Source organism: Muntiacus reevesi, chromosome 3 (assembly GCF_963930625.1).
Source record: "Muntiacus reevesi chromosome 3, mMunRee1.1, whole genome shotgun sequence".
Lineage (NCBI taxonomy): Eukaryota > Metazoa > Chordata > Mammalia > Artiodactyla > Cervidae > Muntiacus > Muntiacus reevesi.
The window spans coordinates 219,781,782-220,070,139 of record NC_089251.1 but is presented as its reverse complement, the minus strand read 5'-3'; the positions used below and the strand labels follow the sequence as shown (position 1 = coordinate 220,070,139).

General features: G+C 37.4%; 1 long non-coding RNA gene across 1 annotated transcript; it reads right to left on the bottom strand.

The window, feature by feature from the left end:
* Positions 1–142,130: 142,130 nt before the first annotated feature.
* LOC136163530 (uncharacterized) lies at positions 142,131–245,860 on the bottom strand. The gene is made up of 3 exons (XR_010662254.1): positions 245,838–245,860; positions 233,230–233,344; positions 142,131–142,361 (listed from the first exon to the last, which is right to left on the bottom strand). It is a non-coding gene; the product is annotated as an uncharacterized lncRNA (long non-coding RNA).
* Between the last annotated feature and the right edge of the window lie 42,498 nt (positions 245,861–288,358).

Here is a 288,358-nt window from a genome sequence, read left to right as displayed (position 1 = left end):
TGCACCATCTCTGGATGTCTAACATAACCCTCCAACAGATCACCTGACCTCTCATCTCTCTTTTTTGAATCCAGTCTTTGCTCAGGTGCTAGGCAAATTTCAAACTTCTATGACTCCCCTGCCCTTAGAGTGAAACTTTTTGATAGTCATGACAAACTGACTGACATACTTATCCAAATAAACAAGCAAACAAACAAAGCACATATATTCAGGAAGACATCCCAATTATGTGCTGCCCACGAAGAATTTTAAGTGGAAAAGGAAACTGCCTACAGCTAAGGCCAGAAGCCCAGAATCCTACCGGAGGAATCCGGAATTCCTAATGAACCTTGGAAAACATGAATTTCTCAGCAAACAATTTAACTCTTCTCCAAAAGGTCTCAGCTATCTTCTTTGGACATTTTCCCTTTTACTTATTCCTCTGGACCATGTGCTGTAACCTAACACACTCAAGATTTCTCAGCCTCATACCTTCTTACACACTGCCCTCAAAATAAGGAATGCTTGCATCTTATACGGTTTCTTTGCCAGGAAAATCCCTACCTGTCCTTCAAGGCTTAGCTACCACCCACCCGTGGATGACTTTCTTATCCACCCATCTGGATGTAACCTCCTTCCCTACACTCACATTGAAATTGCTCAGAGAACTTTGCCCTTCAGTCAACTTACTTACTTTACTATACATGTATTATAATCACACTGAGTAACTTGACGGCAGGGGCTATTTTCCCTCATTATTATATCCTCTGGAAATTTACCAATGATTTATTTGATAAATAATAACAATTCATTAAACTCAATAACTTCTGATGAGACATTGTATTAGATAGCTACTGATATGTAACAGATCACTCCAAATCACAAACATTTAGTATCTCACACAATTTCTGAGAATTTTAATTGGGGGAGTGATTTAGCTGGTGGTTCTGAGTCAGGGTCTCTCATGAGGATTGTTAGTAGGGCTAGAGTCATCTGAAGGCATAATGAGAGCAGGAGGATCTGCATCAGATGGCTGCTGGCAGACGCCTGAGCTTCTCACTAGATGCTGGCTGAAGGTCTTGGTTATTTGCCACAGGGGCCTCTTCTTAGGGCTGCTTATGACATAGAGAATTACTTCCCCCAGAGTGATCAATCCAAGAGAAGAAAAGAGAATGAGAAAAAGATCAAGGCTGAAGTGGCATGTGTTTTATAACTTAATCTCAAAAGTTAATCTTAATATCACCACTTCCGTGGTATTTGTCACACAGGCCAATCCTGGTATACTGTGAGAGGGGACTGCACAAAGGCATGTATGTCAGAGGAGGGACCCACTGGGGGCTGTATTGGAAACTGTCTCTCATAGGTACCTCCAAATTATGCAGTAAGAAAGAGTCTATTCAATCACTGACTCAATGGAAGGCTAATATTAGCTTGATATTCTTTATGTTTGATCAATATCATATTTTGCAAATAACTTTTAAAATGTAATAGGAACTAATCAATGACTTGGATTATCTCATTATTTAATAAGCAAAAAGTCTCAATAGATGAGTGGTAAATTGTCCAACAATCAATATCACTGATGAGTGGGGTATCTTACTTTTTCTTATATCTCACCAAAGAAAACATGGTAGCTCAGCTGGTAAAGAATCCACCTGCAGTGCGGGAGACCTAGGTTTGATCCCTGGGTTGGGAAGATCCCCTGGAGGAGGGAATGGCAACCCACTCCAGTATTCTTGCCTGGAGAATCCCATGGACAGAGGAACCCGGCAGACTACAGTCCATGGGGCAGCAAAGAGTCAGACATGACTGAGCAACTAAGCGCAGCACAGCAAAAAGGAAGCATTTTTTAAGTTAATTTCAAAGTCCTTACCCTGGACTAGTGCCGTCCTTTAGAACTTTCTACACCAGCAGAAATGACTAACATATACAAACAACACTACTGTACATGAAATAGATAACCAGCAAACACCTCCTGTGTGGCACAGAGAACTATATTTAATATTTTGTAATAATCTACAAAGGAAAAGAATCTGAAAAGAATATAGATATATTTATGTACATATATATACATATATTTATTGGTGTTTCGTTACAAGTCATGTCCGACTCTATTGCAACCCCATGGACTGTAGCTCACCAGGCTTCTCTGTCCATGCATGGGATTTTCCAGGCAAGAATATTGAAGTCAATTGCCATTTCCTTCTCCAGGGGATCTTCCTGACCCAGGGATCACACTTGATCTCCTACATTGGCAGACAGATTCTTTACCACTGAACCACCAGGGAAGCCCATATAGTGGCATATATATATATATATATATATATATAAATAACTGAATCACCTTATTGCACACCTGAAGCTAGCGCAACATTGTAAATCAACTGCACTTCAATTTGAAAAGGAAAAGAAGTGTTTTATATTTGTTTTATCCAAAAGATAGCCACTAGACACATGGAACTATGAAACGCATGCAATGTGACTGCGGAACTAGATTTATTATATTTTATTTCATTTAATTAATTCAAATTTAAATATAAATCGCTACATGTGACTGACAGCTATCACACTGGACAGCTCAGGCAGGTGTAGACTAATGTTTATTCTTTTACTTTGTTTTGACATAGACCTGAAACAGAGTTTATAGTGATGTCTTAGCAAATTATCAAGTTCTAGGGTCCAAGTATTTGGATTCCAACTTAGATTCTTCATTTGCAAGTGATTTGAGCTTGGAAATTGTACTTCACTTCTCTTTGCCTCAGTTTCCCCTATCAGCAAAATACAAGTACTTACTCCTATAGGATTGTGGGATGGATTAGCACCAGACACATAGTAATTGTGGTAAATATGATTACAGTCTCTAATACTATGTAACTATTTCTGAGAATATTTCTCCAATGCCAGATATTACTTAATTTAATGGAAATAAGTGCATAAAATGAATCTTCGAAATCCTATTATTATATTAAGAACAAAGTAGCAAGTATAGTAACTTCAGAGGAGGGTTTTTTTCCTTTGAGGGTAGACAAATAATTAGCCGAAATATCTTTTTCTTTCCTTAGTTTGACATCAAAGTTTTGTGGTGGTTTTGCAACATATCAGTCATAACTTTGATGATCATCATCATGAGAAAAACCAGGAAAGTGCCCTTAACTAAATTTGTAAAGTTTGCAAAGTGTTCATTTGAAGTTATTGTTCTTTGAAAGATGAGAAAAATATGGCCTTGTTCCCAACAAAAGTAAATGTTTCAATCCCCTACCTGTAAGTATGAAGATACTGTATTTTATTTGCACAGGTAATATCATAAACTTTATTAGTTTCCTCCGGGGGAATAAGTAAAGTTTAGTTGCTGGCATTGAAAATAAAACAGATTTTTCATTTAATATAGACAGATAAATTCTGATTAAGTATTATATAAAGCAAAATGGTTACAATATTTATTATAAAAACAGCACATAGAACTCTGTTTTATATTTCTATCATGTCTCTCTCTCTTTCTTTCTCTCGCTCCCAGTCTCTCTCTCACACACACACATGATTTTAAATCGGAACTCAGTCAAGTACCATAGAGAAGAGGTGAGTTATACATCTTCCTTTCACAATTTATTATTGATCTGCTCTCACTGTAGTTTATTTTCTTCCTCAGGGGAAACTAAGAACTTCTTTATCAATTTGGTCAAAGTTTTTATGACTACCCTTTGTCTGACTTATAATGTAACATAATATATTCAAACACATCACTCGATAGTATCTTGCTGATCTCTGTTCTAAATATCACTCCTCCTCATACTATGATTCAATTTAAAGACTCTTTCCAAAGATCAGTCTAAATAAATAACAAGTTAGCTTTCAGGCAAACAAATGAATTTGCATTGTTTTATATTCATCATAAATATTTCACTTAATTACCGAGGTACCTTGTTCAGAAACACAAAACAACATTATAAATTAATTAGCACTGTCCCTGCTGACTTTTTAGAAGTTCTGTGGAATGTAAAAGCCAAAAGTAAAAACAGCCTGCAGAGCCAGCCAGAGCACACATTATATCGAAATGCAAAGGCCACAAACATGTCATAGTAAAAATTTGAGATATATTTTGAAACACCAAGAGTTTATCTTTTGTCAGGTGTTACCCTATTTATTTTTAAATTCAAGGTCAAAGAAATTCTCCTCCCTTTTTTTTCTTCTTTTGCTTTATATAATCCAAACTGACAAAATCCCATATTATCTTGAAAGTGATTAAAGGAGTTTCTTTTCTCTCATTTCAGGGTAATAAAATTCTAATATAACTAAAATGTAACAACACATTTTCAAAGATAGGGGAGATTATCATCATGAAATGTACTCTCAATATATAAATGTTGACATATTAGAATAAGCACCTAATACAAAAAATTCAAGTCCATTTAATATTATCTAAAACAAAGGTAACACATTTTTACTTAGCTGACTGTAACATGATAAAAAAGCCATTCTGAAATTATTACTTCCAAATACATGATAATTTATAATGTTTCTAAGTGGAAGTGTAATGTAGTCTCAAAGGAAATAGTAAAAGTTTACAATTTCTGAGCATGAAACTAAAATAACAAGGTGTCCATATTTTATTAAAACATAGCCATAATGTTTTGTGAAAAAATGAATTTAAATGTAAACCTTACAGAATAAGTGATACAAATATCAAATTAGTTTCCAAAACTTAATGCTTCAGCCCATTTAAAAGTTTTAAATGCTTCATTATGTAAGTATATATAGGATTTTTTCAAATGATCTTAATAATGTATAATATCATTATAAAATACTTGAGCTTTTTCATTGTTAGACATTAAAGTATCTGCTAATTCTTCACTGAAACCTCTGCTAAATCATGTTGCTTTCCTTCTTGGTGAACTAACAACAGCCTGAAGGAATTAGTGCTGAGGAGAAAAAGTCAAGAAAACAAAAATATTTTGTTTGACCAAGCGAAAGGCACCAAAAATGGTTTGGTTTAAACGATGCAATAATTTGTAAACTGGGTCTGATTCTGCCTGAGTTAAACAGCTGGGGCTTTTTTCTGAGGAGCTGGGGAATCAATTAAATCCCTCTAATACAAGTATCATATCTTCAACATGCCTTTTTTGGCAATATTAGTGAATGTTTTATGGAAAGACTGTTGTAAAACAGAACACTAGTTACATAAAAATAATACTTAAAATATGCATGTTTTGTATAGCATGTATTAGAAGTGAGTGTACATGCAGCATTCCAGCAAAACTAAGAAGCAAATTATAATCTCTTTTCTGCAAAGAGACTGAAAGTAATAAGGACTCAAAATAATAGCACAACACATATATAGGAACCCTTGGTTACATTCCTTGATTGACACTTTCTACCTCCTGAAACAAGAAAGAGTTAATTGGTAGATTTCTCAACTGCAATTTCATGATAGTTTACTCATTGACTGTTGGTTAGTCATCATGCTGACAGTTTCTAAGCCATCTTTTCTAGGCATACAAGGAATGAGAAGACGGAATAAATGGCTAACATTTAATTAATACGTTCCCAGAGTTTCTAAGTAGTCACTATGCTCTGCTCTCAGAAATATGTGAAGTACATTCTCAGTTCTCATATTGCCTGGTCTCTCATTCTTTATCTTGCCATGTAGTATCTTTGGGCATGTAGCTTCTGTTCTTTCAGTGGTCTATGTTGGGATGCTCCATAAAATGAAGTCATTTTGCTCTGACCTTTGTTAATTTGAGACTGCTATTATTATTTCTGGTACAGAATAACATTTAAAAAAGTGAAATCATATGAGTGTATGTGGGTGAAAAGACTGAATAGGAAGCTAGATATATATTTATACTAATGATAAGATAATAGGTATTTTATACTAACACTGCCATAGAAATGTAAACTATTAGTAGTAAAATTTTATACTACTCTTTAATTTCAACATGTTTTTCATGTTTACTGAACTATAATCTAAACCAAATAACTGAAAGAGATGTTGAGTAATGACTGACACCCAAGCTAGCTAAGTTATAATCTTACTGAAAGAAAAGATAACTAGCCAATGATTCAGCTATCATGATGACTATAAAGAGAGATTGTAGATTATATTTTCCTGAGAAGGGTAAAATATGAAAGGTAGGCTATAAAATATAGGTTAAATATCAAAGTACATTTGTTTGTACCTATGTAAGGTATATTCAGGAGATTTGTCTCAGTGCCAAAAAATAGAGAAACACCCAGTGCTTAAAATGTGACAAAGTATAGGTTGCTAGAAGCAGGGATGTATACAATGAGACACTTCATATTTCTTATTATCCCCTAGCTATTTGGTCAACATACGATTAGTCCAATGACACTGTACCAACAACTGATTCCACCAATGGAACATCATTCTGAAACCTCACTTGGATACTCTCTGCTGCTCAGAAACCCTCCATTCATCCTTTCTGGACTGCCAATAACAGTCACAAAGTAGCTGTTTCAAACTATCTCTCTGTCTATAATTTCAGTCCTGCTTCAACTCACTTCATTGCCTACCATGACTCCATTTTTTTCCTTTACTGAGAAGAATAAGGCTATGTGATTGATAGACATTCTTAAATTCTATTTCCTCCATCTCAAAACTACCACTATGTCATCTCTTCTCTCTGGCCTCCATCTCAACAGTTTTACAAGGAAAAATATTTTAAAATTTCTTAAAATTCAATTGTTTTATGTGCTTTCTATCCCATCTGAACCCACATCTTCTATTCATTCAATCACTCATTCATTCAATCACTAGGCCAGTCAACACTTACTGGGCAGACATGCAGTACAGTAGTTTGAAGTCAGTGAAAGTGAAAGTGTTAGTCACTAAGTCGTGTCTAGCTCTTTGCAATTCTATGGACTGCAGTCTGCCAGGCTCTTCTATCCATGGAATTCTCCAGGCAAGAATATTGGAGTGGGGTGTCATTTCCTTCTCCAGAGGATCTGCCTGTCCCAGGGATCAAACCCAGGTCTCCTGCATTGCAAGCAGATTCTTTACCATCTGAGACACCATGGAAGCCAGAGGCGGGTTTTAATACCTGTCTACTCACTTTCTAGCTTAACAAGCACAGACAAGTTGCTTAGTCTTTCTAGCATTCAGTTTGCTCATCTATAAAGTGAGTTATACCTTTTTTATATACCAGTATGAAAATGAAATAACAAATGGCAGGTTAAGCACATACTACACTTGGTACATAGTAAACTTAGAAGCAAGAAAATGCTAGTTTCTGGGGGTATATAGGTGAAAAATGTGATCCTCTGGACATTGTATCTTTGGGGGATCATGCCTTTCAATTATATATGATACACACACATGAACTTATGTGTGTGAGTTTGAGTTGTTCAGTCACCAAGTAGTATCCACTTTTGCAACCACATGAACTGCAGCAACCCAGGATTCCCTGTCCATTATCTCCCAGAATTCACTCAAACTCACGTCCATTGTATTGATGATGCTATCTTTCCATCTCATCCTCTGTTGCCCCCTTCTCCTCCTGCCCTCAATCTTTCCCAGCATCAAGGTCTTTCCCAAAGAGTCGGCTCTTTGCATCAGCTAGCCAAATTACTAGAGCCTCAGCTTCAGCATCAGTCCTTTCAATGAATATTCAGGGCTGATTTCCTCTAGGATTGACTGGTTTGATCTCCTTGTAGTCTGAAGGACGCTCAAGAGTATTCTCCAGCACTGCAATTCAAAAGTATCAATTCTTTGGCACTGAGTCTTCTTTATGGTCCAACTCTCACATCCATACATGACTACTGGAAAAACCATAGCTTTGACTATATGTGCCTTTGTTGGCAAAGTGATGTGTCAGCTTTTGAATACACTGTCTAGGTTCATTGCAGCTTTTCTTCCAAGGAGCAAACATCTTTTAATTTTGTGGCTGGAGTCACCGTCTGCAGTCATTTTGGAGCCCAAGAAAATAAAATCTGTCACAGTTTCCACATTTTCCCCATCTATTTGTCATGATGTGATGAGGATGTTGAATTTTAAACCAGCTTTTCACTCTCCTCTTTCACCCTCATCAAGAGGCCCTTTAGCTCCTCTTTGTTTGCGTTTCAGTAGTGCAATATAAAATGGAATATAATATGGAGTATTATATAATGATCAATTTTAAGCTATAATTAATAAAAGATAAGCTGAGAGGCCAAGTACAAATAAATTTACAAAAGTTTACAGTGTTTCTATATTATTTGATTCCCACAGAGATAAAAAAGATTTTATTTATAATTACTATAAAAATATACAAGAAAAAACTTGGTGTGAAAAACATGAGATTTAATTAAATAAAACACTTACCATTGACTAAAGCATATAAAAACTTAGAATAAATTAAAAGACAGCTCCCTTCCTGGATATTATAGTAGCCAGAATATCTTGTATTCTGAAGAAAATCCCAATGAGATTTGTTTTGTACTTCAAACAAAAGGAAGAGATTCTAAAATGCACCTGAAAGGATAGACAGGTAAAAGTGGAATTGGAAATCTGAAAAATGCTGGCATATGATAGGACACTTTTCCTACTAGATATTAAGAGGTATTATATAAGTACAATGGGCTTCCCAGGTGGTGATAGTGGTAAAGAACCCACCAGCTAATGCAGGAGACATAAGAGACCTGGGTTCGATCCCACGGATCCGGAAGACCCCCTGGAGGAGAACATGGCAATCCGCTTCAGTATTCTTGCCTAAAGAATCCCATGGACAGAGGAGCCTGGGAGGCTATGGTCCATAGTTGCAAAGAGTCAGACATGACTGAAGTGATTTAGCATGCACATATAAGTACAAAAATGAAAAAAATGGAACTGTCCCTAAAATTAGCAGATAGAAAATGGAATACATAGATAGCTCAGGAGGAAAACATAATAATTCATATGTTAAAGCAAAACATACAAGAATGGTGACCTAATCTGTCAATAAGAAAAATATTATTTAATAATTAATTGGGGATTTTAAATCTAAACCATATGTTTATCCCATTAATAAAATTGACCACAAAATATTAAAAAGAAATTCTCACATTGAATAACATAATTAAAGGGAAGCAACAGGCTGTGAAATTTTTGATACATATTAATTATAGTACTAGTATATGAATCCCTCATGCAAATCGATAAATAATACCTAAAACCTAATTCCATGTACAATCAAGTGACAAAAGGAGTACAAAAGTTAATAAGAATGTGAAAAACAATTTACAGCCTTTCCTATTACAAAAGAAAAGGAACCACAGGATACTCCTTCTGCCTGTCAAAATTAGAAAGAGATAAGAGTAGTGCAATAGTCCACGTTTGTTATGGTGTGGTCAAACCTATATGGACTTCCTGGGTGCCTCAGTGGTAAAGAATCTGCCTGCCAATTCAGGAGACACACGAGATGCATGTCACAAAGACACAGGTCCCTGGGTCAAGAAGATCCCTGGTGGAGGAAGTAGAAACGAATTCCACTGTTCTTGCCTGGAAAATATGGACTGAGGAGCTTGGTGGGCAACAGTCTTTGGGGTCGCAGACAGTCGGACACGACTGACTAACCAAGCACACACACAAACACACATACTGTTGCTTGGAGAGTAAATTAGTACATATGCCATTTTATTGGCTCATTCTCTCCATTCAGCGGGTATTTTGTGAGCATTTGCTCTTTATAAGGAATTGTTTCATGTAGTTGGAAAATTAGTATCAAAAGCTTTTCAATATTTACTTTTTTTATTCTTTGGATTACTTCTAGGAAATCTATCCTAAAGAAATAAACACTGACCAGCAAAAATGTACATGTAAGTGATATTTATAATAATTTTAATAGCAAAAACTGTAGGCACACCTAAAAGTCCAACAATAAGAATGATTAAATGAAGATTGATATTTCCATATATTTGCTTATATATTCTTTAGCAAAAATCAATTTTTTAAAGAATATAAAAGCCTTCAGGGTAATTAACAAGATGAGAGTTGCATATAGTACAATCAGGTTGCATGTAGAACATACAAGAAAGGTAAGAGGGGTTACTGGACAGAAAACTACAGCTTGTTTTTTTTCCTTTTTCTATACTTTCCTACATTGGTTATAATGAGCATGTATTACTTTTAACATCAAAAGAAATAATATGCATTTTTAAATTCTTTGAAATAATAGGGAAATGATTATTTTCACCTAAAAATATGAGAAGGCCTCAAAGGCACCTTTTAGACATTGCTCTATTATTATCTCTCTTGAATTTTCAGTCTTTCTTCAGCCCACAAATGAACTTAGATCTCTCCTATTAAAAAATTACTTTCTCCTTTTCCTTTGAGCTAGCATATATTTTTCACACCTATTATTACCACCAAATTTCTTAGAAAAGCAATTTTTTTGTTTCTTTGTTGCCATCCATACATCCTTTTCAAAATGCTTCCTATTCCAATATACTGATTGAACCAGTTCTATCTCAGATCATGATAAGTCTATTTCAAATTCAATTTTCTCCATCTTTCTTCTACTCCTTGCTCTATCTACATTGTTTGATTTTACTATTCTTTTGATAATTTTCTAATCAATACTTCATTGGTTCATCTTTCTCCTGTTACACTTTAGATAATTTTCCCAACATTCTATTCTGAGCCTTATTCTCTTCTCACTTTCTATATACTCTTTATCTTAAAAATATTGTCCATTTTCATACATTAATTTATCTCCTCTATGCATATAATTCACAAATTGATTTCTGATTCTCCCTTGAATCATATCCCCTCTTTTTTTCACCTGCAGGCTAGAAGCTGCCACTTGGATGTTCTTCAAGCATGCCAAACGTAAATATCTCAAATCTTAAATATTTACCCTGTCTTTAAATTTGTTTTATCATTTGACTTCTCTATTTCTATTTACTTTCCCACAATTGTATGCATACCAAGCTCAAAATATCTTAGACTGCATCTTTGTCTTGTTCCTACTCATCCAATTGTCCAAGACATATATCTATCTATTTATCTATATCCTTTCATTTTCTTTGTCATTCTTTTGAACTCTGACAGAACTACCCTTACTTTAATGTAACCTGGCCTGCTTTCATAGAAGTAATACTCTGATGGTTAGTCAAACTTCTTCCATAATCTCCTGCTTCCCAAAACACAGCCAGATTTATCTTCCTACAACACCACTATAATTTTAACACCACCTACTCAAGGGACTTCCAAATGTCACTCAAGTTATATAAGTGCAGTTATCTTGGCATTTAAGATCTTCTTTAATCCAGTCCTACCCTTTTTCACTGCTACGGTACAGATTCCCTCTGCTCTAAGATGAGCCACTTTGTGTGTATGAATTCAGTTCAGGACAGTTCAGTCGCTCAGTCGCGTCCGACTCTTTGTGACCCCATGAATCGCAGCACGCCAGGCCTCCCTGTCCATCACAAACCCCTGGAGTCTACTCAAACTCATGCCCATAAAGTTGGTGATGACATCCAGCCATCTCATCCTCTATCGTCCCCTTCTCCTCCTGCCCCCAATCCCTCCCAGCATCAGGGTCTTTTCCAATGAGTCATCATTGGCCACTTTGCATCAGGTGGCCAAAGTATTGGAGTTTCAGCTTCATCATCAGTCCTTCCAATGAACACCAGGGATTGATCTCCTTCAGGATGGACTGGTGGATCTCCTTGCAGTCCAAGGGACCCTCGAGAGTCTTCTCCAACACCACAGTTCAAAAGCATCAATTTTTCGGCACTCAGCTTTCTTCACAATCCAACTCTCACATCGATACATGACCACTGGAAAAACCATAGCCTGACCAGACAGACCTTTGTTGGCAAAGTAATATCTCTGCTTTTTAATATGCTATCTTGATTGGTCATAACTTTCCTTCTAAGGAGTAAGTGTCTTTTAATTTCATGGCTGCAGTTACCATCTGCAGTGATTTTGCAACCCCAAAAAATAAAGTCAGCCACTGTTTCCACTGTCTCCCCATCTATTTACCATGAGGTGATGGGACCAGATGCCATGATCTTAGTTTTCTGAATGTTAAGCTTTAAGCCAACTTTTTCACTCTCCTCTTTCACTTTCATCAAGAGGCTTTTTAGTTCCTCTTCACTTTCTGCCACAAGGGTGGTGTCATCTGCATATCTGAGCTTATTGATATTTCTCCCGGCAATCTTGGTTCCAGCTTGTGCTTCTTCCAGACCAGCATTTCTCATGATGTACTCTGCATATAAGTTAAATAAGCAGGGTGACAATATACAGCCTTGACGTACTCCTTTTCCTATTTGGAACCAGTCTGTTGTTCCATGTCCAGTTCTAACTGTTACTTCCTGACCTGCATACAGATTTCTCAAGAGGCAGGTCAGATGGTCTGGCATTCCCATCTCTTTCAGATTTTCCACAGTTTGTTGTGATCCACACAGCCAAAGGCTTTGGCATAGTCAATAAGGCAGTAATTGAGGTTTTTCTGGAACTCTCTTGCTTTTTCCATGATCCAGCGGATGTTGGCAATTTGATCTCTGGCTCCTCTGCCTTTTCTAAATCCAACTTGAACATCTGGAAGTTCATGGTTCACATATCTTTGAAGCCTGACTTGGAGAATTTTGAGCATTACTTTACTAATGTGTGAGATGAGTACAATTGTATGGTAGTTTGAGCATTCTTTGGCATTGCCTTTCTTTGGGATTGGAATGAAAACTGATCTTTTCCAGTCCTGTGGCCACTGCTGAGTTTTCCAAATTTGCTGGCATATTGAGTGTAGCACTTTCACAGCATCATCTTTTAGGATTTGAAATAGCTCAACTGGAATTCCATCACCTCCACTAGCTTTGTTCGTAGTGATGCTTCCTAAGGCCCACTTGACTTCACATTCCAGGATGTCTGGCTCTAGATGAGTGATCACACCATTGTGATTATCTGGGTCGTGGAGATCTTTTTTGTACAATTCTTCTGTGTATTCTTGCCACCTCTTCTGAAATTATGAATTATGAATTCAAGGGTATGAATTACCCTTTTAGAAATTGATAACTCTCTTCCTAAAGGCCCAGCCTAAGTATCACCATAATAGTGCAGCTCTCCCTGGTCATCCCCACTGCTGCTTCTTGCTAGGTTTAGTTGGGTCCAACTCACTGCAACCCCATGAACTGCAGCCCGCCAGGCTCCTCTGTCCATGGGTATTTCCCAAACAAGAATACTGGAGTGGGTTGCCGTGCCCTCCTACAGGGGATCTTCCCAACCCAGGGATTGAACCCAGGTCTCCCACATTGCAGACAGACTGTTTACCATCTGAACCACTGGGGAAGCCCCCATCCCCACTAGTTCCTTATTTTAATCATTCTTTTGGCAATTACTGACTTCTATTTGTGATTGTCCATGAAAGTGCTCTCCTCTCAAACTAAATTGTCAGGTTTTTAAGTATAAAGGTTGAACCAATTTAGCTTAGAATACACCACAATACCTGACACAGTATCGTGTATATAGCAAGTTCTCAAATACTGAGAAACAAATCAAGAAATTTATAGACAGCAAACTATTTAATACTTTTTAGTCATTGTATTCATGTATTTCTCTTAGCATATGGCTTGTTGATCTACTCTGTAAGATTATTAAAGCCTTGGGAATAGGTATCATACCTATCTTTTTATTTATAAATGATATAAATTATATAAACTTTATATTATTTATAAATTTATTTATAAATAACAGATTATAAATAAAGTCTTGGGAACGTATTACATAATAGTGTTTTCTCATTATGATGTGTCAGTGATTTATCCATAAAGAAATACTGATTATTAGGGTGACTATTCAGGTTAAAGCTATTTCTTGATCCAATTAAAGCTTTACAGAAAAGCTTAGGTAGATGCATATGTTCTTAAACATAGGCACAGTTAGATCTCCCAGTGGTAGATGAATCAGGCAACTCTTTTATTTGGCAGATTTTTCAAGGAAAAAAAGCATAAAATGACCAGTCATTTCCCTGAGCGCCTCTCTTATTTTAATAGCTATTACTCTCACTCCATGCTCATCTCCCCTGAGATACTGTGTTGGATTCTTTTCCTGAATAAGTCTTTCAAAAATTAAAGATAAATACAAGTCTCAGAATACCAACAACATTTCTCTCTGAGACATTTCTTATATGTTAAATCAAAACAGGGTGACATTAGAACCCGGTATTGCTCAAATCAGGTGAAGCCTTCTCTGGGTAACTCTATTACACAGGACTGTTCCCTCAGCTCCGAGCCAAAAGAAACAAGAGTAAAAGCACAATAATATGGTAATATCATTCCAAGATCCCAAATGTATCTGTAAAACCTCAGCTGGAAGTTGATTTAACCTCTCTGGTATTGTCGTGTGACCCCTGAGGTGGTACCTTGCCTTCTATAAGTGAGTAGAGCGATTACCATTACCCGTGGAAGCCAGAGCTCCCCAGTGACTTGGAAGAGTCTTGAGAAGGGATAAAGTTTCATAGCTTATTGCAATTCTTCCAGCACTGAAATCTCCCGGAGCTGAAACTCATTCAGAAATGATGAGGCATTTGAAGCTGCCTCAAATAAGGGTTCTCTACTAAAGTGACTGGCTAGTCCACATTCCACCTGAGAAAATGATGAAAAATCACATTCGGGGGGGAAAAAAAATCATTCCTACAATCGCACAATGGAGCAGAGACAATAGTTACTAAACCGATTTTGATTCAAGTTTGTTGAGCTCTTTAGATTCTTTATAGCCCATCTGTACTGGAGGTTTTAAATTTAATTTCTCCCATCTGATTCCTGTGATAACTTCTGTACACTAGATAATTAGGCAACTGAGCAAACAAACCTCCATCCTTCCAGTATCAGAACGCATGCACTGTCCCAGGTTTACCCAGCCTTACAAAGGCCTTCCCTCTAGAGCACCATGATCCATCTCTCTCTCTCTCTCTCTCTCTCTCTCTCTTTCTCTCTCTCTCTTCCTCGGCAGTTTCCCACACTGCGGAGTGGAGCAAGGAGAAATTTAACATGTGGGGACTTAACTGACGCTAACTCAGAGTTTGGCTGTTATCCCACAAGAAGCAAAGCAGGAACAACAGGCCCCCTTTGCATTCACAATATTCTTGTTGCCATGTAAGAAAGGATTTTCAAGTGCAATGGTGATCAGTGGCTCATGAGCCTCCTTTCCCACTGGCTTCCTCGGTTACATACCATGCATGTTTTAAGACGCGCATCATTGGAGCAGGTTGGTGACAATAGCAATTTGGGGCAGCACCGTTAGAGCAGGACAAACTACCTAAACTGGGGAAGGCTCTCAGCAGAGGCCCTGGGTTTAGGTGAGAGGGGTGTGGAGAAGCGAGAAGAGTTGTGAAAGACAAGAGGGACAGTCGCAGAAGAGCACGAACGGCTGTATCACACGAAATGGTAAGTGAGAAAATTATGCACTTCACGCACAGTGTAAGAAATATTTAAAGTCAGCTGAACTGGAGCAGAAGGCTATGGGAATTACCGCATCTGATTTCTTATGTGGAGAGTAGCCTGGCTCCAAAGAGAGGTGCTTTTATATCAGCTTGCTGACTGGAGGTAAGAAAGAAAGGCAGCAACAGGAAATGGATGTTTAAGGCAACTTGCAAGCCCACGTAGGAAGCAAGCCGCTGTTCCGCTGTGGCGGTCCTGCTGCCTTCTACTGGTGACCCTCTGTGGACACTGTCATCCTGGAAGCAAGCAAGAGCTGCCTCTAAGAAAAGAGAAACATTTTAAAAGAAACAGAACGATCTGGCAATTTTTTATTTTTTAAGAACACAAATAACAAAGGACAAAGTAAATGGGTGAGAGAGGCAGAGTCAACTTTTTCAGAGCTGTGAAGTGAGGAGCAGGGTGAGAGGGAGAAGAGAGAGAGGGAGGAAGAACTCTAGAGAAAGGGGAGAGCCTACTAAAGAAGCCAGCCCCCTGTACAGACAGCCTGACGCCAGATGGCTTCTTCTAATAAATATTCAACCTTAACTCTGTTCCCATGTAACTTTGTTGTAAAGCTGCCAGCACACCCACACAGATCTGGGCCAGCAAGATGATTACAGTAGTACAAACAAAACAGTGCAATAGAGGAAACGGGCAGACAGGGTCCCGTCCACAGACAGGCAGGGCTGCAAGATGGGAGCCGGCGGACCTGCAGAGTTAATGCTTCAAGAGTCCTAATAATACGTAGCATCGGAGGGGAGGCGACCTCAGAAGAAAAGAAACGTTTAACTCCTATCTGTGCTCTGCTTCAGGTTTTAGCACTGAAACATGTACAACTTTTACTTTAGAGATTACATAGGAAACATTAGATCTCAATATTTTCCAGTGTAACCTCTATGTTTAACTACATTTAGAGTAATAACAACCTCACTAAAATCACCCTCATTGTTAATTGCATCAGTATATAATAAGTATATAATACTTATTGAATTACCATTTGGAAAAAATAGATATTCACAATATATTTTAAAAAAAAAACACAAGTAATCTCTTTGAATGTCTTTTTTCTCTTCTTATCCCTCTTTGAGCTATTTGGTATTTAAATTCTATTTAGATATATAGGCATCTTTTGATTCTAGAAGGAGAGGTATTCAGTATGCATTTCAATGTTTCTTTGGAAGAGAATTTGAAAATATTGATGTCAGAATATAACGTTTCATTAATAAAGTAATTTATGGAGATTTTGAACCAAATAATGCTAAAACTCAGCTTGAGGGAATGGTGATATAGTGAAATATTATTTTAGAAATGCATATTATGAAATACATTGTGTGATATTAGAAACAACTATTAGAGAACTATATCAAGCTTTTTAAATTTAAATATAAACTTCTTGTTTTAGAAATGAACTAAACCAACTTAGTAATGAAATACAGCAACTTGGAGCAAGTCATTTAAAATGGTTGGTATAAAAATGAGTTTCCAACTATATTTTATGCTTTAATTCTCAACTTGATATCAAGAATTGTCCAAAAAAAATCTCTAAAAGAGTTCATCATAAACCAAGGTTTCTCTTACCTCAAAATCAAGAATATATTTTTGTGGAGTTATCTGTGAGGACTGATAAGACTACAGGAATGGAGACATAAGAAAAACCAACAAAACAAAAAAATTAAACACTTACGAAAAGCTAGATAAGTTTTGTTAAGTGCATACTGTTGTTTTGACAGTTTGAGAATCTGCACAGATTTTACATTTTATTACACTGACATCAAAAGCTGTATTGATAGGAAAGGACCACATTTCTAACAAAGAGAGACAGATAAAAATTAGCATTTATCTTTTGGTGACATTGAGCTTTCTAAGGGTAAGGCGTATAGTGTTTTCCCCTCCCTTCATAGAACTCTCTCAGGGAACTGAGAAAGCTTGGAAGGTGAAGGTTTCCCAATTAAGGACACGATGGAGACAAATCCTTGAAAAGATATGTATAAATTGCACACATGAAATACAAACAATACAAACATATCTGTATACAAAATATGCAGTTGTGCATTCAAAGGAGCTAATGGCATGCAATAATGGGAAATTATTTGAACATCTGTTTGCACATTAATCTGCATATTTTTGCACATGCAATCATCCATTTGCATCAGCATATTTTGCATGTCACATGCACACGTTAGACACCTGTTATTAAAAACCAAGTCCCTAATATGATGCTGATTCCCTTGAATATATTTTGTTTTCATGAGATTGATCATAGAGTCCAAAGGGTAGTGCATTTTTAAGAAAGGGGGCAATACACACAGAATGATATTAGTGCAAATACATGTACTTCTACCTCATCTATGTCTGGGCAGTAGACTTCAGGGTTCAAAGAGGGAATACAGTTGGTTGGTAGTGAAAAAGCAAAACAACATGATAGAGATGAATCATGACACCACCCAGCTCCTTGCTTCTGGTAGAAAAATGATCAACCACTGAAAAATAAATTGAGAAGTCAACTGTGACAAGTACTATGCTTACTAGTACATAGTATATGGCCAATAAACAGTTGCTGATTCCTTGGTTAATAAAGAGATGTATAATTTAACTAAAATGTCACATTTAGCTAATGGTTACTGAGGCTCAATGATCTATCAGATTTTATTCTGACTGCTTTTACAGGCCTATCTCATTTAACCCATATGGACATAGCCTTTGAGCAACTATCAAAAGACTGAACTGAAAAGACTAGGGTAGGCTGTGCTACCAACTAGGAATGTGAACTTGGATTAATTTGTCTAGTAAGTGATTTTGTAAAATGGTAGACTGCATTGAGTCAGCAAATATGCCGTACATATGGTGCTACTATCCCCTTTTTTAACCGTGGCAGAAATAAAAAACTCTATCCCAGCACTTTTTCCCACTGAGCCTGGACTTAGCCATAAATTCTTCCTTAACACTGCACTCCAGGCAACCACCACCAACTGATCAAATTTGGCACACAAGATGAATCTATTTTCTATCCTTGGACTATATTTTCTCTAAGACTTTCTCCATATACTGAATCAAAATCTCTTATAGAACACTAAAATCCTTTGTTTTGAAGGAATTATTCTAATTATTTGCTTGTTTTCTAATTACAATTTATCAAATATACTCTGAAACTAGTTGACTATTGTTTAAGACATAGAACAAGCAACTCTTCTTGCTCTATGTAGAATTTCAACTGTAATACAGTATTTTTAATGGATTTAATCCATATGATATGTTATAGCAAAGTCATGTTCAATATATTTCCCCCTTTTGGATTATCCATAAAAGTACTTTCTTCCAGGCAGTTATGCAAAGTGGATCAGGAAAGCAGCATGAAGCAATACTTTGCACAGCACAGCCCTTGGGCATGGAAGAAAGACAGCAGCCGTGGTCCCAGCTTCTGCCAGACAGAGCGTTGGTGGTGTGATAGAAAGCAAGGAAACCTGTAGGCACATTGAAAGGACATATTCAGACTCTTCAAAAGATATGGAAAGATGGGAAACAAATGGAGCTCTCAGAGAGGATGGTTTTTCAAGAAAAATCGCTAGGAAATCCTCCAGTGTGATAAGCATTGCAAACAGCTGAGATGAATCCATCAAAAGTATATACTGAGTGCTTGCTTTATGTCTAGCGCTGGGCTATGCTCTTAGAGAAGTACAATAAAGGACTATAACACATTGCCTGCTTTTGTAGAAACTGCATCATCTTAGTGGAAAGGAATAAAACTTACAGATAACATTGCAAAACTGCTCATACACCACCAAGAATATTCTTCTTTCCAGCTACATCTATACCCACAAGGACAACATTTCAATCCCCTGTATCACTTTGAATGGCAAGGCTCCAACAAAGAATGCCCAGAATACTTTTTATGAGGTAGCAAAAGGATTCCTGTTTTGATCTTGACACATGGATTATTTTCCTAGTTATTTACTGTGCCTTGCCTCTTCTTTTCATGATGGTACCTGCTCTTCACACATATCTCTTGTTTCTAGAACCATCATCCAAATTCACCCACATTCAGTTGTGTGGATTGGCTGGAACTTCACATCTAGCTCCAAGGGTGGGCAAGTGATCTTCATCAGACAATGGCAAGGAGACTTAGCATTTACTGGGGCTATGGTAAAAGAGAAACTCTGTGCAATGGACTAACTGGTGGCCACAGGTAGAAACTGCCTAATGAGAAAGCCCAAAAAAGGAAAATAGAACTTTCTTTTTTTTTTAGAAATGGAAACAGACCAGTCCCTAATGGCACAATATGAGCATTGGGATATAGCAAAGTCTAATTCTAGCTACATTCCTGGACTTTTCAGTTACCCAAACTATCAAATTCTTACATCCCACCTACCACCCAGCTTAAACTAGTTTAAACTGGAGTTCTACAATGAACAACTTAACCTGGCAAATTCAATCCATATCACTGACATACATCGAGGCAGTCAGTTGGTCCCAATTAAAAAATCACATGCTGAAAGAACTTAAATCACTTTCCCTAAATCACATAATAAAGGTCAACAAAAGTACAGAAAGTAAAGACCTCAATTTTATGAACAAAATTGAAGCATCACATTCGTAGAAAGTATTCTCTATAGCTAGTTTCTTACCCTTGCAGAGACTGAGAACCAAATCCTACATCCCTTCACCTCGTCCAAGTCCCTCCTAATATACCCTCTGGGAAATAGAAAATAAGATAATCACCACAATTGCCCTTCACTATAATTTTCCCTTGAATTAGGATTTTTTTCAAGTTGCTAATAGAGAACCTTTATGAAAATAAGAGTATCTAATTATTGGGGAGAATTATCAGAATTCCAAGAAGTTTCTTGTTAGGTCTATTTATAGGACTATTAGTGTTAATTCTCAATTTAGAGACCCTCTCCTGCTTATTTCCCCTATGAATCCAACTGGCTCTGAGTCCCTCAGAGGGAGAGGCCCAAGTATACAAAGTTCACTCAGAATTTAGGGCATTGCCTAGGGACAGCAGTCAATGATCACTCTTAATGTCATCCCGGGACACTAGCAGAACACTAAGGTGTTTTAACTTGACTCCAGGAAGTAATTTATGCAACGAATTTTCTAGCTGGTGAAAATGAGCAATAAAGAAACAATCAAGATCAGGAGGAGCTAAATTTCTCACACATAATATGGGGAAAGAGGAGGCTGGGATTAACTGGTAGATTAGGATAGGCATATATACATGGCAGTGTATAAAATGGGCTTCCCTGGTGGCTCAGTGGTAAAGAAACTGCCTGCAAGGCAGAAGGCATGGGTTCGATCCCTGGGTCAGGAAGACTACATGGAGAAGGAAATGGCAACCTACTCCAGTATTCTTGCCTGGAAAATCCCATGAAGAGAGGAGCCTGGAGGGTTACAGTCCATGGAGTCACAAGAATTGGACACAACTGAACCACTAAACAACAATAATGTATAAAATAGATACGTAGTGAGAACCTGGAGTAAAGCACAGGGAACCTTACTCAGTGATCTGTGGTGACCTCAGTGGGAAGAAAGTCCATAAGACAGGGGATATATATATATATCAGCCATATGTATATGGCTGGTTCACCTTCTGTACAGCAGACTAACACGCCATTATAAAGCAGCTATGTGCGCATGCTCAGTTGCTCGGTCATGTCCGAATCTTTGTGACCCGATGGACTAGCCTGCCAGGCTCCGCTGTCCGTGGGATTATCCAGGCAAGAATACTGGAGTGAGTTTCCATTTCCTCCTCCAGGTGAATCTTCCAAACCCAGGGATCAAACCTCTGCAACTGTGGCTCCTACATCGGCAGGCAGATTCTTTACCCCTGAGCCACCTGGGAAGCCCATAAAGCAACTATATGCCAATAAAATTAAAAATAAATAAGTAGAAGTCACAGAAGCTCCTACAATCTAGCCACCTCCATGGAAACCTTTCTCAGTACCCCAATAGCTACAGACTATACCTTCATACGGATTTCCCTAGTGGCTCAGATGGTAAAGAATCTGCCTGCAAGGCAGGAGATATGGGTTCGATCCCTGGGTCAGGAAGATCCCCTGGAGAAGGGAATGGCAACCCATTCCAGTACTCTGGCCAGGGGAATTTCATGGGTGGAGGAGTCTGGCAGGCTACAGTCCATAGGGCCTCAAAGAGTCAGACAGGACTGAATGACTTTCACTTTCACAAAGCTACATTAGGGGTCTCTGAGGGTTGGGTAGATCTTAAATTAAAATGTAAAGATTTAATTTAAAAATAATTATATTAAAAATATCAGAGTCAATCCATAATTGCTGCGTAGGTGAACCACTGAGTCCTTAGCTCACTGCCTAACCTAAGAAGTCACCCACTGACAATGTGAAAGTATCTCCATCACTAACTCCTTACTACTAATATCACATTTAAACTAAGCATTTGTTCTTTTCAATCTACTTTCTGTTTAGAATTGTTTCTATTATTTTGAGCTTGTGTTTAATTTTTCACCTTTTTGTAAGAAAAATTGCATTTTATTAGCTAGAATCAAAAAAAAGCTAAACAAGGAAAACTCAATAAAAGGGCTAAAAGAATTTTTTCATCCAATAAATTTCCTGAAAAATGCCAAGTTTGTGGCTGTGCCTGCAGTCATTTCAGTTACAAGACACATAGTAGGAAACAGTTTTGGGATTTTCAGCCATTAGTTTATAAATTGAATAAGCTAGATGTGTTCATTCATATAAAGTTAATGTAATTTTTCTTGGGAAAGTTTAATATTCTACAAATCCATTATCATATTTACAAATTAATCTTCCCTTAGGAAAAAAGATTGGAGATTTACAGAAGGAAGTATTTTATTACTTTTAAAACTGCATTTTTAAAGAAAATAAAAGAAAAAGAAGGAAAACTATATCAAACTATAAATGTCTTTTTATGACTAACAGTTTTGTAACACTGAAATTTATGAAAAGAGAAGAGAATAAATCAGAACATAGAAAGATTTTTCAATGAGCTCACAGAAATTGCAACTCCTATATCACAAATTGCAGACTCCTGAAAAATTAAACCTGTTGATGTGAATACAAACTGAATGGTGTTAAATTCATTAGACACTTAAGGCTATTATGGATTTCTCCTGGATAACTTTTTGGGGTTTTTTTGCCTAAACTCTCAAGCTACTTGTTGCAATTTTTGACAAGTTGGGATTTTAAACCTTCACAACAACAATGACAACAAAATTCTGTGTTCATTTAATTTCTTTCTCAAACTTTCAGTGACTTGTTAATGTTGAACAGGTAACTGACAACATAATTAATTCTTAACATTCCACTGTCATAAAACAGAGTTTCCTAGAGAGAAAAACTAGAGTGTGTAAAGGAAGTTTCTACACACACAAATTTCTGACATGCTGTTGAAAGGAAGAAAAGTGAATTGATTTTCCCCCAGATAGTCTCCTTTATGTTCATCCCTAGCCTTTATGTAACATAACATTAATGACAATCTTATAAATAAGATGCAAACTATAATGATTTATTAATAACCACTTTTTGCAACATTTCTAACTACTGAAAAACATCAAAGTATTACCTTTATTAAGATGTTCTTCTATAGGAAAAATTTGTTGCTGCATTTTTATTACAATATCATCATACACAATTCTTCAGATTGCAAGTCATATAGTAATAATAATAAAAATAAATGGCTACTATTTATTTTTTGATCATCTCCCATTTTGCAGGACAGTACTAAATACTTTTGATACATTATCTTATTTAATATGTAAAGTAACCCTATCTGGTGAATACGGTGATCATTTACATTTTACACATGAAAAAATTAAGCTTAAATATATTAAATATCAAAGGCATCTTTGATACTTAATATCAAAGATGATGGATCCCAGAATGGAATTCCAGTTCCTCTAATTCCTGAGAGTGCCCTCTTAATTTTATTCAAGTAACTAAAGTAATTAAACTTTCTTCCCAGTATTTTGAAACATGTAATAAGTGAACTACTAAAATTATCCAATGGAGAAGGAAATGGTGAACCCCTCCAGTATTCTTGCCTGAAAAACCCCACAGACATCATTGCCTGGAGGTTTATAGTGCATGGGAAAGCAAAAGAGTCGGGCGCGACTTAGGACTAAGCAACAACAACAACAATATCATCTAGAATAATTTCAATGATCTGGACCTCAATACTACAATTTAGCAATGTCAGATATTGGAAAGTTTATTTCAATTATCTTCAACCAAATTTGACTTCTACACATTATATCCTCTTGTTCTGTCTTGCCTTCACCTTTTTTTGTTTTCATCTTCTGATTTTCTTCTCTGGTACATTACACTAGCATTGTACTATTATGGCTTCTGTAAAAGCATCTAATTTCACACTGAACATCCTCAGTTGTAGTGCAGTCCTTGGAAGGATATGTTGCCAAATTCTCTCACTACCTGTTCTCTTTTCCTCAGGTCCACTGTTCTTCAATGTCCCTCTTTAAAAGAGTGCCTCAATTGGGCACAACCCTCCATAAGGAGGTAATCACCAAGAATGGTAAGCCTCCTGATTTTCAGCTTCAATCTTTTTCACCTCAAAGCTCTCACATTATCTGAAAAGCCATGGCAATTAGATTATGGGATTAGCTAGAAGATGTATCATTTGCCAGACAGTATCAAATAGTATTCCTCAAAGGGCTCATCTTTTTTTTCTTTTTGGATTGATTACTCGGCCAAAGTGTGTTCACTAATAGTTTTGGATAGGAAAGAGATGTATGAGAGAAATTCTCAGAGCCAAGCATGAGAAAGAAAGAAGACTCTTCATGATCCTTTATTGATGGTCCTGAAATGAGTCAGAAGTCCAAAAAGAGGTGTTTTCTCTTTGGAGTCAACCAGACAAGTCTCATCACAGTGACAGAATGGAAGCCCTTCCTGATCTGTGCATATGGAAAGAACTAAATTCACCAAATTTCGCTGAAATACTTGATAATCAGTTTGAAAACATACTCTGCCCAAGAGCCTTTATACTCATATTGAAACACTAAATTTCTATGACAGTGATACTGGTGTCAAAATATCATGAAACACAGGTAAAAGTATTGAGTGTGATACATGTTTGCACAGTATTTCTGCTCTCCATATATCACTTCATATTAATAGGCAAGGTAGAAAGGGACTGCTGTTGGTTCTTCATATTCAAGAGAGAAACTGAGAACTGAAATTGCTAAATACCTTTTTATATTTCACCCAAATATAAATGAAAGTGGAACTGAGAGAAACAAGACTGGCCTTCCAGATTAATGCATTCCAAACTTCCTCTCATGAAATGGGCTGCAGTCCATCACACTTAACCTACACTTTCCACACCTCCAGAAGGAGATATCCACAGATATACCTATTTACTTTGGCGTGAACTCAAAGAAATTAGTTTGCAAATCTGGTCTTTTCTTTGTACATTAACTAATTTCTCCTTTCCACACATACAGTCCAAGAACATCAGGTAGATCCATTTACTTCCACCCCCTCATCCCACTGCTCCTCCTAAAGTGACATATTAACTATGGCTTATTTGAAATTTTCTCTTACAAAAGTAGGCTTAGATTTCAACACCTAAACAAATTATATATACACCATGCAAGCCTGTTTGTTCCAGGTTTCTTAAAAGGAGAAAGAGAATGCAGTGTATTAATCATCAAACTGATGTTCCTGATTGAAAAATAAATTATTTAAATGGTAACACTTCAGGTTTCTTTTAATATACTACTTTCTAGAAAATTTCCTCAACATGTAAGGTGAAAAGAATGAAAAAATCATTACTACCACAGTGACACATGAAGAAAATTAAAGCCATGAATAGGCTACATGATCATGGTCAGTCCAAAATGTTGGGCATTACTGCCATTGGTTCTGCAGTTAATAATCAATTTTTATGGATGGTACTCCATTTTAGTTTTAAGAAGTTTTAAAAATTCAGCTTGACTACTACAGATTTAAATGAATTTTATTCTTTTCAGAGCACTAAAAACAAAGGTAACCCCTAATATAGATTTATTTAAAAAAAAAAAAAAGCTTCAGTTCAATCGCTCAGCCATGTCCGACTCTTTGTGACCCCATGAATCGCAGCACGCCAGGCCTCCCTGTCCATCACCAACTCCCGGAGTTTACTCAAACTTATGCCCATTTAGTCAGTGATGCCATCCAGCCATCTCATCCTCTGTCGTTCCTTTCTCCTCCTGCCCCCAATCCCTCCCAGCATCAGGGTCTTTTCCAATGAGTCAACTCTTCCCATAGGTGGCCAAATTATTGGAATTTCAGCTTCAGCATTAGTCCTTCCAATGAACACCCAGGATTGATCTCCTTTAGGATGGACTAGTTGGATCTCCTTTCAGTCCAAGGGACTCTCAAGAGTCTTCTCCAACACCATAGCTCAAAAAATCAATTTTTCAGCGCTCAGCTTGCCTCACAGTTCAACTCTCACATCCATATATGACCACTGGAAAAAAAAAAAAACCTTGACCAGATGGACCTTTGTTGGCAAAGTAATGTCTCTGCTTTTTAATATGCTACCTAGGTTGGTCATAACTTTCTTTCCAAGGAGTAAGTGTCTTTTAATTTCATAGCTGCAGTCACCTTCTGCAGTGATTTTGGAGCCCAGAAAAATAAAAGTCTGACACTGTTTCCACTGTCTCCCCATCTATTTTCCATGAAGAGATGGGACCAGATGCCATGATCTTAGTTTTCTGAATGTTGAGCTTTAAGCCAACTTTTTCACTCTCCTCTTTCACTTTCATCAAGAGGCTTTTTAGTTTCTCTTCACTTTCTGCCACAAGGGTGGTGTCATCTGCATATCTGAGCTTATTGATATTTCTCCCGGCAATCTTGATTCCAGCTTGTGCTTCATCCAGCCCAGAGTTTCTCATGATGTACTCTGCATATCAGTTAAATAAGCAGGGTGACAATATACAAACTTGACATACTCCTTTTCCTATTTGGAACCAGTCTGTTGTTCCATGCCCAGTTCTAACTGTTGCTTCCTGACCTGCATACAAGTTTCTCAAGAGGCAGGTCAGGTGGTCTGGTATTCCCATCTCTTTCAGAATTGTCCACAGTTTATTGTGATCCACACGGTCGAAGGCTTTGGCGTAATCAATTAAACAGAAATAGATGTTTTCCTGGAACTCTCTTGCTTTTTCGATGATCCAGCGGATATTGGCAATTTGATCTCTGGTTCCTCTGCCTTTTCTAAAGCCAGCTTGAACACCTGGAAGTTCACTGTTCACGTATTGCTGAAGCCTGGCTTGGAGAATTTTGAGCATTACTTTACTAGTGTGTGAGATGAGTACAATTGTGCAGTAGTTTGAGCATTCTTTGGGATTGCCTTTCTTAGGGATGGGAATGAAAACTGACGTTTTCCAGTCTTATGGCCACTGCTGAGTTTTCCAAATTTGCTGGCATATTGAGTGTAGCACTTTCACAGCATCATCTTTCAGGATATAAAATAGCTCAACTGGAATTCCATCACCTCCAGTAGCTTTGTTCATAGTGGTACTTTCTAAGGCCCACCTGACTTCACATTCCAGGATGTCTGGCTCTAGGTGAGTGATCACACCATCATGATTATCTGGGTCGTGAAGCTCTTTTTTTGTACAGTTCTTCTGTGTATTCTTGCCACCTCTTCTTAATATCTTCTGCTTTTGTTAGGTCCATACCATCTCTGTCCTTTATCGAACCCATCTTTGCGTGAAATGTTCCCTTGGTATCTCCAATTTTATTGAAACGATCTCTAGTCTTTCCCATTCTGTTGTTTTCCTCTATTTCTTTGCATTGATAGCTGAGGAAGTCTTTCTTATCTCTCCTGGCTATTCTTTGGAACTCTGCATTCAAATGGATATATCTTTCCTTTTCTCCTTTGCTTTTTGCTTCTCTTCTTTTCACAGCTATTTGTAAAATCTTCTCAGACAACCATTTTGCCTTTTTGCATTTCTTTTCCATGGGGATGGTCTTGATCCCTGTCTCCTGTACAATGTCACGAACCTCCATCCATAGTTTATCAGGCTCTCTGTCTATCAGATCTAGTCCCTTAAATCTATTTCTCATTTCCACTGTATAGTCATAAAGGATATGATTTAGGTCATACCTGACTGGTCTAGTGGTTTTCCCTACTTTCTTCAATTTAAGTCTGAATTTGGCAATAAGGAGTTCATGATCTGAACTACAGTCAGCTCCCAGTCTTGTTTTTGCTGACTGTATAGAGTTTCTCCATCTTTGGCTGCAAAGAATATAATCAGTCTGATTTCAATGTTGACCATCTGGTGATGTGCATGTGTAGAGTCTTCTCTTGTGTTGTTGGAAAAGGGTGTTTGCTATGACCAGTGCATTCTCTTGGCAAAACTCTATTAGCCTTTGCCCTGCTTCATTCCGTACTCCAAGGCCAAATTTGCCTGTTAGTCCAGGTGTTTCTTGACTTCCTACTTTTGCATTTCAGTCTCCTATAATGAAAAGGACATCTTTTTTCGGTGTTAGTTCTAAAAGGTCTTGTAGGTCTTCACAGAACCGTTCAGCTTCAGCTTCTTCAGCGTTACTGGTTGGGGCATAGACTTGGATTACCGTGATATTGAATGGTTTTCCTTGGAAACGAGCAGAGATCATTCTGTCATTATTTAGACTACATCCAAGTACTGCATTTTGGACTCTTTTGTTGACCATGATGGCTACACCATTTCTTCTAAGGGATTCCTGCCCACAGTAGTAGATATAATGGTCATCTGAGTTAAATTCACCCATTCCAGTTCATTTTAGTTCACTGATTCCTATCATGTCAACATTCACTCTTGCCGTCTCCTATTCGACCACTTCCAATTTGCCCTAACTCATGGACCTAACATTCCAGGTTCCTATGCAATATTGCTCTTTACAGCATTGAAGCTTGCTTCTATCACCAGTCACATCCACAACTGGGTATTGTTTTTGCTTTGGCTCCATCCCTTCATTCATTCTGGAGTTATTTCTCTACTGACCTCCATTAGCATATTGGGCACCTATCGACCTGGGGAGTTCCTCTTTCAGTATCCTATCAATTTGCCTTTTCCTACTGTTCATGGGGCTCTCAAGGCAAGAATTCTGAAATGGTTTGCCATTCTCTTCTCCAGTGGACCACATATATGGAGTAGGGAAGACATATAAAATAGCCATAGTACATGTTTACACTCCCTCTGATTTAACTTCAGAGCAGATTCCTCATGTTTCCCATTTTATTTAAAACCATGTTGCAGATATACCATGCATGACTAAAATTTACAGGAACAAAACTACCAATATGATCATGTACAAGGAAAGAAAGAAAACTTGAGGGGAAAACTCGCCTTGAACAGAATGTAAGAAGTCTGAGTAGTCATTGAAACCACAACATAGAGTATGCATAACTCAATTTTTAAAAAAAGGAATACCCAGGGAGCACAATTAATTGAACTCAGCAGGTACAGGAAATACATTCAATGATGAGACATATTAGTCAGTGGAGGGTAATTGCTTTAAAAAAAATAAATAAATAAATAAAGACCAATTGTGTAACAATACAAATTCAAGGAAAATTTTGTCATTTAAGTAATGGTACTGAGTAGAAAGGGCTTTCCTTGTGGCTCAGCTGGTAAAGAATTTGCCTGACCTGGATTTGATCCCTGGATTGGAAGATCCCCTGGAGAAGGGAAAGGCTACCCACTCCAGTATTCTGGCCTGGAGAATTCCATGGACTGTATAGTGCATGGGATCGCAAAGAGTTGGACACGACTGAGAGATTTTCACTGAGTAGAAGAACATTGCTAGGGCCCTCCTCATGTAGTCACTCAAGGGCATAGGCTGATGGGGGTGTGCCAGGCTTTATACACAGCTTCTAAGGTCACCATGAGGATCGTCTTCGTCTAGCCAGTAAGTAAGGGGCAAAAAAATGGGAAAGAGCTTGCAATGATTTTTACTGGGTAAGGTCTGAATAGGATTCACATTCTCTTCTACCCACATTCTATTGGTTATACCTTATCACATGTCACATGATCATAATTAAACATAAGATGCTGGAAAATGTTGTAGTTGTATGATTATGAAGAAGAATAACCTATGCAGCACTTTTTTTTTTTTAACAGCTAGCAATTTCTGTCATTGTCTGCCTTTCTAGTCACTATAGACATGGTTCATCCTTCTTCCTACATATATAGCACATTTAGTAATATCCTGGAAAAAGATAATCCATGTAAAGCCCGGGAGCCACTGCATTATTGCATTTCTGTCTACTCAAACTTGAAGTGGTTTCTTGTGGTTCTATGAGCTATGAACCAAGAAGACACATCCTTCTTCACCCCATGTATACCTCTGCATCAAAGGCAGAGTAGAAATAACTCCAATAAAGACTCCAGTTATGAAGAGAGGAAAAGAGCAGAGAGTAATCACAGATCCACAGCAATGATGAAGCCTTGCTGGGTAGGTTTGGTAAAGTCACAATTCATAACTCTCTAGGAGAAGCTACTCTGCCCATTGTTCTCCATGACTGTGCCTGCAGATTCATGACTGTATCTGAAGTGAGCACTGAAAAATATACTCAGAGGTCAAAACTGCTACTCTCCACTTCAGGCTAATCTAAGTTTTGGAAACTGAGGGTTGTTTTATAATCACAGAGTTTTGTAAGGCCAGACTTTTTGTTTTATTAGCAATACAGTCCCCTTAAAATCTTGTTGCCTTCTAATCTCTTTGGTTCCAGTCAGTTCCCTGAGTCAGTAATAATCACGTAAATTTTCTTTCCAATTTATGGCTTGGGCTGCTTTGTGATTTTGTTTATTTAATTTTTTGTCTGTTTCTTAACTCATTTTGCTTTTTACCTCTCCTGCTTTTCTCTCAATATAATGGCAATGAATTTGGATCATCTAAAACAAAGCAACATGCTTAAATGGACGGCAACCCACTTAATTATTTTAAGATATAACCCAAATGCCATTCTATTCATCCATTTAAAGTAAACAATTCATTGGTTTTTAGTATATTTACAAATATGTGCCACCTCATCACAACTTTAGAACATTTCCATCACCTCATGAAGAAACCTCATTCTCTTTAGGTACCATTACTAACTCCTCCATCCCTCTGTCTCCAAGTGAATTACTACTTTCTATCTCTATAGATAAGCCTATTCTACATATTTCATAAAAATGAGAGTATATGCAGTCTTTGTGATTGACGTCTCTCACCTAATATAATATCTTGATGCATGTATCAGTACTTTATGCATTCATTTTTATGGTTGAATAATATTCCACAGCAGAGTTATATCATATGTGTTTATTCATCCAGCAGCTGTTAAATGTTTGAACTGTTTCTACATTTTGGCTATTATAAATGATGGTACCATAAATATTAATGTACACCTTTTTCTGTGGACATATGCTTTCACTTCTTGTAATTAGAAATATTGGGTAATATGTAACTTTATATTTAACTATTTAAGGAACTTCCAGACAGTTTTCCAAAGTAGCTGTACCAATTTATATTGCCATCAAGAGAGCATGAGTATTTCAATTTCTGCACATCTTCACCCACAATTATTATCTGGCTTTTTGATTATAGCCATTCTAGCGAGTGTGAAGTGGTAGTTCTTTGTGGTTTTTATTTGTTTCTCTGATGACTTATGATACCAAGCATTTTTGTATGTTTATTGACTATTTGCATATTTCTTTGGAGAATGTCTATTTGGCTCCTTTGACAATTTTTCAGTTGAGGTCTTTTTATTAATGAGTTGTAGGAGTCATATATTCCAGATTGTTGTTGTTGTTCAGTCTCTAAGTCATGTCCAACTCTCTGGAACCCATGGACTGCAGCACGGCAGACTCCCCTCTCCTTTGCTGTCTCCCAGAGTTTGCTCAAATTCATGTTCATTAAGATGGTAATGATTAACCATTTCATCCTCTTGCACCTCTTTCTCCTTTTGCTTTTAATCTTTCCCAGCATCAGGGTCTTTTCCAATGAGTCAGTTCTTTGCATCAGGTGGCCAAAGTATTGGAGCTTCAGCTTCAGCTTCAGCATCACTCCTTTCAATGAATATTCAAGGTTGATTTCCTTTAGGATTGATTGGTTTGATGTCCTTGCTGTACAAAGGACTCTCAAGAGTCCTCCAGAACCACAATTTGAAAGCATCAATTCTTCAGTGTTCAGCCTACTTTATGGTCCAACTCTCACATCTGCATGCGAACTACCATGAAAACCATAGGTTTGACTATATGGACCTTTGTCAACAAAGTGATGTCTCTGCTTTTTAATACTCTGTCTAGGTTTGTCATAGCTTTCTTCCAAGGAGCAAGCATCTTTTAATTTTATGGCTGCAGTCACCATCCACAGTGATTTTGGAGCCCAAGAAAATAAAACTGTCGCTGTTTCTCCTTTTTCCTTTCCATTTGTCATGAAGTGATAGAACTAAATGCCATGATCTTGGTCTTTTGAAAGTTGAGTGTCATGCCAGGTTTTTCACCTTCCTCTTTCATCCTCATCAAGAGGCTCTTTAGTTCCTCTTCACTGTTTGCCAGTAGAGTGGTATCATCTGCATATCTGACATTGTTGATATTTCTCCTAACAATCTTAATTCTAGTTTTTGATTCATCCAGCCCAGCATTTCACATGATGTACACAGCATGTAAGTTAAATAAGCAGGATAACAATATACAGCCTTGTCATACTCCTTCCCCAATTTTGAACCAGTTTATTTTTTTAGATACAAACTCCTTATCATATATGATTTGCAAGTTTTTTCCTACTCTGTAGTTTGTCTTCACTTTCTGGAAAGTTCATTTTGATGAAGTCTAAAGTTATCTATTGGAGAAGGCAATGGCACCCCACTCCAGTACTCTTGCATGGAAAATCCCACGGATGGAGGAGCCTGGTAGGCTACAGTCCATCGGGTCGCTACGAGTCGGACATGACTGAGCGACTTCACTTTCACTTATCACTTTCACACATTGGAAAAGGAAATGGCAACCCACTCCAGTGTTCTTGCCTGGAGAATCCCGGGGACGGGGGAGCCTGGTGGGCTGCCGTCTATGGGGTCGCACAGGGTCGGACGCGACTGAAGTGACTTAGCAGCAGCAGCAGCAAAGTTATCTATTTGGTTTGTTGTTGCTTATCCTTTTGGTATCACTTTAATTTTTTTAACTACTTTTTAAATTATTTTTTTCTGTTATTTCTCTACGGCTTGCAATATACCTCTTAACTTATTGGAAGCAGCTACAGATTTATACTAACTTAATTTCCATGAGATATGGAAATGTTACTCTTATATAGCTATATTATCTTTCTGGGGGTATTATTTTGATACATATATTACATTTATAAATTTTATAATCCCAATGACACATTATATTTTATATAATTTTATATATTTTAAAGAAGATAAATGGAGAAAGGAGAGCAAGTATACATTAATAGTTTTTTCTGTTTTAGCCTTCTTGTTTATCATTTCTAGTTCTCTTCATTTGTTCCTATGAATTTAAGTTACCATCTGGAATCATTTCCGTAACCCAGTACAGCTTTGCTCCTACCCACCTCCTTGTGCTATATTGACAAATATATCACAATTCTTTGTGTTATAGACCCAATAACACTTTATGTGCATATGGCTTTATATAATTGTTAAAGTCAGTCAAGAAAATAAATGAGAATAAATATATATTTGTACTGTTGTTTAGATTTGAACTTCTCTCTGTGGTCACTTGCTTTCAGTTTGAAGAAATTTGTTTAGTATTTCTTGCAAGTCAGGTCTGCTAAATACTGTTTCTGTTTATCTGGTAATGTCTTTACTTTGCCTTTATTTCTGAAAGATAGGTTTGCTAGATATAGGATTCCAGGCTGACAGGTTTTTTCTTTGAGCTCTTGATTTTGAGAAAGGATAGAATATGTTATTCCATTATTTTCCAGCCTCCATTGTTTCTGATGAGAATTCAGCTGTAAATCTTATTGGGGTTTCCTTGTAAATAACTCATTTTTCTCTTGCAGCTTTCAAAATGTTCTCCTTATCTTTGCATTTCAGGATTTTTACTGTGATGTGTCTATTTGTAGATTTCTTTGTGTTTATCTAATTTGGGATTTATGGAGCTTCCTGGATGTGTAAAACAATGTTTGTCAATAAATACTGGAAATTTTTAGTCAATATTTCTTCAAATATTTACTTTGCTATTCTCTCTCTCTTTTCCTTCTGGTAGTTCCACTAGGTATATGTTGGTGTGCCAATAATATTTTGCATTTTTCTTAGGCACTGTTTATTTTCCTCCATTGTTTTTCTGTTTTTCAGATTGTATAATCAATATAAAAGCTTGTGAGTTTTTCTTCTAGTTTCAAACCTACTATCAAGCTCTTCTAGTAATTTTTAAAATTTCAATTATTAAAATTTTTTATTGCAAATTTCCATTTAGTTATTTCTATAATTTTTCTTTTAGATATTCTATATTTGATGCAATATTTCTAACAGATATTTTGAAGCCTTTGACAGTTTAAGTCCACCACCTGGTTTTGGTCACAATAGTTTTTGTTGCTTGTTTGTTTCTGGCATAAAAGTTATATTTTTTGAATACCTGTATGTCTCAACATTTTGTTGGAAACTAGACATTTTAGATCACATATTATAGCAAATGTGAGCATTTGGTGCTTATCTTCTTGGTCTTGTTTCTGTTATTTGTTTACTTGGATATTTAGTGACTGGCTGGATTATTTTAGTAAAGTCTATCTGTTCCCATTCCCTCAGAGCAGGAAGCTTCCATTGTTGCTGCTAAAGGGGCAGAGTTTGCATTTGCCTCTAGGATGCCTGGGGATGACAGTGGTTTTGGCAGAGCTATTTTGACTGTTTTTCCTGACCAAACTGTTAAGCTCCACTAATTGCTGACTGATTGTTCTATTGTTTCCAACCATGCTCTGGGGCATAAATTGCTTCATACTCTAAGACAATCAGGTCAGGCTCTTTGAAGAGACTGTTCTTAGGTCAGTGTTGAGATTTGTTCTGACACTAGGGGTCTCTTCCCAGCTGTCTCTTTCTCCACTTCTCTCCAGCAAACTAGCCAGCCTACAATTTAGCCTATATCTGCAATGAATCTATCAAACACCTTTTACGACAACTTCCACTCTTTTTAAACATGCCCTTAGACTTGGACTCCTCAGACTCAATTGCAAATAAAGGCAATTGCTCTGGGGGAAATTTAGAGATATCAGTTCCAAGGCTTGCTTCTCCTTCCGCCACCCCCAGATAAACATCTGAGCCATACAGTGGGGTGGGGAGGACAATGACATGTTCTCTCTAAACAACATCTCCACTTTAGGAGTTCTGCACTCAGTAGAAGAGGGGGTGGAATGCAGCCACTCTAAATCTCCTTAATTTGCCTCTCTCAGTGTGGAAACTCCCACCCCATGAGCCAGAGCAAGTTCATCAGGGCTCAGGCTCTCAGTGGTGCATCACCCAAGGTAGAGCCTCCATCCCATGAGTGGAAGCTGGAAAGACGAAGGGGACCCATTTAGCCATGCTTGCCCAGAACTTAACCTCAACAAGAGGTAGCTGGATCATGTTAAGAGATGCTGCTGACCTGTCCCTCCCAGGAAGATAGTCCTCCAACTGGAAATAGGAAAGTAAAGGTAGCCCTGTAGTCTTGACTGTAGTAGTATCAGATGAAGTGTGTATCTCCTTGAGATTAGAGGAGAGGGAGTCTGCAGGTCTTGGTTCAAATACCACACAATCTTAGAGTTCTTAACAATTTTAATAGACTGTCTTGAATAAATATGTCTTCATATGTTATACGCCGCATAGAGTCATTTTCAGAGAACTTAACCTTATTATTTTAATTTTCACTAGCTTTACTGGGGAAAATATCTGAGAAGCTACTCACACTGTCATGCCAGAAATAGGATTCCCAACACCCTTAATTTTACATTTGCTATAATAAGTGTTTTTCTTTTTCCTTTAATTGAGAAGCATTATTAGGACTTTGACAATCTTTCACCTACATTTTCGAGTACAGAAGCAGTTAGCCTTTACATTCCCTAGGAGGCCATTTATATTCACAAATCAACCCATTCTTTCCTGAGCTCATTTCATCCTTGTAATGCCATGCCAAATGCAGCAAAGAGGAACACAGTAAGATTCTACCTCTTTCTAACAACTTTTTCTAGATTAGCAAGCTCAGTATATCTGCCTTCCAGGTTGTTGTAGCCAATGGTTTTACCAAATATTTAGCTACTGCATAACATAGATCCCCAATATCTTTCCATTCCACTTTTCCTTGTTTTCTGCTGTCCAATGATAGAAGTCAATGACATGTATTTTAAGCTTTTGGTATGGCAGCAATATATGTCAAGATACTAATTTCTGTTTTAATTACGTGAAGCAAACCAGTAAAACAAAGAAATGTGATTGAAATTTACTTCTTGCTCAAGTAATAGTTCTGGGCTAGAGATCAGATCAGGAGGTCAAACTTTTACTCAAACTAATATAGAGATTATAAAATAAAGAAACTATCAATGCTTTATGAATGATATGTAGGACATTTCTCAGGGAACACACAACCTAAAAGACATTTCTATCTTACCATAAAAATTTTATATATGTATATATACAATCTTTTCATCATAGACTTAGAGACTTCTGCGGGCCATTACAGACACAAAGCGTTATTAGGTTGAAGCTTTCTTTAGAGGTAGTTTGCAAGCATGCTGAAAGGAGCATTTACAGGACATATTAATATTGAAAAGGAGCTTTATTTCCTAACATCCTCTGCATTTCACTCATTTGTGGGAGATGTATCTAGAGAGAAAATATAAAAGTTCCCCAATTCCCATATTTTCAGATAGAGGTAGAATTTCTACTCTACAACATATAAGGGAAAGTTAATAAAGGAAGTGTCACTTTCAGCTTCTCTCTACTCCCACTCTGTTTCATGGCTGAATTATGTCCCCTCCTCCCAATTCATATGTTGAAGCCCTAAATCCCAGTATCTTAGAATATTATTGTACTGTAGATACGGCCCCCATAGAGGTAATTAAGATAAAGTGGGGTCACATGCAAGGGTGGGGAGGATCTTCTAGTCCAGGGTGGCTGGTGTCCTTATAAGAAGAGAATAAACTATAGAAAACGTGGAGACCTAGGTACAACCATATGAGGACACAGCCAGCTGCAAACCACGGAGAGACCTCAGGTGAAACCAACTCTACTATCTTCTTGATCTCAGACTTCTAGCCTCCAGAACTGTGGGAAAATAAGTTTTTGTTGTTTAAGACACCCTGTCTGTGGTATTTTGTTATGGAAGATCCAGCCAACTAATACACATGGAAAAAGGGGTAGCATGTAGTTAAGTTTAGATGTAACAGGGCATGACTGAAACCTTCCAACAGTAAACAGTAGCCAGTGAGCAAGGATTATTCATTCATCCAGAAGATACCTATTGAATAAGTACTGCAGACGGGTACTGATTTAGATGCTGCTAACTGAGTAGTAAAACATTCTGATATGATCCCTGACTGCAAGAAACTTAAAGTCTAATGGAGAGAAAAAATGAAGAAACTGTGTACTCAAGACACCCTTGAATATGATGAAAAGCCAGGTTGCCTGGTTCTTCCTGGAGAAATCTGGAGAGATGATATCCACATTGGTTTACATTGGGTGGTGGGGAGCTGGGGGAAAATGGATTGGGTCAAAGCAGCCAGCCAAATGTATTTTCTCATCTGCTCACTAGATTCTTTTGACCCTATACTGTTGGGGGGCAGCTTACCCTTGGATGGTACTTTATTTTGAACAGATGGAACAGGGCTTGGAGACGAACCACGAGGACAATTGCTAACTAAAGGTTTCTTCGGTTTTCCAATCAGAAGTGGATTATAGCTTTCACCAAACCCATACTGGTTAACTGAAGTATACAAAAAATACTAATAATAAATAAAGCACACTCTAAATACCATATAGTTAAAGCTAACACAATTCAGTAGTTGTATATAGTTTAGTTCAGAGTATGGATGCTATAACAACTATGAGGAAAGCACAGGTTTTGGGACTGGATTCAATGTAAGATGAAATATACATGTAATGAGTACTACTGAGGTGCCAGCTATTGCTAGGTACTAAGAGAGGGTAATGAGAGGAGGAGGGGAAAAGACATGGCTCCTGCCCTCATCAACTTCTGCAAGTTATTTAATTTCTCTGAATCTATGTACTTATATGGTAACTGAGGATCAAGAAAGCTATTCTGGATAGCTCTATAAAGAGAAAATTTTTATTAAAGGGCATTTAAAAGTACTTACCCCAGTTCCTGGCAAATAACTTTCTGTTGAATGTTATTCCTTTTCACTTCTCTCTGCCTTTGCTCTCTGCAAAAAATACAAAGTAAAAAGAATCCCATTGGATATTGTTCAAATGCATTACCAAATGGATAAGGAAACTGTGGTACATATATACCATGGAATATAACTCAGTCATTAAAAAGAATTCATTTGAATCAGTTCTAATGAGATGGATGAAACTGGAGCCCATTATACAGAGTGAAGTAAGCCAGAAAGATAAAGAACATTACAGCATACTAACACATATATATGGAATTTAGAAAGATGGTAACGATAACCCTATATGCAAAACAGAAAAAGAGACACAGATGTACAGAACAGACTTTTGGACTCTGTGGGAGAAGGCGAGGGTGGGATGTTTCGAAAGAACAGCATGTATATTATCTATAGTGAAACAGATCACCAGCCCAGGTGGGATGCATGAGACAAGTGCTCAGGCCTGGTGCACTGGGAAGACCCAGAGGAATCGGGTGGAGAGGGAGGTGGGAGGGGGGATCAGGATCGGGAATACATGTAACTCCATGGCTGATTCATGTCAATGTATGACAAAACCCACTGCAATGTTGTGAAGTAATTAGCCTCCAACTAATAAAAATAAATAAATAAATAAAAAGATAAAAAGAAGAAAAAAACAAATGCATTACCAAATATCATAATCTTCATAGTCAAATTCTAAGTCTTTCTCTTTAGAGAAAGATGATTGAATGAGTTTGGATCTTGTTTGAGTAAATCAGCTCTTGCATCATCATGGGTAAAACATTTTAGGGTATGAAGTATATTCTAGAGGGTGAGTGTGAGCTCAGTGGCTTCAATTGTGTTCAATTCTTTGCAACTCCATGGACTGTAGCCCACCAGGATCCTATGTCCATGGGATTTTCCAAGCAAGAATATTGGAGTAGGTTGCCATTCCCTTCTCCAGGGGATCTTCCTGGCCCAGGAACTGAACCTGCATCTCCTGAATTGAAAGGCAGATTCTTTACCACTGAGCCACGTGGAAGCCCTCTATCTCTTCTCTGTTTTGCTAATTTTCTCATCCTTTCACTACAGTTTTGGGCTCAGAGCAAAGAGTAAAATCATTTGTTAGAAAAAGGAAACCACAAAGAATAATCTACAGGCAATGGAAATAAAAATAATTCATTCTCTTAAAGCACTAAGAATGATTTTATATTTTTTCATGAAGAATATACTAACATATATATTCAGTAAGATATAACTGTCTCCCTTTTTTCTAAGAAAAGATAAAAACAATACAAAACAGGAAAGGAAAAGGAAAGTGAAGTTCCTCAGTCATGTCTGACTCCCTGCGACCCCATGGACTGTATCCTACCAGGCTCCTCCGTCCATGGGATTTTCCAGGCAAGGGTACTGGAATGGGTTGCCCTTTCCTTCTCCAGGGGAATCTCCAGGGATCGCACCCAGGTCTCCCACATTTCAGGCAGATGCTTTACCATCTGAGCCACCAGGGAGACTATACAAGACCGAGGGTGAACCAAACTCATAACCTTCAAAATGGTACTGAAAATATTCAATGGTAGGGAATATATAGTTCAGACAACATATCATATGGTGTGTGCTATCTCTATCGTATTGAGTCAGACTCTCCATGACCCAAATGACAGTTTGGTTCAGCCCCCTAGGAAGAATTATTCCTTCCTTTTCACAACTTTCCCAGACTCTAGTCATAATCTCAAAAGTTTTTGATTGGTGCACTATGCCCTGAAATCCTATTCTCCAGTTTATAATTATGAAGTCAATCATTTGCAGACTATAAAGCCAACGTGTCCCTTTATTTTATCTTTGTCATTCCTTGCCTCCAGCTAGTCCACATTCCATGTATCAGAAGTATCTTGATACGGGATGAAATGTTAGCTTTCTCGATGGACAGCCTGCTTTTATTCTAATCCCAAATTTTCCCCAAACATCTCTTCTAAATCTGCTCCTTTTGTTTTTTGCACTTGAAGCAGGCTGTAATTAGACCTAATTAATTTCTATCCATTATGCTGGTCAGTTATTTATTTTATTCTATGCTGTATTCAATGGTAAGCTCCTTAGGGACTGCCAAGAAACAAAGCAGGAGGGTGGGTTCTACACTTAGACATAAAGCCATGCAATATCAAGTAATATCCGCACTTTTTCCTCTATACTTTTCATATTTGTACATAAATTTATACTCCTTTCATTAAACTGCTGAAAAAAAAACTTTTGTCTTTAACTCACTTGGCTGTATGTAAAGTATCCATAGCTGTGGTATATAATGAAACCACCCTCTATTTAGATATCCCTGAAAAATCTACACGCAGGAGAGTTCATTTAAGACAGAACATTCACACAATTTGACCACAGTGTTAAGAATATAATAAGCAGAGAACAATCTTCTGTGTAATACCAAAGTTTACTTAAACAGACTGATAACGTACTCACCAAAAAAATAGCAGGCTCAGTTTTCAGTTTGTTCCCTTATGAATGACTTACCCACCAAGCAAGATAGTACAATTACTGATCTTCATTGTAAATACCTGGACCCCCTGATGGCCTCTGATAGGAAATCATCCAGTAAGAACAATGGCATTTCTCTTCATATCGCATCGCATAGTTTTTGTGGCTGTCAGAAAACATATACAATTCATTAAAATCAAGGGGGAAAAAGGGGTATATATAGAGAAACAATGTTTAAAAAAGCTCATAATTATTTTTTCCAGCCGTAATTTTTCTGTTTTCCAAGCAGACCTCTTTGCAAACCCGTTTCTCAATGCCCACTGATAAGCTTGGCCAATTGAAATGTTTTAATCAGAAGTAACTGGTCCCACAAAACCCAGCAAGATTTCTGTAGCAACAGCTATGACCTTTCGCTTTTTCTTTCTGGTTTCAAAGCTGCCTTTAGTGGTCATTCAAATCATGAAAGTGTTAAGTGGGAATAGTCGTAAATCAGCTTTTTAAAGTCTGTTGCCAGCATGAACTCTGTATGTTTAAAAGGGGAGGGGGAGATTTAAGGCCACATTCAAGAGGACTTCACAGCAGTTAAAGTCAGCTTTCTGGGGATCTGGTAATTCTACAAAATGACGGTCTTTTTTAAAAACTTACTTGTCCAAATATAGAGCAAATACAGGTGGCTCAATGGTAAAAAAATATACATGCCTGTCAATGCAGGAGATGCAGAGACGCAGGTTCGATCCCTGGGTTAGGAAGATCCCCTAAGAGTAGGAAATGGCAACTCACTTCAACATTCTTGCCTGGAAAATTCCATGGACAAAGAAGTTTGGCAGGCGACAGTCCATGGGTTTTGAAGGAGTCGGAACCAAATGAGTGACTGAGCACAGCACAGTCATGCAAATAAGTTTAGAAATAATTTTTCAAAATAAATTTGGCCAAATGAGTAGTTTAGTAATTGGGCATATCTAAAACAATTGGTTATTTTAAATAAAGTCTGCTTTTCTGGAGGACACATTTTATATTATAGCGTGCCTCAGCCTGTAGAAGCAAAGAGCCAGATATATGGTGTCTACCACATCTCCAGACACACTTATACTTGAATATGGCAAAATTTTCTAAAACAGGGCTGGTCAGACATTTAGTAGAAAAGACAGCTGTCTACATGATACATATTGAGAAATAGTGAAAAGCATTTCTGCCAAAAATATCTGTTCCATTCCCCCCACGTTCTTATTACCATTTTTCCTGTACCATTTAGAATTCTAATCACTGGTCATCATTTTTGCACATCATTAAAAATCTTTATCAGAAAGCAAGGATATTATCTACGAAGACACTAGTAAGTCATTAACACCTTACCTTGAATTAAATCAATCAGACCATACAGAGAGTTTACTTAAAGGACCTGAGGGAGTATAACACCAAATAGGTAATTTTGATACCTGAAGGGATTTTAAAAAGACAAATGTTAGGCAATTTTACAAGAGCCCTAAAATACCTGGAGGTTTGTCAGGGGCGGCAGAATTGCAGTGAGTCCTAATCACCAGGTTAGAGGAGGTGTGGAAAGGAGAAAATCTGTGACATCCTTTCCCTCCAAACAAACTAATATAAAACCTGAGTGCAATTGGCAGCTTTTGAAACACAATAATAGTATGTGATTTATATTCTCCATCTAAATGATACAAGATTTAGCTACAACTAGGGATACCTTATGCCTAATAACTATTTTGAGTGAGGTATAAATTTCTTAGCACTAGCAGGTGCCCCATCTTAATCTGAACCAGAGTGTAGGACTCAGTAAACACACATTATTAGCATTTTACAGTGAGACTCAAGTTAAGTGAAAGACTTGGGTACAATGCCACCAGTCACGTTAGTCATAAAAATCATATGGTCAATTACTGAATGATTAAAGTTGCACCCTGAGAGTTCTGAGACAAGCGAGTAATGTCAGTTACAGAGCAAGTATGTGTTGGCGGGGGGAGGGGAGGGGAGGACATGCAACATAATGGAGGATTTGATGGAAGTGACTAATTCAAGCATATGATCCAACAACCCTGGCAGGTAATCTTATTCTAACACACAGACATACCCTCACTCATAGCTGAATGCTCAAGTCTTTTAGACTATTGGCCTATAATCACATACATCACTCTTGTATTCAATAAAGAAGACTTCAAAATAACAGCATTTTATTGAAAATTACACTAGAGGAAATTCTCTGAAATAAATTAGCAATAAAAGAATAAAGCTGTTAAAACGAATATATTTTTCATGCTTCAGGGCTATGTGTTTAACAGTTTTCTAACTGTTCATTTATAAAAAACACACACACACACTTCAGTTATTATCTCCTAGAGTTGAAATTAGATATTTAATTGAGTGGAGGGAATGAAAGTCACTCACTTTTAGATATGGCAACTATTTAAAAATATTTCTGTAAAATGCTTCCTAGACCACCATTGGCCCAAATTCTTGGCAAACATTCCTGTGTGTATATATAGCTGTTTTTATAAACGTCATTCTGTAAGAGCTAACTCCTTCAGAAACATGTTTATCTTAATTAGGAAAGTCAACAGACTTCTAATAGGAAGAAATGGGTATTTTTCTCTGTGGTATCAGAGGCATCAAAAGATCCAGTTCTTCTGCCAAATCAATCTTTCTTCCTGCCTGCCTTTCAGACTTAGGTGACTGCAGACAGCTGAGCAGGCATTTTCCCCAAAGTCTCTATTGACCTGGCTCCAGTCTTTGCTCTGTCCCCCCATCCCTTTCTGTGTCACTCTTCCTGTGTGGGTTTTTTTTTTTGTGGGTTTTTTTTTTTTTTTTTTTTTTTTGTATTTTTGCCTTGGGAAACCTGGGGATATTCATGGCACTGAGGCAAATAATGTGGAATTAAAAACTAAATTCTTGAGGCCTTATCCTAGCAACAAGACCATCACCATCTGTTCAGAAGACAAGCCAGCTATTATCCACTGCATTCTTTATACAAACTCCATCACCTGTGAGGGGAAAAAAATGCCCCTTCCTGGGTTCTCTCTTTGTCACAGGAGAAAGAAGTCTGTTTCCCTGTGATGCAGTAAAACCTAAAGAAAGCAAACAGGATTGGAAGCACTTAGGACAACTTTAAGTAACTATATGGCTGATTCATGTCAATGTATGACAAAACCCACTGAAATGTTGTAAAGTGATTGGCCTCCAACTAATAAAATAATATTAAAAAAAAAAAAAAAAAATTAAAAAAAAAAAAAAAAAAAAAAAAGAAACCTACCCAAAGGCCCTATACGGTCAATCCAAAATGTCTGATCATTGTCATCTACGCATAATAAAACCTGACAAAAATATTTTTGATGTCTCTCAGTAGCCACTAAATTATTTAAATTAGAAAATAACAAATGGAGTGTGTGTGTCTGTATTTTGGTAGTAAAATGATTGTCATAGTCTCTCCTTTATTTTTAGCTCCAAAGATTTTATTCATTTCACCTTTCAAAAACTACAGCAAAATTTATGTTTTGGAAGTGGCATTAAAATGTTATTTCAGTACTTCAGGGTAAGAATCGATCTATTTAGACATCTAGTTTAGTCCAGGATAAAAATTTTTCCTTTAGAAATGGTTAAAACAGTAGACAGTAACTCAGCGATATTTTGCGCAATAAAAATTATATTATTAGGAATACACAGTCTGTTTCCTCTCCTAAAATAGTTCAGTACAAAGGAAGAGAATATCTGTAGATAGAATATTTGAAAACCCCAACCAACATCCAAAGTCCAGATATACGATATAATTCCGTATTATTTTCTTTCTAGAAAGAAATACACATGGAGATATAATTCAATAAATTTAAAAAGAATAGATTTAATGACTTGCTACCTTGTACCAATCATTACATAATGTGCTATTATGTGCTATTATTTTTTAAAATTTGACACGATTTTTATGAAAAATATATCAACAAATAGAAGTGAAAGTGAAAGAGTTACTCAGTCGTGTCTGACTCTTTTCAACCCCATGGACTGTAGCCCACCAGGTTCCTCCGCCCATGGAGTTCTCCAGGCAAGAATACTGGAGTGGGTAGCCATTCTCTTCTCCAGGGAATCTTCCCTACTCAGGGATTGAACCTGGGTCTCCTGCATTGCATGCAAATTCTTTACCTTCTGAGCCACCAGAGAAGCCCCAACAAATAGAAAGTGTCCCTCAAAGCCTAGAAATAATAGCTCTATAATTATAATTAACATTTGGTTGGTGATTATTACTTTATAATCCATCCATCTTTTCTACATTATCTCATTTGATCCCGATAAAAAGTCTGTGATGCTGGCTGAGCAGTCATCTCTATCACTCACTTAAAGATGAGGAAACCTAAGTTTAGAGAGGTGTGCTGGTTTTCCCTTGGTTCCCTAAGAATCCAAAATCTACTTCAACCAAATCTAAAACTAAATCTTTTTTAAGGCATTATTTATATCTGTACCGTCAGAAATAGAATACAAATGAATGTGAAGATTCAGGCTAAAGCAACAATTGCTCTTCATTCTCTGGAACAGATTACTGATATGTTGGTTGATGTTCAAAAATATCATTTGTGTTGTACCTAGGCTCCATTTTCATGAGTCAGCGTGCCCAAAGTTGTCTGTAAAATAAAAACTGAAGTAACCCATGTGACTGTTAATTATCTTCCTTTTTAAATTACACCTTGGATTCCAATCATCTGCATATTGGGCACTAAAAATTTCCTACATGTTTCCCACATGGCTTTTGCTAAAATTTTCCTAGTCAGAGCCACAGTTGAAAATCCTTGCCAATAAGGTAGGGATTCTGAGAAGCAGTTGAATCATTCTTTTTATCCCATCTGTGAATATCCTGGATCTGAAGCAAATAAAATCCCAATAGTTGGCTAATTTCAATGGATGGAAATAATACATCTGTCTGGTTGCAGCATATCAGAGTAGGACAAAGACACACATAAATACGGTAACCAGATAAGATATAGGAAAGCTAGGTCATGGAAGGATTCTTTATCCCATAGAGAGGTATTCAGATGGTGAAGCAAAAATTATTATATGTCATAATAATTTGCCTCTAGTCAATTAGAGCCACTTAGTTATACAAAAATATTATAAGATATTTATCAGGACAGTACAAAGATGTGTGCAGGGAAAAAGATTTCACAAATATGTAACATGGGATGATAACTGAGTAATATGTCTTTAGTAATGCTCTCAATTCAGTTTCAAGTCTACAAGAAAATACTTTTTCAAAAGATTAATTTTCCCAGCAAAATATAACTAATACAAAAACAATTATGCAGAATCATTATTCCCAGCCTTCATTTTCAGATTAACTTAAAACAGGTGTTAGTGATACTAACAGCAATGTTTTGATCCCCATGAGGCCTGGTGACCTCACTTTCTCTGTTCCTTGAATAGAGAACATAGCCTTTCCTTCTTAGTTCCTTATAAACACATGCTGGCAGTCACAAAGGAGAATTTCTCAAAGGGAAAAATAGCAGGATCAGCCAGCAGACTAAGGAAATGGCATATATACTCCTCAAAACTGATCATAGTTTATAACCATCTTTTCAGTAAAAAGATTCATTTTAACTGGAGTGACCAACAATTCAGGTTTGCCTAGGACTTGAGGGAGTTTCTGTGATGAACTTTCTGTGCTGAAACCAGGAAAATCACAGGCAAACTTCAGTGAGTTGTTGACTCTACTTAGCTGTAAGATAAATTGGCTTGCAGTTTAATTTGACACCACTACTCATAGTCTTTAACATTCCTGTACAAAACATTTTAGGAAAATGGGACTGAAAAGATCCAGGTTTCTATTTTGAGAACCAAGAGCTCTAAAATGCACTTCAATAACAGAAATCTGGAGTTTCAAACTTCTTAATTTATGCAAACAACTTTGTGAGTTCTGCCCACACTAAGACCATTGCTTGCCTTACTTCATTGACTCATCTAGTGCTACAATCAAGAGTTATCTTGTCTTCCTTGTTGCCTGCCTACTGCTGAGTTATCCATTCATCCTATTATGCCTCTGTTCCCTTTACTAAGCCTGAGAGCCTGATAATTTGTTAATGATGTGAAACAACCAAAAACCTGTCCCCATCCCACCATTTTTTAATAGCATGGAAATGCTTCCCTACTGTTTTAAGGGAAGAAAAAAAGATTCAATGGATTACATTAGAGGTTGTCAGGGCACAAACTCACTACCCTGTAAATTAATTTGTAAAAGGGGTGGAGGAGAAAAGTTTCAAGAATTTATGTCTTTAGTTGCTTTGAGGTAACTAAATGGTTAGTAAAAGAAAGTTGATCTTTCAGAAAAATTCCAACAAGTAAATAGAGCAAGAACGATGGAATTAGAAAAATTCACCAGCTTGCAACCCTGAAAGTAATGATGGATACAGGCAATGATCATCAATGAATGGAAAATCATTACTGAAAGATTATTAAGGAACTTTAAAAAGCTGACATGACTTTTCAAGTTTAGAATCATTTCAAACAGGGCACCTGGCCATTACATGTCTCACACAAAAGGCATACACTGAATCACATGTGAAATGTTCTAGAATGAAACTAGTTATAGCAAATGCCTCTGGTGCTCACATTCCAGCCTTCTGCCCACCTCTGATCTCAGCTGCAGGTCTGGGAAATGGTTCCAATTCACTGTGCACGTACCAGCTTCCACGGAAGCCTTCAACCAAGGGGAAAGGGAAGCCAGTGGTGAGTTTGAGAGGTGCTTTCTAACTCCCCCAGAGGTCCCCATGGAACAGAGCTCTGCTGTCTACAGCTGGCACCTTGGTAACACAACCTCAAATGGTCTTGTTCTTCCCGGCCCACTCTCGCTACTCCTCTGTCCTGTCTTGTAGAGTCACTCCAAATAAACTACTGCCACTGGCATTGGGGTCCTTCTCTGCAAGCCATGCTTTCAGAAGAGCTTTAGCAAAGTTGTTGGTGAAACCTATATCAAATTATTTATTCATAGGAAATATTGGAGATAGAGGAACAAGATCTCTGTTGACTCAAGGGGTGTCCAATTTTCCCAGGATGGATGACTGATATTTCAAGCAAATAGAATGCCTGAAAATAAAGGATAGAAGGGAGGGAGGGAAGGACAAAGGGGAGGAAGAGAGGAAGAAAGAAGCCTTTTGCAGATAGAGAGACTTATCTGACCACCGAGTATTTATGTGAACTCTGTTGAATCCTTATTTGAGTAAACCAACAATTTTAAAAAGTTATATTGAAAACAATGGGGGAATTTGAATACAGTATTGGGTGATATTAAGAAATCTTTGTTAATTTTGTTAGGTTGATGAGCAAAGTGAAGTGGTTATGTTTAAAAAATGCCTTATAAAATGAAATTCATACTAAAGTATTCATCGGTGAAATCATGATATTTTGTCTGGAATTGTTTAAAAATACTCCAACTAAACAGCTTGGACAGCAAGGAGATCAAACCATTCAATCATGAAGGAAATCAACCCTGAATATTCATTGGAAGGACTGACACTGAACCTCCTATACTTTGGCCACCTAATGCAAAGAACTAACTCATTGGAAAAGACCCTGATACTGGGAAAGATTGAGGGCAAGAGGAGAAGGGGATGACAGAGGATGAGATGATTGGATGGCATCACCGACTCAATGGACATGAGTTTGAACAAACTCCGCGATATGAAGGACAGTTTATGGGGTTGCAAACAAACACAAATTAGAGACTGAACAACTCCAGCTAAAAAGTAAAAAATAAAGTGAGGAATAGGTGGTATCAGATTGTTAAAATGTTAATAATTGTTGAAGATGGTAATGGAAATAGGGAATCATTATTATTCTCTCTACTTTTGTTCATGTTAAAATTGTATATAATGCAAAGTTAGGAAACAAAAAATTAATGGTCTGAAAAACCCTGAATTCAAATGTGTAAAATAACATCAACTCTAATTTTGAAAGTGAAAATTCATCACACAGTCATGTCCGACTCTTTACAATCCCATGGATTGCAGACTGCCATGCTCCTCTGTCATGGGATTCTCCAGGCAAGAGTACTGGAGTGGGTTGCCATTTCCTTCTCCAGGGGATCTTCCTGACTCAGGGATTGAACCCAGGTCTCCTGCACTGCAGGCAGATTCTTTACCAACTGAGCCACGAGGGAAGCCTAGTTTTACTTCTGCTTTAATTGATTGAAGGCAGTGCAGGCACCACAGTGATAATACCATTGGAAGAAATTCAGTAATTCCCAACATTTGTCTGTTACCTCCTTTTTACCAGGAGCATATTTCAGTGTAAATTATTTTATCACTGGTTAGCATACTCTAGAGACTTCTATTATAGACCAAGTGTTTGTGTTTTTCCCCAAAATTCATATGTTAAAATCCTAACTCCCAAAGTGATGAGAGAGAATTAGGTCTAGATGAAGTCATGGGGGTGGAGCCCCCATAATGGGATTAAGGAAAACCAGAAATCTCTCTGTGCATATGACACACAGCAAGAAAGTGGCAGTCTGCAAAACAGGAAAAGACCTCTTCCTCACCTCATTAGGAAGAGAACCTGCTATTATCTTGGCCTTGAGCTTCCCAGCCTCCACGCCTGTGAAAAATGTCTATTTTCAAAGCCATCAGCCACCATGTCTATGATATTTTGTTATATAAGGTGCAGTTTCTGTGTGTACTTAGGAAACAAAAAGTTATTTAAATATTAGCTTAAGCTAGATATTATTAGGAAGCTAAAAAGAGGAAAATGAACACCTTATATTTATAAATGCATTATTTCTGTTGATTCTTAAAGAATCCCCAAGAGTGAAAGTTAAATAATATGCAGCAAAATTAAATGATGGTGAATACGAACTATTTCCCCTTCACAGATTACTGCCTTGTCATGGTGAAGGGACCTGTGTAACTAAATGAAGCTATAAGCCACGCTGTGTAGGGCCACCTGAGATGGATGGGTCATAGCGGAGAGTTCTGAAAAAACATGATCCACTGGAGGATGGAATGGCAAACCACCCCAGTATACTTACCATGAGAACCTTATGAACTGTATAAAAGGACAAAAAGATTTGAAACCAAAAGATGAGTCCCCAGGTTGGAAGGTGCCCAATAGGCTACTGGGGAAGAGAAGAAGAGAACTACAAATAGCCCCAGAAAGAATGAAGCAGCTGGGCCAAAGCAGAAATGATGCACGGTTTTGGATGTGTCTGGTGATGAAAGTAAAACCCAATGCTGCAAAGAACAGTATGGCATAGGAAGCTGAATGTTAAGTCCATGAATCAAGGTAAATTGGAAGCAGTCAAGCAGAAGATGGTAAGAATAAACATCGACATCCTAGGAATCAGTAAACTAAAATGGACAGGAATGGGTGAATTTAATTCAGATGACCATTATATCTACTACTGTAGGCAAGAATCCCTTAGACAAAACAGAGAAGCCCTCATAATCAACAATAGTCTGAAATGCAGTACTTGGGTGTAACCTCAAAAATGACAGGATGACCTTGGTTCTTTTCCAAGGCAAGCCATTCAACATCACAATAATTTAAGTCTATGCTCCTATCCCTGATGCCAAAGAAGCTGAAGTTGATCAGTTCTATGAAGACCTAGAAGACCTCCTAGAACTAAAACCAGAAAACAGATTTTCTATTCATCACTGGGGATTGGAATGTAAAAGCAGGAAGTCAAGAGATAACTGGTTTAACAGGCAAGTTTGACCTTGAAGAACAAAATGAAGCAGGGCAAAGGCTAACTGAATAGTACCAAGAGAATGCACTGGTCATGGCAAATACCCTTTTTCAACAACACAAGAGATGACTTTACATATGGACATCATGAAGTGGCTTATACCAAAATCAAATTAATTACATTCTTTGTAGCCAAAGATGGAGAAACTGTATATAGTCAGCAAAAACAAGACTTAGAGCTGACTGTGGCTCAGATCATCAGCTTCTCAAAGCAAAATTCAGGCTTAAACTAAAGAAAGCAGGGAAAACTGCTAGGATAGCCAGTTACTACTTAAATCAAACCCCATATGAATATGCAGTGGAGGTAACAAATACATTTAAGGGATTAGATCTAGTAAACAGGGTGCCTGAAGAACTATGGATGGAAATCCATAATAATATATAGAAGGCAGTAAACAAAACCATTCCAAAGAAAAAGAAAAGCAAGAAGGCAAAGTGGTTATCTGAGGAGGCTTTATAAATAGCTAAAGAAAGAAGAGAAGCAAAAAGCAAGGGAGAAAGGGAAAGGTATATACAACTAAATGCAGAATTTCAAAGAATAGCAAGGAGAGACAATAAGGCCTTTTTCAATGAAGAGTACCTAAAACTAGAAGAAAATAACAGAATGGCATAGACTAGGGATCTCTTCAGGAAAATTGGAAATACAAAGGGAACATTTCCCCAAAGATGGACACAATAAAGGACAGAAATGTTAGAGACCTAGTAGACAGTGAAGAGATCAAAAAGAGATGGAAAGAATACATGGAAGAATTGTACAAGAAAGGTCTTAATGAACTGGATTACCACGATGGTGTGGTCAGCCACCCAGAGCCAGACATTCTGGAATGTGAAATCAAATAGGCCTTAGGAAGCACTTCTGTCAATAAAGCTAGTGGATGAGATGGAATTCCAGTAGAGCTATTAAAAACCCTAAAAAATGTTGCCATCAGGTGTTGCATTGAATATGTAAGCAAATCTGGAAGGCCCAGCAGTGGCCACAGGAATGGAAAAGGTGAATCTTCATCCCAATTCCCAAGAAGGGTGGTACTAAAGAATGTAGTAACTATCAGACAGTTGCACTCATCTCCCATACTAGCATGGTTATGCTTAAATCTTGCATGCTAGGGTTCAGCATTATACAAACTAAGAACTTCCAGATGTCCAAGATGGATTTAAAAAAGACAGAGGAACCAGAGATCAGATTGCCCACATTCACTGGATCATAGAGAAAGTAAGAGAATTTAAAAAAAAAATCTGCCTGTTTCATCGACTATGCTAAAGCCTTTGTGTGGTTCATAATAAACTGTGGAAAGCTCTTAAAGAGATGGAAATACCAGACCATCTTACCTGTCTCTTAAGAAACCTGTATGCAGGTCAAGAAGCAACCATTAGAAGCCTGTATGGAACAGATGACTGGTTCAAGACCAAGAAAGGAGTAAGACAGGGCTGTCTGCAGACACCCTTTTTGTTTAACCTATATGTTGAGCACATCATGAGAAATGCCAGGCTGGATGAGTTACAAGCTGGAATCAAGATAGGCGGGAGAAATATCAACAACCTCAGGTATGCAGATAATATCACTCCAATGGCAGAAAGCAAAGAGGAACTAAAAAACATCTTGATGAGGGTGAAGGAGGAGACTGAAAGAGCAGGCTTAAAACTAAATATTAAAAAAACTAAGATCATGGCAACCAACTGCACTACTTCATGGCAAATAGAAGGGGGAAAGGGGGAAATAGTGACAGATTTCCTCTTCTTGGGCTCTAAAATCACTGCAGATGGTGACTGCAGCCATTAAATCAGAAGGCGATCGCTTCTTGGCAGGAAAGCTATGACAAACCTAGACAGTGTGTTGAAAAGCAGAAACTTTATTCTGCAGACAAAGGTCCATGTGGTCAAGGCTATGGTCTTCCTGGTGGTCACATATGGCTGTGAGAGCTGGACCGTAAGAAGGCAGAGTACCAAAGAATTGATGCCTTTCAACTGTGCTGCTGGAGAAGACTCCAGAAAGTCCCTTGGACAGAAAGGAGATCAAATCAGTCAATCTTAAGGGACATCAACCCTGAATATTCGTTGGAAGGACTGATGCTGAAGCTGAAGCTCCAGCATTTTGGTCATATGATGCAAAGAGCCGAGTCACTGGAAAAGTTCCTCATGCTGGAAAAGATTGAGCTCAGAAGGAGAAGAGAGAGTCAGAGGATGAGATGGCAGGATGGCATTACTGATGCAATGGACATGTACTTGGGCAAACTTCAGATATGGTGAGGAAGAGGGAGGCCTGTCGTGCTGCAGTCCATGGGTTGCAAAGAGTCGGACATGACTGGGCAACTGAACAACAACACGAATTATTTGACATTAGCTACTTTATAGGATGCCCGAGGTGACACAGTGGTAAAGAATCCCTCTGTGTCAGGAGACACAAGAGACATGGATTTGATCCCTGGGTTGGGAAGATCCCCTGGAATAGGAAATGGCAACCCACTCCAGTATTCTTGCCTGGAGAATCCCTATGGACAGAGAAGCCTGACAGACTACAGTCCACGGGGTGGCAGAGAGCCCAACATGACTGAGCATACACACACACACACAGCTACTTTATGAATGTAGTTGATCATACTTGGAAATGTCATGGTAAGCCGGGAGCTTCTTGAGGGAAGAGTTTCTTTAAAACATATTTGTGTTTGTGTCCCTAGCATGTAAAAGAGAATTTGACACATTATGTGCTTGCGCTTCATTGCTCAGGCATGTCTGACTCTTTGCGACCCCATGGACTGTAGCCCACCAGGCTCCTCTCCTCATGGGGATTCTCCAGGCAAGAATGCTGGAGTGGGTTGCCATGTCCTCCTCCAGGGGATCTTCCCAACCCAGGGATGGAACCCAGGTCTCCTGCATTGCAAGCAGTTTCTTTACCATTTGAGTTACAAGGGAAGCCCAAGAATACTGGAGTGGGTAGCCTATCCCTTCTCCAGGGGAACTTCCTGACCCAGGAATCGAACCAGGGTCTCCTGCACTGCAGGCAGATTCTTTTCCAGCTGAGCCACCAGGGAAGCCCTTGACACATTATAGACATTTGATAAATATTAAGGCTTAAATTGCCTTAAATCCATTACAGAAGTAATAATTGCTCATCTGTCTACTTATCTCATCATCACTAGTCTTACATTAAACTAACACGGTCATTTTTTTTCTGGACTTTCTAACTGTTCTCCTTATATCTGCTGCTGGCAATACTAATTACATTGAAGATAGAGTACTTAAAAATGTAAATATGATCACAGGACAACACCCACTCACATATACACCCACCCATGCCTAAAACCATTCAATTGTGTTTTATGACTCTATTGCTTTCATTATTTTCCACATTTATTGTGTGATTATTTCATTGATCTATGTCTTTCCTAACAGATTTTAAATTCCATTTTTAGTGCAGGAACTCAATTAGTTTTTTGTCCTTATTGCCATCTCCAGGTCTCTACATAGTGCTTAGAATACAATGTGTGCCAAGTTTAAACTTGTTTTGAGTTATTTTAGCATGTTACTTTCATTACCTGAACTGAACAGGTAAAATAAAATTATGGAGGAATATTCTTGTCAAAGACATTATTACTTTGCCAACAAAGGTCTGTCTAGTCAAAGCTATGATTTTTCCAGTAGTCATGTATGGATGTGAGAGTTGGACTATGTGTTGTTAGAGAAGACTCTTGAGAGTCCCTTGGACTGCAAGAGATCCAACCAGTCCATCCTAAAGGAAATCAGTCCTGAATATTCATTAGAAGGACTGATGCTGAAGCTGAAACTCCAATACTTGGTCAGCTGATGCAAAGAACTGACTCCCAGGAAAAGAACCTGACGCTGGGAAAGATTGAAGGCAGGAGGAGAAGGGGATGACAGAGGATGAGATGATTGGATGGCATCACTGACTCAATGGACACGAGTTTGAGTAAGCTCCGGGAGTTGGTGATGGACAGGGAAGCCTGGCCTGCTGCAGTCCATGGGGTCGCAGCGTGTCGGACACGGCTGAGCAACTCACCTGAACTCATTATTGTTAAATTAATATAATTGTTTCTATTTAACCAGTTGCTACAATACCTGTAATATTACAGCTTACTATTAACAGAAAAGCAGCACCTACATCTCCTTGACACAGAGTGACCCTGCTTGTCAATTCAAAGAAAACACTGAAAGAAATCCATTTACCTGTCTTTACCTATAATGGTTATGTAGAAAGTGAAAGCATATTTGGCAGCTTTCAAGAGCATAAGCAATTCTAAATGGACAACAGGCAGTAAGTGGAAGCTGTAAAAAATTCCCATTCTGTTTGAGTCATTTGACTTTTAGCTCTTTGGTGAAACTTGTTTTATAGGAAAAAAAAAAGCATAGAAAACTCAAACTTACTATAGGTAAATTTCAGAGCTTGTTATTTGGAAAAAAAAAAGAATTTTGAAGAACATTTGTAACCTGCTTTTTTTTTTTTAATTGCTGGGTCCCAAAGCATGGCTTCCCAGAACTTTCCTTGCTAGTTCTAGGAGTGATGCATCTTTTGCTCTCTCAGTAGCACCATGTCTCACATTATTATCATCCATGTGCTTATGTTTCTTTCACTGGTTTATAAATGTGTGAGGTCAAGATCTGGTTCTACCCACAGTAGGTGCTAAAGTTCAGTAACTGTATTGAATGCTGTGATCTAATTTACAAAAATTCAATTTATACTGATGACTTCTGTAACAATAGTCATTGTGTTAAGTAGAAGATGCGCCAAGGGACATGGGCCAACTGTAGTAAGAAAAAATCATCACATATGGACTGGCCCAAGGAGGGTAATGGTGATCGGGGCTGACTTTATCTTTGGAGTTCTTTTTCCATCTCTGAACTCCATGTTGGTTACTCCTTCAGATCATCACCCTATCTTCTGTTCAATAGAATTAGGATTTAATGAGTTTCACTCTGTATGTATTGATACTGAAGACCTGGGTAAAGTATCTGATTAATTGTTTAAATCATTTTAAAGTGAGATTTTACTTAAAGGAAATATCATTAAATTATAGCAGCTTATAATAGTATGATAGAATAAATTTTTTGCAAAGTTTTTATTAAAAAACCCTTTTGAAATGTTTTTACTATCTACAGAAGGATGCCAGCTTAAAGTTCATAGAATATTAAAACAGGAAAAGTTTTCAGATAATTTCTGGTTTAATACACTAAAGACTCAAAAAGATTAAGTGATTTTATTAATCAGCTGATAACAGATATTTATTGAGCACCTCCTGTACTATACAAGGTACTAGGAACACAAAGGTAAATAAGAACAAGAATCTGATCATAATGAGTTTCCAGTTCAGCAAGGCACAAAAAACAATGGCCCATGTCTTCCACATGTAGAGGAAATATTTACAGACTCTCAGCATTTAGAAAAAAAAATGTGGCTTTTCAATGATCATCTTGATGAGCATATTAGTATTCATGGGGTGGTTATGTCTCTCCATAGGTACCATTGTTATGGAACATATTCCATCTGAAAAGAAATAACCCCCTGAAGGGTGTGCATTTGGAATCTAAATAGTACGCTTTCTTTTTGAAATTTTAATTTTTGGAACTTAATAGAGAGTCTACTGGTACCAGAAAGACTTCATCTCCCCAAAATCATCTTAAAGTAGCTATAGAATCCCAAAAGGCTAATGAGTTCTTCAGAGTTTCCCTAGTTATGGAGAGGAAATCATTAGTAACTTAAGACAGAAATAAAGAAATCATCTAATTAATGTATTCAGAGTTGAATCTTAATGTCCAATTATTCTCTTGATTTAACATAACCTAGTAACAACATAACATAGTCAGCAACATTGTATTAATGTTGGAAGAATTAATGGAAAGATAGCCCTGTGGGGGAAAGAAGAATTTTTTTTACTCCTTTCCTTTTTCCCATACAATAAGCGAATCTTCTGCTTAAGTTGATCATCTTTTAAAAAAAGAAAAATAAGTAACTCCACAGAATTAACCTGAAAACAATGTTGTGCTGAAAAGTCAGAATTATATTAATTAAAGCTTATAAAATATAATTTAAACAAAAGTCAGTCTTTAAAGTTCAACTCTTTAAATATTAGCAAATGATTTTTCTATCATTCATTCTAGTCTCCTAGTTCAGATCTATTCATTGATTAAACCAATGTCTATTTAAAATGTCTAATTTCCATATTTTATAAATGGTCCAATATTAAATAATACAAAAAGTAAAAAACTAAAGTGCCACTATCGTCACATCCATGTTCGTGCTTCCATTTCTTGAAAGGAGAAAATTAAGGAAGAGTCTTTTTTAATATTTTAGTATTTTACATTAAATAATATAACATACAGTGGTAATAAAAAATTGAGAGTATACAAATGTATTACAGTACAAATCTGTACCAATGTTTAACCCCTAGTCTCCCAGTTTTCCTCTACAAAAAAGGAAAAATTCCCTCTAATTGTTTTCAAGTCTTTCAAAATTAAAAGTTCTTATCTTTTAAATATTAATAATTCATAAAATGCAATAGCCATATAACTGGCTTTATTTTAAAATCATTCAACTACATCTCACGTTCCCTCATCAAAACATTAAATAAATTTGTTAAGATAAATTTCAATACTGCTTTAAACTTTCATCAAAGATAAACATATTCTCTGGTTGTTTTTAAAAATTGTTTATGTCTGGCTGTGCTGGTCTTCCCCGCTGCACGGGGGCTTTCCCCAGTTGGGGTGCGTAGGGGCTACTCTTCCTCGCAGTGCATTCGCCTCTCATTGCGGTGGCTTCTCTAGTCGCAGAGCACAGGTTCTAAGTGCGCAGGCTCCAGTAGTTGCGGCTAACGGGCTCTAAAGCATAGGCTCAGTAGTTGTGATGCACAGGCCTTGGTTGTGTATGTCTGAATCGTCTGTGTCCCCATAAAGAAATAGTATTAAGCTTGCAATGTACATACAGGAACCCATTCTAGGTACTGGATTCAGTTCAGTTCAGTCGCTCAGTTGTGTCCGACTCTTTGCGACCCCATGAACCGCAGCACGCCAGGCCTCCCTGTCCACACCAATTCCTGGAGTTTACCCAAACTCATGTCCATCGAGTCGGTGATGCCATCCAGCCATCTCATCTTCTGTCGTCCCCTTCTCCTCCTGCCCTCAACCTTTCCTAGCATGAGGGTCTTTTCAAATGAGTCAGCTCTTCGCATGAGTTGGCCAAACTATTGGAGTTTCAGTTTCAACATCATTCCTTCCAATGAACACCCAGGATTGATCTCCTTTAGGATGGACTGGTTGGATCTCCTTGCAGTCCAAGGGACTCTCAAGAGTCTTCTCCAACACCACAGTTGAGAAGCATCAATTCTTCTGTGCTTAGCTTTCTTTATAGTCCAACTCTCACATTCATACATGACTACTGGAAAAACCACAACCTTGACTAGACAGACATTTGTTGGCAAAGTAATGTCTCTGCTTTTTAATATGCTGTCTAGTTTGGTCATAACTTTTCTTCCAAGGAGTAAGCGTCTTTTAATTTCATGGCTGCAGTCACCATCTGCAGTGATTTTGGAGACCCCAAAAATAAAGCCAGCCACTGTTTCCACTGTTTCCCCATCTATTTGCCATGAAGTGACGGGACCAGATGTCATGATCTTAGTTTTCTGAACGTTGAGCTTTAAGTCAACTTTTTCATTCTCCTCTTTCACTTTCATCAAGAGGCTCTTTAGTACTGGGTTAGACACCAAGAATTACAATCTCTTTCCAAACTAAATTCAAGAAATGGAATCTGACTTTGAGAACCATAGAGTCTAATTGAAGAGATATAGTCCATGCAGATGACATATAGATGGCATTGTTATCAGTAATCACTGGACAACCAGAAATGTAAGAATTCAAAGAAGAGAAAATGACCACTATATGCTAATTGTCAAGAAGTGTGTTTTATTTTCTTTTAGAAAAACAGGGCTTAAACTGGTCTCAAAATATGTGTAAGAGTAAGATGCACATTTAAAAATAGACAGAATCCCAGAGGCATGAAGAAAGAGATCTAGAATACTTCTACAGGACAGTGAATGAGTATTGTGTCTGAAGTACAAAATTATTAAATGGGCATGATGGGAAATCAGGCTAGAAAGGCAGTTTGGGAAAGCCAAGTTAGAGAATTTAGTCATTATGTGTCAGCAAGGTACCATTAGGGATGACTTTTGATGAGAAATGATATGATAAGTAATTATGTTTTATGAAGATTAGTTTGGGGAATTCGTTTTCATCTAATCATTCATGTTTCCATTCATTCAACAAATACTGATTCAAGCTCTAAAATATTCAGGTATTGTGCTGTAATTAGAAGCAAAGACAAGTAAGATACATTTCTCACCCTCAAGATGCTTCTATCCTAGAGATAGAAGTGCCATTGATCGTGATGTGTGGCATGGTACCACACCACTCTGAATACTATGGATGTTGAGAAGAATGATTTCCAGATAATTCCTGTGATCAGAGAGAGAGAGATAACACTTGGGATCCTGGCAGAGCCAATTCTGGAACTATAGATTGAGGTAGCAGTACGAGTTAATTATATGACGTGGAGAAGAGGAGGGAATGAAGACATTTAAGCACATGGGCACACTTCTGTGAAGGCGGAAAACCATAGCATGAGGGAGCCATCTCATTCTTGTCCAATGGCCCGTCTGTGATTTCAGCTACAGCTGTAATACACAGTTCTGTGCAAGCTCAGAGGGGACATCCCACTCCAACACTTCACACGTAAGGGCCTTTTCTCAAGTTCTTGAAGTCACTTAGCTTCTGAACAAATGCAGCCTGAAAGGGTTGAGGTGTTATACCCAAAGATATCTTTCAACCGGGGCGGGGGGGGAGAGCAAGAGATGATAGAAGTATGTCTCAGCTGCCTGTTCTTCTGACAATTCAGATAGTGTGACAGGCTTCTCAGAGGTTTCCAGGAGTGAATCTCTATCGCTCAGTATAGGACTTCCCTGACACACCCTGAAAAAACAGCCCATCACTCTATTCCTCCTCCCTCATTTCTGCTTCCGTATATAGCCACCCAAATAAACTCCCTGCTACCAAGTCCTTGCCTCAGGAGAATCAAAAAGAGACAAAAGTCTCTTATTCAAGGTGACTGTAGAGACATGGTGGCAACAATGAGAGGGGTCGCAGTGGATGGAGGATGGTTGTTTTTCAAACTAGAGAGAGTTTTGTGCGCCATGCTCAAAACTTTGAATTTTATCCAAAGATTTATAGAGAATACTGAATGATTTTAAACAAGAGAATAACATGTTTAAAATTTTTGTTTTAAAAGCTCTCCCTGGCAGCAGTGTAAAGAGTATGAATTGCAACACCATAGATGGAGAGTTGAGGTCTGATTTAGAGACAGTACTGTTATCCAAGGAAGGGATTTTGAGTCTTAATTAAGGAATTAATGATAGGGATGGTAGGGATGAACGTGAGAGTTGAAAACCATCTGCTTTTAGCACTTTTGGTTGGATGTGTGGCGTGAAAGAGAAGGGAGTCTTTGCTTTGGGACAATGTCTGAGTAGCAACACCATTTGTTCAGGGACAGAATACAGTAGCAGTAGGTTGTGGTGGTGGGGGTGGAAATGAGTCTATTATTTATTCAGCATGTTAATACAAGGGCTTGGGGTAAAATTTACATGGAGAGATAGGTAGAGAGGTTTTTATTGGTAGAGGTTTGGATCACAGACATATGCATCTGTTGAACAGGATTGTGTTAGGCCCTGTGATAGGTTCTTTTAAATATGACTTCACTTAACCCTCATAGTAAACCTAAAATGTGGATTATTTTTATAACTTTGCATTTGAGAAAATAGATTCAGAAAGGTCATTTAATTTGTTTAGGGTCACACAGCAAATGAGTACTGCTGATAATATTTGAACTCAGGTCTGAAAGTTTGAGTAATGCTTTTACACTATGTCACTCTGGCTCCACCATACTGATTATACCACCATCATCATCTTGAAATAGCTGATTGTAGAGCTACAGTTTTCAACTACAGCAGATAATAAAGGTAACAGGACCCACAGGACTCACGCTTGTACCACAAAAAGCTTGACATTATGCAAAACCATGGAGCTAATCTATTACCCTACCTGCAATGAAACTCACTTTATATAGCTGTCACATTGTTATAAATGGTTCTACCCAATATATGGGATGAAAGTAATATTATCTTTGTGAGTTTATAAAGCATGTCACCAGTTATAATTAAAAGCAAAGAAGGAAGAAAAGTGCTCATCTTAAGTAATATACTCAAGATCTACAGGATGAAGGGTGGTAAAAGATGTGTTTAACAGCACAAAGTGGTAGGTGTTATTTTCACTGGAGTGCTTCACAGAACAGATGGACTCCTAAGAATGAAAGGGTGAGGTATCTTGTGTGTGTTCAAGAAAAGCAGTTCTGGGTGTAGAGTGAAGGCTTGGGAGAACACACATACAGCTCTGAGTGGGCAAAGATTCAAGACCATGGTTATACAGAAATTCACAATTGTAGTTAGAAACAGAAAGTTACAATGATAGTGAGGATCAAGACTTAATAAGGGATAGAGAGAATACATAGAGAAAAATTGGCTATATGTACATACATGTAGTGCACATATGTACATGGGACACATATTAACAGAAACTTCTAAAGATAGAATCATAAAATATTCAGATTGGAGAAGATCTGGCACAGTATTATAATTCACAAGTCCTACTTCTACCCTCATTCTGCAAAAGAAGAAATAAATGGAAAGGTTAAGTGATTTTTCCCAAGATTTATTTATTTATTTGTTTTTTCCAAGATTTAAACCCACAGATGGGCTGGGCATTTATTTGCCTCACTTTATGGTAAACTGAAGATTTTATTAGAAATAACAGTGACTGTTCCCATGGACCTTCCTATGTGTGCATCTTATAATACATGATTCTATCTTAAAATGTAGTCTTTTAATATTCTTGAAACAATAGGATCACCAAAGAGATGTAACAAAATCCAAGGGATTTGTGAGATACTTATTGGGTTTTTGGTTGTTGTTGTTAGTATTTTTAATCAATCATGTGAAGTTAGTTTATGGTCAATGCATCTTGGCCATAAACCTAAAGGATAAATATTTATGGAATCTCTGAAGTTCTATGAAATTATAGCTCTCTTAAATGGAAGTATCCTGGTATTTTATAATCATTTTGACTATAAAAAAGATAGTATTAATTGAAAGGTTTTTAATTTCTTCATGCAACTTGTGGTTCTCAAGCTTTAGGGAGAAGTACCAGAAGCATCTGGAGGGCTTGTTAATACACAGATCACTGGGTCTCACCCCAGTGTGCATGATTCAGTAGGTCTAGGAAAGGCCTAGAAAATCTGCATTCCTCACAAGTTCCCAGTGGTGTCAATGTGGCTTGTCCAGAGACCATCATCTGAAAACCACTGCACTGATTAGATCATAAACAACCTGTGGACAGAAACTGTGTCTCACTCATGTCTGTACACTTAGTGTCTACCATAGTAGAAACTCAACAAATGTTTATAGGGATGAATAAATGACTAACTGATTATATAAATGATGTCACGAAAAATGTTAGCTAATTTGGACTATTAACTGCCCAGCCTAAAAGTCTTCTTGTTACTCCCACTTATAAAGAAATTAATAAATCAAGAAAATATTAAGTAATTGCTGTCCCATTTGCTGAAAATGGAAAAGCTGAACTCTGTTGTCATGGATACAGTATTCTATTTTCAGCACTAGTCGTGTCCTACTCGTTAATGACTGTTACAGTAACCAATAGGAAAATAACACTTCACTCACCACATTTCATTAAATTTAACACCTCATATTAAGCTTAATGGGACAATAAGAACAAAGTTCTGTTTGCCAATTGTTTACAGAATTCCACCATTTCCCTGTAGTTAGTGAGTTAGACAGCATCAATCTTTATGAAAATCTCCCCAAATAAAAAGGAGAGAGGAAAATAAAAGCTTTCTATTTGACTTAATAATAATGACCTCTGGGCCGGACATTTCCTGACATTTAACCAATAGTCAAATTAAAAGACTCTACTATCTTTGATTCAGGGTCTCTGCTTCTACCACAGATTATTACCTTGCAGGAAATGCCCTTACTTTAGAACATTATAAATTTAATAGAAGAGAGAGCAAAATAATATGAATTCTGAGCACCAGGATCTTAAATACTTGCATTGTAAAAGGATAAGTGCAAAATATGGTGGAGAAAAGACAAACTCATTTAACTTGAATAAAATCCTTCACAGTTTGATTTTGATGCCAATCACAATGAAATAATAACCTTAATCATTGCAACCTGGAATCATGTTACTTTATTTCCAAGGAAAATTGCACTGTGAGGGTAAAGAGCTTCTTAATGCATCAGGAGAGGACTGATTATAAACAAACAGTTCAGGCTCCAGAAGAAAAAAAGAGATAATTAAATATATTTAACGATGCATACATCTGAGCAAAAGATCAAGGAAATATTGGAAAATACAATCATTTAGAAGTCAAGGGGAATAAATAGGGTAGGAGAAAAGGACAGATAACTCAGAGGGACTGAATAAATCTCAGATAGGATATAAAAGACTGGAAACAGATGTTTATATTAAACTGCCAATGGAGTGATGAAACCATACAGATTGCGGTACCAATTTAACTGGAAAAAACTATGGCGAGCAGACAGAGATTTGAGTTGGAGCTCTATTTTCCACCAGTCAACTAAAGGAGGTGACTGCTGCCGCTACTGCTAATGATGAATACCATATGCTAGCAAGAGACAGCCAGTGTGCTCCACTGTGTGTGTTGGTTTGGGAAGATACGTGTAATTTTCTTTATCTGATACAAAATTAGTGCAACTTCAAATAGCTGCATGCAAAACGCCTGAAGAAGAGCTTATATCATTTCTCATTGAAAAAGTTAAGTGAATCATTTAAAATTTTTTCATCTCAACCCACTAATTCAGTTTAAATAGTTTTACCTGATTTAGCCTTGATATTGCCCTATTTTTTTAATTATTTATTTAATAGAGAGGAAGGCCTACAACAGAATAATCATGCAGTCAAATAGTCAAATGTGATATTAAAAAACAGGAAGTTTGCTGCTGACAGACTTAATCGAGTATATCTATATAACACATATACATACATGTAAGGTTTATTCTTGTCTCAGCTAAGAAAGAATCCAAAACTTGTACTTTCATCATAAATTTCATTTCATATTGAAAAATGTCAATTTCCCAGTTTACAGAAAGCAATCTTCTAAAAAAGAAAACACTGGATTTGGCAATTTGGAGTTGGTTGTTTTCTTTAAAGAAAAACTGTGGTCTGGATGCAAAGTTAAAATAAGCAAATGGGCAAGGTTGAAGAAAAGTAGGAGATGAAAATTGGTGTATAAGTGTTATTATTTTCTTTAATGAAAGCAGCTATAATTTCCTTAATTCTGAGGCAAACACCTGGTTAACCTGATCAATTCAGCAGGAGGAAAAAAAAGAAAGAAAGCCTTGGTTATCTTCTTTCATATCTGACATGACTGTTGATCTGAATTTTTTATGTCCCCATCATTATCTTAATGCCATATAGACATGGTCTAAATGTTCATTTTTTTTTTTCCTCCAAAACTCATTAAAATATGGAGAGGAGAAAGGGAGAGCCACAGAATAACTTAAAAATATTTTGGTAGTCCTCATTAGAAAGAGTTTTAAGCACATTGGATTTTATTTTATTACATGGTAATAAAATTTGGCCAGAGGAGAGATGTTCAATCTGGAACTCCAAGGCCAAATATAAGTGCCGCAAAGTCATAACCACTGAGCCTTTGACCAAGTAGACTTGGAGCTGAGGAAAGCAGTTGCCCTAGAAAAACCCTCTGTGCTATTAAAGCTACTACTTTTTAAAAATACTCTCTGCTGAGGTTCCTTTTACACTTATTATTGTGAAAAGAAAAGAAGCTTCTGACTGAATGTGAACCTCCTAACAAATAAATAATAAACAAATCAACAAATAAATAATAAAATATGTCTACTAATATAGTTCTGTTCGGAAAAATGAAAGAAATTTTTTTAAAAAAAGACAGTGTATACTGAAACACTGAAAGAAGAAAATTAACTGTTTGTAGAGACATTATGCTGCCTTTCACGCTCCTGTCATTTCATTCCTTTCTATAGGCCTGGGACTTATTTCCCCTGCTGAAATAGACTTTTGGATCTCTAATATCAAGGGCAAATATGTTACTTGATGGCGTTCCACACTTGTCTGTTGGGAAGACTTGCACTATCCGATTCTCTCTCCTGCTCCTGGTCCAGTGCTGACCTCCATCACAGGCCTAACCCTGTAGCTCCTCCGAGACTGTGCGTGATCAATCCCAGTGCCTGGTGAGCAAGCCTGAGTTCACCTTCAGATCCTTCAGAGTCATGAATCCTATTGAAATTCCTCACAAAGCTTTGCATTCCTTGCTAGGAAGAGCAATTACTCCCTCTGGAAAACTTGAAAATACTCCCTAACCTAACAAGGGAACTGGGGCTTGCTTGAGGAAGCCAGACAGACACCAGGCTCTGCTCCATCCCCCACTATCCTGCTTGGGTTCCAAGAATCAACAATGAGCTAGCAAGCAAGGTAAAGAAATTAGAATTGTAGAAGTGCCAAAGGTATCCCTTGGAGCAGTGAGAATATTGTGTTGTCATGTAAAAGAGGCCTTGAAAGATAAAGGAACGAAGTCCAATTATTTTGCTGGTTCCATGTTCATGTGAATTGCTGTCTAACTTCAGACCTCCAGTGATATCATAGTGCCTGAAAAAATTAATTCACCTCTTACTTCCAAAACATGCTGGAAAATTAATTCCCAGTGCTAAGACAAATTTGGCAGCAGAACACATTACAATTTTGCAGGTTACCTGGCAGTCATTTTAAAATGTCATCTTGGGTAAAATATAGTCTTCTATCTTCCCTACAGATGCAGTCTGTCTGATTCGTGGGCTTCATTTCTCATGATATTAAAGAAAACATATGCTTTTTTGATGTTTTTATAAAAGAACACAAGTTACCTGTCATAAACATTTATATAGATGCAAAAATATATAACTGTAAAAAGTATTAATTTACATCTACAAGTAAGCAAGAATAAATATTATACTAATATGAAAACCACTTAAATTAAACATCATAAATAAAAGTTGGAGGTAAACTTTGATGTTATTGCATGGCTGTTTTTGAGGTTCATCATGGAAGGTACCTACATAATAATTTAATCTCAGCATTAGGGCAGCCTAGACTGCAGTGAATTGCTTTAACTGGCGATAAACCCCTGGATTTGTATATAAAAACCTAAGAATGAACATTGAGACACCACCAACATCTCAGTATATAATTAGCACCCCGTCAGACAACTAAGGAAACAAACTGAGACATAAAAACAATTACAGTGGTTGAAATACTGCTGCTGCTGCTGCTGCTGCTAAGTACTTCTGTTGTGTCCGACTCTGTGCGACCCCATAGACGGCAGCCCACCAGGCTTCCCCATCCCTGGGATTCTCCAGGCAAGAACACTGGAGTGGGTTGCCATTTCCTTCTCCAATGCATGAAAGTGAAAAGTGAAAGTGAACTCGCTCAGTTGTGTCCAACTCTTCGCGACCCCATGGACTGCAGCCCACCAAGCTACTCCCCATGAGATTCTCTAGGCAAGAGTACTGGAGTGGGTTGCCATTGCCTTCTCCGGGTTGAAATACTAGGTGTAATCAAATGAAAATATTTCTTCCATCACTTTAAGATTTCTTTTTTAAAACTAACGAGCAAGGCTTTAGAATGCACAAACTCTGAAGGAGCCCAAATTCCTTTTGATGGGATCTCATTTGGGCTACTTCAGTCCCAAGAAGAGGCTATTTATGTGAATACTGCAGTAAAGGAAAAAAAAAAAAGCCAGACACAGCTGGTTACCCTTTCCTTTGGCAAAGAACAGCAATGGCCTTACCATCCTTATGTTTATGGCAACACAAACTACTTTATTTGAAAAGTCACTCATTTCTATGATTGCAGTGGACATGTTTTCATCAACAGAGCAGTTCAGGAGGAAAAAATTATTTTATTAGCTAATTTTCCTTTCATGAATTAGGGATTTTTCTCTGCACAGAGAGAAACTTCAAACCCCTCTAGAAATGGAAGCATGCCCATGGATTGACTACTACAGATCAAGTTTCCAGTGGGCTAATAACGTGCTCCAGTGAAAACATATTTTTAATTTGCTTTTAAGGTTATTTATTTTTTTATTATTACACTAAGGGTTTATAATTTAATGTCAAACATAATTTTGCACGAATTATGTGACTGTGCTATGATGCACTAGATAAGCTGAGTGTGCCTGGCTGGCGTGGTCTCAAATGATGTTTTTGAGAAAATGGATCACCATTTGGCAGGTCGCCAATTCCATAAACTGCTCGGTAGAACTTAAAAAGGAAAAAGTTGCAAAAAATTTTTGTGTTTGGCAAAAAATAGTCCCAGTAATATTAAAAGCAGAAAAAAAAATAATTACTCTCTATTGCCATCTACTAGATGTAACATAAATTGTGTAAAGCTAATTAAGAAATTAAAAGGCTTCCGATTAAAAATTGCAAAGTCATAGTCATTGTAAATTGTCAACCAGCCAAGTGGAATCATATTTTTCAATGAGAATATTTGTTTAAAAATATAGTAGTCATCATAGTGTCTCCAAGCTTTATGATCAGATTGCTAAACATTTAGGAGCCTCGACAAAGTGCCAAGCATTATGCTGGGAATGGGAGATACACAAAAACAGCTATACTGCCACAGCTTTCAAAGAAGTTTGCTGTCTAGTGAAGGAGACAGCAGAGATGTCCTGCCAGAGTGATGCAGTAAATGTTGTGATGAAGTTATACAGAGGGTCCTCTGGAGCACAGATAAGGGGCGTCTGGTCAAGATTTGGGAGTGGGGTGAAAGGTTAGGCAATGGCCCAAGATGAGACTGCAGAACAGATTTAGTGTTCTAAGTTGGAAGACAATGACCCAAGAGAATTAACTTCTGAAATAAATATATATTTATACGTCCATCCACAAGTTAAAATAAATGTAAGTATAACATTTCTATGACATTAAGCCATTTTCAAATGTGTCAGCTAATCCAAACCTCACACTGACTCTGGAAGTTGAAGGATTCGGGGGGGGGGGGGGGGGGGGAATATCTTCATTCTGCACGTAGGAAAAATAAATCCCAGAACAGATAGTGACCAGCCCAAGGTCACCGGGGTAAGAAATGCGTTATAAGAAAGCCAAGAGCAAACTCTGGGACTCCTGACTTCCAGACCAACTGTCATGCTGGTGCACACCACTCTGTCATTATCCTGCTCATTTATCATATCATCACTAACAAAACAGCAATAATTGAACCTTTAGCCATAGAATGTGTAATTAGAGAATAATGTGAAATGTCATTTTGGCTCTCCAATTAAAACAAAAAACTTCATCAAGTTAACATAATCAGTAAGAATCCCATATATATTTTAAATGCCATCCATTTATCAACCACAAATTCTAAATCAAATCATACAGAACATGAAATCAAAATTTTTCTGTTTCCACACTATCAAATTCAAACAAATATTTTGGCAAATAAGTAAATCTTAAGGCTTAAAGCATTCCACTAGGCATCTGGCCTACTAGACAGAGTAGTCACATAAGTTATCTAATCAATTTTAGGAAAATTGCTATGATGTTAATTGGGTTGCTGTGTCATTGATCTGATTTTGTCATAATGGTAAGTGAAATAACTGAATTGTGAAACTTTCAGGAATTTTTATTTTTTGGTAAATTCAATTGTCTTTGTAGACAATCTTTAGCAGCATACAGTTCTCCTTTTGAGTTTCTACTCTTGCCTCAAAGTATTTATTTCTGACAATATAAGAGATGTGAACATACAAAGCAATGACCTGACTTGGAATAACACAAGTACTTGAGGTTCTTTTCTTTCATTATTGAAGAGTTTTTTTATCAAGCATAGGATGGTCTGAATCAATCTCTAATCCATACAGGAAAATACTCAGTGACTAAATACTTGCTTTTAAATGTTAGGGGGAAAAGAGAACTTTCTCTCTACATAGAATCACAGAGTTGGTTACTAGCAATAATGACATCGTATTACTTGTCTACTTGGATTACTTAGGTGATCTATTGCAGCTCCTCTTAATATTTGCTAGTTGCCTGTATCCTTACTGTGTAAAAGACACAGGCTCCTCCAAAGGCTGTATGTATGTCAGGTTAGCTTAGGCTGTGCTGCAATAAGAAACATACCCCAGAATCTCAGCATAATTCATAAAGATTTTAGTGACTGTTCATGCTACGTCCCTTATGGGTCAGGTAGATTCTGAGTGATGTCACAGGGATTTAGAATACTCCTATCCTATAATTATGTCAGCAGGAACATTCCAGAGCAGTTTATTGCATCAGAGAAAAAGAAAGCTGAAGAATCTACACATCAGTTCATAGATGTTTTTTTATCTTTTTACTTCCCCTCCCAGACGTTTGGACAAAAGATGGGACTGACTGACTTATTAAAGGGAAGGGAATGTGGAATAACCCTTGTATATTCTGTGAACAGCAAAATTTTTTGTCATACTGGGCATGGTTCTAGTGCAATTTACACTACTAACATACTCAGAAACTCGAAGTCCCTAATTTAAACATATCATAATATAGATTATGCATCTAGAGTTAGAATGAGTATTAAATGTTAAATAATAAAGGAGATAATATTTTAAAACAATAATAAGAAAAAAATTACACAATTTCTAAAAACCAATAAAGTAGAAATGAAACTAATCTTCCAGATCATTTCTATTTTGTATTTTTATTTATATATTCCTTCACTAAATCTTTATAGAAATCCTGTATTCTAGGAAAAGAAGACTCAGTAAGACTCTAAAGTTCACCCAAAGTGATGATGCTACAAGCACTGGATCTTGGATTGAATCTAGTTTGATCTTAATCTAATATCTCTGTTCTTGCTACTTTATCATGCTGACTCCTCAAGTGTAAAGTGATCAGGAAAATGATCAATATTTTCCTTCAATCCAACTAAAATTACAAACAAACAAAAAAGTGCCACAAGTAAAGGTAACTCTTATCCAAGGTTCTTGAGTGTCCTGAGAGCAATACTGTAAAAGCTGAGTTCAAAAGTAATAAATTAGTCGGCTAATTCAAGAAAGCCAAATGAAGAATGGGAGTGTACCCATAGTGCTAAATAGAAGGGAGAATAAAAGTAGCCTATGAAATATGAGGATTTGAAAATGCAGATGGAGTTAAGGCTTGACACCTGTAACACAAAGAATCAAGTGCCTTGATTAAGAACTGGCTCTGGCATCAGTCTCGCCTGGGATGATTCCTGATTTGGTTAACCTTTCCATGTCTCAATTTCCTTTTTCTATAAGATGAGCATAAGGCCTACCTTATTAGGTTCTAATGAAGATTATTTTAAAGGAATGTGTATTTGAAGTGTTGATCACAATGTATTACAATGCCTTTTTCTGAAAGTCGAAAGGTCCTAAAGGGCCTCGAGTCACAATATTTAGTATTATGAATAATAAGCTAGCCAGTGTGAGACTGCTCACAATAGTTTCTCATGTGACTTATAGGGCTTTTACGAGGACTTTTTGGTCATGAGGTGGGATACACGTTATTATAGGATGCAATGTGCCATGTGAAACCTACATGGCACTGAAAACTCATTCTAAATATCACAACTAACCTTAAATAATAGAAACCTTCCCTACAAAATACATAGGCACTCAAAAATTAACATAAATTCAATAAGACCAAAGTAACTTGTCTCAATTTTTCTACAACCTTAAAAAAATTTCCCATTATATTTTCATAGTTCCTGATAACCTAGAAGTTATTAAGATGGGCAAAATAACTCATGCCCCCAGCAAGTGACTAAAAATATAGGTTAAGATGTTAATCCAACTTAAATCATCTGTGATTTCAGTAGCTTGGTTTTACACAATACTGTTCAGCACATTTTCCAATAGTCATGTATGAAGGTGAGAGTTGTACCATAAAAAAGGCTGAGCACTGAAAAAGTGATGCTTCTGAATTGTGGTGTTGGAAAAGACACTTAAGAGTTCCTTGGACTGCAAGGAGACCAAACCAGTCAATCCTATAGAAAATCAACTCTGAATATTCATTGAAAGGACTGATGTTTAGCTGAAACTCCAATACTTTGGCCACCTGATGCAAAGAAACAGCTCATTGGAAAAGACCCGGAATAAGGAAAACAAGTCAGGAATAACCCAGATAGCAGCATCATGGCCTTGAAAAAGACCCTTTCATTCAGTTCAGTTCAGTTCAGTCGCTCAGTCGTGTCCTACTCTTTGAGACGCTATGAACCGCAGCACGCCCGTCCTCCCTGTCCATCACCAACTCCCAGAGTCACCCAAACCCATGTCGACTGAGTTGGTGATGCCATCCAACCATCTCATCCTCTGTCGTCCCCTTCTCCTCCTGCCCTCAATCTTTCCAGCATCAGGGCCTTTTCAAATAAGTCAGCTCTTCACATCAGGTGGTCAAAGTATTCAAGTTTCAGCTTCAACATCAGTCCCTCCAATGAACACCCAGGACTGATCTCCTTCAGGATGGACTGGTTGGATCTCCTTGCAAATCCAAGGGACTCTCAAGAGTCTTCTCCAACACCACAGTTCAAAAGCATCAGTTCTTCAGCACTCAGCTTTCTTTATAGTCCAACTCTCACATCCATACATGACCATGGAAAAACCATAGCCTTGACTAGATGGATCTTTGTTGGCAAAGTAATGTCTCTGGTTTTTAATATGCTGTCTTGGTTGGTCATAACTTTACTTCCAAGGAGTAAGTGTCTTTTAATTTCATGGTTGCAATCACCATCTGCAGTGATTTTGGAGCCCAGAAAAATAAAAGTCAGCCACTGTTTCCACTGTCTCCCCATCTGCTTGCCATGAAGTGATGGGACCAGATGCCATGATCTTAGTTTTCTGAATGTTGAATTTTAAGCCAACTTTTTCACTCTCCTCTTTCACTTTTATCAAGAGGCTTTTAGTTCTTCACTTCCTGCCATAAGGGTGGTGTCATCTGCATATCTGAACTTACTGATATTTCTCCCGGCAATCTTGATTCCAGCTTGTGCTTCTTCCAGCTCAGCATTTCTCATGATATACTCTGCATATAAGTTAAATAAACAAGGTGACAATATACAGGCTTGACGTACTCCTTTTCCTATTTGGAACCAGTCTGTTGTTCCACGTTCGGTTCTAACTGTTGCTTCCTGACCTGCATACAGGTTTCTCAAGAGGCAGGTCAGGTGGTCTGGTATTCCCATCTCTTTTAGAATTGTCCACAGTTTCTTGTGATCCACACAGTCAAAGGCTTTGGCATAGTCAATAAAGCACAAATAGATGTTTTTCTGGAACTCTCTTGCTTTTTTGATGATCCAGCGGATGTTGGCAATTTGATTTCTGGTTCCTCTGCCTTTTCTAAAACCAGCTTGAACATCTGGAAGTTCACTGTTCACGTATTGTTGAAGCCTGACTTGGATAATTTTGAGCATTACTTTACCAGTGTGTGAGGTGAGTGCAATTGCGTGGTAGTTTGAGCATTCTTTGGCATTGCCTTTCTTAGGGACTGGAATGAAAACTGACCTTTTTCAGTCCTGTGGCCACTGCTGAGTTTTCCAAATTTGCTGGCATACTGAGTGCAACACTTTCACAGCATCTTCTTTTAGGATTTGAAATAGCTCAACTGGAATATCATTACCTCCACTAGCTTTGTTCGTAGTGATGCTTCCTAAGGCCCACTTGACTTCACATTCCAGGATGTCTGGCTCTAGGTGAGTGATCACACCATCATGATTATCTGGGTCATGAAGATCTTCTTGTACAGTTCTGTGTATTCTTGCCACCTCTTCTTAATATCTTCTGCTTCTGCTAGGTCCATACCATTTCTGTCCTTTATTGAGCCTATCTTTGCATGAAATGCTCCCTTGGTATCTCTAATTTTCTTAAAGAGATCTCTCGTCTTTCCCATTCTATTGTTATCCTCTCTTTCTTTGCACTGACTTTCCTTGCTATTCTTTGGAACTCTGCATTCAAATGGGTATGTCTTTCCTTTTTCCCTTTGCTTTTGGCTTTTCTTCTCTTCACAGCTATTTGTAAGTACTCCTCAGATAGCCATTTTGCTTTTTTGCATTTCTTTTTCTTGGGGATGGTCTTGCTCCCTATCTTCTGTACAATGTCATGAACCTCCATCCATTGTTCATCAGGCACTCTGTCTATGATCTAGTCCCTTATTTCTATTTCTCACTTCCACTATATAACCGTAAGGGATTTGATTTAGGTCATACCTAAATGGTCTAGTGGTTTTCCCTACTTTCTTTAATTTAAGTCTGAATTTGGCAATAAGAAGTTCATATCTGAGCCACAGTCAGCTCCCAGTCTTGTTTTTGCTGACTGTATAGAGCTTTTCCATCTTTGGCTACAAAGAATATAATCAATCTGATTTCGGTGTTGATCATCTCATGATGTCCATGTGTAGAGTCTTCTCTTGTGTTGTTGGAAGAGGGTGTTTGTTATGACCAGTGCATTCTCTTGGCAGAACTCTATTAGACTTTTCCCTGCTTCATTCTGTACTCCAAGACCAAATTTGCCTGTTACTCCAGGCAAATTTGCATTTGTCTAAAAATTAGTGATACTGAGTTAAATAAAAATTTGGATAGATGTTTCTGCCTTGTTAGATTCTGCCAATAGAACAATGCATATATACATTCAGCTCCAAAGTAAAACCATTTGTAGCAAAAGTTTTTGTCTCCTGAATTTCTTTTTCACAGTATGCCCTTTACTAATTCTACTATAAAATCCACAAATCTAATTAAGAATGTTTGAACCAGCAAGAGAACTGTGCAAATAATATTTATCCAATTTTAACTCACAAATGTAGATACTATTTCATTTGCTATGTATTCAGATAATTCTTTTCCTTAAGAAAAAGATTTTTGAATCCTAGAAATGTCCACAAACTAATTATACTAAGCTTTCCATCATCACAAGAAACACAATTGTACCTCTTGTGGCTTGTAGTGGTAATGGTAGGCTTCTGCATCATTGCTTTGACAATCTGCCACTGATTCTTGTGGTCTTCATCTTGGTCTCCAAACACTTAAAAACAGCTGGCAATCTTGATGGAGAATTACTTTCTCACTTGTTGGTCCTTGAGCTTTTTAATAACTTAAACTATTGTCATAATGATGTGGCCATGTCCTCGGGCTTCAATCTGATACAGCCAACACAGTCTATGGTTAGAGCCTTTTAGTACGGTCCTGAAATACTTCTTAGAGTTCCAATCTGAAAACTTCTGAGAAGAAGTTTGTTATTTAAAATATTTGCCTTTATCTAGCATCAGATATTTATAAATAATTGGAGTTAGGAAAATAAGCATCAGCAACCAATATAATAGCAGGCATTTTATTTTTTTAATGAATATTCTCTTAAATCCACACCTTGAGAATTGCCTAACTTAGTGAGATTACATGGCATTAATATAGAGTGTTATAAAATATAATTGCATTAACATAATATCACTAAACATGGGTGAGGGAAATAGTAATAGTAAAAAAGAAGTGTAGAAAGGAGATAACTTGGAAAGACTATAAAGAAAACAAGGGGGGGAAATGTAGATAAATAGTACTGAAACCAAAGAGAAAGGAATGAAAAAAAAAAAAAGAAAATTATCATATGGTAAAGATTGCAGATTACTACAGCACTCTGCTGAGTTGAATTACAGCATTATAACACCAAGATGTGAGTGGACTGCAGTTGTATGATTCCATTTTTTTAAAAAGGCCAAAATCATTATGTGAGTTTCAAAATATGGGATATAACTTGTAGGTTGTGGGTCATTTTGGTTGGGTGAAGGGGGCCTAACTTTATAGAGACTGAAATAGCAAAGGTTATAAAGCATACAATTTCATAAAATAAATTAAAATGTCATGGCTATTTTGGGGATTCACTGTTAGATTATTGTTACTTTTATAAATCAGTGTTGGCCTCTGAATCTTTTCCTATATAACTGGAGGCAAATCCATAAAGTATTGGCTAATTTTGCTAAAGTGTTTTTGGTGGAAAAGAATGATGTTAATGAGCAAACATTATATTCTTCATAAAATATTGGGTTAACAAAAATACTGTTACATTTCCTATAAAATAGCAGATAGTTTTCTTAACATCAGATTTGTGGATGCTTCCAATCTCATTTCTATGTATGAATCTTCAGAGTCCTAATAGTTTAGCAGTGCTAATAAGAGTTGAACAACTATACTAGGCTCATCAGGTCAAGAGCTTCCTCCCCTTACTGCAGCTCTAAACAAAGTTATCATCATCATTTCTAGTAAGTTGACAAACCTGTGATTATTGGTATTGTAGACTACATGACTATTATTGCATGATTAAAAAATAAACTGTTCACATATTTTGCATTGTCATTAGAATTGAATTACCAGTGAGAAGTAGAAATTATTTATTTAATAGTTAATGTGTCAAAAAATAGCAAAAACAAAACATTCTCTATAGATGCCTTCTTAGTAATACTGGCTTCCCTGGTGGCTCAGCTGGTAAAGAAATCACCTGCTATGCAAGAGACCTGAGATCGATCCCTGGGTTGAGAACATCTCCTGGAGAAGAGAAAGGCTACCCACTCCAGTATTCTGGCCTGGAGAATTCCATGGCTGTATAGTTCATGCGGTCGCAAAGAGTCAGACACAACTGAGCAACTTTCACTTTCACTTTCTTAGTAATACCAGGTGTGAAACCATTGTTACACACACATCTTTCCATTTTTCAACTCCTAGTAGCATGTATTGCTCTAGCAAAACTCAGTATTGAATCTTTCTTTTTCCAGAAGTAGAAATGCTAATAAGAAATGATAATGTATCAATAAAACAAAGTAAAATGAGGCAGAGAGAGACTACATTATCATAGACCATAGCCTGAATCCTATTAAGATAAACTATAAATGCATGGGTGAATGGGGAAAAGTACAACAAAAATTAGGAAGGAGCATAGCTTATAGAGAACAACATGAAGACAAGATTTCTGACAGTTTTCTACCACCTTTATATAATGAGATGACAAAATCTACCAAAGTTATTCTAGCACAAGAACACAAAAGTTACTTTTTCTCTTAGGTGAGGAAGATGATGAAGACACTGCTTTTCTATAACAAGTTTTCTTACAATCTGAGTTCTGAAATGTACTAAAAGTATTTATCCCTTAAAATTAGAAAAGTAATGACTAAACAAAATGGATTTTTTTCTATACAATTTATAGATCTGTTTGTTTGTCTTTTGTCTGAAAATACGCTGTTACGAAAAAGCCTTTCTCCACCTTGGTCTTGACTGCCCAGAGTTCATGACTTCTACAAATAAAAAGCTAAAGGTGGCCAAAGATGGCAAAGTAGTCTGCCTCACAATAATATTAATCACACACAAAGCATTAAGTTAACATTCTTAGGTCTAGTTCTTTCCCATAGCACATGCATAACAAAGGCTTCTGTTAAATATATTCATGGATAATATCAGATTATCCCTTTTTTTTTTTTTTCTCAAGACAACTTAGGGCAAAAGACCTTAATAGACATGTTTCCAAAGAAGACATACTGATGGCCAACAGGCACATGAAAACATGCTCAACATTGCTAAGTATTAGATAAATGCAAATTAAAACTACTATGAGGTACTAGTCAGAAAGGGCATCATTTAAAAATCTACAAATAACAAATGCTTGAGAAGATGTGGAGAAAAGGGAACATTACATTATTGGTGGGCATGTAAGTTGGTGCAGCCACTGTGGAAAGCAGTATGGAGGGTCCCTCAGAAAACTAAAACATAGAATTACCATATGAACCAGCAATCCCATTCCTGGCATATGGCCAAACGAAACTATAATTCAAAAAGATATACACACCCCAAATTTCACAGCAGCATTATTCACAATAGCCAAGACATGGAAACCACTTAAATGCTCATCAACAGATGAATGGATAAATAAGATGTGGTACAGATAGAGTGGAGTACTACTCAGCCATATAAAAGAATGCGATAATGCTATTTATAGCAACATAGATGTAATTAGAGATCATACTAAGCGAAGTCCGAAAGAGAAAGACAAATACCGTATGATAGCACTTATATGTGGAATCTAAAATATGACATCTATGAAACAGAACAAACACACATACAGAATAGACTGGTGGTTGCCAAGGGAGGGGGGACTGGGGGAGTGACGGAGTGGGAGATTAAGATTAGCAGTTGTAACCTATTATGTACAGGCTGGATAAACAACAAAGTCTTACTGTATAGCACAGAGGACTATATTTAATATCCTATAATGAAGTATATTGGAAAAGAATATTTTTTAAATGGAATGTATATATACATGTGTGTGTGTGTGTATTTCTGATCAGTTATACATAGTCACCCACTTATTTCTTATCCTTTAAAATATGACTTCTACTTTCACAACTCTGCTGAAGGTTGACAAGTCAAAGAGCCCTTTCTCCTATCCGTGTGCTTCAACCAGCTGGCAGCATTGAACGGTGCAGAAGCGGAGTTGAACAGACCTGAGCACAAACTGCAGCTCAACTGCTTGCCAGCTGTGTAACCCTGGTCATGCTACCTTATCTCTCTGAACATCAGTTTCTTCCTTTGTACAATCAATGTAAGAATATATCTCTAACAGTCTGCCTGGGAAGATTAAATAATATCATGTACATTCAGATCTGATCTATCATTGATACGCAATGTATATTCTTTTTGCTCTTCCTCTACACTGTTTCATTTTCCATTTTCCACGATGCTACAGTCTATGACAGGCCTCTTTTCTCATTGCTATACCCGTTGTCACTTCTCAAACTCCTGCATGACTCTTCTCCCATTAAAATGGATTCTAAAGATCTATCCATATTCCTGATTGTTTCGTTCTTTACCTTATACCTTATAACCCCATCCAGTCTTTGAACTATAATCTTTACCTTTGAATTGCCTTTTCCTCTGTTTACTTGTCTTCATGTCTCTCTCCAATCTCCCCATCTCATGATCTCCCACAGCAGGCTAGCCATCTACTGGCAGTTCATAAGCTCAAACATTGCATTTACCATGCAAAATATACCACTGTCTCCACTCTTACAATATGCTTTTCCTCTTGTGTTTCCCACTTTAGTAATGAGGCCACCACTTATAGAGTCAAACAAGCCAAAAGTCTTGCTACCACCTCCTACAGCACAACTCTGACATCTTACTACCCCTAACTGAGCACTTGAAGTTGTTGCAATTACCTACAATGAAGCCTCTTTTGTTTTCCTTCAACAACCTATTTTTCACCAACTCTGAACATCATTTTTGCTATTGCCTAGATGCTATTCACAATACCTTATTCTGTATTCACAGTACCTTAATTTGGCATTCAATACCAAATACCTGGTTCATATTTGTCATTTCAACTCATTTTCTACAACTCACATAGATTCATCTTATAGTTTAACCAAATTGGGCTAGTCTTAGCACTTCATTAACAACTAAAAATATTCCTGCCTTGCTCTTTTTATTCCACACCTTCCCAAATCTCTATCCTCCAATTCCTACATTTTCAAATCCTAGATGTCCTACCAGGGTCAGTATCAGTGACCTCTCTCCATGAAGACTTCCCTGAGTTCCGCAGTTCTAAACTATCTTTCCCTCTCCTAAGTGATCAAGATAGTTTAGCAGTTTCTCTCTTAGAGTACTTACTGTTGTCTTTCAAAAAAATGGCCATTTATGTTTTACAGCCTGCTAACTTGAGCATCCTTCCCCCCCTTCCCAAAACTTTTCTGCACTCTCCCTATCACTTACCTCCTTGAAAACCTGAGTAACAACTTAAAGTGGCCTTAGAATATCCAGACAACCAAATATATTAAATAAGCAATCTTAAAGGCATACCCATTTAAAATTAAATGTATATAAAATCAATTCAATGAACTTTCTAGGAGACAGTTGAACATCTCCAATAAAGAAAGTTACTTTTACACAGTCAAAGCTTTGTAAAGTACAATTCCAAGATCTCAGCTGTGTTCTGAGTGGTAAGGATTGCTGGAAATCAGACCACCAGATAAGTGAAGTGTTACTGTACAGCCAAAGGCTTCTTGCCAAGGATATATAATTAGCAGCAGAATCAACTGGCATTACTAAACCATATTTCGTTTTCTTTAATCTCCTTTCCCCCTCTTTTGTTTTCCTCCTCCCTGTTTGTGACTGATAGAGCCAGATGATCAATAATCTCGCTTTCACCAGCTCTGATCATCATCTTTGCTACTGCCTGGATGCTATTATTCACTTTAATACATTAATCCTTTGGTTGAAATTCTTAAACCACAATTCTTTATTCAAGGGCCATCTTGGCATCCACGTGCTGATAGCAGCTTGTCTGATGTTTCAAAAAATTAAATCTGAATGAAGCCTCTCTCTCCCCTAAAAGAGCTGAACAGAAGAGAGAAAGAGTAAGATAGAGAAAGATATCAGCTCATTGACACGATCAAATATACGGAGAGAAAAATGAATCTTTTTACATAAGAGAGCAGGAAAATTTTACCTTGTGATTACTACTGGATGTCAACATCCATTTAATGACAAAGTGCTGAGAAATATTGTGGCATTTTATTGAATCTCGTTATTATCACAATGGGAAAATAGAACACACACTGTACTGGGTAGCAGACCAAACCTTTGTATGATTGCTGTAACCTTTGGTAGAGCTCAGTGATTTTTGTTCCTTTTCAGAAAGACGTTAAAGTGACAGTGTGGCAGGCCATTTTTTCCACCACACACACTAAAAGTAGTGTGCGTGTGGCAGAACCCTGCCAAAGCACGTCGCATTCATACAAAGATCCATACAGATCTTAATCATAAAATAATCCATTCTGTACTCTGTTTTTATGACATTTATATGAATCTGGCCACAGCCTCATCAAGCAGTTCACAGAGGAAAATTGTTCTATTTATGTGGTCGAGACAGGGTGGACTTGATTTTCAAGCAAAGAGAGAAAGAAATACTCAATTTTTTTTTGTAGTCACAAATCTGGAACTCAATAGAACTATTTTACACCATTTTGTAACTATATTTGTAACAGAGGATCAGAAGAGATGATATCCTCTTTCTCTGTCCCTTTTCAGTAGTAAAGTCATACACTGATATTTCTGAAACTGAGAGGCTGAGTGAAGACACCTGGAAATAGTTTTCTCTTTCTTTTCTAGTTAACTGCAAAAGGCAAAGAAATGGATGTGTGGGTAAAAGTAGAAAGGAAACTTTCCAATGTGTATCTGCTTTAATTTATTCTTGCCCCTACATGGTAAGAATTAATAATTTTTCAATTAATTTCCTTAATGTTCGCTTCTTTTACTCCTCTGGTATGCCAATGCACACACACCACAGAAAAGGGAATGACTTCTGAAAATGTTTTCAGACTCATCTGCCCTTTCTTTTATGTTTGTGATGAGGATGCAAATTAGTCTATGTGCTTTTTAGTGTAATTGTTTTCTGGACTTTATTAAGATATATAGAAATAAAAATGACTATTTTATAACATCTTTCAGAAAGCTAATTTTCTGGGTAAGCTACATGAACAAGTAATCTGTAAAGAAGTAAAAATATCTTGTTAGTGTGCTGACTTAATTATGTTCCATCCATTCTTAACAACCTTCAGTCATTTAGAGGAGTTCTGGCTTCACTAAGAGTGTCTCCATATAATTATTGTTTTGTTATCATCACACGCGGCTCTTAGATATTGCACTCATTTTCTCCAAGTCAGAATCTAGACTCTGATCATCTAAATCCTACATTTATGAGAGAGATCTGAGTTCAAGTTTTCTGGCTTCTTTTAAAGTTACTGTTACTTATTTGAGTGTGGAATAATTATAGAAAAGTCCCAGATCATATATAAAATATGACACCACATGACTCCAGGCCCCCAAATGTGAATATTTTTATATAATTTCATCAGAAGATAAACCTTTTTCCCTTTCAAATAATACAGAACACTCCTCCTTTCTTTTAGAACAAAGGGGAAAAAAGAGGAAGTGCCAATAAGTGCAAGACTGTTATAAGAAACTGAATTAATGTGAATAATTATGTAATGATTGCTCCTAATTAAATAAGGATAATGCTCAGGGTGTCCCTTTTTTTTTCCTTCAGAAACCACTGGTATTTAGGAATATTCTGTACACTGCTTTCTTTCTTTAGCAACCCCTCCCCCAAATAAATGACAGCATAAATAGACACATAAACTCCATATGAATCATTAGTGTATGAGATACTGTTACCCTGGGGCTGCTGTAACTCACATATATTCCCTTCTTTCTATTTCAAATCTTTAAAATATTTTCTTTTCAAATACTTATAAAAGCACGTATGGTTGAAATAAAAATAAAGCACATACAGATGATACTTTCAAACACAGCACTCTCATATAGTAGAAATAAAATAGGCATACTCTGTTTCTCTGGGTCCAATATATGTTCAGGGAAAGTAAAATCTTAAAAGTAGAGAAGATCAAGACTAGATTGTAGACTTTAAAATGTTACAACTGTCATTTTGAAAAGAACTGGCATCTTTTATGCAGTCCACCTACTTAATGTTAAAATTTATGAAAGAATGTGCATTCCATTGTGAAAAGTGTGTAACGGGTAAAAGTGTGTGTGCTTCACATACAATCACTATGTAAAGAAGAGAAGCTTAGTTAAATTTAAACCATTTTAAAATATGTTTGCTAAAAAAGCTTTTTATTTAAAAAAAGTAGAATAGTTTGTCCTGAGACCATCTATTTACTGGTATCAGTGTCATCTTAGGGAACCATAACTTAGTGTAAATAATTTTCAAGGAAAAGAATGCCATATAATTCTGAAAATTCAATACCTTAAAATCACTATTCTAAAGATACAGGCCTCCTGGGAAGCATGTGTGATCTCTCCCTCCCTGAGGCTTTTCCAGACTTTTAGGATGCTAGCTTTTTGTGAGAGTTAAGACAAATATTAACGACAAGGTTAGAAAGATAAGCATGAAGCAAAGAAGTTGACCACATACCTGTTTTGTTTTGTTCAGTTTGTTTGTTTATCTCAGAACAATAAGAAATTTCTACAGGACTCCTTGAAAACAGTGAAAAATCTCCTTAATGATCTTTATCGTCCTGCAGACATATTCGGAGAAGGCAATGGCACCCCACTCCAGTACTCTTGCCTGGAAAATCCCATGGACAGAGGAGCCTGGTAGGCTGCAGTCCATGAGGTCGCTAAGAGTCGGACATGACTGAGTGACTTCCCTTCCACTTTTGACTTTCATGCATTGGAGAAGGAAATGGCAACCCACTCCAGTGTTCTTGCCTGGAGAATCCCAGGGGCGGGGGAGCCTGGTGGGCTGCCATCTATGGGGTAGCGTAGAATCGGACACGACTGAAGCGACTTAGCAGCAGCAGCAGCAGATACATTTCTCACTAAACTACACTTTTTTTGACAACACTGGGATTTAAAAGAGTAACTTATTTATTTCTACTTTGCAAATAATTTCATCTATACCATTTTTCTAGATATAGAGAACAAATGTATGGATACTAAGAGGGGAAGAAGGGTATGGGATTGATGGGGAGACCAGAACTGGCATAGGTTCAGTTCAGTTCAGTCACTCAGTCGTGTCCGACTCTTTGCGACCCTATGGACTGCAGCACACCAGACCTCCCTGTTCATCACCAACTCCCAGAGTTTACTCAAACTCATGTCCATCAAGTCAGTGATGCCATCCAACCATCTCATCCTTTGTCGTCCCCTTCTCCTCCTGCCCTCAATCATTCCCAGCTTCAGGGTCTTTTCAAATGAGTCAGTTCTTTGCATCAGGTGGCCAAAATATTGGAGTTTTAGCCTCAGCATCAGTCCTTCCAACAAATATTCAGGACTGATTTCCTTTAGGACAGACTGGTTGGATATTCTTGCAGTCCAAGGTACTCCCAAGAGTCTTCTCCAACACCACAGTTCAAAAGCATCAGTTCTTCAGCACTCAACTTTATTTATAGTCCAACTCTCACATCCATATATGACTACTGGAAAAACCATAGCTTTGACTAGATAGACCTTTATTGGTAAGGTAATATCTCTGCTTTTAATAAGCTGTCTAGGTTGGTCATAACTTTTCTTTCAAGGAGTAGGCATCTTTGAATTTCATGGCTGCACTCACCATCTGCAGTGATTTTGGAGCCCGGAAAAATAAAGTCAGCCACTGTTTCCACTGTCTCCCCATCTAGTTCCCATGAAGTGATGGGACCAGATGCCATGATCTTAGTTTTCTGAATGTTGAGTTTTAAGCCAGTTTTTTCACTCTCCTCTTTTAATTTCATTAAGAGGCTCTTTAGTTCTTCTTTACTTTCTGCCATAAGGGTGGTGTCATCTGCATTTCTGAGGTTACTGATATTCCTCCTGGCAATCTTGATTCCAGACTGTGCTTCATCCAGTCCAGCATTTCTCATGTATTTAAACTAGACAACTAAGGAGATCCAACTGTAAATACAGAGAACTCTACTCAGTGCTTTGTGGTGATCTTAATGGGAAGGAAATCCAAAAAAGAGGGACTGTATATACATGTGTGTGTGTGTATGTATATGTGTGTTAAGTGCTCAGTCGTGTCAGACTCTTTGCAACCCCTTGGACTGTAGCTGCCAAGCTCCCCTGCCCGTGGAATTAAACAGACAAGAATACTGGAGTGGGTTGCCATTCCCTTCTCCAAGGTATCTTCCTGACCCAGGAATCAAATCCAGGTCTCCGGCATTGTAATAGATTCTTTACTGACTGAGCTACCAGGGAAACCCCATATATATATATGCACATATATACGCATATACGTGTGGCTGATTCACTTTGCTGTACCGAAGAAACTAACACAAATTGTAAAGCAACTATATCCCAATTAAAATGTTAAAAATGAAAAAAAAGAGTGACATATTTTCTATATGAAGGATTATACATCAATAACACCTTGACCACCATACTAAGTTGGTCATAATGAAGACAAAATGGGGCAAAGTAGATTTAACATTCAAAGAAGAGCCTCAAGACTGCCTTTACAAGCCAGGTCCTTGCACTGAACACAGCTTCATAATGCATCAGGAAGCATTTTGTCTGGAATAAGAGGGAAATTGCACAATGGAGGCACATTATAATGTACATTGAAATAATGGAATCACAACTAAACATAACTTGACCAAAAATATAAATGAATAAATGAAGGAAGATTTATTTATGTACCAAGGCAATCCTGTCAGCTGTTTCTACAGAGTGAGCATGAAATAAGAGCCATGAGGCAATCTTCCTTTAGTCAATCTCAGTTCTCATGTGTCTTTCATATACTAAACAGCTTCCTGCTCTGAGGGTGACTCAGAAAACCATTATTTTCTAAAATATGGACCTTAAATGCTAGCCAATTATTTATTTATATTCAAGCAAAAAAATTGTTCCATTACTGGAGAAAAACCTTGCTGTTTTGGACATACTGAGGAAATAGAATCCATTGGTCTCCAATACGGCAGCTTCCTGAGAAAGAATTCTTAAGGTAATTTTGTCTAACACAATCTTCTCCTTATATTCTCAGTTTAGTCATAGCTTCATAAGATAAGACTCTATATATCTTTTCTTTTACACAAACATATAGCACTACTGATAAAACTGATTCCTGGTACCCATAAAAGAAATCATTTGGCAAAACAAAAGAATTCATTGAATATTTAAAGTATGCCAAGTTGGATGCTAAGAGCAATAAAAGAAAATCTTCTACATGATATGAATTCTCAAGAAATTAAAATATCATGCATGAAAATTATAGCAACCAGACTTAAGATTCTTAGCATGTAACAAACACAAATCTTTTTATTTTGTGAATTAAATTATATAGAAGGGAAGATGTTATGAGTATGACATGAAATAATCCAAGAAAACTTTTTCAGTAGTACTTGAGATGAATATTGAAAGAGGAAGCATGAATTAAAGTGAAAGAAGTTTGATTTTCTAAGGTTACTAGTACACAGTCATATGAGTAGTAATGAGATCAAAATGGGTAATACTAGTTTAGAAAGATTTTCTAGCATTCAAAGAAAGATGGTGGGGGAGGCAAGGTGACAGACTCAAAGAGAACAAATTTGTTGCTCATTATGTTTAGGGATTGAAACAGGAAATTTGAAAATGACATTAGAATATTGTCTGGATTTCAGAAAAATCATTGGTTTAACATGTGGCAAATATAACCAATGGTTCTTGATTTTTAACCAGTGAACTGCAGATGAGTCCAGGCTACACACAAGAAAAGGATTTTTTTTTTTTAATTTTTTATTGGAGGATAATTGCTTTATCCTATTATGGGTATTAGGATATCCTTTATTCTAATATTATGCTAGCTTCTACCGTACATCACCAAGAATCAGCCACAGGTATCCATATGCTCCCTCCCTCTTGAACATCCCTCGCACCTCCCACCCCATCCCACTCCTCTAGGCTGTCACAGGGCACTGGGTTGAGCTCCCTTGTCACAGGTCAGACTCCCACTGGCTGTCTATTTTACACATGCACACGGAATCTAGAAAGATAGTCCTGACGAACCTGTTTGCAGGGCAGCAATGGAGATGCAGACTTATAGAACAGACTTGTGGACACAATGGGAGAATGAGAGGAGGGGAGGAATTGAGAGAGCAGCAAGGAAGGGAATTTTTGAACATAGTATAAAAACAAGTCACCATGGAAGTATTTAGGCAGATCAAGATCTGCTTTCGTATTTACATACACTATGTAAATCTTCTAAAAAGTCAAAGATACAAACAGAATATCCAAACACATTCACTAATTTCTATTGCAACTGAAGGAAGTTCAAGAATGAACACGCACATACCACACAATAACATGATGAGACTTTTTCATCTTTAGAAACGGTTTGAATCGACAAAAATTATAACCAAGCCAAGGATTTACATAAGGATAAGTATGGTTCTGGCACAACAGGTAGCACTTCTTTCAATCTTTTTTTTTTTACAAACACACTTACATTGCCTCTTCATAAACAAAGACATGTACTCAGTTTAACATTGTTACATGTGTAGGCTAGTTCAAGCTCTGTGACTTATAGATGTGCGAAACCTGGAGGACAGCAAAATTCACTAACATAAGTCATCTTCAAAAGAACAGCAGAAGAAACTCTACAAATACCAATTGAACAAACTCTGGCGGTTGTGAAATCATATCCAGGAAAGCAACAGGCTGTTAGTTCAGTTTTGGCAAGTAGAAGCGAGGTATCTGTTTTGATCAAAGCTCCCATGATACCTGAGAAACAAACTGATAGACTTGCAAACAAAAGACCATACACAGCAACAAAACACCAAGGTTTAAGGAAGCACATGGTCATGCAAGGACTGATTGCTGAAGCCTACGACTGCCGAATCTCTCTTTCTGGGATTAATGCCCATAAAGATAGCAACACCATCATCAGTGTCATCTTCAAACAAAAGACCACAATATAGAGAGAACAATATTAATTATTGTCAAAATCACTTGTGCACTCAGCGATTTCAATAGGAACAATCAGTTTAAGTGGCAGTGGCAAATGCTCGACATAAAACACGCTTGCTGCAATCCAAACTGGATTTAAAGAGAGGTGAGCGACCGCTTTAGTTGTTTAATCTGGTTATGTTTGAACTAAAGTAGTTCACATTTTTAGAATGAACGAATCAAAGGCGTAATTGTTTTTGTCATCTGCACAGCAATTTTACTCCTGAATGCATTGTTTTAGGCAGGAATTAATAAAAATTGCATGCGCTTCAGGTGCTGGGTAGATCACCCTTTTCCACACAGCCCAGCCTGGAGCTGTGAATGCTCCTTTTCTTATTATCAGTTAATAATTCTCTCTCATTGAGGCAAATTAGGAACTTGACTGTGTTAGAGAGTCCAGAACACTGCTAGAGGCAAAGGGGGCTAAATGGCAGAAATTCCTCTCTGAGCAAGATGCATGAAGCACGACATTGTGTCCACCACAAAAGCCGCTCTGTATTTTTGATCCTTTCTAATTTAATTAGCCCAAGAGGTAGCGCATTAATTTGCCAAGAATTCTTCTGATGCGAAAGCTGCCCTTATTGCAGTGAAGGGAAAAAATAACCTGCGTGCTACAGTGGCATGCTAGTAATGAAAGGGGGTTATTTTTGTGTTACAAATGGCAAGGCAGGGTTACAAGAGACCTTTAAACCTTTTTATCTCTGGTTAGGTCATATGTAACATAGTGCAACACAAAGCGTTAATTAACCAATTCTGGTCCAGACATCTTTTAGAACACTTAAGAGAGTTACACAGTTAGAGCCCAGGTCAAACTCATGGCTTTGCTTGCTTTTAAAAACTGAAAGCATCTTCTAATGTATATATTAAAAAAAGAACAAAAAAGTCATCAATCGGCAGTTTCAGTTATTCTACGGACTCAGTGCTCTTAGATATTTATTCTTGTCTTTGTTTTCTTTCTGTTGAATGATATTCTTTATGTGGGCAAGCTGGAGCCTTGAAGTCCCTTAGAAGGTCTCTTGGCTCTTTATGCTGTATTTGTTTGGTAAATTGTCTCCATGTTAATCTTCTTCATCAAATACTTGGAGTCAGTTTTGAAAAACTTTGATCAGATCTACCACCACAGCACTTCATCACCATGTGCTTCTGATATGTGCTCATGCACTGGAATGGGTCATTTACTCATTAAAGAACAAGAAGCATGCATCCTACCTTGAGAAGTCCTCCCCAATACTTTGAACTGTTAATTAAGCCTATGTAATCACATCTCCTGTTTGCAGAATTTTTCTTTCTAGAAATTATAGGTTCCCACTTAGAAACTTTCAACACTCCTGTCGCTTTCCCTCACCACTTTTCATTCTGCTGCCTGAATGTGGCTGGGTAAAGACACACACTTCCAGAAACCAATTCAAGAAAACCTGAGAAGTATTACATTTAATTCTCCCATCCCCTTAATGAAAACCAGTAGAAGACAATAGCTTTCAAGTAAGGCACTGATATTTCCCTTCCTCCCTGTTTCTGGCTAAAAATCAGGGAATTAAAGAGTGGTGGTATTTAGTGTTTGGAGATGCTTTATGGATATCCAGAGGCATCACAAGTAGCCTGTTTAGGGCTGAGTGTAAGATTTAGTAGCCAAACTGAGAAGAAGAAATTAGCTTTGTCAGGAGGTAGGACTGGATGGATCCAGGAAGAGTGGGCTGGGGTGAGAGGGCAGAGAGCAGAGAAGAGAGAAAAGCATCCGGAGAGAAGAGAGAGGTCTTTTTTAAAAAAACAACTTGTGAACAAAAGGTTTAAAATGCGAAAGAAAAAAAAAAAAAAAAAAAAAAAACAGCAATTGGGTGTTAATTTCAAGGAAAGAAGAGGAACTGGAGTGAGAATTGAATTAGGAGAATCTCTTAATCTAGCAGTGTTTCCTCATGGACAACTGCACAAAATAAGTCTCTGAAAACAGAGCTTGCCCTTTCAAAACATATTTATTTTTTAAAGGTAACATGCTCCCAGATACTTTTGTTCCAAATTAGAAATACTTTTCAGATTGATGTATAATATAGAAGTAAAATTTTAAAAACTTTCTGTTATTAATCTTTGTCCTGAACTAAAAGTCTTTTATACTTTATGTATGCCTTTTAAAACTCAGCAGCTAAATAGTAAAATAACAGTTTTCTTACACAAATTAAAAAGTTCATATATAATGCCATTAATATCACATACGAACAAGATAACTCAGCTGAGAATGTGCTTTTATAGATATATGTTAAACTGTTCTGAATTTTTCCAGGTTGTCCAAAAGATTTGAAAGGGTAAAAAGATTTTTTAATACACAGTAAATACTTCTGAAATAGTGAATTAAAATGAAAAACAGATGACATATTTATTCAGTTTTTGGCTTCTGTAACATCAAACAGCACATTTTCTTCAAATGGTTTCATCAGTGGACCAGTAACCTCTTAAGTTGATTGACTCAAGCATGTCACTTAGTTGATGATTGAAGGTTTATAAAATAGTCCCTAGTTATTTTCATCTGTCAACGTGTTATATATCTCTCACAATAGATTAAAAGGTAGAATTTATTCCCATGTTTTCTCTACAAATAATTTTAAGTTTTCAAATAAAATGAAGACACAATATATGAATGTGAAATATTTAATTTCCATTAAAGAAATATCTTGAAATTTATACTTAATTAATTTTATTAAGTGTTTGTTTTTTAAAGATTGATAAAGTCAATACAAACTGCTCACAAAGGGAAAAAAACATTCAGCAACTTACCAGGATTGTACACACAAACTTATTCAGTCATAGGTGGTGTTGTTTAGTTGCTAAGCCATGTCTGACTCTTCTACAACCCCATGGACTGTAGCCCACTAGGCTCCTCTGTCCACAGGATTTCCCAGGCAAGAGTACTGGAGTGGGCTGCCATTTCCTTCTCCAGGGGATTTTCTTACCCAGGGATCAAGCTTGCATCTCCTGCATTGCTGGCAAACTTTTCTACCACTGAGCCACCCAGGAAGCCCATTCAAAGTCATGGTGAAAAGTAAATGACAAGCATATCCAAATTTGGGAAAGAAAAAAATGAAATTTATTATTTTGAGGCAATATTTAATAAATGATAAGAAATTACTTTCAGTGACTTGATAAAAACTGTCTCTTCTCTCAGGAATTTGAGATACTGTTACTATCTCAGAAAATACACAGCAGAGCAGAAACAACTTACTTATGTCTGCCTTCAAGACGAAACCAGGACCCTCAGACCTCAATCCATTGCCATGAAGCCCACACCAGGATAAGTCTTGAGTATGCATGCATTCCTTAATATTTTCCATGTCCCTGGAAATAGGTTGATATTTAAACACTCTCAACTGGGGCAAGTTGAAGAGGAGCTAAAAGTTCAAAATCCTTCCTGGAGAAAAAGGAAGAGTGAAAGACCAAAAGCAGGAGACAGATTTCTCCCCTCAGACACAAAAGGAAGGAAAAAGGATATTTAGTTCTCCACACCTTGACCATTTAGTGGGGGCCAAGGATAAATGCCCTGAAGAGCTGTATTTGGCAGGGTCAGAGTCCAAGCAGATGACTCACTCAAGCCTGGAGACCAAAAATGTTAATAAGAGGACCCTTGTGGCTCAGCTGGTAAAGAATCCACCTGCAATGTGGGAGACCTGGGTTTGATCCCTGGGTTGGGAAGATGCCCTGGAGAAGAAAAAGGATACCCAGTCCAGTATTCCAGCCTGGAGAATTCCATGGACTGTATAGTCCATGGGGTTGCAAAGAGTCAGACACTACTTTTTGAGCCAGGGCCAGCAACAGCAGTGAGATGGTACACCCAGAGAACTGAAAAGGCAGGAGGAAGGATCCAGCCCAGAGAGTGGTGAGTGCAAAGCACCCCTCACTGGAGAGGGGCTTCGCTGGAGGGCCACACACAGCCACTCACCCGAGAGAGCTGGGGGAAATAAATTGACCCCACACCCCTCCCACCCACTGCTCCACTGTTGCTGTGAGTCTTTGATAGAGACTAGTCAGAAGACAGAGGACAGCTTTTGTGACCAGCCACCCTGAGAGAGGGTGGCCTGGAAGGCAGTCAAAAGGTAAACAGCACAGGTGACTTTTAATAACTTAATTGTGGAGAGGAAACATTTCTTAACATTAATGCAAACTGTTAATGACCTTATGGAAGGAAAACATGATGTCTTTTTCAGACAGAACATTTGACAGTACTCAGAGATAAAAAAAATATATGTGTACACACCCACACCCACCCACACACATGCACTGAATTATTGTCGAAAGAAAAATAGAAGTCAACTTGTAAAACTAAAAGATTTTTTAAAATCTGAAGTTATGACAATAAAACATAAGAATGTAAAAACAGATAACTCTAAAACTGCAACCAGCCTCGGCAGGAGGGAGCACATTTACAAAAATTTTTATTGTCACTTATCATTTATTAAATATTGCCTCAAAATAATGCTATGACATATGAGAATAGGAGGGGGAAAAAAGCATGAAAGGACAGGTGAGCAAGGGAAAAATTAACTGAAAGAACATGTCAGTAGCTCAGTCATTTCTCTTACTCTTTGTGACCCCATGGCCTGTAGCCCACCAGGCTCTCCTGTCCATGAGATTCTCCAGGCAGGAATACTGGAGTGGGTAGCCATTCCCTTCTCCCTGGGATCCAGGGATCGAACCCGGGTCTCCTGCATTGCAGGCATTCTTTACCACTGAACCACCAGGGACCCATGTCTGACTCAAAATTAACTGAAACATGACTCTTTTCATTTTCCTTTTCTTCCCCACAGTGCAGCCCCCAGAATTCTTCTAAATTTCTAGAGGCAGCAATCCAAGGATCCCCTGAAATCTCACTACTCTTTAGATCACTGCATAAAGTTTTGCTTTTCTTTTTTTTTTTTTTTTCTACAAACCAGTAGTTCCCATCCTACTTTATTAAGCAATCTTAGGAGGAAGACATTTAGAAATACAGAAATACAATCCTCCAGTCATTGAAAAATTCCTGCGTGGGTGCTAAGCCACTTCAATTGTGTCCAACTTTGTGTGACCCTCTAGACCAGCCCGCCAGGATCCTCTGTCCATAGGATTCTCCAAGCAAGAATACTGGAGTGGGTTACTATACCCTCCTCCATGGGCTCTTCCTGACCCAGGGATCGAACCCAGGTCTCATGTCTCTTGCAATAGCAGGTAGGTTCTTTACCACTAGTACCACCTGGGAAGCCCCTTTATATGTATATATACCTATGTATGTATATGCCTTTGAAGACAGAAGTGGTCCTGGGGACCAGAAGGGCTAGGTTTTGCTGAATAGTCTCCCCGTTTCTCCCTCTCCTGCCCTACCAAACATCCCTCCTCCCTATGTACGACTGAAAATATCACAACTGTTTATTTTCTGCCCTGTCACTTTGAGTGTCGCCTTCAATGCATCCTTACTCCTTTCTTTCTTCCTCTCCTCCTTCTCTCTTTTTAACATGCATTCATTACACCAGCACTTACAGAGCACTCATATTGGCAACAGTGGTAAAGATCCTGTCTGCCAATGCAGGAGACTCAAGAGGCTCGGGGTTAATTCCTGAGTTAGGAAGATTCCCTGGAGAAGGAAATGGCAACCCATTCCAGTATTCTTGCCTGGAGAATCCCATGGACAGACAGTCCTGGCAGGCTACAGTCCATGGAGTCACAAAGAATCGGACACAAATGAGCACTTATTACATTACTTAATTGTAATATTCTAGCCACTGGGCAAGGCTGAGGATACAAAACAATAACTCAGGATATCTGATCCTAAGTAGAACACAATATAGTGAAAGAAAAAGACACATTGTCACACCATCCTTTCCCACACCCTGCAATACAACATAACAAATACTATACACATAAAGAACATCTATAGCACATATATATGTATATATGCTATATATAAATGTATACAGATGTATATACAAAATCTGATACTGAAATACCTCCAGTCTCTTGAGGAAAGATTCTCTTCCACTTAATACAGATCCTCCTGGCATCATTTCTATGTCTCCTGGTCTTTATTGAATTTCAACATGCTTTAAGGCATTTAATATATATGCAAGGATATTACAGCCCACTCAGAATGGTAGACATAAGCTTCTTTCTGGATGAGAGTTAACAGTAGTGGGAGGTGAAAGAGATGGAAAGAAGTAAATAAATCTAGAAGAGATGGAAGGAAGTAAATAAATGAATAATATATGCAGAGGATAGTATAAGGAAGTAGGAGAAACTAAGTACCAAGATTTCCTCCAAAAATGCCTTTTTCCATTTTTTTCCACAGAAATACACTAATAAACATTTTAAATTTAATCTTTGGAAATAAATTTTATAAGGAAAAATAATATGTAAAAGAACTACTTCGTTGTGTAGTCACCTTTTTCAGAAGCACTTGCCTGAGGACAGAACACATATTTCTCCAAGCTGCTAGAATCACCAGAGATCTTTAAAAACTATTGAGTCCAAGCCCATACCAAGTGGGCCCAGGTACCAGTGTGGTTTAAAAGTCCCCAGTTGGCACTAATGTGCATCCATGGTTGAATGTAATATATATACATATATTAAGACATATGTAATAGATACATATTTAGTTATATTACCAGTTATCTGTGTATCCTCCTTAGCAAAATGAAACAAAAAATGAAGTGATTTTTTGTTTTCAATAATTGTTAAGAATTTATTATAATTACATATGATATGCCTCTAAAATCCCTTAAAAATAAAAATGGGTATTAAATTTGGAGACTTCCCAGGTGGCTCATGGTAAAGAATCCTCCTGCCAATTCAGGAGATGCAAGAGATGTGAGTTTGATCCTCAGGTTGGGAAGATCCTCTGGGGAAAGAAACAGCACCCACTCTAGTATTCTTGCTGGAAGAATCCCATGGACAGAGGAGCCAGGCTGGCACCACTTCATGGGGTTGCAAAGAGCCGGACATGACTGAGTGACTGAGAACACACAAACACAAATTTTTAAATATAACCTATTGTTGAATAAAATAATTGAAGTATAAAAGATTTTTTTTAACACTTTATAAAACAAGACTCCTAGAAAAATAGCAGTCTTGGAAAGCAGATGGAGTTTCAGTCAGAATAATAATACAAAATTTTTATTCAAGCTTACGCCCTCCTACTTACATCCTCTTTTTTCTCATCTATGCCATATCTGGAATCTATGGTGCAGAATTTAGATTGTTTAGCAATTTGCAGTACAAGTTAGTTTGGGTAATGCTGACTTACAGGAACTTGAACGTCTCTTTCATCTGAATGTTCAGTGCTATGATAAATATGTTTGAGTCCCTATTAGTAAGTAGTATTAAAATATGTCACAGCTCCCAAGTGCATTCACAGTTTTAGAAGGCATCTCTAGGTTGGACTTGTGGTATGTGTACAACTGCGGAAATTATGGAAGGGTTTAGTCTTCAGAGGTATGCTTTTAAGGTATGGAAACCCAGATTAGCTCTGGCATATAAAGTACCAAAAACGTTCTTGTTAACTGGGCAACATGTTTTCTAAAGGTGCAAAATCCACTTTGTTTCTATCACTTGTCAGAGTTAAGCATAAATAATGTACAAACAAGCAAACTGTGCCAGTATAAAATGTAATATTTGTTTATGAGACACTTTCAGAATCTGACAGTGGCCCTCTGTTAACAATATTTAGGCCATAATTATATTGGCCAAATTTTACAAAAAATTCTTAAGCCTTGGGTAATGTTAAGTGGCTTTAACACTGCCCCTGTATCTGATTTCTAATCTCATATAAAATCAGACCAGAGTTACCAGTTTTAATGATCAAACTGTCACTGTAAAAGCTAAGCAAGAATAAAACTAAGAAGCTGTTATTTAGCAGGCTAAACATTCTCCCAATCCTGACCTCCTTAGTCTTTGAAATTTTTTGAATCAGTAAAAATCCCCCAAAATGTTAAAAGCAGTTACCATTATTTTTTTTTATTTTATCAAGGAAAAATACTATATAAAAGGAATGAAACTACATCCACTGTCATCATTACATCATTATATAAACACCAAAAAGTAGGAAGTACAGAATCTCTCAATAAAGACTAATTTTTAAAAGAATAGACTTAATGAAAAGTTTTTTTTTTTTCCTTGAAGACCTAATTTCACTGCAATCCAGTGACAATGTCATCACAGATCAGCCTGAATCCATTGGCCAATATTTGAGATTCACTGTTCTGAGGGCTTCATTTAGTCTCCTGCCTAGTTTCCAGGAAAAGTCTGCTTTCCTTCTCTTTGATACCTGCACAGAGCTTCCTGTCCAGCCTGTTTAAAGGGCAACCAGCGTATTCATGACAAACCTGAAAGGAATATTTCTCCATCCAATTTAGAGCTCACAGTTGTACCAGAACTTACAATAAAGTTAGCATCATTAGAAGAGGCACTCCCCTTAAAGATTGCCATCTAGGTAATGCCAGGGTTCTTTTTTGTTATTATTTTGTTCTGTTTTTTTTAAAAAAAGAAAAACCAAAACAAAATTTATTTGTGTGTTTCCCTTTAAACAAAAGTTCAGGCAGCAAACTTCGACCCATAGTAAGAATCCAGGGCCGGTCAGTCTTATAAACTAAAGTTTTTCCATACTGTATGGGAATTAAATGATATATTGTGTGTAATTTTTATATTTATATACAATTACAATTTTATATATTAGCCAAGTGTGTGATTTTATATATTCAGCCAAAGAATGAAAGATTTTGTTATCTTATGAGAGCATTTATTATGACATTCAGAACAATGAGAATACAGATTGTCTTATTCACATTCTACAATCCATAATCATGTGAGCCTCTGTTCTGCCATGCTTGAGATAAATTTACTATTACATGATAAATATATATTACCAAACTGAACAGTACTACCTGATGGTCTCATTTTCTTCACAATATAACATTAAGATTGTTGATTTGAAAGCATATTCTTTATTTCAAAAGTCTAAAAACAGTCATCTGATTCAATATAAAACTTTGAAAACATCTTGCAACTGAGCATACTCCAGATTTAAAATATAGATTTTTAAGTTAATTGTAAATGGTCTGACCTTTAATTAATTTCCATTTTTTCTTAACATTACTTTGATCTTTGGTAAAGAACAAACATAGCTTTATTGATTCTGTTAATAAATATTTCTTTCTTAATTGATTTATTTCTCAATTCAGTTCAGTTCAGTTGCTCAGTTGTGTCCAACTCTTTGCGACCCCATGGACTGCAGCACACTGGGCCTCCCTGTCCATCACCAACTCCCAGAGTTTGCTCAAACTCATGTCCATTGAGTCAGTGATGCCATCCAATCATCTCATTCTCTGTCATTGCCTTCTCCCACCTTCAACCTTTCCCAACATCAAGGTCTTTTCAAATGAGTCAGTTCTTCACATCAGGTGGCCAAAGTATTGAAGTTTCAGCGTTAACATCAGTCCTTCCAATGAACACTCAGGACTGACCTCCTTTAGAATGGACTGGTTGGATCTTCTTGCAGTCCAAGGGACTCTCAAGAGTCTTCTCCAACACCACAGTTCAAAAGCATCAATTCTTCGGTGCTCACCCTTCTTTATAGTCCAACTCTCACATCCATTCATGACTATTGGAAAAGCCATAGCCTTGTCTAGATGGACTTTTGTTGGCAAATGTCACTGCTTTGGGTTATAACTTTCCTTCCAAGGAGTAAGCACCTTTTAATTTCATGGCTGCAGTCACCATCTGCAGTGATTTTGGAGCCCAAAAAATAAAGTCTGACACTGTTTCCACTGTATCTATTTCCCATGATGTGATGGGACCAGATGCCATGATCTTAGTTTTCTGAATGTTAAGCTTTAAGCCAACTTTTTTACCCTCCATCTATCCTTTTTAAAGCATGTAGTTCAGGGAATGACAGTTCAAATACTCATGTGAATTTTCCCCAGTTTTCCAATGCCCCACATCCATATTGATCTTAGACTTTATATTCTGTGAAATCATTTACAAGGACTAAAGGTCCTCCAAATGGTTAATGCTGAAAGAAAATCTTGCAGGTTATTTTTCTCTCCTCCAGTGTTAGGGACACAACTTACAGTAAGAAGCCAAATGCTTCAAAAGAAGTCTCCAACAGGGCCTCTGTACAGGTAATAAAATAACAAATCAAGCAAAGATTGTCAGCAAACCAATATTTGCATTTAATGTGGGCTAGCTAGCTGAAACACAAATAATCAATAAATTAAACAATTTTAAAATTTGTCATCCAATATTCAAATCAAAAGCTTATAATAAGGCATTTTATCTGGAAAAAAAAAAAAAGAGCAGCCTAGCTTTACAGATTTGTAGCAAACAAGGACCATCTCTTCTGTCCAGGTTAAGCAAGAAGCAAACAAATGAGCATCAATGTGCCTCAACCAAATGGAACCTAAAAAGCAGCCCTTTAACAACAGTCCTTATCTTTAACCCCCCTTCCTCTTCATCTAATTTCTCAATTTTTATTTTCAACATTCTTCCCTCCTGTGATTGGCTGAAATAGTGCTAAACTGCTAGACTTCAAATGATTATTTAATGCTGATCCATATGATATTCTTAGCATAGTGCTTTAATATTTGAAATCCAAATTTAATTTTGAAAAATTTAATATCTGTATACAATGTACCAGAGAAGACATATATAACCACCTTAAAGAAGAAATGACTTCGAGTTCTACAATATTTGATTGTACTTGAATTGACAGTTTTAACAGAGATCTTAAAATATGTGCACTCAAAATTGTGTTGGTCAGCCCCCGAAACACTAAAAAATAAATCACAGAGGCTTATATTGGCAGTGCAATCCAGCTTTGTCTAGAAGAGGCAAACACTTAGCCAAACACCTTGAAAATTCCATTCCTATTGTGGAAGTAGATATACCAATCTAAATTTATTTATTATTTGACTTTCTTCTTCCTCTTCCTCTGCTTTTATCTCTTCTTCATCCTTGTCCTTCTCCTTCTACTTGCAGACTCACCAATTAGATGCCCAGATAGGACAATCCAAAGTGAGTAAGTCTGCTTGTAAGGCTGATCTATGAATTATATTTCTCACTCTAAATTAACAAGATGGTATTCCAACTCCATATCAGTCACCCTGAACAATGGATTCACTCCTTGTATGTGATTGAAATAAAATTTTTGAGACTGGGAGGCTGAGGACCAGATTGGACTGTGTTCAGTTCCACAAAGACTCTCCCATTGTAGAAACATCTTGAGAAAAGACATTGTTGATTATGAACATTGTTCTTTCCATTTTGAAACTTCTACTGACATAAGCTTTTAACACAACTTTACAAAGAGAATTTTCACTATGATATAAAGTTCAACTCTCTCCTCGTGTCAAAGAACCTAGACAAACATGGTTTTTGGTTTGGGGGTTTTGTTTTTTTGGGGTGATCAGTATCACATTTTAATATGTTTCACATTGCCTCTACAATGGTGTTGAATCCTTAAGAAATTGTCACTTTTCTACAAAGGAGATTGCTAGCTTTAAGAAACAGCAAAGTGATATCCCATTTCACCAGCCTCAGCACTTGTCTAAAACAAAACGAGCTTTTGGACCATATCAAACCCCCCTATGTCCAGACAGTGTTTATCTCAATTTGGAACATTGATTCCTGAATGGGGAAAAAATATATATGGTAACAATTAAAGGCCAGAAACCAGTGAAAATTCCTAACCTGAATTTTCAGGCTCAGGTAAAGAAAAATGTTATTTCTAAAGTGACATCAGTTATCAGGAACTAAACCATGCATACAGGGAAAGGGTTTCAACTGACAAAAAACACTTTCCAGAAATGTGTCCTTCATATCCAAAGTCCTAAAGACTTTGTAAAACTCCGCCCAACCCCTATAGCATTCATGAATACTGACAGACAACAGGAATTTTGCAGAAGGCACTAGTAGAAGGTGTCGCTTCTAACTTTTTCAATAATGTATAATTCTTACCCTTAGTAACAAAAACATAATGTCTGGCATAATACATGTATTACAGAAACCCCTGTATTTGAACGACTCAGCTTGACACAATAGAAGCCAAAAGCCTGAGCGCTCCTAGCAGTAGCTGCTGTAGCTCTGATTCTGGCTGTGTGTGGATAGGATGTGAGGGATGTAAATGGCTTCATCTCTGATTGGTGATGGGCAGGACTCAGAAGCAGATGAGGCACACATCAAGATGACAAGCAAAGAAAAGGACCCAATCTAAACCTACATCTGCTCTGTTCATCCTAAGACTGTCACCAGTATTCTAGACAAGGAGAGTGAGCTTTTACTATGAGATATTTACTCTGGATATACCTGTGCGTGCATGTTTGATAGCCTCAGTCATGTCTGACTCTTTTGAGACCCCGTGACTATAGTCCACCAGGCTCCTCTGTTCATGGGATTCTCCAGGCAAGAATACTGGAGTGGGTTGCCATGCCCTCCTCCAGGGGATTTCCTGACCCAGGAATGGAACAAGAGTCTCCTGTGGTTCTTGCATTGCTGGCAGATTCTTTACCACTGGCCAGTGGGGAAGCCCAGATATACCTGTACATAAGTTAACTGGATATATCTGTATAAAAATTAAATATATGTAAATATTCTTACCTATTAGTTAACTGGACATAATTCTTCAGTGCATATTTTGAGATGAGCTTTCTTCCGGTTAAAAGCAAACAAGTAAACAAATTTAGGATGTTGGTGAGTGCTATGCAATAAGAGTATTATAAAAGAGAATAGCGGAATCAACAGGGAACTTTGCAGACTGAGTGTTCAGGAAAGACCTTGTACGTGACCATTAAGCTGAGCTCTGTAAGGGCTCAGAGAAAAAGCAGGAGAAAAACAGATTTCTAGGCAAGAGAGGTATAAGAAGGATCTAAGGCATTAAAAACTCAACACACTCAGGGAACTGCGTGTAGGCCATCAGGGACAACCAGAGTGACTGAAGTGCAGACACTGATGGACAGAGGAGCCGAAATGCAGTGGGAGAATTTGGTCAGGCAGCAGGCACCAAGGCCTGAGGGGCCAGGTCAAGGGGCTTGACTTTATTCTCTGCAGGATGGGAAACTGCTGAAGAAATTTAAGCAAGAGACTAGCATGATTTAATCACTGTCACTGCTATCTGGGGAATGGATTTATGAGGACACAGTAAGCAGGAAGACCAATTAGAAACTTATCATAGTGAAAATAAACTCCACAGGGAAAAAAAGAGATAATAATGGATTAGCACCAGATAAAGGCAGATGAAACAGAGATATAGGCAGGTTCCAAAGTTCTTTCAAATATTAAATTGACAGGAATTGGTTATTCATTTGGTGAAGGGGTGAGAAAAAGAGCAGTAGCAGAAATGACTTACAGGCAATGGACTTGAGCCAGGGAAGGGTAAAGGAACAGCATTCAGGTCTTCATCAGATAGACCCAAACACAATGATACTCTGGGGAAACTAGTCACACACACACACACACACACACAAAAAAAATCACCTCCAGAACGAACATAGAGACTATTTTCCTTAAGGTGTGAGTTCTCTGAAATATGTCATAAATTTGAAGAACAGATTAGAGAAGTATTGGTATTGTCTAGTTCTTTGAGGAATCTTTCCAATCCTTTCTATCAAGCTTGAATAATATTAATCTGGGGTTTTTAGAGAGTTAAATAACTGTTTTCTTTCCCCTGGATTTGGAACCAATCGAAAATAAGACACAAAATTTAAAAACAAAAAACAGCTCATCAGAGATCAATAGGGCTTATTACAGAACTAGGCATTGGATCTATAGTCAAAAGGCTGGCTAAAACTCCCCACAATCCACATGCCATCCCCCATTCTAGCCTTAGGACAGCCCAAAGATGGTAAACTGTAGGTCTTAAAAGCAGACAAGGCTTCCCAGATGCACTGCCTCACACTAGCCCAAGGCAGAGAGGGAATACAAGGGAGAAAGTCCCCAACACTCAACATCTTTTATTTTTCTCCATTCAGTTGGGAATCAATTATTAAAGGAGACCAGACCCTTGTCACCTGCAAACAAGATTACCTGCCTGCCCTGCCTCAGGAGTTGTGAATATGCCTTACTCTAGCTTACCAGAAATATCACTGAATGAAAATGAAGATTCAAAATGATTGCAAGTCCCTTCTCGGTCATACCACTCATTTGCCCTGGGTTCTGGGGAGTAATTTAATCCCTGTTAGGGATCAAACATGATAATGAAAAAGGAGTGTTTTAGAATTGCAGAAGATGTAAGTTTTATTCTTGAAGAGTTTGCCAGAGTCACTTCCCACTTTGTGTATCTTGAAAAGTGTGAGACCCTTTAGCATCTCAATATGCTTCCCTGGCCAGTTAAACCTGCAAGTATCATTTCTTCACCTCTGAAATGACAGACAGTACTTGGAGGTCTTCAGTCTTTTCCTAAACAGTGGAACCCTTTCTTCAGATACCATTAGAGTTGGAAGACCAGTATGTGAAAACACCAGAACTAAGTGATCTTGGAAAGACCTGGAGTTCTGGGGTTCATCAGAGAACATCTTAGGACTCCAAGCAACATTTTAGGACTTCCTTTCTGAAATTCTGTAACCCTGTGACTGCTACCCTCTCACTTCTTAGTAGCAAAGTATCTATGTGTCCAAAGAACCAGACAGTGGCTCTTCCCCTTGACAGCATATTGAAAGAAGCACACTACTTGTTCATTGATGGTAGATGAAAAAAAAATTCTAAAAGCAAACAGGTGAGGTGATGGGGACCCTCTCAAAGGAAAGAAAAAGAAAAAAAATGAGAATTACCAAGGATATATTTGATTGAGAATTAAAACTCTAACAAAACCAAATTTGATTTCATTTCATTCATTATCATAGATAGATTTTGTACAAGTTTGTGTTATTTTTTTTAACTCTATGTCCTTGCTTCTTTTGACTCTTATGATTTGTGAAATCAATTTACATTGAAGTTCTTTGCTGTTCCACGTGCCATGTGCTCAGTCGCTCAGTCAAGTCTAACTCTTTGTAACTCTTTGCAGTTCCACAGGAACAATTAAAAAAGAAAACAGAAACTTCTGGGGAGATATACAAACAGGATACATGTCAGAGTACTGATGCTCCTGGTTTCAGGAATTCTCGTTTAATTCAAATGTTGGTTTAGCCCTGTATTGAATTATACTGTATTATCCCATTATATGATAAAGCATCTTTTAACAGGAAGTCATACTCTTTTGTTATGTTTGCATTTCATTTCCAAGCTACCTTTTAGAAAACAAGTAATAAGTGGAAGCAGAACAGGTATTTGTGATTACTCATGAGTCATTTGCTTTCACATAATTTAATAGCCACAGATTTTTAATATTTATAACACATGTTGAAAGGATTTAACATATGTAGTGATCTTCACCAAGTAACTCCATACTCTTCTTGAATACAAAGATGCAAATTTTGTCACCATTTATGCAACCTGTTAAAAATATTGCTATTAATTCATGTGAATGATTTTTCCTCTAAAATTTTAATTAAAACACAAATGCTTTCCACACTTCTATCTGCAGTATCCAACACATGCATTTTTAAATACTGACTGATCAGTTTAATAAGAGGGGGTTCCTTTATCAGTGAGGTGCTTTCTTACACCTGAAATTTTCCATAGAACAGTTATTTTTGTGTAAAAGGCCATTCAAAAGCTAAATAACCATCACACTGCAGGCTCTTAATGACAATTCTTTTTATCTCTCTCTCTATTTCTAAATGTGCTGTAATAAGAAAAAGAGGAGTAGAAATATTCTAAGGTAAATAGTAATAATAGTACCCATAACCAGAATTTGAGAGAAAACCATGTCATAAGTAAAATCATCATTAATAAGAAGCAGTAGCATCAGAAATGTACTATCACAAATGCATAACTTAGGACTTCTGCAAGAGCTGTTATTTGATGCAGAACACTTGACTATCAATTATAATGATAGCTAGTAATTCTTTTTCCATTCCTAAATCTAAATTAATCCAAAGCTTTCTAGCATAATACAACTGAGAAGGTTGTCATATATTTTGAAATTTTACATTCTAAAATAAGTTTAAAAAATTTATTGAAATACATCTTTAATTGGCTAACTTTTTCTTCATAATAATAAGAAAAATTGAAATAATACAATATAATAATGTAACAGTTTTCCAGAATCTTTAAAAACAAAACACACACACATATCCTTTGTTCTTTAAAAACATTCTTCACAGGCAAATTTTCAGCTGTGTCATTTTTGTTAATATAGGTAATTATAATGTTTCATATTCTTTCATGATCCTGTTTTCTTAATAATACTAGGAATTAATCAGTAATTATGGGCTATCACAAAGAAAAAACGAAGATTTTTCTAGACCCATTTTTGAAACAGAAGAGTGCATTTTTCTGATGGAATGAAATAGAAATGTTTGATTAACTGACACTCAGAAATCATTCCTGAGCAATCTGTTAGAATTTCTTTCCCTTTACAATGTTTTCTGTTCTTTGCTATCAAGAACTATGAATCATAATTTCTGGCAACTAAAACCAGAGGGGTGATAGGCTTTATTAGCATTCTAAAAATATGCATGTCCTAATGCTCTCTTAAAATATGTCTTCTCAGAGATGTTTCAGATTTTCTCAGCCAAACAAGATGACATTAACTAAGACCCTGGCATGAAGATTTGCTTGTTTTAGTTTGCTTAACAATGTAACCACAGCACAAAAATATTGCTACTAAATGGCAAATAAGTTATTCTGTCATATTCTGACCTATTGCTTTTTAACATCTCATGATGAACTATTAAAGTATTTAAGATCATTCACATTTGAAGACAAAAAATTAAAGCTATGTGAGAAGTAGTTCTTTTTAGGATAAGAAAGCATTCTCTCTTTCTGTTTTAAGGAAGTCTGGTCAAAATGATTTCAGCCTAAACTAGTTAGCCTAAACTAAATAAAGCAATGACAAACCTAGACAGCATATTAAAAAGCAGAGACATTACTTTGCCTACAAAGACCCATATAGTCAGAGCTATAGTTTTTCAATCCACGTACAGATATGAGAGCTAGACAATAAAAAGGCCGAGCACCAAACAATTGTTGTCTTTGAACTGTGGTGTTGGAGAAGACTTTTGAGAGTCCCTTGAACTGCGAGGAGATCAAACCTGTCAATCCTAAAGGAAATCTGTCCTGAATATTCACTGGAAGGACTGGTCCTGACGCTGAAGCTCCGATACTTCTGGAAAACTGGTGCGAAGAGCAGGCTCATTGGAAAAGATTCTGATGGTAGAAAAGACTGAAGGCAGGAGGAGAAGGGAATGACTGAGGATGAGATGGTTGGGGTTGGATGGCATCACCAACTCAATGGACATGAGTTTGAGCAAGCTCCAGGAGATGGTGAAGGACAGGGAAGCCTGGTGTGCTGCAGTCCATTGGGTTGTAAAGAGTCAGACACAATTGAGCAACTGAACAACAACAAACAGAACTATTAAGAACAATTAACAGTTTAAATCAAGACAGGATAATGTGTCTATATCAATAGCTGATAAATTTCTGGGGGGAAAGTGCTACTAATATGTTACTTGTATTAAGCATTCCACAAGAAAATTTGATTTTATTTGCCTTTTCCTTATGAAAGTTTATTGCAGGATGGGGAAAAATTTCCTAAGAGACACAATATCTGGCAACCTATTTAGCTGACTCTCAATAAAAAATGAGTAGGATGCAAAGGTCAGATATAAGTCAAAAGAGAATATCTTATTATTCTGATATTACACCTTTGAGGCAAAGACCTAATACCTCTACAGAAAATAAAAAGCAACAAAATGAACACTTTTCTCGGCTAGAGACAGTGAAATGACAAAGGTCATATAATTATATCTCTTGTCTGCATTGTTTCACTATTTTCTCTTTTTTAATAGAAAACAATAAATTGACCAAAGAAATACTGCTTACTAACTTACTTCATATAACTAGTATATTTATACACTTCCAAAAATATAGTACACTTTATGCAAAATAAGATGGAAATGTTTGATGAATCAGTGGGAAAATCTAAAGAATTATTTTAACTATGAAAGAACACAAAGAATTCTGGAAATAACTTTAAGACTGAGATGAGTAAAAATGAAAAACTCTCCAAAGAGAATATCTAGACTTGGAGTTTAGAGAATTAACAAAGTAGGAGACAGGAACAAAATATGGAGTGACAATAAAAGTCTTACTATTATTTTATACCAAGATCATGACTAAAGAAGGCAATGGCAACCCACTCTAGTACTCTTGCCTGGAAAATCCCATGAACAGAGGAGCATGGTAGGCTGCAGTTCATGGGGTCGCTAAGAATCAGACAAGACTGAGCGACTTCACTTTCACTTTTCACCTTCATGCATTGGAGAAGGAAATGGCAACCCACTCCAGTGTTCTTGCCTGGGGAATCCCAGGGACGGGGGAGCCTGGTGGGCTGCCATCTATGGGGTCGTACAGAATCGGACACAACTAAAACGACTTAGCAACAGCAGCATGACTAAAAACCAAGTTTTATTTATTCCATTAGGCCAGCACAACCCAAAAATGTGTCTTGAAATATGAACTCTACCATGAGGTTACAAATTTGGTAAAAAAAATAATAATAATAATTCTGTAATCAAAAAATAGGGATAAACTGGATAAAGTAATATTAATGAGCCTCAATTATAGGATTTTTTTAGTCTTTAACATGCTAATGACCTTTATTACTCACAAAAAGAAATACATACCATGTTTCTCAAACTTCTTTCACAGAGGAAATTAGGTTTAGATCTAGATCTAGAGTATAGCAACTCTAGGGAATTATTGCCCATAACTATCTCAGATTGGAGTTTCCCAAGAATTTTTCTTTTTAATATAAATTTCAGTAATCATACTAATGAAGAAAAATAATTTTTCCTTCAATTTAGTTATTTAAACTTTTCCTTTTCATGATCTGTATGAATACTTTCTACACATTATAATTACTCTATTATAGTATCTCTTAGTCAACTTCTTCATAAACAAAGATAAAAAGTGTTAAACATACTATGCTATGTTAGACTTTATTCATGACAAAAGCACCAATCAGAGTGACTTGGGATCACATGGCTACTTGCTTTGCTAGAAAATTTAAAACATGAAAACCAAAGGAACTTGATTCAAGATAGTGTACAGAACATGTGAGTTAATTATCTATTGACCTGAGGCCCCCTTTTAAAAAAAAGTAATACACATTTAATATGTTCTAAAACATCATCAGTTGTGAGACATTGTGACTCAACAGATGTCAAGAAATGGGATAAATGTACATGTAAATAACAACAAAATACGATATATATATACATGCAAAAGCAAAATAGGTGACAAGCCATTTGGCCAACCAAACCCTAGAATATGCACAAAGGATATGCAGTCTAGAAGAAAAGCAATCTGCAATGCAGAATTTCAAAAAGTCTGAACTCCCACCATAGGTGGGATGGAGAGAAGGGAGGAGAAAAAGATAGTAGGCCAGAAGGAAGGGGCATTGAAGGATGATTCTTTCCCGAAAAACTGTACCCCCCAGAACTCTCAGCAGTGGGCATTTTCAACCCCCAGGCAAAACATACAAATAGAGAAAAACAGTTCTTAAAAAAGAATGAATGATCTCTTTGGGGAGAAAAAGGGCAATTCTTCTGTGTGTGTGAGCACACTAATTAATAGCCTAAGAGAGCCTTGATGTAATTTTTTAAAAGGGAATAGAATGATATAAAAAAGGAACAAGTAAATAATTAGAGCTCTTCAAAATAATTTTTAATGTTTTTGCAAATAAAAAAGTTCAGAAAAGTTTTAGAAAAGCAGAGGAATGCATAAAACAAACAAAAAAAAGATGTCCTCTCATAGTTAACATAAGAGAGGAAAACATTTAAATATAAAGGATTAACCAGGAATTCCAACAACATGTAACTATCATAGATCAGAGGAAGAACAGAAGAAAAGGAGGGAAGGAAGGAAACCATAGAAAATATAGCCTTAGAGCTATCAAGAGTAAGACTGAAAGTGCCTGCCAGGTGCCCAATAGAGGGAATAAAAAGGGAACCCCACCTAGACTTGCTAGTATAAAAGTTAGAACACTAAGAATAAAGGTCTGATCCTAAACATGTTCACAGAGTCACTTATTCATAGAAATAATGATCAGGTTAGTATCAGATTTCTTATCGGCATTACAAGATGCTAAAAGACAATGGAAGAGTATTTTTAACCTAATATCTACAGCCATGCATAAAAAGTCAATTTATCATAAGAAAAAACAAAGACTTTTTTTTTTTCATTTATTTTTATTAGTTTGAGGCTAATTACTTCACAACATTGCAGTGGGTTTTGTCATACATTGACATGAATCAGCCATAGAGTTACACGTATTCCCCATCCCGATCCCCCCTCCCACCTCTCTCTCCACCCGATTCCTCTGGGTCCTCCCAGTGCACCAGGCCCGAGCACTTGTCTCATGCATCCCACCTGGGCTGGTGATCTGTTTCACCATAGATAATATACATGCTGTTCTTTCGAAACATCCCACTCTCGCCTTCTCCCACAGAGTCCAAAAGTCTGATCTGTACATCTGTGTCTCTTTTTCTTTTGCATATAGGGTTATCGTTACCATCTTTCTAAATTCCATATACATGTGTTAGTATGCTGTAATGTTCTTTATCTTTCTGGCTTACTTCACTCTGTATAATGGGCTCCAGTTTCATCCATCTCATTAGAACTGATTCAAATGAATTCTTTTTAACAGCTGAGTAATATTCCATGGTGTATATGTACCACAGCTTCCTTATCCATTCATCTGCTGATGGGCATCTAGGTTGCTTCCATGTCCTGGCTATTATAAACAGTGCTGCGATGAACATTGGGGTGCACGTGTCTCTTTCAGATCTGGATTCCTCAGTGTGTATGCCCAGAAGTGGGATTGCTGAGTCATATGGCAGTTCTATTTCCAGTTTTTTAAGAAATCTCCACACTGCTTTCCATAGCGGCTGTACTAGTTTGCATGCCCACCAACAGTGTAAGAGGGTTCCCTTTTCTCCACACCCTCTCCAGCATTTATTGCTTGTAGACTTTTGGATAGCAGCTATCCTGACTGGCGTGTAATTGTACCTCATTGTGGTTTTGATTTGCATTTCTCTGATAATGAGTGATGTTGAGCATCTTTTCATGTGTTTTTTAGCCATCTGTATGTCTTCTTTGGAGAAATGTCTGTTTAGTTCTTTGGCTCATTTTTTGATTGGGTCATTTATTTTTCTGGAATTGAGCTGTAGGAGTTGCTTGTATATTTTTTAGATTAATCCTTTGTCTGTTGCTTCATTTGCTATTATTTTCTCCCAATCTGAGGGCTGTCTTTTCACCTTACTTATAGTTTCTTTTGTTGTGCAAAAGCTTTTAAGTTTCATTAGGTCCCATTTGTTTATTTTTGCTTTTATTTCCAATATTCTGGGAGGTGGGTCATAGAGGATCTTGCTGTGATTCATGTCGGAGAGTGTTTTGCCTATGTTCTCCTCTAGGAGTTTTATAGTTTCTGGTCTTACATTTAGATCTTTAATCCATTTTGAGTTTATTTTTGTGTATGGTGTTAGAAAGTGTTCTAGTTTCATTCTTTTACAAGTGGTTGACCAGTTTTCCCAGCACCACTTGTTAAAGAGGTTGTCTAGGAAAAAACAAAGACATTTTACCAACATTCAAACATTCAGAAAATGTTTAGACCCTTTCTAGGGTTTATATTAACCAAAATGAAAAAAGAAAACCTGAAAGGGTCAGGAAACTGTGGATTTAATTCAGAGGAGCATTGATGTGTGCTCCCAGGCCAAGCTGGAGCAGAGAGATCAATGGCTTAAAAAAAAGGTGGATGCTCACAGGGAATTGAGGGTGAGAGAATGTGGGCAGGTAATCAGCATTATCACTGATGAAGAGAGAACCTGAAGATCTAATAAAGTTAATTGGTTGAGGGTATTAAAGAGAAAACTTGTTTAATTTATCCCTGGAAACATACTCTTTTGAATAGTAGAGAGATAACTGCATTGGATCTGTAAATGTGAAGAAATAAAAGTGATCCTAACAAGCACTATGTGTCTCTACAATGAATAATTAAGCTGCAATAACAGTCTAAAATGTGTTCATTGTTTTTTCAGTTTTTAGAATCAACATGTGTACAAATGACAGAAGACTTCTGTTATGTGTTACAGAATAGAAAGTCTATCCTATAAAGTACAAAAATATAAAAGTGCAATAACATCTATAATGTTGAATTAGAATTGTAGATATCAGTATTGCCATGATCTTAAATATATATGTAAAAACATGTATATATGCATTTATAATTATATTACATATAAAGATGCTTCCTTTATAATATACACATTATAAATGATATACATAAAAGATACACATATCTTTATCTCTATGTAAACATACATATATGTGGATACACATGTATACATATGTATAATAAAATAAATGTATGTGCTTTTATGTGCACGCATGCATGAGTGTTAGGTTGCTTCAGTTGTGTCCAACTCTTTGCAACCCCATGGACTGTACCCCAACAGGCTCCTCTGTCCATGGGAATCTCTAGGCAAGAATACTGGAGTGAATTGCCATGCCCTCCTCCAGGGGATCTTCCCAACCCAGGGATAGAACCCATGTCTCTTACGTCCCCTGCATTGGTGGGTGGGTTCTTAACCACTAGCACCACCTGGGAAGCTCACATATATGTACACATGTATATATATCTGTAGGGAGATCATACATCTATTCCCTAGTTGTGACTATTGAGAGAACCTAGAAACAATAACACCTACAAGGGATAATGAGTAGACTCAGTACCATGAACTTCATTTTCAAATATCATTGTCCAAGAATTCAAGGTAAATTCCAGGCTGCATCAGGAAAAGTGCAAGATAAGCCTGAAACATTTCAGCGTGGCAGAAAATGGAAGTTCTAAAAGAATGATGAGAATATATCAAAGAACATCTCATGGGACTTTTCTTTCATTAGCTAAATTTGAGCATCAACAAAACATTAGTATTTAATAACTAAGCAAAGGAAGAACCCATAAACCCACACTAATATAGATAAACAATTAAACATCTTTTAAATAAGGGCATGACTGACATAGAGTCAGGGCAGCAGAAAGGGAGGGGCAGTAAAGGAAAAGAATAGCATCACATCTTACAAAATAAAGGCCAGTAATACTGTCTAAGAATGATGTGACAAGGTGTAATCCATTGTTTGAAATTATAGAAATGAGCAAAGATAGAATTGTGAATGTAATTATATTAGGAATGTTATGGTCTGAATGTTTATGACTCCCCAAAATTCACATGTTGATATCCTGACCCCCAAAGATGACATATTAGGAAATGGGGCCTTTGGGGGGATTCTTAGGTCATGAAGGTGGAGCTCTTAAGAAAGAGATTCCCCAGACCTTCTTGGCACCTTCCACCATGTGAGGTACAACAAGAGGGTGTTTTTATGATGTGTTTTTATTTTCCTATCCTAATAGTTTTTCACCTACCAGTATCATATTTCACATGAGCTTTGTGTAGGAAGCATGTAGTTGAGTCATATTTTTAATGCATTCTAAAGTTTGTCTTTTAATTTTGGCAGTTGAACTTTTCATTTATTGACCATTTTTGGTGTATTTAGATTTAGGTTCTACCACTGTATTGCTTTGTTTTCCTCTCTGTTGTTGATTCTCTCTTGTCCTTTTCCTCCCTTCTTTTGCATTATTTGAATATTTTTTAGTATTCTATTCCAGTGGATTTTTAAATTACTCTTTGTATATTTTGTTTGCTTTTAGTGGTTGCTCTATGATTTACAGTACATATTTAACTGCTTAATTAGAATGACTATTTTATCACTTAAAATGTAATGTAGATATCAGATCACTTTACCCCTCCCCTTTATGCTTTAATGGCTTTATATATTACATCTATGTTCATTAAGAATCCCTTCAGATGATGTTATAATTTTTGCTTTCAATTCCCAACAATATTTTAAAGAACTAGAGAAAAGATGTATCTATTATGCTTCCTCAAATATTTACAATTCTTTTTGCTCTTCTTTCATTGTACCTATTCCACGTTGCTTTCTAGTATAATTCCCTCCTGTTTGAGAACCTCCTTGGGCAATTCTTGTGACACAGATCTTCTGGACACAAATGTTCTTAGCTCTCCTTCACATGAGAATGTTATTTCACTTTCATTCATGAACTACATTTTTTTTCCTCAATATAGAATTCTAGATTGACAGTTCTTCACTTTCAGCATTTCAACATTTCTTACAAAAATGTTCATATACTTTTTTCTGGCCTCCAAGATTTCTGATGAGAAATCCGCAATTATTTTAATCTCCTGTAAGGAAAACATTGTTTTTCTCTGGCTGCTTTTAAGATATTTTTTGTTTGTTGTTAGTTCTTAGCACTTTGATTAGTGTTTCTTGGTCTAAATTTCCTTGAGCTTATCCTGTTTTAGTCTTACTGAGCTTCTTGAATCTTTAAGTTTCTTTCAGCATATTTGGGAAATTTTCAGCTAATATTCCTTCAAATATTTTTTGCTCTAGTAAATTATTTCTCCTCATTTTCTAGGATTCCTATAACATGAATATGACACTTTATTATTGCCCTGAGGCTCTGTTTCCTGTTTCTTTTTCTCCTTTTTCTCTTAGATTTCATAATTTCTACTTAATTATCCTCAAGTTCACTATTTCCTCTTTCATCTCCAATCAGCTCTTGAGCTCATATAATGAAGACTTCTATTTCTTTGTTTGTTTATTGAAGAGTTTCTGTTATGTTTGCTAATTTTTTTTTTTTGCAGAGTTTGGGTTCTTATAATTTTAATCCTAAAACTTCCATTTGGTAATTGTTAATATCAACAGTACATGAACCAAGAACTTCCAGATGTTCAAACTGGATTTAGAAAAGGCAGAGGAACCAGAGATCAAATTGCCAACATCCGTTGGATCATAGAAAAAGAAAATTCCAGAAAAACATCTACTTCTGCTTTATTGACCAAAGCCTTTGATTGTGTGGATCACAACAAACTGTGGAAAATTCTTAAAGAGATGGGAATACCAGAACACCTTACCTCCCTCCTGAGAAATCTGTATGCAGGTCAGGAAGCAACAGTTAGAACCAGACGTGGAACAACAGACTATTTCCAAATTGGGAAAGGAGTATGTCAAGGTTGTATATTGTAACCCTGCTTATTTAACTCATACGCAGAATATATCATGTGAAATACCAGGCTGGATGAAGCAGAAGCTGGAATCAAGATTTCCGGGAGAAACATCAGTAACCTCAGATATGCAGATGACACCACCCTTATGGTGGAAAATGAGGAGGAACTAAGAGCCTCTTGATGAAAGTGAAAGAGGAGAGTGAAAAAGTCAGTTTAAAGCTCAACACTCAAAAAAATGAAGATCAGGCATCCAGTCTGATCACTTCACGGCAAATATGTGGAGAAACAATGGAAACAGTGACAGACTTTATTTTCTTGGGCTCCAAATTCACTGAAGATGGTGACTGCAACCATGAAATTAAAATATGCTTGTTCCTTGGAAGTAAAGCTACAACAAACCTAGAGAGCGTATTAAAAGCAGAGACATTACTTTGCCAACAAAGGTTCACCTGGTCAAAGCTTTGGTTTTTCCAGTAGTCACGCGTGGATGTGAGAAAGTGAAAGAAAGTGAAAGTCCCTCAGTGATATTCGACTCTTTGCAACCCCATGTACTATACGGTCCCTGGAATTCTCCAGGGCAAAATACTGGAGTGGGTAGTCTTTCCCTTCTGCAGGGGATCTTCCCAACCCAGAGATCAAGCCCAGGTCTCCCACACTGCGGGTGGATTCTTTCCCTGCTGAGCCACAAGGTAAGAGTTGACCCTTAAAGAAAGCTGAGCGCCAAAGAATCAATGTTTCTGAACTGTGGTGTTGGAGAAGACTTTTGAAAGTCCCTTGGACTGCGAGGAGATCAAACCAGCCCATCCTAAAGGAAATCAGTCCTGAATATTCATTGGAAGGAGTTTCATAGCTGAAACTCCAATACTTTGGCCACCTGATGCAAAGAATGGACTCATTAGAAAAGACCTGATGCTGGGAAAGATTGAAGGCAGGAGGAAAAGGGGATGACAGATGATGAGATAGTTGGATGGCATCACCGACTCAATGGACATGAGTTTGAGCAAGCTCCAGGAATTGGCGATGGACAGGCAAGCCTGACATGCCGCTGTCAATGGTCATCACAAAGAGTTGGACACGACTGAGTGACTGAACTGAACTGAATATCTTTGAGGTTTTGCTTAGACTTTCTGTACATTTGCTTAAAGAGTGTTCATTCTTACTTCTTTGAGCACTTTTACAATAGCTGTTTTACTGTCATTGTCAGGTAATTCCAACAGCTTAATTATCTCAGCATTGTTATCTGTTCATTGTCTTTTCTCATGTGAAGTGGGATTCTTTTTGCAAATTAATTATCCATTATTTTCCAGACACTTTGAACATTATCATATGAGACTCTAAGTCTTATTTAAATCTCATGGAAAATGTTGATAATTTGCTTTAGCAGGCAATCAGCCCACTTGGGTTCAGGCCCCATGTTCTGACTAGCCATCTGTGGTTTGTGGTATCAAGATACATTCCAGTTTCCCACGCCTTTGAAGTGCTATTTCCACCTGTCCTGTGTGTTTGCCACCCAGTGGCCAGACTAAGACATGGGCAATTGCCCACCAATTAGTTCCATTCTCAAGGAATATTGTAAATTAGATCCATGCACATGCAGCTCAAGTGAGTCCAGAAGTTCATAAATAATTTAATAGGATTGCTTTCTCTATTGTTATATATTTATGATCCCTCTTGATACTTTCTGATGCCCTGGGACTCCCTTTTTAGTTCCACAGAAATCTTGGGCTTTAGTTACCTACTCTGACACTAACGCCCTGTGCTGCCCTTTTATTTCCGATCAAGCAACAGGAGGACAGAGAATACCAAAGACAGCAAAGTATCAAATGTTCCTATCCCTCAAGGTCTGAAGCACCTGTGGGCCCCTGCGGTCACACTGCTGCTACCAAAATACCTCTTTCTTTCTTTCTCTTGAAACCTGACCTGGAAGGCTTCACCCCAGGTTCTCTCTCTTAGTCTGATGCTTACTTTCATGTATTCGACTACTTGGATCCAGGGTAAGGTATACTAAAGGGGAAAAATATGGTAAACTCATTGATGGGTCATTGCTAATTTACATTATAGTGAGAACCTCAAAGAGTTGTTCTATACATTCTGTTCAGGTTTTACAGCTGTATTCATTGTGAGTGACAGGTTGAAGTATGTTTAGTCCATCTTACTCAGAGCTGAAACTCCAGTGCTTTGGCCACCTCATGCGAAGAGTTGACTCATTTGAAAAGACCCTGATGCTGGGAAAGATTGAGGGCAGGAGGAGAAGGGGACGACAGAGGATGAGATGGTTGGATGGCATCACCGACTCGATGGACATGGGTTTGAGTAAATGCCAGGAGTTGGTGATGGACAGGGAGGCCTGGCATGCTGTGATTCATGGGGTCGCAAAGAGTCGGACACGACTGAGCAACTGAACTGAACTGAACTGAACTCAGAACTGGAACCCATGAATAGCTATTCTTTTTCTTTTTTTTTTTTTTTAAGTGAAGCTTAAAAAAATTACCTTGCTAGCAATTCGTTGGAGTTTCCCAGGTGGCGCTAGTGGTAAGGAACCCACCTGCCAACGCAGGAGACATAAGAGACATGGATTCAGTCCCTGGGTTGGGAAGATGCCCTGGAGGAAGGCATCGCAACCCACTCTAGTATTCTTGCTTGGAGAATGCCACGGACAGAGGAGCCAGGCAGGCTACAGTTCATAGGGTTACAAAGATTGCAACATGACTGAAGTGACTTAACCTGCGTACCCAATTAGTTTAGATCAAAAGGCTGTCTATGGAAAAAATACTAAAGAAGGAAAGCAATAGGAATTTAGGAATCCCCTGGCAGTCCAGGGGTTAGGACTGGCACTTCTACTGCAGAGGGCCTAGGTGCTCAATCCCTGATCAGGGAACCAAGATAAGATCCCAAAAGCCTTGCAAGCAGACCAAAAAAAAAAAAAAAAAAAAAAAAAATGGAGAGACAGAAAGGCAGGAAAGAAAGAAAAGGAGGGATGGAGGGAGGGAAGACCAAGAAGGATAGAAGAAGAGAGAGGGAGGGAAGATAGATATTAATCTCAGATGTCTGACTGGAGGGAAATGAAGACAATCTTTAAGAAATGATAAATTATTTTCTTTGTCTGAGAAAGAGACTATTGTGAGGAAGTCAGATTCCCTAAATGTATGTGTAGAAGTTATATTCTTCATCAAATTATTTGTGTCATCAAGTAGAATAGAAATACTACTTTGTTTTTTTCTTGTTTTAAGTTAAAAAGACAAAAATTTAATGCTTATACTGGAAACTTTAGGAGTTAAGGTAGGGAAAGCCGCCTTTCAAAAAGCTTTCAAGAAATGAATTCTCAGGTGTTATTAAAATGAAGGATGAAGCAGAATATAACCTTAGGAGAGGGAATTGCATGTATAATTTTTAAATATATCCTTAGTTTTTTTTAGTAAACTGAAATACACTGAGAGTAGAACTATTAACTTTAAGAAATATTTTAACTCAATTAAGAAAAATAAATACAATGTTTCTGTGTTTATACATTTATAGCTTGTGATATAATTTTATATATATATAAAAAGATTAGAAATCTCTATTCATTATGAATTGTTTTAATCTTAAAAGCATATTTAAATTAAATGGTAAACCTACTATAGCACTATTCATGTTGATGAGACTCTTATGAATAAATGACCCAACTTGTAAATTTAAAATATATCATTTTTTTCTATACATTTTTCCTGTTCTATTATGTTCTTCTTAAAATGGGCAAACCAGAGTAAAATCTATAGTACTCTGGAACAAAACGTTGAACAAGGATAAAGTAAAATTTTCATATTGTACATCACTTTAGATGTTGTGGAAAGAGGGGCTTTTAAGGGATACTGTTAATATAGAAGCCAAGAAATACGTAAATCTTGTCTTGGCCCAGCCACCTCTCATTCCCACCGTGTCCCTATGGAAATCTATGTATAAATAAAAATGGCAGAGCCAGGCAAGTTAACCTTCATTATTCACTTGGACTTTGGTCCCAATGACTAAGCAGATTCAGACCTCTAGTTGGCTGAGTGGGACAAATGGGAAGCTCCTTTCTCAGAAGCTGAACAGAGGAATAAACTAAAGTATACTGGGTGACCTACGATGTCATCTAAGCTCACATTAAAATCTTAGATTTTACCACTGATTGCAATATGGGCTGCTTTTGAGACCATCTTTTCCGAAAGGAAAGGTGAGAGTATTTGTCCCTAAACTTAAGACATCTGCCCCAGTATTCCTGCTGCTGCTGCTGCTAAGTCACTTCAGTCGTGTCCAACTCTGTGCGACCCCATAGACGGCAGCCCACCAGGCTCCCCTGTCCCTGGGTTCTCCAGGCAAGAACGCTGGAGTGGGTTGCCATTTCCTTCTCCAATGCAGGAAAGTGAAAACAGAAAGTGAAGTCGCTCAGTCGTGGCCGACTCTTAGCGACCCCATGGACTGCAGCCCACCAGGCTCCTCTGGTCACGGGATTCTCCAGACAAAGAGTACTGGAGTGGGGTGCCATTGCCTTCTCCGCCAGTATTCCTAGGCCAGGACAAAAGCCTGAGGTCTATCTGCCTGGTGGGAAGAAGAAAGTTTCCAAAGAAAGAAAGTAAAAGTAACAGCGAATGTGGAGTGAGAAGTAAAATAAGAGAGATAAGACCAGGGATAGCCTTAGGTCCGATACAGTTCCCTTCTTAGAATCAGTTTTGGAGTATTGAACTCAACTAATCCCTTGGGAAGACATAAGAACTGAAATAAAAGCAACGAAAAGACTTTATTCTGGAGGGACACACTACTTTTCAGGGTTGGCCCAGCATGTCCTCAATTTTTTTTTTTTTTCATCTTTCAGAATTATGTCCATACAGCAGCTATCAGATCCCTATCCTTCATTATAATCAAATACTCAAGTTTTCCCTGGTGACTCAGTGGTAAAGAATCCTCCTGACAATGCAAGAGACGCTGGTTCAATCTCTGGGTCAGGAAGATCCCCTGGAGAAGGAAATGACAGCCCACTCCAGTATTCTTGTCTGGGAACTCCCATGGACAGAGAAGCCTGGCAGGCTACAGCCCATGGGGTTGCAAAAGAGTTGGCCATGACTTAGCGACTAAGCAACAACCACCAAAGCTTCATCTTTAAAAATAGAGATTTGGTTATTTTAAATTATATTCATGTCCTTGTACTGATTAACAGAGAAATTAATTGGTGGTTCACTTTTCTGTCAACTTTCACAGCAGATCTTTCACCTATTTCTCTCTATAACTTTGCATTTTTGCTGTGTATAAGTTTCCTAGTGTTGCTGTTACAAATTACTACAAACTTGGTGGTTCTAAATCTGCAAGCTTAATTAGGTCTAGGAATTAGATATGAGAACTTGCATGCTCACCCTGGTGACCTGAGTCAAATTTCTGCCCACTAAAATTTTTCCACATAAAAGAAGCAACACATATCCAGTAAACTGTATATCCATTTCATTTCTAGGCATTCCATGATAGATGAATCATTACCACAGGTCCCTGTGGGTCAAATACTCCGCCACTTTCTCTTTGCAGCTTATCCAGGTGTTGCACTCATCTTGTCTCTGCTGGTTAAGCACTGATACACAGCCTCTTCTATCCTGTGGTCTCATTATTCCATTGAAAAATGGAAGTCTAGTACCAGTATGACCTCTCCTACTAAGATCACCAGCCTGCAGAGGACAGCCACTGCAGAGACTGGAGTTTTCCTTGTCAATGCATCGCTGAATGTTCAGCCGAAGGGGGCTTTTTCTAGGGAGCATGGTGAGTGGGTAGATAAGCAGATTCTGTATAATGTACTCATCCCAACATTCACACTTCTCTAAGCCTTTGAACTCTTTTTCACCACAGCATTTCAGGGAAATTCCAACATTCCCTCCTCATTGACACTAGGCCATCTTTGAGTCTAATCTTCAGTCCACCATATTTATATTATTCTCAGGCGGGTGAGCCAACATAAAGAATCTCCAAACATAGGTAAAGGCAACTATGTAAATAAAGTTGACCCAATCTAATCATCTATTTTTCTTCCTCAACTTAACACCCTTAGAAGCTACTTTTACATATGGCACACAGACTCCTACTGATACAACTTGACAAGGTCATAAAACAATTTCCTCCCCAGCTATTGTAGCTCTTTTTCTGGGCTCTCCTGTGGACCCTTATTCTATTATTAAATGATTGTGTGGTCTTAGACAAGTCACTCCATGTATATAAGGCTCATCTTTAAATGAAGTTAACAATACCTATTTCATAGGGTTAATGAATGGAATAAATAGAGCTGCTGCACAGACCCTGAGACATAAAAAGTACACAGAGCATAAGAGTTTCTTCCCTCCTCTAAGAATCAATCTTGAACCAAATCCCCAGATACAGGCAAAAAGAATCAACAGAGAATTCAACCAATTTAAGTCACCAAGATTCCTTCTAACTTAGGACTAAGGAAATCTTAAATATGATTTAAAAAAACAAAAACTATTTCAGTTTATGTTAGCCTATCTTACACATAGCAAACACTTCAAAATATTATTTGTAGAATTAAAAACTTATTCAAAATTTGCATCTGTGCAAGTGTCCTTAGAGTTTATTCTTCTTCAAGCATTTATGTCCAAAGAAAAAAATCTACAGGTTTTCCAGATATACCAGTAAAAGACAAATGCATCATAAATTGGTATTTTAATTACTCATGAGTGGGACTGATGCTGAGCCTTGAGTATACTTAACAGGTTTTGTTTTTCATGAAAGCCTTCATTTCCATTGACATTGGCAATCAGATTATGAAGCTTAGCTCCAGTGCAGTAATTATGTCAAACTCAGCTTGGGAGGGTAAAAGTGTTCAGTGGAGAGCAACTGCCCTTGTTCAGAAAGAACAAGCACAAAAAGGATAAATGGTTACTTATCACATTCATCCTACTTGGGGAATGACAAAGTTTCTGTAGAGTCCTAGGAATAAAACTGCTATTAGAAATCTAATTTCCATCTTGTACAGGAGAAGTAAACAGAAGGACAGTAAGAGTGGACAATAGAAAATTCATTTATTCACTAACATTTGATTCTCCTGTTGCCTAGGAGGAAAGTATAAACATACTGTCTCCCCACATGTTTTAATTTATACTAATATTTTCACCAATTAAATTGTTGGGGGAACGCCCTTTTAAAAGCTGATGCATTTAGGACTAGCTTGCCATCAACTTGTGATGTCAGTGCTATTTGCTTTAAGAATCTACAGCTTGGAGAAAGAGCCATATGCAAGTATTGCCCCAGCTACAACCATTCTTTTGGAAAGAAACCTTAATAGCAAAAAGGTGCTATGTCTAAACACAGAGGTGAGAGTCATCTATTAGAAATGCATTCATTCCAAATACTTCCCCAACGTGTAAAACTGAGATACAAAATAACCATTCCATGATGTGCTTCAAAAACCTACCAGATGTATTTCTCCATTCTTGCTGGAACCTGTGGATTAGCCTTCCCACATGAGCTATCCCCATGCAGGAAGATCATTTCCCTCCTACTTTTCCCACGAACTGTGTTGCAATTTGCAGGACATTACGGGAAATTTGCCACAATATGTGGGCCACTTCCATCTCTCACTGGAATTTTGCAGGCATGAGCTGCCCTAGTTTGAAGCGGGGATCAAGATATTTGTTTCATATGATGAGCTCTAACGTAATGCTTCATGAGGGGACCAGTAGGCTGTCTCCCTTTTCCAAAGTCATTAGAACTGACAGTACAGCCCATTCATTTAGTCAAACTGCAGAATAGAAGGCATAACCATTAGCTGCAGATATCCCTGCTGATTTAACAGTGCTAGAAATTGCAGCATCACATCTCTGTGCTGCCAAAGAGGGAAGGAGCTGGAGAACAAATCCAAAAATGGGTTCTCCTCTTAAGAGAAGCTTACACACTGCCATTCTGTTTGCAATGGACACCGCAGAAATTTTGAACTGCTACAAATCCTTGTTGCGGTTGCATTTTATTCCCCTGATAGGCCTGACAGCCCCAGAAGTAGGGGATTATTATAAACATGAAACTTGAATTGTTTATCTAACCTGGGCTTCCATTTATTCAAGGAAGAGATATATCTTCAAGTAAATTTTCTCTTGAAAAGTAATGATTCTATATGAGGGGGAATATGTTTTATGAACCTCAAAATATGAAGCTCTCAACTTTATAGAACCCAAAATATTAAAAATTACAGAATTAAGAAGTATTCTTAGTTCATTTCAGGTGTTTCTACACTTATTTTCTCTTTTCCTTTTTTTCTCAAAATATTCTATAAGAATTACACCAAAGTGTAAGAAAAACCCACTGGGAGTGTCTAAAAGTAAGTGCCCAATAATAATAATTGATTTGACCAATTCCAAGTGGTCAGCTTGGGCTTAATCTGTGACTTCTGTGCTAGGACTATGAGTCACCAGGACATAAAGTTTATGTTCCTATTTTAAAAATGACTGAATGGATTCATAAACGGAACAGTTAATTACACTAAAATAAAGTTTATCTAATCATGAATTGAGATTGGTTATTAATAGGATGAAGTTAAAATTTCAGTCTGTACATGATTAGTTCAGTGGCAACCCTAGAGCCATATGTATTGTCAGAGATGATTTTTTAAAATAAAGCTCTGACAAATTATCACAGTGGTCTTCATATGGGAAATTTTTGAGAGAAAAAGCTAATCAAATTTCATTTTTGAGATGTTTTTTAAAATCTCTAGAATAAAGGAAAAACCCATAAAACCTTGAAAACAGCCCCAAATTTCTCTGAACAGTTGTGTAAAATAGTTATTTCTCTTTTCTTATCTCCTCACAGCTATCAGCCCAGACTACTCTATTTGCAGCTCCTTTTCTGCAATATACACACACTATGTGGAAGTAGCTTCCACTGAAGTTACCAATGACAAAGATCTAATTAACACTAATATAACTGATCAATTTAATTGACATTCTTTTTAGTCCTCATCTTCCTCAACTTCTAAAAGACAAACATGGGCCACTTTTTCCGAATCTCTTCTTGGAACACTCACTTCTTTTGCCTTCCATAACATGTCAAGGTTTCCCTTCTACTCTGACCATTTCTTTTTTTCTAAGTGGAAAACTGGTTGGAGGCTCCTCTAAAAAACTAAAAATAGAACTACCATATGACCCAGCAATCCCACCACTGGGTACCTACCCAGAGAAAATCATAACTCAAAAACATCCATGCACCCCAATGTTCAAAGCAGCACTGATTACAATAGCCAGGACATGGAACAACCTAAACGTCCATCAGCGGAAAAGTGGATAAAGAAAATGTGGTACATATGCACAATGGAATATTACTCAACCATAAAATGGAGCAAAATTGTGTCATTTGTAGAGACATGGATGAACCTAGAAAGTGTCATAGAGAGTGAAGTAGGTCAGAAAGAGAAAAATGAATATCATATATTAATGCATATTCGTGGAATCTAGAAAAATGGTCTATAGTTGATCCTATTTGCAAAGCAGAAATAGAGACATAGACACAGAGGACAAATGTATGGATGCCAAGGGGGAAGGGAGGATGGGAAGAACTGGGATACTGAGATTGACATATGCACTATTGATAGTATGTATGAAATAGATAATTAATGAGAACATACTATATAGCACAAGAAATTGCACTGTGTTGGCCAGAATGGGATGGAAGTCCAAAAGGGAGGGTAAACACATATATGTGTGGCTGATCCATTTCACGGTACAATGGAAACTAAAACAGCATTGTAAAGCAACACTACTCCAATAAAAATTAATTTTTAAAAAACAGTCTCATCCTCCTATCTGCTGACCCATTCTCTTCCCTTTCTCTTATCACTATACACATTGCTCCCACACAGTATCTTTGAAACTCAAGTAATTTTTATGTAGATAAATCAGAAACTTAACTCTTCAAACTAGACCTCCCATTCCAGGTAACCAACTGCCTTGTCATGCTCACTCAGGTCTGTTACAGAATAACATGCTTAAGTTGTTCAGAACTGATCTCATCGGAATAGTTGTCTATTCTATTAATAAATCTGGGTTTCTCCCAATGTTTCTTAATGTCACCAACAGCGATCCAGTTATGCAAGTTAAAAACCTGGGAGCCATTCTTAAGAGCTCTCTTCACCAGTTCTTCCCCATATCACCAATCCATCAGAGATATCAATAAAATTTCCTTCTAATTTTCTACAGAAGTCATCCATTTCTGTTCATTTCTGGTGCCACTATCTTTAATTCAAGCTACCATTATATCATGTTCAAACCAGCAAAATAGTCTCATTAACTGGTCTTTCCACTTCTAATCCTGCCCAATTCAAACTAAGACCCCACTAAAATCAGAGTAACAAAAGTAAATGAATAACTAAATGTGATTATATCACTCAGTGACTAAGACACCTCACTAGTTTCCAGGCTCTTAGATAGACACTAAGACTTTTATTGGCTTCTTCTCTACACAGCTCAGTAGCACATTGCCTATGCTCTCCTTGCCATATTGTCTGCTTCTGGCACACATAACTTTTTTCAGTTCCCATAACATACTATGTTTCTTCTTGCCTTACATGATATCCCCCCTACTGAATACTTTCCCTCTTGTCTCAGTCAATTCTTCCTGCAGATCTCAGTTTCAATGTCACTTCCTTGGAGAAGCCTTCCATGACTTCCCTGACTAGACCAAACTTCCCATTTTATGCTCTTATAAAAACATCCCTATACCTGTACTTTGTGGCATTTAGTATAGGTGTCATCATCATTGTTTTCAGTCATTCAGTTGTATCTGACTCTTTGCAACCCCATGGACTTCAGCATGCCAGGCTTCCTGTCAGTACAGTTATAATATGGAAATTATCTGCACTATGATCAGATACATATTTACATACATTCAATAAGTTCCATAGGGCAGTGAAGGGTCTGATATTCCCTGATCCAGCATATTATAGGTGTTAAGCCAATATTTGTAGAACAAATTATTTCATGATTTCTGGAAACTCTTGTTAAATGAAGATGGATACTCCCTAAAAATATCGAACAGTCAAAGAACAACTACTGAAGTGACCATAGAAGCGGACATTCATAAACAGTGAGGCCAATACTGTTGATAATGGTTAAAATGAAGGTGGGGACAATGATAATGCTGATAATAAATATGGTAATAGCTAATACTCAATGAACTTTATTTGGCACATGAATAAGGTGCCTCTGTAATCATCATCGCACCCTAGAAGTAAATATTTCTTTCTCCTTTTTATGAGGGCACTGAAATTCAGAAAGATGAAGATGATTTATCCAGTTACTATCATTAAAATTTGATGACCTTCTCAAGTATTTTCTACTATTTTCATCTGTGAGGTAGAAAGTATATCTAATTCCTTCTTCAATCCAATAATACTGAACTTCATATATTTAGTGCCCTACGGGGGATTGCTGACCTTTAAAAATGAGTTTATTCACAAACATTTCCAATAATTTAAGTACATTGTTGTTCATCATCAGTAAGTGGAATTCTGTTCTTTGACACTGCAGAAGTATTTATGTAGAAATGTAATGTGTGCAGAAAGCTAACTAGTGAGTTGACTTTTGACTTTTTCCTTGCTAGAGTATTCTCTCTAAACCTGACCAACTTTTTAAGTTAAAAATGGAGGGGGAGGGGATTGACCTTTTTACAACATTAAAATAGAAACTCTGTTTCTAGTATAGACAGTAGGACTATACCAACTTTAACAATAGATCTCCTAGAAAGGAAGAGTGAATTTTTACATGTCTCTAATAAATGTTTTCATATTTATTATTCCAAATTAAATTTTCAACTTGTAACTGAAAAACATTCTGTGTTAACATGGAATGTACCAAAAAATTTAAAAAACAGTAACAAATAATTATTCCTTTCTTATATACTCACCTTCAAAGACCTCTTATCACTTTCCACGTTGTAACAACCATACAGTGAAGTTGATTGAAAGTGAAGTGTTAGTTGCTCAGTTGTGTCTGACTCTTGGCAACCCCATGGACTGTACATGATTCTGCCAGGCTCCTCTGTCCATAGAATTCTCCAGGCAAGAATATTAGAGTGGAGAGCCAATCTCTTCTCCAGAGGATCTTCCCAACCCAGGGATCAAACCCAGGTCTCCTGCCTTGCAGGCAGATTCTTTACTGTCTGAGCCACTAGGGGTAAACTGAAGCCATGACTTTTCAATATAAAATCAATCCCAATGGTTTCTAAACTAAGTGTTAGAAAAGAATTCTCCAGTGTGGACCAAGAGTCTATGATAATATTGAGTAATTTTTCTCAGATAAGTATATCACGCCCCTATCTGCTCATCATTTAGTGTACATAAATTATCTTATTTGACCTTTCTATCATCTAATTTTTTAGAATATGTAATTTATGGTATAAACTATTTGGATAAACCTGTGAAAATGACAGCTGATCCTGTTTTAAGAAACGTGTCACTCTGTCTCACAAGAAGTCATGCAATATTGAGACCTAATGATGGTTTTACAACTGTTTTCCAGCATATTTTTACATTGCATGCATTTTCACTTCCAGCCATGAACCCAGTACTTAACAAGACAGAAAATTAATAATTCAGCTGAACATGTTTAACCAGATAATACAATCACATGGTAACTCCAGATGACTGAACTTTATTTCATTTTCTAAACAAGAGATTTTAAGTCATCTGATACTATGACCAAGACAACTGAGACTGTAGTGCACCAAAATCACAATACATACACACCCAAAAAGTGCTTTTCTTCTGTGTTTGCACTAAACAGGAGAGAAAGGAGCTTGGGGAGGGAGACACCAAGCCGACACTCCATCCGTAACTTGTCCCATTGTCTCTCGTTATTATAGCACATACGGCTCATACCATACTGATCTGAGATCCCTCCAACACATAGAAATAAGCAGAAAAAGTGAGGAATTAAGTGTTAACCTTCACTTTGAGTTTCCCAGCTTTGGAGATTTTTCTCTACAAGTTTTATTTAAAAGTTGTCAATTTCCTTTTATAACAGATTTTTTTTAATGGAAGTAATACAAGGAGATGGCATGATAGACTAAATGTTCTAAAGATGTTGCATATATGTGGACTTTTTGAAATGTAGATTATGCAAATACTCATCAAGTACTCAAAACACTACTGATTATTATTGATCCAACTCACTGCACTTATTTTATTTGGGGTTATTAGAATCTACCTTTAAAGAACAACTTGAATATTTTAAATAATATCATTTACCTAGCAGGCTATAATGATTCCACCAAAGTTGTTATAGCTTGTACATACATATTTAGAATAAATCTTGAAAATCTGAGGTACAACAAAAATCCTTATGCACAGTTCTTCCTCAGAAGAGATAGAATTCAAACTGCAATTTTAAAATCAGAATCCTTATTTGGCATAAATAAACATTCTCTAAATTTTCATAATATGAGGTCAGTATGCAGCTCTTTCATCCATCGCAAAATGGTTTGAGACTCTTTTCTTCCCTGGAAAAGTTTTAAATAGCAAATGCCCCTACAGAATGCTAACTAGCTGTGAGTTGTCTTCTGGATAGTTCAGGGCTTAAATAATAAGGTTTTGTTTACCAAGTTTGACAGGTTCCACAACTTTGAAATGCAAAAATCACTACAGGTATAATTTCAAGCCCTTCATTTTATTAACATGATGTGAAAACAAAAATGAATTTTCAATCATTTATTTAGAAGATGAAAGAGATCAGATTATTTTATTCACCTAGAATAATTTAAGTGGATATCTAAATCTTATCTAGAAGGTACATGAACCATTTAAATTTTTTCTCCTTTAATATATTAAAATGATGTAAATTGATAATTTTAAAACAAGTGTATTCATAGTAAAAACCTTTCTTTTTGTATTTCACACAATAACTGTGTAATAGACATGGTATAACAGTTTAAATATAAAAACATTTTCAAGTTCTAAGTCTAGAATGATAATTTATTATTCATCCATTTGTTTCTGGTGTATTATATATAATCTATTGGCCTAACTGGGCAAAAGGTTCCAAAAACTTAATGTAGGGAAAAAGTACTGAGCAGTTAGGAGTATGTTAGCAGCAGTGTTTACTCTAGTTACAAATGACCTTGTAAATTTTGCACGGAAGAATAAAGTTGGAGTGGGTTACTTAAGGCTATTCCTAACCTGAAAATATTTCCAATTGTATACTACATGCATTTTTCACACGGAAATAATATAGAGGATGAAGGAGAAATTCAAAATGCTAGTTTTGACTATAACCTAAGCCTTCGGTTACAAGCAAGAGTGAACAAAAATTAAGTTCTTAAAGAATAGGAGAAAAACATTTTGAAATCATATCTGGGGCCCTGCTTTTGAAAGGGGCAATATTATATTGATCTTTACAAACAATAGTTGACCCAATAAGTATACTGAAAGCAAGTACATATAGATGAAATTTCTTTGACTTCATTTAAAAATATTAAAGAAGGGAAAGTATTTGGAGTTTTATTGAAAACAAGTCCTTTTGTAAAATAACTGGAGATGTTTAATGAGCTTAAAATGTGGTTGTGCTGGCACACCTTCCGTTTGGCTTGGTAAACTTTTTATTACCAGAGTCTGATGTGTATACATTAGTGTCAGCACTATCCTCTATCAAGAAAGAACCTCAGTGCCAGCCACGGACCACATCCATAGTGTCCTTAAGTATAGGAAATCCAGGGAATAGACAGGGGGCAGAAGAAAGATACAGCAGAAACAGTGTAATATAATGATGGGATTTTTCTCATGAGTTGACTTGGTCTTAGAAACATAAGTGTGAGAGAAATGACTTGAACTTTGTATTTGTAATCAAAAACTTCTTTCCTTAGAGGTCCATATGATTGTAAATGCACCTGTCCTGGTAGAATAAACTTACAGTTCAGCTTACTCACTCACTCATGTCCGACTCTTTGTGACCCCCATGGACTGCAGGCCTCCCTGTCCATCACCAACTCCCAGAGCTTACTCAAACTCAAGTCTATAGAGTCAGTGATGCCATCCAACCAACTTATCCTCTGTCATCCCCTTCTCTTTCCACCTTCAATCTTTCCCAGCATCAGGGTCTTTTCCAGTGAGTCAGTTCTTCGCATCTGGTGGCCAAAGTATTGGAGTTTCAGCTTCAACATCAGTCCTTCCAATGAATATTCAGGACTGATCTCCTTTAGGATGGACTGGTTGGATCTCCTTGCAAGTCCAAGGGATTCTCAGGAGTCATCCTCCAACACCACAGATCAAAAGCTACAATTCTTCAGCCCTCAGTTTTCTTCATAGTCCAACTCTCACATCCATACATGACTACTGGTAAAAGCATAGCTTTCACTAGACAGACCTCAGTTGGCAAAGTAATGTCTCTGCTTTTTAATATGCTGTCTAGGTTGGTCATAACTTTCTTTCCAAAGAGCAAATATCTTTTACTTTCATGGCTGCAGTCACTATCTGCAGTGATTTTGGAGCCAAAAAAAATAAATAAATAAAGTCTGTCACTGTTTCCATTGTTTCCCCATCTATTTGCCATTAAGTGATGGGACCAGATGACATGATCTTAGTTTTTTGAATCTTGAGTTTTAAGTCAGCTTTTTCACGCTCCTGTTTAACTTTCATCAAGACGCTCTTTAGTTCTTCTTCACTTTCCGCCAAAAGGGTGGTGTCATCTGCATACCTGAGGTTATTGATATTTCTCCCGCCAATTTGACTCCAGCTTGTGCTTCATCCAACCTAGCATTTCTCATGATGTACTCTGCATACAAGTTAAATAAGCAGGGTGACAAAATACAGCCTTGACATACACCTTTCCCTATTTGGAACCAGTCTGTTGTTCCATGTCCAGTTCTAACTGTTGCTTCTTGACCTGCCTACAGATTTCTCAAGAGGCAGGTGAGGTGGTCTGGTATTCCCATCTCTTTAAGAATTTTCCGCAGTTTGTTTTGATCCACACAGTCAAAGGCTTTGGCATAGTCAGCAAAACAGAAGTAGATGTTTTTCTGGAACTCTCTTGCTTTTTCAATGATCCAACGGATGTTGGCTATTTGATTTCTGGTTCCTCTGCCTTTTATAAATCCAGTTTGAACATATGGAAGTTCATGATTCACGTAATGTTGAAGCCTCACTTTGAGAATTTTGAGCATTACTTTACTAGTGTGTGAGATGAGTGTGATTTGCGGTAGTTTGAACAGTCTTTGGCATAGTCTTTCTTTGGGATTGGAATGAAAACTGACCTTTTCCAGTCCTGTGGCCACTGCTGAGTTTTCCAAATTTGCTGGCATAGTTAGTGCAGCACTTTCACAGCATCATCTTTTAGGATTTGAAATAGCTCAACTGGAATTCCATCACCTCCACTAGCTTTGTTCACAGTGATGCTTCCTAAGGCCCACTTGACTTTGCATTCCAGGATGTCTGGCTCTAGGTGAGTGATCACACCATTGTAGTTATCAGGGTCATGAAGATCTTTCTCATATAGTTCTTCTGTGTGTTGTTGCCACCTCTTCATAATATCTTCTGCTTCTGTTAGGTTCATACTGTTTCTGTCTTTTATTGTGCCCATCTTTGCATGAACTTTTTCTTTGGTATCTCTAGTTTTCTTGAAGAGATCTCTAGTCTTTCCCATTCTGTTGTTTTCCTCTATTTCTTTGCAGTGATCACTGAGGAAGGCTTTCTTATCTCTCCTTGCTATTCTTTGGAACTCTGCATTCAAATGGGTATATCTTTTCTCCTTTGCCTTTACATCTGTTTCCTCAGCTATTTGTAAGGCCTCCTCAAAAACCATTTTTCCTTTTTGCATTTTTTTGTTCTTGGGGATGGTCTTGATCACTGCTTCCTGTACAGTGTCAGAACCTCTGTCCATAGTTCTTCAGGCACTCTGTCCATCAGATCTAATCACCTAATCACTGAATCTATTTGTCGCTCCCCCTGTATAATCATAAGATATTTGATTTAGGTCATACCTGGTCTAGTGGTTTTCCCTACTTTCTTCAATTCAATTCTGAATTTGGCAATAATGAGTTCATGATAGGAGCCACAGTCAGCTCCCGGTCTTGTTTTTGCTGACTGTATACTGCTTCTCCATCTTTGGCTGCAAAGAATATAGTCTTTCTGATTTCGACATTGACCATCTGGTGATGTCCATGTGTAGTCTTCTCTTGTGTCGTTGGAAGAGGGTGTTTGCTATGAGCAGTGCGTTCTCTTGGCAAAACTCTGTTAGCCTTTGACCTGCTTTGTTTTCTACTCCATGACCAAATTTGCCTATTACTCCAGGTATCTCTTGATGTCCTACTTTTGCCTTCCAGTCCCCTATAACGAAAAAGACATCTTTTTTGGATGTTAGTTCCAGAAGGTCTTGTAGGTCTTCACAAAACCGTTCAAATTCAGCTTCTTCAGCATTACTGGTCGGGGCATAGACTTGGATTACTGTGATATTGAATGGTTGACCTTGGAAACAGAGATCATTCTGTCATTTTTGAGACTGCATCCAAATACTGCATTTTGGACTCTTTTGTTGACTATAATGACTACTCCTTTTCTTCTAAGGAATTCTTGCCCACGGTAATAGATATAATGGTCATCTGAGTTAAATTCACCCATTCCAGTGCATTTTAGTTCGCTGATTCCTAAAATGTCAACATTCACTCTTGCCATCTCCTGTTTGACCACTTCCAATTTGCCTTGATTCATGGACCTAATATTCCAGGTTCCTATGCAATATTGCTCTTTACAGCATCAGACCTTGCTTCCATCACCAGTCACATCCATATCTGGGTATTGTTTTTGCTTTGGCTCCATCCCTTCATTCTTTCTGGAGTTATTTCTCCACTGATCTCCAGTAGCATATTAGGTACCTACTGACCTGGGGAGCTCATCTTTCAGTGTCCTATCCTTTTGCCTTTTCATACTGTTCATGTGGTTCTCAAGGCAAGAATACTGAAGTGGTTTGTCATTCCCTTCTCCAGTGGACCACGTTTTCTCAGAACTCTCCACCATGACCCATCCATCTTGGGTGGCCCTACATGGCATGGCTCATAGTTTCATTGAGTTAGACAAGACTGTGGTCCATGTGATCAGATTGGTTAGTTTTCTGTGAGTGTGGTTTTCAGTCTGTCTGCCCTCTGATGGAGAAGAACAAGAGGCTTATGGAAGTTTCCTGATGGGAGAGTCTGACTGAGGGGGAAACTGGGTCTTGTTCTGATGGGCAGGGCCATGCTCAGTAAATCTTTAATCCGATTTTCTGTTGATGAGCAAGGCTGTGTTCCCTCCCTGTTATTTGACCTGAGGCCAAACTATGGTGGAGGTGATGAAGATAATGGTGACCTCCTTCAAAAGGTCCCATGCCCATCCTGCTGCACTTGTGCCTCCAGAACAGTTAAAACTCAGCTAATTTCCAAGTTCTGTGTTTCACCTTCTCCCAGCATTTCAACCTTTTGAAATGACTTAAGCTTCTTCAATGGTGTGTTTTATTCCTGGGAAAAGAGCAATGATGTGGAATCTTGGGTACTCTAGGCAATACCTGCCAGTGAGGATGGACCTGAGGTCCCAGGCATACTTCACCCAGACTTCAAGGCGTCCACATCATCCAGAAGGCTTGCTTCCTTAGTCTGGGTCTCTTGGGCAGAGGCTGTCATGCTGGGCCCTGAAGCCCCTGGCTTTAATCATTGGCAAATAGTTTAAGGGAATTTAAAAACAAAAGTAACAAGAGACTACAGACTATTGCCTACTTCTGTGTCAACCATATTCTACAAAATGCAAGTTACTGAAGGCACAGTTTTCCTAAGTATAGGGCCCAAGGAGTTTACTAATCAAAAAATTGATTTTAAAAAGTAGGCAATTGGTGCACTGGGAGGACCCAGAGGAGTCGGGTGGAGGGGGGGGGTGGGAGGGGGGATCGGGATGGGGAATACATATAACTCTATGGCTGATTCATGTTAATGTATGACAAAACCCACTGAAATGTTGTGAAGTAATTGGCATCCAACTAATAAAAAAAAAAAAAAAAAGAATAGCAAAATTGGCCATTGAGATGGAGCTGTTCTTTTTTCTGGCAATTTATTCTACTTAAGAATATGATTGTCATTATTTGTTTGCCAAGTTCAATAAAAACTTCATCTGGAAAAAAAAAATAAATAAAAAGTAGGCAATGACTCAGAATATATAATTCTGATATTAATGAAAATACACTAGCATATTATATTTTTCATCCCCCTCAAAAACACTCTGTAGGACAGAAGATATGTCTTTACAACAGTAATTACTTTATGACAAGTCTCATTTATAATTTGGCAATTTACCTAATTTAAAACCATTAAAATTCTTTGAAACAACTAACTATCCATTCCCAAAACAAATACATTCAGAATTCTTAAAGGAAAAGATGAGTATAACTGGGAGAAGGCAAAAGTACTGGATGAGCCAAGACTTAAAATAGGCCTGAGTGTTGGATACAACTGAGAGAGGCTAAAAGGTACATAGGAAGGTAGACACAGAAGGAAGAGTGAAGAATCTGAGCACAAGACTGACTTCTGAGGACAGAGAGCTTCACCTGGCCAGAGTAAGGTGTGCTTCTGAGGACAGTGAAATACAAGGATGAATACAATGCAAGAAGGTGATATCAGGTCTTTAAAGCAAAGTAGGAAAGAAAAGACATCATGCAATAGGAGAGCAATTACATATTTGAGTTCAGAAATGTCATGATGGAATGGATGTTTTAGAATCCCAAGTGTAGAGGCACAAGTACATAGAACAAATTGAAGAGTCCTTTAAAGAACAAAAATGAACTAGGATCTTATTGCCGAATTACAAGCATAAGGTGATTAAGAACTAGGATGGTGTGCTGGCAATCATCAAAGCTAATGGAGCAAGAAAGGTCACCAAAGAATCAAAGGCCAGCAGAGTCAACTAACAGATAAATACACATGTGGTAAAATGAGAAGAGAATAGACTGTGAACCATGTTTGAATCTCTACTTCACTATTTATTAACTCCATGACAATATTAAAGTCACATAATCCCTTGAAAATTTTCATTTCTTCATCTGTAAAATAGACACAAAAATGCCTACCATACATAAATATAAGAAATAAATGAGAGAATGCATACAAAACACCTGGTAATAAATAAATAAATACTGGATGTTGCAATTAAAAGACCACAGGATAAGCAAATGTGGAATTTTTGTAATTTCCCACCATGACCAGATATGTCTTCAAAGATCCTCTCCCTCACCCTAACAGATATACTGCAGCAGAAAGAACTGAATTATGGGATCCCATTTGGTAAGTGAATACTTTTAATCATCACTTGCAAAAATAAAAGTTATTTTCTGTTCTGCTTCTTGCCATTACTCTTTTTCAAGCCAATGGCTGCAAAGCAAGTAAGGGTTTGGCAGGATGAACCAAACAGATGGAATTTCAAGGATATCTAGATACTGACAAATGAAGAAAACTAACTTTCTAACATTGATTAGTTTTTGCTTCAAGTACTCCAGGTATTCTTACTGAGTGTCTTGTGCACTTTTTAGAAAGATAAAGATAATAGATTCTGCTGATTTTTGCTGCAGCTAGACTATTTTCATATAAATAGACTGTGGACCATATAAAGATATTAATAATAACATACCAGAAAAGCCAAGTTCGCCTCATCTTTGCTATTGAAGAGCCCTTGTCTCTCACCTTTTAGGTTGAACAGTTTTTCAACAGCTTAGAGTACAGATGTTAACTTTTACCTGAAATAAACATAGCTACAACTTCTGCTATGTTGTTGTTGTTCGTCACTCATCGTATTCAACTTTTGGCGACCCCATGGACTGCAGCACCAGGCTTCTCTGTCCTTCATCAACTCCCGGAACTTGCTCAAACTCACGTCCATTGAGTCAGTGATGCCACCCAACCATCTCAACCTCTGTCGTCCCCTTCTCCTCCCACCTTCAATCTTTCCCAGCATCAGGATCTTTTCTGATGAGTCAACTCTTCACATCAGGTGGCCAAAAGTATTGGAGCTTCAGCTTCAGCATCAGTCCTTCCAATGAATATTCAGGACTGATTTCCTTTAGGATGGATTGGTTGGATCTCTTTGCTGTCCAAGGGTCTCTCAGGAGTCTTCTCCAACACCACAGTTCAAAAGCATCAATTCTTCAGTGTTCAGCCTTCTTAATGGTCCAACTCTCACATCCATACGTGACTACTGAAAAAAATCATAACTTTGAGTAGATGGACTCTATAGGTAACATAATGTCTCTGCTTTTTAATACACTGTCTAGGTTTCTCATAGCTTTTCTTTCAAGGAGCAAGTGTGTTTTAATTTCATTGCTGCAGTCGCCATCTGCAGTGATTTTGGAGCCCAAGAAAATAAAATCTGTCACTGTTTCCATTGTTTCCCCATCTATTTGCCATGAAGTGATGGCACCAGATGCCATGATCTTCATTTTTTGAATGTTGAGTTTTAAGTCAGCTTTTTCACTCTCCTCTTTCACCTTTATCAAAAGGCTCTTTAGTTCCTCTTCACTTTCTGCCATTAGGGTGGTGTCATCTGCATATATGAGGTTATTGATATTTCTTCCAACAATCTGGTCTGTTAGTATTCCAGAAACAAATACCAGTGTCTTTCAAAAATTTGAATGGAAGGTATGACTTTCCCATGTGCCACAGCAAACAAGCCTTGATTTTAGAATATATAATTAGTTTCTGTACTATAAAAATTATCCTTTTTCCACTCTTACCAGCACAAGTAAATTTCTCATCATAAATAATTTAAAGTCTTAGACTAGACCTTTAAATAATATTCTCTTAAAACAAGTATTTTGATGATGCTTTACTCAACACCTCTATCACAAAGAGGTATTAAAAGTGTGTCTTATTTTAAAAGCTGGCAGCTCATTCCCATCTTGCTTTCAAGAAATAGCAGAAAAAGGTGATTCTGTATAGGATAACATCTTAAACTATTGCTTAGTTTCATGTAGTTTTTAATATTTTTAATTGTATTTTCACCATCAGGTTTTTAGATGCCTATTTTTATAAGTTACAGATATGTAACCATCAACAGAATCAAAATCTAGAATGTTTCCTTTATTCCATAAATTTCCTTGTGCCCCCTATATCATTAATCTCTTCACCTGTCCCAACCCCAAGGTATCCATTGCTCTGTTATCTGTCCAAGTAGTTTTTACTTGTCTGATATCATGTAAATTGAATAATACAGTATGTTTGTCTTTGTATCTGGATTTTTTCTCTTAACATAATGCTTGTGAGATTCATCTATGTTGCTGCAAAAGTGCTTTGTTCCTTTTTTGCAGTGTAATACTTTGTGTGGATACATCACAGTTTGTTTATACTTTCAGAAGTTTATGGACATTAAGAAAATGTTGTTACTGTTGTTTTCAGTTTTGGAGAATATGAATAAAACTACTATAAATATTCACCTAGAGCTTTGTGTAGACATATGGTTTCATTTCTCTTGGGTAAAAGCCTTGAGTGGGATTTCTAAGTCAAATAACAACTATATGTTTAATTTAATCTCCAAAACATACAAGCAGCTCATGCAGCTCAGTACCAGAAAATGAACAACCCAGTCAAAAGTGGACCAAAGAACTAAACAGACATTTTTCCAAAGAAGACATACAGATGGCTAATAAATACATGAAAAGATGCTCAACATCACTCATTATCAGAGAAATGCAAATCAAAAGTACAATGAGCTATCATCTCACACAGGTCAGAATAATTGTCATCAAAAAGTCTACAAACAATAAATGCTGGAGAGGGTGTAGAGAAAAGGCAACCCTCTTACACTGTTGGTGGGAATGCAAACTGGTACAGCCACTATGGAAAACAGTGTGAAGATTCCTTAAAAAATTGGAAATAGAACTGCCATATGACCCAGCAGTCCCACTACTGAGCATACACACTGAGGAAACCAGAATTGAAAGAGACACATGTACCCCAAGGTTCATTGCAGCACTGTTTACAAGAGCTAGGACATGGAAGCAACTTAGATGTCCACCGACAGATAAATGGATAAGGAAGTTGTGGTACATATACACAATGGGGTATTACTCAGCTATAAAAAAAAGAACACATTTTTGAGTCAGTTCTAATGAGGAAGATGAAACTGGAGCCCATTATACAAGTGAAATACAAGTCAGAAAGTGAAGCACCAATACAGTATATTTACACATATATATGGAACTTAGAAAGATGGTAATGATGACCCTATAGGCAAGACAGCAAGAGAGACACAGTTGTAAAAACAGACATTTGGGCTGTGTGGAAGAAGATGAGGGTGGGATGATATGAGAGAATAGCATTGAAACGTGGATATTACCATAACCAGTCCATCCTAAAGGAGATTAGTTCTGAGTGTACAATGGAAGGACTGATGCTGTAGCTGAAACTCCAATATTTTGGCCACCTGATGTGAAGAACTGACTCATTGGAAAAGACCCTGATGCTGGGAAAGATTGAAGGCGGGAGGAGAAGGGGACGACAGAGGATAAGCTGGTTGGATGGCATCACTGACTCTATAGACATGAGTCTGAGTAAGCTCTGGGAGTTGGTGATGGACAGGGAGGCCTGACGTGCTGTGGTCCATGGGGTTGCAAAGAGTCGAACATGACTGAGCTACTGAACTGAACTGAAAATAGATGACCGGTGGAAGTTTGATGCATGAAGTAAGGCACTCAAAGCCAGTGCTCTGGGACAACCCAGAGGGATGGGGTGGGGAGGGAGGTGGTATAGAGGGTTCAGAATTGGGGGACACATGTGCACCCGTGGCTGACCCATGTCGATGTATGGCAGAAACCACCACAATACTGTAAAGTAAATATCCGCCAATTAAAATACATTAATTTAAAAAAAAAATAATAAAACTACTTTCCAAAGTAGCTGTGCAATTTGGCATTCCCATCAGCAACATAGGACTGTTCCAGTTGCTCCATATCCTTTTCAGCACTTCGTTACTTTTTGTTAGTTTTTATCTTTTAGCCCTTTTAGCAAGTGTGTAGCAGTATCTCATTGAGGTTCTATTTTGCATTTCCCTATTAGCTAATGATGCTGGAAATTAATTCATATGTTTATTTGCACTTGTAGTTCTCTGATAAAGTGTTCAATCCATTTGCCTTTTTAAAAAAAATTGGTTAGCTGGTTTTTTATTATTAAGTTATAAGACTTTATACAATAGTTCTGAATCCAATTCCATTACCAAGAGTGTGTTTTGTAAATATCTTTTTCTCAGGTGGGAACTTATCTTTTTATTTTTCTTAACATGATAAACAAGAGAAGTTTTTCTGAAGAAATCTCAATTATTCCTTTTTTCTTATGATTTTTTTGTGTGTGTATATTGTCTAAGAAATATTTTCCTCATCCAAGGCCACAAAGATAATTTTCCTATGTGTTCTCCTAGAAATGTTATAAATTTAGGTTGTGCCTTTAGATCTAATATATATTTCTAGTTAATTGTTATAAATGGCATGAGAAATGCATTGACATTAATTTCCAGCACTTTATGGGGTATTCAATACCACATATTGAAAAAACTATCCTTCTTCCATTGAATTATCGTGCCATCCATGTCTTTATTTCTTGAGTCTCCATCCTGTTCCAGTGATCTATATGTCTGACCTTTCACCAAAACTATACATGTGAGTTTCTGTAGAATTAGAGATAGATTTTAAATAATGAAGTGGTATCCACTTTGTCTTTTTCAAAGCTATTTTTACTATTCTAGGACCTCTGCTTCTCCATATACATTTTAGAATCAACCTGATAATCTCTACACAAATTCTGGCTAGGGTTTTTGTTGGAATCACATTGAGTCACTAGATCAAATTGAGGAGAACTGACATTTTAGCCATGCTAAATCTTCTATCTATGAGCACCACATAGATATTGGAGTCTTTGATTTTTCTCAACTGTGCTGTTAATTTCCAGTGTGCAAATAATGCAAATGACTTTCCAGTTTTATCCATAAGTGTTTCATATTTCTCAATGTTATTTAAAATGGTACTGCTTTTTTAAAATTTGATTTCCAACTTTTTTCTGAAAATTTCATGAGCAGGGAAATGCAGCAGATTTTTGTATCCTGAGACCTTGCTAAACTCACTTATTAGTTCTTACAATTTTCTTGTAGATTATTTGGGCCCTTTTGTATGGACACAGGGCTTCCCAGAGGGCTCAGTGGTAAAGAATCTGCCTGCCAAGCAAGAGACTCAGATTTGATCCCTGGGTTATGAAATCCCCTGGAGGAGGAAATGGCAATACTCTCCCGTAGTCTTGACTGAAAAATTCCACGGACAGAGGAGTCTGTGGGCTATATAAAGGTCCACAAGGTCACAAAAGAATTGGACATGACTTAGCGACTAAAACAATAACAACAGCAGTGCAATATGTGGACACTAAGTCTTCAGGTGAGAATGGTTTTATTTCTTTGTGTTTAATCTGTATACCCTTTATTTCTTACTGCATTATTGCACTGGCTAGGGATTTTTAATAGGAGTGGTGAGAATGGACATCCTAAATTTGTTCAAGAACTTAGGGGCAAAGAACTCATCTTTCCATCATTCAGTTCAGTTCAGTCACTAAGTCGTGTCCGACTCTTTGCAACCCCATGGACTGCAGCACGCCAGGCTTCCCTGTCCATCACCAACTCCTGCAGTTTACTCAAACTCATGTTCATTGAGTCAGTGATGCCATCCAACCAGCTCATCCTCTGTTGTCCCCTTCTCCTCCCGCCTTCAATCTTTCCCAGCATCAAGGTCTTTTCCAATAAGTCAGTTATTTGCATCAGGTGACCAAACTGATGATGAGCTTCAGCTTCACCATCAGTCCTTCCAATGAATATCCAGGACTGATTTCCTTTACGATGGACTGGTTGGATCTCCTTGCTGTCCAAGGGACTCTTAAGAGTCTTCTCCAACACCATAGTTCAAAAGCATCAATTCTTCAGTGTTCAGCTTTCTTCATAGTCCAACTCTCACATCCATACATGACTACTGGAAAAACCATAGCTTTGACTAGACGGACCTTTATTGGCAAAGTAATGTCTCTGCTTTTCAACATGCTCTCTAGGTTGGTCATAACTTTTCTTCCAAGGAGCTTCTTTTAATTTCATGGCTGCAGTCACCATCTGCAGTGATTTTGGAGCCCAAACAAATAAAATCTGTCACTGATTCCATTGTTTCCCCATTTATTTGCCATGAAGTGATGGGACTGGATGCCATGATCTTCGTTTTCTAAATGTTGAGTTTTAAGCCAACTTGTTCATTCTCCTCTTTCACTTTCATCAAGAGCCTCTCTAGTTCTTCTTCATTAGGTACTATATTAACTGTAGTTTTATAATGAATTTCTCTAAAGAGATTGAGGATGTTATCCTCTATTCCTAAATTCCTGAGAACTTTGTCATGAATGGATGTGCTTCAGTCACTTAGTCATGTCTGACTCTTTGGGAACCCATAAACTGCAGCATGCCAGGCTTCCCTGTCTTTCACCATCTCCTGGAACTTGCTCAAACTGATGTCCATTGAGTCTGTGATTCCATCCAACCATCTCTTCCTCTGTCATCCCTTTCTCCTCCTGCCTTCAATCTCTCCCAGCATCAAGGTCTTTCTCAATGAACCAGTTCTTCACATCAGGTAGCCAAAATATTGGAGTTTCAGCATCAGTCCTTCCAATGAATATTCAGGATTGATTTCTTTTAGGATTGACTGGCTTGATCTCCTTGCAGTCCAAGGAACTCTCAAGAGTCTTCAACAGCACAGTTCAAAAACATCAGTTCTTCAGTGTTCAGCCCTCATGGATGTTAAATGTGAATATTTTTTCTGTATCCTGAGATGCTCATTAAGTTTCTGTCCTTCAATCTGTCTTTCAATGTTGTAAATTATATTATGTAAATTACACTGACTGATTTTCAAATATGGAACTAAACTTGCTTCTCCTCAGATCACAATTTATTATCTTTTATATATATGGATGGGTTTAATTGTCAAGTTTTGTTAAGGATTTGTGTGCCTATGTTCAATAATAAATGTATTCTGTAGTTTTGCTCTGTTGTTGTTGTTGTTGTTTTCAATTATTAGTATCAGGGTAATGCTAACCTCATAAAATCATTTGGGAAATTTTCCTCCTCTTCTATTTTCTTGAATATTTGTAATAAATTAATATTATTTCTCCCAAAAGTGTGTAATAGGCTTCACCTATGAAACCATAAAGTATTGGAATTTTTATTTTTGGACTATTTTAACAATGAATTTAATTCCTTTAATAGGTATAGATGTACTAGGGCTATCTATTTATTCTGGAATAAATTTTGATAGTTTCTGTTTATTTAGAGAATTTACCCATTTCATCTAAGTTATCAAGTTATTGGCATAAAGTTGTTCATAATATTCTCTTACAGCCCTCCTAAGGTCTGAATTTTCTGTAGTGATGTCCTCTCATTCCAAATACTGGTAATTTACATCTTTTTAAATTTTTTAATCAATTTTCTAGAAGTTTATATATTTTATCTTTTCCGAAAACCAGCTTTCAGGTTTATTGGCTGTTTCTATTGGTTTTCTTTTCTTATCTTCACTATTTTCTTCCTTCTTCTTAGTTTAGGTTTGATTGGCACTTTCTTTACTACTTTTCTAAGGTGAAGCATATATTATTGTTTTGAAACTGTTTTTGGTTTCTAATCAAAGAATTTAACGCTATAAATTTTCCTCTAATCAATGCTTTGACTCAGTCTCATAAATTTTGATATATTCTGTTTTCATTTTCATTCAATTCAAAATATTTTCTAATTTCCCTTGTGGCTTCCTTTCTGCTACCTGAGTTTTTTAGAAGAATATTGTTTAATTTTAAAACATTAGGAATTTTCTATATATCATTCTCTTACTGGTTTACAGTTTAATTCCACTGTGGCCCTGGAACCTACTTTGTGTAATTTCAATTTTTTTACATGAATTAAAGTTTATTTTCAGCTCAGAATACATCTTTATCATCTTGTTCAATATACTCTGTTTGTTAAAGTTGTTCTTTACTTTCTCCTTCTCTCTGCTTTCTTTGGATTAGCCAAATATATTTTTATAATTTTATTTCATCTCCACTATTGGATTATTAGTCATACCTCTTTTTTTGTGGGGGGCTGGTCATAGGTTTTGCAAACACCTTTTTAATTTATCACAATCTATTGTTACATAATGTGATACCATTTTATGCTTAGCATAAAATTCTTACAGCAATATTCTTCCAATTCCCTCTTCTTATTCTTTGTGTTATTTTTGTCAAACATCTATTTTTACATCTTTTATACTCCCCAATAATACATTTTTATTCTTTTGCTTTAGGCAGTCTGTTGTCTTCTAAAATGATTAAATATTTTTAAATCTTTTAAATTTAACTTAGGTTTTATCATTACGTCTGCTTTATTTGTGTACGTGTGTAGACACAAGTTTCCATCTGGTTTTATAATACCTAAGAACTTCCTCTTTATTTCCCTGAGTGCTGGCACATTGTTAATAAATTCATATTCTCTCAGTATAGAATGCTGAGTCAACAATTTTTTTTCTTTAGTATTTAAAGATGTTAATTCAGTGGGTTTTGGCTTACATAGTTTTGATAAACATTCTGGTGTAATCCTTAATTTTCTTCTTCTGTATGTAATGTTTCTTTTTTTCTCTAGCTTCTTTAAAGATTTTCTCTTTGTCTTTGGTTTTCATTACTTTCACTCTGACATGTCTAGGTGTTGTTTGGTTTTGTTATATTTTGGTATTTATCTTCCTTACCAGTCTTTGAGTTTTCAAATTTGTGGTTCAATCTCTTACTTCTTTGAGGGGAGGGGGGAATTCACAGACAGTTTACTCTTCAAATGTATCTTCTGCCCAGTTTTCTATCAGTCCTCCCTCTGGAATTATACATACATTAGACTATACAGTGTTGTGCAGATTTTAAATTCAACTGTGTTTATTATTCATTCTTTTTTTTTCTCTTTGTCTTTCAGCTTGGATAATTTCTGTTGTCCACTGCTTAACTTTCTTCCCTAGGCTGTGTCCAGTCTAATAATGGGTCCATCAGATCAACTCTTCATCTCTGATACCATGTTTTCATTTCAGCATTCCCACTTGACCTTTTCTTATAGTTTCCATGTTACTAACTTTCCCAACTGTTCTTGCATATTGTTCACATTTTCTACCAGGCTAATATACCAATAATCATTAATTTTTAATCCTTTTCTGATAGCTTGAACATCTCTGTCATATCTAATTCTCATTCTAATTGCTTTCTCTCTTGACAGAAGGCTGTCTATTCTTGTTACTTTTAATATATGCCCTATATTTTTTATAATTAAATGTTAGACACTTTGTAGAAGATATTTTGGAGACGGAAGGAAACAGTATTTATTCCTAGAAATGAGCATCTATCTTCTGCTATGAAGTGATTAGAATGGGATTATGAGCCAATCTAGTCAGGAATTGAGTGGATCTGGGGTTTTGTTGTTGCTAGTTAACCTGAAATCCAGCATATCTCAGTTTTCACATTCCTCTAGCAGTAGACTGGTGTCACTTTGGGTTCAGAGTGAGGGCTACAGTGCCAAATGGTTTTTCTCTGTTCTTGCTTTCCCATCAGCTTTCAGCATAGCACAAGACCCACTCGCATGGGATCTGCCCGCATGCTCTGTCTCCCCTTTAGTAATGGACTGCTGCTGCTCATTATTCAGCGTTAGGCTCATGGAGAAGGCAGGGAAGTTCTTTCTTGCCCTGGGCCAGCCTCAGTAATAGGTAGGCTCTCCATGCCTGGGTCTTCTCAGCATTTCTACTTCTCCCAACTATGGCAGCAAAACTCTGCCTTGAATTACAGTCATATTTGGATGGGAGTTTTCTGCTCTCCCCAGAAGTATCAGATCTCTACTTAAACATCTCTAAATATAAGGTCTCTAAATATATGATTCTCGACCCAATCTGAATTCCTGCAGCCCTCCTAGGGGTGAGGAGTTTGAGGGGTTTTCCTCTATCTTTTCTCCAACAGCAACAGGTTTCTGCTCAATTCCTAAGAGATTGTTCCCTGTTCCTCCTAGGAACAGAGAAGTTTTGTTTCTACTTTTCTTCCTGAAACAATACTTGTACATAAAAGAGAGGATTTGCTCCTCCTTCCTAGCCAGGCTTTTTCTTCACAGGAAAGAAGGGTGCAGGAAAGCAGATTTATACCTGCTGCCCTCCACGCACCCCTCACGGCAACCAACCACCCTTCACACCTAAACCACTGAGAGGACTCTCCAGCTGTCTTCCCCTCCCCAGAGTTTCTCCTGAGGAACCAGCCGAGGTCCCTGGAGAAAAACTTCTGAGTGAATGTAAACTCCCTTTGTGTCTGTTGCCCTGTTTGTTCCCCCATGAGGTCTTTCTAATTGGTGGCTTTCCTGTTGTGTCAGTTTGGCAAGGGTACAGTTATCTGTTATTTAACCAAACCCTAATTTCATTGTTGATGTAAAGGAAGTTTTCAGATATAAGTAAAATCCATAATCAGTTAACTTAAATAAGGGAAAATATCTCAGATAGTCTAGGTGGACTGATTTAATTCGTTAGAAGGCCTATTGTCACCAATAGCAGAATTTCCTTCTTTTTATGGCCACTTTATATTTTCGCATTTTTAATCCATTCATCCATCAACAGACACTTAAGTTATTACCATACCTTGGCTATTGTGAATAATACAGCAATAGACACAGAAGTGCAGATATCTGAGATAGTGATTTTATTTCCCTGAAATATATACCTAGAAATGGGAATACTATATCATATGACAATTTTATTTTCAGTTTTTTGAGAAATCTACATATTTTGAAAAATCTATGTTTTCCATAATGGCTATACCAATTTACATTCCCACTAATGGTGTACAAGCGTTCCCTTTTCTCCACACCCCATGGCACTGGATAACTTGTCTATTTGACAACAAACCTTCCATCAGGCATGAAGAGACATCTCATTGTGATTTTGATTAACATTTCCCTGATGATTAGTGGTATTGCAACTTTTCATATAACTGCTGGCCATTTGTGTCTTTTTTCTGGAAAAATGTCCATTCTGGTCCTTTACCCTGCCATTTGTGACAACATGGATAAAACTAGAGGACATTATGCTAAGTGAAATAAGCCAGACGCACAAAGACAAATATTGTGTGAGATCACTTATAAATGGAATCTAACAAAGTCACAGAAGCAGAGAATAGAATGGTACTTGCCAAAGGCTTGAGTGAAATAAATGAGGAGGTGTTGATCAAAGGGTATTAACTTTCAGTTATAAGATTCTGGAGACCTAATGTACAGAGTGGCGACTATAGTTAATAAAACTGTGCTATATAATTGATACTTGAAATTTGCTGAAAGAGTAAATCTTAAGCATTCTTACCACACACAACACAAAAAAATGGTAACCAGGTGAGGTGATGAATGTGTTAATTACCTTGACCCTAGTTACCATGTCATATTGTATAGATATAGAAAATCATGATGCTATATATCTTAAATGTACACACTATTTATTTGTCAATTATGCATCAATAAATCTTGAGAGAAAGCAAAATATTTCTCCCTGTAGACAACAAGTGACTGTGACTTGTGGGTTTCATGCTGACCATGATCTTTGCTTCATGAAGATCTGCATCATGGATTTCAAACTTTCTTTAACAGCTCCCACCATCACCTGACACAATTCCTTGAGATAGGTAGACAGGTGTCAGTCTGGCTTCTCTGGTGGCTCAGACGGCAAAGAATCTGTCAGAAAGCATAAAAAGGTATAAAGTATTTATACCTATTCTCTATTTATAAATAGACAACTAGATATTGTTCTACTTGTCTTTCTTTTTTAGTTGAGCCTTGACTGATATAGTCCAAGATGTCAATAATCTTACATTCTGATATGGACACCAACAATAAAAAAGAAATATATCAAGAAGTGATAAATGATAAGAAGAGAAGTTAGGTAAGGTAAAGGCCTAGATGAGATGGAGGCTGCCATCTTAAATAGGAGGTCAAGGAAGTATTCTTGATAATATGATTCTTGGGTAGAACCCTGAATGATGTGATAAAGCAAACAAAGTTCTACTTTTATTTGAAAGGGAAGCATGTCTAGAACAATAAGTGCAAAGCTCATGAGGTGATGGAACACTTAGTGTAGTTGTGGAAAAGAAGAAAGGAAGGGCTGACAATCAGGCAGCAAGGTGGAAGACAAAGGAGCTAAAATCGGACAGACTGCAAGAGAAAAGGTCTTAGAGGCTTTAGGTCTCACTCTAACTGGTATATTAGACTCCTCAGGGTTGTGGGTAGTGCAGGTTGGAAGTACCTGGATGCGGGTGGAAAACAGAACATAATGGAGAAGAATGGAAGCAGGGAGAGCAATTGGGAAGCTATGACAATATTTCAGGAAATGAGTGAGGGAAGTTTGGTCTAGAGTGATACAAAAGGAGGAGGGTAGTCAGATCCCAGTGTTTTGACAGTAGAAATCAGAGGTTTGCTGAAGGATTTGAATGAAGATTTTGAGAAAAAACAAAGCAAGGAGAATGACACTATACTTTTGAGCCTCAACTTCACTCCCTTGAGAGACTTTCTCTGGTTTCCCAAGTCCATGCTCTTTAGACAGCAAAGTGATTGTCACACCACCCTATATGTGCCTATTTAATTCCTACAATCCACTCAAAGGGCTTCCCTGGTGGCTCAGACAGAAAAGCGTCTGTCTGCAATGCAGGAGACCTGGGTTCAATCCCTGGGTTGGGAAGATCCCCTGGAGAAGGAAATGGCAGCCCACTCCAGTACTCTTGCCCGGAAAATCCCATGGACGGAGAAGCCTGGTATGCTACAGTCCATGGGGTCTCAAAGAGTTGGCCACAACTGAGCGACTTCACTTTCACTTTCACTCCACTGAAGATTGCAAGCCTCTCCAGAGAGGACTGTCGATGTCTTATTCATCACTATATCTCTAGACCTGCTTTAGTACCTTGTAGATACTCAAAAGCATTTATTAAATAAATTATTGGCTTTTTCTTTTATGTTTGCAGTACAGAATTAGGAAATTTTATAACTGCATTAATTTCAACCTATTATTATATTTTATATTAAATATAATCTATTTATCAGATTTCGTTTTCATAAATTTGTTAACCACTTATAATTTATTTGCACTGTTTTTTTGATATACCCTTTCTGGTATATCTATGGAGGATTTACTGTTTTTTTCATAAATTTTGGTGAAATGTTCTTATATATTGCAGCTATTTTCTAATCTAATGTGATACCTGTAGAAATGTTCATTTGTGGTTTGTATTCCCAATTCTCATATTTTTGATGTATTTCAAAATGTATTTTGAAATACATTTTATTTTCTTTTTTTTTTTTTTTATTAGTTAGAGGCTAATTACTTCACAACATTTCAGTGGGTTTTGTCATACATTGACATGAATCAGCCATAGAGTTACACGTATTCCCCATCCCGATCCCCCCTCCCACTTCCCTCTCTCCCCGACTCCTCTGGGTCCTCCCAGTGCACCAGGCCCGAGCACTCGTCTCATGCATCCCACCTGGGCTAGTGATCTGTTTCACCATAGTTAATATACATGCAGTTCTTTCGAAACATCCCACCCTCACCTTCTCCCACAGAGTCTAAAAGTCTGTTCTGTACTTCTGTGTCTCTTTTTCTGTTTTGCATATAGGGTTATCGTTACCATCTTTCTAAATTCCATATATATGTGTTAGTATGCTGTAATGTTCTTTATCTTTCTGGTTTACTTCACTCTGTATAACGGGCTCCAGTTTCATCTATCTCATTAGAACTGATTCAAATGAATTCTTTTTAATGGCTGAGTAATAATTTATTGATAATTTCTCTTAGACTTTCTCTAAAAGTTCTGTTATACCTATGAAGCAAATACATATTCTTTATGTCATTCTTCAGGTTTTTATGGCTATATTTCTTAAATTATCCTTTTTTTCCTCCTAGGATTTTATATGTAATAGAAAAGTATTTACTAAATTGCCCTTTCTCTAAAAATGCAAAGTAATTGCAAAGGTCAGTGAGTTTTAACCTGAGAAATTTCCTTTCGAATCTCTCAAGGCCAGGTGTTATATATTCTGAATTATTTTTTAAATGGCAACTGATATCCTTATTGTTTCCAAAACAATACCAGCTGTCTCTGCAGACAATGCTAAAACATGGAATAATAACATTCTTTATTTTAAAAGGTGTATCAATACATATCACATGTCTTTTTGAACTGTTTTACTGAAAGATTTAGAGTCTATGTGCAAATAGCACTTTTTACTTTTTCTAAATAAACTTTCCAGTTCCTAAAGACTCCAAAACTGGTATAGCTAAAAGCAAGAATTTTATTTTGGCATAGCTATGCTTTTCATGTGTTAGTCACTCATGTCTGACTCTTTTCGACCCCAGGTTTTTTTCGACCAGGCTCCTCTGTCCATGAGATCTCCCAGGCAAGATACTGGAGTGGGTGGTTCATTCTCCAGGGGAATCTTCCTGACCCAGGGATTAAACCCCAGTCTCCCACATTGCAGGCAGGTTCTCTGTCATCTGAGCCACCAGGGAAGCCCTAGCTATGCTTTAGGACTAGGCAATTTCTAGGCATTCATAAATGCTCAGCATAGGCTAATTTGATATAATTTTGCTCATTTTACCTATGACCTAAATAAGGTTTAATTCAATTCTTTAATAGCATAACTCTAGTCCACTGAAACAGTTTTAATTTAGCACAGCCACAAATAATTGAACAAACTTCTAAAACCAAAGAGCACTGTAATCTGTGTGTGTGTGTGTGTGTGTGTGTGTGCATGCTCAGTTGCTCAGTCAAGCCCTGTAACTGTGGGGACTAAAAATATACAAACATAAGAAAATTTTTCAAACTTTAGAAACTAATAATAAATTTGAGGGCAAAAGTTGACTACTATACCAAATGCAGGACTTTACATAGTTCAGGACCTAAATCCCTAGAGTTACAGAAATTCCAAATACAACATATTAACTATTATTAGAATTTTCTATTTCTAATCCTGTTAAATTTCTGCTGTAATAAAAATATAGGGATTTATAAAGTTAGCTTATAAGATTAGAAAGTTTTCAGGATCTTTCAAACACCAACTCTAAGTTTTCATTAAAAAATCAAATTCATAATCAACTTATCCTAATTTTTATCAAAAAGAAAACATTTGCTGAGGAAGAGAAGTGACTAAGAAATATGCTGGAATTTCACCTTTGTCACTTTCATTTAAATCAAGTAAAAGAGCATCCATGTGGCTTTCATAGGTACAAATAAAACATGTTAAGAATTTTAGCTGACTTCTTAATGGTTAGATTTCTTCTTATATGTTATTAACTTTTGAACCATAAATCTACCTTACATCTTAGAATCTTGGCATCAGGGCATTCGAAAAAAGTTTAAATGTTTCTGTTTAGAGAATATCCTTTGGTAAAAGATCTAAGGAATGTTTAATGACTGTCAAGTGGACAAGTAAGTCATCTGAGGATTCCATCTTGTGTTTATGTACCTTTGCATTTGGTTCACCATCCAAATATTCAAACAAATGGGTTTAAAAATGAATGTATATATTTTATCTTAGAGATGATATAATATGAATATCCAAATTAATCTTTAATAAAAACACTTTATTTGAAATATTTAAATAAAAACCAAAATTGACCATCTATTAGAAGTAACAAACTAGTAATATACAGAATGGATAAACAATGAGGTCCTACTGTATAGCACAGGGAACTATATTCAGTACCCTGTGATAAACCATAATGGAAAAGAATATGAAAAAAGAATATATATTATATATATAACTGAGTCACTTTCCTGTACAGTAGAAATTATTTTATTTTATTGGGATATAATTGCTTTACAATGCTATGTTAGTTTCTACAAGCAGAAATTAATACAACATTGTAAATCAACTACATTTTAATAAAATATAAAAAATAAGTATTATTGCATTGTAATGAAAACAGTTTAACACACTTTAGATTTCTTTTTAAAAAGTAGCAATTTAAGCAATAGTTCAAAAAGCCCCTGTTGTTTAAAAAAGCAATATATAATTTTTAAAGATAGACTGTAGCATCTATGTGTTGTCACCATGGTGTATCAGGTGTTTTTACTGAATACATTTGTTTTTTGTGTGGGAGCTAGGAAAAAATAAGTTCTTTTCTATGCTACATTTAGCCATTTGGCTTTATGATGAAGATTATATTCAGGTCATCATTGTGGACTCATGGCAATGAAAGTAAAATTGTGTTATGGTAAATTTTCAGTGGTTTATTTAAATGCTTCTTCTGATGGCCTAATAATATCTTTTGAATCTAAAAAAACAAGTCAATTCAACAATGAGTTAAAAAAATGTACACAAGTGCCCAGAATTCGATTCACCTCTATATCATCTGAATATAGTGATCAGTTTAAACAACTGTGAACTGTTAAAGTCCAGGCTCCCTATCACTCGCAAGTTGAGATTCTTAATGGTAAATTGGAGGGACTCTAAAAATTTTAAATCATAGTACACTGCACATGCTCAGAACTGATCACTTCTAAATTTGAGGGCATATAAAAATTTGAAGAGCTTCAATTATTTTAAAATGCCATGTGAAGCCAAGAGAAAAATTTGAAATTGTAGGGCCTCACATTTTTTAAGTGCTTCAGTGGGGAGAAGAGACCAGCAGAATTCCAGCATTGAGGCATAAGACACATTGGCCTAGTCTGAAATCATAGGGCCCATCTCAACTGGAATGTATACCTAGAAGCCAAGGAACTAGCTTTTCTCAATTACACATTTTGCAAGGTGGGGTCTTTTAAAATACAAATTAACACTCCATTCCAATTAAGAAACAGTCAAGTGAAAAATGTAGTGATTATTAGAACAGGCCAGTGGGAGAAAGACCCAAACAATATTTACAAAGAATGGTTTTCCTTAAACTTAAGGCAATGCAATAGATAGAAGAGACACAAAGCTAAAGAAATACAAAAAGTCTCTGAAAGCACAGCAGGCAAATTCATATACTCCCACAACTGAATTTTAATCACAGTGGCATTTCCCTCACCATGTTTTTCTTTGCCTCGATTTGCCCAGCAAAGTTAACTTTCTGGTTCCCTCTTGGACGAATGATTGTACGGCATTATGTTTTACCAACACTCTTGCGCCACTTTTTCTATATTCTCTTTGTTTGATTGTGGGAGAGGGTGAGCACTTTGACATTTTATTCAGCTCAGAGTTCACTTTCGACATCCAAATCCTTAAAGAACCATAAAATTATGTCAGCACAATCGGGCTATTAAAGATGGTCTTTCTTCAACATTTTCCATCTTTTCATCTAAGGAAAAAGTTAGGGTCTCCTTTGTTGCCTTTGGGTGTTCACATATTTTGGGGTTGGCACTCCCCAGGGAGCAGGACGCTCTTCATAATTCTGCATCAGGGAAAACATAATGTCCTATAGTTAGTGGGGGTGGGGGAGGGTAAAGAAAAAAAAATGAAAGAAAAAGAGCCTGAAGGCACTGGAATAATTAAGCAAACGCACTGACAGCTGCGGCAGGTCCCGGGCAGAACTGGCTCCGCTGAGCTGAGTTAATGGCACCAACATCCTAGTATCTCCATTAACATTTGATCATTAATTATTACCCTCTGACAGTAAGAGCTTAAACCTTCTTAGGAGTGGCCTCTTATTAATCTACTTTACCTGCCCCTAGCGCCGGCTACTCGCCCACCTCAGAGCAGGCAGTGGGCTGGTTTTCACTTCTTGTTTGTTTTTAATCGCATCTATTACTTCATTTTCTGGAGGAAATGGTGATGACCATTAAATTATAAAGACTGCTTTGAAGTTCTGGGGTGTGTTTTTTCACCCGGGACAAAGAGGTAAAGTACCTGGAACTGTTGCATTGAATTTCTCTGTCAAGTTTAGAAGGACCTAAAGACACAGTTTATCTGAAAAACTGGACATGGCAGCAAAGAGGCAAATCATTCACCATCGGAGAAGGCAATGGCAGCCCACTCCAGTACTCTGGCCTGGAAAATCCCATGGGCGGAGGAGCCTGGTAGGCTGCAGTCCATGGGGTCGAGAAGAGTCGGACACGACTGAGCGACTTCACTTTCACTTTTCACTTTCACGCATTGGAGAAGGAAATGGCAACCCACTCCAGTGTTCTTGCCTGGAGAATCCCAGGGACGGCGGAGCCTGGTGGGCTGCCGTCTATGGGGTCGCACAGAGTCGGACACGATTGAAGGGACTTAGCAGCAGCAGCAGCGTTTACAATTGTGCCCTTACTGAGCCTCGTGGGGACAAGAATTCCTCAGACTCCCTGAGAATCCCATTCTGGGGACTGTGATCATTTGGATAATTGTCTTCTCAATTCTTAAATTCTCCACTGAAAATGCTAACCAAGAATAGAGAGAAGTTCAAATTTATATACATACCATCAAATAATTATCTCCCAAATTCTGATAATCTTTAGTCATTTTCTGTTGTCCAATGAAAATTATTTAAATTTTATCTTTTAAACATTCATCTCATATCTATATCTAAATGTCTCTGGGGAACTTTTAAAATTTGTCAGACCCTTGACAATTTCCTATATGTACAAGCACACAGAGACGTACACAGATGCTACAGATAATCTATAAAATTACCCAAGAAATACTAAAGACCCTCCTCCCTCCACGTGGCCTGTTAATGTTTAACGCTGCCTCAGTTTCTCTTCAGTGAAGGTTTATCCTTACCACCTGACAGTATGACTTCGTCACTGGTGAGGGAAAAAAAAAAAAACTTGGAAAATGCAAACAGAAGCTCATGTGTTAAGTGCTCTCCCCAGGCCTACAGACCTTACAGTATTAGAGTGATAATTAACTTTTATCAAAGAAGACTTCATAGAAGTCCAATACATTAATTTGCTGATTGTTCTTTTCCTGTTAGAGACATAATCCAGAGTTCACTTCTAGTCATAAACATAGATACAATATAATTTAATAGAGTGCCTGCTTCGGCTAATAGCCCTGAATGGACTGCGAAAATCCCAGTGCTTTCAGGACTGGGTAGTATATTCCCCAACTCACAGAGGGAGCTTATGCATTCCTTCTCTTCACCAAGGAAACAATGGTAGACAGACTTGACCAAAAATTTCCCTCAGTTTGGTTCTCAGTAGATCACTGATATTGGCTCCCATGTAGTGGACAGTTTAAGATTTTCTAAGATGATTGTGAGAAAACACCATCTTAACCATCAAAAAAGACTTCCTCCCACTTACAGACAGACCTCCATTTTCCTATTAACAACAGCCCAACAGCATCCTTGAGGGTCCTCCTGGGTCCTCTGGTCAATTCATATGGCTTCACCAGACCTCTTTATTGAAAACCCTCACTCAGAAATTACCTTGGAAGAATAGCATGTGTAAGGAAGCCTTTGATTAATACAAGTTCCTAGTTATCCAGTACAATGCAAATATAAAATGAGAAAGAGAAAATAGCTTAAGTTCTATGGATTCTAGTTTTCTCCTCTTAGAATTACTAGGAAAAAATAAGCAGCCTAGTTCTTTTTCAGTTGAAAGTTGAGACTTGTGTTGAGACATAGTTGTTTGCATAGCTAAAGCCAGTGTAAGGAGGAAGAAGCTAGATGAAGGACAAAGTAACCAGAGCTACAATCCATTTAATTAGAATAATTCTAACTAAATATCTTTAGTGCACAAGGGAATTTTGTAATGAAAGGGGGGGGGGGGGGAGTCAATGTTTCCTGTTAAGGTACTATTATTTGTAACCTTATAGGAATTATCATCATCATATAGTATCAGTTTTTCCCATCAGTTGACCAGTAAGCTCTGTTCCCTAACACTTTCTCACTCCACATACATTGCAGTAATTCTTAGGATGTAGCTCAATCCCTCTTCATTTCAATAACATGCTGACTACTCCTACAATCACACCCACCAATGGTCCAGACACACCCACTGTAGATTTATCAGATCTCATAAACTCAGATGGTTTAACTTTTTAAAACTTTCTCATGACTTTGCTCAAGTCTTCTTTTTAAATACTACCCTAAATAGAAATGAACCTATAATACACTTTTAAAAATCTCTTGTTTCCCTTTAGCTTTCTTCTATAACAGGAACACTGTTGTCTTGGATTCTTAAAACTTCCATCAAACTTCCTCTAGCTGGTTATAGATATTACCTATTACCACTACATACTAATTTTCCCTACCCAATATTATCTGTTTAGTTTTTTCCATAGCGTTCCTGACTCATAAGTCATATTTGAGTCACCCTAGTGCACCTCAGGACATCTAACTATAAATACTGGCTTCTGACAATTCACCCACCATATATCATTAATTCATATTTGAAAATAGTAAAAATAAAAAAATAATGAAAAGAAAATGAATGAATACAAAACATTAAGATGCCATCTTCATATGCTTATAACAAAAGAATTCTCATTTTCCATGGGTGATCATAAAGAAAAAAGTCACTATGCTAAACACTCTCCTATTATAGTTCCTTATTAAATATTTTCCTGAATTTTCTTCATCTTATGTCACATTCACAACAACTTTTTAAAGAATTAAAATCTTGCATTTTGATTACCTCTTTTCTACATTTAGCAAAAGATTACAGAGCAGATATTGTTTGACATTGAATTTCTGTTAACATGTCCTCCACTGGAGCATAGTTGTACACATTGTTTCAGAGCTAACATAATGGGGAATATTTTCAAAGAGGGCTGTGTTTCAAGCCAGATGGTTTATCTGCCGAAACAATTCTCCCAGTAGAGAAATAGTAGCTGCACAGTTGCAGTAGTGTTCATAAGCCTAGTGCAGTAGATTCATTTGGCACCCACATTTTGGAGTCAAACAAAAGTGTGGTTTGTGTGAATCTCAGACTCAGACGTTCATAAGTGAAAAGGCGTTTTCTGCAATTGCACATTGTGCTTTATTGTAAACGAGGTCGTGTGTTCATATCAGAAACATCATATGCAAATATGATATGCTTTTTAAATATATATAATAGTTTCACCCATATAATGCAAAGGGACAATAATAAAATAATCGTTTCAGAGATTTTCACAGTCTGGTCTCAAAACAGCCAATTTTCCACACTTGAATTGAAAGGAAATGCTTTACCAAAGTTCAGGTCCACCATACCTAATAAAATTTGAAAAAGAAAATACTAGACATATATCACATCTTGGGCTTTTGGCACAGATCAACTGTTGCTTAATGAACGTTCAAGGATTACACCAAGGGTCCTATAGATGTTGCCATGCAAAGAATTCTAGACTTAAAATCTCGTGATTTTCAAGGACCCCTTAAGAGAAGACTTAATGACTCATGGCATTTGCTTCTCTGCCCAACAATGATTTTCAGAGGTATTGCTATATACACTGGGAATCTCATCCTTCTTTGTCATAGGAACTGTCACTTCCCTGTACACTAATACTGCCCACAGTTTAAAAATAAAACAGAAGAGTTAGAGGATTCCAAGAGGGGGTTACCACGCTCTGAAACGTCTCAAGCATGTAGCGGGATGGGAAAATCCCTGAGATTCCAAAGATTTAAAAAAAACAGCACATGGGAGGTTCTAAATAAAGAAATTCTTGGGTATGTTGGGGAACCTGGCACCAGTCTTGCAGCTCTTTTCTGCAGAGACTATTTTTGCTAGTTATCGAATGAGCAAGTGAGAAAATGCATGTGCACACATGTGCCCTTTTATGTTTAGAGAACTCAATGAACATTAATGACATTTTATTTTCATGGAGAATATCTTTTAATATATATATAATATATAACTTTTGCTGAATTATTTTCACCTACATCTTTATATCTTAATTTTTTAAAACTATGTTACCCACTTCAAAACTTCAGGATGAAAGAAGAAAGGAAGTTTTTAAAAACAAAATAATGAAAATAGGATTAGAACTATGATTTCCCCAAAGTGAGTTAACACCATCTTCACACACAAAATATACACACATGATTTATGTCCCATAATAACTCTCAAGCAGGAGGAGAAAAAAATTAAGGTAAAGACTAGAAGCTTAACTGCTCTGAAATTAACAGCATAGTTGGAAAATCCAGGATGCTGTAAATATTCGCATATTAGGTTTTCAGGGCCCTCAAGTATGAGAAAAATCTAGTTCAGAATATTTCATTCTGAATTAACGTGTATATTAAATCCAAACAAATGTTAGAGATACTTGCCAAAATGAAAATCTTTACATGACTGTCTCCAAAACATACTGTTAAATGAATACCTGTGGGCAAGTCAAAATGAAAAATATAAACACCTGCTAATTACCTGCATCATTTTGGAGGCTACCCAAGGAATGTTGACACTTTATTTCTTAGTATTGTATTTAAATACTTCATCTTCTATACTCAATCTTATATTTTCTGCATCTTGATCTATTTGAGTAAAGATTTACTGGCGTGACATTTAATGCAGGCGTTGAATACTGGCAGAATTGTGGGACTTTTTATAAAACTGACTGCTTTGGGGGATTTCTCATTTTTCTTCTTTTTCATTTTATGAATGTTGTCATTTATTAACAGGCAGCTTGTAAGACACTGTGGTCTAAGAAACAAATCCCACTGCATTTATAACGGAACTTCTGTAAATATTTAGTAAAGGGTGTAATATTATATACTTTGAAACAAAGAAAAGTCCTATCAGGTCAGATATCTGATACTTCAGTTGTTTATGTGTAATTAATGCCACAAATCTCTAAGTACTCCCATGTTCCAAATACCAGGAAAACTGCCAATAGCTTCCGCACATCATTGGAGTGGTTTTCTTCTTTGCTCTTGACATTTTGTATCACTTTGAATGACTTTACCAAGCAGAAACCAAAGTATACATTTTTCTTACTTTCTGGTAGATAGTGTCATCAAATTACATATATGATGTCCAGGAGAGACAGAGGAAAGTCTCTGATGAACAAGTTGAATCCAATTCAAATATTTACAGCACCAACAGCAAACTGGATATATCCAGCAAGTAAACAAATGGAATTATTCATGAGACCAAAGTTAAGTCAATACATCTCTATCTTAACCAGATCCTTTCTAACAATGTTCATGGTACAAAATATGCAGTACAGTTAAGACTGATAAATATCATATGTAAACAGAGAAGAAAGACTAGTAATTTGTAAATCAGCTTATTTTTAATATAATTGTCCTGACACACTAACTTTTGTATTATCCAAATTCTTAAATATACTTAAATCAAAAAAATTTGTTCAGGGATGCTTTGAAGCCCTGAAGAATATTTGGGGGATCAGGAAACAGATGAAAGGAAGGGAATTCACCTCCACCATTTCCATTAGAGTAGCTTACAAGGGTCCAGTGTAACCTTTTTCTCCTCTCCATTTGGTTGTCTTTTAATTACAGCAATTTTCAAAGAAAGAACATCTATCATTGCTCACACAAAAATAGAGGCTGCATGAGCCCTCATTCAGGATATTTTTTTTCTCAACACTGTTACTCCATTCACTACCAAATTTAAAAGCAAACTTCCAAGCAAGATGAGGCTGAAAAAATAGGGAGCAACCCACTTCCTTAACAATGGAGTGATTTTTGGAATGTACTAGTTGTCTCTGCATGCGCCCTGCTGGTCCCCGCTAATCACCACCACCAATAAAAGAGGAAACCACCAAATTTTCTGTCCAACATCAATTCTATTCTACCCCTCCTACATCATAATTCTAGAACCAAACTGATTTCCAAAAGGTATGTCTCCAGGCTGTGCCAGTCTGCCAGGTTCTTTCTGGTTAGGATCCTGAGTCTCTGATTTAGCCCTCCACTCTCCAAACATAAAAAAATATAGCCATAGAGACCTGAGCCACACTTCTGCATGTGGGCTGAAGTTTCCAGGTGGCCTGTGTGCGTTATGATTGTGCCTGGCCTCAAATAAAAGCAAATTGTCAATCCCTTACCTCCCTCAAGCTAGTGCCAATTTTAAAATAAAATGTCTAGTGGTGATTTATCGCCGGTGCACACTGCCAGCCTGGCAACCCCATTCACCTACTAAACAGACAAATTAGTAAAACCAATGTCAACCTTGCCCAGTTTCACCATGTATGTTCTGGAAGGCATTCCAAATTTCATATTTATTCTGTTACCAGATTTCTTATTTGTGTGCATTAGAAAACAAAATACCTAGTTGATTTAATGACTTCAGAAAGTTGCCATTCTTCCCTTGAGGACTTCCCAGGATCCTCTAAGTTCATTTCCATAGATCACACACTTTTCCACTTATATAAGAATTGTTGACACCATTAATCACCTGGCTTGAATATCAAACAGGACTGCAGAACCGAAAGAATCTCTTTCCTCCTACAAATATCATCTCAAGGGCATGTTTCCTACCACTTCCCCAGGGACCCAACACCTGCCTTAGCGATTCTCAGGAGACTCCCCTCACTTATTCCTCTCCAACTTATAAATAATAGCACCTGCTGGCCAAGGTATAAATTTTCAAATGTTGATTTAGGGTTTGTGCAGTATTTTTTTTTTTTTTTTTGGCTCCGTCCAGCCCTATTATCCCCCACCAAGTCAATCTCTATGTTTGCCAGAATAAAGTACAGATTTTTGCACTGCTCTGGTCAAAAGCACTTCTTTCTATTCAAGACCAGCAATTCAAAGAAGACTGGGCTACAAATAATGTATTTTAAAAGAAAAGGAAGAAAAAGGAAAAAAAAAAAAACAGAGCCATCAATTCCTACTTCTTCAAGATTACAGACAGGCTGCTCTGACGAATGAAACCTCACCCAGTCTTACTTAAGCTGCCCAGAGTGACTAGTTATCAAGCCAATGAGAAGAAATCTTTTATGTCTTTTCTTGATGCCTCCATATCATTGTACACAAAATGCAGAGCTGTCTATATTTCATCAACCATTTTCTTCATGTATTATTTAATAAAATGTTTAGAGCATGCCTAATTACAAACATTTATTATAGAATCCAATCCTAGAAATGTCTGAGAATATGCTAAATTGTTTCCTACCTAAAGTTTTAATGAGAGTATAATACCTCCGGCCCATATGCTTCAAGAACGTTATCCTTAATTATGTAACATGGGTATTTTACTGATATCTGTTAACTGCTCGAGCAGCTGTGGTTTTCTGCTTTTTTGCACAGCTCGGGAGGAGCAGTGAGTTCAGTTTCCCCTTTTTGGGGGGTTGCAAAATCCATACCCCAAACAGGTGTGTGCAATCACGAACCGCAGTGATGAACCCAAACTGCTGCCTTTCTAAAAATTCCACCAGCCGGTGACACACGCTGCTCAAGGTTGCACAACCTTGTTTTCCACTGGCTATTTTGATGATTCATTCCCCCATGGGGAGGTGAATTTCAGCTATTGTTACTGTGCTCCTGTTTCTGATAACTAGAGGAGGAATCACTTCCTCATTTTGATGATTTCTCTCTCTTTCCCTCTCCTGTTCATGCTCTTGCTGCCTCCCTGTTTCTTTCTCACTCAATGTTGATCTCTTGCAAAGTCCTGACTGAAGTGGCTGGTCTCTTCTTCATGGAAAAGGACTAGGAGAGGTGAAGGTAAAAGAAGCACATTCACATGTTAAGTAGAACTCTTTAAATTTTTACTTCATTGCAGTGAATCTACCTGGACGATATGAAACTACAAAGTAATCACTCACTACAAATATAACAGCTCATAGCAATATGTAAGTATTGTCCACTTTCAAGTAATAACCTTGGAAAACTACACTGCTTCTATTGATTGCTTAAGAAATGACTGTGGAATTGCCATCAAAACCTCTTTCATACTGTTTTGAATTTCAAATGTGGAAAACTGTCCTCTTTTAAAAAGGGGGCGTTTGGTTTCTGCAATTATCCAAAGTTTATCTAGAGTCAGGTCTACTGACAAAATGATCAAGCCTTCTTTTTTGATAAAAATTATTTTTATCATTAAATAAACTCTTCAAGAAGAATAAAAATAAATCTTAAAATGGATTCAGAAAGGAGGTACGAAGCATTTTGAACAGTGGCAAATACCACGGAATTAAATGTAGAGGACGAATATGACTTCCCTGTAAATCTTACATGCTTGCTAAATATTTCACCTTCACATCTTAGTTTCTCTAGAAAATGAAGCAATTCAAATTAATTTCTATTTTTTCCTCTTAAAACAACAAAATACAATAAGAATACTCTGTAGAAATTTTATTTCTAATTAATGACCGCACATTAATGAGAGCTAATTAATGAGAGCACATCAACTCATTTCACATTTGCTCTAAAAGTGTGGATTTTCTCATACCAGAGAATAATGTGTCATAATGGTAAGAACACAGGTCATGTAATGTGAGTTCAGATATTAAACTGTAATTTACCATTTACTGTCTCTCACCTGGAACAAGTGACTAGACCTCACTGAAGCTCAGTTTTCTCATCTGTGACACGTGGAAAATAAATATATCCTTTGCATACATGTTGTGAGGATTAAATGGATGAAAAATACCTCTGCCTGGCACAAAGTAGATGTCTAAAGCATGGGGACTTTTGTGATTCTTGTTATTATTACGCATTAATGCTCTCTACCAGGGCATGAGCTCCTGAAGAGCCAGTATCATGCCTCTGTCATGCTTGTTACTCAGCATTTAGCATAGTGTCTGGCACTAGCAGGGCTTAATAATTGTTCATTGAACTACACTGAATACATCCTTGCATACATCTGAGATTGAAAATTGGAAATAAAAAGTAGAAGATTTTAAGTTAAATTTATTGTAAAAACAATCCAGGGGCAACATGACTCAGTTTAGTTTATAATATACCCTAGGTTCACTAGTAATCAGAAAAAAAGAATATTATTACATATTTTTAAATACCTGATTTCTTGATCTAGCGCTTTCCTGCCGTATTCATGTTTCTAGAAGCCTAGGTATTGTCAGTGCAAAATGATTTCATTAGAAGTAATCACAAACTATCTTAAGTAGGTGATTCTAGCCAGAGTAGGTAGATTGAGTAGAAAGTATAGCAGAACTCATATACTAGCTGCCCGATGAGGATATGGTGGGAAGAGGACTTTGGATAGGAAGAAGATTAAGCCACTACTTCTATAATTCTTGGTAGTTGCAGGGGTGTGGGCTCTATAAGGGTGGTGGAGAACTGAAGCAAAGTCACACTTCCCTAAACACACAGTGGGGTGAAGTCTCCTCCTAACCTGCTCCAGGCACAAACCTAATGCTTGGTCCTCACAAATCGACCAGGTAAAATGATTCCCATATGAATTGGACATTTACAAAACAACTGTCATACAGATAAATAAACAAATCCCTTAATCATTTTATTTTCCCCATTTGTTCCTTCTTTTCTCTGTTCTTTGACTATAGAAATAAAAACTCTGAAAAGAAAATAATTCAAAGGTGAGATATCTTTGGCTCATAAGACAATTGCACACATTGTTTGTAAATTCAAAGCTATCACTATACCTGCATAAATTTAAAGGTAGAAAGCTGGATGGTCTCTTTCAAGTACTATCTTATTACAGAAGCTTAGAAGGTTGTAACTATCCTACAACTACCAACGGTCATGTCTATTGAATCTCACTGGATTACTTGTATACATAAAAAACAGAAAAGGAAATTTCTATAAAAATAAGCACTTGCTCCATGGAGTGAATGATGGTGTTCACAGAACCCTTTCAAAGGAATGAACAACAAAATTATAACATATACCAGTATCTTCAACTCTCCACGATCAATAACTCTAGTTGAGCTTCTCACTCCTGAATATCACTAGTCTTGCTTCTTCTCAAGCACCCAGTTATAAAGAGAATGAACAATGCATTAAAGCTGCACATAGGTACCCCTATTGAAAAAACTTTGCTTTGTCATGGCACTTGGAGAAGAAGTTAGATAATCGTGTTTAGGAGAATTACAAACAAGGAACAGAAACTTTGGACTTTTTTTTTTTTAATCCTAGGTTGGAATCCCATGACCCAAGATTTTGCAAGTCCTGAAGGAAATGCAGCTCAGGCAACAAAGAGTCGTATGATATATTACCCTGCAATCTCTCTTCATAGTTAAACCTCTGATTCATAAAGAAAAATAAGAATACCAATAGAACAGAATCCCAGAATTAATTAGCAAAGGAGAAACACACAGCCTAGCTCACCTGACAATTCATCATCCCCTGTTATTTTATCTCATAGATTGGGACTATCCACTGTAATAAAGTTTCTCATTGTTTATTTATGTTTATCTGCCCTCCAGGCTGAGCGCTGCTTCAGAGTATCTTACACTTCTCTGTAGCCCCAAATCCTGGCACAGAAACTGGTGCAGACAAGATGCTTGGTAAGTATTTGTTAAATAAATCAAATGGCATAAAAATCTTTGTCTTTTTAAAGAGTATATCTATGACTAATAATGCATTTTGTAATTTGTGTAATTTGTGTTTAGTAACAAACACTACATGGTAAGCATATGTAGTTAAATTTCTTAACACAGGAGCAAGCAGTTAGGTTCTCCTCCCTTTCGCCTGCCCAGTGTGAAATTGGTCTTATCTCCTCTCTCCCCACTTTTCTTCAGTCTGCTATTGCCTGAAGGCCACCCACTCATCACTAGATTGCTATGGTTGGAACCTTAGGGGTTAGAACTAAAGAAGAAATACAGTGGTAAACCCCTATAAGACCCTTCTGCCTATCCTTAAAACTCTACTGCTTAAATAACACTACAGAGCTCCTATTAACCAAATTCCTCCCAAATAAAAATATCAATCCTCACCTTGTCTACGCCTCTCAGTTAATAGCATTTCATCCTTAGTTATTCAAACCAGGACCTTGGTGCACCATCAACTTCTCTCTGTGTCTCAAACTCCATATCAAGTCAGTTGGGAAATCCTATTGATTACACTTTCAAAATATATCCATAATTCAACCACTTCTCATGACGTCCACTGCTACCAACTTGGTCCAAGCCACCATTACCTCTTGTGTGAATTGTTGAAATAGGTCTTAATAGATCTCCTCTCCCACCACCAGTCCATTCTTAACACAGCAGGAAGAGTGACCCTCTTAAGCATAAACCACATTCTCATTCTTTCCATCTGAGCCCACCTCTGACATTTTGTGTTACTCAGAGAAAAATCCAAAGTCCTAGCTATGATCTACAAGGCCCTCAATCATCTGCCTCCACTCCACCTCCCAGACCCATTACCGCTCTGAACTCTCTGATGACTCCCCCATCTCTCTGCTTCAAGCATACTGGCCACAACACTGTTTCTAGAATGAACCAGACACTGACTGTCCTGCCATCACACTAAATGTACCCTCTCACCTGGCATTCCCCCTCCCCATATGGCTAGATTATGTGCCCCTCATTTTCTTCTTATCTAAACTGGATCTTTTTAGTGAGGCCTTCCCTAGTCATTCTATTTAAAATTTCACAATCCCTCCATGACACCTTATATTTTCCTCCTTTACTGTAGCTTTGTCCTTGGCACCTTTCACTACCTAAAAAACAATATGTTCTCCTTATTTGTCCTAATTATTATCAGTAGCCCTCACTAGAATATAAGGTCCACCATGGCAGGGACTTTTACTTTTATTTTTTGACTACAGTAGTTAAAAATTAGAGAACACAGAATTGTTTCCAAGATGTCCCAAGTATTCAGTAAGCATTGATGAATGACTATGCCTCCAGGCATTGGCTTCACTTACAGGATTTAGAGTTTTATCATTTATGTTTGGTCTTTCTTAAAAGGTATCACAACTGCAAATGTTGAAAGACACAATGTTTTAAAACTTGTTTTTTTTAGAAGAATCCAATAACAAATGAAATATAACAAAACGGCTTATTTAGGAGAAGGAGCTTCTCAGAATTTTTGAACTTAGATCATGAGCAGGAATAAATGAGTTAATACATGTTTAAAGGTATTGATATTTTTAAGAAGTAATAAAGAGGCAAAATTATTTTATTTTCAAATAATGAAATTTATAATTAAAAAGCCTAGAAAATTGACTAAAAACCCACTAGAAAAATCTGAGAGTGAAATGGAGTAGCAGTTTACATTAATTTAAAAAGTAAATAACACTCTTTTATAGAAAAAAAAAATAACTGACTAGAGAATATCAAGAGGAGGGTGAATCCTGTTGATTTGGATGTTATCTGTGACAACAAACAGATAAAGCATTATGAAAAAAGAGCTACTAAAAATTGTGTACAAACTATATGAATAAAATACTAATATGCCTTTAAAAAAGGCAAAGTGACTTAAATAATCAAAAATATGTCTTCATAAAATTACTTAAAAAAATATTTACTTGGCACCTATCAAAATGCAGGACAATATTCTAAGCACTATAGATAAACCGTCCCTGATAGCTCAGTTGGTAAAGAATCTGCCTGCAATGCAGGAGACCTGGGTTTGATCCCTGGGTTGGGAAGATCCCCTGGAGAAGGGAAAGGCTACCCACTCCAGTATTCTGGCCTGGAGAATTTCATGAACTGTATAGTCCATGGGGTTGCAAAGAGTTGGACATGACTAATCGAATTTCACTTTCACGGATACGACAGTGAATAAGAAAGATAAGATTCCTGTCTTTAAGATGTCTTAAAGGTACTGAGAATTCCATGTGTCCAAAACTAAACTCATCTGTCAAAAGTAAACTCATCTGTCCAAAACCACTGCCCCCAAACTCAGTCCTATTCCAGTGACTCCCATAGCTAAGAAAGATACACCAAGCAAGCAAGCCAGGAAGCTGGCTTCATTTTTGACAATGCTCTTTCCCCTACCGTTCATTTCAAAGTTATCAATAAGCTATTAATATACTGACTTTCTCTATTTGATATTTCTTGAACATGTCTCTTTCCCATCCTCACAAATAAACAACATCTCTACCTCAACCACCATTGTCTCTTGCCAGACAATGATAATAAGGCTACCAGTACTATCTGATCTGCCATCAACTCTTCCCAAAAGAAAAATGTTTAATGACTCATCATCATTCAGGTTTTAACTCAAACATCAGTTCCTCATGGAGAACCTTCCTCACTATTCATAAATTCTTATGGTATTATATACTAACTGGTCCCTTGAGTCAGCTGGTATTTGGTTGTATAATTTAATTTTTTTGATCTCTTCTGAAAACTATACACTCTATGAGGCTAAGAACAGTAGCTCTTTTGGTTCTCATTGTAATTCTCATGCTTAGCATAGGATCTGACATATAGAAGTAGGTGCTTAATAAATAATTTCTGTATACAACACTGTGCTCGGATTTGGACTTTTGCCATGGTCTTCTCTAGAATCTTGCTCCATAACTCTCCCCCACCACACACACAGAGCTAAAGAACATGATGATACCTCTACCATGTGACTTTCAATACCAAGTCATAGCACAGTGCAACCTACTACCTTCAATATCTACTGTCATAATCAATATCCTCTAGAAACCAAGAAAATGCTTCCTCTCCTTCCATGCCCTAAATCCTCCAAATAAAAACATAACTGTGAATGTTGAGGGTTGGGATGATGCTGACATTGGAAATGAACTTTGCTTCAAATGAGTAAAAAATGCACAGTTAATCATCTTGTCAAATCCATCCTTTCAGACAGTATGAATGCAAGAGATTCTTGCAAAAAAAAGTATCATTTCCAAGAAGTGTCTAGCATCTTTCTTTTTTCTGTCTATGTTCTGACTCATAGTCCTGGAGGTCCTCACAAACCAACTAACTAGTTACATGTCAAAATAGCAAAGTTTAGACCAGCTCAGAGTTGATGAAGGGGTGGGAAAGAGGCACTCTTCACTATTGCTGGGACTTTAATATGGTGTTAAAATTTCAGAAAGTAATTTTGAAATATACATCAAGAATTAAAGTCTCATATCCTGGAGAGACACTATATCCCAGGGTTATGATACAAGCTCTGGATCCAGGAAGAATTGAGTCATAGTGTGGTTCTGTCACTTCCTTGCTATGTGATTTGGGGCAAATCTCTTAATCTCACTATGCCTCAGTTTCCTTCACTGTGAAATGCTTATAATAGCACCTACATCATCCCTCCTAAAGTTGTGAGGGTTAAAAGGAATTAGCTCAGTTCAGTTGCTCAGTGGTGTCTGACTCTTTGTGACCCCATGGACTGCAGCACATCAGGCCTCCCTGTCCATCACCAACTCCCAGAGTTTACTCAAACTCATATTCACTGAGTCGGTGATGCCATTCAACCATCTCATCCTCTGTTGGCCACTTCTCCTCCCGCCTTCAATCTTTCCCAGCATAAGGGTCTTTTCAAATGAGTCAGTTCTTTGCATCAGGTGGGCAAACTGATGCTGAGCTTCAGCTTCAACATCAGTCCTTCCAATGAATATTCAGGACTGATTTCCTTTAGGATGGACTGGTTGGATCTCCTTGCTGTCCAAGGGACTCTTAAGAGTCTTCTCCAACACCATAGTTCAAAAGCATCAATTCTTCAGTGTTCAGCTTTCTTCATAGTCCAACTCTCACATCCATACATGACTACTGGAAAAACCATAGCTTTGACTAGACAGACCTTTGTTGGCAAAGTAATGTCCCTGCTTTTTAATAAGCTGTCTAGGTTGGTTATAACTTTTCTTCCAAGGAACAAACATCTTTTAATTTCAAGGCTGCAGTCACCGTTTGCAGTGATTTTGGAGCCCCAAAAAATAATCTTTCACTGTTTACACTGTTTCCCCATCTATTTGCCATGAAGTGATGGGACCAGATGCCATGATCTTATTTTTCTGAATGTTGAGCTTTAAGCCAACTTTTTCACTCTCCTCTTTCACTTTCATCAAGAGGCTCTTTAGTTCTTCTTCACTTTCTGCCATAAGGACGGTGTCATCCATAAAGTGCTTATCACAGAGACTGGATCATAGAATAACACTTGACTAATATCAAATATCATCATCTATAGTCTCCTCTAACTACACCTCATCTTACAGTTAACATTAAAACAAATATTCCATATGATTTAAGGTTTACAAATGGAAAACCCTACCATTAGATGTAAAAAAAAGAAAAAAAGAGAATCATATGCTCAAAGGGAAAAGTGCTCATAATAGAGTATCTCAATAAAAAATGCTCCACACAAATTATCAATGATCTATGGTATAATCCTATTTTGGTATCATCTATAGTATGGCTTTGTTGTTGTTTAGTTGCTAAGTCATGTCTCACTCATTGCAATCCCATTGACTGTAGCCCACTAGACTCCTCTGTCCATGGGGTTTTCCAGGCAAGAATACTGGAGTGGGTTGTCATTTCCTTTGCCAGGAGATTTTCCCGACCTAGGGATCAAACTAGTGTCTCCTGCCTTGGCAGATGGATTCTTCACTGCTGAGCCACCAGGGAAGGCCATAGTATGGCTTGTAAACATGCAAAACAAAGTAAAATGTATATGTATATATATAAGCTTAAAATTTCCAAAATGACGCACAAAACTGTTAAAAGTAGCTATATCTAGGATACTTGAATTAGGGGGAGGATTTTGTTGATCACTTCATATTCCTCCATACTGTTTTAATTTTCTAACATGAGTATTTATTACTTTTATAATTAGCTTTCAATTTATTAAAAAAAAATTTTTCAATTTTAGTCTCTGAATCAATTCCAAGACTTGTCCTTCTTTGTCACATGCATAGACATCCTATTCTCTTTGCAGTCTGGTTGAAGCCATGTGACTACTTTTGGCCAATGAGCTGTTAGTGACTGCGACATGTATCACTTCTGGAATAAGGTAGTAAGACTTTGATATCCCCAGGCTCTGTCTTTTTGTGCCCCCAAAACCCTGGAAGAAATATGATGGTGCTATTGTGGCTGTCAGATAAAATAGGGCAAGCCCTTAACACAATTTGAGGAATGCTATACATTTTTCTTTTACATGTTTCATTCCTGAAGGACATTCCTCTTACTTTTGTATCTTAAGGGAATAGTGAAGTGTACTGTACCATAGAAAGGTTCCAATAGATATTTACTAATGGTACTATTCATTTTCCTTCCCTCATTCCTAGACATGGACCTGCAAACTATAGTGAATGCTATTGAAATTTTAAGGAGTATCATACCTGTCATCTTTGCAAATGGATAAGAAATGAAAGAATAACTAAACCACAGAATATATTTGTAATTCAAGTGCATTTGGATTTTTGTAGTTTACTAAATTACCAAACTCTATATGTAACATGGATCCAATAAGCAAGTTCCTAGTATCTATTTGTACCAGGACCTTGAAAGTCAGAGATAACAGACTTAGAGCCAGATCTCACCAAGTCCACAGCCTAATTGGAAGGCAACACCTGGAAACAAGTAGCCAGAAGAGAAAAGCTGATAGTATTATGCATGAGGCCTTGAGGCTGAATAGAGAAATGAGTGGCTATTTATTTCTTTTGGCCCAGGAAACCTTCAAGAGGAGATGCTATTTGATGGGACCGTGAGTCAGTTAAGCTATATATTTAGTTGTGAAGTTCAAACACATCTCAAATAAAGGTGTTTAAAATAAACACATGATAATTTTTACCCTTTGTTGATTGAATACAACAGAGTGAATTTTTCAGCTGTTTCCACATACTTTCTCATAAAGATATACTTCTGTTTAATTTATCTCTACTTATAGTTAAATAGTAAGTATTTGCACTGACCTTTGATTACTTGATGAATTCTTATTAGGGATTAGTAACTAGTGGTTTAGTATTTTAAGCACATAAAATTCAGCCCCAAATCAGATTTATGGCAGTCTAGTAATTTAATTGCAAGCCATGGTTACAGCTCAGAAAGCCAGAGATGTGGTCAGATTGCACACTGCGCAGTGGATGGTGGAATAATGCTTAGTCAGCATGCTATAGTCTTACCAGGTTTCACCCGTTAAGGTGAAGGTAGAAAACCTACACGTTAAAATCACACAGCAGAATTAGACATAAATTACATGAAACTTAACATCTGCCATCCATTTCTATCTTCAGTTAACTTTGAATAAAATCTTTATCAACTAAACTCAGAGTTACTGTCCGCCCCCACCATCAACACCACAAAATTGTAGTTTATATTTTGTGTGAAACCCCAAACTTGGCAGGTAAAAAAGAAAAAATTCTTAAGTATATATAAGTTTAATGTTAGGTAATCAATAACTAACTAGTAATCCTGTGTCCACTTTGTTGGAGTATTTATTCTGGTGTAGTTCTCAATCCTATTAAAGTATAAATTACTACCAAGTGTGACCAACTCTGTCAAGGTCTTCCAACCTGATCGCCAGACCAGCTAGTCAATATTTTTCTGCTCTCCCACATTCCTATTTGGTCACACTGATATTACAACTCAGTTCCATATTCTTTCTTACATTATGCCTTTCTCAGACTCCTGGAATCTCCTGTAGACAATGTAAATGTTTGCTAGCTAGACGTTTAACCTGTATTGTGACTTATATGTCTCAAAACAGTACCTGATTTTTATTATCCCCTCTCAAAAAATTTTTAAATCTCTATTCAGATCTTAAAAATATTTATAGCGTTTAACCCAGTAATTCTACTTCTTGGAAGTCATCCTAAAAAAAAAAACAATCAATATCAATACAGGAAGTTCCACTATCTCTTGAGTCATTGGAAACAAACTAAATATCCAACAGATGAGATTATAAAATAGAATATTATATAGCCATTAAAAGTGAAGTTGCTGAAGATTGGTAAATTATAAATGAAATAGTTTCTGTATATTGGAGCTAGCAAAAATCAAACAGATTGCAAAATGTTACATCCTATATGACCCTGAGTTAATAAATATATGAACAAAGAAGACCAAAAGGGTGCACAACAAAATGTTAACGGCTGTCATTTCTGGGGAATGAGAGTGTAAATGCTTTTTGATTTTCTTACTCACTTGTCTCTAAATTTCCTAAACCCCCATCATTGAATTTGTTAGTTGTTCAGTCATGTCCAGCTCCTTGTGACCCCATGGACTATAGCCTGCCAGGCTCCTCTGTCCATGGGATTCTCCAGGCAAGAATACTGGAGTGGATAGTTAATCCCTTCTCCCAGGGACCTTCCCTACCCAGGGATCAAACCTGGCCTCCTGCAGATTCTTTGCCATCTGAGCCACCAGGGAAGCCCATTAGACATATAATTAAAAATGTAAATAAATATATATGTATAGAGTTTTACATCTTTCTCTAGAGTTTGTTTAGTAAGTCTAACCACTGAGTGCAATCATTTAAGTAGGATGAAACAACATCCAATAATACTCAGTCACTTTTTAATATCAAGAGGAAAATTATCTTGAAAAACTCAGACTCATCCAGGTCAGAAAATAAGAATTACACAAAACCCTGACACTAACACTAAAGTGTGTCTAACTCCATAACAAGGCAGTCAAATGCTGACACTTCAACTGCAAAGGCCATGTCAGTTCCTGTTGGTTCAGATCCTCTTCAGGCTTGCTGTTCTAGTCAAATTTAACTTGGCTTTTTAAAAACACTAAATATGAACTTTAGCCCAACTAGTACAGTTTGGCTAGGCTAGGTTAGGATAGGTGATGACAGGAAACCTCACCAAGACAGTCGACTCCCAACATCAGAAGAGAGTAGTCTGACAGTATTTAGAACAAAGAGGCCCCTTGTAGGTCTCAAGTTGTCCAGTTCACTGCTTCCCAGACTTTTAAATTTTAAAAACTATCCTATTATAAGCAAAAATTAAGGAACCTACATAGCTAAATCTTTATTTTTCTACCTTCTATTCTCATCATTCTTTTATGAAAGAAAACACAATTTTACATTAAAAAAATAAGGGCATGATCTCAAGGAAATGAACTTCTCAAGAAAAATAATTTGTCAGCCTTACACTAAAACCTATGTGTGACACAATCCAGTGAAAATGTTATCACCAAACGGAAGTAAGTGATCCTTCACTGGTATTTGGAAACTCCTAAACCAGATGATGTTGGCTGATTTCTCTGAGGCTTTTCCTCAGAGGCTAAGGTGTTTTCATTGTTGAACTGACGAATTTATTATAAAATGAGCTAAGGCACAAAGATTTATTTGTCCACCCTCAAGTGACACTCCAGCAAGCATCAAGAAATTGCTTATTTGACAATCCAGATTAAATATTTTCTTAAGGTAAAAGGAGCATCACAGATCTACCTCTTCTAAGGACAACTGTGCATCATTGTGGATTTGGGGTTTTTAGATTGTTCACGCTAGAACCCATCTCACAGTAAACTCCGAATTCTAGCTGAGTGCCAGAATTCCGTTAGTCTTGCTGAAATCCTCTAGTCTAAATGAAAGACAAAACCAAGATATAGCTACTTTCCTAGGACACATGAAAAACTAAGGGACATGACAGCAAGTTTACCCTGAGGACTGACACAGATACATTTCATTTCCACATGGCACAGAGCAACAAGTTACCATAAAAGATCAAAATCACAATTCTAAATCTCACCTCTACAGCAGCAAAAACTGCTCATCTGGGACAGAGGGAATCCTTCCCCGATTGCCCTCTTTGTTTCCAAAGCACTCATGTCATCCAAGAATATTTGCTAGCCAAGACCTAGTTAACTTATCATAGCATATACATGATGAAAATACAATTAATAACTCACTTTTCTTTGTTTCAAAATCATTATGTAGTAGTTTAAAGTTAATGAAAGTTTTAACAAGAACCAAGGAGCAAAAATACAGGTAAAATAAAAGATGATTTCCTGCAGATGGTTGGTTTCAGCTAATAGGCTTTAGGTAGTACTCAGACAAAGTATTCATAATCATGTTTTTCTTCAGTTTCTTAAACCAAATTCAAAGGTAGTGGTTTCTGTTATGAATATTTTATCAGATGAGAATAAATGCAACATTTTATTTGGATTACACCACTCAGAGAAAGGGGGAAATAGAGAAAGGCCAATAAATCTTAAAGAGTTAATTATTTATACAGAGAAAATTTACTTTGTATGCTGTTACTTGCTTTATTGGTATACTGCAGTTCGATTTAGATTAAGAAGCAGAAAGATTATTGTTTCCGAACAGAGAAGTATCATAAATAAATACAGCAGATAATTTTTTTTGTATTTGTACCAAACCATCCACACATATTTAGAATAAAAGGAAACATACATTCCTAAAATTCCTCAAGTTTAAACTCTTGAAATGGCATTTAACTACACTTAGCATCAAAAATTTAGTGATGGAGCTAATCAGGTCAGGCCCTCTGTCTATGGGTGATGCCAGCTGGAGTACTGGCATCATAAGTACTTCATCTTTGCTAGAATGTTTGCTAGCTTTCTGGTTCAGTGTCATTTCAGTTCAGTTCAGTCGCTCAGTTGTGTCCAACTCTTCGCAACCCCATGGACCACAGCACGCCAGGCTTTTCTGTCCATCACCAACTCCTGGCATCTACTCAAACTCATCTCCATTGAGTCAGTGATGTCATTCAACCATCTCATCCTCTGTTGTCCCCTTCTTCTCCTGCCTTCAATCTTTCCCAGCATCAGGGTCTTTTTAAATGAGTCAGCTTTTCATGTCAGGTGGCCAAAGTATTGGAGTTTCAGCTTTAGCATCAGTCCTTCCAATGAACACTCGGGTCTGATCTCCTTTAGGATGGACTGGTTGGATCTCCTTGTTGTCCAAGGGACTCTCAAGAGTCTTCTCCAACACCACAGTTCAAAAGCATCAATTCTTCTGTGCTCAGCTTTCTTTCTAGTCCAACTCTCACATCCACACATGACCACTGGGAAAACCATAGCCTCGACGAGATGGACCTTTGTTTGCAATGTCTCTGCTTTTTAATATGCTGTCTAGGTTGGTCATAACTTTCCCTCCAAGGATTAAACATCTTTTAATTTCATGGTTACAGTCACCATCTGCAGTGATTTTGGAGCCCCAAAATATAAAGTCAGCCACTGTTTCCACTGTTTCCCCATCTGTTTGCCATGAAGTGATGGGACCGGATGCCATGATCTTTGTTTTTTGAATATTGAGCTTTAAATCAACTTTTTCACTCTCCTATTTCACTTTCATCAGGAGGTTCTTTAGTTCTTCTTCACTTTTCTGCCATAAGGGTGGTGTCATCTGCATATCTGAGGTTATTGATATTTCTCCTGACAATCTTGATTCCAGCTTGTGCTTCATCCAGCCTGGCGTTTCTCATGATGTACTCTGCTGGCTCAGTTTAGTTTACCTAAAAAACTTCCAAATACATTATTCTGTGAACAAGAATGTGCTATCATATAATATGACACTGGTTATCACAAAGGTCCTATTGTAATTGAACTATATGTCTTCAATTATCATGATCCATACTGAAGTTAAAATCTCTGCTGTTAGAAAATAAAATAACAATAAGAGGAAACTTTAAAGGGAAGTTTCATTCCTTGGCATGAATAAGTAGTACTCAATAAATATTTACTAATTGGATAGATGGATATTGGTAGGGAGAATTATGAAAACTGATGCTACAGATGCCAACCTCATAACCCTCAGAGAAGTACCAACAGATACAAGTCTGTGACGGCTGTCTTGATCCCAGGAAAAGTTACAAAATTATACCATATAGTTGAAAACAATGCCAGTTATAGAAATGTTTCATATATTGGATGCTCATTAGGACGGAAATGAATTTTAGCTTAAAATCAAAAATAGAGCATACATTTCAGCCAGGTTGGTAAAACTGTGAATAATAAACCTGTGTACTACTGTTGTAGTCATCCTTACTTTGAAGATGAAGTAAATAATATTCAGAGAGTTAAATAACTCTCCAAAGAAGATATTAACAGTAGAAGACAGATTTTGAGGATTCAAATCCATGATTCTAGCTCCAAAGCCTTATCATCATTACATCATCCTGTCTTTACTCTTGAAACTAGAGTAGAACGGGGTCAAGAACTTGAAGTCCAAATTAAACAGTTCATGGTACCATGTAACTTAACTGGCTATGTGTAGACACTGTCAGATGCCAGTCATCTTCACAACTGCTGAACAAAGCCAAACCTCTCTGCCCCTCCATCTGTGACTCATAACTTAAGCTAAGATCAAAGGTAGCCTGGTAAGCTTCCTGCCATAGTACATGTAGTTTCAACCCAACCTCTTCCAGGCAGAATTATACTTCCTCCTCCCCACTGGATATAGAGAAACATATGACTAGTTTAGTTCTGCCCAATATGTTGTGAATATAAGTGATGTGTCAGTTACAGGATGCAATGCTTAATTTCTACTTCTCTACCTCTGAGAGCCCTCTCCTTCTTGTGTTTAGCCTAGAAATGTTCAAGATGGCAGTGGCTACATCAATGTGGGTTTCTAAGTAACTACAATGACCAGAACTCCTTCTGTGGATCAGTGGTGGACTACATGGTGAGTGAGAATAAAGCTGTTATTTAAGCCACTAAGACTTCAAAGACTTTTGTTAAGCAGCCCAATCTAACCGATCCTTCTTTTGCCATGACATGGTACACACGTGCTCAGTTGTGTACAACCCTGTGTCTCCATGGTCAGAAGCTTGACAGGCTCTTCTGGCCATGAGACTTCCAAGGCAAGAATACTGGAGTGGGTTGCAATTTCCTTCTCCAGGGAATCCTCCAAACCCAGGGATTTAACTCATGTCTCCTGCACTGGCAGGTGGATTCCTTACCACTGTGCCACCCGGAAAGCCCTACCATGGCATAGTTCAGTTCAGTTCAGTCGCTCAGTCGTGTCCGACTCTCTGTGACCCCATGGACTGCAGCACGCCAGGCCTCCCTGTTCATCACCAACTCCCGCAGTTTACTCAAACTCATGTCCATCGAGTCAGTGATGTCATCTAGCTATCTCATCCTCTTTCGTCCCCTTCTCCTCCCGCCTTCACTCTTTCCCAGCATCAGGTGGCCAAAGTATTGGAGTTTCAGCTTCAGCATCAGCCCTCCCAATGAACACTCAGGACTGATCTCCTTTAGGATGGACTGGTTGGATCTCCTGTTGTCCAACGGACTCTCAAGAGTCATCCTCCAACACTACAATTCAAAAGCATCAGTTCTTCGGTGCTCAACTTTCTTTATAGTCCAAATCTCACATCCAAACATGACTACTGGAAAAACCATAGCTTTGACTAGATGGATCTTAGTTGGCAAAGTAATGTCTCTGCTTTTTTAATATGCTATCTAGGTTGGTCATAACTTTTCTTCCAAGGAGTAAGCGTCTTTTAATTTCATGGCTGCAATCACAATTTGCAGTGATTTTGGAGCCCCAAGCAATAAAGTCTCTCACTGTTTCCACTGTTTCCCTATCTATTTGCCATGAAGTGATGGGACCGGATGCCATGATCTTAGTTTTCTGAATGTGGAGTTTTAAACCAATTTTTTCACTCTCCTCTTTCACTTTCATCAAGAGGCTGTTTAGTTCTTCTTTGCTTTCTGCCATAAGGGTGGTGTCCTGTGCGTATCTGAGGTTACTGATACTTCTCCAGACAATCTTGATTTGAGCTTGTGCTTCTTCCAGCCCAGCACTTCTCATGATGTACTCTGCATATAAGTTAAATAAGCAGAGTGACAATATACAGCCTTGACGTACTCCTTTCCCTATTTGGAATTCGTAAATCTCTTCCCCTTATTACAATGATGTGTAGATACAAAGCCATATTGAATAAAAGCGAGGAGCCCATAGTTCAGGAAGTAACTATATGATATCTGGCAGAGAAGATATCAGAAAGTAAAGTGAAAATATGTACAGCAAGTTTTGAGGAAAAGAAAAAAATTACAAGAAAAATATATGCAATCAGAAAACGTAGAGGTGTTTCTCTCTCCTCAAACAAGGAGTTAGCACCATGTACAATCTAAGATTAAAAGAAAAATTTAAAAATTGGAGTATTTAATCCATCAATGTATTTTAAAATACATTTCTTATCAATTGAGCCCTTCCCTAAATAAAAAGAAACTCTAGGAAGACAAGATATGTGTCTGTCATGTGCCCGAAGAATCTTTGAAAAAAATTAAAAATTTGGCATGCAAATGTTATACAACTATTTCAACAAACAGAGCCAGAGAGAAAAATCCCCAAGAAACAAGACACCACCTGCATTTATATCTTCCAAATGAAAAGTGAAAAAGGAACAAATGTGGTCTCATTACTTTCCATCATGGGCAAGATTCTTACCACAACAATGCCTATTGCACCAGATTATCAAACACAGAATCATATTGCAACTTCTGAAAAAATACAGAAAATATACACAAAGAAGAGCCAAAAGACCTCCACATAGGTATGCCTCACCTTGAGTAACTCAGGTATTACATTACTAAAATAGTGAAAATTGAATAATATGGACAAAAGAAACATGTCTTATAAGGTTTCCTTAATTATTAGAATTTTTGTAATTTTTTAAATTTACGTTTTTTGCAATTCTTAATTCTCATATTTTTTAAAAGTAAGTTGTATTTACAACTTGTTATGTTTTAGCCTTACTGATATAAAAAGACAGTTTCTTACAGGATTGCATCAATATCTATTTCAGGGTAGTGGATTCAAACATTTTCATTACTCTAAATAAAAAAGAGGAAGATTATATAATAAGTTTTGACTTATGAAAACCAAGGTTCACAGCCATAGATGAGAATAACTGAAAATGCCTATAAGCTGGTATTTCCAAACTTGTAAGAAAACTGTCCATGTGTATCAACAAGCTATAAAAAAATTTTTAGTCAGTTTGTGACTCCATGGACTGTAGCCTGTCTAGCTCCTCTGTCCATGGAATTCTCCAGGCAAGAATACTGGAGTGAGTAGCCATTCCCTTCTCCAGGTGATCTTTCTGAGATCGAACCTGGGTCTCCTGCATTGCAGGCAGATTCTTTACCATCTGAGCCACCAGGGAATCTATAGTCATCCTCCAAACCCTTAAACTGTCATCCCAAAATGATGTAGCCAATGTATACTTACAGTGAGCATCGCCACTGACCAGACAGCATCAGCAATAGAATATAGCCTGATATGAATTATCCTAAAAAGAGACTGGGCTGATTTGTGTAACTAGGAAATCTTAAAATTCAACCAAATTTGTTCTCATTATCATAAGCCATTTGAATTGCTGCTTTTCTATCCAAGTTCCTTAGAGAAAAATTCCAAAGTAGGACTCTTCACAAAAGTCATATCTCCTAATATACTCTTTTCCAATTAACAAGAAGCAGGACTTAGTGGAACTGTTATCACCAAAGGAAACCCAAAGATAAATCTCATAGACTTTAAGTGTCCATACATGCATGCTTGATTGTTCAGTCAGGTCTGACTCTTTGCAACCTATGGACTGTAGCCCCCCAGGCTCCTCTGTCCATGGAATTTTCCAGGCAAGAATACTGGAGCAGGTTGCCATTTCCTCCTCCAGGGGATCTTCCTGACCCAGGTACTGAACCTGCGTCTCCTATAACCCCTGCATTGGCAGATGGATTCTTCATCACTAAGCCACCTGGGAAGTCTTTAAGTTTCCATAAAGCTATTTTGTAAAAGTAATCCATGTACTTGAAACTATTAAATATCACCTCTGGATGTATAATACAGTACTTAAGTTCTGCAGATAATTCTCAGATAAGCTCTCATCTCATACTCTGCACATGATTCTTGACTAGAAGATCAATCGAATCTTGCTCTCCATAGACTAATGTCAACACCTAATTTAGTTCATTTGGACAGGATGTCAGTTTGATGAGGGTTGTGTATTCTCTAGCTGTGGGGTCTAGTTATACTCACTCTTGACGGTGCTGCCACAGAACATCCTCCTGATTTCAAACAGTGGTTTTCATTGTTTCTGCAATTTTCTCAGCACCAACAGAGCGACTGACTCATCATTTACAATCAATATGTATTTGTTAAATGAATGAGTCAGTTTCCTTAGAACTGTATGTCATGAATTTTAGAGGAACCAAGGAGAATGAAAATAAGGGGGTAGGTTTACCACACAACTATTATGTTTGTGTTGGGGAGGGGATATTCTGTCCATTATACAGATGAGGAGACCAAGGCTCAGAGAGTTTAGTAACTTGTACAGAGTTGTCAAATTACTGAGTGACAGATGTTCCTTCCAACTCTGGTGTCTCTGATTTAGAATCCTATGCTCTTCCCAACATACCACATAGTTTAATCTCACCTGTCCCTAAACATCAAAACTTGTTTTCCCTTTTCCAAGCCTTTGACTGCTGTCCACCAACAATGAATTACATTGCAACAGCCCCATTTACACTACACACTTTCACATCAGGTTTTCCCCCCAGTTAGATGCCCTTCATCCACCCTAACTATGCGAAAATTACTCTTCCTTCAAAAGCCATTTTCTATATAAAGTCTCACTTCCGTACCAGCCCATTCCTCTCTCAGTGTGAGTTGCACAACTTGGTTTCTGTGAGCATAAGTTAGTTTGGGGTATGTCCTTTCTGGAACCATTTTCTAAGTAGAATTTTATTTCAACACCAAACACATTACAACTTCTTGTACTTCAGTTGTCCTTGAGTTCCCCATCTTTCTTCTCCTCTGTGTTGATATGTCATAAGTAGAGTTCAACTGCTTCACTGCTGTTGAAAATGCTGTCATGCTAATTACATTTCCATCTTCTCAAACTGTATCATTTGATTCTTTTATAGTAAATTAGAAGTTGATGTAATCCACAAAAATTGCACTGGACTGAAAGTCAAGAGATCTCACTTGACATTCTATACAGTAAACTAGTTGCGCCACTTTAGTCAAGTAATATAACTTCATTTTACATTTCAGTTTTTTCATCTGTAAAAGAAAGGATTTAGACTAGATGTTACCTAAATATAATGCTTATCTTTATATTATTTTGTGTTTCTAAAAAGAAAGGTGATGTTTGTGGCCATGTACTTCTGCAGCCAGGCTTACTCATATTTATCCCCACAGGGACACAATTCTCCCTTCAGTGTCTTCCACTTCATTGATAAGGTCCAGCAGATGCAGTGTGGAAAATACAGACATTAACAGAAGCTCTTTTCAAATTATAGCCAGTTTCCCAAAGCAAACCCCCACCAACCCACCCAGATATATTTAACACATGTGGTTCATAAATAATATGGTTTGTTAGTAAAAATCACAGTGGTCCCTAGCCTAAAACTCAGACTTCCACCTCTGTATGATGGCTTAGGAGTACAATAAAAAGTTCACATATGAGACTTGAGTCAAAATCAGTTCCATCTTGCCAACCATCCTGTCTTGCCTTATATTGTAGCTTTTACTTTAGTGACCCACATTCCCTGGAGTGGGAGACGGATTCAAAAATTCTGCATGGAGATTACATGAAGTGTATTATTAATCTAGGAAATATCTATATTTAAGGTCATGTGTCATAGGTGAACCTTAAAATTAAGACAGCACAACAAATAACAGTGAGAGTTACAAAACGATATAATAATGACACATAGCATCATTACAAACCATTTTTCCTCTTCATACTTGGTTTCTTTAATTCAGTTTCATTTACCCACTCATTCATGCATCCAGTATGAAGTTACTGAGCATCTACTATGGCTTAGTAACCAATCCAGATCCTCAGTTTCAATTTTGTCATATTAGATGAAGTACAATTATTTTGTTTCTAGAATATGTTATATAAATGTAAAAAATAAGCAACTTAAAACTTAACAATGGAAGGAAGGCAGAAAGCACATATTTAACTTAAAGGGGAAAAGTCAAAAAAATCAGAAAAAAAAAAAGGAAGGCTTCTAAGAACATAAAAGATGTTAACTTCATCTACACAGGAAGAGAAATCATGGTTGATAAATTAATTAAAGTCATGTCCTCAGGAATGACTGGAAAGCATTCTATATCACCTTGACTTGTGTATGCTATTCGAAAGAAGTAACCATAGTTGTTAAGTTAGTTATATCTTACAACTTTACAGCTGAAAAGTTATTCAGTCATTAATAGATACTCTACTGGGAAATTATTACCTTTCTTAATAGAATCAAATAACCTGACATTTTGCCTTCATCGAGTCGAACAGTGTTGGAGAAACTGACATGTTAAAATTTTATATATTACTCCATGAAAATTAGTGTCTTAGGTAAGCAAGTGTTTTCTTTCTTGCCTTTGTTATAGCATTTAGCCTTCTGGGCTTTCAGATTTTTAAATACTTTAGATAAGCAGTCTTTTCAATCAGTTAAAGGAAAAGGAAGCAAAAACTCTAAAGCCCATAACAAAATGTCTCAGAAAATTAGTATCCAAAAGACACTGGGAACCCAAGATTTCTAGCGGGGAAAAAAGCAAAAAGGACTTTGAAGTATCTTATAAATATGTCGATTTATTTTATTCCATTTCCTTGTGGGTTGTTGTTGGTTTCATCTTTCTCTAACTGAACTTAACAAAGCTAATCACAGCTCAGTTGTTTTCAATGCCTCTTAAACATCAAGCATTTTACAGGGCACTTCACAGCATTTAGCTGATTTCTCCTTGAAAATCACATCATAGTATTATCTCATTTTGTCAAATAAAAGGGGAAAGGCTCGGATAGGTTAAGTAACTTTCACTGGGTTACGCAGCTAGTGTGTGCTGGAACTGGGATGTGAGCAGCAAGTCCAATTCCCAGAACCTGTGTTTTAAGGATCTCTTTTACTGAACTAAACACCTATTTAGCTGCCTCACTTTATTTAGAATAAAAATGCTGGAAAACCCAGGACTGTATGTTAATCCCTATTTGGTGAGGTTGCTTAATAACAGAGAACTCTGCTCCAGATGTGCTACCAATGTGTTCCGCTGGTCATTCAGGGAACCAGGTGAGAATGTCTGAATGGTTCAATGTAAAGTTTTATCACCGATGACCAAACACTTCAAGTTGAATTTAGGACAATTTGGTAAAAATAGTTTGCATTCCTATGAAGGCTGTTTGCTGCACATAGTCATTTTCATATACTTTTTTTAAAATTTAATTTGACAAGAAAGATAACTGTCAACTTGCTGAAATCTGAGAAACAGCAAGTTAATAATTGCATGACTAGGTCCCCTCTCTAGGACTCTGATTATGTGAAGTAAATAAACTTGTGACTTCCACCAAGTGCGTTTTTTAAATGAGGCACCATCCTATCAAATTATGTAAATAATTCAAAGCTTCCCCTTGTGCATCCTTCCCCACTATTTGTAAGTCACCCAACAATTTGCAAAAATAACCCAAGGAAATGTTTTGGGTGGGCTTTTGAAGATATTTTTAGCTAAAGTGGCAGAGGTTTAAAATACAAGCATGGGAGTGTCTGCCATTTAGAGAAATCACCTGCTCGCACAGTTCCATGGAGAAGTGGAATGTTTTAATGTCTGTCATTGCGTCCAACATGTGGACCACATTAAGTCAGGTTAGAGCAGGTCACGCCACGTGACATAGCTGAGCCACATATAATCGCAAGCAATACAACTTGCTCAGTGCAACATAAATTTAAACAGGAGTAGGGTTTTTTTCTCAAAACGAGGTAACAGCTGCTGTAGATCAGAAAGTGCTCATACTACCCCACACTGAGAGGGGTTTGTGCTTTGACATGATCTGAATTATATGTAGGTAGTTTAGTACATCTATATTTAGGGGCATCTCTCAATATGAACGATAGGTGTTTGGGTGCATAGAATACATTCTCTAAGTGGCATGAACCTCATGTTTTTTTAATAACCAATTGTGTCATTTTCTCCCAGTGAATAAGATGCATTTTAAAATATAGCCTTAAAAACTAGACAGTAGAGACAATTTTTGGCCTAGACAAGCTGGCTTCTGAGCCAGTGGGCCAAATATTTAGTATTCTTCTTTAGACTGAAGATAAAATACTCTGCAAGTACAGACATTAAGAAAGCTCAGAAAAAAGAAAGCAGAATTGAATTACGATAAAACTAGAAGTAGGAGAAAGTGGAGAGATGTATTGCTGAATACCACAACAGTTAATTTCCAAGAAAAGTCAGTAGGTAAATGGCATTGGCAAGTAGTATAGTCCGGAGAATATTGAGGTTTGTTTTTTGTTTGTCTACTTCTTCCTCCTTGGGTAGGGTATAACATTATAATTTGAATTGCCTTAAATTTGGATAACACTTTTAACATTCAGACTTAGATTCTCACTTAAGCCTCATAAGAACACTTTGAGTGGGGAAGAACAAATCTCTTCCAGAGAAGTCCCCCAGCACTGGTCATTCCCACCACGCCCGCACGCTCCTGCCAAGAAACTTGGCACATCCCTATACAACTATCATTAACCATGTGCTAGCCTGTAAATCTTTTTGAAGCCCAAAACTCTTAAAAATATGGGGAGGTTTTTGCAACATCTATTTTGGATTACTCAACAAATATGAATCAGTTTCATTGAACCAACTTTGGATGGTATAAAAACAAGTCAGGGATCTCGTTAAAAAGGTGAAATTTCAGTTTCAGAAACAATTTGGGGGCTAGAACAAGTATAATACAGCTCTGTTCTGGAGATCACAATCAATGACTGTCTCAGAAATAACTTTTATGGACTGCTTAGTATGTGCTGAGCACATGGCCTTACCCACTAATTTAATCCACGTAAGAAAATAATAGTAACAACAGCAAAAGAATATTTAGGTTAGAATTTGTCCAAATTTGGGCTTTCTCGGTGGTACAGAGGTAAAGAATTCACCTGCCAATGGAGGAGACACGGGGTTCAATCCCTGATCTGGAATGATCCCACATGCCACAGAGCTACTAGGTCCCGGCATCATAACTATTGAACCTGTGCTCTAGGGCCCGGGAGCTGCAACTGCTGAAGCCCACATGCCCTAGAGCCTGTGTTCCACTCGAGAGAGGCCACCACAGTGAGAAACCCACGCACTGCAACTAGAGAGTAGGCAGTCCGCACCCGTCGCTACTAGAGAAAAGTCCATGCAGCAGCATAGACCCAGTAAGGCCAAAAATGAAAGAGAGAAAGAAACAATTTGTTTAAATTCATAAAATTAGTCTATGGCAGGACAAGAATTAAAACCCAGATCTTGCCACTGTCAGAGCCACATCACCTAACTAAACACCTATCCTTTTAATGTCCTCCCCTAACTTCATCTACAATGAGAATTTTCTCTCTGTGCTCAGGCTAAAATCTGTTCTTCTTGGAACTCATATTTAGTCCTCAAGTTCTTAAAAGTGAGCACATAATATTTTAACAAATAAACTGAAAACTTCTTATGGCCAAGGACTTTATAAATTATTTCTCTTTATCCTTCACATGACTACCTGTATGTTAGATACAATGAAGGCATTTAATGTGTGCTGAATTTAAATGTGTTCCCGTCCACGTCAATGCAACTGTTAACCCATCTTCCCTGATCAGTTCTGACACCATCAGAGAGGCAGTTGATGTTCTGGAAATACGACTAGACTTACAAAAGACCTGAGCTTCACATTAGTTGTGTGACACTCTAAAATTCATTCCTTATCTTCTTCTTCTGAACTTTACTCCCCTCATCTGTAAAATTGAGATGTGTATAATCTATTTCATGTGACTTCCCTGGTGAGCAGTGGATAAGAACCCCCCTGCCAATTCAGGGGACACAGGTTCACTCTCTGGTCTGGGAAGACTCCACATTCCTCAGAGCAACTAAGCCTGCGTGCCACATTTCCTGAGCCCATGCTCTCGAGTCCAGAAGCCACAACTAGAACCTGTACTCCACAACAAGAGAAGCCGCCGCTGTGAGAAGCTTCTGCACTGCAACAAAGAGTAGCCCCCACTCGCCGCAGCTAGAGAAAGTCTGTACAAAGCAACAAGCACCCAGCGTGGCCAAAAATAATACTTTAAAATGTCTATTTCACAAAGGTAAGATATTATCAGGTTTTTCTTTGAATCTTTTTGTGCTCTACAAAAAGGCAGGAAGATTTAACATAAACTTTTAAGTATCTGCTATGGATATTAGCAAAATTTTCTGGATTTATGTATCATTCATTCATAACCTGTTTATTTTATGTAGGTACTCTTCCGGAGGATGGTTATACAACGATAAGGAAAAGCAGACTCAATCTCTGCTCCCATGGTATTCATGATCTAATGGAAGGCCACATTTCTGAAGTGTTATATCTGAATATCATTTTATTTTAACACTTCCATTATTAAAATTCTGCTATTTCAATTTTTATTAAGGGACCTTTCATGAGTCAATTTAATATCCACCAGATCTGTGATCCTAATAATTGAAATTTCTTATGAAGTAACAGGAGTAAAAATTACACATGACACTAGAAGTACAATGCCTACAATGCGGGAAACCCAGGTTCAATCCCTGGGTCGGGAAGATCTCCTGGAGAAGGCAATGGCAACCCACTCCAGTATTCTTGCCTGGAAAATCCCATGGATGGAGGAGCTGGTAGGCTATAGTCCATGGGGTCGCAAAGAGTTGGACATGACAGCAACTTCACTTTCTTTCTTTCCAGAAGTATAGTTGCCCACATTTCTGAAGTGTTACTAGTCATGAGCAGAGCACTTGGGAATTTCAGAGACCATCATAAAATCACAGACATTTTTTCAGTTTGAAAGTATTGTGCTCAAAGTATCCCCAGTGTAGGTGCAACTCAGATTCTACTTCAGAAAGATAAGCAATTAGACTAATGTGGACAACACGGCTTTGACTATCTCCATTGTATCGTTGGAAGGAATATAAAAATAAAGAGAAGCATTTCAACACTTACATGATGGTATTTCACATTATATTTGATATTCTGGCAGATTGAATCCTCAATAGAAAAAATTCTGCATTATTATTTGCAGAATTTATTATACTATGACATTTATACCAATAAGCCTCTTAAACCTGGCATTGTTTTAAAAATGTGTTCATGTTCAAATCTTCATTCTGCAGGATTACACTTTTATTTACTTTTATTTCTCATAAAAAAGATATGATGTGTTTAATGTTAATAATTCCATAACAACCAATTAAAAGGAAATGTAAAGAATAGACCTTGCTTGAGAAAGGGAATTACTGCAATGGATTTCAACAAATTCCCCAGCTGGCTAAAGATTTATCATGCTGGGCAACAGAGTAGGTAAACCTTCCATGGCAAACTTTCAAGGACCCGTCATTCATGGCCATGCTCCTTGTCCTCTCTTGTCTTCTGTTAAAATGCCAGTCGTGTATGGGTGAAGCACATGTTTCTTCTGCCAGTGCCTGCTCAAGCAGTTTACTAATTTGTAGCTCGCTAAACCTTTCACTGCACTGAGCACCTTGAGGTTAGCACATCTCTAATCATTATTTGATAACAGAAATCTGCAAGCATCACATCCCTAGTAACAAGAACATTGTATCTTAGCAACCGGCCTTGATATTCAAACAATTTCATTAAAGCGTAGCACCTCTTAGCAGGTGGGTGAGTGTGAGTGTTGATAAACATTTATAACATGATCAGCCATTGTGTTTGCCAACACTATAATCAGCATGACAAATTTATGAATTTGTTTACAAGCTCCTAGATAGCCAATCTATGTAGGTAAACTCAATTTCAAACAGGTTGGGAAATCTGAACATCAGATCCTTCTTTGAAATGGAGAGTTTCTTTAGAAACCTATCAATTTAAGAGATTGCCAAGCTGTTTTCAGCACAGAGACATCATTAATATTTCCATTGTGTTTTAAACTTTAAATAGTAGTGTTGAATTTAAATGCTTCAGGAGCAAAATCTGAGCAGGAGTTTCAGCTACTTTGAGATTCATTAGAACCATGTTATGAAGAAACTGCCTCTTGAATTTTTTCTTCTCATATGGACTGAGCTAGCTGATATATTTCTTGAGTCCAAAGGATCTATTTTATGAATGGCTAAAAGAAAACAAATGTGGTGAGCCTCTCATTTATTTAAAAAAAGTTTTTCAGTTAATAATTTACTACAAATTTTAAAATGTATTATAAATGTATTTATGTAGACATTCATTTAAGGAATTACTGATATGCCACCACCTTATGAATTGGTCCAACATGAACAGACTTTTTTCATCTATTTACTTCAACCTAATACCTACCTGTGGTATCAGGATTTGAATGAAATTTAATATTCTATTTTAAAGAGATTTTTAAATCTTTTTTCCTGGTGAATGATCAGGAAACTCTGTATGAATATTTTCAAAATTGAAAGTCTTCTAACCTGGAAAGTACTACCAGAGTATATCTCTTTCTTAATTATATAACCAACTCGAATATTACTATATGACCTCAAACCTGGGATTGTTCAAGTGTTACCAAGTATAAAAGTTCACTAAGGCATGCACTGTCAAACAGGTAGAAGAAAAACAAGAATTTTTATACTTTCTGAAGTTTGAACCTTGAACCCAACAGCACACAGTTACAACAGGGCCCCTGGGCTCCTCATCCCTGAACAAGCTATTAATCTACCTGAAATAGGTGAACCTCAGTGAAGCATTATCAAATACGTAACAAGCTCCCTTTCAAATTAAAACCAGTCATGATGAAAAACAAGTCTGTTGACCTAGCTTGTTCACAATGAACCATGACACGTCAGTTAATAACTACCACCTGGGTGACTCCAAGCTTCAAGAGCTAGCATGACAATGTTGGAAAGATTCAGAGACCAAAAAAAAAAAAAAAAAAAAAACAATAGAGTATAGCTTGGAAGACCAACAGCTCTGTGTTCAAATATTGCTGTTGAAAAGTCTTCAGAAAGACAGAAAAAACTGAAAATATCAAAACTTATAGTCAGGAAGGATCATGATCTGGGGATTTCTCCAAAGTAAAGATAACAAAAATTATCTGAATTTCTGTACATGATACCATGGGGGTGGAGTAAAAGACAAGGGAGGTCAGAAGTGGAGAATGAGGCAGCATTTACCATACACATTAGGTTAATTGTTATACTTACTAATTTAGCAATTATTTACATTTCGGTCTAGTCTTTAAACTTCTGTTTATATAAGCACTTTCAACTTGTCAATTATTTATTAGTTTCTTATGTTCCTAAACTAACTTTTCTTAAAAACTAGTCATTTCTCATGAGAATTTTAAACTTTCTATTTTCTATGTGAATTGGGGGCAAAAATCAGTGTGTTTGTGATTGCGAGTATGTGTGAATATGTGTATGTGCCTGTGCGTAAATGAGTGTGAGTATGAGAGATGTTAGTTTATTCTGCTTACTGACTTCACTAGATAATCCTACATCTTATTTTTATAAGACTGCTATCAAAATTCATTGACTCAGTGTTGGGTGGGCTACTTCCTACACTGTAGATTTGTGATCATTAAAATGTTAGATTTCTAAATATATATAATAGAACATAACTAATGCAAGGGTTCCAGAAGTTCCAGAAGTAAGAAAACTTTTCTGTGCAGTATCTCGCCTTCAAAACAGTGGATTATCTTCCAGTTAAACAAAACAAACAAACAAACAAAGTAGATAACACCATACTCCCAATAGCCCCAGCCAGTGAAGACCATTTAGAGCTGGCTTTCCCTGCCCATGGGATACAGATAAAGGTATACTACATGCTTTAGAGACCCACCTCCAAGGAACAGGTGTCACTCGAGTCAGGGCCCACTGTCAAGGCAAAACCTCGAGTTTTGTGAGCAATATTAGATGGTATATACTCTCTGTAAAGAATTCACCTGATAGGACTGCAAATATACTTTTCACTCTGGTTACTCAGACATAAGTTTCTGCCAGAATACTTTAGACCAAACAATAGTCTATTTCATTGATCATATTAAAACTCAGAAAGACTCTGAGAAAGGTGACAGGTGAGAAAAGTGATTTTACTGATGAATTCAAACATCAGCATAAACCAGTGCTATTGTTACTACAAAAGGAACACTTTTTATAATAAGCTACTGAGTAGTCTGTTGTTAGCAAACTGTAAGAACTGAAAATTCCACAGAGCTCATTGTGCTTGATATTTGTGTGGTACTTGTCATCAGAATGTAGCAAGGTACAGGATAAATATTAACTCGCAGATTCTGTCAGTTTTGCAGCACTTGGAGTTTATAAACTCAGACTTTTAGTCAGAATTACTCCCAAATTGCACTTTACTTCATTTCCCAGGACAAGAATAAATTTTACATTTCCACACAAGGTTTGAATATAAATCAAAAGTTATTATACCCCTGAAACTTGAATTTCTAAACCTCCCCTTTCTCATTCAGAATTCATTCTCTTTTTTAGATTAAATTAATGCTTGGTTTTGGCATAAGCAAGGAAAAAGGTGTATTACTTTAAGAAATAAAACCTCATTATCAATGATGAGGTTTAAGTAATCTTCATTGAACGAATGCCTTTAAAATTGTATCATAAATGTTGGGGTTTGCTAAGACACAGTAAACCAAAACCAAACTTAGCCTTTCCTGATTACTCCAGGCCACCACTATGACCATTCACAACTGAACTATCTTGTAATATAGATCTGACATATATAGAGAGGGCTATTGGCTCCCAGAGTAAATATTTCAGATTAAAAATTCTTTTTCCATTTTTGTATCTCATTTTGTGGAGTTAAAAAAAAAAATCTCCTTTTCCATAAGCTTCCAAGCTACTTATAGCAATCTCTACTCCTCTCTACCTTGTTATTTCTAGTATAATGCTAGTCAGGAGACCAGACACTTGAGCTAGAAGCCTAAACTGGTCATGAGTGAGAGCCTGTGGCTGTTGTCAATGAATGGGGTATATATGAGTGTACCACATTCATGACTTATACACATCATAGTACTTCTTTATTCATGACATTCTTCTAAGCATCAGCCACATCCCTCAATAGGTGCGCTATTACCATGTGCAAAACATGCAGGGAAGTGATTGGCCTCCAACTAATAAAATAATATTTAAAAAAAAAAAAAAAACATGCAGGGAAAAGTCTACAACTCTACCATGGTAATTTGAACTAGTTAACCAGTAGGAGGGGCTGGTCATAGAATAACATACTTAAAGTAAATTTAAGGTTAGTCAACAGACGAAGTAGTAGAGCTGCTGGGGTTTTTTCCCCTTTGATTTTGCAATGATATCATTGTTTTTTGCCATGACAATTTTTGCTTCTAGAAAATGACTCTTCCAAAATCTTAATTCCCAACTGGAGCTTCTTTATGGTCATTGATCATTAGAGACTCAGGATCAGAGCAATAAATATTGTTTCACAAATTTTCTTTGGTTTGCTTTTCCAAATTAGGTTGTCCCTATATTAGCAACCAGTACAATCAGCCTGGGGTTGAAGAGAATTGAATGAGAGAGAAAACACACTTCCAGAAAAAATACTAAATCAAGTAGACAAGATCCCACTGATATCTGAGGACATATGTAACATCAGAAAAAAAAAAAGGTGAAAATCCTAGAGAGAGAGAAAAGGTTCATGCATAATGTTCACAGTCACGTACCTGCAATAACGGTACAGGCAACAGTGCTCAGTAGGTTAAACTTTGTAACAGGATGAATAACCGCATCCAGCATTTCTGCAGCAACTTGTTGCTGAGCATGGCAAACACTATGTTAGTGTTAGTCACTCAGTTCACTTCAGTTTGGCCGCACAGTTGTATCTGACTCTTTGCGACCCCATGAACAGCAGCACCGCAGGCCTCCCTGTCCATCACCATTTCCCAGAGTCCACCCAAACCCATGTCCATCGAGTCGGTGATGCCATCCAATCATCTTACCCTCTGTCGTCCGCTTCTCCTCCTGCCCTCAATCTTTCCAGCATCAGGGTCTTTTCAAATGAGTCAGCTCTTCGTATCGTATCATACGAAGTCAAACTTCGTATGAGTTTCAGCTTCAACATCAGTCCTTCCAATGAACACCCAGGACTGATCTCCTTTAGGATTGACTGATTGGATTTCCTTGCATTCCAAGAGACTCTCAAGAGTCTTTTCCAACACCACAGTTCAAAAGCATCAATTCTGAGTTAGTCACTCCGCCATGTCCAATTCTTTGTGACCCCATGGACTGTAGCCTGCCAGGCTTCTCTGTTCATGGAATTCTCCAGGCAAGAATACTGGAGTGGATCCCCACTTCCTTCTCCAGGGGATCTTCCCAAACCAGGCATCGAACCCAGGTCTCCTGACTTGTAGGTGGATTCTTTACTGTCTGAGCCACCAGGAGACTCATAGCAAGCAGTAAATACCGTCTCTGAAATGATTCCTGAAGTGGTTTCCCAGAGACACACCAGATTGGCTTCATTATGAAAGCACTTTTTAGTCTAAATAGGAAACATTTTTTGAATTTACAAAACAAATTTTTATTTCCCCAAAATTCCCATTTCTCCCAATTGCCTTAATGGTTGCCAAAATGTAAATGAAAATCACCCAAAGGATTAATGGGATTATGGATTAGACTTCAGACTATGGATTACATATCAGTTATTCCTATGATGCAGCATATATTCCTTCAGACCTCAAAAGAGTTTATAGGCAAGAAATATATATTAAATGATTCTGTACAGCTCCTCTCTTATAAGCTTCTAGATATTAGTTAAAGATAATCATGGCTAAGACCTCATAGACTCTACTCACCTCAAGACTAGATAAATCACTACCTACATCTTTGATACTCAGAATGCATGAATATCACTCATCTGCCTATAAGAAATACTGAATCTCAGGCCCCATTCCAGACCTACTGTGCCAGTTTCTATATTTCAATATGATCCCCAGATGACTGTTATGAACACTAGACTTTGAGATGCACTAAGCTAACAAATAATATAGAAAGTAGAATATATTTCATGTACTGATCTAAGAGCTTATAAACCTTTACCCAACTCATGCAATAAACTCACATTGTAGGTATAAATACCATGGCTTTTAGATACCATGGTTTTAGATACCACAATAAAACCTAGTTTCACTAATCTCTGATAGATGTTTAAGCTAGTACATTTAACTAAAAATTGGTTTACTTTCTCATACTCCACTAATGGTCACACAACGTTTCTTTAGGAAAGTTCTGTGGACAGCATAGTTACCCTGGCCTAAGATTCCTTTCTTTATAACCTTCCACTCTTGGCTAAGAAGCAATTGACAGAAAAACCAGGCCAGTTACTCATCCCAGAATTGTGGGGTAAGACACTTTTGGCAAAACTGAAAGCTCTACAAAGGGTAGATGAATTTTCCATCTCAGGTTTTCCTTTCCTCCCAAGGTGTGTCTTACCTTGAAATTTAGGACCACCATAAGGGAAAGCTATTCTTAAAAATAATTATTTGCTTTACTAAGCATATTGAATAACTAGAAGGTGGAATTTCTTGTCTGTTATTGTTGGTAATAGTCCAAGATTAAAATAATTTCAGGAATAAAATCAAAAATATGCTGTGACTCCAGTGTGAAAAAGAAAGGGAGAGAGGGAAAAAGAAGGGAAGGAGGTAGGGAAGGAAGAAAGAAAAACGAAAATTCCAAATCAGATTGATTTGGAGCAATCAATTAGACACTTTAAAACACTGCTTTAAAAGAAAAAAAAAAATTGTTTAAGTGTCAGCTTTAGTAATGGATGAACAAAAGAAAAAGTGCCACATTGGTCCCTATCTCTATGCTCATCTTGAGAACAGCATATTGCATATCCTGAGGTAGGATAGATTTCTAATGAAATTACAATGTCTGGTCCATTGGACACAGACCTACCTCATAGTATTTTTTTCTTTTCTTTGACATAAGTCATCTGCTATGGAATTTATTCAGTTAAAACAGTGACCAGAATTTGTTCTTTGAGAATTGAACTCTTTCTTTAATAAACACTAAATAAAAATTACTCATAGAAAATATATTTTGTTACCTAGAGTACAAGTACTAAAAGTCTATTATTAGAACTGGCATTATAGATATGGCAAGAAATTTATTTTTTGGAACTATTTACCTCTATAATGCTGGAGTTTGTTTTAGAACCCCTGGGAGGATAGTCAGATTACTTTGATTCATAAATGACAAAAGGTACAAACACTCAGCAATTTCCTCAGTAATCTTCAAGTTACTATTTATAAACACTCTATCTATTGCTATAAAGCAACCATGGGTGTATACGTAGAAAGATTAAATATCAAATATTTACATTTTTATGTTTTATAGTAGTCTTGAAGAGAATTTTCCTTATAATAATTCCTAGATTTGAAACAAAAACACTCCATTTTTATTTTGATTTTTGTGCCCATTCTAACATTCAGATTAAATTCTAGACATTAACCATGATTATTGCTGACATTCTTGTATCAATGAGCTTCTAAGACTTTATGCAAAGCCCTGAAGACTTCATCCAGGGTATCATAAAATTAGGCAAGGCTGGTTATCCTCTGTGTTTACTAACTGAAGCACATGGTCTCCGATTTTAGAAGTGCATGCCTGGCTAGGCAGTCATGCCCAGTTTTCACAATTTATCACTCCTTTTAATGCCTTTGTTTTAGTCCCAATGAAATACACTGTCTCAACTTCACATGAATATCCTTTACCTGAGAAAGTGTAAGAAAAATGATAGCACTGTTTAAAATTAATTTCTGACTTTTCCCTCAATGCACTGCATCTAAGGAAGCAAAACTTATTGAATTAAGTTTAATGACACAATAAATTCTTCCTTTCCTAAAATACTATGGTTTAATTCACGAGTGCACTTTAAGCATTTTGCCTTTAGCATCTGATGGGTCATTAGTCTGTATGTAATCCAGCAGCTAGACTCCTAAGAGTCTAAACTCCATCAGCAAGAACCAAATCAGTAGTTTCTGAAATATAACTGGTAGGTCAAGTGTCCTGAAAAAGAGTGCCTTGGGCATTCCGGATGGAGAACAGGGCATGACAAGCAGCAAACCAGGACAGAATTTAATGCCTGTGCTCACTAAAGACTTCATTCATTCTAACTCACTAAACAACTGTTCTCCAAATAATTTGAGTCCTACTTGTGATATTTCTAGCCAGTAGATCATGCAATGAAATTGGTTAGTGTGTGCCAATAGGCTTAACATACACATCATCAAGTTGAACATATTCTAATCATGTTTTGCCCCAAGAATCTTTGTCTAATATCATAATAAGGTCCATGGAATCACTATCAGTCATCCTAAACCAAAACAGGCTAATTACTACACATCATCACCACATGTGAAACATGTGCCCTGCTAGGTCAAAGAGTTCCTTTTCATTGAGAGCAATTCCTATTGCTGAAAATAGAAAGATATCATTAACATTTTTTCTGAGTTTCACATACGATTTAGAAAAACCATTTTCTACCCTATCTTTAGTAACTGAAATAGCCAGCCTATCCAATTGACTGTAGTTCTGCTATAGTACTACATTTATTTATTCATTCAAATAATGCTAGATACTGGAAATAGAGATAAAGTTTGCTGATCCTGCCATCAAGAGTTAAACAGGTCATTTTAGGTATGTGATGTAATAGTGTAAAACTTTGGCCTACATCATTATCATCATCATCATTATTGTGATTTTCATCATTACCATCAATTACCATCATCTTATGCTTTTAATGAATTTAACATAAATCACACAAGACTGGACATTAGTTATAACTGAGTCCTGACATTGTGCATGGAAAAATAGAAAAGAAATCCACCATCACACTGCCCTTTCCTGAACTGATCATGATGGTGTCATCTTTCTAGAGGAACTTGGAAGAAAGACCAGACCCAGTAGTCCAGTTAAATCACTTTATTTAGAATTTTCAAAGCTAGCATCTAAAACTGCTGGTTATCCATTGCTCCATGAGCAAATAGAGAAGCAATAAAGACAAAAATAGCATGAAAGATGTAAAGGACATAGATTCTTAGAAGGAGAGTGACTGTTGACAGGATGAGAAGGAAAGACAGACAAAAACAGGGAGTCTGAAAGAGAAGTGTCCCCTAGCAGGGGGACAGAGGAAGCAAGAAAGGAAGAGCAAAACGAGAAGAGAAATCAGAGTGGGTGGGTGGAAGAGCAAGTGAGAAGAGCATTAAACTAGAGCACATATGCTCATACCCATGAAATTAACATATTGACAATCATCCAGTGCTTCCCTGTAGAGAGAAGAAGGGGTTGGATCAAGCTGCAGGGCCTTATACGTGAGAAAGTCAAGCGACCCACAGAGGAAGGCAGACTCTCAGACGATTCCTGACACCTGATGTCCATGTCCCTGCGTAACACTCCCTCACCGAGAGCGGGCTGGACATAGTCATTCACTTCTAACACACAAAACACAGTCAAAGTGATGGGATATCACTTTCAAGGTTGAGCTCAGGTTTCCACCTTGTTAGTTTTCTCTTGCTTTCTCTCCCCTGATCACCTTGAGATAAGTCACCTGCCAAATTGTGTGCCCAGTGGAAAAGGCTGTGTGATAAGGAACTGAAGGGGGTCTCCAGCCAACAGCTAGTGAGGAAATCAAGCCCTCAGGCCAATGGTTCCCCAGGAACTGAATCCTGCCAACAGCTGCACAAGTAAGCTTAGAAGCTAATACTCCCTCAACAAAACCTTTAGATGAGACCACAATCCTGGCCAACACCTTGACTGTAGCTCTGAGAAGTCTTTGAGAAGAATTACTTAAGTAACCCTCAGATTCCTGACCCACAGAAATTGTGAGTAATAAATTTGTTTTAAGTTGCTATATTTTTTAGAATAATTTGTTACATATCAATGGGTAGCTAAAATACATTTAATAGGAATTTGACCACTGTGGCCAAGATTAATTCTAGATTAGTAGGTGTATCACTAAGACAATTGGAATAGACTTTATAGCAGAATTATGAAGATCCAACCTGTGATAAGCCTAAGAATGTTGCTTAAGTTAATCAGCAAGTCTTATCATATTTCACATAGACACCTGGGTTTGAATACTGTCTAGGGACCACGTATTTACTAACTGTGAGATAATAGCCAAGTCATTTAACCTCTTTAAGACATTTAACCTCTTTAAGATACTTTACATGTTGGAAATGGAGCTAATCATTATCCCTGCTTCCCAGCTGACTCAGTGGGTAAAGAATCCATCTGCAATGCAGGAGACTCAGAAGACACAGGTTCAATCCCTGGGCCAGGAAGATACCCCTGGAGGAGGGCATGGCCAGTATTCGTGCCTGGAGAACCCCATGGATAGAGGAGTCTGGCAGGCTACAGTCCACAGCATTGCAAAGAGTTGGACAGACTGAAGCAACTAGCATGCACGCCTTTCATGCTTGTCATGAGACTGACTTAAGGTCATGTAATAGAAACTACTTTTGAAATTATGAAGTACTGGTCATCCTGTAAGTACTCAGGAGACTGCTGCTGTCCCACGCATTTCTCTATGCTAATAACATCTTAAACGTTTACAAATCCTTAAAATGTATATCCTCTTTTTTCAAGAGGTTAAAAAATAATGTCTCTACACTTAAGTTTTGCCACAAAAATATCTTAAGTTTTCATTGCTTTTCCAAATCTAAGGCTTTATTCCATCAATGTCCATCTTGAAATTGGCTGTTTCTCATATATCAGAGATCTTGTTCAAATACTTCTAAGATTTTTCTTCATTTTAAAAGTGTATATCTTAGGTGAGTTTCCTGAGAAGCAAAGACTGGGATAGGAATTCTTGTTCAAATGACTTTTTTGAGGTGCGTTTGAAGCAGAAGGAGAGGGAAAAAAGAAGGCAAGGACACCAGGCAAGAATGTGGGCTCAGTGGGAGAACAACTTCAGTTGATCTTCAGAGAAAGTCTAGAGCACAAATCACAAAACAGCATGCAACTTGAGGCCATGAGGCTCAAGTTGAGGCCATGAGGTGCAACTTGAGGCCATGAGGCTGGCCTTTGCAAGCTTCCCTCATACCTGACAGTCACTGACCAGAGGGCAGTTTTCCAGAGGAGGCAGTTACAGGTTTACTAGCCACACTCAAAGCAGCTGTGGGGAGCAAGCACAGTCACTGAAGGAGGTCTAGGCAGGGTACCAATAGCATCCACTACAGCATGTATATACCTTGCTTTCTCCTGGTGTTTTATCCTCATTACTGCAGATGGGTCTTGACATGCTAAACAGTTTCAGCATTAGATCACTTGTATACCAGCTGTATTAAATGAGACAGCAAAGAGTGTCAAAGTAGGAAAGTAAATATTTGTCCAAATTAGAGTTATAAAACATAGTTCAAGTCAGACAGCAAAAAGAAAGTGGGTCATTGGGAGACTTTTTTCCTCCTAAAATATAACCATTATAAAATATGTATGAGAGGTACTTAAGCAAGGCTGAGGCAAGGAAAGCACCTAAGAAGAAATGGTTCCTCAACATGCCTGAATGGGAGAAGGCTAAAGAAAGATGAATGGGAGGAGACTGGGAAGGAATTGAGAACTCAGGTCCCTGAGAGAAGCAAGGGAAAAGGAGTCCTAGCCAGTGCCCAGGAGGAGAGGGGACGAGAGTGAGGGTGGAAGGAAGAGCAGGAATGATTATTTCAATGATGAAGATGTCTATAAACAGTTTAGAATCATAGGCGTGTCCTAACTGCCTCTCCTGACAAAGCACAAATCTGGTTTTCCTGTCAAGCTTTTCTCTGTTTCTCGAATCTGACATGGCCCACTTTTTCCCTTGTAAATTGTTTACATTTGAAAAGCTCAATCATGAAACAGAAGATGGTAAAACTTCTGTTTATCCAGAGGTTATTACTCACACTTCAGCTGAAGCTTCCTGAAATACTATTGCTTTTGGTTGCAGTTTTGGGGAGTATTTGTCAGAAAATGTATTTTGACTTCAGTTACCTAGAAGAAATTCTGAAACTTCAGAAGGCATGAGAGGTTTTACAGGCGAACTCACATCGAAAAGTGGAATCTGAGGTTTATACTACACAGGACTTCCAGTCTTCCCTCTGCTAGCATGGATGTATGATCATTGCCAACCTTCATTTTCATTTCTGATGTTAATTAATTTTGGCTTTTTTAGTATATCTGAAAAAAGAATGGAGATTCTCCTGAATAAAACACGACAGTGGTAATACTATTTCAACCAGAATTCAGTCTCTTTCCATCATTCTCAAATATCGGTTACTACTTTTTTAAACTATTTCAGCAAGGGAATGTTTATATATGATAAAACTAAAATGTAAACATGGGTTTAAGGTGATTGCCCAGCTTGCTTTATATAACAAAATATTTGCTGGTTTTCAAACTTATATTGAAACAGTATGTTAGTTCTATTCTGACAGTATATAAAGATACTGGCTTTCCTAGACACATAAGCAAAGTCTTTTTTATGAGCTCATAAAGGCAAGACTTAGGAATATTTAAGTCGTGGGTAATTCATAGAACAATATCTTTAGTCATTCAGCTAACATAGAGGGCAACCACAATTTATTCTTCTTAGATCTCTTCCTCTCATTTTTATATCTTAGGAAGTAAAAGGTATTTAGAAAAGACCTAAATACATTTTTTTTACTATTATTGAACTATCAAAGATGTTCTCTTGTGGGACTCCCTTCACTTCCTAACTCTGTGCATGTTAACCCACTTCAGAGACAATGGTGAAATGAACCCAAAATGCCAACTTACTATTTGCATTATAAATGGAGGCACAAAAGGATAGTTTAAAACTTTTGGTTGATCTGGCATATCAAAGGTTTCTTTCTAAGCTACTTCAGTGACTGCATTGAAGCAAACTGAAAGCAATAGCTTAAAAGTGGCACGCACACACACACACAGACACACGCAAAAAAATCATAAAACAAAATGCAGCTTATTTCCATGGAAATCGTCAGTTTACTCTCCAAACCCCTACTTCTGAATTACTTCCCTTTCCTGGCTCTTCTCTATTTGCAGGACTCAACAAGGAAGAAATGTGGAGTTTTCTGAATTCAAGTATTGAGTCAATTCTCACTGGAGTGCAATCCATTTTTCTGGACTTGTCAAATTTGCACTCAAACCTTCAGCAAATAGCCCAGCTCCCATTTTTTTTTATTCTATTGAGTTGATTACCAATACTGAAGCTTTCTCTCTATTCATGCATTTTGTAAGGTCTGCCATTTTCTTTTGCTTCATAAAGTACCCAACAAAATTACAAGTCATTAGAGTGTCTACCTGAGAGTCAATGTAAGTGTGGCTAATGAAGTTTAAACAAGAAGTTGCCATGTCTTAACAATTGCTACAGCTTTCTTCACTTCCCCTTTGACCTTCACAGGTCTATGGTTTTATTTTCTGTTTTCAAAATGGAGGCCAGGGCCTTCCTAAGAATCATGGGAAAGTTGAAATGGGCCATGGACAAGTAGCATTTCAAATTTACTAAATAACCACTGAACGTGGTGGAGTCTTCCATGGACTCCTGCAAATTCAGCCAACAGAAACCCCTGGAAAGAGATAAAGGCTTCCATATGGTTATGGCAGCACCCATGGAAGGAACTGGACTTCTCCTTTTGAGCATTATCTCAGGGGAGCTGAGATATAAGGGAGGAGGACTCTTCATGGTTTCAGAGGATTGAGAAATGTAAAATATTCACAGAAACGAAATCTTATTATCAGAACATGAGGACGAAGGCAAAGGTCTTTGGTCATCAAATTCTTAGAAGCAAAATACAAACCATTACTTAATTTATCTGTATTATAAATTATCTCTAAGGTGAAAAGTTAATATTTGACCATTTCCAAGTATTATTTAAACTATGATCTCTTTAGAGAAGATAGCCTATCTACCTCTTATTTTATAGTGTTAAGAGTATTTAGACTAAATTAGTATAATATCTGACATATATTCACCTATAATATCATATTCTCACAAAAACATCCCAAATTTTGCTTTCTCTCACACTTTAGCATACTTTATACTGATAGGAAAATAATTCACACTGAAACAGGCATCAGTCTGTCTTTTTTGATTTTGTTTAAAGTCACAAAGCATCCTGGATATGAAAAGCTAAGGACATAGAACTCTGTTTATAATTCCATCAACTATTTAAATGCTATCCTTTGGAGATTCTTACAAACTGGTCACCAATATTCTGACCATCCACTCCCCCACACAAGTCAGCTACAACCCAAAACAAAAAGAAAAAATAAGAAGTATCACCATAGATTCAGTGAAAAAATAATTAAGGTTAAATTTTGGATAATTTTGATGAAGGGATATGGCAAGCATTTCCACTTAATATGGAGCTTATTAGACCAGAGGTACATCTGTCTCTAATTAAATTAAAGAATATAATATGCAATATTTTCAGCTTCACAACAAAACATTTCTTTAGGGTGGTTAGATACTTGTCCTGGGTTTAAAAACTACTGACTCATATTGAATGGTAATGCAAAATTTGCCTATTAGTTAGGCCTAGAATACTTAAGAAAAGTGAAAAGAAAGTGAAGTTGCTCAGTCGTGTCTGACTCTTTGCAATCCCATGGACTGTAGCCTACCAGGCTCCTCTGTCCATGGAATTTTCCAGGCAAGAGTACTAGAGTGGGTTGCCATTTCCTTCTCCAGGGGATCTTCCTGACCCAGGGAGCTAACATGGGTCTCCTGCATTGCAGGCAGACACTTTATCATCTGAGCCACCAGGGAAGCCCTTCAGAATACTTATGTGTTAAATTATTTGAGTATTGCTTTATAAGAAATCAGACCTTTGGAAAGACATCCATGTGTACCTACAATATGTATCACACCTAGCTAAATTCAATTCACAATATGAGCTTCAACTGTAAATTGTGAATACATTTATTCATTATCAATTTGCAAAATCATAGAAATTGGTATTTTCTTGGGGCTACATAAAGCTTCAAATTATATTTGGCAATGACTCATTCTAGAGGAAAACTTAAGTAATGTTTTATTATTGCCACATAGTCCTGAGCCCATGTTAGAAACACCTCAGTATCTTTCCCTTTCTGCCACCACCTCATACCTACTTCCTCCAGAATTAAAGCACTCCAGGCCATGTTATAAAGACCTTTGCTGTATATCACTAAGACTTCTTTCCTATGTGGACACTAAGTCTTCCTGAAAACACACCTCCTTAGAGTGTCCATATAAACTTCTCAGGGGAAGTCTACTTGGCAGGAATAAGGAAACAAACAAAACTGTATGAAAAGGCAAAGGAGGCCAGAAGAACACTGTTATGTCTCAACAGCAGTTGGCATTTCTGTGAATCGTCCATCTCACTGACTTTGTAAACCATGTTGAATACCAGACTTCCTGCTGGTCCTAAAGAAATAATTATTACTGAGAATAATAATGAGACTTTATCAACACTATTAAGATGTATTTGGTTAAGCAGTTAAATTGACTTTGGAGATGAAAGGGGAAAAAAAGAATTAAAGTGTCTGACACTTTTAAAAGCAAATAACAAGAAGCACAAAGGTAAACTTTTGACTTGTCAGGGAAACGAGGTTTCCTAGGAATCATCTCTGTATTGTTAGAATATAGAAAAAATATATAAAAAGTTACTTTAAACTGACATTTTATATCTTCACTGTGAGAAGACTGAGGGATAACACAAAAACATGTGTCTAAAAAGAAATTAAAATCTTTATTTTCTTTCTGAGAATATCCAACTTCCTAATCAGTAGAACTTGAAAGTTTATTTAGTATGATTTCTTAATATTCCATATAATTCAGAAGTCAAAATGTCATTTATAAATCTTTATATTTAACAACTTTGTTTGGCACATACAGAGTTATTAGAAAATAACTGTGAAATTTTATGTGTTTAAACATGATAGCAAAATTTTTTTTCATAGGAAAAGATCCACTCCTATCTATCCCTCCACTCAGGAAAGAAACACATGTTATGGATGAAGACATTTAATTGGACAAACACAGACAAGTGCTAAATCCTATGAAATACAAGATCAGTCAGATTCTTAATGTGAAACATTTTATTGTTCATTTCTAACACTGTCTGAAATAATCCTGGATTTCATTTAATCTCTGCCATGGTACTAAAAATTCAGAAAGCAGTAAAATCTAGGACAGACCATGTTTCAAGAACCGTGGCCTGATAAAAATGACAACCCCTCCCCCATGTCAGGTTCAGATACACCGGAGCGGGCCTTCCTGTTACTCTTTTGCATGCCTTTCTTCCCATATTAACAATAAAAGTTTAGTGTGCTATCTGACTGCAGAAGTTCCTTCCTGAGCATAAGTGTGTCTTATCTGTTAAGAAATTCTGACACCAGGTAGATAGTTGTTTATGTCAAAAAGCATCTCTCTTAGGCAGATAACTGAGTGTTTTAAGAACTCAGATAAAGGAGCAAGTTGTCTGTGCAAATATACAAAACACTGTGTAGATAAGATGGGTTTCTTTCTGAAAAGACTCTTAACGCATTTCTACATACACCCCTATCACATATCCATATTTTAAAGCTCTCCAACAACTGCCCACCCCACCTAATCTCCATATGGTTTGCTTCTGTTCAGTTTCCACCATCTAGTCAAGAAAGACTAAAAGTCAGATCACTAGTCTTCAAAACACTTCTGACTTTCTCCCTCCTTTCACATAGGGAACATGCTAAGACAGAAGAATACAAACTAGGTAGTCTACCTTTCCTCTCTCCCAGGGCTGACAGTAGCTTTCACTGCTGACTTACCCAAAATCAAACTTGCTGTCTGTGCCAACTCCCCACCACTCATTTCCTGCCCCTGAAAAGAGGTCAATCGGATGTACTAACTTAGGTTCATGTGTCAACACATTACTGATCTCTAGTCCTCCAGGTAACTATCTTTCCAAAATTGAAATGTACAAATCATGTGATAAGACCTCAATTATCCAACTGTTATTTTTAAGCACTAAATATATGCTGAACATTCTGCTGAGATCATGAAAATATATGACTGTTCTTTCTTCTGGGTGTTCATAGTTCGATATAGTCAGCAAACATAAACCCTTTGGTAAACGTGGTCATAGAGATACGTACAGAATGGGCTGCCCTGGTGACTCAGAGGGTAAAGAAGATGCCTGGCAAAGCAGGAGACCAGGGTTTTATCCCTGGGTCACGAAGATTCCCCTGGAGAAGGGAATGGCTACCCAGTCCAGTATTCTTGCCTGCACAATTCCATGGATAGAGACGCTCGGTGGGATACAGTCCAAGGATTTGCAAAAAAGATGGACGTGACTGAATGACTAACACTAACACAGGAGGTCCTGGGCAAACACAGAGGAAAACTCAAGGTCACAAAGCTTTATGGGAGGGAATAGGAACAAAGGCAATTGTAAACATGCAGAATCCTGAGGTCTGCACTGTGCTAATGGGCTAACATTTTTATTTACTTGTATGATGAGTGCTCAGGATCCATCTCAAGCAAAACATGGTTCTCAAGCAGTATCAGTTCTACCTACAAAATCCGCTTCTCCCCTGTCCTCTTGTCTCCAAGCCCACGGTCCAGTTAAGGTCCGGATCCTCTGCAGGGTGGTACTGCTGTGGTTCAGTCACTCGTCATGCCCGACTCTGTGCGGCCCCTTGGACCGCAGCACGCCAGGCTTCCCCGTCCTTCACCATCTCCCAGAGTTTGCTCAAACTCACATCCATTGAGTCGGTGATGCCACCCAACCATCTCATCCTCTGTCGTCCCCTTCTCCTCCTGCCTTCAATCTTTCACAGCATCAGGGTCTTTTCTTTCAAATCAGTCTCCTGGCCTCCATGTTATCATCATATTGAGCTTGCTAAAATGCAAATCCCTAGCTACCTGGTGGTTTGGGGTAAGGGCCTGAGAAAGACATCCCACAGAAGCGACTCCCAATCTGGTGTACAAATAGGAAGTGAGAAAGAATGTGGGAAGGGCATTGCAGAGAAGGCCCAGCCTGAGCAAAATTATGGAGTTGGGACAAAGTGTGATGTGAGCATGAAAAATCTCAAGTTCTAGCATTTACATAAGGATAAAGTCTGATTTGAATGATTTCAAGCCAATGGAAGAGATATTTTTAGTCAACTGAATATTGTGAGAACATTTAGTCAGCCTTCCTAAAGCAGCAACTTCCTTTTTTGAGAATGAGACCAGTCCTAACTTCAGAATTTCTTTTCCACTCTCAAAGACTCCTCCAAAGTATGTTTTTCATCTTCTTTATAATCCAACATACCTGGAGGCTTTTTCTCATCTATTCATCAGATTTTTCTTGTTCATAGAATTCTTTATGGCTATTCTGATATTCTTCTCAATTATTACCTCATCTCCCCCACTACACTCTGGAGGCAGGAGATTTGAATGGTGTTTCTTTCTTTTCTCCCTTTCATAGCAATTTAGGGCTCTATAAATTCTGTTAATTTGTCATCTGGCTTAACATTCCCAAACAAAAGCAGAAAAATATTTTTATATACCTGTTTCTCAAAAAATACTTTCCAGCAGAGATGCATGCATGCTTGCTAAATTGCTTCAGTTGTGTTGGACTCTTTGCAACCCCATGGACTGTAGCCCACCAGGCTCTTCAGTCCATGGGATTCTCCAGGCAAGAACACTGGAGTGGGCTGCCAGCCCTCCTCCAGAGGATCTTCCTGACCCAGATTGAACTTGCATCTCCTGCATTGTCAGTCAGATTCTTTACCACTAGCACTACATGGGAAGCCTTCAAGCAGAGATACAGCAAAGAAATTTATACCTGGAGTTGAAGTGTCCAAGGTCATTAGATATGCAATACAACTGGTTACTCATTGAGAACGCCTACCATGGATCAGGTGTCTAGGACTCTCTGCCTCATTTAATCTTCATAATAACTTCATAGCATCAGAGTTATTACCCCGATTTTATGGATGAGAAAACTGATGCTCAGGGAGAACAATTTGCCCATGTTTTTCGACATTCAATGAACAAATATTTACAGGCACACACAGTTTGCAAGGCCTTGTGCATATAAAGCGGATAAGATGCTTAGTTAAAATAAAACATGTTCCCTAACTACATGAAGCTTAGAGTCTATTAAGGAATCTAGCACTAAACAAACATTCACACAAATGAGCACGTATTGTGCTTTGGGGAGTTTTTAACTTTGCCAGGTAAGTTAAAATCTAACTGCAGAAGAGAACCAAGGGTGACAAACATCTAACCATGGAGGAAGAGAAGAAAGATTTTTTTTCTGGTATAATAGGGCAGAGCCAGGATTTAAACCTACATCCATATGACTTAAAACTTTATGATTCAAGTATTTTAAGCCTATGGATTCAAAGTAACACAATTTTAAAACACACAGAACTCTCAATGGCACCTTTGAAGAATGCTAGAAAATGAGCTGAAATCTAGTATATAAAGGGTTAAATCTATTATTTTTACCCTGAGTCTCACATACAAATAATTATGAACATGTAATTCCTCAGAGTAGTCAAATAGAAGAAGCTTATTTTAATAGAAACATTTTAGCTACTAGGTTTAAAGGAATTATACTAATAGAATTAATATATTGTTACCTGTGATAAGAGATACAGGCAATAATCAATAATGGCTGATAATATCACAGAAAGGTAGGCAATGAGACATTTTTACCTTCTGATAAGAATACACTACAAATCTATGACAGCTTCCTTGGTGGTTCAATGGTAAAGAACCCACCTGCCAATGCAGGAGACACAGGTTCGATCCCTGGGTTGGGAAGATCTCCTGGAGAAGGAAATGGCAACTCACTCCAGTATTCTTGCCTGGAGAATCCCATGACAGAGGAGCTTAATGAGCTACAGCCTATGGGGTTGCAAAAGAGTCAGACACAATTTAGCAACTAAACAACAAAAACACATCTATGAATTAAGATTGAAAAAAAAAAAAAGTAAATTCAATCATGCCTTTAAGTACCAACTTATAGGAAATAGAAAAGAAAACTGAGAAAACTGGAAAAAATATAACACACAAATGTAAATATTAAAATCAGAAATGCACAGAAAAAATGACCCAGTTTCTTCACCAAATAGATGATAAGGGGGGGAGGGTGGAAAGAAAGGACAAAGGAAACCTGTAGATTAAAAGACATTTAAGAGACATATTCACCAATTCTGTGTCCACATGTTCTGTGGACCTTGTTAGGATCCAAATTCAAATAAACTGTTTTAAAAAATATGAGACAATTGAAGATATCTGAACCCTGACTTGACACTTAATCATGTTCAGGAATTTTTGGTTAAATTTTTAGTTATGTTAATAATATTACAATTACCTTTTAAATAAAGAGTCCTTAACTTTGAGAGATATACAGTATTTGGAAATTTTTAACAGATGAAACTATGTGTTTGCTTCAAAAGAATCTTATTAAAACAAAATTAAGTGATGACATAGATGAAACAAGATTTTTTTTTTTTTTTTTTTGGCTGTGCTGCATATCATGTGGGAATCTTAGTTCCCCCACGAGGGATCAAATCTACAGCCTCCGCATTGAAAGCGAGGAGTCACTATACAACTGGAGAAGTCTCAGATGAAACAAGATTGGCCATGAATTTATTGTCGAATCTTGATGGAAAAAAAAAACATATTTTTATATATGTTTGAGACTTTAAATTCAACAATAAATTTTATCTAATTTATGAATTTAATAATAAGTTCAAAAACTTAAAGAAAAGCCATTTTTCCTTCCCTTGTTTCCCTCTGCCTACTTCTATAAGAGCTCTTAGCCCCTGTTATAAGACTAGAGTTCTCTTTTAAAGACTCAGTAGAAAAATAACCATCCAAAGATTTCCTCCATCAGAGAAAGGGGTAATCTGAGCTGTGGGGCTACTTTTGCTTTATCATCCTCTTTCTTTTTGGACAAAATAGCTCTTAAACGTAATTTAGCCAACTCTGAAATATGCTAGGAGAAGACATATTTTTCAGTCCTGACCTTAGGCAGCCTAAAAAGTGCACACCCTTCAAAACTACTTAGATTAAACCCTGTCACACCTCTTCCTCATTTTTCAACTTCACTTTTTACCATCCTGCATTTTGACATCATGGACATTTACGATTGTCAGCAAGGACACAGCCTTTCCCCATGGTTACTGTAAACTTACTTAATGTTTATATAGAGAAGTCCAGAGTCAATGGCATGTAAGCTCAAATGAGTTCTTAGAGATCTTTGGATCTATCCCCCTCCTTTCCAGAGGTCAGTAAGTTAGACTCTGAACGGTGATGGGCCCTGCCTTAAACACATAGTGAAGAGAAGTGCCAGATCTGAACACCCTAAAATGTCAGACACAGTTTTCCTCTTCAATTCTGTATACCAAAGAACAGAGGATCATTTGGAACTAAGATTTTATGATTCATTTTAGCCAACGTGTACCCAAAACACACAATCCTTGGCAACACAGTTGACTCCCTAACACCACCCTCTCTTCCTATCCTGGAGTGATGGCACTGATAATAAACGGCAGTAGATCCCTGCTAGAGCAGAAGAGCTCAGAGCCTGAAGGTGCTGCTAGCCCCAGATTGCTCTCTGATCAGTACAGCATGGACCATGCCTTCTCCTGGCCTGGAAGATGCCCTGTATGCTTCAAACCTACAAGGGTGAATGTTTCTTTTCTCCTGACTCTCCTTTAATCCGTGCATAGATTTCCGACTTTTCTCTAGTTTCAAAAAGCCCTGTGTTAAAAAAAAAAAAAAAAATTACCAGGGCACATTTGAAACCCTCTCTTCCTCTCACTTGACACTAAACAGATACAAAGATGAATAAAATTAACATCCTTAATCAGTGCTCTGGCATTGGTCATCCCCGAGCTGAAGCAATTGCCTAAGTGACAGCTGAAAATAATGTTAAAATTTCTTCTGTGCTAATTTCCTACTAATGCATAAAAATGCTCCCTATCCCATTCTATAAGTTTTATAGATTTCCAAGAAAATCATACCCAAGAATAATAAGTGAAATTGCCTGAGGTCTCAGATGTAGTGAACACATTGCCAAGAGCCAGGCCCCTGCTTAACTGACCCCAAACTCATGCAGTGCATTCAGCAGAGGTAACATGCGGGGGTCTCGGAGCTCAGAGGAGGAACTAGCTCCCCAGGAAGGGTCCACCAGGACCTCTGGGAGGTCTGTTCTTTGACTTCTCCTCATTCTCCAGTGAAAGAGCCAAAGGAAGTTCTTTGCTTTGTAGAGAGGGCTGTGAAATGGCTGCAGGAGAGCAGACTCAGAGTAAACCTGATATTGGGTGTGTGTGAATGTTCATGACTCTGCTGTTTAGTGTATATGAGTCACCAGAACACAGTGAGGCTCCAACATAAACCATGTCCTCAGACCTCACCCTCAGTCCCTGCCATGAGCTTATTCACACATGATGTGCTATCCTGGCACCCAAAACTCCCAAATCATCCTGTGAGTCAGAGCTCATTACGTGGAACACTTCACACTCACTATCCTCATGTTTGGCCACTGTTTTCTTAATTGAACTCTTGAAGGGAACATGGGGAAGGGGTGGCGGGGGGGCAAGCTGTTACTTAGGCAGTAGAGGATGCGAAGTGGAACCAAAGGTACCTAGAAGAAAATATTTCATGTTTAGCTTGCCCTCTAGGGTGTCAAGGGCTTCCCTGGTGGCTCAGTAGTAAAGAATCCACCTGCAATGCAGGAGATGCAGGGGAAGTGGGTTCCATCCCTGGGTCGGGAAGATTCCCTGGGGAAGAAAATGACAACCCACTCCAGTATTCTTGCCTGGGAAATTCCATGGACAGAGAAGCCTCGTGGCTACAATCCATGGGGTCACAGAAGAGTCGGCTATGACTTAGAGACTAAACAACAAGAGAGGACATCAAAGGCTCTGGAGTTCCTATTTCCAAGTCCCAAGTCCAACTCTGCCCCTTAAAGTATGTGTATCTTGGGCATGTTACCCCCACCTCATCAGGAGGTGAAACGGTGTTTACCTTATAGGGCTTACTCTCACTAAAACAGTAATTCTGAGAATGCAGATATAAATAAGTACCATTTTTATTTTGTCTTCAAAATATCTTCACTTTAAATCATCTGCATTATTGACATATAAACCATAAAGTTTAACCCATTAACCCACTGCAACAAAGATGGTCATGAATCTGAATTCAAATAGCTTTCTTCATTACACACTTGTTCAATATTTGATTTTTGGATTTGCAAAACAAAATAAGCTGAAAAATAGCAACCAATATAAATCTCAATGATGTCTTCAGGGAGTTTAAAATTATATCTTTAATCACTGATCATTTCATGTGATTCTATCTCAGAACTATTTCTAGGTGTCTTTTCTAAAACTTTTAGGTTCATGAGCTTATTTATCTTCTTGCTAAAGTTCAAAATCTAATTTCTAACACAGGTTACTTACTGTAATAAACTCTACAAGCTTAAAAATGACAGGTTGAAAGATACAATTTTTTAGAGTTATGAATTAATAGCCATATATGTCAAAGACTTTGAAAGTGCCAACTTTTTCATATTTATAGATATATTATTGAAATGATAAAAAATGAACTGCAGAAAGAGGAAAGAACTGAGAACCACATATAATGAATCAAACACACTTAACAAGACATGTACAGACACTTTGGTGTGCATCTCTTTTATTACGTTACATTAATCAAATACTGCTAAAGACATTCATCTGAGCAAAGTGTCACAATGATATTCTATAAAAACATTCTTTTGAGAAGAGTTTGTCCTGACAGCCATATCAACTATATTGTCTTAAGTGATTGTCAGACCCACATTTCTCAGAAATTAAGACAATTTATGTTCATGTCTCTTGAGGTACCCTCTCCCTCCATCCACTTCCTCCTGCCCAACCCTCATTGAAGCTAGCTTTTTCAAAGAAAATAATTTAATTGGATAAAATGCACAAACTCTGATAAAGATTCATAAAAACCTGGGTGTAAATTATTTAAATTTTTATTTCAAAAGCCTGATATCAATTCGTCTAGTTTTTAAGTTTTTGCAAATTAAAATATAAAATTCTAGTTATTTAGCAGAATAATTTATCTAAACTCAAGGGGACTTTTTTCCTAATGTAACACAGACCTGATGGTTATACATAGCTATGATGAGCTAGCTTTTCATTTTCACACTGATAAGCCACCTAAGTATCACAATTTTTTATATAATTATTCACAATATGTGTTTGGATTTCCCTGGTTAAATTCTACTAGAGCCCTACTCTATTCCTACAAATAGATTTGTAGAACACTAAATCTATCACTTAATGCTCTATTTAATACTGAGATAAACACATAGAAGTGCAAACAGATGAGTAAGATGAGTAATATTTTAATATCTTTAGGCATCAGACTATGCAAAAATCATAGTATATTATTAAGCCCTTTCAGTTATAGTCAGAGGTTTCAGAAAAAAACAATGATTAAAACAATTAAAAAACACAACTTCTCTAATCTTTAAATAGCCCATGTAATTTAACTTACACATTCAGATATATTTATAGTTCTCTATACTCTGTTCTGTTTTTGTCCTTTCTAAACTAAACTGGATCTTCAAACAACTTAGGTGCTGAATTATTTTTTACCTTGAAAAAAGAAACTTCAAAGAACTTCAAAGAAATTAAGTTTATCTTAATGCCTGTGCAACTGAACCATCAGAATCTAAAAACTGGAACCAAACAGCTAAACGTGAGACTGATGTTAACATCTTTATTTTAAAGAGAACCTAGATACAAACTGATTGCAGGTAGAAAGAGGATAAAGGTGTCCGCAAATTGTCTAGTGAACTACACTGAAAAACTAATTTTGGAAAAGGGCAAATTAGGCCGATGACATTTTTGCTTTCATATAGATTCAATTTTTCTTTTTCAGTTTGAGAACAAAGTTTCTAGTACTTCTATTGCCTTTCTGTCCCTCCAAAACCACCTAACAAATAAGCAAGTAATTTTGCAGTTTAACAGTATGTAACTAGACACATTTCTTCCAAAAGTACAGTTTGGGTATATAGACAAGAAATCTGAAATACAGACATGATGATTTTTAAGACTATATTGAGGCCACCTCTAAAACCTGCTTCTTGGACTAAAGATACCTATACAAGTTCATTTTCTTCTGGTCACTGTCATGTTCAGAGTGACCAGATCACTGCTGGAGTCACTCTCACACAACCCTAATAAATTTTCTCTTTGTATGATTAATCTCTATTAACCTTGATCTGCTAGATGAGTCTTACTCATATGTAAGTGAACAATAACTTGGCCTTTAAAAAAATCACTCATCATTTTGTCCAATAGGCCAGGCCCCCAAATCAAAGCAAGTTCTCCCTTCAGATATTATTAAATACATTAAAAACTAGGTCTATTTTACTCTAATCAGCTTTTCAATTTTCAAAATTGGTTCATGTAATTGCATATGTGTTCTAGATGTCAGAACATGATTTTTTATGATACCATTTAAACTGAAAATGAACTTTATCATGAACATTTACTAGTTTTCTTTAAATATTCTAAAAGGACATAAAGGGTTTGAATTCAAATAAATATAAAAACATATTTATGATTTGGATTTTAACCAATATAAAGTGCTTACCTGGTTATCAAGTCTCATGACAACAATCTAGTCATCTGCAAGATTAACAAAAGGAATGATTTAAGCATTTTTGGTCTAATCTGGACCACACTAGCTAAGAAATGGAGACTACTAAGCTGACAGATGGCTTACTTGGGGTCGAGGTGTTGGTCTGTAGGCAGAGAAAAGATCAAATAAAATCCAGGCCTTACCAACTTCTAAACTGTTTTCTTTGGAGGTTTGGGACTGCTGGTCTAAGAGAAGTCATGGACTCTCCTCAAGAATGACTTAGAACCAGTCAGTCAGGGCTCAGAGAGGCTCTTCTAAAAGCCTCTCAAGTTTGAAAGGGCCCCACACATTTGGTCCAAGGAAGCCTTCAAAGCACGGGGAAAGCTCAAAGTCAGGCAGACATTGTGTGGGATCATTTCCTAAGAAGTTCTTTTCCAAACATTTAGACGTAACAATCACAAGAAAATTGTAAAAGCCAAGTAGCATGTGTTGCATATTTGAGTCTGCTTTTGTTTTGTTTTTCGTTTTTTTTTTTTTTTTTCTTTTTACTAATCTAACAAGATGACAAAAAGAAAAGATACCAAGAAGAATTAATGGAAAACAGAAATCATCAACTGGCAGTGTGTGGCCTGAAATCAGGCCACTGATTTTGTTTCACTCACACAAAGGTTTAAATTTTTTAAATGAGTTTCAATGTTTTAAAACGGATATTTTTCCATAAAATTCCAGATTTCTGGCTCCTCTCAAGAATTCGGGAAATTTGGCTGCCCTGGACCCACATTCTAGCAATCGACTGTAGTGACATGTCTGTGGTTCAAGTTTAGAAAGACCACATACTGTCCAGCTTACTGTTACTTCCTCCCTCCCCACCCCCTCCCAATATATTCAATTATCTTGCTTCCTCGGACCTTATATGCATTTTTATGCCTTAAGCATTGGTCTAAACCCTGTGGGGGATCCTGAGAGAAGTGATCTAGTCTTGATTTTGCACAGGCTCAGCTTTTCTTGCTTTGACATCAAAGCTCTCCATGAAGTTCGGGAAAGCTCACGAAAGAAAGTTCCCTTGTAACAGGGAAGTAAAATCTGGCTTTCAGTAATTCATGCTTCTTTTCTAAAAAAGCTGAGTTGCTGTTATTCTCTCCATCCCACTTTACTAGTGCAGAGGCTGCAACTAAGACAGCTGGTTTGATTCCAAAACAGCAACGAAATCTCTCAACAAGCACCATCTCTCCCAGCAGGAGCAGCAGGCAGGTAAAGTAACCTGCCAATCCTTAATGCCTTTCTAGGGCCATTCAGGGAGGACCTAGGGATAAAATAAGCAACAACTGGGGAGAAATCCAATTCAGAAAGAGGTTCCCTGGTTGTGTTCCTCCCCTTTTTCTGTTTGCATCATGATAGCCCCCCAAGACTTTCCCACTTGCTCAGGGTTTTGAAACATAGCAAATACTCTGAAACAACTGGCAGGTAACTTTAAGTCATTACCTGCCCGCCACACTAATTACAAGCCATTACATGCCAGCAGCATGCAGTTCTGTACAGTAAGTGAGACACAGGGAGGGTCTACTTAACTAGAAGAATGATTTTTCTCAGACTAAGGAATGCCAGCACTGGCAGCCCTTGGCCTCCCAGTGTTACATAATGTTCAGTTGGCACTCATTTTGGAAGGATCATCCTTGAAGATGTATACACACGGATCTTGTGTGAAAAGGCCAGAAGCATATCCATAGTTTTCTATCATTCATCACTATTTGCCTCAAATTTCACATTGCTATGTATTAAGGGAAAAAAAAAAAACAAATCTCATTTTGTGGTTTTTCCTACTATAACAACTCTTTGGAAATATACAAAATATAGAGTGATACAACTTTATCAACTTTAAAAGTTCATTTTATAATAAATATGGTTTCGGATCTATCATTACCTATCAATAAGATAAAGTTCCATTACAATCCTAACTTCCCCTTGCAAATGGGAATTACTAATGTCTGTAAATTATGCACGTCTCTGTTAAATGAAGGTCCATCACAAATTCTCATTTCTAATCCATACTGTGTATAAATTGTGACACAATGGATAATTAAAAATTATAATGCTTTCCAGTTACTTTTTAAATTATAAAGAGCCCAGTTCTGCTGCTTTCATCTTTAAGTTTAATTTTATTTTGTTTCACAGCATAAGAAACACAGGAGAGTATCGGCTTTAATTGACATAGTTAAACCTCCCTTACTTTCCCCTTTTGTATCTTCGCAAATGAAAACAAGACATACCAGGTATGTCACACATTGTATTTTGCCTGAACTTTGAGGATAATTTACAGGATTTTCCAAAATGACACTTCCTTTTTATTCAGCAGCTTGAACATAAAGACAGAACACTCTTCTGACTGCAAATATAGCAATTATACCAAGTTATGCTTTGACACTGTTACCACAGGCAAGTGGCCAAAGAGCATCGGCAGTCAAAATATCTAAGCAAGTTAACAAGCTCCCTTTACTCTCTACAGAGCCAGAGAAGAAAGGGAATTCAACCCCTGAGAGATGTTAAAATGAAGGAGAAAAAAGGCTGTTGGTGTTTGTTAAAGAAAATGGTGTCAGTGTCTTGGGCTGATCAAGGTGTAGAATCTGAGGCCCTGACAGATGCCCAGGCCTACATTTGACAGGAAGCCTTTTTCCAGGTCAGATCTGCTTGATGGTCTCAACTAATGAATGACTCCAGCTTGCAAGCTTTTGCATTGGAACTACACCTTGCTTTCATGGTTTGGTCATACTGGTCTGCCCTCCCTCTCACCTCCCGTCTTTCCCATCCTTTGCAAGATTGCATTTTGCCTCCTCCTTTTTCAGTTCCATTTTATAAAATATCACCACATCTACCACACAAAAGACATTTAAACTAATTAAGTAAACTCCAAAGAAATACTACAAATCATTCTACTTTAGCCAGACATATCAGATTTAATTAGGTGATCAGTGTTGATGGGGTACAAAAACAAAAGCAATCTCTTGTTTGAAAAGGTTCAGGCCCTATAGAGACCCAGTCTTCCCACTATGACACAAATAATAATTGAGCATTTCTCAAAAAAAGACAGGCATGAAAAGAGTTTTCTCTTAGAGACAAAAGCTTTCAACTAAGGTTTGTTTTCTCTTTTTGCCAGGTGATTTAAAAACAAAAAATACATCATCTACAAAGAAATTGCTATAACCTACATTGATATTACTATAACACAGAATATAAAGCACAATTTCTGCAAGTGATTAATCAAAATCTATTTAGTCAGTCTTCTTCAATGACTATCAACAGACTTGCTTAATAGTACAACAAAAATTGCTTTTCCCCAGGTTACTCACAAGAAAACAGTTTTCATTCAACATATAAAACAAAAAGTTTAAGTTTAAAGTTAATATAGCAGTTAAAATATATGAATTTTAAAGAGACAGGGTTTTTGTTCATAAGGAAAATGGAAGAAAAACTATAGATTTTACTTGAATTCACTTTAAGCACAGCATTGTGGACTAAAGTAAGCCCTGTTTCTATCATTCACTAGAAAAACCTTTATTTTGATATACTGGCAATAAATAATATCAATAAATAAGACAGGATAATAATTTTTTAATCAATCTTTATCATGAATTAGTTGCCAAACTCTAACATGCAGATGTGTTGGATCTTAAAAGAAGGTAGTATTCTTTTCAAACAAAGAATTTTTACTTCTATCAATATGTTTATTGGATTAGAGATTGAAAAGGCAATGCCATGTTAGAATTTTCATATCACAGACTAATGACAGCCAGACTTCTAATGACAGTAGAAATTTGTATCAGTCTCATCTTGACTCTATGTACATGCACACACACACATGTAGAGATTATAAAGGAAAGCAAATACATTTCGGTTTCCATGTGATAAGCAGTGGGTCTCTTTTGATTCTAACTGGTATTTATGGTAAAGCAGCTCCGAATGATAGTTTCATTATATGCTGTTGTTAAACACTTTTCTTGGACTTTTTATCCAACAAATGTACATAACTTTATATGATGAAATAGCCTTAAAGCAAATCGGAAACGGTCATACAAGTTAACCAAAAAGGCCAATGCAATATTTCTCAAGTTTAAGTACACCTCAAAATCCCTTTCTTTAGCTCTTAAAATGTTGAAAGGAAAATAATTTTCTACATTGGCATTTAAATGGTATTGTTCCGTGTGAAAAGAGTTACTGAGACATTTGTTGGAAGTCAACAAAAATAATTTGGACATATTTTGAACTTATTTTATCTGACTCCTCGACATTTAATTTGGTGTGAAAAACGGCAACAGTAGAAAACAGATGTTACGGGGCCAAGTATACAGCAGAGGTCAAAACAAACGTAAAACACCGCTTCCATTTCTAAAAGAGGGGGAAAAAAAATGATTCCTCCAGCAACAGGTTCTATGTTAAACCTGCTTTTTTATTGTTCTGCTTGGGATATCTGTGGACTGCACAATGCGATGCTGTCTGCCGTGGAGCAATACCTCTCAGCACTGGTAATTTAAGACTTTCTTCTCTGTAATACACTGAACCATCATAACCTGTCTCTTCCCATTTAGTTTAACCTACAACCACCACATACTGATTTGGCTGTGTGTGGCTTTTTCTATTGCCATTTATTACTCTGCTCGACTCCTGAAATTCTGTTTGCAATTTAAGGCCACAAATTAGAAGCGTAAGTCATCTGTTTCCTATAATCCCCCTGTCAGGACTGGAATCGCATTTGGAGCTCAGCACTGACTCTGGGCCTGGGCCTTTACAGACTTTCTGATTGGCTGGCCTCTCTAAAAGCTGCAGTGGAATAAATAAAATGCTCTGGAAAATACAGCTTTTTACAAAAAAAAAAAAAAAAGATGAAAGAAAAAAAACTAGGTTTCAAATATTTTCTTCTCCCTTACATAATTATCAAATTAATTGTTACAATGGTAGAGTTTCTGCCCCCATCTGAATATACAGCAGAGCTGAATACTACTTCTTTAAGGACAAAATGCTAAGTAATTAAGATTCTATGTAGGAGAAAAGTGTAATCTTCCTACAATCAGCTGTGTATTTTTCTGCATATGAAATACCTTTTATTCCATATGAAACAAGTCCTACTATGTTTCATACAAAACACATTTTTTTATTTACAGATGTAGCAATCAGCTAGGTATATTTAATAGTGTCATAGATATAAGTCCTAATCCAGTTATCTACCAGGTTTTCCCTTTTAAAATATTTTGGCAAATTTCAGGCAGTACCCCTGGATTTTATAGAAAGGTTTCAAGAAATAAAATATGAAAAAAATTCCTTTTTAAAAGACATTCATCTTCTGAATAATATTAAGAATTTCAAAATTTTGAGTATATTACTGTTTCTTCTTCCCTTTTTCCCTCAGTTTGTTTTAATAGATTTCATACTATCCACGTTGTGGCTTTAGACACTTCTAGCATTTTATACCTTTAAATATTTCCATTTTCTTTCCATTATACAAGTGCACAATATATCAGATTACATATTAAAAACAGCAAGTTACATAATATAAGTAGAGAGAAATATAGAAGAGTTACATCTAAAACATAGTCTGAGTTGTCAGTGTAATTGTGAACTGCCATTGAGCTTTAAAAATATCATTAGTTAACAGGAATAAAATCCAACAGACTGACTCATGTTTATTAATATACTCATACTAGCTGTACCTGGGCCAAAAGGTTGGAAACAAATGGATCAATATTAACTGAATGCCCCAAAAGCAGAGTTTGTATTTCAAAAGAAACCAAAGTTCTATGAGGAAAATTATATACATAATGCATGTTAAATTTTAGCCAAATACAAAAATAGTAATTTTTAGAGACAACTTTAACAAAAGATTTTAAAGAAAACCAAAAGATGCATAATATTAAATTCTTTTTTAAGGTACATGACTGTTTACAATAACACTTTTGAAGATGTTTTATGCTTCTGTAACTTGAATTTGGTTTGCTTTTTTTACAGCAATATTTGCAGGCTGTTAGTCTATAATGTGGCCTGTGATCTCTGGTTATTTTAAAGAAACAAAGGAGGAAAACTCGCCAAGACGTTGAGGTTTAAAAAAAAAAAACACACACACACAAACAAATAGCTAGTGTACATGCGCACTCTGATTATTTTCTAGGTTTTTTTTCAACTATACTTTCTGTGTTGCAGATTTATTTAATAAACAAATGCATCTTCAGGGCCCATAATACACAAATGCATGCTACTGTTAATTCATTTACAGAATGCGCCGTGATGGCCCCTGAGCAAAAGAGCAATCTTGTTATAATGAATGTGTACTATTCTTAATAAGCACTGCAGCAACGACCCACACTGCACACAAAAGCACACCCAAACCATTTGGTTTGTTCCCAGAGCTCGGACACCAGCACCACTATTAAATAGCTGTGCGCTGGGAGAGCAATCCAGTATTGGCATGCAAATGAGCGCACGAAGAGGCCAGATGCTGCTCTTTAGAAAGGAAAGTGCCTCAGCTCAAATTTGGGGGCAGAGAGAACCTGTGAATGTTACAAGGCAGGGCGGCTTCGAGATTGTGCTCCATTATATTCCTGACAGGGGTGGAACTGCCAGTGGAATGAATCTAGGAAGAATGAATAGAACAGAACTTTTTGCAAGCACGTGACCATCCAATTGCTCCATATTTCCACAGGTCTGCAAGAGATTGTCCACCACGTTTTGAGGTTTCCTTTCTGTTTTGTTTTGTTTGCTTGGGCTTTTTTTCTTCTTCTTTTTGGGTCCAGAATGATGTGTCTTATGCTGAAAACTTAAACGACTTCATCTCTGCTGTGTAAGTTGAAGGTATACTAAGTCATAGGTGTTCAATGATTCCTTAAAGTTTTTTCATTTCAAATAAACTATTAGGTTTTTGAAAAAATCATGGATTCCTTGTTGTCTAAACTAGCTCATCATGCATGCTGTTCATCATGTTTGGTGAGCTTTCATAAGTTGCAGCGGGCTTATGGCCTATTAGTGTCTACCTTTATCTTATCACAACATTTGACTGCCTTGAGAAGAGAGTAGGAGGAGAAGCCAGTACTCAAGAGACTGAAACTGGTCTTGCAACAACTTTGGAAGACTGTGTTACAGCCAGAATCAGGGCATTGTTTTTCTTCTTGGATCATTTTTCATTTCCTTTTCTTCTCAGTGTTTATGGAGTCCTTGATTTATTTGATTTCTTGAAGATAGTTGGAGATGATAAGGATTGAAGTCGTGGGTGGATATATGTTTTGAGAAAAGGACTAATGAAAAGGAAGCAGGAACACCCCTACTTAGTAAAAATCACAAGAGGAGATAACAGGATTCCTGTGACATGGCTAATTAAAATATATAAGCGTAGCATGTCCCCTTTACAATAATGCCATTTGGGGACAGGACCTTTCCCTATCCTCATTATTTATCAAGTAATAATAGAATTTATCTTATTCCTATAAGCATTTACTAAATACCTATTATACGCTGGATCCTGCACAAAGCTCTAAGAAGAGTTGTACGTCACTAGAAATAAAATGAATCTACACATTAAAACTCCTGATCATGGATAATTAATTATAAACCCTATAATAAACACATCTTCTATGCAGAAAGTCTGACTTTCATAAAAATAGAAATGGATATGAATATATCTGGTGGGATTGTCAATTTTTTTCATAGTTGATCATAGTATTGTGTATGTGTGCTTAATCGTTCAGTTGTGTCCAACTCTTTGTGGCCCCACGGCCAGTAGCCTGCCAGGCTCCTCTATCCATGGAACTTTTCAGGCAAGAATACTGGAGTAGGTTGCCATTTCCTTCTCCAGGGATCTTCCCGACCCAGGGATCAAACCCGCATCTCTTGCATCTCCTGCATTGGCAAGCAGATTCTTTACCACTGTGCTACCGGGGAAGCCCAATCATAACAATATTCTAAATTTCTGAGTAGCCCTAGTCAATTGACTCATAAAACTTATCCATACATATTTATCCAATTAATAAATATTTATTGAGCACCGTATTAGTTTCCTAGAGCTACCTACATAAAAAAGTAGTACAATTTGAACTGCTTAAAACAGAAACTCATTCTCTCACAATTCTGGACGTTAGAAATCCAAAATCAACGTGTTGGCAGGGCCACATTCCCCCTGAAACCTCTAGAGGAGGATCCTTCCTGTCTCCTCCAGCTCCTGATAGCCACAGGCATTCCTTAGCATGTAGCAGCATAACTACAATCTCTTCTTCTGTCTTCACATGGCCATCTTCCCTCTGTGCCTGTATCTCTTCTCCTCTTTCTATAAACACCAGTCATATTGGCTTAGGGCCCACCCTAGTTCAGTATGACTTCACTGTATCCTGATTACATCTGTAAAGACCCTATTTCCAAATAAAGTAACCCTCAGAGGTATGGTGGGTTAGGACTTTACCATATTTTGGGGGGACACAACTCACCCATTACAAGCTCTTACTAAGTACCAGGCACTTGCACTTAGAAATTGTATTACTATATCACGGAACAACCCTATGATATCTGAAGTGGAATTCACTATAAAAATGTTGTTAGAGATATTCTTACTTCATTAAAGAGAGCCTTTCACGTAAGAACTCAGGAGAAAATGTTCTCAGGACATTAGTTCTCATACTGATGAGAAATTGTTGAGTTTCTTTCTGTCTTTTTCACATTTTAGATGTTTCGAGTCCCATAACTTGCCTTATTTCTCTCTTTGAATTGGCTGCTAGCAATTTCAAAATCAAATTTGGACTCACTACAAATATACAATAACCTCATAAATGTATTTTATATAGTAAACTTTACCCAGTTCTCTCTCACTTTTTTACCTTTTATTTTTCTGCCATTTCTATGTTTTTTATCTTATGAATGCATTATTATAAATAACATCAAATGACAAATTCTGGAGCAAAGCAAGCTACACATAAATCATTGTTTAAATTAATTAGGATAAATCCAAATTAATTAGATATCCCAAGAACAAACAAAATAAATTAATGAAATATATTGTGAAAAAGAATATATTCCAAATACTAATTTGTTTGTTTTCAATAAGCAAGAATAATCAAATATAATAATATAATATAAAAATTTATAAGCTGAGTCTTCATGAAATATTAAAGCTTGAGGGACATTTTTGAAGCAACAAAGTTTATGAAAACTTCTGTAAACCTCATAATGAATGAAAAAGAGAAAACCAGGGAATTAACATGTTTGCTTGCTTCAGATCGCTGAAAACTATAAAAAAAGCAGAAGGAATAGACATTGTAATCTCCGAGTCAAGATTAGTATCATTTGATATAGAGCATTTCAAGACAGAATGAGAAGAACTAATAAGACAACATGACCAGCACTTGGAAAGGATGTCCCATTCTCACCATTATTAGAAATGTTTAAGCAATGGCATATCATGAGTCATGGATCTGAGATAATGAATAACAGCATTTGGAAAGAAGTTGACTCAGAGAACTACATTTCTTTCCATCTAACTCCTATTGATTCTAACTCAATGATTCTATAGCTGGTTTAATTTAAAAACTTCTATTATTTTAACTGGACTCATTCAAATAGTTCCAAAATTCATAATAATTTCACATTTAGCAGAGTTGGACATAGGAATGGGTCTATCTAGACATCAGCTGTACCCCAAAACTTCCTTTCTAAAATCTTACTGAATAACACAGCCACAAAACCTAGGATTTGGATAAGCAGACCAAATTTCATCTTACTAATTTTAAAAGATAAACAACTGAAACTTAGCAAGAGAAAATTATTTGTCCAATGACATGTAGCAAGTCTATAGCATAACCAGAATTACAAGTTACCAGTCCTGAGACTATCTTTGGAAAAGTAGTCATGGTCTTTCCCAAAGAATCAGAAAACTATGACAACCATTTCCCCACTGAATTCACGCTCTATTTGGTTTCTCCTTATGCCATCTTCAGACACCTAGTTTTCTGCTCCGGTCACTAAAAGGCAGACAATGACCCTGTGGATCTTTTGGGTGATGACTGTGAATGTGGTTCCCAGTGTCATAGCTCTCAAACCGCATCCATACACTTTGGCCATTGGCATGACTAAACCTTTCTCCTATTTACACACCATTTCTATGTGGCAAAGTGGGAGAATTTCCCGTCATCTCCCTGTAAACATGCCTACTGGGCTGTGCTGCCCTTTGATTCTTAGGTTTTCTTTCAAATGCATGTGAACTCAGTTTAGTAGATGAGATCATTATTCCTTCCTCCCTTTCCCTGATGGATGACAGACTATTGCAACAAAAACGGAGCAGTCTCTCCATGTTATTTCTGGCTTTACCAGTGACATGCTCTGTAACTTTATCCAAGTCACTCACCCTTCCCATGGACAGGGTCCTTCAATGGCAAACTGGAGCCATTTATAGTTTCAGCCGTTTACATTCAGGAAACACTGGAGTCTGCACTTGAGTGTTCCAATAGATAACTGAAAGAATTATCATTGTTATTGTTGTTGTTTATGACTAATACAGCTGCAGAAGTTGAAGATTTAAGATCTCCCTGTGGATTTTACTGCAGCCTCCAGAACCTGAGATTTAATTTTAAAAGAATTAAATTTCCAGTCTGCTTTACAGGGGTGACTGTGAGAACGTATGCTGACAGACTGTTGTCTTCAGAGGCAAAATCCAGACACACTAAGACAATGCCACAGCTTGAACAGGGGATGACCCTTTCCCATTCATCTTAATGGAGTGTTAAACTTGAAGCCTAATTAGGTCCACTTAAACGCCAACATTATTATACTTTTCTCTGCTTATCTTCATACCAGAAACAATCAACTAATGCACTCATTTAATCTGAGTGCGTGCAGCGATCACATCCAGACGCCCTGTCATTTTGATAGCCTGCTTTGCAGTCATAAAAGTACAAGTTTTAAACTTGCACTTTGGTTGTTTTAATTATCCACATAATTAGATTACTTTCTATTACCTTGAAATTTTAGAGGTGAGACCATATACACATATATATGATGCTTGTAAGGCACTGGGACCTGATCACTATTCTCATAATTAGAAACTGGTATGAAGCTAGATCCCAGGATAACAAACTGAGAAGATGTCTCAAACGAAAGATTCCATTCCTGCCCCTCAGAGAAGGCTCACAGCTTTATAGTTTATCCATGGAGTCTGTACCTGAGCTTTCTACATTCCCGCTCTCATTCATCATTGCTGCCTGAAACGTGATTTTAATTTTTAATTACTACAACAAACCTTGGAAAAAACAGAATTAAAAATATATAAATCCACACTTGCCTATTTTATAAAGAGGATCCAGATCTAGGCCTTCAATTCAAAGTCCTCCGCTACCTTGTAAAATATCTTGTAAAACTATATTTATTTACTCATGACTATAAGGGGATTAGTCTGTTTTTCTTTAATGGTCTTTGTGCCAAGATGGCATACAAGAAAATGTTTGGAAGTTCATCATGCAGGCTTGTGGATAAAGACATTGGTGATATCTTCAAGAAAAACCATTTTGCCTTTAGCCTACAAACTCTTCACCTTAGGCCTTATCTCATGTAGCCCAGCATCTGAAGTCCAAGAACATGAGGCTGGGAAAAAATCTTCCAAAGATGTGTGTAATGGACGTTGCTAGTGCACACCTTGGTTTTCCAACTCTTCTTAGTCATATAAAAGGCTATGTTTCTTGGTCCCTTTTGCATTTTGGCCAATAGATTGAGATGGAGGTCACTTTGGGGAGGAAGAATTCAAGAGCCAATGTACAATTCCCAACGCTCCCCTTCTCTGCTTAGACAAGCCCCGAAGTCCTAGGGTTTGTCTAGGACTTACCTAGACAAGGTAAGTCTTACCTAAAGACATAAACTACACAAAGTGTAGTAGTGTGGTAGAAAAGCAGTGTAGTAGAAAAGTGCCATGAGTTGGGAGCAGCCTGGAACACTTGGTCTCCACATGGAGAACCCCGGGAGAGTTACCTGGACCAGCAGAAAGTGTAAATGACTGAAAATAATACTATTTTGATTAAGATTTTGGTGCTGTTTGTCACTACAACATTATCTAGCCTACCTGGTCTTAAATAATGCCTGAGAAGTGATTTCGAAGCCAAGCATCACCAGGTAAACAAATATACTTGTTATCACTGCCTTCTTTCAGCTTTAAATACAACAGAGATGACAAATGAAGATGGGAACACCACACTAGACAGTCTACCAGGTTCTGATTTCACTCCTCACCTTTGATTCCCTTGTATCTTAAGCTTTGAACTTAAGTGATTTGTCACATCACAGATATTTCTTTACCATCAAGAAAAGAACTTGGAAGGCAACAGTTGTTCACAATATGCAGGGCAATTTCGAGAGACAGAGAATTAACATTCAAAGCCTGGGGAGGGTCAAAGAAGACTGGGGGAAATCCCCTTTAGGTAAACCCCTAAAATTCAGGTTTTCCTTATCCAATCAGGCAAGAGGGTAGCCCATTAGCTAGCTACAGAAATAGGACACTATCCAGAGAGTCATGGAAGAGGACGGCAAGAACAAAAATTGCAAATAATCTTTAAAGGGGAGTTTATGTTAATAAAAATATTAAATTATAACTGAATTACACTAAGTATTTTTACTGTCTTTTAGATGGTACTTGCAGACATCTAAACTTTTAACATAGTTGCTCTGACAATTTTGAAAGAGAAAAAACTAATTTTTACTTTAACAAGAATGTAGTTATTGTGTTTATATTAAGTCAGGTCACATGGTCCTAAATGGTTGTTGGCTCCAGAAGTTTGTTTGCTCCTTACAGACTCTGTTATACACTCCCTAGCTGATCCACATATACTAATGAGCTACAGCAGGGACATAAGAAGGAGAGCGAGTCTTTGTAAAGAAAAGAGTGAAAGTATGAGGTGGAGGTGAAGGGGGAAGCTACAGTTAGTGAGGAATGAGTAGGCCCCACATGGTTACGGAGCCCAGTGAGCTAACAGCAGGGATCTGTTTGGCTGGTGAGAAGACTGCAAGCCAGAAAGACCATGTGCAGAATGGAAGGCACATACACGCTGGAGTCATTTGCACTTGGGAAAGCAATTCTCCAACTTGCTAGCTCTGTGACCTTAGGAAAGTCAGTCTTTCCATAATCACAGAAAAAATGAAAAGCTCATGGGGTAGATTAAAATTTGAATTGGAAAATGCATGAAATGTTTTTTGTCCACGGGTCATACATAGCAAGTTTTCAGTTAATATTAACTCTTATTAGATTTGCCTAATATGTGAATTTAACTGATGTTAATGAAGCCATATGTACATGCCCAATAATAATAGTATTACAGGTGAGTCTCCTCAATGATTCTATTTCTCTGAATAAGAAGGAAGACATAAGTCTGACATTTCTTCAGCCGATGTCAATTCCTAAATGGCTCTCATGTGAGCATTTCCAAGGCACATGTGAGTGATATAATAAAAAAAATTTTTTTTAGGATAATTGTCAACATTTGAAATTTGACCTCTAAACACTGTATAACATGCAGCTCTACTGTACTAATCCAGGAAGGAATTCTTGGGTTCCAATTTACGAAAGATCGCTCACAGTTTTGCTAAGCATAAGTTTTACTTCTCTTTTCCACAGTGAAAAGTTGAACATGTTGTTGCAAAGAATATAGCCCTGGGGTCAGCAGACCTGAGTTCAAATTTTAGCCTCACCATTGACTAGTTACACAAAAATAAGTCCTGAGTTTTGAATTTTTGAATTTTGAATTTTCATTTCCCCAATGAAAAAATTAGGATAACCTCAAAGGAATATAGTGAAGATTAAATAAGATAATATCTGCAATATGTCTAGCAGAATGCAAGCAAAAATATTAACTTTCTTCCCAGTCTATTGTGTGTTAGTTGCTCAGTCATGTCCAACTCTTTGCAACTCCATGAACTATAGCCTGCCAGGCTCCTCTGTCCATGGGATTTCCCAGGCAAGAATATTGGAATGGGTTGACATCTCCTTCTCCAGGGGATCTTCCCAACCCAGGAATAGACCCCAAATCTCCTGGATTGCTGGCAGATTCTTGACCATCTGAGCTACCAACACAGCCCATAAATCCTAATAGTTCTGAGTTATCAGAGCACTGAATTACTTATGTGCATCTATGTCTCACTAGATTATGAGATTTTTTTTTTTTTTTTTTTTGCTTTTATCTTGTAATTTTCTAATTTCTTGGCCTCGCTGCATGGCTTGTAGGCTCTTCTTTCCTTGACCAGGGATTGAACCCTGTAAGCACTCTCTACTCACTTATCTCAGATCCTCTCATCTGTATACAGAAACAGCCATTCCCACCATTTTCACACTGCTTTGGCCAAAGTCACCACTGACATTCATGTCACCAAACCCAGTGTTCTTTTCCCTGTTCTCTGACTTAGCCTCTCAGCATGGTTCAGCATGGTTGACTGCCCTCTTTTTCTTGAAATATTTTCTTCTCCTGGCTTCCACGGCATCATGATGTCATGGCTCTCTTCTGTTCAGTCTCCTTCGCTACCTCTTTCTCTTAATAGACTTCTGAACTTTAGAGAGTCCAGTTCTTGCCCAGCCTTGTCCTCTGTCTGCACTCTCTCACTAGTGAGCTCATCCATTCATTCACTGGATAGTGAGCACCATGCAGATACTAACATACCCCACATCTTTATCTCTAGCCCTGACCATGCCAAAGAAATCCAGATACATGTAACCAACTGTTACTTGCGGCCTCCACTTGTATGTCATATAAATGTTTCAAAATTCACACACATGAAAGAGAAATTTTGATTCCATCCCTTCCCCCTAACTGACTCCTGCCTCAGGGTTCTCTGTCTCAGTAAGTAGCCCTCTTCTCCCTGGAGATGAAGATAGTAATCCAGGACAAGGCTTCTCAAGCTTTAATGTGCATATGAGTCACCTGCGGGGTCTTCTAATTCAGCAGGTCCGAGTTATAGCCTATGATTCTGCATTTATAACAGGTTTCAAATGATGTGATGCTACTAGTCCTAGAATCACGTTGTTGAATAACAAGGATCTTGTATATAGATTTTGTTCTCTAATGTACATCCCCATACTCATATTCAAAGAGTCAGCAACACTTAATTGATCAGATTTTTTCAGAATCTGACACAATACCTGGCCAGTGCCACCATCATCTTTCCCCAGCATAATACTACTATTTTCCCATAATACTATTACAATTATGGATTCCCAACTAGTCTCCAGTTTTCTACTTTGTCCGTGGTTCTGGAGGATATTCTGTCCACTGCATCCTTATACCAATCACACCAGAATAATACCCGCCAAGGCTTTTTCCATCACACCTAAAATCAAATGACATCAGTAACTCTCAAATAGCCTATTCTTTAACCTCATTTGGTATCTCTCACTTTCTGGTCCATGATGCTCTAGCCACATCAATCTTCCATTCTATAAACTTTCCAAGCTCACTCCCACCTTGAGATTTTTGCACTAGTTGCTCCTTGCTTGGAAGGCTCTTAGCCCTTGATCTTTCACATAGCTTGTCATTCAAGTCACAGCTCAAATGTCATCTCAGAATGACCTTCCTGACCATCCAATCCAAAATAGACACTCTGTAACCTGTCACTTGATCACAAGTCAATGTTTCATTTCTCTCCACTTTACTCATTGCTCTGTGATTTTTTTCTGGGTTACTTTGTATTTGTCCATGCTCTGTCTTTCTTCCTCCCCTCTCCTCTCTTTCTCCCTCTCTGTCTCTCTCTTTCCCTCTAACTCTCTCTTCAACTTCCTCCCACCCACACTAAGATGTTAGCCCCACAAAAGCAGAAACTATGTCTATATTTTGCCAGTTGTAATCCCTGCATCTGGGTCAATTCTTGGTATGTGGCAGGCACCCAATAACTGCTTGATATGTAGGTGGATAAGTAAATGATTGAATGAAAAGTTCTTGGGTGTACTGCAGAAAAAGAGGCAATATGCTCCAGTTGTGTGGCCTTCCCCTCAGGGCCTTCCCCTCTGATGCTTCTTAATTCCTTCTCTGAGTTCATCTCATGCCATACAATATACTTAAAAGTGAAGATAAGCATCTGGTGGTGAGTTATTATCATTTTTGTCATTAAAGGATGTTGTGGTTCACAGTCTTCTACCACAGGCCCTAGAATTATGGCTTGTTTTAAAATAAGCCAGCTAATTCCTCTAATAAAGAGTAGCTCCTCTGGGCATGGACTTAATTTCCATGATTCTCCACTGATTGCCTACAAGAGCTTTACTTGATGGCACACCAATTTATTATTCAGGAGGTGGAGGGTAGAGGTGAGGAGGGAACTCATACGTGGTGATGTGAATACATCATTTGATTGGACAATTATAAAGCACATGCTTTATAGGGTGGCTCCTATTTCCACATGGAAATAGGGTGGATCACACAGTGTGTTCACCCCAGCCAGCAATAGCTACATTACCTGGGGACTTGTTAAAAATGCAAATTCTCAGCCTCTGCCCATGAAGTCCTGAACAGAAAATCTTGGAATTTGCCCTTTAAAGATTCTCCAGATGATTCTGGTGCATGGTAGAATTTGAGAACCACCAATTTAAGCCATTCACATACACCATCATGAGTTTCCATTGTTCAGGAAAGTAGGTGACCTCAAGAGTACTAAGTCTTGACATTAAATAATGTTTAAAAGAATGATTCAGACCTGTCCAAGTTGGGTACTAGCAAGCAGGTATGTCAGAATGATTTTGACTAACCAAAGTTTATCCAGGAAATAGAATTCAACCTAATCCTCCACTCAGCTTTCATGTACCTTCTATATCATTCTCTTTCGTTGACACCAATTTGCCTGATACCATTCCAGCGAGACCACTGATTCTTGGTATTCAAGGAAAGAACTGACACCTGAGTCTTACATTAACCGTGCTGAGTAGCTCTCCTACAAACACAAACAGATATATACACATACATACATACATACATAACACCTATTCAGTTGCTAAAAGAAATTCCAAGTGTGCAGTCATATCTGAACTATGATATGTTCTATACATATATGTGTATACATATAGTCACCCAGTTGTTCAATGAACCAAATCTCAATAACCTCAGCATGTATTCAGTTCAGAAAAATTTGATATTCTTAGCTACACAACCACAGCATCTACCTGCTTTCAGTTTTGATCCTAGAAATATTTCTGTCTCAACCATGACTAGTTTCAAGATGAGAACTTACATAAGTTAGTGGTGAATGAGTTAGTGGTAAGTGAATCAGTTCCCAGAATTGGTGGCTAAAGTCTATGGAATCATTGTGGACCCATGTTTATTCTGATATTTATGTATGTATGCTCAGTGCTCATGTCTGACTTTCTGCAACCCATGGACTGTAGTCTTCTAAGCTCCTCTGCCCATGGAATTTTCCAGGCAAGAATACTGGAGTGGGTTGCTATTTCCTACTCCAGGGGATCTTTCCTGACCCAGGGATTGAACCCACATCTCTGCATCTCCTGCATTGGCAGGCAGATTCTTTACCATTAGCACTGCTTGGGAAGCCCTTGAAATTTATGACAAAAGCAGATTGTAGGTTTCTTTGTAGGTCAGTTTCCATGAATTGCTCCAATCACATGTAAAGACAAAGTGCTTTTCTACAACCCACCCCAAGTCATGTTTTTTGATTCCTATTAAAACTTCTCAATTGTCAAAAACAGAAAACATTAGGATTATGATGTGACGTTATGTTATTAGAGTCATAAATTGAGAGAGTGATATCACAGAAGGTTGAGATGAAGAGAATGGAGAGGATACTCCAGGAAATTTGAATAAACTATCTGGTTACCACTTAGTTATATTTGGGGATTGTGAAACTAAGAAAAATGTGTTACTGAAAAGTGAGAACAATGTTAGAAAGTTGTTGCTTAGATTGCCTTGATTAATTCTAGAATTTCACTGATTCTTGCAGAGATTTTGTTTTTTTTATCAGTAGTATTATGGTCCCTATGTTGCAAAAAGCTGAAATTTAAAGAAATATTAATCCTGTTCCTCAATGTCAATAATATGAAAAAAAATTTTACTTTAATTTAAAATTGCCATACTATTTTATAATTATATAAGGATTGACTACCAAAGCACCTTCATATAGTACATAATACTATACAGCATATATATTTGTTGATTTTAATAAACACTATGAATCTGTGAGGAGAACAGAACAAAGATTATTCTCCCCATTTGAAAACTCAACATCTGAGAGTCAGATAATATTAACTGATCTTAATCAAGATCACAAAGCTAATTTTCAAGATGAAGTGAATTCCAAGCCTAGCACTTTTTCTATTATACAATATACACTTGATTGCAATTCTCAGAAATCTTAGGAGGTAGTAGGAGAATCTTTGTTCAGTAATGTAATGTTGCTTTACTCTATCCTGATTATACACTCTTTTTAGCCATAATGACAAGTGCTGTTTTAAAAACTATATTCATTAACTGGCATGAGAAATCACCTTCTGAAGATCCAGGCCCATCCCACACTTTGCAATGTTTCTTTTCATGCTAATATAAAATGTTGTGGGTGGCAAAAGCAGGGAGGAGAGAGAAGGACATTTATTATATGGAGAAACAGCACATATTGATTTTTCTTTCCATTGTAGAGACAGGTAATACAATTTCATTGCCTATTCAATAAGAAAATAGGACTTAATGGAGTTAAGTTATGGTTTATGATTTGGCCACTGTGTCAGACTTCCTTTCCAACAATCTCTTCTTCATCTCAGACTACCCCAGGACATTAGGTAACCAGACGGCTAGACCTACCCATTTATGACCAAGTGCAATCGGTCCTGCAGAACAGGAGATGAAATATATGAAAGAAAATAACAAGCAAGGGAACACTCTTGACAAGGTATTCACATACAGTAACAGTGGCAGAACACTGGAGACACCTTCTGCAGGTTCCACAGGTACTTTCCCTCAATAGCACAAAAGAAAAGGCCACACTGCCCCAGAAGATGCGGCTAGCAGTCCAAAGGTCATGGCAATCTGTGAATTTATTACTTGTGGAAGTTTGTTCCAGGCAAGACGTAATCTCAAAAAGTAGGTGTTCGGTTTGTTGTTCACTTCTTGGGTTATTTCCTTAAAACCAATGGTGAATGTTGTTGGAGACAATTGTCCATAGGTCTCCCATTTTCTGCATTTCTTTTAGTCAGCAGAAACGCTGACTTCTTTTGCTTCAGACTATCTGTGCAAGGATATTTTTATAGTGAACAACAAGGGAGCTACAGACAGTATCTTCCCTCATTGAGCAGTGGGCCAGCAAGCTGGTTGCCCAGTGTGAAACTTTCAGGTTCCCTAAGTGCTCAGGATCCCCAATAACTCCTTAAAGATTTCTGTCCTGTTACAATTTAACTATATAAGCAACTATCACCTGGCTCTCTTAGGTCACTCAGTAAGAATGGGGACTTTGGGGCACCAATTATGCTGATACTTATGTTTTGCTGAGCTGTGAATAATAAAATCTTTCATCTCAGACCTAAGTCTCTGATGCTGACCTCACCTTGAAATGACCAGGTAAAAATAACAGTATGTAAGAATTGTGGTAATTTACACTCAGTTTTTCTGGTTAAATATACCAAATTCAGATTGGTGATATTGGTCACACTTCTCTGCTAGAAATTAGTACTGGCTTTTACAGTTTATCTTTCCTGTTGCTTGCTTGATCAGCTGGTCTTCAGTATTATTGGGCTAAAGAGTGAAAAAATTAATAGAAATTATTTATGCCAAAACTTTAGTTCAGTACTGAAACAATGCCAAGAAATTATCCGATGTTTGCCTGTACAGACAATTAGATTAAAACAAATTGCATAAATAACCTACTCTGACAGACCTCCTATAAAGTACCAACACCACAGGAACACATATGTTATTTCTGGGAATCCCCAAGGGATGTCTCCCACGTGCTTTATCCCTTCAACATCTATCATGTTCAGCCATGCTGCCTCGAATTTAAGATTCTTGACACTCCGACCATTTAGCTCCACCAACTCTCTTGCTAAAGAACCGTAGTTCTTTACTAGTGGTGATGGTTAGCCCAAGAGACACAACAAGCCCCACTAATGTTCACAGAACAGGTACTAGGGGCCAAGTTCCCTGAGAGGATCTGATAGCATGATGGCCACTGCTGCTTCTCACCTTGCCCCCTAAAGCAGCATAATCCTTTCTGCTCTGTCTATGGAGGAGAGGAGGCAGGGCCTCTCCTATTCTGTAGTACTCCATGCTAACTCAACATTCGTGGGCAGCAAAGCTCTTTCAAGACACATCCAGACCAGATTTCAACATGAACCACCATGTACAGTTGTTCTTCTCATCTTCAATTGCTCATGGATCGATGAATAGAGAGTTCTTCACTTAAGCTCTGTTCTGTTCTCCCTCAGATTTCTTGAACTCTCTTCACAAAGACGTTTCTGAAGCTAGTGTCCCAATGGACCAGACATGCCTGAATTCCCAGGGGCAGACACGCTGGAAAATATTTGCCCCAGGCATCTATACCCCCTTCAAGTTTGGCTCAAAAGTCATCTTGTCGGGGGGTCTTTCCTAACTACCCATTAAGAAAACCTCCATTGCCATCCCAGCTTTTCCCCTTTGCTGCCTTATTTCTCTGTTGCACTAATTACTTCCAAATGTGTTATAAAATGGATTTCTTGTGTTATTGAATATTATTGTCTTTCCCTACCAAAATACAAGTTCCCAGAGGGTAAGGGTTTTCATCTATTCTAACTGATGTGCTTAGAATGGGACCCAGCACCCGGTTGGTCCTCAATAAATATTTAAAGAATGAGTGAATGAACCCTAGACTCAGGCCACATGTGTAATGCGCTCCTCTCACATAAATTCCACTGGCCACATGTGCATTAAACCTGACATCCAGTAAACATTCTTGGTCTGAAAAGATAATTGTGAATAATGATGCAGAGAAGATATAACCCACATGATGGATCAAGCAGTTGGATAAATACCAATGATCCAGTCTCTCCTTCTGGTTGTCTTTCACCTTTGAAATGAGAGCAGAAAATACAAATAACTTTAGCCTGGCTTCTCTATTCTTTGCAATGATTAGCCATTTTTAAATCCATATAGTTCTTATGTCCAACAACATAATTCTCTTTAACCCCTTTCTTTTTCTGTTGCCACTTAAAAGTCCTTCAGAAATGAATTATAACTACTGAAACTTTAATGTGATTCGAAATATGTAGCTAAATGTCATAATGAGCTAAGACAGATTATGTATGTGTTAACTATGAGGAAAATTAGTGAGAATTTGACTATTTATTATGTAGGAGTAACAAGTCAAAATGAAAAAAGAACTCTTGATTTGAGGATCACAAATCTATGAGGCAGTACTGACAGGCAGGTAAATTGCTACAAATTTTCAGGAAAGCATTTATAATTTATGAAACTCCTTTAAAATATTCATATATTTGAATGCATTTATTATACTTTTAAATATGTAGGTAAAAGGATATTTATGGAAATGTTACTTATAATGAATTAAAAATTGCAAACAACCTAAATATTCAACCATGGGGGAATGTTTAAATAGGTTACATTCTTCTTATCCTGTATAGTATAATACTGTATGAAAAGAAAGTGAAAGAAAGTGGAGTTGCTCAGTCGTGTCCAACTCTCTGCAACCCCACAGACTGTAGCCTAGCAGGCTCCTCCATCCATGGGATATTCCAGGCAAGAGTACCGGAGTGGTTTGCCATAGTATAAAGTCACTTAAAATTTTGATTTTTGAAGATTCTCTATAGAAACCATTCACACAACACAACACTGAAAACTAAAAGCTGATACACACCATAAGGCCCACTTCTCATACAATAAACACATAATATAGCCACAAAAAAATGGAAATGAAATTTGCAAGCATGTTAATGGTGATACTTCTGTCTTAGTGCATTTGAGCTGCTGCCACAAAACGTCAGAGACTAGGTGGCTTATAAACAACTGAATTCTGGAGGCTAGAAGTCTCAGGTCAGGGTGACATGATGGGAGGTTGAAGGACTCTTCCAGGTCACAGACCTGTCTTTGTGAGGCGAACGTGATAACCACTACACTGAGGAAACCAGCCTTCTCATTGTACACTCCCAGAGCAGAAGGGACTGAAGCGCTCCACAGGCCTTTTTTATGAGAGCTCTAATCCCATTCCTGTGAGTTCCACCCTCATGATAATCACCTCCCAAAGGCCCCACCTCCTCGAAACCCTCACACTGGGCCTTAAAATTTTAACATAAATTGGGAGGCAACACAAACATTTGGATCATAGAAACTTCTGATTGTGGAATTAGAAGTGATTTTATAGGTAACTTATATCAAAATATTCAGTTTGCACTTACCACCATGTTCATAACTGATGTTGATAGAACATTTTTATGACCGAAGATTTTGTGACAGTGAAGTACATTTAGATGATAATGTAAAATAAATTGAATGTCGTCATAGTAAGAACTGGCATTTAATGAACTCTGATTTAAATCAGGTATTGTGCTGAGCACTTTAATCCCTCTATGAAGTACATATCATTATAATATGTTATAGATGAAGAAACTGAAGTTTTTAAAAGATGAAATAACTATTTCAGTGTCTTAGGGCATGTCAGGGACAGTGTGAGATTTGACTCAGAATTTTCTACCTCCAGGCTCCATTCAAAACAGTTGAATATGATCCACCATGAATGAGCTTATAGTTTACTTTTGGTTGAGACAAAGGATTACTTTCAGGTAATTTAGCATTCTTGATGGCAATTATTATTCAGATGATTACTATTTTTTAATTCTTGGTCAGATCCTCACTGCCTCCCTCTAAGATAAATATTTCATTTTCTTGTTGCTGATAAAATATATACATGACTTTGGCTTAGACTCTGACAAAAAAGTGAGGATATTTACAGTTTTAATAAATTGTAATTAGACCATAAGTATAATATAAAGACTTCTTTCTCTAGAGGAAAAAATCCTTCTAGAAAAGATACTTTTTGAAGTAAAACTAGTACAAAATATGAAGTCAGAAGGCTAGAGCTGATTTCCTGATAAATGAAGAAAGCATTGGAAACACGGCACAAATTGGCCTTCAAAAAAACTGACAGTTTCATAGACTCTGCCTCTGAATGAAATATTGGGAATTCTCTTGGCACTTCTCCCAGACAGCCAGGTAGAAGAGGGTACACTGATTATTTTAACTAAAACAGTCTGCTTTTGTACAAACCCACCTCAGGCCCAACCAAATATGAAGCTTATCAAACTGCCAGATCAAGAGAAAGATGGTTTTTACCTGAGGAGAAAAACTAAGCCAACTGTAAAGAACTGCCTTATAACCTAAGATATTCACTGTTTCATATTGCCTAGAAGGAAATTCTAGATTTAAAAAAGAGTGCCTAGAGAGAACTCCAAAATATGCAAAATAAAGAGAATGAGAGCATTACCAAACTCTATTTAGTATGAAACAAAGAAAACGAAATTAAGAATTTTAGCTGTTTTTAGGAAAGAATAATTTTCTAGAAAAAATATTCACATAAAAGTAAGGTGTAGAATTATAAACTTAAATCTTAACGACAATGCTGCCACTTTAGATGGTAAACATTTTAATAATCCCACAATTTAAACCTATCTTAAAAGGACAAGCTCCAGGAGTTATCAAAATGTTTATACCAGTCTGTTTTAAGGGATCCATATGTTTAAAACTTGATGTGTTAAATATGTGTTGTTGTATTCCTTAGATACACTCTAAAAAAAGTTCTCATGACTTTTAATCTAGTATTTTGTTAACAGATAACATCCTCAAGTTAAAAAATAAAGAATGTTCCTAAAATAAGGTCTCTTCCCCTGAGGTGCCCCTTGGAAGGTAGTGGTCAGTAATGCAATCAGATAACTAGGCTTATTTCAGTTGCCTGCCAAAATATGGCTCATGACTATTAAAGTATGCTGAAAAACACCATTACATCAAGGACAGAAAGGGCATGATTGTTCTTATTTCTGGAATTCTTCTGATGTGAGTCAATTCACTGGGTGGGATTTCACTGGAAAATGGCTTTAGGAATATATTAAACGAAGGATGGACAGAACAAAGCTTTTAAACACAGACATAACGGAAAACCATAGAGTCAGGCTTCACCCAGCAGGCAGTGACAGAGATCAAATTCGTAGTAAAATCAGTATCTACAAGAACTCTAATTTTCTATGAAATTTTGATTTTTGTTAATTTAACATTGTTTCTTCTTAACTGTCCAAATAAAAACATTTCACCTCCATATACAAAAATAAAGCTGTAATTTTGCTTTTCAGACCTAGAAAACTCAGACTAAAGAAAGATAAGTAATATGAGATTAGTTTAAATATTGTTTTCATATTTGTCCCCAAATCCAAAAGATATTTAGGAATTTGGATAACCTGGACATGCAGAAATAATCCATAGCAAAAGTATACTCTGATATATTTTAAATCCTTTAGACTCAAAGAACTTTAAACCTGAACTGAATATGACATCATCGAGAAGTCCTCCTCTCCCTTGTAATTCCCTCTGGATGGAGATGATGTGAGCCATTTTATGATTATTGAACCTATCTGCTGAAACATTTCTGTTGAACTTTCATTATTTTATGTTTGCCTAGTCTTCCCAACTAAATTAAGTTAATAAGCTGTCTTTTTTAATTTTATGATTCCCTCAAAGGGTATAGTATAAAGCCTCATTCACAGTAAGCATTCTCTATTTCTTTGTCAATTCTAGATAGGCTAAAAATGTTTTGCTTGCTTTTTATTTACGAGGATGAGTTTTCCATACCTAGATAGGACTGGGAAGTTACTTGTTTAATAAATCTAATAACTATGCTAGCAGTTAATATGGTAACATAGTTTAGTAATTTTCAAAGATTTTTTTCATTAAAGGAAATCTTGTTCAGATAGCCAACAAACATTGAAACTCTTCTGGTTGAAGTAAGTGGAGAGGACTGGGTGAGAAATAGGGAAGAGCAGATGGGGAGAGGTGAAGGCATTGAGGAACTGAAGCCCAAACAGTTGGCTGTCTACCCACCGCCCGACAAAGGCCGCCAGAGACTCAGAGCCACTGTGGAGCACTGCCTAAGAGCCACTAGCTCAGTCTGTTGTGCAATTTATTTCAATAAAAAGAAAATCTCTGCTTCTCCCTCTTGCCAACTCAGCAACAGAAATTAAATCTTATATTTTCAAAGTCTATTATAAATATACATTGAATAAATGAATTGAACAAGTGAACACTTATAACCAAACTGAATAAAACCCTTACTATTATTATATTTTCTCCAGTTGACTTGAATGGGATACGAGTCTAAATATAATTGGAATCAGAGAAATGAACAAATGAAAAGTATCAAGCAAGCCTGAACAACAACATCTGAAATATTTTTACCATTTTACAAAGTAAAAATTTGTACACAGAGCATTCTTTCCTATCTATGGTAATGAAATGGATTCCAGGACATATGCAAGTTTCTGTGGCCCTGCACTCAGGCCTCCCTCTTTTGGTAGCAACAGTTCATCTTCTCTTTTTCCCCTTTGGGAGCTTCCCTTGGCCTGTGCATTTGGTCTTACTAATCTGCCCATCAGAATGGCTCATGCAGTCCCTACCCACCCACAGCACGCCCAGACACGATGCAGGCTCTTTACCCAAGCTAGACTAGTCAGATCCTCTGCCCTGAGATATGCTGTTTTCTTGGCATGACAAGACATAGGACAACTGGAAGCTTCTCTGCCTATGCCTGGGGAGTAAGCAGATTCTCCATTAGATGCTGCTACTTGAAATCTGCAGCTATGCTGGTCGAGAGCTTTCTGAACCATGGTTCTTCAGCCTCTTCTCCTGTGGGCTACATCATACCTTTCCAATAACGTCCTTACCTTATTTACATATCTATTTCTTTTCTTTATTTGTTTTTAAGTTAACGAAGTTCATTTCTGAAACCCCAGAACACTAAGAGAGACAGGGTCCCAAAGAACTGATAACACAGGCTGAAATTCACTTAGCGAAGCTTTGATCAAACAAGTCATGTTCACAGGCCACGGTGAAATAGACTGCAGAGTCTTAGTTTGGTTTACTTTGATTCCTCTTGATATTATGAAGTTTTTTGAAAATAATGCTTATTGTATCCTACAACCCAGGCATAAGTAAATTAAAAACCATGGAACTGAGATCAGGAGAACAGTTCACTGTGAGTTTAGGGAGAGTTTATAAACACTTTTTGACTCTCTATTTCCTTATCTATGAAAAGATTAGGTTAATGTAGCTCTATAAAGTCTCCTCTAATTGTGACACCCTATGAATTTTTAAGTTTACAAATATAAAATAACACATACCAACTATTGATTTTTTTTTTTTTTAGTCTAAAGTAGGTGCTCTGAAAAAGTCCCTGCTGTCTTACTTCAAGGCAATATTTAAATTTAACAGGAGACTCACCCAACATCAGCCTATGCGGTGGTATAACTTTCCTCCAGAACTTTGCAGTCTCTTTTTGTGATGGAAATCGGTGCCAATTTCTCTGTACTCACATTTTCCCTTTTCCATTCTCCTTCTATGGTTGGAAAAAAAAAAAAAGAGTTATAATTAGAATCAAGAAAATACTGTAAGGATAAATACAATGTATCCTGTTTTATGAAAGGTCATTCTTTCAAGCTATCAAAGCCCTTTACAACAAATACCTAATTGATGGTCACAGCCTCCTCTGCAGGAATAAAACACCATGCCTGGTTTACAGATGAAGAAACCAAAGAGGGAGTCAACAGAATTTCAGTTGACCATCTTAAATCTGGAACTAGAAATTCAGAGCACATTCATGTTAAACCATTTTGTGTCAGAGTGCTAAATTATCTTGGTTTGTTGTAGATGATTTTAATGTTGACCTAGCAATATGTGTAATACATTTATAATGAAAACAAAGTGAAACACATATTCAAATAGCTAAGAGTCAATCCTAAAGCAAATAGCTATTACAGTGGATTTCAGAATAAGTTCTTTGGTGACTAGTTGATGACTTCTGTGAAACTCCCATGTTAAGGGTGGCAAGTCTAATTTACTGTACAGTTACAGAAAACTGGAATAGAGTCTGCCCTGAAGACCAAGTTATACATACTAATAGTAAACTGATGCCGATAATTGATGATCATAACAACAACCACATGTCACTCATTTAAATGAGAAGTACACTGTCCTCTACCACCACCACGTTTCCCAAGAGTGTTCTTAGACTAGTCCAGGATAAGAAAAGAAGTTTTTGTGCCTTGTTCATTAGTTAATGTGTATTTAGCATGCAATCATCCACTTTTATTTACTGAAAAAAATATCCTATGTGCCAGGCACTATGCTATGCACTCCATCAAATTATTCATCCATCAACTTCTAGAACTCATTCTCTCAATGTGGAGAGCCTAAGGAGCTCAAGAGAATGGCGATTAATAAAGGAACTGAAAGTCTTTACCTGATTTAACAGTATGCCTTCATGTATTTCCCCTTTAATTATTTGGTTTAATGATTGAATTTCCTTAGAGGGATGGTCATCAGTCACTGATTACAGCAGCTCAGCTGGTAAAGAATCACCTGCAATGCAGGAGACACTGGTCTGATTCCTTGGTTGGGAAGATCCCCTGGGGAAGGGATAGGCTACCCACTCCAGTATTCTTGGGCTTCCCTGGGGGCTCTGATGGTAAAAAATCTGCCTGGAATGTGGGAGACCTGGGTTTGATCCCTGGGTTGGAAAGATCCCCTAAAGGAGGGCATGGCAACCCACTCCAGTATTCTTGCCTGGAGAATCACATGGACAAAGGAGCCTGGCGGGCTACGGTCCATGGCATCACAAAGAGTCAGACTCGACTAAGCAGACAGTGCACAATGGAAAAGCCCTATGTCATACAGGAGGTAAAAGGCCAAAGAACCTAGTAAAACCCCAGCTAAAGGTTTTCCAACTGTCATCAGACTTCCAAGATACAACTTAGGAGATACGGCACACAAGGAAACACTCTTCTTACCCTTGGACACAAGAAACAAACATCTTCAGGTGTACAAAGTGAAGGGAAAGGAACATTTTCCAGCACCTGGCCTTCATCAGGCACTCAACTAGACACTTTCAGTCTCATCATTTTACTTAATCTTTAGCTTGCCCCTGTTCGGTTAGACTTTTGCCTGACCACCCTACCAAAAAAAAAAATGAAGCCCCCATATAATTTATTGTATATATTTATTTGTTTGTTTACTATTTGTTTCTTTCCTCTAGAATATAAACTACTGAGGACACACAAAACAATTCTTGAAAAATACACTACTAGTTTGATCATGAGAAGATCCTCTTCCCTTCTAGTTCTGAACCATCTGAAAAATGGGATAGGAGGACAGAAGAGCTCTAATATTTGCACTTTATTCCTAGTAAAATGCTTGGAAAATGTCGCTTCTTTCCAAGGAAAGGTGGGAACTTTTAATCTTCCCTACTACCAATCCTTGAATTAAGCTAATTTGCTTATGAGAGGCAGAACACCTGAAAAATCATCAGTCTTTCCCATGCAGAGGAAAAGGAGGTGGACATGATATACCAGCAGGGAGCAGTTCTAGGGGAAGGAGGCAAGACAGTTTAAGCACCTCACTACTAAATCTGATCTATGGACCAGACGCATAAGCTTCTGGAAGCTTCTTAGAAATGCAAAAACTGGCCTCACCCTAGACCTACTGAGTTGGGATCAGTATTTTTATGATATGCCTAGATAATCCATATGTATTTAAAACTTTCAATAGCATGTGTGAAATTAAGCTCAACATATCTACCCCACCAGAGATATGTGGACCACTGGATTTTGAACTTGCCACATTAGCAGTCAGACAAATCCCTCCTTCTATCACAGATGCCAATAATACAAAGAGACAGTTCAGCCTCCTCATTCTGATTTCTCTCAAGAGAGGACAGGAGCTGTAATTTTAAATATGAATTTATGTTTATTTGTTGCTTGTTAAAGGTAGCAGGAACTTGGGGAGGAAGAAAAATGAGAGAAAATGAATATCCACCTCCACCCTAATCTCTCTTCTTTCCTCATCTGTAAAAATGAAACAATAATATCTTCTGTAATTGTACCAAAAAGCTACAGTAATCAAAACAGTATGACACTGGCACAAAAACAGACACATAGATTAATGGAACAGAATAGAGAGCCCAGAAATAAATTTATGACTATATGGTCAATCAATTTATGACAGAGAAGACAGGAACATACAATGGACAAAGACAGTTTCTTCAGTAGTGTTGACAGAACTGCACAGTTACATGCAAAAAAGTCAAATTGGGTCACTACATTATACCAGATACAAAAATTAACTTAAAATAGATTAAAGAGTTGAATACAAGAACTGAAATCAAGATTTCTAGAAAAAAACATAGGTGGTAAGCTCCTTGACATAGGTCTTGATGATGATTTTTTGGGTTTGATGCCGAAAGCAAAATTAACAAAAACAAAAATAAGCAAGTGGGACTATATCAAACTAAAAAGATTCTATACAATAAACCATCAACAAAATCAAAAGGCAACCTACTAAGAGAAAATATTTGCAAATCATATATTCAAAAAGAGGTTAATATCCAAAATGTATAAATACTCATAAAAATCAATAGCAAAAAATATTACTAATCCAATTAAAAAATGGGTAGAGGATCTGAATAGACATTTTTCCAAAGGAGACATAAAGATGATCAACAGACACATGAAAAGGTGCTAATTATTACTAATCAGAGAAATGGAAATCAAAATGAGAAAGAGATATCAATTCATACCTGTCAGAATGGCTATGATAAAAAAGACAAGAAATAACAAGTGTTGACATAACGTAGAGAAAACAAACACTTGTGCACTGTTGATGGGAATGTAAATTGGTGCAGTTATTATGGAAAACAGTAGGGGAATTCCTCAAGAAATTAAAACTAGAACAATCATACAATCCAGAAGTTCCAAAGAAAACAAAAACATTAATTTGAAAAGATACATTGGCAGTATTATTTACAGTAGCCAAAATATGGAAACAACCTAAGTATCCATAGAAGGATTATGGATAAAGAAATTATGGTATATGTATATATGTACATAATATGGAATATTAGCCATAAAAAAGTATGAGTTCATGCCATTTGTTACAACATGAGCAGATTCTGAGGGCATTCCGTCCAATGAAATTAATCAGAAAAAGTCAAATACCATATGATTTCACTTATACATGTAATCTAAAAGACAAAACAAACAAACAAAACAAAACCAGACTCACAGATACAGTGAACAGATTGGTAGTTGCCAGAGGGGAGGAAGAGGTTAGGGATTGTGCAAGATAGGTGAGAAGAATCAAGAGGAGCAATTTTCCAGTTATAAAATAAATATCTCACTGAGTTGCAACGTACAGCCTGGGAAATACAGTCAATAACATTGCACTAACCTTGTATTGTGACAAATGGTAAACAGACATTTTGGTGATCATTTTCTAATGTTATGTAAACCACTCTGTTGTACACCCAAAACTAGCATAATATTGTGTGTCATATTATACTTTAAAAATATTACTTCCAAAGCCCCAGATACTTCTTAAATATTATTTACACACATGCATACAAATAAATATATTTGTATATTGCATCTCTGCAAAAGAAAATTCAGCTACTACATTTTAAAAAACAAAGACAGATGTATTTAGATGTATTTTGACTATAGTTTTTTCAAAGCTAGATTATAAAATATACATAATTTTTTAGCTTTGAAAATTCAAAACTAATGTCTATCTCACTCTGTCTGAGACTTGTCAAATGACATAAAGTAGAACTGGTTATCCTGAAATATGCCCTGAATAAAACAGCCAATTTCTTTTTTAATTAACAGATAATGAGCTATTTTGTCTATTTATACAGATACATAAATTTCAAGTTGTCATTTGTTTCAAACTGATTAAACAACATATTCATATTTCAAAGATTATGAAGCTTTTCCTTGACTGTCTTTTTATCTTTAAAAGAAAACAATGCTAATAGTTTCCTTTTTCCTATATTCAACAACTATTTACGACCCCTTCTTGGTGTGGGTTTTCAAAATACAAAGAAAATTTGGCAACTTTTCAATGGCCTTTTTAAAAGTCTGTTCTTAAGTGCTTGTGTAAAAGCATAAAGAGCACTTCTTTGGAGAACTGATAATGTCCCACATTCAGTATTTGTATATTGAGTACTGTCAGTTATATTCTGTGTTTTCATTCATTGGAATCTGTTCTGTTAATCTGCATGTGACTGATTTCAGGGAATCTATGTAATCAGAAGTCAAAGTTAACATAACAATTCCTCTTCTACAAAACATAACCCAAGACATTATGGGTCCAAATTTCAAAGCAAGTCACTGTATTTGCAAGTTTTAAGTCACACTTGGCAGTTTTTCCAAACACGGTGGTCAGGAACTGAAAAAAATAAACATGTGTTTCCAGGATTTTCTTTTCACATGCCACACAAAAAGTAATGTTACAACTGTGTTTTCACTCCCTTTAAAAAGTTCTTCCTAAGGAGGAAAGCTCTGCTGATTTGTATTATTTTAAGGTAGATTTTACAAAATAACATTAAGGGGCAAGACAAATATTACTTTCACTGTATAAATGGAAGTTTAACTTCCCCACAGGGATTTCTTGAAAAATCTGATCTATTATTATGCAGTCATATTTTGTACTTTAAATCTCATACTTCAATTCAGAGTACTTAGCACTTTCCATCTTCCATGTGCCAAATAAAAAGGAAAATAAAAGAATCAAACTACATACAATTCCTAGGCAGCAAGTCTACAGCCATTCCCATTTTGCTGAAAGAATAACTGAGGTAAAATAAATGTATTATTTTCCTGAGGCTTAGCAAAGTCTTGGTAGTGGCAGAAGGATGAAAATTCACAGGTGTAATTCTTATTCAAGACAGAGGAAACAATCAATCATAAAACGGGATTCCAGCAGTCTATAAAGACCTCCAAACCCCAAAACATCTTTTCTGTTGATAGGCCAGATGGTCTGAATATCCACTCCAACCTTCCCACCCTATCTAGAATTGTTTCAAAATTATAACATTCAAATATACATTCAATATACATTCAAAAAAATGTACATTCAACATACTTTCAAAAAATGTAAATATCATAATTTGTGGGAATAACAATACCAGCCATCAACTCATTAGGAGGAATTTATTTGTCTGTTCCTGAACAAAGATCTGGAATGACAGAGAATAGGACCCAGGGTAAAAAGTGGATGGAGAATAAAGGATAAAAAAAGTATTCAGTGTGGAATCCTTCTTAGGTAGACTGGAAGCTAGTAGAGACCATTAAAAAGACCCATCCATCCTGCCTTGGATAGGAGTTAGGCCCTAGATGAGGAGGGAAAAGATGAAAGGATGATAGGATAAAGTAGACCTCCCTGAGCAAGATGGGAGGTATCAGGGATGTTTTCTGGGAAAAGATGGTAGCAAAGGATTATAAAACACAAGGGGAAAAAAACTTACTCAAATGAGTTGAAAAGTTATATCCACACAAAACCCACACAAAGATATTTAGAGCATCTGATGTCATGAATGCCAAATTTGGAAACATCTAAGTTGTCCTTCAGTAAGTAAATAGATAAATAAACTGTGGTACATCTGGATAATAAAGTATTGTGCTTCACTTCAGCCCTTGTACAACTCTTTGTGACCCTCTGGATCTTAGCCCGCCAGGCCCTCTGTTCCTGGGATTCTCCAGGTAAGAATACGGGAGAATTCCTCCTTCAGCGGGTCTTTCCAACTCAGGAATCAAGCCAGAGTCTCTAACACCTCCTGCATTGGCAGGCAGGTTCTTAACCGCTAGCGCCACCTGGGAAGCCCAAAGAGAGTGTTACTTAATGCCAAAAAGAAACCAGTTACTAAATCATGAAAGGCATGGAGGAACCTTAAATACATATGACTAAGTAAAATAAGTCAATGTGAAAGAGGCTACATATTATGTGATACCAGGCATATGACACTCTGGAAAAGGCAAAACTATAGAAACAGTGTGGACAAAGCTAAGGAGATAGTAAAATGATCAGTGATTGCCAGGGTCAGAGGAGAAAGAAAGATGAATAGGCAGAGAAGAGAAAATTGAAGTATATTTGACTTAAAGAAGTGTTAGTTTAATGTGTGTAGCAAAGTGCCTCAGCTACACACACACACACACACACACACACACACACAGATTCTTATCCACTGTATGTTATGGTAAGATATTTATATATTTCCCTGTGCCTGAAGAACTATGGATGGAGGTTCGTGACATCATACAGGAGGCAGGGATCAAGACCATCCACAAGAAAAAGAAACGAAAAAAGACAAAATGGTTGTCTGAGGAGGTTTTACAAATAGTTGAGAAAAGAAGAGATGTGAAAGGCAAAGGAGAAAAGGAAAGATATATCCATCTGAATGCAGAGTTCCAAAGAATAGCAAGGAGAGATAGGAAAGCCTTCCTCCTTGATCAATGCAAAGAAATAGAGGAAAACAATAGAATGGGAAAGACTAGAGATCTCATCAAGAAAATTAGGGATACCAAGGGAATATTTCATGCACAGATGGGCTCAATAAAGGACAGAAATGATGAGGACCTGACAGAAGCAGAAGATATTAAGAAGCGGTGGCAAGAATACACAGAAGAACTGTACAAAAAAGATCTTCATGACCCAGATAACCATGATGGTGTGATCACTCACCTAGAGCCAGACATCCTGGAATGCAGAGTCAAGTGGGCCTTAGGAAGAAGCATCACTGTGAACAAAGCTAGTGGAGGTGATGGAATTATAGCTGAACTGTTTCAAACCCTAAAAGATGATGCTGTGAAACTGCTGCACTCAGTATGCCAGCAAATTTGGAAAACTCAGCAGTGGCCACAGGACAGGAAAAGGTCAGTTTTCATTGCAATCCCAAAGAAGGGCAATGCCAAAGAATGTTCCAACTTCTGTACAATTGCACTCATCTCACAGGCTAGCAAAGGAATGCTCAAAATTCTCCAAGCCAGGCTTCAACAGTATGTGAACAGTGAACTTCCAGATCATCGAAAAAGCAAGAGAGTTCCAGAAAAACATCTACTTCTGCTTTATTGATTATGCCAAATCCTTTGCCTGTGTAGATCAAAACAAACTGTGGAAAATTCTTAAAGAGATGGGAATACCAGATCACCTTACCTGCCTCCTAAGAAATCTGTATGCAGGTCAAGAAGCAACAGTTAGAAATGGACATGGAACAACAGACTGGTTCCAAATTGGGAAAGGAGTACATCAAGGCTATATATTGTCACCCTGCTTATTTAACTTATATGCAGAGTACATCATGCAAAATGCCAGGCTGGATGAAGCAGAAGCTGGAATCAAGGTTGATGGGAGAGGAGAAATATCAATAACCTCAGATATGCAGATGACACCACCATTATGGCAGAAAGCAAAGAGGAACTAAGGAGCCTCTTGATGAAAGTAAAAGAGGAGAGTGAAAAGGCTGGCTTAAAACTCAACATTCAAAAAATGAAGATCATGGCATCTGATCCTATCACTTCCTGGCAAATAGATGGGGAAACAGTGGAAACAGTGACAGACTTTATTTTCTTGGGCTCCAAAATCACTCCAGATGGAGACTGCAGCCATTAAATTAAAAGACACTTGCTTCTTGAAAGAAAAGCTATGACAAACCTAGACAGCATATTAAAAAGCAGAGACACTACTTTGCTGATAAAAGTCCATATAGTCAAAACTATGGACTTTCTAGTAATCATGTATGGATATGAGAGCTGGATCATAAAGAAGGCTGAGCATCGAAGAATTGATGCTTTTGAGCTGTGGTGTTGGAGAAGACTCTTGAGAGTCCCTTGGACTGCAAGGAGATCAAGCCAGTCAGTCCTAAAGGAAATTAATCCTGAATATCCATTTGAAGGTCTGATACTGAAGCTGAAGCTCCAATACTTTGGCCACCCGGGGTAAAGATCTAACTCATTAGAAAAAATCCTGATGCTGGAAAAGATTGAAGGCAGGAGGAAAAGGGGATGACAGAGGATGAGATGGTTGGATGGCATCACTGACTCAATGGACATGAGTTTGAGCATCTGGGAGATGGTGAAGGACAGGGAAGCCTGCATGCTGCAGTTCATAGGGTTGCAAAGAGTCAGACACGACTGAGCGACTAAACAACAATTCTCACAAATCTCTACTCTATTCTCTGCCTACACCAAACCATGGGCACCATTTTTTTTCCTCAATGCATTTTCATAGAGAAGTTACTTCCCGTAACGCATACCATCCCCAAAAGCCTCACCTCTCTCTTACTCCAGTGAATGCACCTTACCAAATCCATCACAATGGAAGCCCATGTTCTTCAAGGTTCAACTTAACGTTCACCTACAATTGGAAGTCTTTCCATGAAAGCCCAACCTAGATCAGGAGTCTCCATTGCTAGATGATCTAATGGGTCCATCTTGTGCTAATGGCACCAACTAGGACAGGCACCAAAAAGCTGAGAAAAAATTGATTTGAAATCATCTGATTTTTTTGAAAACAATAAAATACCACATGGAGCAAAATAAAAGCTTTGCTGGTCTTTATTGCCCTGGTTTTGCAGTTTAACATTATTTTTATGCTAATTACAAAGCTGTACATCATAATCTCCTCAGTGGGTATCAGTGGGTATCCTACCTTACTGCTCCCATATGTAAGATACCCGCTATAATTGTTGCTTTCCTTGAACATCACCCCAACTGGAATGTGACTTTCTCTTGAACAGGAACTCTGGCTTGCCTTGTTTATACCCAATGGTCACTATGATGCCTGCCAAATACTAGGAGTTCAATAATTCTTATAAAGAGAAGGAAAAAAAAGAGGGACTAAGGGAGGATGGAAGAGAAGAATGGAGAGAAAGAATAAAGTGGGAGGAAAGAAGGAAGTTCCTCCTAGCCCTAATATCCTGTGCGTCTAATTTTGAAACTGAATTCTCAATGTTCCTTTTGTCCAGAGAGCATTGATAGCAACATACAGAAAGATAGCTTTGAACGTGGACAGTTTTGAAAGGAGGCTAAAATCAGGCCTTATCAAACCCACACTGCTCTAAGGATGAGATGATTATTCCCTGGATCTAACCTAAAAAGGCTTTAAATGTAAATCCAATCTCAAATTTAAGCTCCCACAGGACACAGGACTAGTCACTATCCAGCATGTTCCCTGATCTGCCTCATTCCTAAAACTACCTCAAGATACTCTCTGGGCTACCAAGGTCTCAGGTACAAACTAGAAGATCCCAAAGGCTAGACATCTCTACATGTCAACTTTCTGACAAACCTTAACATGTGACAATCCAGTAGATGGTCCAAAGTGTGGTGTGTTCTGCTCACACCAAACAATGGACAATGGCCTCCCCTCCTACCCTATTTGCACAATGACAAAAGCCTACAAATCCAATAGGTCACAGGACCCTTTTTGCATTAAAAAAAATTAACAAAAGGCTAAACTGAGACATATGCTAAATGAGAGCCAAAGTATTTTGAAAAGTTTTAATGAATTCTTATGACAAGAATTATATTATGCATAATAATGCATAATATAAACATCTGTATTTAAGGAAGATAATGATTTAGCTCCAGGAAATAATAGCTAAGCAGTGATGAGTTAAGCAAATGTTTTACAATTAATGGAAATAAAAATTACATATTATTACAGTTAAGGGATGCTGAGAGAACAGGATAGGAGGTAACTCATACCAATGAACTCTAAAGCAAGAGAGAATTAAAGGTTCTATAAAACAGATACTCCCTCAAAGAGGGAAACTGAAAGAAGATCAAGCTTCTTGAAGTTCAAAGATGTTAAATTCTACTATTTAAAACTCATTACATATGTAGTTACTGGCATAGCCATTTCTTACCTTCAACAGAGTCAATTTGCCTCTTAAAATAAGATATTTAAAGGCAGACTCTTGGCTTGGTGTCTTGGATAGCAGATCACAGAGCTCCAAAGCTCTTAAGACTCTGTAGCACTAGTTCTTACTAAGTCGTAATTAACTTCAGTGGGAATTACATGATAGCAACTTAGAACAGAATTTGGCCAAACATTTTTAGTATTCTTCCATTTGGTAGTTACTACTTCAGTGGGAATCTCAAGTAAGAACCAGAGGGCAGAATGCGGCCCACAAGGAGAAGCACATCAAGTAATTGGCCCAATTTATAATGCCAATAACAGAGAATATTAAAATCTCCCATGAAGCATCCCCATTAGTTCATTGATTTCATCAAACATGTAAATTCAACCAAAATGACTACTCAGATCTTTCACCAAGTCTGCATGAAGGGCAGTGTGTAGGAGAGGCTATGGCTAGAGAATGGCCCCACATACCCGATAACCACCCTAGAAGGGCAATTATGTAAAAACTAAGTAAAGCTGGATGCTGTTTGGCAGTGTAACCACATAATAAATTCTTGTTGATGCAAGAAATAGGAGCCATCACAGCACTAGTCTGGGCATTAAATATCTGAAGAATAAGATTTAGGCCTAAGATTTGGACTTGTGTTTCAAAATGAAAACCCAATATTAGGCTCAGAATAATAGCTTTAAAGATAGTTATATATTAGAAAACTTTATATATAATATGCAATTTTTCACTGCCATTAATTGTGGAACATAACATTTCCTGAAACTCAATCCTGATTCTTTCTTCAAAAGAGCTTATATATAGTGCAAGGCCTAATTTTTATCATAAAAATGGAGACTTTTCTTTAACTGCTTGTTTTAAATTACAGTATTTATTTGGAAACTAATTTTAGGGAATTAGCAACTTAACATTTAAGTTTAAAGGACAATCAAAAATCACAAACTGATACAGAATATGGGAAAACAATATTTTAAAAATATCTTCCTATATTCGCCACCTATGTTCCTCCCAGTAATTCACCTGAGACACTCTAGAAGATAATGGAATTATTTCCTGAGGGCCACCTCACAATCACCTTGATATAGTGTCTTGGCCAGATTTTCAATTGAAGGTCATTAACACTACTTCCCCAACAGACTGAACAGACTCTTCTTTGTCAAGAAGTCCTCATTCTCAACCACCACCACCTCACCCCCCAGCAGCCCCTACTTCTCAATGGCCATAGCACTGAGAAACAAGAGAAAAATTATACCAATATGTCCTACCAAGTAAAGCAGACTGCTTTCCCATTGGCCAGCCCATCCATCAATGCACCATGTTTGTTAACATTCTGAAAGACATTTGTGCAAAGAACAAATTGACGGAGCCCATGTTTATATCAGAAAATTCAGAAATGGCAAGAGATTTATTCACGGATCTTAACACCCATTCAGACTGTCATAAAACACAAAGGACCAGATTCAATAAAAACTCTCTCCAACTTCCACAACACTAAAGTCTGTGTGAGCCTTCAAAACAAAATCAATTTTTCCAGTTTTGCAAAGGGCTGTTCAGACTTCAGTAGCATGGAAGCCAGCTGGGGCATTTCCGTACTCATCCCCTAAATTAGTTTCAAAAGTACTTTTGAGGACCACATTTGATCAGAAGAATTTGCATGCTTTTTTTCTCTCTTCTTTTTTTCTTTTTACATATTTCAGAGTACATCACATGGAGAACAAACAACAGAACTGCAGCATATGTCTCATGCAGTTAAAAGCTTTAAAACTGGCCCGTAAAACAGAATTCTTTGGTACACAGTGAAAAATATTTTTTGATTCCATAATCCATACTGCAGTAAAGTTGGGCCTAATCATTTTTAAAAGTTGCTGTGTCCATGGACAGCTGTTCTTCATACATACTGGGAATGTTTCCTTTACATTCCTAAGAACATAAGAGCTTGACATCAAGCCAATACCTCTAGAAATGGTGAAAGCTAAACACACCCCATACTGATGCTTTTACTCTCCCAACAAACTTTCTCCCACAACTAAAATGTTAAAACTTTTACCCCACAGCCCACATTCTGAGATTAGTCCAATAACTAATGTTCTGTCCAAGTAAAATACATTTTGTCATAGCTTGAAAATGTTACCTTTCACAGAAGTATAGTATTTCTGACCAGCAGGGAACATATGTCAACATTATCTATTATTACCCAATGTCAGGACCAAAAAGGGAAGGTGGGTGGTGGATGTTAATAACGACTTAAGCGATTTCTAAAAGAGGCATTTGAGAAGTACAAAGCCAGAAGTTTCAAATGTTTTGTCTTATTTTCGCTGTGTCAGCAACCTGCCCCCCCCCACCACCTCCGCCGCCACCAAGAACAAATCTAATGCTGCCTCCGACCCAATGCCTAGTTCTCTTTTCAATTTTAGCCAACGCTTTGCTAAGCTGGAAAGTTTGAAAAATACCCTAGAAAACTTCTCCACCAGAAATGAAAAACAAAAACATATGACCAGCAATGATGAAAGCAACTCCCACTCGCTAAGAAAAAGATTTTCAATCACAGAAGCACACAGCTTTTGGATTTGAAAATTTATTTTCATTTTTCAAGCTACTTGTCTGGTGTTTAGATTTGGGGGGTTGGGTTTCTTGTTTGACACTGGAGGAGGCAGGGGAAATGCATGTTGGGGGTGTAATTTTATTTAAGCAATTTTCACAAAGATAAGCAGAAAGTATTCTTCCCACCCTGCAGGGCTGCAGAGAAGACGGTGCCCATCCTCACTTCAGTATGTGTATCCCCTGCAGGAGGAGATGAAAGTTACAGTTGGCAACAGTCCACAGGAGGAAACGTGTCTCCCACTTTCCTAAAATTAGATCCAGTTGTGGCACAAAATACATAGTGAACCTGTGTCCTCAATCCCGGGCAGTCACGACCATGAACTGCAAATGCGTTTATAGGTACTATATGCACATGCATGCATGCTCAGTCATGTCTGACTCTTTGTAACCCCATAGACTGAAGTCTGCCAGGCGCTGTCCATGGACTTTTTCAGACAAGAATACTGAAGTAGGTTGCTATTTCCTTCTCCAGGGGATCTTCCCTACCCAGTGATCAAACCCTTGTCTCTTATATCCTCTTCATTGGCAGGCAGATTCTTTACCAGCTGAGCCACTGGGGAAGCCCATGATTGGGAGCTATTAAGTTATTATGGTCCCTTTGGGCCATGTGGATCTACCTAGTATTTTTCAAAAGAAAAAAAAAAAAATGGAAATTTGAGCTCTCACTTCACAACATGCATGTCTTATAGGAAAGATTACTGTGGGTCACAGGTAAAGACACGGGTCCTGGTTGAGGTCTCAAATAGGAAATACCGGGATAAGATGCCCCCTGAGTCCTGGAGAGCTGTGCACTTTCCATCAAGGACATAGCGTCTTGAGATTCTGAGCCTGTTGGAAAGTAGCTTCTCATTTAGTCAACTGTTTGGTTACTGTAAAAATGAATCTTTCCCTTTGAAGAAGTCATTCAGAAAAGATTATAAAATAAAAGCAAAGAAATAAATCCCTCATGCTAGGAGACTCTTAGAACTACAGAAGATTCAACCCATGGGACAGGACATGTCACAAGACTGTGGAGGAAGGTGATAATGCTTACTGTCTTGACTTTTGAAGGAAGTAATTTTAATTCATTCTTCCTCATCTCACTCAGTTTCTGAGGACAGAAATTATGGAAATATAGTTCCTTCTAGACACATTACTAAAGGGGAAAAAAATGAATCCTATTTACTTAAGTAGTAAATATTGCTGCCCAAACAGTATTTTCATTGCTAAGCACCAGAAGTCCATAATCATCCCACAACTAATGGTGGGTCCCAAGCAGTCAAATTATAGAGAATTTTCTGTTCTTCATGAGATGTGATGATGCCCAAAGCACCAAGCAGAGGAGAGAGCTTTGAGGTAATTATTCCAGTGTTATAGGAGAGTTGGAATTGCCTAGGTTTCTTTGGTTCATTATTCCCTCTCACCTACTCCTCTGGGACCATGTTTGTAATATGGCATTAAGGCCAGGGGTTTGCTTACATTCACAGTAGAGGAAAAAGTTAACTGATCACCTCTCATTTAGAACATGGCTTCTGTGAAGCTAACAGACCACAGATGTCATACAAAAATAGTACGAACCTAGAGTGTCGTCTAAAAGAATCATTAAATGGTAAGATGGGGGGAGGGACCTTCAAAGCTCAACCTCTTTATCTTTAAAAGCAAGAATTGAAGCCAAGAAACAGAGCAGTTTGCTATGTCACATAGCTTAGTAGGTACCCTGATTCTACTCCATTTCAGTATGACATCATGGATAACAGTGTTGAAGCTAGGGTCCTGGTCCCCTTAAGGCAAGAAATGCTGTGTAGCAGATTGAAAAGGATGTTAGGGAACCCTAAATTAAGATGCTATTTACATGCACTTCTTCCCATATGATATGGGCACTTTTCTGCAAGTATCCTTCAATTTAAAAAGAAAGAAAAGTAATTAAATACAGTTAAAAAATACATAGGTCATTTCCAATTTTTAAAAATCTCTAAATACAAAATTTTAAGATAAAATAAAATACTACATATAAAGAGGGCTGACTTATGTTAGACTATCATTTCAACCTAAACAATGGGAAATAAGAATTCCAATAAGGTGAACACTAACATATGTCTTCAAAATAATATTAATGATAATTTTCATTTGAAATGTACAAGTCAGTTTACACCATAGTCTACTTCTCATTTCTCTTTATCTTTAAAGCAACCTGTTCTATAAGGAGAAAGTTTATTTGTATCATTATTTTAGAACTATGAAAACTGAAGTTCAGAGTGATTTATTAACTTGCCAAAGCTGACACAGCTAGTAGGTTGGCACAGGCTGAAGAAGAAGCTGAGTATTTTGACCTCTGCAAAGCTAAATATTCTCTCCATTGCAATGTGTTACCAGTAGTTATAATGTCTTGCTTTTGTGGGAACATAGGACATTTTCATGCCACACAAATACATATCAAAGTTTCGGCACTTTATGGGAATTTCCTGGCAGTCCAGTGGTTAGGGCCCCAAGCTTCCACTGCAGGAGGCATGGGTTTTATCCTTGGTCAGGGAACTAGGATCCCACAAGTCATGTGGCCCAGTCAAAAAAAAAAAAACTTCACTGAAAAGATTAGGCACTTCACGGATTATGAACATGGAATGGAAACCTATCTTCAAGAAATTTGTTTTTTCTTAAGGAAGTGAAACAGCTTAGTTTTTAAGATATAAGTTCAATCACCAAAAATTAATCTTATGGGACAATTTTCTCTTCACTTGCATTTTGAGATGGCCAAAGTCTAAGAAAAGCTGAAGAAGCATTTTAGGCTAAAACTGCCAAGAACTAAGTTCCCTTTTGAGGCTAGAAACATTTTTAGGGGTGGAAGTGGGGGAAGAGCTGATATTTTAATTGTTTCTCTCTGCTGGTGCATGACTCATGAGTAGACTTCTTGCCTTAGAGAGAGATTAACAGACATTAAAGAAAATATCACTATCAATTTTGACAAATCTGGAATCTAAGACATGTAAATAATTCATAATTTCTACCACATTTTACCTAGTAAAATTTGCAGATTAAGAAGCAAAAAGTTTGGAAGAGACAAGAAAATTAAAAAATGAAATTATGTCTGGTCCTTCTTCCCACCAGTGTTATCTGAGCAGCAAACCTGGTTGAGCTTTGGAGGCTTTGTCAGTTTTAATGGTGAGCACATTGATTTATTTGTGTGTGAGCTTCTTGCGGGGACAGGTTACATGGTCTGCTTCAGAATTGTTCTGGAACCTTTTCCTAGTTAATACCATCACAATTCTTTCTTTTTATATTGGCCAATGATTAATGGACACCATTTGCCTAGGTTTGGGTTGAGAGTTAATACACCATATTAGACTGCAACTGACAGGCTCCCTTCTTCAATTTATTTGAGGCTTCTTGCAGAATAGTAAAACATAACACGGATCCAGATGCAAAAACTAGCCAAGAACAGACAGGGGAAAGGATTGTGTCAAATTAACATAACTGAAATAATCAGGAATGGTAGAATTTAGTCAGTTATTTTGACCCTCTTATTACCAATTTGGAACACCACACAGTTAGTATGTTTGGTTGCCATAAGACAAATAGCCGTAAAATTTTAAAATATCAAAGTGATAAGCTACAACCAAATTAGCATGTAAATTAGTGCAATCTTTCTGAAGAAAAGGGCACTAGCATGAAATAAAAGCCTAAAATCTGTATATATTTTGACTGGCAATTCCACTTCTGGAAATACGTTTTAAGAGAATAATCAAGAGTACGAAGAGTGTGAACAAATATTTAGCTACATGGAATATTTGTGCCAACTATATTTACAGTCTTTAAAAGATGAGAAATAATCTAAATGCTCAATAAAAGAGGATTAATTAAATAAATAATGGTGCAGCCAAGATAAAAAGTGTTATGAAAGAATATTTAATAACACGGAAATATATTCAATTTGCATTCTTACCTCAAAAGATATTTTTTTGAAAATTACAATAGGATTTACATTTTTAATGTATATTTAACATAATATACATAGAAGAAATGCTTGGAAGAATGTGCACCATTAGCAATGGCTTCTTTTAAATTGTGGAATTGTGGGCAGTTTCTAATTTTCCTCATTTTATGTTCTCTATACTTCCAAATTAGCACATAAATTACTGTGATCTTTCTGAAGAAAGGGCACTAACATGAAATAAAAGCCTAAATCTGTATATACTTTGTATCTACAGATATACATTTTGTATATACATATATACAGATATACATATACAGATATATTTTGTATATACAGATATATACAATTTGTATATATTTAATGATGTCCATGTTTTATAGTATACATCAATTACTTTGGTTAAGAGAAAATCAAAACATTTTTTTAATCAAAAAAAAAATAGCTACCACCATGCTACAGAAGTATTTGTCAATTAAGCAAAAACAAAAAATGTTATAGGCACATTATTTAAGCTATTTTCCATTCAAGGTGAAAGCTCACTTCCAGAAAAAAATGAAAATAAACTACATTGGTTATTTTTAATTACCCTATTTCTTAGGTACCATCCTATAATGTCAAATATTCAAATTATCTGAAGACAATATTGAAGTATCAGTTTAAACATAGCAGTGTTGTTCAGTGGACTACAGCCTTGATATTTAATCTGCTGTTATGAATTTACATAATCTTTCAGTGTCTCAGTTTAATTACTAATAAAAAAAGGGACAGGCTGTGAGTCATACTCAGCTCATTGAAGAATATTAGCCCAATCAAACCAAAAAGATGCTCTAATTTCATTTGGTCCTAGTTCCTGCTTTAGAACAGAATTAAAAACAAATATAGAGAAAGATGGAGAAAGTGAGTCACCTAATTTACATCTAACATAATGCGAACAAGTATTTCTTAATAGGTATTCAGTATCTGAAGTGCTAAATTATAGAAACTTAGAAACGACTTCTTAATGGAAAAATCTTAGCATTTTTAATCTTACTGCAGATATTCTACCTTGTCAATTCAAAATCCATCCGATTTGGGGGAAAAAAATCTTTTACTTAGAGACAAAGGTATGCCACCATACATCTCAAACTAATTAAATATAAACCTCTTCTGGAGTAATGGTTCAAAGAAAAAGGCAAATTATATTTTATAACTCAGACAAAACAGTCATCCACCAAAAGAATATTGCCTTCTTTTAATTATTAGAATAAATCATTCCATGGAAAACTGTTTGGCACGTAGTGAAGATAAGATGATAAATATAACACAAAACAATAAAAGGAGATAGATTCTCTGTTCAAGCAAACTCATCCTAGTTGCAAGTGAAACCCTTGAGACGTCACATACCAAGGCACCTCAGAGGCCTCAAAATGTCTCTGGTATTTCACATAAGTCTTGGATATGACCTAGTCTGATTAATGTTGACCCAAGGGACTTCTCTGGTGGGCCACTGGTTAAGAATCCACCTTCCAATGCAGGGGACACAGATTCAATCCCTGGTCGGGGAACTAAGATACCATACGCCAAAGGGCAACTGACTATGGGCCACAATTGTCGAGGGTGCATGCCCTTGAGCCTGCGCTCTGTAACAAGAGAAGCCTTGGCAATGAGAAGCCAGAACCACGCAACTAGAGAGTAGCCCCTACTCATCACAGCTAAAGCCCATGCACAACAATGAAGACCCAGTGCAGCGATAAACAAAGAAATAAATTTTTAAAAGACTGACACAATTTAATTTTTAATAAACAGCCTTTTATAGTATCCCAACTAAAAATATTTAAATCTATTTTCTTTTTTTAAAAAAATGTATTTGTTCTTAGGAGAAAAGATGTGGTAGATATGCTATTCACTAAGTATCAGTTACATAAATATGGAGCTGGTGGGTTTTGCTTGACCAGGTAGAGTATTATGCATTTGGAGGTAAGGGAGTAGGTTGGAGCCCAGCATGGGATGTTGCCTGAGTTTATTTTTAAATAGTCTCCCTTTTCCCCAAGACATTTGTGGCACTGAGGACCCAAGGTTACTTGGTAAAATATTTTCATGTCTTTGGTTTTGAGCACCACAGTAGATACTTGGAAACTACAGTTGCAAGAAATTGGGCTAAACTTTGTTATTTTAATTAAAAGAAAGAAAATAGGGACTTCCCTGGTTTCCCAGTGGTTCAGTTCAGTTCAGTCGCTCAGTTGTGTCCGACTCTTTGCGACCCCATGAATCCCAGCACGCCAGACTTCCCTGTCCATCACCAACTCCCGGAGTTTACTCAAACTCATGCCCATCGAGTCAGTGATGGCATCCAGCCATCTCATCCTTTGTTGTCCCCTTCTCCTCCTGCCCCTAATCCCTCCCAGCATCAGGGTCTTTTCCAACGAGTCAACTCTTCGCATCAGGTGGCCAAAGTATTGGAGTTTCAGCTTCAGCATTAGTCCTTCCAATGAACACCCAGGACTGATCTCCTTTAGGATGGACTGGTTGGATCTCCTTGCAGTCCAAGGGACTCTCAAGAGTCTTTTCCAATACCATAATTCAAAAGCATCAATTTTTCAGCGCCCAGCTTTCCTCACAGTCCAACTCTCACATCCATATATGACCACTAGAAAAACCATACCCTTGACCAGACGGACCTTTGTTGACAAAGTAATGTCTCTGCTTTTTAATATGCTATCTAGGTTGGTCATAACTTTCCTTCCAAGGAGTAAGCATCTTTTAATTTCATGACTGCAGTCACCCAGTGGTTAGGACTCCAAAATTCCACTGCTAGGAGTGCAGGTTCAATCCTTGGCCAGGGAAGTAAGATCCCTTATGTCACAAGACATGCCCCCCAAAAAAGAAAAAAAGACTTATAAGTTATCAATAGTTACTATCTCCCTGAGTCAGCTGCCCAGTATTCCTCATGGTCCTTGCAAAAAGTCTTTTTCCATAGACAGATCTGCCTAATCTATGATAAGGTTTTCTGGTGCTGTGGAGAGGACTGCTCATTCCTCACTTTTCCTAAACGTAACTGTCATGGTACCTAGCTCTCTATTGTCCAATAACTTCCTATGAAGCTCCCCTTTCATACTCACCATCCAGTACTATACTTCTCTCAGGAAAATGGTACCTTACCCTTAAAAGCATCTCCTCTTGAGATACATATCCTATATCAGAAGTTTAGCTCTTTCTAAATTAATATTGAGTCTACTTCAAGTAATTGCACCCCTCCCCTGCCTTTATTCTTCACTATGTAGATCTTAACTAGAACTGGGTCCACTAACCCATCTCCCAGTTAGGGTACTCAATGCTTCTCATTACCTCCATGGTTCTTCCAACAATATTTGGAAAATTGTGAGACACTTAGGAGAAAATCCCACTTCTCTGGGGCCACTAAGCCTAGCTTAGTGAACTTGAGCTCATTCTCACTGGCACTCCTGACACAATGAAAGAACACAGATATGTGAGAAACAGAAAATCTCTAATAACAACATGGTTTGCACATAGAAAAATCAAAAGTGTAACATTTGACACTACATAACTCACATTTCTTAGTCTGTTCAGATACAAGAATTTTATGAAAAAGGAAAAGGAATAAGTATAGAGTATATTTTGCAAGAATTTGGCCCTGAATATAAACAATAAGCAAAAAAGGGTTAAATGGGGTGAGTAGAGCTAAGACAATTGGTGGGGGGTGGCAGGGAAGGGAGGGTGTGGTTTCACTTATATGAATGCCTTTTCAGATAAAGGAAATCTGATTATTTCTATAATGTTGGTAGCTACCATTTAGTGAATACTCTATCATGGAGTTCTCTCCACACATTTTCTAATTTAACCTATACAATTGCCCTTCCTTATCTCCCTTTTTTGAGATGAGGAAATCAAGGGTCAGAGAAATTAAGTAATTTCTACACTGTCACATAGCTAGTAAATGAGAGAGTCTTGTTCAAACTGAAGTCTACAGACTCCAAAGCTTCTACACTACCACAAAAATGAAAGCAGTGAAGAGGGAAAGGTTAGGGGTACAGGAAAAGAGCCTGCAAGTGTTTGAATAAACAAAGCCTCATGAGAAGCTAGAAAAATTGGATTCAGAAGAGAAGTATATGAGGAAAAGTATCCCTTGGAAGGTGAAAACATACTTACTTCTCATAGACAAAAAGAAAAAGTGCATTAAAAATTAAATGGTTCTATATTTTAAGGTGACATTACAATAAAGTAGTATTGATGATCATCCAGAAAGTTAGTTTGTGTGGGGCTTTAAAACTAAATACCTGCATTAGATGATATGGCTAAAACTTTGCTGAAGAGATTTTGGTGCAACAGGTATGTGTTGGACATTAGCCAGGCCATCTAGCTATTAATCTTATAATTAGTTTCATTAACTTTCCAGATGGCCCCACATTGCAAGCCACAAGCAAGGAAGACTGCACTCCTTAAATCTATGTTATACAGTTTTACACAGTAAGAACTGCAGTAACCACAATATAGTCCAATGATGAACTTTAGATTGAGTCAAGAGAGCTGAGCTCTAGTTGGAGACTTACTAGCTAATCTTCTGAGCCTAAAAAATTTCCTTAACTTGATTGTGGCCCATATTCCCAGACTATGAAGGAGGGGATTAATTTTTTCAACAAACATTCATTTAAAGTGTATGGTGTAGCAAGAACAACTCTATCTGCTAGGGAGTTACAATTATATGTGCTACATTGCATACCCAAAGTCTCTACTGGAATTTACATCCTAGTAAGGGATAGCAGGGAGAAGGAAATGGCAACCCACTCCAGGGCTCTTGCCTGGAGAATCCCAGGGACAGCAGAACCTGGTGGGCTGCCATCTATGTGGTCACACAGAGCCGGACACGACTGAAGCAACTTAGCAGTAGCAGCAGCAAGGGATAGCAGACCAAAAGAAGAAAAAAAAAAATCACAAAAAAAGCAAATCAGTAAACAAGGTCTCAGAAAGTAATACATAAAAAATTCAGGGAAATGTGAGAGAAAATGCAACAAAGAGATAAATTTCAGGTTCTTACTATATCAGAGGAGGAGGTGATGGTGGCTTTTGGAGAAATAGTATATATAGTCAGGATAGCAAAAATGATCTACTAATGGACTGTATATGGGGTAGTAAAGGTAATAAGGAATCAAAGGTAAGTCCTAGTAGTTTTTCTTTTCAAGACCAACATCAATGAGGTCAACATTTACAGAGCTGGAGAAAAATGGTGAAGATCAGGTTTGAGGATTGTTAAATCATGAGTCCATTAATTGGCTGTTAGACATTGTCCTACATGATCTCTGAGGTTAATTCCAGTTATAAAATTCATCAGATAGGCCATTGTGAAAGGTGAGAGATATCTTCATGTCAATGAATGAGATAGAATAGAAATGGTGGCCAAAATAATCTAAGACATATATACAAACTGTGTGAGAGCCCAGCTGGTAAAATCATGAACTTAGGCATTTAATTCACAGAGTATTAGGATCAAGTATAGGACAAAGAAGAAGATGCTGATCTAGAACCAAAGCTATTAGAGACCTAGTATATTAGAAATCAAGTCCTGGAGATCTATACACATCACACAGAAGATGGCACACATCTGAAAGACGGGCAGGCAGAGCAAAGATGGGGGGGACTCTCTCGGCCACTGGCTTATGCAAGAATTCATGTTTCCTCTCTATTCTCAAACAATAAATGGGTTAGGAGACTATAGGGATATGCCTGGGTGGGTTTAGTGTGAAACCTGCCATTTTATTTTGTGAGGGCTGGACTTATCACCTCAGAAGTGAGAAAAACAGGTGTGAAAAACATACCCCCTTCCCATACCCATTTCTTCCAATAAGCGCATTCTTTAAGAAAAAAAATTCTTTATTCAGATAACAAATTATTCCCATAGCCTCTATTTCCCAAGGCTTCACTTTCTTCAATAGAATTGCCCCAAACTCTTGGAATCAGGAATGTGGTATCATGATACGTTCAGAGAAATACAGGGTTAACTATGGAATACACTTTCATTTCACTTTGCCACAAGTTACTACACTTGAAAATATATTTGAAGAATATCTTTCAAAAGAAGATGCTTCTAAAATGTTGTTAGGCCTCATAAGGAATACTTCTGCCCCCTTAAAGGAACCACGGTGTTGCAGTCATCACCACCGGCCCAGGACAGATGACTCACTGTCATTGTTCAACCAGAACGAGAATTAACCAAGGGTCATGCAAGAGGCTGCCAAAGAGAACACTGTGTAAATTGTAGTGTAATATGAAAAGATAAGATGCGATTCTTATCTTCTTATTCAATCATGAGGAAATAATGCTGGTTATCAGAGAGTGGAATCCCTATAGATTTATCATTCCTTAAGGCTGGATCACAAATGTGGTCACAACCAAAGCTAGGGTTGAACAGTCTAAGCAATTGCTATCGCTGAGAAGAATGGTGACTTGACATGGGCAGCGCCAATTTGACCATAAAAGTTTCACTTCAGCACTAGATATTTGATATTCAGTAGCACTGGAAAAGGTAAAGGGTGGTTTTTTCACACCTTTTTATACTTGGTAAGTGATAGGCCCCACCCATTAGAGCTCTTATTTATTTTAAATAATAGATTTCACCAAAAAAATCTCACCTAAACCACTGTCTCCTGTATTTCTATTGAATTGTAACCTCTTTTTCTAAGTAAAGAAGCTGAAACTATCCCCTAGCAAACTTACATTTGCAAATTCATCTATTTGATAAATTTATTTTATACCCTTCTTTCCTACTCACATGAAATCCTGGCTTCACTATTTTTCCCTGTCCTCCTAATATTATCCACTCTCTGATTCTATTCTAAGTTCATATACATACAGGTCTCTGTTATGACAGAAAATGTAAGATTCAGTATTTTAAGGCTTTCTTCATTCATCATATTTTAAAATGCTTTCTTCTCAACTTCCTTGGATCAGTAAAGTTAAGAATGTTTTTATAAAAACATACATAAAACATATTTAGTATATTTTACTTAGTTTTAACTAAGATGCTGAACATTTCTAAATGTCTCTCCTCCTTTATAAACTGCCAACATCACATGCATTTTTTAATATGAGCTTTTAAATGATAAGGACACAGTCTCCATCAAAGTTTTAACACTGTAATTCTCTCATCCAAGAAGCTACTGTGTCAATGTTCCCACCATTGACTCCAACATGCTGGGAAACTTTCTTTATATACAATATTTTGGTGCATTTTCAAGACTCAAATTACAAATACGAACAGAGTCATTGTGAAAAAAAACAATGCATACCATCCAGTATCACTAATTTGACAGCATAAAAGTGTTAATGCTAACTTTATTTTGAATTTGTTTATTAAACATTTTCTTTAAACAAAGAGACTAGCTGTAGATTATTAGTAAATTCTTCTTTTACAACTAGAAACTTAGTTTTCTAAGATCATAGCTATTGGGAGGAAATAAGCAATTCATGTACCCTCCTAGTACACACGTTATCTTTTCCAATTCATAACTACTAGAAGTCAAGTCTAAACGGAGTTTTGAAAAAAAAGACAAAAGTCAGAATGCTGTGGTCAAGACGTTCAGATCAGTAAGGCTTCCTAAATTCACTGTTAAAAAATAAATTCCATTCAAAGGATACACTAATCACCAAATTCAGAGCCTGTTCAAAATAAAAGGACAAAAAAATGAGATCAAAACATAAAAATGCCACAGCTTTATTTAAGTGCTATTTAAGCTATAAAGGATTTCCTGTTGTTCTTGTTTTAAATAATTTTATAGTATTCTTTTTGTTCTCAAGTTACTCTATATCCAAATAATCATCTATGTAAATGACTCAATACAACAGTGGATGCCACCGACATTGTAAACATTATTGTTTATCCAGAAGCATTATATGTTCATGCAAAAATGGTATTGAAAGCTTGTGGTTAGATCAAAAAACCACAACTGCAATTGTTTATTTATATAGCTCACCATTACTCTGTAGTGTAAGTTTACATTTTTTAAAAATTTCTAAACATTGCTGAGTTAGTCTTAGAAGAGTGAAAAATTCATTGTTCGCCTAAATGATTAAAGACAAACAACTTAGGTCTATGCATGCAGCAAGACGCTTTAATATGGAAATTATTTACTTTGCCCAGGCTTATAGTTTTCATTTTGATGCTGCCCTTGAAACTGCATGATAACAGGGGCATTCAGTGGAATTTCTGCATTTTTCTCTTTAGTTCAGGGCAGCTGGTTTCTTTCCTCTCTAAGCAGAAAGCTAAAGTATATTTATCACTCTAGCAGTGACTCAAAACAAACAGGAAGTCTTCATCAGCCGGCTCCTGGGCATAGCTGATATTAGGTACTGGCAGAAAGGAAACAGAGAGTTCATTCTGTGGGAGTCCGGCAGAATGTCCATGCAGATGCAGGCGATAACAAAGTTAGGGATGCTCCAAATGACCACCGTGTTCTCCCGAGATTAAGTGCTCTTGCAAGGCCCGCCAGCTCTCAGAGTCTGTGAGAATTCCTCAGGAGTTTTCCTTTCCATTTCAGTTTGAAAGAGTAGTTTGAACTGGATACCACGAGCCTTAGAATCCTTGTGAACCTATGCGCCAAAGGAAACCTGGGAGGGAACTATTCTGGGAGATTTGGCTTTGATCTGGTTGCTAGGAAAAAGCCCTGCTTTTGTCTGGAAGTATTCTGAATGGCTCCTTCAGTCAGAATGAGGCCTGCAGGTCACTGTCTGAATTAAGTGAAGAGGATTTTTTTTTTTTTAATGCTAAAAATGAAGTTGTCGCTGTGTGCCATAATAAAGCTGGAGAGAGCCAACTATGGTGCTGAGCAATGGCACCCGTTCTTTGCTGCAACTTAAACTCCAAGGTATACTGAGAAAACCACTGAAGCATGCTTGCAGATCAAATATATGCAAATATTCCTCAGTGGCACATATGTTCCTAGAGACCTTCGCCTTCACCTTCTTTTTCAAATAAAACCTGTTTCAGATTCAAAGCCTGCTTTGTTTTTATTAATATAAATGTTCACTACCACACAATTTTTTACCTTATAAAAAAGTAGGAAGGTCAAACATTCACACCTAACTTTTTGCAGCTAAACCAAGTCCAGAATGGATTAAACTGCAAACTACTGATCCCGATTCAAATATTATTAGGCAATACACTTTTTTTTGGGGGGGGGGGTTGTTCCTTAAAATATGTTTCTATTTGTTTGCCAATCTCCTTGTTTAAAATAAAGTTTATACCTTTGTATGAAAACTTTACAGCCATTATCTAATCTCCACAGATCCTGGTGAGGTAGAAAGGGAGCAAATCTTATCTCCATTCTACAGATGAGGAAACAGAGATGCAGGGAGGTTGAATAACAAGCTCACATTTTAAGTGGCACATTCTGTCCAAATGCAAACACGACAGTAGGCTTTATTTTTCCAGGAATGGGACTGGGTTTTCATCTAGTCACCTACGCGCTCACCAATCTCCTTTAAGACCAATATTTCTATAGTGACTGTACTGAATTTCCATATAAGCTAATGAACAAATACACAGCAAATGAGCCCAAGTGAGGATCAAACCTTTGACCTTGGTACTACCAGCATCTGGTGCCAAGGAATTGAACCACAGACTGAAAGTCTAAGCAGTCCAAAGAAGAATGGGACAGACCCAAAAGGTTCCATGGCTCCCCTCTAAGTAATTCTGGAATAAGAAGAAAGGGGCTAGTTTCCATGAACTTATCTCGTTTTGTTCTCCCAAGTTTGAAAAATATTTTACACTCCAGGCAAGTCCTAAAATGTGAGATAGAAATAAAAATAAATAAATAAGAGATAGCTAAGAGGCAAACCACATGAATGAAAATATAAATACAGTAAGAAAAAGTGAATAAGGGAAAAGTATACAGAGGCTGGGACCTCCAGGAACTCAGCCTCTTTGTAACCCTTTGTGACGATACAGTCCACGGAATTCTCCAGGCCAGAATACTGGAGTGGGTATCCTTTCCCTTCTTCGGGGGATCTTCCCAACCCAGGAATCAAACCCAGGTCTCCTGTACTGCAGGCAGATTGTTTACCAGCTGAGCCACAAGAGAAGCCCATTTAGATATCATAGATATCCCCTCTTTGGGCTTCCCAAGTGGCTCAGTAGCAAAGAATTCTCCTGCCAAGCAATAGACATGGGTTCGGTTCCTGGGTAGGGAAGATCCCCTGGAAAAGGGAAATGGCAACCTACTCCAGTATCCTTGCCTGGGAAATCTCATGTACAAAGGAACCTGGTGGGCTACAGTCCACAGATCCCAAGAAGTTGGACACGACTTAGCAACTAAACAACATCGGACATCTCTTTAAAAAATAAGTGGGTCCTTCAATTAAAAAGTAAATAAATAAAGTGGCAAAAGAAGCAAGTAGCGACCCTTATTCTTCAGAAAAAGTTAAAAGGAAAAGTATGCAAGACTACTGAAGTGTTAACTAGATAGACTGTGTTAATCAGGTGATAGAGGTATCTCCTGGAAAAAAGCTGCAAAAACACCTCTTAGGTCAGAACACCTTCTAGAGGTTTCAGAAGCAGGAAGGCAGCCTCACCTACCCTTTGGAATGCAAATTTCCTGCAGTAACACCAGGTAAAAGAAAGCCTAAAGCAGACATCTGTGCCAAAAGACAAAACAGAAGTTTTTTCAGGGACACATATCCTCTCTCAGTCTACCTGTTTACTTACTCAAATCTTTTTCAAACTGCCTATACCACTGTAGGTCTGTGAATCATATGTCTATGAACACTACAAAAACCTCCTTAATCCATCTCTAAAAACCACAAAGCCTATCTAGGTTTTAGCATAAAATTGATAGATCCTGAACTCTCTCACTACAGGACTATTGGTATGTTGGGCTCAACTCTGTATGTGGAAAGGGACCAACACCGCTTTCCTGGATCCGTGAAATAACAATAGGCTAGCAGTACCAATTAGCCAGACCACACAATGGTTCCTCAGGCATTGCCTAAGACCCCCTACTGAGGGGAACCCAGACCCCGGGGCTTACACTACCCTCACTGATTCATACTGCCTTGTATAAATGTTCCAGCAACCGGGGAGAACTTGGCCCTAATTTCTCACTGTGTCACCATGGCTCGAGTTAAGCAAAAGCCAAAAATGAACTAGGTAAATACAGTAAGTTCAGGCACAAATTCAGCAGGTGAATTTATTTGCAAATTATTCCTTCCATCCTTCTAATTTAAGATTCTCTTTAGAGACATAAGCGGATTCCCTGGTGGCTCAGACAATAAAGAATCTACGTGTAAGATCCTTGGGTCAGAAAGACCCTCTGGAGAAGAGAATTACTACCCCCTCCAATATTCTTGCTGAGAGAAGTCCACGGACTGAGGGACCTGGGGGGCTACAGTCCACGGGGTTGCAAAGGGCCAAACACAACTGAGTGACTAACAATTTAGAGACATAGGCTAGAACTTTGTCATTCTTAAAGCAAAGAAAAGCAGCGTTTGGTTTCAATATCTGGTGCACAGTCAATCATATAAAAATATTAATAAAAGAATCTTTCAAAGTTATGCATTTATTACAGGATTATTGATTTCCATAATGAGAATTTTATTGTTAATATAGGATTGATGTGAGACAAATTTTTTCCTCAAGATTTCTCTGTCATTTAATTGAGGCACCTTATTCCTTCTGCCCCAATACACAACCGCTCCTGTTATTCTTTGAATTAATTTGTATAAAAACCTTCTGCAAAAGCCATCTTTCTGGATCCACAACCTCTTCTCTGAGCATTTGTTAACACATTAAATTACACTAAAAATCCACCCACCAGAAATTAGACAATGTATCCTGGTTTTCATATTTTTTGAAGGCTTATCATTAAAACTGCTGATCTTTAAAGCAGTGATTCCCAGCCCGGGTTTTGTGATAGCCTGTGGTATCTCCAATTACCTCATAAGATCTTGAAAAAGCAAAATTCGAAAATCTTTTTCAAAAGAAAATTACTTATAGTTTTATTTAATTTGAAATATAAATATCTGCTATTAGAGGTAGAGAGTGTGTCACAGTTGAACTTGGTGGGCTGGAACATTGTTTGGAAAAAAAAACAAGCAACAATAGCCCATTGAAACACCTCAAAGCTCAAAATCACTATGCTTTCCTGGAAAAAAAAAAGAAATGTTATTCTTATTCTTAAGAACTTGAATTCCAACACACACCTTATGAGAGGCACAGAAAGGAACTAGGACAAAACCCATTCCAGGACATTTCCTCCAAAAGAATACAAATAAGGTGTGTCACACATTTTCATGAATAAAATAAACATGATAATATCTAATAATACCATTGCACTACTCTATGTGCCTAAATTACAGTTGTACTGAGAAATGAGAAAATCTCTGGAATAGGACCAGGATTGCTTTTTTAATTGTCCATTAGAAAAAGCAAAGAATAAAATCACTCGTAATGATTTCCTTTTGAGATCATTCACCTTATTTTTAAAACACAAAAATCAAAAGCATATTGAGATGCATGGTGAGGCTGAGCAGTAAAACCGGAGCAAACTGTCTCCTCTCCTAAGCTCAGGCTCAGCAGCTACTGCAAGCCCACAGTGCCAGCTTGAGACTAGCAAGGCAACTAGCATTGCACAAAAAAAATCTGAATTCCTCAGTGCCACATTGATTCCACCGAGGACATCTCTCATCTCTCTTTCTCTTTTTCCTCACCTTTTTTTCTTTTCTCCTAAATTGAGGTCTTTCTATATTTAGAGATATTATTTCATTATGGGAGATGCCTCCTAAGCCAATGAAAAACAATGACAATTTTATTTTCACATGAAGATTCCTCTCCCATGGCCATATTCCATGAATGAATGGCTTGTAGGACACACCACTAATAATAAACTCCACCACCTGTGCCAACACAAGTGTGAGAAAAGCCCAGGGAACCTAACGCTGGCCAAAGGAATTCGCCCATACCTGCAGAGGCTGACTCCTTCCAAGAAAGCTGTGGAGACTGCTTGCTCTTTTACTTGCTTTATTTGCCAAGAAGGTATTCCTTCTTTTAAAAGTGAAAAATAAATAGCTCCAACAACCTTTTCTCTGTCTTGAAATCACTATTTCTACTAGAAAATATGTTCATAAATGTGATCTGTTGAAATACTGGAGAACTGGCGTGCTGTGATTCATGGGGTCGCAAAGAGTTGGACACGACTGAGCGACTGAACTGAACTGAACTGATACTGGCCACAACATACCAGGATGTGTTGAAGGAGCAACCCTACACTGGCTAGGAAAGGAACTGGGAACAAGGAGGTCATTTCCCATTCAAATTTAAATGTCACCATGAAATGGTGTCAAAAAATCAAACACATCAGGAGCTATTGCACATGTCACAGACCCATCTCATCGGACCTCCCAACACTTACACTGTGAGTGTTTCTGTCCCTGAACTGTCTGGATTCCAGACAGTGTTCTGGCTGAGTTCTCACCCACCCTGTGGATTAATTCAGATCTTTTTTCCCCCTTTAAATCTCAAGCTTGTTTTCCCCCTGCAACACAAAAGGCTTTTAGTCCACCCACCCACCATCAATAAGTTGGTATGCAAAGAAAAAAACAACTTAGTTAACTGCTGAAATAGAATATACTTTTTTTTTAAAATCCACATCACTTATTACACAACTTAATTCATTTATTGGATAAAACATAAGTTCTACCCGTTACTCAAGCCATCCTCACTCCCATTCTTTTTATTCATTCTTCATCCACTTAACAAATATTTATTGAGCAACTACATTCAAAGTACTTTGCTAGGCACAGAGTTTGTAGCACTGGATTAGACAAAGCAAGTCCTGTTCTCTGGAGCCAAAATCCTCCTGGACAGACTGGCCTGCTTCTTAACAAATGAGGGAAAAAAATAGTCAGGGACATAATATTTCATGTTGGTTGTCCAGCGGAGTGCTCTCTGAGACCAGGATATTTACTTGAGCTGATTTTCCGCTGGAAGAGAATGCCAGGCAAAAAAGAAAAAGAAAAGAAGTACAAATGTCCTATGGTGAGAACGAGTTTGGTGAGTCAACAGACAGAAAGGAGGTGAGAGGGCTGAAGCATAATGAAAAGCAAAATAAGGCAAATGTGGAAAGTGAAGGGACTCAGATATTGGGATTTGTTCTAAAATGCAATAGCAGCCTTTGGAGGATATTAAACAAGGAAGGGACTTGATCTGATTGAGGCTCTCAAACAGCAGAGCATCAGTTTTCTGGAGAGTCTAATGAAGAATCAAAGCAGGAAAGACTTAGAATATATTTAGAGTCAAATAAAGAACAGGGGTCAAAGATAACCATCATGTTCTTTACTTGAACAGCTGAGTATAGGTAAGCCATTAACTGAGATGGAGATGATTGGGAGGAACAGTTCTATTCCTTCTCTTAGGTGTGAGCGGTGGAAATTCACCTATTTAGCTTTGTCCATCAGCAGTCCTTGAAATCATGAAAAATGGACTTGTACTGGATTTCTTCATTTTTCTTATGTTTTCGAATTCTATTTAACTCACAATATTCTAGGTGCCTAGCATGCTTTTCTACTTCACTCCCATCAACTTCAAATTCTAGCTTAAAATCCAATTCCTCTAAGAAAGCTTTGCTGATTGAAACTCTCTACATAATGATCACTTCTTAATGATAATGATTCATAATGAATCCGTTATTCTATTTTTGCTCTTGGATTTACACCAGATTCCTTGGCCTTCCTCTCTTTTATAGCCTCCAACTGCTCCACCTCCCAACTGCATCCTTTGCACATCTTGATGCCCCACTGAACTCTGTGCTACCTAAACCTGAGCTCTGCCCTCTCCATGACTGTTCCCGAACTGACATTCCCTCTTTATAGTTCCACTTGCCTCACAATCCAACCAATCCTTTAAGACTCAGATCAAAAGACCTCTTTTCAAAAAACCATTTTTGACCCCTCCCCAGAGTCAGAGGTGACTGCTCTTTCTCCCTAGGAGGTCACAGAGTATAAAGGCTGACATCTCAGTTCTAGGGTCAGACCTTCAGCTCACAGGCTTACCTACCTCTGCCTCGTCTTAGCTGTATGCCTTTGGGTAACTTACCAACAAGTATAGTTTTCTACTGCTTCATCTGGAAAGTTAATGAGGGGCAGGAGGGGTAAGAACCCCGATAACTCATAAAACTGGCCTGAGGATTGAGATGATACAGCTAAAGTGAAAGTGTAGTGGCTCAGTCATGTCCAGCTCTTTGTGACCCCACGGACTCTAGCCCGACAGACTCCTCTGTCCATGGAATTCTCCAGGCAAGAATACTGAAGATAGGTAGCAATTTCATTCTCCAGTGGATCTTCCAGACTCAGGGATCAAACCCAGGTCTCCAGCATTGCAGGCAGATTCTTTACCATCTGAGCCACCAGGGAAGCCCTAAAATATATCATAAATCCTGATGCATAATAAGGATTCTTCAATGTTAGACACTTTGGCTATTCTTATTTCAGTATTCTTCAATGCTCTTGTAAAAATAACAATCTACTTTGTATGTGGTTATCTTTAATGCATCAGATTAAAAGCTGAATATAATGAATATATTGGTGCCATCTTTGTATTTAGTAGATATTTTATGAATATTTAGTGATTAATGAAGGCTAAACATAAACTATTTTAAAATTTTTCATTCATTTTGCCCAAATAGATTTATTCTTCTTAAAGGAGAAATACTATCTTTTCATTTCTTATTTAAAATTTTATATTGCCCAGTATGTACATATTCTGTGTGTATATTTATGTATGTACATGCTCAGTCACTTCAGTTATGACCCACTCTTTGCAACCCCAAGGACTATATCCTGCCAGACTCCTCTGCCCATGGGATTTTGCTGGCAAGAATACTGGAGTCGGTTACCACGCCCTTCCACAGGGGATCTTCCCAATGCAGGGATTGAACCTGTGTCTCCTGCATCTCCCACAGTGCAGGCAGATTCTTTACCACTGAGCCACCAGGGAAGCCCCCATATTTATGTATATACACACAATACATATGCTGTGTATATATAGTATACAATCTATATTTTCACTTGTTTTGAATTTTCTGAATTAAGGAACTCCAAAATACTCAATACGTAAATGTATATATCATACTAAATCCACCAGTGATAACTGCTTTTAAAAAGAAATACTACCTCTACATTTATCCCATTGGGGCATCATTCTGGCTCACAAAACTTTTCAGGCCTCTGAAAACCCAGCATTAGCAGGAGGTTCTTATTAGTGACATGCCTTTTCATCAACAATCAGTTAATATTTATTGGACAAAGTGTGGATGCAGCATACCATGCTGTGTGTTCTGTACATATTTTCCAGATATGAAGACACTATCTCTGCTCCTTACATGTCAAGAAAGACAAAGCTCATGACCATAATAATACATATCTCTATAGGTATCTCTTCTCATAGAAGAAGGAAAACCTTCAATAAACAGGTAGATCTTGAAAGGCTTTGAGATATGGCAAGGACAGATCTAGTGGAGATATAAGAGGAAAAAATGTGGATTTGAAACTCAATCAATGGTCAGTTGTATTTTACTTTCTTTTTAACTAAGCACAACATGCTAAAATGGGGTGAAAACTAGATTAAAAGATAGACTTGGAGTCTCTGCATCTTTCTTCACAAAGTACCACTTAAGCTAGAAAGGATTTCCTATATTTTCTAGCAAACATAATGTTATATTCTTTGTTCCTAGATTATGCTATATGCAAATAATCATAGTTGCAAATTATACAACCTGGCCTAAAGAATGTCATTTTTCTCCAGTGACAAGCTAGTTTCAAAACCCAGAATAATTAGACTGTAATATAATCCATTGTAGTTTTCTCTGGTTTATTTGCTTTTCTTTCTCTTTCTTCACCTTTATGTCCTTCACTACTTCCTTCTTTTCTTTCCTTTCTTCTTTTGAGCTTTCCAGCATTTGTGAATAATTTGATCAACGCTTCCAGCTAACAATTTGTGTCTTCAGCCACTAGTCAGCGGTTATATTCTGTCCCATAGATTGTCTCCAAAACATACTCTTCTTTTCTCGGTTGAGTTATAACACATACTTTTTTCATCAACCTCTAAAAAAAGTAACAAAGACTCCATTCTTACACACAAACTCAAGAATCCAGGATAATTTCTCATGTAGCATCCATTTAGACTCTCAATATTTCCATGTTACAATCTAACTGCCTAAGGCATATCCTGAATTCTGATAAAAAAAACTTCTCCAATTCTATCTGTAAAATTCATCTCTCTTGATGTTTGATTGACAAACTACCTTAAACACACTCAAACTGAAACAAGTGGGTAATAAAACCACTGAGATAACTTGGTTTCATAATTTCTATGTACTTTATGCACATTTTGTAGAGCCTCCCTGGGTTACAGATTTGAACTAAATAAAATTTTAGCCTATGTCTTTCTGCCTCATACATTAGTTCTCTGCTTAGCTACTGAAAGTTATTTTCCACTAGCATTCAATTTTAACTTAGTGGCAAAATCCATAGTCTCAAATACAAAATTGTTCAGCTTTATCTGAATCCATAGTCTCAAATACAAAATTGTTCAGCTCTACCTGAAAATTGTTTAGCTAGTCTCCCCGGTAGCTTAGCAGGTAAAGAATCTGCCTGCAATGCAAGTTATACAGGAGACACAGATTCAGTCCCTGGGTTGGGAAGATCCCCTGGAGAAGGAAATGGCAACCCACTCCAGTATACTTGCCTGGAGAATCCCTGGACAGAGGAGCCTGGTGGGCTACAGTCCATACGATCACAAAGAGTCGGACACAATTGAAGCGACCGAGCACACATGCATGCATCTGAAAGACATCCCTAATTTTGTATCCCATATTTACTCTTCAAAATAGTTGTTAAAAAAAAAACTGCTACTACCTTTCCTGCTTGCTTTCAATCTCCAGCCTCAATGAAACAACCAATGTTAAAACTGAGGACATTTATTTTAATTCATCAAAATTGGTCTTTGCCACTGCATTGTTTGCCTTTCTGCCACTGAAAAATTGGGACTTGGAGAGTAGTGAGTGAGAAAGGGCTCTGGAAGGAAAGACATTATTTGATATAATAACATCATAATAATAGAGCTCTTTCCCCACATGCTTCAAAACTGACTCAGAATTTAGGAAATGGAATGCAATTACTTTGTTAAGTGGGAATTTAAGTAGGAAGTTAAAAAAGTTTAGCTACTTTATTTTTAAGTAGTAAGCTCCCACAAGGATGAGTTTTGCTCTTTTTATTTACTGCTGAATCCTCGTGTTTAGAACAGTGCCTGCCTCATGGTAGGGGTTAGCTCAATAAATGAATGTTAAGTAAATGAGCTACTATACCAAAAAGAAATGTTGGAAACTTGTTTACTAGCTGTCAAAAGTATGTTCCTTCATGCATAAAATAGCATCAACTGTGTAATTTTCCCCTACTTCCTCCTTTTCCAGAAAGCCAACAAAAGAACTGTAACTTTTTACCTAAGGATCAAAGGTGTCAACCTATTGGCTCATGCTCCTTTAAAGTCCTGGATAATAGTCTTTGGTTACTTTTAGATAATTTCTTTTGTTTCAAGCTTGAAAAGAAGTATTAACAAAGATCAAAAAATAAATCACTGATTCAGAGCAGGAAAATGCATATTAAGAAACTCAAAATATAGTATGTGGAGGCTGTGAGCTAACCTTCCTAGAATACAAGTCAGATCTAGCTTTAGCTACTAAAGTATTATATTGGTCCCACTTGGGACCCATCAACATAAAAGGCATGAAGAGAACTTGAAGAGTTGAAAGTCTGAAAAGGAAAGAAGACTAATAACTTAATTATAGAGTGACATTCTCAATACCTAAAACAACAAGCCAAGAGGTAGAAAAATACAACCAAATTGTAATAATGGTTTACTCTAGGTGGTGGGACTTCGGTTGAGTTTATTCTCCCCCACAGTTTTCAGTATTTCCAAACATTCCACAGTAAGTATGTAAGACTAGTACAGTCAGAAAGAAAATAATATGCATATTTCTTAAACCAAGAAAAAAGCCAAGGGTAAAATCATGTGAGACATAAAGAAAAAATAAAGGATTAAGATTATAATTAGCCCTCCATATTTTTGGGTTTTACATCCATGGATTAGGAGGGCCAACAGAATTTATTGTACTGCATGTTTTGTATAAGAGACAAGAGCATCCTTGGAGTTTTTTATTTCTTTATTTATTTATTTTTGGTGGGGGTAGGGGGGTCCTGGAACCAATCCCTTGCAGTTCCCAAGGGACACTCTATATAGCCAAATAAGAGAAGGGACATTGGTGATTTTAACAATCTTCATTGTTTAAGGCAGCCATTCAACTAAACTACTGCAAAGTACTAGAATGGACTTATTTCTTTTTAAAAATTGTATATATATATAGGATGTAGGCATAAATACACATATGCATACAACATATACACATACATACATACTGCACATATTTACAAGGGAGTAAGGTTCTTAAAGAAAGAGCAAAAGCACACAAACTATGTGAAAAAGAAGAAAGCATCTATATACTTAGAATATCACTTCAGCAGGAACTCTTACACAGTGATGAGACGTGAAGACAGAGAACATGAGCAAAGGTTAAGGAGTATGCCTTGCCAAGGGGACGAAAGAACGTCAGGAAGAGGAGACATGTTTAAAGTAAATGTTGAAATAAAACGCCCATTGTACCACAATCAAGGCATACTCATGCAAGTGTCCAATGTGCGAACATACATTCCGGAGTGGAAAAATGTTTGAGAATTCCTAACCTACCGTCTATAAGGTGAAGGATTTCAGCCAGTCCATGACAACATGGAAACAGGCAGTTTCACTTGTAGGGTCATTGGAAATGAAAGGTCTTGCCAAAAAGAAAGAAAGGACCCAAAATTAAGCTCTATTTGGTTCATACAGCTGACTAGTAGCTCTCCTAGTATCTACACGTCTTGATCCAAAATTATCTGGTGGAATACAACTCCAATCTAGTAATTCCTTGACCCATTGTGTGGTCAAAGTGAAAGTCACTCAGTCTTGTCTGACTCTTTGCAACCCAATGGACTATACAGTCCATGGAATTCTCCAGGCCAGAAGACTGGAGTGGGTAGCCTTTCCCTTCCCCAGGGCATCTTCCCAACCCAGGGATCGAACCCAGGTCTCCCACATTGCAGGCGGATTCTTTACCAGCTGTGGTCAAGGAGTTGTATTATTCTTAACAAAGCTGTCATTCGTAACCAGTTTCTCTTTCTAGTTGTCATTTCCTTCTCCAGGGTACTTTCCAACCCAGAGATCGAACCCAGGTCTCCTGCATTGCAGGCAGATTCTTTACCAACTGAGCAACTAGGGAAGTACCTAGTTGTCACAGGGATAGTAAATAAGAAAGAACAGTATCCACATAACAAAAGGTGACCACTTTCAAGTATCATAATTGTACCGTAAAGAGGAATATCAAGAAAACATGCTCTCACTCAAAGAAATTGCTCTACCAGCAGAAATATCTGGAATGTTAACATGTGCCATGGTTAATCAGAGAGACACTTGGAGGATATGGGGTTTTTCAGGCTCTTGAAATCACATTACATAGGTATCTGTTTCCCTTTGACCTCACAACAATGTCAATCAACTAGGTAAATCTAGGATTAAAATGTGTTTGTGCTCAGTTGCAGCCGACTCTTTGCAGCCCCGTGGACTGTAGCCCGCCAGGCTCCTCTGTCCATGGGATTTTCCAGACAAGAATACTGGAGTGGGTAGCCATTTCCTACTCCAGGGATCCTCACGACCGAGGGCTCGAACCTGCATCTCTTGTACCCCTGCATTTCAGGCAGATTCCACCACTGTGCTACCTGGGAAGCCCAGGATTAAGATGGTGTGGATTAATTCAAGTTTTCACACTGGACCTGGACCAAGCAGATAGAAAACGGAACCAAACCTCAACCTTCCATTCAGGAGAGGAGCCCCTTCCAGGCTCTCCCATTCCTCATGCATTGCTACAATTGAAGACACAGCAAAAGGAAGCATTTGACAAGAAATTCAACTGGCTTCATTCTTCAAAGAGGAATAGTGAGGATTTACCCAGCACCTACTACGTGTTGCCAACTGTACTGGACATTTCACATCCTCTATTTCTTTGGGTTCCTGAGACTGTCCAGTTCTTCTACTCTCTCTAAAGTTAAATTTGGGGAAATTCAAGGGCCCTTGGAAGGCCCCTGACAACAGTAGCCAGGAAAGTGTTTAGAGTAAGTCCAAGAATAATCTAGTCCCAGTCATTCAAAGAAGGCAACATAGTACAATTGGATGGAAAGGAGTGGAAAATTGTTTTATTATGGGAGGCTGAGCGCCACCACCTTGCATCAGAGCAAATTCTGAAGGAGTTCCAAACCTAGATTATTCTCCTCAGGGCTTATAACTCACCATATTTGGCTCTTATATATCTCACTCACTCATTTGCTTTCTCTCTCTCAGTTTTGCTCTATGCCCTCATGAGACAAAAAGGGTGCACAGAGTTGGTGAGAAGTGACAAGAGATCAAAGGGCAGCGTCGCCCTGCTTGTTCCAAGCTGTTAGCCCCAGGGTTCTACTGTTACTCTCACTTCCACCCACAACCCTTTTTCCCCCTGATGCACAATGAACATTGACCAGAAAGCTTTCTCCATTCCCATGCCCAACTCTCTATCCCATCTCCCTTTCCCCACCCTATTTCCTCTACCTCACATAGGCAGACATATGCACATAGACCCACATTCTCACACACTTCCCTTTTGCTTTAAAGGCATTGAGTACTCATCAGAGAGAAAAGGAAACATTCAGACTTCACTGGCCACACACATGTGCCCCAAGTCAAAATCTGACTTGGTTCGGGGTGTGGTTTCAATTTATTAGTTTTATTAGTTTCACAGTCACTAATCTATACCACACAAGAATCAATTTCAAATACCTTTTCTTGAAATGGAGCTTTGACACTCTTAGTTTAGGGGAGACACTAAAACTAGATACCATTTTTTTTGTAAATCGCTTTTGTGAATATAGCATGCTGGCAAAAAAAATTATTAAAGTAGCTCTTGTTACCAGTTTCCCTTTGTTCTCCACATCTCAGAAACCTGCACAACTCAGCTGCATGTAAAATGATGCAGAAGCATTTTGGTCAGCATCGATGCACCCTTCAGGCGGAGGGCCACATGGGCACTCTTGAAGAGTCAGCATTCCCTCCCCAATGTGTCCTTCCTGTTCTCTAATGCTGCTGAAAGCCATGGAGGGCTCTTTCACATCTGCCTGGATGCTAGGCTCTTGACGCTGTTCCTCTTCTGGTCTGCACTGAAGAGATGTGAAGGGAAGAGCCTCAAAGGTGGGGAGTTATAAGTTTACGTGCGGCAACAAGGCAGCCATATCCTTCTGCTTTCCCCTGAAAATCAAGCATCACCTTATCGTTTCCTCACCAAGATTAACTCCTGTTTCCTGAAGAGTATTTCTGAGGTAGAAAGCAGAGGTGGTGAAAAAAGGGGGAGCTGAAAAGTCCAATCTGTCAAGCTCCATTTTAGAAGAAAGGAAAACTGAAAAGTGAGCATATTTAACACGAGCCGTTTCCTGCACTCGGGAGGGAAGAAAGCGCGCAGTAACTGTGTGCAGAAGGAGATCCGCACTGGTGTTATCTCTGACCTGCAGCTTAGCCCCAGTGTCTCAGCTGCCAAAAAGCTCCCATTCAACGTTGTGCTGAGTTCATCAATGCTCCACGTGTCAGGATCCTAACAGGAAAAAGCAGGACAGACAGTCTCTCCATTCAACCGCCTGGGGACCCCATGACAACTAAAATCCCCTCGCAGACCGTCCATATCAACCTTTGGCAGGTCAGAGCACGCAACCCCTTCAGAACCACAGGCTCAGGCCCACACCCTTTCCCCTTGTCAACATTGTCACTTTAAACAGAACATCGAGCCTTATCACGAAACCTGAAGTAAGGATGACAATTAAGATGGATTGCAAAGCCTGCTTGTGCTTCACAATTAACAATCACTTGGCAGCGGGCTCCACACAACTGTTGGGGGGTATGGGAAGAACTTTATCCCTGCTTAGTGCTGCATTAGCATATTTAGTAGGCTGCAAGACATAATTCCTAAGATATGAACATATTTTTGTCTTTTTAAAAAATCTGCAATTAAGCTATAATATGTGGAAACTCTGCACCTGGCAATCATGCAAACACCAAGATGGAGCTGGGAGAGAGGAGGGCAAGCGAGAGAAGGTTCCCCCAGTGCTAATACACCCTGGACCAGTCACTGCTTCCAGTGTCGCAGGTTAGCTCGAGAGCTGGGGCTTTTTCCAGTCTGTGACAACGTTTTGGGGGACACGGGAGTGACTGGGGTTGCCCCACTGCTGCTGGCATGAGGTGACTGCTCTGTAAGAACATATAGCTACATACTTTAAACCCACATATGAAAAAAAAAATTCAGACCCGAAGATGGCCCTAGTGGTTCTTTTGCAAACTATGCCTTTTTCACAGAAAGCACTTTTTGATTCTCAATCTCTGAGTAATAATAAGTGATGCTGACAAAAATCACATTTATTTGACAAGTGTGGGGGCTCTTCCTCAAATTTTCCATTATATTCTCTTAGTTGCTGGCCCATCTGCCACACTGATGTAAAAAGGCTCAGGGAGCACTGCGTCTGGACTAACATTACCCAAAACACAAGCCGGGGAAGGCCCAAGCTTCTCCAGTGTGTTTACTGCATATTCTTGGCCCTAGAGTCCAAACAAGCCCCGGCGGGAGCTAAAGAGGGAAAAAAACATAGCCAGATCTTTCTGAGATAGCCAGGACTTTGTCTTTTCTTGACATCTGCGTTGCAAGAAAGCAGGATATCCTGCCAAATATATTACAGCTGTGAGACCCACCTTGTGGCTCTGCAGAAGCTGAGACGCACAGAAGACATAGGTGTGTGTTTTCTGGGGGAAAGAAAACCTCAGCCATTTACTCTCTTGTAAAAGAAAACAGACACACACACAGACACACACACACACGCATGCTCCCAGCTTAGGTGAGCAGCTCTTCCATGGCAGAAAAGCAGGCATATGCAAGTAACAAATGCGATTGAGCACACAACGTCTTTCTTTACAAAACCAGAAGAGTAGCAGATTAGAGCACCTGGCAGTCTTGGCACGCCAGAAGAAAGTCTAAGCTGTGACAAAACAAAACAGGTGTCCAGGTATAAAACTTTTGCTTTCCAACAATGCCCGTCTCTCCACTGGAATGCTTTGACAGGTGCCGAAGTTCAAGTTACAGTGGGGAAGTGGCAAATAAATACACAGCATTAGCGTCTGACGTGCTCGCTGAGCACCGGGGATGTTAATAACTGGCAAGGTACACTAATCTCTGATTGCAACATTTGGTTTACCTTAATCTAGAGGGACAGCTGTATTAAAGAGGGAATTATACTAATCAGTTCAAGGCCCTTGCATATAAAACTTCCCATTAGGCTTAAAGTACACCAGCTTATGCTCATTCTCTAGGAGCCTTACATCTGGTTCTGAATAAGGCTGCCTCTCATTTGCAAGGTACAAACTAAAAACAAGGGGGAGGGGTGCTAACAGTTGCTGGAGGATGGGTGATAGAAGAGCAAGCTACTAATTCTTTGAAATTTTTAACAGCACACAACTAGCTTCTAGGCATCTTAATACTAAAAAAAAAAAAAAAAAAACCATGTGTTATCAACCCTAGGCCATTTTTTCCTGTTACCGGAGGTGACCAACATAAAATAAAATTGATGATGTCAGTCAAAAACAGCTAAGCACAAAGCTTGGCTTTGTTATCTTAAGTCAGAAGGTATGATAGGCCGTGCCATGTGGCTCTAATCCGCCTCTATCTCCCATCACCTAACAGGAAACCTTCATGTAGCATGACCTTATTTGGCTGGTTCCAGGTTAGGGCTGCCCAAAGGGGATTTTTCTGTTTCTGCTATATCCAAAGGTTTATGTTGATTTTTTTCTGAGCCCTGCAAACTATAAATCCGACTGATTACTCTGCACTCTTTTGCTTGACTGAGCCTTTACAATCAGACATCCCCGTTAACAATAAGCTCCTAATGAATCAAACATCTATGGCATTAGTTTCACCTAGCTGCCTCTTTCCCATGCACTGTGCTGCTTTGTCAGACCTGGTTTGATGAGAAAAGCTAGTGACACTTGCTGCACCTATTGATAAACAATTCAGTAATGAGGGGCATAACAAAAATTACCTAAAACAACCTGATTAAAAATGACAGGCAAGGCTTACTTCATTGCTCTATAGTGAAGGTAACTCTGCTCCCGTGTTGGAAAAATAACAAGGTAAAATAAAATTTCCTTCTTTATCAAGGAGTTCATTTTTGAATGTGTATTTATGGAGAGATTAAAGTTTTCTAGTCATGTTTTAAATAAAGTCTTTCAGGTTATGTGATTATCAATAATGTTGGGGACTCTTAGAATTCAGGATGTCTGTCTTTCAACTTTCTGAGATGAACTCCCTGCTTGTTCTGCTTAAAGTTTCTGAATAGTCAAACTAATATTGAGATCTCCACTTTCTTTCTTCAGCGTGAATTTAGTCATTGAGAAACCCAATCGTGACAGTGTTAATCATTAGTTTACTATAGTTGGGCACAAAAGGAGAGATTCTAAGATACCCCCCCCAAAAAAACAATGTTGGAACAAAGTAGAAAAAAAATTCATGAACAAGATTATATTTCTAAAAGGAATAACTTAACCTTACCATGCACATTGAAGTTTTTTTATTGGGGTCACCCAGGGGACCTTTGCAACTTGGAAACAAGCTTATACCCAGGGGAGGCCAGGCTCTCATGAAAGCTTGATTCAAAGGCAGAAATGTGTGGGTTTTGCAATTGTGTGGCAGCATGTTGGGAGGGTTTCCATCAGTTCACAGATGCACTTGAAAATCAAATATGGACATGGGGAATGTTTTTTGGAGATGGAAAATGAGTGCTGATGACATGTTTATACTTCGCAGATGGATCCAGTACAGAACCATTTTTTTGTAAAGAAACAATATCCACCATTTGCTAAATTTTTTTTTTAAACAGCTACAAAATGGTGGCACAAAAAGTGAATATTCCCATCTTACATACCCCACCTGTTCCTGGGTCTTAAAACTGTCTTCCATTCTGACTGTAATCAATGACTGTTGTAGTCTTATTTTTTCCTCAAATGTTATCCAAAAGAATATGAAAAAAAAAACACACAATACACAAAGGCATTTGGAAGACCAAAATGATTTGAAATTAATTTGCTACATATGAAAAATTGGAAAATGACAAATGGTATTAACAAATGCTGATTTAATCCTAAAAAAATGCATTTTCTTATTGGCATATTTTCTTCTTAAATCTGACATCAAAGCAATTTTTGAATGTTTTCTATTTGGAATCTAGAATGTCTCCTTTATTCCTTCTCTTGCTTCTACCTTGAGTCCCCTAGGTATCTGAACCTCTGGAAAATGCAAAAACTTAGCATGGTATAAATGCTAGTTGTTGCCTTATTATTGATACACTATAGTGTGATAAATGGGCTTCCCTATTGTCTCAGACAGTAGAGAATCAGCCTGCAATGTGAGAGACCTGGGTTCCGTCCCTGGGTTAGGAAGATCCCCTGGAGAAGGACATGGCAACCCACTCCACTATTCTTGCCAGGAGAATCCCCATGAACAGAGGAGCCTGGCAGGCTACAGTTCATGGGGTCACAAGGAGCCAGACATGACTGAGTGACTAAGCACACAGAGTGATAAATAGTTTATAGTTATAAATTATGATAACATTGAAATGTACAATACGCATAGGGTATATAGTCATAAGAAGATAATCTAAAACATTTAGCTACCAAAGGACATTATTGATAGCACTGTAAATCTGCTCAATAGGAGATATCAGGATAAATCAACTTATTGCCACCATCCATAATATTAACTTGCCATTTCAGGTGTGAAATATTGATAAAATTGACTCACCTCAAAGATGAAGAGGCTGTAAAACAATAAAGTAACTGTGATATGAAATATAAAAGCTAACAGTTTCATAGTTAAAAATAAATTCTGAGCACATTTTCAGATTTGAAGACTATTTTTTAAGTGTTCCAAGTAATTTATGACATATTAGAATTAATTTTTTCTTAGTTTTGCTCAGACAAATTAACTTTTCCTGATGTTTCGCCTTTCTTACCATCTGTATTCAGAATCTACTGAATTCCACAGCTAACCTTTAGTCAATCATATTTTTATTCTAAGAATTAGTCTGAGGGTAAGAATTAGAAATAGGATATGAATCCCAGCAAATGGTCAAAAAGCCTGAGACTGGATAATAAAATCTTGAGAATATACATAAATCGACATGTTCTTTCAACCCTGTAGTTTCTGGCAGTGTACCAAACATAAATCTTCAGTTCTACATTCTATGATTCTAACACCTTGTTATCATCCTGAAACTAACAAAAGCCTGTGTACTCTTCTCTAAATAAAGCAAGTCTTCATTTTTATTGCTGGATTTTTGACACATGTGAATAAGGCCAAAACATTTTGTAAATTCTTAATTATTTTTTGCTTATCCATCCAAAAAAAAAAAAAAAGCCGTTTTACTTAGAGTTCCATAGAGGATTTTAGTACTCTACCTAAATTAAACTTTTGAGCTCTGGAACAGTCAGGAAAAATATACGCCCCAAATTTTAGCATTTATTATGTAGTTATGTTCTTAATCAACATTCAATAAGGGCAAGGAATATAAGAATCTATCAAAAGTTAAAATCATTTGTTTTAATTTCTTTATTTAAAATATTAGGAAAAGGAACTCTGAGAAGCACTATAACTATATAAGTTCACATAACTAAAGTATACCTGGAAATCCTGTTTTCTGAGGCTTCTTTATTCTACCAAACCATTCTGTTTGAAGATTTGTAATATTTAATTATAGAGGACTAATTTTATGTTAATCATTTATTCACTAAGTATTATATTAAGTAGCATATTATACAATGATACAGTGTTTAGAGAAAATCATACTTAGAGAATATGTGAATAATAAAAGATTCTACCAGTGTCAAATCAAATGCCTAAATGTAAAGTCAGCACCTGTTTAAGATCACTAAACTGTGAGTCAATAAATTAATTATGTGATAACTCACTCAGCTCCCCACTGACAAGCAAAAGTTATGTAAGGGTGTTATTTACCAAAGAACAGCTTAAATATAGGGAGCCTGTGTTACTTTTGCCCCTGCCTGTCTCTCTAGAAGAGAAACCCAGGGACAGAACACTCAGGCTGAAAATCTGATTGTGCCATTTAACATTCATATAAGAACTAAGAGGTTTTCTGGCCTTCCCTGGTGGCTCAGTGGTAAAGAATCTGCCTGCCAATGCAGGAGAACTGAGTTCGATCCCTGGGTCAAGAAGATCCCCTGGAGAAGGAAATGGCAACTCACTGCGTGACAGTCCATGGGGTCCCAAGAGTCAGACACGACTTAGGGACTAAACGACGACAGAGGGCTTTTCTACATCAAGGTCAACATTGACTCGCAAGGTAGTCTAGGGGACAAACTTTGAAAATTTGCAATTTATTATCTACTACTACTTCCAGATTTGCTTCTAAATGGGGAGAACAGGGAATATTCCCAAGTAAAGCCATCTTTGCTTCACAGAGTTGGAGCAATTTTCCTGAGCCCTAGATTTAAATGTAAGAAGCATGGCTATCTTACAAGCATGTTGGGCTAATTCCCAAAGGAATCATGTGTACCTGAAGAGTAGCTGGTGGGAATCTATGGCTTGTCACCTCTATCCCTAATTTCTGGTAGTAGTCACAATTCTGCCTCCAATTATAGCTATTAAATATGTAAAAAGAAAATATTTCCCTGCTATGAAAGGGTATGGATTCATCACACTGTCTTTCTGGACCCCAAGAATTCTGATTCAAATAGTGTTTGGCATTAGCACAGAAAAGGAAATGCTTTTACCGATGAAAGTTAAAAGAAGTCACAGATGTCTGCCTAATGATGATACTGAATACTTCTTAGTTCACAGATACATCTTTACAGCTTAAGATACTTATCCAACACCTCCAAGTTGGCCAACTGCTGTTAACCAAAGAACAAACTAAATGTAGGTCCCTATCAGATATAGTCCCTAACTATCAGATATGGCTTTAGGCATTTTGAGGAAAGATGCCCTAGACTTGCCTAAATTTGGTCAAAGAAATGTTTTGGATGAAGTCTGTTCCCACTGTTAGAATTAGTAATGTAAAAGTGTACTTAAGTCTAATATTTCTAAGTGGGTCAGTTGGATAGTTTATGTTCATCCATATATTAGCTATACTGATTCATATATCCTAATCCTAATTAGGATTCAGACATAGTAATTCATATATAACTAAATATATAACAATCATGTCTTTTCTATTATTTGCTATTTAAAATTATCCATTAAAATTCAGCCAATCAAAATAATATAATCTGTAGGCAAGGAGAGGAGAGGTTCTCATGTAAAAAGAACTTTAAAAATATCCTTCAGGTAGAATTTCAGACATTTATACACATGTTGAAGACTTCCCCAATGGCTCAGCAGTAAAGAATCTCCCTGCAACACAGGAGCTGCAGGAGATGTGGGTTTTCTCTCTAGGTCGGGAAGATCCCTTGGATGAGGAAATGGCAACCTGCTCCAGGATCCCATGGACAGGGTAGCCTGGAGGGACAACAGTCTATAGGGTTGCAAAGAGTCAGATGCTACTGAAGTGGCTGAGCACACACACACACACACACATGTTGAAGTTCTTTCAGCTTGTAAAGTTCTTTCAGCTTGTACTGAATTTGTATTAAAGTAGTCCCATCCAACATGTTAAATGGCAAAATATTAGACTTCTTTTTATAGTGTTGAAATCCAATAGAAAAACTTTACTTTTGTTACCTAGCTGCCATTGCTGACCAAGGAAAGATTGAGTTACATCCAATGCTGTTATTTTTCACTGGTGTAGCTAATTCTGCCAGTGGTGATGGCGCTAAAAGTGCAGTAGTTTCTACTTTCATTCTTGAGGGGCTGCCAGTTTGTATGGTTGCCATAAGAACAAGTAACCAGCAAGCACAATCTTTTGCATAGGCTCATTTTTTCATTATTCAAAACTAACAACCTCATGAAGATTTTAGAAACTATCATATAATCGAGTCCCTAACTGAATGGTAATCTGAAAAGAACTTAAGGTTCTAGCAATAAAATGTCAAGAGAAGTTTGCATAAGTAAACTCCTACCTCTACATCAAAGGATGCAATAGGATAAAGATGCTGGGTTTATAGCATTGATCCCAAAATGTATTCAGTTCCTAAGTTTGAAATTCTAATATTTATTAAATACATTATTTTGTCAAGATAGGTAGTCAGACAGAGTAGACCTGCCATGGGTCCTCAATTCCCTCCAGCTAAGCTTTAAATAAGGGCAACTAATTCTCCCCACCGTTATCTAAGGGGAGAGTAGATGTTCTATGACTTTTCTGGTTAGCCTCCCCTGTCTCCACAGAAAGTCATGCTTACAACATTGACCTTTGTACTCTAACATTCCCAGACCTCTATTTATGTGCCTACTGTAACATCAGATGGAATCTTTTTACTTCTCTTTGCCTCCAAGAGTTTTAAGTTAACTGAAGTTTTAAGTCACCATATTTCATTGAGAACCATGTTATAACATTGTTCTAAATACTTTTTCTTAAATTATATGATACTACTAGAATTTTAATTTTTCTCAAGTAACAAATCATCTAAAAAGATGCTAAAGTAAATTGTTTAATAAAGTGGATCACTAAGAATTTGAGTTCATTGAGGTCAATTTAAACTATATTCTACATTTCCCAATTAATTCATTTAATGCATATTCATATTGTTAAAGTTGCCAATTTTTCTCTTTTGACCCTCCATGAGGGCAAAAAGGAAAAACTAAGATTTTAAGTTTTGATGGTGAAAATGTGGAAGTAATAAATTTTCATTTGCCACCACCCCCATCCCCGCAAAGTTTCCTATATCAACTTTTATAATTGAACAAAAAGTTTGAAGTATTGGTTCCATGATGAGACCTGAGCCTCCATAAACCTTTGTCTATTTTGATTTACAGTGCTTTACACACGGCAGGGTTTGGTAAATATGCATTAAATGAATTAATTGGAACATTGTAGAATTTAGTAGAACAATTTCCTTTGTATGAAAAGCACCTCCAAAGTGCTGGACTTCAGGATTGTACCCAAATGGGCCTTTTGTACCATTTATCATGTAACTTCTGATCTCATCGGTGGCCCTAGAGCTTCCTGAAAGTGTAAAGACCACGACACTTATTCATCCTGCCAGTACAAAAGGCCTGAACAAAAGCGCAGAAGCTTTTAAAAAGATTTTGCCTTGTTTTCTATAGACCAACTCTCTCAACTTTACTTCCTACCCCATTATCTCTTTAGCCATTCATATTAGTATTTGATAGAGAAGCTTCCATTTCTAAGAGCCTTATATGGTGAGCTCCCTAGTGTAGTGGTTAAAATAATGGGCTTTGAAGACGGCAATATAGGAAGATCCTAAACTCACCTCTTCCCATAGACACGCCAAATCTACAACTACATAAGAAAAAATAATCCCTTAAAAAGACTTGAAAACTAACTAAACAGTTCCTTCACGAGAAACCGTAAAAGGGCCACATGGAGATGAGTAGGAGAGGCAGAGATGCAGTTTCACCCAAAACCCCATGCCCAGTCTGACAACCCACGATCAGAAGGGATCTCACAAATCTGGAGCTTCTCTCTGAGGAGGGAGGGGTTCGTGACCCACCCCAGGTTCCCCCACCACCAGGACCTGCCACCGAGAAGTGAGTCTCCTTCCCAAATGCCCAGCACTGAAAACCAAAGCTTTAGCAAACAGATATTTCTTCAAGACCGGCACAAAGCGACAGTTTAAAAAGTGCCTACATGTGATGGAGATGCAGTTAACAATCCTAAAGCTTCTATCAATGATGCAGGGGCCTGTTGGGACTCTGTCTGGAGCTAGAGGAACTGACAGGTACTGATAGGTACCAACTTTGTGCTCTCCCCTTTCCTTGAAAGGGAGAGCAGACATGCCCTGACTGTGTGCTCTCCAGTGACCCTGCAAAAGCTGGCAGGTAAGCCCTGGTCCTGTGATTTCCCACTAACTTGCTAAAGTTGTGGGCATACATAGTTCACACAAGAGATGTTCCTTGGTTGCTTAGCTTTGGGGGGCAGGGGGATTGCATTCCTGGGTTCCAGGGCACTCGTTGTAACAATCAAAGAAGACAGTTGTTGGCAGGCTACCACATCCAGGGCACTGCACAGATAGCAGCCTGAAACACAGCCCCATCCATTCTGTGAAATAGACGTATCTTACCTGTCCTGGAGCTTCAGCCTGGGGACCAGGCTTCAGGCTTGCCATGCATCTAGAGGTTACAGAGGTGTTCCCAGGAAATTTAGGCTGGGGAACACCATCTTTGTGCTTTCCCTCAGCCTCACTACAGCTTTCTGGTACCTCCCAGAAAGAAGCTTACATGCTCATCTGAAACCCTGATGTTTGCAAGTGTTGCCCAGGGAACACCTGATCACAAGGACTGCTGTGATCACCTGATCACAGAGGCCAGCAGGATTTACAGCTGTGGTCCTTAAGGAGTGGAGTGCATATTTTCGTGTACTTTAAAACCTGCCATCTGACAGTCTGGCTTCCAGTCAGCCTGAAACTAGGTGCGGACTGAGATTCCTCTTTTTGGAACACTGACAGATTTTGACACACCTTCTGCAACTGGGACCTATCAAAAACAAATCAGGTTGCTTGGATAATACCAAAGGTTCAACAGACAGCCAAGAGTAAGGACAACATTGAAAGATAAGGTTCATCTCCTCCACAAAGCCACTCCTTCAGACAGGGAGAGATTTACCTAATGCATAGAAACAAATCAGAGTCAAGCAATGTGAGGAAACAGGTATATGTTCCAAACGAAAGAACAAAAGTAAACCTAAGGAAAAGGCTCAGTGACTCAGTGGTAAAGAATCCATCTGCCTCTTCTGGGCATACACACTGAGGAAACCAGATCTGAAAGAGACCTGTGCACCCCAATGTTCATCGCAGCACTGTTTATAATAGCCAGGACATGGAAGCAACCTAGATGCCCATCCGCAGATGAATGGATAAGGAAGCTGCGGTACATATACACCATGGAATATTACTCAGCTGTTAAAAAGAATTCATTTGAATCAGTTCTAATGAGATGGATGAAACTGGAGCCCATTATACAGAGTGAAGTTAAGCCAGAAAGATAAAGAACATTACAGCATACTAACACATATATATGGAATTTAGAAAGATGGTAATGATAACCCTACATGCAAAACAGAAAAAGAGACACAGAAGTACAAAACAGACTTTTGGACTCTGTGGGAGAAGGTGAGGGTGGGATGTTTCGAGAGAACAGCATGTATATTATCTATAGTGAAACAGATCACCAGCCCAGGTGGGATGCATGAGACAAGTGCTCGGGCCTGGTGCACTGGGAAGACCCAGAGGAATCGGGTGGAGAGGGAGGTGGGAGGGGGGATCGGGAGGGGGAATACATGTAACTCCATGGCTGATTCATGTCAATGTATGACAAAACCCACTGAAATGTTGTGAAGTAATTAGCCTCCAACTAATAAAAAAAAAAAAAATCCATCTGCCACTGCAGGAGACACGTATTCTATCCCTGATCTGGAAAGCTCCCACAGGCTGTGGAGTAACTAAACCTGTGCACCACAACTCCAGAGCCTGGGAGTTGTGACTACTGAGCCCATGAGCCACAAGTACTGAGGCGCACGTGCTCTAGAGTCAGCACTCTGCAACTAGAGAAGCCTCCGCAAGGACAGGCCCGTGCGCTGCAGAGAGAGAGGAGCCCTGCTCTCCACAACTAGAGAAAAGCCTATGCAAAAACTAAGACCCAGCACAGCCGAAATTAAATAAATAAAAAATTTTTAAAGAAATCTAAGGAGAACACTGGGATGACCCAGAGGGATGGGATGGGAAGGGAGGTGGGAGGGGGTTTCAGGATAGGGAGCACATGTAAATCCATGGCTGATTCATGTCAATATATGGCAAAAACCACTACAATATTGTAAAGTAATTAGCCTCCAACTAATAAAAATAATTGGGGGGAAGAAAAAGAAATCTAAGGAGAAAACCTTAATGAAATGGAGCTAAGTAATTTATGTGATAAAGAGTTTACAGTAACAGTAAGATGAACACAGTAAGAACTTCAATAAAGACACAGAAAGTATAAGAAAGTACCAAACAGAAGTCCCAGAGCTGAACAGTACAGTAACTAAACTGAGCAATACACCAGTGAGCTTCAACAGCAGACTAGACAAAGTAACAGAAAGGATCAGTGACATAGGAGAAAAGGCAGTGGACTTCACCCAACAGAGCAGTAAAAAGATAAAAAGAATTTTACAAAATGAAGATATCTTAAAGGACCTATAGGACAAAATCAAATGAAATAACATTTCATTATAGGAGTTCCAAAACAGAGGAAAACGGACAGAAAACGTGTTTGAAGAAATAATGGTTGAAAACATTCCTAATTTAGATAAGGAAATGGACATCTAGATCCAAGAAACACACAGAATTCTTTAAAAAAAGATGAACCTAAAATGATCCATGCCGCACATTACAATTAAAATGCCAAAAGTTAAAGATAAAAAGAGAATCTTAAAAGCAACAGGAGAAAGAAATGTTACATATAAGGGAATCCTCAGAAGATTAACAGAAGATTTTTCAGCAGAAAGTCTGCAGGCCAGAAGGGAGTGACATGATATATTCAAAATGCTGAAACAGAATAAACTCCAACCAAGAACATTCTACGTGGGCAGGATTATCATGCAGAATTGAAGAAGAGACAAAGAGTTTTCCAGACAAGCAAAAGCTAAAGGAGTTCACTGCCATTAAACTAGCCTTACAAGAGACTTCTTTAAGCTAAAAATAAAGGGCATTAATTATTAACAAGAAAACACATGAAAGTGTAAATATCACTAGTAAAGGTAAATACATCATAAAGGTAGTGGATGAAGCACTTATAAAGCTATTATGCAAAAAAGCAAAATGGTTGTCTGAGGAGGCCTTACAAATAGCTGTGAAAAGTAGAGAAGCCAAAAGCAAAGGAGAAAAGGAAAGACATATCCATTTGAATGCAGAGTTCCAAAGAATGGCAAGAAGAGATAAGAAAGTCTTCCTCAGCGATCAATGCAAAGAAATAGAGGAAAACAATAGAATGGGAAAGACTAGAGATCTCTTCAAGAAAATCAGAAATACCAAGGGAACATTTCATGCAAACATGGGCTCAATAAAGGACAGAAATGGTAGGGACCTAACAGAAGCAGAAGATATTAAGAAGAGGTGGCAAGAATACACAGAAGAACTATACAAAAAAGATCTTCATGACCCAGATAATCACGACAGTATGATCACTCACCTAGAGCCAGACATCCTGGAATGTGAAGTCAAGTGAGCCTTAGGAAGCGTCATTATGAACAAAGCTAGTGGAGGTGATGGGATTCCAGTTGAACTATTTCCAATCCTAAAAGATGATGCTGTGAAAGCGCTGCCCTCAATATGCCAGCAAATTTGGAAAACTCAGCAGTGGCCACAGGACTGGAAAAGGTCAGTTTTCATTCCAATTCCAAAGAAAGGCAATGCCAAAGAATGCTCAATTTACCACACAATTGCACTCAGCTCACACGCTAGCAAAATAATGCTCAAAATTCTCCAAACCAGGCTTCAGCAATACATGAACTGTGAACTTCCAAATGTTCAAGCTGGATTTAGAAAGAGCAGAGGAACCAGAGATCAAATTGCCATCATCTGCGGGATCATCAAAAAAGCAAGAGAGTTTCAGAAAAACATCTATTTCTGCTTTATTGACTATGCCAGTCTTTGACTGTGTGGATCACAATAAACTGTGAAAAATTCTGAAAGAGATGGGAACACCAGACCCCTGACCTCCCTCCTGAGAAACCTGTATGCAAGTCAGGAAGCAACAGTTAGAACTGGACATGGAACAACAGACTGGTTCCAAATAGGAAAAGGAATACGTCAAGGCTGTATATTGTCACCTTGCTTATTTAACTTATATGCAGAGTACATCATGAGAAACACTGGGCTGGAAGAAGCACAAGCTGGCATCAAGATTGCCAGGAGAAATATCAATAAATATCAATAACCTCAGATATGCAGATGACACCACCCTTATGGCAGAAAGTGAAGAAGAACTAAAGAACCTCTTGATGACAGTGAAAGAGGAGAGTGAAAAAGTTGGCTTAAACCTCAACATTCAGAAAACTAAGATCATGGCATCCAGTCCCATCAGTTCAAGGCAAATAGATGGCAAACAGTGGAAACAGTGGCTGACCTTATTTTGGGGGGCTCCCAAATCATTGCAGATGGTGATTGCAGCCATGAAATTAAGACACTTGCTCCTTGGAAGGAAAGTTATGACCAACCTAGACAGCATATTAAAAAGCAGAGACATTACTTTGCCAACAAAATTCTGTCTAGTCAAGACTATGGTTTTTCCAGTAGTCATGTGTGGATGTGAGTTGGATTATAAAGAAAACTGAGTGCAGAAGAATTGATGCTTTTGAACTGTGGTGTTGGAGAAGACTCTTGAGAGTCCCTTGGACTGCAAAGAGATCTAACCAGTCAATCCTAAAGGAGATCAGCCCTGGGTGTTCATTGGAAGGACTGATGTTGAAGCTGAAACTCCAATACTTTGGCCACCTCATGCAAAGAGCTGACTCATTTGAAAAGACCCTAATGCTGGGAAAGATTGAGGGCAGGAGAAGAACGGGACAACAGAGGATGAGATGGCTGGATGGCATCACCAACTCAGTGGACATAGGTTTGAGTGAATTCTGGGGGTTGGTGATGGACAGGGAAGCCTGGTGTGCTGCGGTTCATGGGGTCACAAAGAGTCAGACACAATTGACTGACTGAACTGAACCGAAAGCTAGTATGAAGGTTAAAAGACAAAAGGGATAAAAATCACTATAACTACAATAATCAGCTAAGGGATATATAAAATAAATTTATGTAAAATGTAACATCAAAACATGGAAGGGGTTGGTAAAAGAATAGAGTTACAGAATTCATTCTGACTTATATTGCTACCAACCTAAAATAGATTGTTTTATATATATATATATACATATATATATGTATATATATATATATATAGGCTGCTGTATGTGAACCTCATGGTAACCACAAAGCAGAAAACTAAAGCAGATACACAATAGATATTAAGAAAAATACCTAAGCATAACACTAAAGAAAGTCATCAAAACACAAAGGAGAATAGTAAGAGAAGAAAAAACGAACAGAGAAGAAATACAAAACAGCCAGAATACAATAAAACGGCAATCAGTGTGTACTATCAATAATCACTTTAAATGTAAATGGACAAAATTCTTCAATCAAAGGACATAGAGTGGCTGAATGGATTTAAAAAAATAGGACCTTACGTATGCTGCCTATAAAAGACTCACTTCAGATAGAACACAAATGGACTGAAAGTGAAGAAATGGACAAATTTCCCACACAAATGGAAACCAAAAGAAAGCTTCAGCAGTTATACTGTATCACACAAAATAGATCTTAAAACAAAGTCTGTAATAAAAGATAAAGAAGGGTATTACATAATGATACCAGCAAGAGGATATAACAACTGAAAATATTTATGCATCCTAGGAGCATATATATCCACAGGAGCAGCTAATTTTATAAACTAAATATTAACAGATCTAAAGGAGAAATTGACAGAAATATAATAATAGCAGAAGACTTTAAATATCCCTTTTAAATCAATGAGCAAATTACCCAAATAGAAAAGAAATAAGGAAGTATCAGCTTTAAACAACATCTTTAAGACAGACTTAAGTCTTGAAGTCTTAAGTCATTAAGACAGACTTTATAGATATATACAGACATACATATATGAAGAACCTTCCAAAAGCAGCAGAAATCACATTCTTCTCATATGCACATGAAACATTCTCCAAGGTAGATCATACGTTAGGCCACAAAATAGCCTAACATATAAATTTCAATAAATTCAAGAAGATTAAAATCACATCAAGCATCTTTT